The sequence below is a fragment of the Pseudorasbora parva genome, chromosome 10 (genome assembly GCF_024679245.1).
Source record: "Pseudorasbora parva isolate DD20220531a chromosome 10, ASM2467924v1, whole genome shotgun sequence".
Classification (NCBI taxonomy): domain Eukaryota; kingdom Metazoa; phylum Chordata; class Actinopteri; order Cypriniformes; family Gobionidae; genus Pseudorasbora; species Pseudorasbora parva.
Genome location: NC_090181.1, coordinates 25,091,125 through 25,345,463, shown reverse-complemented (window position 1 = coordinate 25,345,463; position 254,339 = coordinate 25,091,125). Strand labels below are relative to the sequence as shown.

General features: G+C 38.1%; 6 protein-coding genes across 10 annotated transcripts in view; 3 read left to right on the top strand and 3 right to left on the bottom strand.

The window, feature by feature from the left end:
• Positions 1-23,248: 23,248 nt before the first annotated feature.
• Positions 23,249-89,833, bottom strand: sorcs3b (sortilin related VPS10 domain containing receptor 3b). 2 transcript variants are annotated; one of them, XM_067455663.1, is made up of 27 exons: positions 89,246-89,833; positions 66,663-66,730; positions 60,785-60,884; positions 60,524-60,682; positions 60,240-60,313; positions 55,720-55,784; positions 49,893-50,011; positions 48,713-48,802; positions 48,449-48,628; positions 47,089-47,235; positions 45,903-46,005; positions 42,981-43,057; positions 42,733-42,824; positions 38,891-38,998; positions 38,484-38,601; positions 37,911-38,044; positions 35,767-35,880; positions 35,363-35,534; positions 32,923-33,109; positions 32,528-32,661; positions 30,427-30,550; positions 30,156-30,268; positions 29,340-29,471; positions 28,218-28,317; positions 25,938-26,043; positions 25,484-25,719; positions 23,249-24,154 (listed from the first exon to the last, which is right to left on the bottom strand). In XM_067455663.1, exons 1-27 carry the CDS (start codon positions 89,831-89,833, stop codon positions 24,093-24,095), a joined length of 3,702 nt encoding a protein of 1,233 aa, XP_067311764.1. In that variant the 3' UTR covers positions 23,249-24,092. The 2 variants fall into 2 exon arrangements, with proteins under 2 accessions (XP_067311764.1, XP_067311765.1); XM_067455664.1 differs by having other exon boundaries at positions 23,249-24,151.
• Positions 89,748-169,461, top strand: neurl1ab (neuralized E3 ubiquitin protein ligase 1Ab). 3 transcript variants are annotated; one of them, XM_067455665.1, is made up of 7 exons: positions 158,248-158,263; positions 159,154-159,210; positions 162,540-162,748; positions 163,055-163,376; positions 167,675-168,304; positions 168,413-168,568; positions 168,668-169,461. In XM_067455665.1, the coding sequence occupies exons 2-7, from the start codon at positions 159,180-159,182 to the stop codon at positions 168,901-168,903; spliced, it is 1,584 nt and encodes a 527-aa protein (XP_067311766.1). In that variant the 5' UTR covers positions 158,248-158,263; positions 159,154-159,179; the 3' UTR covers positions 168,904-169,461. The 3 variants fall into 3 exon arrangements, with proteins under 3 accessions (XP_067311769.1, XP_067311767.1, XP_067311766.1); XM_067455668.1 differs by lacking the exons at positions 158,248-158,263; positions 159,154-159,210 and adding an exon at positions 89,748-89,874; XM_067455666.1 differs by lacking the exons at positions 158,248-158,263; positions 159,154-159,210 and adding an exon at positions 90,129-90,275.
• A 280-nt stretch (positions 169,462-169,741) lies between these two features.
• On the bottom strand, positions 169,742-182,070 carry sh3pxd2ab (SH3 and PX domains 2Ab). Of its 2 annotated transcripts, XM_067455661.1 has the most exons (8): positions 182,025-182,040; positions 181,585-181,725; positions 178,277-178,381; positions 175,678-175,795; positions 174,155-174,690; positions 172,819-172,868; positions 172,565-172,684; positions 169,742-171,922 (listed from the first exon to the last, which is right to left on the bottom strand). In XM_067455661.1, the coding sequence occupies exons 2-8, from the start codon at positions 181,685-181,687 to the stop codon at positions 170,387-170,389; spliced, it is 2,568 nt and encodes an 855-aa protein (XP_067311762.1). In that variant the 5' UTR covers positions 181,688-181,725; positions 182,025-182,040; the 3' UTR covers positions 169,742-170,386. The 2 variants fall into 2 exon arrangements, with proteins under 2 accessions (XP_067311762.1, XP_067311761.1); XM_067455660.1 differs by having other exon boundaries at positions 181,585-182,070.
• A 4,884-nt stretch (positions 182,071-186,954) lies between these two features.
• On the top strand, positions 186,955-197,916 carry samd8 (sterile alpha motif domain containing 8). The gene is made up of 6 exons (XM_067455662.1): positions 186,955-187,042; positions 191,850-192,426; positions 194,769-194,864; positions 195,226-195,343; positions 196,587-196,737; positions 196,856-197,916. The coding sequence occupies exons 2-6, from the start codon at positions 191,852-191,854 to the stop codon at positions 197,158-197,160; spliced, it is 1,245 nt and encodes a 414-aa protein (XP_067311763.1). The 5' UTR covers positions 186,955-187,042; positions 191,850-191,851; the 3' UTR covers positions 197,161-197,916.
• A 19,353-nt stretch (positions 197,917-217,269) lies between these two features.
• Positions 217,270-231,289, top strand: npy4r (neuropeptide Y receptor Y4). Its single transcript, XM_067454629.1, has 2 exons — positions 217,270-217,351; positions 229,543-231,289. The coding sequence occupies exon 2, from the start codon at positions 229,587-229,589 to the stop codon at positions 230,715-230,717; it is 1,131 nt and encodes a 376-aa protein (XP_067310730.1). The 5' UTR covers positions 217,270-217,351; positions 229,543-229,586; the 3' UTR covers positions 230,718-231,289.
• An 18,665-nt stretch (positions 231,290-249,954) lies between these two features.
• slc16a9a (solute carrier family 16 member 9a) overlaps positions 249,955-254,339 on the bottom strand; it is a 9,598-nt gene continuing 5,213 nt past the window's right edge. The window contains exons 4-6 of the mRNA XM_067455659.1: positions 254,236-254,331; positions 251,470-252,354; positions 249,955-251,326 (exon numbers count right to left, since the gene is read on the bottom strand). Coding sequence (XP_067311760.1) covers positions 251,118-251,326; positions 251,470-252,354; positions 254,236-254,331 — 1,190 coding nt within the window. The 3' untranslated portion in view covers positions 249,955-251,117. The remainder of the gene's footprint in view (positions 251,327-251,469; positions 252,355-254,235; positions 254,332-254,339) is intronic.

The following is a 254,339-nucleotide window of genomic DNA, read 5'->3' as shown; positions in this document are numbered from 1 at the left end:
TAAATGATTTAACCCTGCACACGCCAGCACTCTGTGACCATACCCACCCCCCCCCCCCCCCCGTGTTTGCATGTGGATAATTACATTGATTACTTCTATTCCTGAGCAAATGACTACTCATTATTCTTCACATTATCTCACACCTGCTTTTGTTTGGCTGATATATCCTATGGGAATTTCAATTTACATTTCTAGATTCCATTAGCATTTTGTATTTGTATAAATTTGTAATATTGTTTATGTTGAAGGTCCCATGCTCCAAGGGGTCAGTGGAGGAAATATATAAAAACATAAATTAATTTTTAATGCATTCTGGGGTCTTTGGATTAGATGAGTCTTGATGATGGTCCTTGGGTCTGTAAAGGTTGAAACCCCCTATGTAATTCCCAATCAGTTCCCCTATGTAATACCCAAATAATAGGATATTTATTATAAAACGCTCGTGCCCTAAATGCACACTAAACATGTCACAAATTTGATTTTGCCATTAAATTAATAGGAGGAATCTGCATATACATGTCCTGAAATGTATGGATAAAGGAATCATTCTTTTCATTCTTATATATATATATATAAACTCACCCGAAGAATTATTAGGAACACCATACTAATACTGTGTTTGACCCCCTTTCACCTTCAGAACTGCCTTAATTCTATGTGGCATTGATTCAACAAGGTGCTGAAAGCATTCTTTAGAAATGTTGGCCCATATTGATAGGATGCTGAGCAAAGACCGGAGACACTGATTGCCGTCAATTAGAAGCTTTATTGACTTCAAACTTGCCATAGGAAAACCCAATAACATAAAATAGAGACATTAAAGGTGACCTTCCTCACGGAGGTCCCTCACCAAACCTGACTCAAACAGACAAGATGACTCCTATTATACTCCGGGATTCAACCATCTCACAATAGGGGAATAGACAGGGTATATACATACACACATAAATACATAAACAAACCGTAATATTTGAAAATAAACATCATATTACATTTACATAAATATTACAAGAAACAAAATACAAATAATAAACACTATACAGTACATTTAAACAAAGAAACCAATTTAACAATGACCCCCCCTTATCCTACTGGGAAAATAGGCTATGTATGCCTACACTACCCAGAATCCCTCAGTATGGTATAAAATGATGAACAGGAAGGCCGCGCTTTCTCTCAAACCCCACCTCAGGAACCATGAACCATGCTGCAGCCATGTACCCAGAGACAACAGGTAAATTATGAAAATGTAATTATAATGCTAAGATATAAATTCTAAATAAAGGAAATAAAACAAAAACTCTTGGTGTTCTTTCTCGACTCTAATGTGGACCTTTAGACCAGAAAAAGTAACCACAAATCATATTTAAACAAACATTAACATTTATACAAGTAATATGAACCAAACAAACACAGGGCCTATATACAGAAATTAGGGGTTACTTATGGCATCCTCACAGATGCATCTTGTAGTTGATGGAGATTTGTGGGATGCACATCCAGGGCACGAAGCTCCCGTTCCACCACATCCCAAAGATACTCTATTGGGTTGAGATCTGGTAACTGTGGAGGCCATTTTAATACACTAAACTCATTGTCATGTTCAAGAAAACAATTTGAAATGATTCGAGCTTTGTAACATGGTGCATTATCCTGGTGGAAGTAGCCATCAGAGAATGGGTACATGGTGGTCATAAAGGGATGGTCATGGTCAGAAACAGTGCTCAGGTAGGCTGTGGCATTTAAATGAAACCCAAATGGCACTAAGGGGCCTAAAGTGTGCAAAGAAAACATCCCCCACACCATTACACCACCACCACCAGGCTGCACAGTGGTAACAAGGCATGATGGATCCATGCTTGCATTCTGTTTACGCCAAATTCTGACTCTACCATCTGAATGTCTCAACAGAAATCGAGACTCATCAGACCACTCAACATTTTTCCAGTCTTCAGTTGTCCAATTTTGGTGAGCTCGTGCAAATTGTAGCTTCTTTTTCCTATTTGTAGTGGAGATGAGTGGTACCCGGTGGGGTCTTCTGCTGTTGTAGCCCATCCACCTCAAGCATGTGCATGTTGTGGCTTCACAAATGCTTTGCTGCATACCTCGGTTGTAATGAGTGGTTATTTCAGTCAAAGTTGCTCTTCTATCAGCTTGAATCAGTCGGCCCATTCTCCTCTGACCTCTAGCATCAACAAGGCATTTTCACCCACAGGACTGCCGCATACTGGATGTTTTTCCTTTTTCACACCAATTCTTTGTAAACCCAAATGGTTCTGTGTGAAAATCCCAGTAACTGAGCAGATTGGGAAATACTCAGAACGGCCCGTCTGGCACCAACAACCATGCCACGCTCAAAATTACACCCTAAATGCATTGAAGCAACTGCCATGTGATCGGTTGATTAGATAATTGCATTAATGAGAAATTGAACAGGTGTTCCTAATAATCCTTGAGGTGAGTGTGTGTGTGTGTGTGTGTGTGTATATATATATATATATATATATACACACACACACACACATTATTACACCGCATTATACGGTTCATTCAGCATTATCAGCAGCTATCACATTGCTCGGAAGCCAGTTACCCTCCTCCATCTCCAACTCCTCCTCTCATCCATTCAGGAGTGGGCTTTCTAATATTCCTCTTGAATCAGACTAAATTCTTCAATTATGTTGCACATTTAATAATTGTCATTAAGAAATGAATAACATTGCAATACTTTGGCTCTGTTCAATTTACCCTAAGGGGGGGTTATCACTGCTCTATCTGCTCTTATGCTAGACTGCATGGATTGGCAGGGAGTTCTTAGATGCAATTCATTTTGATTCTTCAATTTGACCACTAATAAATATATAATCCCTGTATTTTGAATTATGCACTGCATTGTGTTGCTTTGGGGTTAAATTAAATGTCTGTAAACTTATTGGAAAATGTCAGAAAATTAATACCTTTTCTTTTTTCTTTTTTTACAGTGTAGAAGATACTTTTGTTATGTTATTATTGGCATTATATATAGTAGTCTTTAGTTTTAGAAAACTTTAAATTTGAGTTATAAGTTTATAACAACAACCCCTTTAGGATGATGGAGTTGGATAGAAAGACTTGGCTGACATTATAGTCGGTCCCATGTGCACATTGTTCCACCTCTGACCTTATGAAAATGGCAAATACAATTTAGGCATAACTGTTGTGCTCCATTACACTTTGACCCCTGTCCCAAACTCTTGTCAGCAACACAGGATGGGATGCAGGTCCATACATGTTTAACATTTGTTAAACTGATCTGGATCTATGATTTTCCAGATGTCACAAAACAGTAAATAACTGAAGTGTGCATTTAAAAGACAGAAAAGAGAGTCTTATGTCTCAAGTTAGGCACATCTGGACAGTTTCCCATGAGGATCTTGCATAACCGCTGGGCTGTTTATTCTTGAGACATACACACAAACTGTTTGACTCTAGTTTTCCCATTCAGCTCTGGTAAATTCAGATGATCTGTTCTGGACATGGTTTTAATGTCATCATGACATCTCATGACTGTAATTAAACTCTGTTCAAACTGAAAATGACTGAAATTGTTTTTTGCAGCAGGCCTTTAATTCAAGTCTACAAATCTTTGCATTTTAGTCTTTAGTCATTTTAGATGTGTTTTATTTAGTGCTGTTTTGGCAGGCAAAGTGATTGCTGGTATTTTAGAGGTTATTTGTTTTGGTGATATCATAATCAATGTAGTTTTTTTTGTCTTGTTGAAGCTGTTGTGGTTGACTGGGGTGATGCAGTGAAAGTGAGCACTCTGTAACACACTTAAGAAAAGGCCCTGTGAAATCAAAATTTAAGTTTTGTGGCTTTTGGTCCACACATAAAATCGAGTTTCAACATTCATCTTTAAAGCTTCGGTAAGGGAGTAATAATAAAACCATGGTAGCATAGTAACCACGCTGTATTGCCGAACTGGATATTATGTGTCCATGCTGCATACAATAAAGTGAGCTTCTGCAGCGTCTGTCCCTTTACAATTCGCTCTCACCTCCGCCTACACTCACTTCATACAGCCTGACTCACAGTTCTTGCGTGTATCTGAGAGACAAAACAATAGAGAGAAAAATTAGAAAGAAAAATGAATGTATCAATCTGTGTAGGTTTGCATGCGAGTAAGAGTAAGAAAAAGCAATAGAATAATGCCATGTCCTCATCAAGTATTTTTCATTTAAAATTCACATGTAAGAATAACTCACACCTTCCACTGCTTCCTGATTTGTTATTACAGGAACACAAACAGGGCTTTCTGTCAGCATGGAGTCATGCTGTTCTCTGGTGGATGTTTTTTGAACTACAGAGAAATAAGAGAATGTTGATATCTTGAATGAATGAATGTACACTGCCGTTCTTAAGTTGTTGATCTGTACGATTTTTAATGTTTTTTATGCTCACCAAGGCTGCATTTATTTTTCTAAAAAATACACACAACAACAGCAACAACAAAAAAACTAATATAATGTGAAATATTATAACATTTTAAAATAATTATTTTCTATTTGAATATGGAAAATCCATTAATTAAAATGTAATTTATTTCTGTGATTCAAAGCTGAATTTCTGAACTTTTAGCATCATCACTCCAGTCTTCAGTCCCATGATCCTCCAGAAATCATTCTAATATGCTCATTTGGCATTTAACAGCCCTAAGGAGGGGGCCCTGGACCCATACTCCCAGAGCACCCACCACAGGGCACCACGAAGAACACAGTCGAATGCCTTCTCCAAATCCACAAAGCAAATGTGGATTGGTTGGGCAAACTCCCATGAATGGAGAGGGTATAAAGCTAGTCCATTTCCATAAACGGGACAAAAACCACACTGTTCCTCCCGAATCCGAGGTTCCACTATCGAATGAATTCTCCTCACCAGTAGCCTACCATGGCATAGGCTGAGAAGTGTGATTTCCCTGTAGTTGGAACCCTCTGGTTCCTTGGAACACCACTACGGGCTGCCAGTCCAGAAGTACTGTCTCCAACTGCCACGTGATGCAGCAGAGGCGTGTCAGCCAAGACAGCCCCACAACCCTGCAATTCTCGAAGTAACCAGAAGTAACCTATCGGACCTGGCTGGCTTGTTGGACACCTGAGGCAGCTGACGGATGGTAGGCCATGCAGCCTGAGTAGTTGTGGAGGCAAAAAAATCTGGCCTGGGAGGAGTTTGGTGACACCATGGAGAAAGACTACAGTGTATTAATGTTGATGTTGTACTTAAAGTTATTATAATGAGAAAATATAGCTTTTTATATTGAAAATTATTGAGGTGGCCTAGAATTTGAGTAGTGGTTTCAAGTCTGGAAAGGCTGAAACACCATATCTAAGATAATCAATAGTAGAAGTTTGGTATATTGCCTGTCAATGACAAAACAAAATATTATTGTAAAAATACCATGGCTACGTCCAAAACCTGGAAAATTCTGCCTTCAGAGGAGACATTTCAAGGCAGGAAGGCATCAAGGCACGTCCAAATCTATTGTTCACTTCCTGTCTCCTGAGATCTTAATCTGATCGATTTTTGAAGGCGGCATGTATCCTTCGCTGCTTTTTATATCCCACAATCCTGTGCTTTCCATCCTGTGAAAACATGGCCTTCGAGAGTTGCATGTGAGGGTCAGTTTGCGTGTGAATGTATTGTAATTTACATATAAATGTAAATGTACATTTTCCACTTCTGATGACATTTTTCTAGAGAGAAATTATGTTTAATTTGTTTAGTTCTCTATTTTGGTGTAGATCATTAAACTGTTACACTGCCTTTTACTGTAAGTCTGTCCGAAATTAGTTTCGTGAGGTGCCTTAGTGCACAACACGCTGCCTTGCAAGCCATTGTCTCATAAGGCTGCGAGGCAACGAGTCTGCAGCCTAGGTTTTCAGACGCAGCATGTTTATGACACTAGATGGCGGTAGAGATTTAATCAATGACGCGTGAGGCCGTTATCGTCGCTCGAGAGGAGTGTTGCAGCTTCACTAATGAACACTATTCATTAAACCAGTCTGAATGGATGCTTATTAATATAATCAGTTGTGTCAGATTATTTCCATTTCAATGCTCAAACCCAAAACCAGGGAATAATTAGATGTGTAAAGATTTAAAGATAATCACTTAGAGTGGTGTGAGAGTTCAGCTTGTTCAATTACCTCAAGCCACAGCAGCCGCTGGCCTGCTTTTGAATCATCTGAACCCTGAAACCAACAAATGAAAGGAGGACACCACCCCGGAGCATCAAATCAACCGCTCCCGCTCTTGCTTTTTGTCTCCTGTTGTGAGTTACCTGAATAATGTTAGTTAGAGCATACAATATTTGCACACACACACACACACACACAGGTTTGGTTTCCATGTTTTATGGGGACTTAGAAATAATGTAGAAATAATGATTTGTATATGTACAAACTATGAATTATATCCCTAACAACCTATCCATTACAGAAAACATTTGCATGCAAACAAAATGCACACACTACCCCTATCATACCATTTAAAGAAAACATTTAACATATTTTCACATTCATTAAGTCATAATTCAGCATAATGCAGATTTTACATTGCCCCCCCCACACACCCAATCATATTACCATTACCCTATTTTGTATCAATGCAGTGTGTGTGTGTGTGTGTGTGTGTGTGTGTGTGTGTGTGTGTGTGTGTGTGTGTGTGTGTGTGTGTGTGTGTGTTTGTGTGCATACCTTTAAGCATGTATTTGTGTGTCTGTGCTCCTATCTCATAATAATTCAAGGCCACTCTCCAACACAAGAACAAAAAGAATAAAACATCCTCCATCCACAGCCATCTATTCCATCTCACCCGATTTCCGTTCAGATTGATGTGACAGATGCCCTCCGATTGCTTGGAGCAGATTATTTACACTGTCCTTTTCAACTCCAACTCCAAGTATAAATGTGTGTCACTTGCCTATAATACTTTGACACATACAATTAAATAGAGAGGGGTCAGAGGTCAAGGCTTGAGATTCGTAGACCTATCCACCTCAGCATTTCTTTACAATAAATGGTGGCTAATGGGCTACACTCATGTCAGTTATAATGCTTTGTTCCAGAAACGTTCTGGACGAGGATATTTTCTCCAACTTGAAAATAACGACTGGAATGGCACAATAACTATAATTATAATAACTATAGCTATAAAGTTTTAATACTTGTTCTAATTATATGAGTATAGGGAAGTCCACACACATTATAATGGTAACGAACAACACTAGATTGTTTTCTAGCTGATGAACGATAGAAACATTGACAGCCAATAAGAATCCGACGTCATAACTTTAGCATTTGCTTATAATATGCAGAATTAATACGGAATTAAACAATTAAACAAATTTAAATATGGTTTGTTATCGTTATAGTTATTATACTTGATGTCTATGGGCCTTAAATTCAGCAACAGAAGTTGACCTTGTAATGATGTGCTTTGTAATTTTTCAGATTGCGTACATGCACAAACAGCAATGTTAAAAACTACAGGAAAGTTAAAATAGATAAAATAAAAGCAAATAATAGCATACAAAAGCGTAATATCATAATAGCTTCCCTTTAATTAGGCAATTGCATAATGACTGTTACTTGTATTGTAGTTTTGTCTCTTGATTACATGTTGGCCTTAATAAAGTTGCCATAGAAACACAATTCAGAATCTGAACAGATGAACAGCTCAGAATGGAACATTGTGTGTTGCCGTCTATTAATTATGTTAATTAGGACATGGCATGAATGCAGCATAAGTTTATAACATAATATTTAAAAATAACTTTGTTTGCTTTTTGACAGCTGTTTTTTAAAGACATATGCGAGCAATTTGTGTTTATGACTTTTGTTTTTGACATATTTTGAATAACACATGTTCTTGTGCTGGGTAGTAACTGATTACATGTAATCTGGATTGCATTATTAGATTCCAAAAAATGTAATTATATTACATTTTAAAATACTCATTTATTACTATAGTGCCTCTCACTGATCACTGGATTGAAATCCTTTTTATTTTTAAGAAAATAAAAGTTAGAAGTTCAATAGAAAATCCCCAATATTTTGTCAGCTGAACCTCTTTGCTTCATCCTCAAGTTGTTCCAAACCTGTATAAAATTCAGAGCATCTCTAAAACTGCAACTCTTGCGGGGTGTTCCCGGTCTGCAGTGCTCAGCATCTATCAAAAGTGGTCCAAGGAAGGAACAGTGGCGGATCGGTGACAGGATCATGGGCGGCCTAGGCTCACTGATGCATGTGGGGAGCGACGGCTAGCTCGTGTGGTCTGATCAAACAGACGGGCTACTGGAGCTCAAATTGATCAAGAAGTTAATGCTTATTCTGAAAGAAAGGTGTCAGAATACACAGAGCATCACAGTTTGTTGCGTATGGGGTTGCATGGCCACAGACCATTCACAGGGTGCTCATGCTGACCCCTGTCCACCACATAAAGCACAAACTGTGTGTACGTGAGCATCAGAACTGGACCACGGAGCAATGAAAAAAGGTGGCCTGGCCTGATGAATCATGTTTCCTTTTACATCTCGTGGATGCCCGAGTGTGACGCTTATCTGGGGAACACATGGCACCAGGATGCACTATGAGAGGAAGGCAAGCCGGCGGAGGCAGTGTGATGCTTTGGCCAATGTTCTGCAGGGAAACCTTAGGTCCTGCCATCCATGTGGATGTTACTCTGACACGTACCTCCTACCTAAGCATTATTGCAGACCATGTACACCCTTTCATGGAAACACTATTCCCTGGTGGCTGTGGACTCTTTCACTCTTCCACAAAGCAAAAATGGTTCAGGAATGTTTTGAGGAGCACAAGCTTGAGTTGCTGACTTGGCCTCCAAATTCCTCAAATCTCGATCCAATCGAGCATCTGTGGGATGAGCTAAACAAACAAGTCCGATCCATGGAGGCTTCACAATTTACAGGACTTAAAGGATCTGCTGCTAACATCTTGGTGTCAGACACCATAGCACATCTTCAGGAGTCTAGTGGTGTCCATGCCTCTATGGGTCAGGGCTGTTTTGGCAGTAAAGGGCAGTCAACAATATTAGGGAGGTGGTCATTATGTTATGCCTGATTGGTGTTAATAACAATAATAAAACATTCTTTGAGTATTTGGAACTTGTATAAACAAACTTCCCAGTTGTATTTGAATGCACTATAGGTTCCTAACCCTATGGTATTGCCTGAACAAAAGTGGTCTGAACAAAACTGCACAGTGTTGCCCTGAGGCAACAACAACAACAACAACAACAACAAAAGTTTCAGTATATTAAAAAAAACAAAATAACTCTTTAGACAATCAGACATACTTCTTTACATACCGATGCACATGCATATATTTTTTTATATAAAGTTATTTCAATTTAAATATGTTAAAAAGTAATATTTATCTAACTAATTGTTGACACAATGTGGCTTTGCTTAATGGTAGGACTGCTCCACCCTCAAACAAAAAGTCAAACCCACTTCAGCCCCTCATTTAACTGAACAGATATGCCAGGTGATATATATATATATATATATATATATATATATATATATATATATATATATATATATATATATATATATAAACACTTTTTATTTAAAAAAAAGTTAAAGGTGTGTGTGGTCCAAAAAAAGGTAGTCTACACCATGGTTAATGCACTAAATGTTGTTAATATCATAGAATGGAATATATTCTCTTTCTCTTTGTATTTTCATATCACTATGGCACAAATGTATCCTATTCAAATCCTTGTGATAAACGAGTAATTTAAAAATATCCTTAAATTAATACAAAATAAATAAATACATTAAAAAAAGAGTCTGATTATTGGCTTTTAGTTCACCCAAAGATTCTGACGGTTCCAAACCTGTATGAATTTCTTTCTTCTGTTGAACACAAAAGAAGATATTGTGAAGAATGTTGGTAACCAGACAGTTTACGGTAGCCATTGAACATCTATAGTATTTTTTCTTATTATGGAAGTCAATGGCTACCGTCGACTTCAACATTCTTCAAAATATCTTCTTTTGTGTTCAACAGAAGAAAGAAATTCATACAGGTTTAGAACAAAATGAGTAAATGATTACAAAATGTCAATTTTTGTGTGAACCATACCTTTAAATGTGTAATGTAATGGATTACATAACTTCAATTTTTGTCATGTAATTTGGAATCAGTAAATGACTACAATTTGCAAGTAATCTACCCAGCACTGCGTGTGATTGACGGCTACGCAATAAGGGTTTGGAAGTAGATTGGGAAAATTTCGACACAGGTATCCGGCCTCCGACTTCACCTGAAAGGTGTAATAATTCACCCGTGCAGTGAAACAACATATCATTGACAAGCAACGCATATTGAATTGGCCATGAATATTAAATGATGCATGAATTATAGTTTTAGATGTTAATAACTCAACATTTGCACTAAAAGAGGTATGTTTTCAAACTACGGCACATGTTTTGCTTGTTGTATGGACTAGCCTGCTGTCTGCGGCCTTACTTTGTTGTAATACATCAAGCGTTCAGATTTAAATAGGTTAGTAGTTTATTCGAGCTCTGGGCACATTACGACTTCCGCGACCTTACTGTAATTCCCGTTCCCTAGAAAACCACAATTTCTCATTCCTGTTCACTATATCCGCTGCCCTCAGCTGCACTGCCTGTAAACTAACATGTTTTCGCTTGTGAGTGTTTATGGATAACACAGTCTACAGGGGATGGCAGCTCATTACTTCACATTGCAGTCATGACCCATAGCGTATTAGTCATATACGAACTGCAGCAGCTTAGAATGGGGGGGAAATGCCCTAAAGCGATGGATTGAGTAAACCGTGTTGTTGCTGACAACATGTGTACCAATACCAAACCGCTATTATAGTTTGACACCAGAAGAGGTTAATGACCTCACCGATGGCTATGATCGTGAATATGCAAACAGAGAAGGAGAACTGTTAACAAGGCTGGCAGGTTTAAATCTGTGCCGTTAACTAGTCACAGTTCAGTTTATGGCTTTATTCAATTTGAACTGACATGTGGAGAATGTAGGATTGTTTGACTTCCTGGACATGTGTCAATTGTTTAGAGACATCAGGATTTATTGGTGTTTGTGTCACTAGATGTCACTGCATGTTCATTCAATACCCCAAGTTGATCGTCAAACATAATTAAATGAGATTAAGTTGTACATATGCTGCTCAACTCTATTAAAATCCATTAGAAGATATAAGCTGTTGCTGCTGGACAACTTTGACAAGAAGCACTGACAACTCCAGAAAACGGAAAATGATACTTCCACACAAGACACATTTTGTGACAGGCCTATAAAAATTTGAAAAGCATTTTTCATTTTAGCTTGCCTTGAGAAAAGACATTCCAGCATTTAGCCAGTTGAGAGTGTCAGACTAATAATTGAATACAGGTGACTCTTAAAGCTGCTGTCCACAACTTTTTTTTGTGTTCAAGATTTACAAAAATTATATAATGAGAATGTACAACATGAATTTATTTAAAAAAAGCAAAGCAAGTACCAATTCAAGTATTTTCCCTTTATCAGTAAGATACTCTTTTTATGCATTAAATTGATTGAAAGGGGCAGTAAAGACATTTATAATGCTAGAAAATAAAATTGTGCTCATCAAAGAATTCTAAAGAAGAAAATAAGATCGCCGTTTCCACAAAAATATTAAGCAGCTCAACTGTTTTCAATATTGATAATGTAAGAAACTTTGGTAACACTTAGGGTTTCCAGTTTAGGGCAGTGGTGTAAAGCATTTGAGTAAATGTAATTGTACTGTACGTAATTATCTTTTTGGCTACGTTGTAACTGTACTGAGTATCAAAGATATTAGCAACTTTTACTCTCTACTCCACTACAGTTTTCAACAAGTAAATTAACTTTTCTAAAGCAGTTTTTTTCTGCTATACCATCTAAGGGTCTCTTAATGTTAAGTGGTCTCAATTTTTTTCAGAGCTGTGCATGCATATATATATATATATATATATACAGTCTTGTTCAAAATAATAGCAGTACAATGTGACTAACCAGAATAATCAAGGTTTTTAGTATATTTTTTATTGCTACGTGGCAAACAAGTTACCAGTAGGTTCAGTAGATTGTCAGAAAACAAACAAGACCCAGCATTCATGATATGCACGCTCTTAAGGCTGTGCAATTGGGCAATTAGTTGAAAGGGGTGTGTTCAAAAAAATAGCAGTGTCTACCTTTGACTGTACAAACTCAAAACTATTTTGTACAAACTTTTTTTTTTCTGGGATTTAGCAATCCTGTGAATCACTAAACTAATATTTAGTTGTATGACCACAGTTTTTTAAAACTGCTTGACATCTGTGTGGCATGGAGTCAACCAACTTGTGGCACCTCTCAGCTGTTATTCCACTCCATGATTCTTTAACAACATTCCACAATTTATTCACATTTCTTGGTTTTGCTTCAGAAACAGCATTTTTGATATCACCCCACAAGTTCTCAATTGGATTAAGGTCTGGAGATTGGGCTGGCCACTCCATAACATTAATTTTGTTGGTTTGGAACCAAGACTTTGCCCGTTTACTAGTGTGTTTTGGGTCATTGTCTTGTTGAAACAACCGTTTCAAGGGCATGTCCTCTTCAGCATAGGGCAACATGACCTCTTCAAGTATTTTAACATATGCAAACTGATCCATGATCCCTGGTATGCGATAAATAGGCCCAACACCATAGTAGGAGAAACATGCCCATATCATGATGCTTGCACCTCCATGCTTCACTGTCTTCACTGTGTACTGTGGCTTGAATTCAGAGTTTGGGGGTCGTCTCACAAACTGCCTGTGGCCCTTGGACCCAAAAAGAACAATTTTACTCTCATCAGTCCACAAAATGTTCCTCCATTTCTCTTTAGGCCAGTTGATGTGTTCTTTGGCAAATTGTAACCTCTTCTGCACATGCCTTTTTTTAACAGAGGGACTTTGCGGGGGATTCTTGAAAATAGATTAGCTTCACACAGACGTCTTCTAACTGTCACAGTACTTACAGGTAACTCCAGACTGTCTTTGATCATCCTGGAGGTGATCATTGGCTGAGCCTTTGCCATTCTGGTTATTCTTCTATCCATTTTGATGGTTGTCTTCCGTTTTCTTCCACGTCTCTCTGGTTTTGCTCTCCATTTTAAGGCATTGGAGATAATTTTAGCTGAACAGCCTATCATTTTTTGCACCTCTTTATAGGTTTTCCCCTCTCTAATCAACTTTTTAATCAAAGTACGCTGTTCTTCTAAACAATGTCTTGAACGACCCATTTTCCTCAGCTTTCAAATGCATGTTCAACAAGTGTTGGCTTCATCCTTAAATAGGGGCCACCTGATTCACACCTGTTTCTTCACAAAATTGATGACCTCAGTGATTGAATGCCACACTGCTATTTTTTTGAACACACCCCTTTCAACTAATTCAACTAATTGCCCAATTGCACAGCCTTAAGAGCGTGCATATCATGAATGCTGGGTCTTGTTTGTTTTCTGACAATCTACTGAACCTACTGGTAACTTGTTTGCCACGTAGCAATAAAAAAAAATATACGAAAAACCTTGATTATTCTGGTTAGTCACATTGTACTGCTATTATTTTGAACAAGACTGTATATATATATATATATATATATATATATATATATATATATATATATATATATATATATATATATATACATACACTTACATATATATATATATATATATATATATATATATATATATATATATATATATATACAGACCACTTAACATAGAGAAATCCATGTTAAGTGGTCTCTTAATTTTTTTCAGAGTAGTATATATGTATTAATAATTAATATCTATTATTATTAGTAATATGTGTTGCTAAGGACTTTATTTGGACATCTTTAAAGGTGATTTTCTCAATATTTTGATTGTTTTTTTGTTTTTTTTTGCACCCCCAGATTCCAGATTTTCAAATAGATACCTCGGCCAAATATTGTCCTATCCTAACATCAATGGAAAGCTTTTGTATTCAGCTCAGCCTCAGATGATGTATAAATCTCAATTTCAATAAATTGACCTTTATGACCTATATGGTTTTGTGGTGCAGGATCACATATTAATGCCTTATCCTCCATGACCTTATTCTACATCCCTTAATCCTACCCAAGACATAAACTTAACAACTACCTTACTAACTATTAATAAGCAGTAATTTATTGATTTATTAATATAGTTTACTATGGAAAAATCACAGTTAATAGTAAGAAATGGATCCTAAACTATGTGACTGTAGCCTGGTTAAAACCAGACAATTCTACTTGCAGAGCAAATCTAAATTTGCTGGAAGTTGCCTGGGTTTTCCCAGGCTAGTGTGACTGTGTTTCTTAAGCAGCAGATCAGCATATTACAATTACAACTTCAAAATAATATACAAAATCGTACTGACCTCAAACTTTTAAATGGCAGTGTATGCTAAGACAAACAATAAAAGTTACACCAATAGTCATTTATTTTCATTTAAATAATAATAATAAAAATGGATATAAATGCCAAATTCAAGAAAAGATTTTTAGGGATCGAAACCTTAAAATATCAAGTACAGCCTCCTTTGTAAAAGTATCTATAATCTGTCCGCCTTCTTCATAGATCGTTGTTATTTTCCAGTTAATGATTTTCTTCAATGGGTCAGTGCATTGGATCTGTCTGCAAAGCAGAATAAACAATTATTTAAGCTCAAACAAATATGATTCGTGATTTATTTTTGTAGGTGTCATTTATACGGTAGAGAGAATCCTGGTTGGATGGATCATCCGCTGTCTATTAGTAACTCGGTCTTGTTCTACTACTGAAACTGTCGTGGTGCAGTTACAAAGAATTATGTGGTGAGAAAAAGAGAAGCAGTTTGTTTTCACGCTTGCGTAGATGAAATTAGTCTAAATGAACACATGAAATGTACATCATTTCTCAGCACTAATTAAAGATGATTTATAGCGGTAGAATAAACAATGAGCAGATGTTAGTTTTACAGTTTGATGGCATTGAAGTGATTTAGGTTGGTAGTTAGTTGTCATTATTATTCAGTATAATTCCATACTTTGGTGTAGGAGTCTGAAAGGCCTCAGTGGAGCATTAACACACACATATACACACACACGCACAATCTCGCTCATAGTACGTGTAATATATCAATGGTGACAGGCTGAGAGAGATGTGTCTGCTTCTTTATTAGAATGTGTAATTGATTTACTGACCCTTGTATGGGCCATAAGACACCATCATTAGTCACAGAGTAGGAGTTAACACGCGTGCGTGAGGATGTGTCCGCAGTGACGCTTCATGTGTGTGTGTGTGTGTGCGTGTGTGTGCGTTTGTGTGTGAGAGTGTAACGGCTCCAGTAGGCTATAGGACGTTGGAGACAGTCATTAGTCAGACCGGACTCTTCCCCAGCAGTGACACACTGGGGAGTCGCTAAAGAAATTCTGCACTAGCGAGGATGGATTCACCCCTCTGTGTCCCTCTGTACTGCACTTTTGTGAGGGCGTCTATGAGATTGGTTTAGTCCACAGATCTGAAAACAGTTTAATCACCGAGCCTTTTCACTTAGCGGACACTCAACATTAACCGCAGACTTAATAAAAACACTGGCGATAACGAGCTGCTTGATGTAATGGAAATGATGATAAAAGAGCATGAAGGCCGGCTGTTTATTTCCCAGGGTTCCTGGTAGTCCCTGATCGTTCTGAAGCACCTGGATTCAGAAGTCCTGATTTAAGTCTTTAAGGTCATTAAACCCAGCCCGAGACATTTGATAGTAGTGCTTGGATATAGGAAATCATCACTGTTATTGCTTATACTTTAGTCCAGGGGTCTTCAACGTTTTTCAGGGCAATGACCCCTTAGGCGATCTATCTATTTATCTATTTGTCCGTCCGTCCGTCCGTCCGTCCATCCATCTAGTGATACAATTGTTTTTTCAATCTATGATTCTGCATTTACATCGCATATCTTTTTTGATATGCCATTATTTTTGTACCGTCACTAATTATGACATGTTGTGTTCTGGCCTGAAGCTCCACCCTCCACCTATCTACCAATCACGATGTCAGTAGTGTTTCGGCATTTGGGTGGCCAGCTCTGCTCTAGTTACCCCAGCTCCAGCTACAAACGTTCCTGCTGGATCCTGCAGCTTATCTGGCAACCTCGAGTCAGGGGGAGGGGATACACCGCTCTACAGTCATTTGGAAGTGATTACAGTACCAGTTTTGGTCACGATCTTACATACACTTCCTTTAATGAGAGAATTCACGAGAGCGAGCAGAACTCAGCACTGAATAAAAAACTCTGGTGTTTTGAGCTGTGAGTGGATTCAAACTTAAACACCTCTAATTGGCCATTGCGTTCCAGTGATCAACAAGCATGTCTATGATTGGCTACATTTCTCATTGCTGCAAAACCCACTGTGAAAAGGAATGTTTCACGTTCTCGAGAGCGCAAAATCAAACCCAATGTTTGCCAAATCTGTTTCTCCAATAATATTATACTATGTAAGGGATAATGTACACCCAGCCGGTTGTTATCGCAGAATAAACCCCGACAGAGTGATCAGGACCCCGACGCGAAGCGGAGGAAGGGGTCACTCTGAAGGGGTTTATTCTCACTCATCACTCTGAAGGGGGAGACTAGTTATTACACGGCAACTAGTCTCAAATAAATTAGACACAAAAATTGTCTTGAGATTAAATATTTTATTAGCTCTTCAAAGCTTCCGCGAAGAAAAACAGTTCCAAACTGCTTTAAGCCTTTATCTATTGCTGCTAAATGTTGAAAATGGTCAAGGCTAACTTGTAGTTGTGTTTGAAGTACATAAAAAATGCAGCTGTCCATCAAATAACATGCTCCACACAGCTCCGATGGGTTAATAGAGCCTTCTGATTCGAAACGATGCGTTTGTGTAAGAAAAATATCAACATTTAAAACTTTATAAAGAAAACCCGCCTTGAAGTCTTCCATTGTAGCCATGGCTGTTTAAGTATTTAACAGCCACAATATGGCGCCAGCGTTAAGCATGGAGGTAGCATCGGTCAAGATAACTTGTGGTACCCGGATGAGCGGTTGTTATCTGGAAATAACATACAGCTAGAATGCGCGATTGACCAATCAGAATCAAGTATTTCACAGAGCCGTGTAATAATACAGAATTAACGCAGGGTGCTCTGCTTTTGTTTCAGGGTGCTTATATTTGAATTTGACTTTGTGATGTTTTCTCCCCATGTTATGCATTTTTTATCAAAAAAAATTATTTGTGATTAAACATTAATTGCCGGACCTCCTGCAGTACTGCTGCGGCCCCCCGGTTGAAGACCCATGCTTTAGTCTGCAACCAGTGCTATGGATGTGATCAATGCCTCAAATCATCACATATGTGGCTTGCTGAGGAGAACAATCACAGTAACAAAGTCACATTAGCCTCTTCACTGATTGTATTTGAGTGCATTTGAAAAATTGCCAAACACAGCGACTTTTTCCTTTGATGCAGCTGGCTGTATCTCAGCCGCTGCTGCCTTTATAATGTTCAAACGCGATTCATAAATCAATGCATAATTTACAACGATGGCAAATACAATCATAATATATATTTTATTATTACCAACACTGATACACAGTGATTGGGAGATCAAACATGCACAAGCATGAATATCAAATACAAACTGCACACAGGGAACTGTTTGCACACCCACATTAAGGCGTATCGGAAGTCAATATTTTTAATCTCTCCATTATCAATTCCAGATGAGAATCAAGCAAATCTCTAAACTCACCGGGATTATATGCAAGTGTAAATTAAAAAGGAAGATGATGCAGATGAAATGGTCTCAGGTGTAGATTCTGCGTGAAAGTGTTTTGCACCCATTTTCACTTTAATTAAAGATACACTTGGTAATTTTGTTCTCATTAAAATGTTTTATACAAGGGAAATAACCCTTACCCAAGTAATCCCCCAAAACACTTTTGTAATTGTGCATAGCAACACCCTAGCAACAACCCAAGTCACACTGTCACATGCGTAACATTTGCCCTCACATTTAATTCTTACAGATAATTCAACCTGATCTCACAGCAATGCGTAGGCCTACATATTTTACAAGGTGGCTAATTCGAACAAATCTGTACGACCTCACTCATATGAATTCATATGATTTTTGCTAAATCGTACGTATTTGACGAGTTTCCAAATTCATATGAATTTGTACGAATGACCTACCTTAACTCAACCTCGACCCTAAACACCTGTCACTGAGGTTTAGACCAAACGTCCAAATTCGTATTGGTAAGGTCATACAAATTTGTACGAATTAGACACTTTGTAAAATATGTACAAATTGGTCATGGTATAGCGTTAGATAATTACATAGACAAGCTCATGAAATTTTTCTTGAAACTACGCTATATTTTGAAGCAAAGTGAAGATTTGAAGTAAAATACAGCAAGTAACCAAACAAATGAAATTTTACTTAAAAATCACTCAGTACAATCTCTGAGGGATTCAACCACATATTATGCCAAAATGTAAAATTGCACTTTAAATGTTCATTAAAAATTTACATCAGTTTGGAATCCTGATGCGCCCCTTAGCTGCCTAGTAAAAATTAGTATATGAATTTCATAAGAATATGGAATCACACAGCAGCTCTCTAGATACACAGATTAACATGCAATAAGCATAAAACATGGTCTCATTAGCAAAGAACAAATAAAATGTCATTGTGTAAAGTCTGAGGGGAGAGGTGGTTCCTTCAAATATAAGCATAATCATTAGTTTGATATCACTAAGGACAACCATCTCCTTTAATGAAGCACATAAAACAGAACGGCGGTTCATAAAGTTGGACTATTGGAAGGTCACCATGGAAAAGGATATTTCCTATATCCGTCTCTTGCTTGGATTGTATCCAGTTGGGAGGTGAGCTGGCATCCAAATTTGAAGGCTGGCAGTTATTTTTGGCATTAGTGAATATATTTCTTTTTATATATTTATGCCTAGTATGTTAGATATTTATAACATTTCAGGAAATGCAAAGTCTCATGCTGCTCTAATGATATGTTTTGACAACTCGGTGACAACATCTCATTTCATTGTATTTTTTTTGTAAAGGTCATGAATAATGATTTTGCATAAAGAAATGAACATGATTGTTTTTCTAACAATTGCGCCAGTCAGAATGGCACTGAAGTGAAACGGGCCTGATGAATGTGTCATGTGTGAGGTGAACTCCGTAAGTAATGACAGACGGAGGAGATGGAAGTGCTCAAACCAAAACAGGCCTTTTTAATAATTCATCAGACATTAAATAATCCCTCTGACTTTATCAATGTTTCTCCATCTCTGAAAGCTCGGGATGACCTTTGGAAAATGTTAAATCTTTTTTATACGCGGCAGTGATGAGTCTGGCAGGAAAGGTTGAAACCTAAACAGTCCGTCAGCTACAGGAAGTACACACAAGGAATACTCACGCACACACACACACACACGCACACACACTCATGCACTGACAGCCGAAGCTCAATCACTCCGACATTCATTTTTCAGACTTTATAACATGACAGCTGCCTGTCTTTTTCCAAAACTTTAAGTTACATGGAAGTTAAAATGCATAACTGCAAAAAGTCTTTTACAGCAACCTTTCCTGGCTGATAGTATATAGTATAATAATCGCTTATTATTATTCCATCTATTTATGTACACGCAGATCCCTAAACGCACAAACAGGGAAAATAAAATTGGAAAAATACATTATTTATTTTAGTTGAAGTTGAGCAGACTGGGGAATTTTTAATCAAACATAGCAAAACAAGTTTGCACAATAATGTGAAGTACCGCGTCATGGGACATGTAGTTTTACAATTTACGTACGGTCTCATTAACTTGCAATTATGCCGGTCACATGTGAATATTGGCTGAATTTAAAGTAGGCCCATCACAACAAAATACAAAACACTTAGCGTAGAGTGTGCGGAACTATTTTCTTTGCTGTACATTTAATCATAATGGTAAATGAGATTCTAAGGGAAGCGGTGCGGTCCTTGGAGGAGGCAAAGCTCTGTGTGCTTTACCATAAAATCACTCAAGCTCTCATCCTACCGTTCTCTGCCTTATCACATAAACATGACCACTAGGGCTCCCGAGTCCCTAGAATAGATAAAGCTAACTTTGTTTCATACAGAGTGCTCTTTTGTCTATATTACTGAACTTTAATCTTCAAATGCAACCATACAAACTTTGAAAAATGCTTAGAGCGATAGAAACCGCTGGATTTGTGCGAGTCGTCTGCGGGTTGTGTGTGTGCGCGCGTCTCTGTGTGTGTATGTGCGTGCGTGCGGGAGCGAGAGAGAGAGAGAGAGAGAGAGAGAGAGAGAGAGAGAGAGAGAGAGAGAGAGAGAGAGAGAGAGAGAGAGAGAGAGAGAGAGAGAGAGAGAGAGAGAGAGAGAGAGAGAGAGAGAGCTAAAATGATGAAAAATATGACATTCTAAAGGCTACTGTGGAGCAGGATATTTAGACAGCCTTTGTCCAGACCAGGAGCCTGCACATTTATGGGTGGATATTGAATAGAAGCATGTTTGCATTTCCTTTGTGTGCCGAGTCTTTGAACAGCTTCAGCAGATCCTGGAGTCATAAAATTGTAATATACTGAAGACTTTTATTTGTTTCCTGTTTTGTTTCACTCTCCCCCGATTTCACAGGCATGGTTAAAGCCTAGTCCCAGACAAAGACACTGCCATCTCCTAAAATATGTCAGTGCCATTTTTTTGTCTCACGATGAACACTAGTAATTTTTTTTTTCTAAGGCATGTTTATAAAAGCTACTTAAATATTCTAATAGAACAAAGGCCTAATCCTGGCTTAGCCTTGTGAAACCAGGCTTATACAGTATGTGTCCACCTTAAAGTATCCTAAATCATTTCAATTGAGAGTTTCCTGATAAAATTGGTGATTAATAAACTCAATTAAAAGTTGTCTTGTTAGTTTGACCCTGGCTACACTACTGTTCCAAAGTTTGGAGTCAGTAAGATTTTTTTTTATGTTTTTGTAAGATGTTTCATATACTGACCAATATACTGCATATACTACATTTATTTAAAGGGGTACTTCAGCGCTGGGAAGATGAATCTGTATTTAAACTGGGTCATTAATGTTGTAGAAATGTGAAATTATTTTTGAATTTGGTGCTTTCTAGACTGAGAAAATACAGAAAATGTATTTTTGTCTCATGGGGATGAAAGACAACAATTCCCAGAATGCTTCACTGCCCTACGAGGCCACTCCCAAAGCCACCGCTACTGAATCACTGATCACTTTCCCACCATGTTCATTTTTATAAAATCAGTTCAGTTATAGAACAGACACTACAATTAAAAACTGAACGTGTCTGTTCGATATAATGTGATTCAGCCGCTTAGCGAGTGTCATGGCACAAATGCTGCAGGAGTCAGATTACATTCACCGTCATGAATGAGCTGAATGAGCTCTTGTGATGACAGCTAAGGTAAATGCGACCGCACTTGCGGCATACATTCACAGCGCGTGTTCAGTCTGACGCATTTTCAGTTTATGCCTTTGGAAGCTTAAAGGGATAAAACTATGTTATTCCCTTAACTAAAACAAGTTGATACATACCTCTCTCATCTAAGTGCGTGCACTTAATCTCTTTGACGCGCGGTGACGATCTGATAGCATTTAGCTTAGCCCACTAAGCCCGGTTCATTAACTATGGTACCAAACAGAGATCAAGTTAGTTAAACATCATTTAAATATACTCCAGGGTTTCTACAGATACAAAGCCATATGCTAATCGCTAAAGTAACCATTTAATCAGAAATACAGTAAAAAAGTATTACAAATATTATTGTGAAATTGTATTCAAATTTTAAATAAGTATTCTGTTTTAATCCATTTTAAAATGTAATTTATTCCTGTGATGCAAAGCTGAATTCTCAGCACCATAACACCAGTCGTCAGTGTCACACGATCCTTCAGAAATCATTTTAATATGTTGTCATGTATTGTTCTTTTCAGTTTAGTCTTAGTTTCCACGGTCATAGGCAGTCTTATTCACAGCAGTGCCATCTTTGATTTTAACGGGAATGAAAGCGAGGCTGTGAGGAATAGACATACATCTCTTCAGTGGGTTGTACTGTTAGTTAATACTTTTTTGGATTGTTCTGCTTATGAAACACTGCAAAAATATATTTCCAAGAAATGTCAGTGAACAAAAAATGCTCTGGAAAATAATTGAAATAGGAGCTTTATACCAGTTCTAATCCTTCACAGCCTCACTTTCATACCTGTCATGGCATTGCTCTGAATAAGGCACAATACAACACCATTTTCAACTAAAATCCTAAAACTTTTTGGCTGTTATTTACACAACAGTGGCATTGGGGGCCTGAAAGAACGGTGAGAACGGTGACCTCATGTGCATGCATATTACATGTTCATGGGGTGTGTTTTTTGTTTTTGTTTTTTTTGACAAAGTGACATTGCCAAAAACTGGCCTAGCATGCAGCCTTTTTAGTAATTTTTGACAAAAAATTGCTATTTTTTTTATTTTGGCAATGTTGTCATCTGTTATTGTATATTTTTGTTGTGTTAACATACCCTTAGCTCTAGTCACCCATAAATTGCTATAGTTAATTAGTATTACACCTGTTCCTTGTTACTGTACGTTTTAAGCCCCTAGTTCTTATCTGTTCCTGGTCCTGCCACTAGTGTGTATACTGTGTACTTCTTTCTTTTTCCTGATGTTTATTAAATGTTACTTGATTGTCTTACTGCATCATGCATCTTTGTTTGAATCATTGCTACAGCAAACCAATTAACAATTATTATCAAGGCCGAGGTCTTCAGTTCATCCTACCCAAACTTGCTGTTTTAACAGGAAAATTTCAATATAGGAAAGAAACTGACAGAAACACAATATGCAGATTATGCTGAATCACAGTGTTTACTTTCATTTCAGCAGAGAAACTATTTTGTATCCTTTCATTTAATGTGATCCTATTAAAGATTCGTCGGTGCCACAGGTCATCTGCTGTAGACTATTTACTGGAGAAATGAAAAGTTGATGGGTGTTTGGAAATTGCCAAGAGAAATTGGGACACACAGGCCATCCACTTGTTACAGAAATCTCATGAAAATCCTTTGTAAAGAATCAGTGGGCAGTCACTAATGTAAAAATACATTTATTCAGATTAAAGTGACTTTCAGTTCACAGTCAAATATAAAACTGGCTGTCAGCTATTAGCAGCGATGAAACATGCGTCCCAGATGAATATACTTCTAGGAATATATTATCGTGAATACAAACCAAATGAAGAATATGTTGCCATCTTACAATAGTACTACACATTGCCAAGGCACAAATGGACACGTTTAGCAGATGAGGCTTCTACACAGATGAAGGTACCAACCTCTATTTGTGCCATGTACATCTACTTGATCCTAAAACCATACTCCATATGACCTCGTAACATCTCAGAGTCACTATCAATTAAGATGAGGTAAGCACCAACATACATAAAGCTATAAGCATATTTCAAATGATTAAATATTGAATTTCCTGTATGAAAATGTAGCATATATGCTTTTAGATCTCTAAAAGTGAGCTGTTTGTTTACAAATGTGAGGAAGTTAATCTTAATATATCTACATTAGCATGCAGAGAATGATCTCTAACTTTTACAAAAGGAATTTGGTGCCCCCGCTTAGGAAGAATAGATCAATTGATCGCTTTAAGAAATAATTGTATTGGGGTTAAAGAAACTACTCCTTAAGCACTAATAAAATATAATTCATATGTTTTCGGTAGAGATTTTGATTTAATTTACACCAATAATTAATAATACCTTGATTAACACTCAAGGAATTATTTATTTATAGAGCTCATATTGTAAAACACCACAATAATAAAAGGGCATAAGCACCACAATTACAGGAAAGGTTAAGGGAGAAAATGGTATAATTATACATCTAATACAATTGATATTTCATCATCAAACCTTCCTTCATTTCAGACATTGGTGCAATTTGGAATCTGTCTGGTCCTTAGTCGCTCTCCAACTCCAAGTCCTCCTAAACACGCACGCACACACACACACACACGCACACACACGCACACACACACACAGAGGAAAATCATAGTAATTGCAACCAACAAGCAAGGGCAACTGTGTGATCAATGCTTTCCACTTCAGTGCCAAGGGATCAGTCCTTGATTATTGTGAATCAAAAACACTCATAAGACAATCACCTTCCCTGACAGAAGAGTAATAAAAGTAGAATGAATGAATTGGGGTCCATCCACTGACCTCACGCTTACAAACAACAGACAGACAAAACAAGCACGTCTCTAGACACAAAACAAGCACGTCTCTCTCTCTCTCTATGCTCCTTGAGCACCAAATCGCATCTTTATAATCATTAAAGCCGACAGAAAAGGACTTTCTTTGTGAAAAAACTGCACTTAATCATATTGAATGTGCACTTGTAGTGTACTTTAAATCATTTTAAATCATGTATTTTTAGATAATCGATTATAAATAAAATAAAAGGCCACTAATAAAGTGTACTTAAAGAGAAAACACTTTTTCTACTTGCTTGAACACACTTTAAAAAAAGTGCACTTTGTGATACTGTCAAGTACATTGTTTAAACTTGTGTCATGCTTTTGCCACACTTTTGATGTGTTGACTAACATATTAAAGCACATGTAAAGTATTTGATTATAATTTTAACTGTAGTTCAAAGATTTTAAATGTACTAAATTGTAATGCCATTACACATACATTTACACATTTGTTTTAAATGCATGACATACACAATCAACAGAAAGTACATTTTAGATTACCATGCCTGTCAGTACATTCGGCAGTACACTTTAACCGTATTCCAAAAACAACAGAAGTAATTATGAAATTACATAATAAGATGTTTTACTTAAGTGTGTCAAAAAGCACTCTTTAGTTTAACTAAATTGATTCAATATTATTTCAAAAAGTAACAGATTTACATTTAATTGTAAATAACATGCAGTTAAGTACCCCGAAACATTACGTTCAGTTCGCACAAAGTGTGCTATTTCCATAAAAGGTTTTTCTAGAAGTTCTGTTCTTCGCCACAAGAGTTGTTAAAAAACTACGTGAGTACACAGATTCAACAACAACACAACAAAACCTAGAACTGAGGTGTCCAAACTTGGTCCTGGAGGGCCACTGTCCTGCAGAGTTTAGCTCCAACTTGCCTCAACACACCTGCCTGGAAGTTACTAGTATGCCTAGTAAGACCTTAATTCAGGTGTATTTAATTGTGTTTAATTGATCTCTGCAGGACAGTGGCCCTCCAGGAGCAGGATTGGACATGACCTAGAACATATGTTCTGTATGAGCTGATCACTTCTCTCACCTGGGTTCTGAGCCTCCAGCTCTTTCTCCATCAGTTCTCTCGGAGGTGGCAGGTGGCTGAAGCTGTTGTGTGTTCCAGTGTTCGAGGGAAACGGTGTGTGTGTGGTGTGTGTGCTGCACGAAGTGAACGAAGTGGCTGTTGTACGCGTTCCATTCTTCTCCTGTCCGACAGCGCTGATCATCTCAGGCTCCTTCTCATGGGTATCCTCTGTCTCCACATGGATCCATGGGATTTTACTGAGCAGACAGAACCAAAACTAGTGTTGTGGACAAGAACTGGATGCATTTTTTTGTTTCTAGTCCAAGTAGAGGAAACAGTTACTGACGCCAATAAAGTGAGGGAGAATCGTTTGTCAGCATTGGCTGGTATTTGCAGGGCATATCAAAATAAACAGTCCATAATTAGCCTAGATTTGTTAAGCAGAATTGGGCGCTTTGGTAGAGGTGAGGCTTACCGTTTGAACTTGTAGATGAATAGAATGGCCAATCCCACCAGGCCCAGAGAAACCAGTAACAGCATGGCAGAGCCACTGGGAAGAACACTGGAGTCCACCAGAGGTGCTGCAGGCAGTGTTAGACAACATAACTAGTTAGTCTCAATGTCTCATCATCTCAGTGTACTTGAAGCCTGTATATAATGAATAATAAATGTATTCATAATGTATCATTACAAAATGAATAATTGTTTTAGTAATTATTGATTCTGATTGGTCAATAGCTGTGTTATATTCACGATACCCTTTGACAATCTTTAATCTATTGTTTATAAAGACTAATCATATTGAAACTATTTATCAAATATGATACAGCAACTCATTTAGAACATTTAATGAATCATATATACTATATATGTAACGCTTATTTCATAATGCATTATGCATAATGTATTATGCCCATTAAAATAAAAATGACAATCAAATGATTTAATCACTGCATACAAAATTGCAGGGCGCATTATCCTGCTGAAGAGGCCACAGCCACCACGGAACACTGTTTCCATGAAAGGGTGTATATGGTCTGCAACAATTTTTAGCCAAAGCAACATTCACATGGATGGCAGGACCCAAGGTTTCCCAGCAAAACATTGGCCAAAGCATCACTCCCTCCGCCGGCTTGCCTTCTTCCCATAGTGCATCCTGGTGCCATGTGTTCCCCAGATAAGCAACACACACACACCCGCCCATCCACGTGATGTAAAAGAAAATGTGATTCATCAGGCCAGGCCACCTTTTTTCATTGCTCCGTGGTCCAGTTCTGATGCTCCCGTGCCCACTGTTGGCACTTTCAGTGGTGGAAAGGGGTCAGCATGAGCACCCTGACTGGTCTGCGGCTATGCAACCCCATACACAACAAACTGAGATGCACTGTGCATGCTGACACCTTTCCATCAGAACCAGCATTACCTTTTTGAGCAATTTGAGCTACAATAGCTTGTCTGTTTGATCGGACCACACAGGTCAGCCTTCGTGCATCAATGAGCCATTTCACCGGTTCACCCCTGTTCCTTGGACCACTTTGGATAGATAATGACCACTGCAGACCAGGAACACCCCACAAGAGCTGCAGTTTTGGAGATGCTCTGACCCAGTCATCTAGCCATCACAATTTGGCCCTTGTCAAACTCGCTCAAATCCGTACCCTTGCACATTTTTCCTGCTTCTTAGACATAAATATTCCAAATATTCATTTGCTGCCTAATATATCCCACCCACTAACAAGTGCCGTGATGAAGAGATAATCAGTGTTATTCACTTCACCTGTCATAATGTTATGCCTGATCGGTGTACACACGCGCGCATGCACGCACACACAGACAGCATTCACAATGTTACACAGTAATAATTATGTTAAATTAAAACGTTTCTTTATAAATAAAAAACAATTATGGACCAAATAAAAAGGCTTCAAAGATTTGAAATGTTTTTATTACATTATCTAATTGTTCAAACCTGACATTTTTTTAAATCAGAAAAATCTTTGATGAATAGAAATAAAAAGACGACAATGTGTATAAGGTATGTTACTGGTATATATATATATATACATTAAAAAGATCTCTAACTGTGAAAACATACAAATCTCTTTTAGAGCGTTTCTGATAGGCATATCCATTTTAGTACTTCTAAAAACTGTCTCACTTGTTCACCACACACACACACACACACACTGCAGTCCATCCTTCAGCCCTTTGAGGGTTGACGCATGATGATTGTGACCTTTCGGCAGAATGCAGGAGGCAATATGAACCTTTTCCTGTTCGGAGCAATGAAGACAAATGACCGTGTCTGAAAAGGGTAGAATTATATGTGGCAGAGAGACACTTTTTATGATCCTGTAATGTCATTTCCAACTCCCTATATTGGTCATGCTCAGACAGGCTCTGCATTATCAATATTAATCTAAAGTCCACGGTAGAGTATCTTTTTCTCTAGGTTTTCTAGCTCCAAGAGAAGTTTGAAGGATTTGACACAATGGGTCATCAGCAAAGTAATCATCTAGTGTATCTTATATAACCACAGAAGCGTAAAGTCAGCTCACATAACCACAGGCAGCGCTGTTTTTATCACAACAAACACAATGTGGTAGACAGTTTATTGTTATTCATAACAATAGTCAACAAGCTCTATAACCGCTGACAGAATGCAGTGTATTTTGTGTTCCTCTGGAAGGGTCACCTGAGAACATAGGTTATCCTATTTAAGCCTTAGGAAGAGAAACTTGTGTTCAGGTCTTACCCAGAGTGAGCTGAGACACAGACACAGTGACCCGCGTGTTAGGCTTCAGATCAAACTGGATCAGGTTCTGATTTAAAGCGTTCATGAAGACCTCCGACATCTGAAACAAGAGGAAGATGACGGTGAGTGATGATGAGAATTAGGAGAGAAGAAAAAGTAAAGAGCCAAGTGAAACTTTGGATTATTATATCAAATATTTAATGTGCAGTGTTACAACATTAAAGCAGTAAATGTCTAAAAAAAAAAAAAAGATAGTCATTAACATACGTTGACACACTACCATGCAAAAGTTTGAGGTTGGCAAGTTTTTTTTATGTTGTTGAAAGTCTCTTATGCTCACCAAGGCTGCATTTATTCAGTCAAAAATACAGCAAAACAGTAATATTGTGAAATATTATTGTTCTTGAATAACCTTTTTATTGAATAAACTTTTTTTGTATTTCCAATACTCCAGACATCAGTGTCACATGATCCTTCAGAAATCAATCTAGTATGCTAAAACAGGATTATTTTTTCCAGGATTATTTGATGAATTATACTTTAATTTATAAAACAGAAATCTTTTGTATAACATTATAAATGTCTTTCCTGTCACCTTTTTTCTGAATAAATGTATTAAATGTATGTAAAGTTTATCTTTACTGATCACATACTTTTTAATGGCAGTCTATTTTTGTTGAGTTTATCAACACAATATTTATAAAGGCTGCTAAAGGTTTTATTTACATAAAATTGTGAATATGAATAATTCGTACATGATCATACACAATTTTTCATTTGGAAAGCCGTAGGTCATCACAGTATATTAACTGAAAATGCAATCAAAAAATAGTGCTGGTTTTAGCATAAATTTGAATTATTGTCAAGTATTAATTTGACTGGAGTTTTTATTTCCCTTTATGGTTGCTGGGCATTACAAATTCAGCCTGTGACATTTTTAAAGTAAGTGCATGTATTTTCAGCAGGTTTATTCGCTAGTAATAAAGCCTATTTTTATTGCCACTATAATTCCTTTAGTCATCAGATAATCATAATAGGTTATTTTAACATTGTATAAATCATCAGACCTTGTCATTTGGGGAGCATTTAATTTCAATACGTGTTTGTGTGTATGGTTCTTACCTTGTCAAGCTGTTCCTCTGTGTGTGATCTGAATGTAGACTGGTTCGTCTCAGGTAGGATAAAGAGCTCAGCGGCAGTCGGAGATCCAGGGAACACAGAGACCAACAACTGGTCCTCAGGGAATCCACAAACCTAGAAAAATAAAACACACAGTTTTCATCTGCTACTAAACATTAAATTTATCAGCATGCAACTTTCATGATGGGCTCTAATTCATGCATAAGAGCCAGTCAATCATTCCATGCCTGTTTGCACATTAATATCTCAGTTAATGTTTGCAAATCATTCCAGTGAATCTTGAGATGGTTGTAATATTTATGATATGATGTTGTGTAACCGTATTGAAAGCACTCAGTTCAAGTTGAAGATCCAGAGGTATTGGGAGACCATTATATTTGTGCTTGAGCGACTCATTGTAATGGAGTTCTGCGGAGCAGTTCTTTGGCTCTGTTCTTTAATTGGCTGACTGGCTTTAGAGTCTCTCCGTTGCCGCATCAATATTCACTCTGAACTCCTGTGATTCACTCTCGCCAGTAGCACTACATTACCCTATCTCTCGCTCTCAGACTGAGGGGAAATCAGATGGATGCGTGAGAGCACGTAAAGCCTCTCAGCCAAACACGAACCTCGCCAGAGAGCCCTGAAAGCGCCATCAGGCTTTAAACCAGCAGCGTTTGAGAGAAAGGAAAGAGAATAGCTGAAGAGAGAGGAAACGTGCTGAGCTATCAGCAGCCTTTCAAGAAATTTCATGAGTTCTTTTCAGTAGTTCACTGACACTCCAACAGGAACTTATGATGGACTTTAAGCTCAATATACCTGAGAGAGCGTTGCCCTGACAACACGCCCCACGTCCTGTCTCCACTCGGCAACCGACGGGTTGTGCTCTTCCAGGTTAGGAGAGAATGACAGCAGCAAAGAACGGAAGAAGTCTGGGAACAAGAGCAACAAGATGGACACGGTTTTTTATTCGCTCGGCCTAAAACTCCTCTTAATTATGAGCATGTTTTCATTTCTCTGTGAAACGAACAATATCACGTTCTGTATCTCAAAGAACACTGCAACGTTGATGACCACAGGAGGTCTTCACCTTTGACAGTGATGATTTTCACATCCTGTAGGACTGTGCCTCCTGCCGACACCTGTACGGTGACAGAGTTGGGTCCCTCTCGCGTGAACGTGTGCGAAACACTTCCTTCCAGTGTGATCAGCGGCTAAAAACGCACAAATATGAGACGTTCGGTTCTGATTTAGCTACGCAGAGAAACAGGGAAGCAAATCACAACTCTGACTGATATGTGAGTGGCAGAATCATTTATAGCAGAAACCGGTTACAGACCAAACTCCCGCTGTGTTTCACGGTTCAGTTGTCATGCTTTTGATCTCGGGGCTTTCCTTAGATATATTGGTCTTGGAAATCTTCATGCTTTTTCCTAGTATTTCTTAACAAGCCACTCCATTTGTGAAATGTATTTGTGTAATAATAAGGAGGGCTTTGCTGATCTAATTTTGTGGTTCTTTGTGTCTTGTTCTAGGACATGATGTTGGGCAGCAGCACTAAAATAGACTGACATTTATAAATGGCATTTTAACATTCATATTCATTCAAAACAATGCGGTTACACTTTAATGCTGCCTAGATTTCCATGGTAATGAAAGTAGTACTTTCGGCTAAGTTAATACATTTACTTCACTTAAATTATTTACAAGAATATTCTTTTTTAATATTGCTAACGCACTGGAGGCGCTGCTTTTTGCCTGGCTGCGCTCTTTGGTGTATATTATTACTTTATTAAACATTAAATGCACCCACAAACAAAAACAACTGGTTTAAAAAATCTAATATGGACTGAAAAAACATTTTTTGTTGCTTTTCAATGGGGATGTTCTGTTTGCATCACTCTAAAATAACCCTGAAAGAAGGTATTATATATAGGAGGAAGGTACACAGGGTGAAATTAACAATAATACTATTACAATTAGATATATCATGAGGAGAATTTAAACAGGACATTTGATTGTAATACAAAGCTTCTAAGCAAGTGAGTTTTTAAAAGCTTTCAAACTACTCAGCTCTGTGGCCGGGTTCCAGCAGGAAAACACTCAAGAACTTAGATGCAGAATCATTAAAAGCTGCTCTGCCACTTTATGTGTTTTCTTACATCAGAAATGTTAAGTAGACCTGAACTGAACGATCTCATAGTGTGATTAGAAACATAATTCAGTGATGTTTGAAAGCATCATTAAATAGTGATTCATATGCCAATAATAACTAGTTTAAATCTATCCTAATCCTGCATGAGACTAAAAATCAGAATAAAGTCTGTGATGATCTTGAGAACATTAAACAATAATTCAAACAAAGGAAAAAAAACAAAATGTCAGCATTATGTCAGGATTGATTTTTTCATGTTTTCATGCTCTCTCATGCTCAACATGGCTACATTTATTTGGTAAAAAAAACTGTAAAACGGAATTATTCGTTATATATATATATTGTGAAATATTTCTATTTTAACATATTTTCAATTGCAATTTATTTCAAAAAGCTGAATTTTTAGCATCATTACTGCAGTTTTCAGTGTCACACGATCCTTCAGAAATCATTCTAATAGAATGATTTGATGCTCATAAACATTTCTTATTAATATCGGTTAGAAATCTTAGTGAAGCTATATTCAGTGCGTTTTCCCCCAGGACTTTTTAATGAAGAAATCCTCTGTAGCCTTATGAAAGTCTTTACTGACTAAAAGTATCAAATGCTGACAAAAAAAAAACATCCAAACTTTGGAACGATAGATTATATTACCTTAAAATTATATCTGTGCTTTTTAACTCAGCTAAGTTTCTGCATTTTCCCCTTTTGTTTTCCCAACTATGCCTGTCATTCAACAAAAACTATTTTTGACAGAGCTAAAATTCAGCTACTCTTTTTCCTTTGATAGAAGATAAAGGGGAAAAACAGTGTTGCAGTACATCCCTCACCCAAACGTGCTTTTTACTTATTTGACCTCAATCCGAATCCATCCTAAAATGGCTCTAAAATGGCTCTGCCAAAGATATTGTGCTTGCCAGGGTCACATAGTGACACAGAGCCCTTGTTTTGTTAGAGGTCACAAGTAATATTGGAATAGCTGGCTAACTGATCTGGGCCGCTGGGCCACATGTATAAAAATACTCAGCGTTTGAACCTCTGTGCTGTTATTGAACCACCAGTAGAAGGTAGCCGTCCTGGGCTGACTGGGCCACAGCACTGCTGTCAAGTTGGCCTCTCTTCCTCTGATGACGACCACCGGTGCCGAAAGAAAGATACGCTCCACGGGACCTAACACGACACATCCGACGTGATATCTCATCAGACACAATATGAAGTCAATAACGATTACATTTTGCACCATACACAACAGCAATTTCTGCTTCTTCACATCCTTCATTGAGAGATGGCTCTGAAATAGATTGTCTAGATGTGCAGTGAGTGGCAAAGAAGTAATTTAGTGTGACAGTTGGTTTTTTTTACAGTGATGGCAGTGGCTTCTTATAGAGAATTTAAATTCTTAGAAATATATGTGTGTGGTCTTGTACATACTGGTAATGTGCAGATAGACTGAGCTGCTGTCAGACCCCTGGCTGTTCTGAGCATGTGCGGTGACCCTGAATATCCCGGCGACCCTGTACGTGTGCGTGATGCTGTCCCCAAGACGACTTATATTGGAGTATGATACTGAGATGCCATCTCCAAAATCCACATGGAGACTTGTAGACAATGAGTCACCCTATAGAAATAAAACAGAGGAAAAAAAAGATATATTCTATGGTTTAGACAGTAAGGCTGATTTATCATATAGATCTAATAGTTATATATTTAAACAAAAACTGACACTAACATTGAATTAATCAGCTCAAAACAATGAACTAAACTAGGTTAACCGTTTACATTTATTGTATGGTAAATAAGATAACACTTTAGTTCAGGGTCCAACTCTCTACTAACTACTAATTAGTTGCTTATTAGCATGCACATTACTATGATATTGGCTGTTTATTAGTACTTATAAAACACATATTAATGCTTTATTCTGCATAAACATATTCTACATCTCTTAATCATACCTTAACAACTACCTTACTAACTATTATTAAGCAGAAATTAGGAGTTTATTGAGGCAAATGTCATAGGTAATAGTTAGCTAATAGTGAGAATAGGGCTCTAATCTTAAGAGTGACCGTATATGAATAATGCAAGTCACAGTTTCACTCGCAAAGTAACTTTTTTCCTGTCACAAAATGAAACTATTATGTCTATAATGCATTAGTGATAAAGAAAGTTTTATGCTACTATTCAGGTTTAGGGCTGGTAAGATTTTGTAATGTTTTTGAAAGAAGTCTCTTATGCTCACTAAGGCAGCATTTATTTGATCCAAAATACAGTATGAGTTTTCAACAGTCTTCAGTGACACAAGATCCTTCAGAAATCATTCTAATATGCTGATTTGTTGCTTAAAGAGTTACTTTCGTGATTAGCATTAAGCTTTGTATTTAAACTGGGTCTTTAATGTAGTAGAAATGTGAAATTATTTTTGAATTTGGTGCCTTCTAGAGTGAGAAAATAAAGAAAATGTATTCTTGTCTTATGGGGATGAAAGACAATAACTCCCAGAATGCACCTGTTCTGCTGCACTACGAGGCCACTCCCAAGCCATGGCTACTGGATTACTGGATCAATTGCCCAACATGTTCATTTGCATAAAATCTTAAGCAATCCCACCCCCCATGCGCGGGTTGAAAACATGCGGAAATTGCTCCTACTACTGGCTGTAGTCCTTCGCCTCTGGCCAAAAAAATCCTCAGATGACGCAAAATGGCGATATTTCACATATGGCGACATCTGAGTTTTTTTTTTACAGAAATAAAATACATAAATCTCTTGTCTCAGGGGATATGAGGGGGGAGCATGATCATTTGATTATACTCCGGGGTTTCTACTGATACAAAGCCATTATGCTAAATCGCTGAAGTAACCCGTTAAGAAAAATGTTGGTAAGACTTTATTTTAAGTTTCAGTTATTAACTATTACTAACTGCTTATTAGCATGCATATTACTAGGATAATGGCTGTTTATTAGAACTTATAAAGCACATATTAATGCCTTATTCTGCATGACCATGTTCTACATCTCTTAATCATACCCAATACCTTAACTTAACAACTACATTACTAACTATTAATAAGCAGTCAATTAGGAGTTTATTGAGGCAAAAGTCATAGTTAATAGTGAATATGTGTTCCCCATAATAAAGTGTTACCAAAATGTCTTATTATTTTCATGTTGTGCTGTTCAATATTTTTCAGGAAACTGCAATACATTTTTGATGAGCACAAAGTTCAGTATTTAAGTGAAGTAGAAATCTTTTGTAACATTAAATGTCTTTACTTTTGATACATTTAAATAAATGAATGAATGAATGAATGAATGAATGAATGAATGAATGAATGAATGAATGAATGAATGAATGAATGAGGTATTTATATAGCACATTGCCTATGTACTGCTGTTCACCCAAAGCACTTTACAATCATATCAGCGGTCTCTCCTTAACCCCCACCAATGTGCAGTTTATTTAATTCATCGTTGATAATTAAAAGTATTGGTTCCTTAAAAACGAAATCTTACTGACCCCAAACTTTTAACAGTAGTGTACGCTTCATTAGTAGCAGTGTAGTTAATTTCATTTAAATAATAACAAAACAGCAGACTAGCAAATTATGGATTGGTGGCTCAAGACAGGATTGATGAATGAGACTTATTTATGAGATTTAAGGTTTTGGTGGTTTGGAAATTTGTTTTACTCTTGAAGTGGTCTCCCACCTAAAAGTTTGAGAACTATTAATTTAAGGCACATTAATTTCACCCTACTAAATTAGTTACTTACTGTGTGTTTGTGTGTGTGTGTGTGTGTGTGTGTGTGTGTGTGTGTGTGTGTGTGTGTGTGTGTGTGTGTGTATGTGTGTGTAGCTGCTAACTCACATTTTGCAAGGCTACTCTGAAGGTGATGTTTGTTCCCAGTACAGCAGTGAGCTGAGAGTTGATGGTGCTCAGTTGTAGGCCACTTGGTGCTATGGGTTTACACTGTTGCATTCTGGGACTCAGTGTATCCTTCAGACCTTCTCTACAGTTATTCAACAACACTCTCCTGTACCTGAACAGACATGCATAAATACTTTAGAAAAACAAAGCTCTGTTACCAGCAGAAACACAAAAGGGACCTGTTGGGGGGAAAAGTTTTACTCAAAAAATCTTATGCAGGCTACATATGGTCATCTATGGCAAGACTGCTATTACTTTATAAGCCAAACAGAAGATGTCACAGAGATTCATATTCCATCTATGAATCACACTGCATTGTGTGTGCATCTGTGCGTGTGTGTTACCCTGTGCTGTTGCGGAAGCGCAGTCCATGGCTGCAGGTGTGTGCTGGTAAATTGACATCATACCAGAATGCAGGTGCACATTTTCCACTGGCCTGTCTCTCAAACCCATAATCACTGCAGGGAAATCATAAAAACACATCAATTATTCAGTTTGGTTAAGCTCCTCTCTATGATGCCACAGCAGTCTATAGAGAAAAGTGGATTGAATGTACTGTATAGACTGTACTTTACATACAGTGCGAAATAAAGGTTTTTCAATGTCTCTCTCATGTACTATAGGATCAACTAAAAACCCATTTTTACATTTTCACTGTATTGTTCTTGTGTAGACAAAACAAGACGAAATATGAAAGTTTCCCACAATATGAAAGGTTCCCACTCTATTTGACATGATTTTTCCCTGACCTTTCCAATTGACTGCTAAGGATTAAAATAAATAAATAAATGTTTTTAGTAAGCGGAACACATAGTCACTATTAACTATGACTTTTGCCTCAATATACTCCTAATTTGCTGCTTATTCATAGTTAGTAATGTAGTTGTTAAGTTTAGGTATTGGGTAAGATTAAGGGATGTAGAATATGGTCATGAAGAATAAGGCATTAATATGTACTTTATAAGAACTAATAAACAGCCAATATCCTAGTAATAAACAGTTAATGGTGAGAATTAGACCCTAAAATAATGTTACCAAATATTTTATAGCCAAAGCAATATTTTTAACCCAAGCAATTATAGAAAAGAAAATTAAATGTGTAATTTAAATATGTGTAATGTAATATTTAAACTATTAGAAAATGAATTAAAATATACCTGACTTATTTTCATTCATTTCTAAAAACAAAACAAAAAAACAATTATCTGTTGAATACCTCAGCAGTTAAAATCCCTAAATTGCATTGTTATTTTTAGTATTAATTATATACTATTGCATTATTTATTAATATTTTGAATGAGCTTTTATTTATATATTTTCATTTGTTATTTTATGTGATTTTGCTATGTGTATTATTACTACTACTACTACTACTAGTACTAATAATAATTTTCCCAAGGTCAAGGTTGGAAATATACACATATAGTACATAGGATCAATGTAAAACATAGATATGCAAATATATAGAAGACAAGAATTTTTAGCTTTTTTTCTTCTATTTAGCTTTATTTTTATTTTAGTAATTTAGTAATTCACCATAAACTTCAACTTTTATTTCAGTTTTTCTTCTAATAGTTCAGTTTATTTCAGCCACATTTCAAAAAACTATTTCCAAAAATTTTAGATTAACCCATAACAACACGGACTTTTAATCAAACTATTGAACCTTTTTTTATATATATAAGGAAACTATTATGGTAAATGTAGTGTAGAAAATGGGAAACGAATGAAAGACTAAACTGTTTGCAACAGCAAAAGTCATCTTCAAGTCAATACCACTTAAAATAGTCAAACTCACACCAACCCAGATGAGCAAACATTTCAGCAGCGCGCTAGCCTTGAGTTGCGCGATTACGACGTATAAACTGGGATCAGGGCTAAACTCAGTAACACCAGCTCCTTCAGGCTAATCAGATCACTGCCACATTCATCATCCATTTAAATATTCATTACTTATTCATTTGGAGATAATTAATCATTTGACATTATGCTAATTTTGCGCGCCTCTCATTCATATGTGTAATTTGCCTAAGAGCAGACGACTCTAATGGAGCCTGTGTGCGGTACAAGAGAGATTTATGTCGTCGTTATGATCAGCGCAGGAGTGTGTCTCCATGTGCATCGTGGTGGGCTTGTAAAGACATCTCCATCAGTATAGCGATATGATTACGAAAGACCGATGTAAAACCAGGCTATTACCTTGCCGCCTCAAGAGCAAGCTAATTTAATGTAGTGACTGCAACAGTATCATAAGCTGCACTGAGCAGATGCTTGACAACGGACAGATGAAGAGAAAAACCTTGTTTTTTTAACATTCAAATGCCACTTAATTAATCTGTATAATTGGTTGGATCCCTGCAGCTTTTGTTCTCTGCATGCAACACTGAGTCCTTTGATCCGCAAGAGTTACTGTCACTCATTTCCTCCGTTGGAAAAGCAGCTGCTCCGCATTTCCGCGTGTGCGCATGTATTCGTGCCTGTGACTCACCACTCAAAGTCATAGAAGGTGCAGATGCAGGGCTCAGCTGAAACAACTCGAGAATACTCCCGACCCAGAGTGCAGCGTGTCCCAGGCTTCCTCTTCATATACACCTGTCTCTCTCCCATCACACACACCTCGCCCTTAAAATGCACATAAATATGTCACTTATTCACATGATTTCCCCCAAAATAGGCTCACGGTTTTCTAGTTACATTGGATGTTACACTCCTTCTGCTTAGCTAAGGATGGCTACAATATATTTTAGCACAATACAAAATGATAAAAGCGTACTGTGCTTTCTAGAAAACATTTGACATGCTATAGATGGTGACTGTAAAAACACAAGTGAGAGTCACCAACATTATGTGCCGAGATATGTTGCAAAAATCCATTACGACTCCATTAATTTTTATTCTGCTTGGGCATGTTACCCCAGAGGTGAAAATAATCTCGCGTGCCGCCATAATTACTAGCAAATTCAGTGCCAAAAGAAACTCATGTTGAATGTTGAGTGAGTGAATTAGTGCTTTGCTGTTGAGACCGAACAGCAAGGCGTGCTGATAAATGCGAGGTGACAACCTTGTTATGGAGGTGCCACGTCTGAAAGTCTCCGTCTGTGCATTTCCGCCCAAACAGGGAGCTGTAGTCAATCTTTATCAGCTGCCAGTCGGAGTGGTAACTAAAGTGCCCGAAGAATCTACGAGGACAGAGGTGCTTAAGTACAACTGGATCTGTTTACTTCTACATTCTTTACAGGAACAAAAGGACACATTTTCCTATGGCAAATCCGTAAAGGACTAAAAGGAAGTGTCAGTAAAACTACAGTGCTGTCGGTAAAAGTAAGGGTGCAGGATCATAGTAGAGACATGCAAATGAAAAGATGTAATCTGATAATAATGATCCCAAGTAAGCGAGAGTTCATTACTGACACCTCCTGGACTATTTCGATCAGTTTGTCTGAGAAGATGAGGTAAAATGATTCTTACGTAATGATGCGATTCTCAGCCTCTGGAGTCATCAAAACCCCGTCGACAAATAGGGGTGTAGATGAAAAGCTGAGTTTGTCCCACTGCCTGCCTTCATCCAAACTAATCCTAGACACACATGCACAAATGTGTTTCATTTCACTGACAAAGCACATCAGGTTCATATTCGGATTATTGTAATGTACAGCGCACATTTGACAAAGACATAAAAATAGAAGATGCATTTGTTCAGTCATCTGAGAATATTTAGCAGATCCACCAAAACAAGTCATTTCGGATTCACCGCATTAACATTTAATGTGGGTTGCATCTGCATAATTACATTAAAATCAAATCTAATATATGCTCATTGAAAAATATCAAGACAAAATTATTCACCATACCCCACTTGTGTTTACATTAAACCTCGAATCATTATTAGTCATGTATAATGTATATTATGTCTCATTACACATTCAGTCTATTTTGCATTTCATTGTTCTATTATGTTGCATCTCCTTATTCCGCTTTCCTTCTGTCCTTTGCATTAAGTTGACTATTTTGCTATGTGTAAGTGCCTCTTCAGTGTGTTTCATTTTCAGATCTTGTCCTTTCTATGAATATCCTGAACTTTAAATATCCTGATTGTGTCTATGACATCTATTCTTGTGTATTTAAAGCCCTCCTGTCTGAATGTTTAAACTGACCAGGTTGGTTGTGTGCTAGTTGTGTTCTTGGGGATCTTAGATCAAGTTAATTTTGGTGTAATGTAGTTAAATACTTTCAAAAACAAACTGCAAATATCATTGCTGAGTCTGCAGAAAGTGCATTTCCGCATTCATGCTTTTAATATTAAAACAACATCTATCATTTATACACTCCACCATTCAAAAGTTTGGCGTTAATATAAAAAATTTTTTTTTAATAAAAGTAATACTTTTATTCAGCAAGGAGACATCCAATTGACATCAAAAGTGACAGTAAAGAAATGTATGGGCCCAATTTTAACAATCTTAGCACATGGTCTGAAGCACATGGCGCAGGTGCACTTTAGCTAGTTTTACGATGAAAAAAACAGTCGGCGTGCCAGGCGCATGTTCCAAAAGGATGGTACCTAATCTCTTAATGAGTCAATGGTGTGCTTTGGGCGTAACTTGCAGGATGTTTTATGTTTTATTTTTTTGCGAGAAGAAATACTGAACGCTTCTCCAGAGAGAAATCCTTTTATTTTTAATATTTAAAAATGTTTTTGTGCTGCTGCACGTCCAGTACGCGCGTTATAAACCCATCTGTAAGCGCATATTACTAACGCGCTGTTTTAAAGGGATAGTTCACCCAGAAATTAAAATTTGATGTTTATCTGCTTACCCCCAGGGCATCCCAGATGTAGATGTGTTTGTTTGTTCAGTATAACACAAATGAAGATTTTTAACTCCAACCGTTGCCGTATAATGCATGTCAATGGGGTGTTTTTCTATGAGAGTGATTATGACAGTAAAAAACACAGACATACCAATCAATATTAAACCCGGTGGCTCGTGGCAACACATTGATGTCTTAAGAATCGAAACAATCCGTTTCTGCAAGTTTTTTTTTACCGCATATCAGATGAATATTATCCAGTTTTTCCAATGCCATTACTTCCGTCAAGTATGGTCAAAAAACTGGTGCGATCATAGATATATATTTACATAGATGCATCATTCAACTGATTCGCGCCATCTGCACAGGCTCTAATGAGGAATCTACTGTATATATATATATATATATATATATATATATATATATATAAAATCCTCATTAGTGCCTGCGTGGATCGGTCGAACGAGGCATCAATGTACACATATCTATGGTCGCGGCGTCATTTTGACCTTCTTTGGCGGAAGTAATGGCATTGGGAATACTGGATGAGAGTCGTCTGATATGAGGTAAAAAAAATACCATAAATACTGTTTTGTTTCACGCAAAATCCGATCATTTCGTGTCTTAAGACATCAATGTGTTGCATAATATATATATATATGTTAGAGGTGGGCATAGATTAATTTTGAAATTAATCTAGATTAATCTAGATTAAAATGGCTCATCTGAATTCTGCCGAAGGCTTTCAGAATGTGTGTGCTACCCCATCGCATACGTTACGCTAGGGGTGTAACGGTACAGATTGCTCACGGTTCAGCTTGTATCACAGTTTTAGGTTCAGGGTTTCGGTACAGTTCAGTATTTGCTATGTTCAAGGAAAAAAGGACTTGCCAAAACCTGGCGCGATCATATATATGATCGCGCCAGGTTTTGACCTTCTCTGGTGGAAGTAATGGCAATTGGGAATACTAAATGAGATTCATCTGATATGAATAAAATAAAATAAAAACACAAATACTGATCAGTTTCTCACATCAATGTGTCACCACGGGCCACAGGGTTTAATATGGATTCTTATGTCTGTGTTTTTTACTCTCATAGTAACTGTCATAGAAAAACACCCCATTGACATGCGTTATAAGGCAACGGTTGGAGTTAAAATGATTCATTTGTGTTATACTGAACAAACAAACACACTTACATCTTGGATGCCCTGGGAGTAAGCAGATAAACATAATATTTTCATTTTTGGGTGAACTATCCCTTTAATAACAACAAATAAATACTGCGCTAAAAATGACTGTGCCATTGACCAACTAAAACCTGGTCTAAAGTCAATGGTGCAGTCATTTTCAGGTGCCTCAAAGTAGCAACGCGCTAACAATGCGCCTGCACCTCATTTTCAGACCAGAACGCTCATGTGTGAACAGATGGGCACGAGTGCATTTGCTATTTAAACAATGTGGCGCTGGACGTGAAAATTATAACTGCGTTGGGCCGAAACGAGCAAAAAAAAACGTGCAGGGTGTATGATAGGGCCCTATATGTAAAGATTAAGTTTTATTTATCAAAAAATCCTGGATTTTTTAAAAATAAGATTATACAAAAATCAACATTAATAACAAAAAATAATAATTCATAAGCACCAAATCCGCATTTGAGGATTTCTGAAGGATCACTGATGTGACACTGAAAAAAACAGCTTTGCCATCACATGAATACATTTTATAATATAACTATTTTGGATTTTTAAAAATGCAGCCCTGGTGAGCATAAGAGACTTCTTTCAGAAACCAACCTCAAACTGTTGAATGACAGTGCATATTTTTACTTCACATTCACAATGCTTTAAAAGCTTACTATTCTCTGTATTTCTTTGTTTCCAACAGAAGTTTCTTCACCATGGCATCTTGTCATGTAGAGGAAATATTTTCTGGTGTGGTGTTTCTGTTACTGTAGATATGGGTCAAAGTCACCGAGGTTGATGGCTGAATACCCACACACACATCAGAAAACTGTTCTAACATCAGCAACCCACAGGAGGACACAAATTATCTTCCACAGCCTAATTGATCCTGACAACATTTCAGAGCTTAGTACATCAAAGCAGCGCGTGTGACGTGGCATGAACGACATGTGAACGGAAGCCCACCGAATCCCACCTTTGCTTCAAACCTTAACCCTCCCCAACCTAAGCATAAAAGCCCTGGCAAACACAGCCACCTGCACTACAAAGCCATGACAGGCACTTTCCGCTGAAAGGATTCCAAATGTTTGATATGATAAGACCTATTGCCTGCTGTTTATATCTGCCAGTCCTCATATCAAAGTTGACGTTTAAGGATGTGGGAACTTCAAACGCTTAGTCTGAATAAAAAATATACAAAAAGTTAGAGACGAACTGCAATGAACTCAAAAATGCATAATCTCTCTAGTGTTCTGTATAAAATTTGTTAAGGAGATTCATATATTAATGTGCGTGTTTATGTATTTTATCTTACCATAAATGCCGTGTAGGTACGGCAGATTGTGTAACAGCTAATAAAGCCCCTCCGTGGTCTAAAAACCAGACACTGTGCTCCTCTTCAAAGATCTAAAGACAGTGTTTACAGAGTCAAAAACCTGCAAGGTAATTCAGTATCTTTGTTTTTCCCATTTCTTTTAGCTTCAGTTAGTTTGAATGCTGATCGGAGACAAGATGCTTATTTTAAGACTGCAATACAGTCAACACTCAAGCAGGTGAGCATACCTGTCTCCAGGTGTTGCCGGCATCAGAGGAGATGAACATTCCTGTATTAGCGAAGGAAAGCTCAGGCCCAATGTTACCTGAAAGGAAAATTACTGCTGTAACTCTGAACGATGGATTATTATTAACCATACATATGCTGGAGATATGAGGCGTTTATTAGAATAGAAAATAACCCAATAGACCCCCCCATCGCATTTTAATGAATATACTGTATTTTCTCACACTTGATCAGAAATTGAGCATAGAAATTGGTCTGTCACAGGACAGTTCATAGTCTAAGATAGATTTTAAGACTTCTTGATGCCGAATACTCCCATACATGATGTTGCCCGCATCCTATTGTGATACTGTAAAGAAAAGAAAAATCTATTAATTGTTTCTAAAATTAAATAATTTGCTTTTATATTATCATCGTAACCAAGCTAATTTTGGAATAAAGATATAAATAATATAAAATAATATGAATATACACTTTTTTGTCAAAAAAAAAAAATTTCCATTCATAATGTTAAAAACTAGTTAATAAAAAAAATTACAAAATATTTTAAATAATGAGATCAGTAATCTCATGACGTCTTTAGAAAGCAAAATTAAATATTTTCATGGGAAAAAAATGTTACATGAGTATAAAAAACAAGAAGTCTTCAATTATTTTCTCAAGAACCAGTAAGTTAAATAATTTTTTAGATAACACTTTATTTTACATTTTTGCAATAGGATATTGGTTCACGGGCGCCCCTTTTGCCGTCTCCATGGAAGTCCTTGGACATCAGCTTGAAAACCCTAGGTCAACAAGACCTGATTTAAAGGGATAGTTCACTTTGAAATTAAATTTTGATATGCTTTAGCTTACCTCATGGGCATCCGAGATGTAGGAGTATTTGTTTCCCCAGTAGTTTCAATTTTGATCATTTTGGGTCAAACCGTTTTTCGTTTTTACCTCTTGTACACCACAGGAAACACGCACGCGTGCCCTCGGATCAGTAGGACGTAGTGGTGTACAAGAGGTAAAAACGATATAAATACTGTTCGTTTTCTCACACAAACCGCTCGTTTCGTGTCTTAGGCCATCAGTGTGTACTTACATGGGGGATTGTTTAATTTGGACTTCTCTGTGTATGCTCTTTGAGGTGGTGACCATAGACCTGCATTATGTGAGGCACAGACAAGAACGGTTTGACCTAAAGTTTCAAAATTGAAACTACTGGGGAAACAAATACTCCTACATCTCGAATGCCCATGAGGTAAGCTAAAACATATCACAATTTAATTTCAAAGTGAACTATCCCTTTAAATCTGCACTATGTAATTTTTCCATCTGCTAGAGGGCATCTATTTAAAACAAAGGCTCAGTTTGATGACACCAAGTTTGATTGAGCGCTTCACCTCACAGCCAGTGGAAAATAGGACTCAGGCATAAAACATGTTCATGGAAGCAGTTATGAACGTTACTGTAGTATGCAGCAGAGCAGCACAGAGTGTTGTGGAGCTGAGCAAGGCCGCTGGAGCGATTTTTACGCAAACACACGCCACGTGAGCAACAGGACTTTTATTATTATACTTTTATTATACGCAAGCTAAATTTTGAATCGACTTCTGACAACAGAACTGCACGATGGGTGTATCTTGTAGCACAGAGTGAAATCAGTATGTACATGTTAAATATAATATACATTTAAATAAAAAAACTTTGAAATGGCATGGCAGGATTTTAAAGAACTTCCTGAGTCGAATTTAAAATTTTAAATTTAATCATAACACCCGTGAAGAGTCGACTGTGAGATCGGTGGTCGAATTCGACTCTGCATATTGATGCATCGAATCTTCGACTATTCGGGGTCACCCCTAGATCATATTAGATACATTTAAGTGTGTTTAAAATGATGTTATGACGTTACTCTGTGCGTTCACTCAGCGGCTGCTGTGACACTTGTTCCACACTGCAGTTAGAGTAAAGCGTTTCTGCCAAAATCAAACCGGAAACCGAGGGTAACGCAGATATGACACAAATGACAGGCGACTTCCTTAGACATCCCGGCTCCTTAGTTAAAATAGCAATTTCCTCACAATTTACAAATAGTTGGAAACATTTGGGGTATTGTAAGAACTCAACTGAACAAAATATATAACACTGACCTAGTTGTTTTTGGATATTTTACTGCAAAAATACTACGTAGTGCACCTTTAAGTCATTTAGGTTAACTCATTTGTGTAGTTGTATTTTGCCTTTGCACAACAGTATAATATTAAACTATTAAACTAATAATATTAAACTAATATTAAAAATACAATAAAGTACTATGATGTATACTGATGAATTCCTCGTGCACATTGACTGGTTAATGCCAGTTGGGTATGAGTGCCCTGAAAGACCACAATCATCATGACGCCTGATGAAAAACGTTTGGTAAAGCTGTTGGAAGTGACAAAAAAAACATTTTTCAAATTCCATATTTATATACTCAGAGCATGGGAAAGTGATTGCGGAACAGCTGTCGGACATGACAGGCAATTATGAATGTGGAAGACACCGGTCATATTTTCTGCGTGCTCTGCATGGCTAACTTTTTGAGTGTGCATCTATCTAGACTCATGCAGGAAGCTATTGGGCTTGAGTTTTGAAGATAACTTTATAATGAGTCTGACAAGCAAAAGAACAGCATGAAATGAGTTTTTGTTCCCATCATGCCAAACACTGCAGCTGCAAAAACAAAAAGGTGTAACTTGAAAGCCACGATGTGACCACTCAAAATATATCTGCATTTAAAAGCACGCACATTTATACCCCTTCTTCCCTCTAATTTATCAGGGACACTTGTGGGGCCGTGCTTAAGATGCCACAAGCATAAAAAACAAAGGATGTGGCACAGTTACACACACACACACACACACACACACACACACACACACACACACACACACCTGTGGCCACTATAATCCCTGGAGCGAAGTGTTTGGTGGAGATAGTGTCAGGTGTGTAGGGGTTTTCAGACATCTGCAGGTGAAGGTGCAGGGAGCACGACGGCTAAAAATGAGAACATTACACAGTATTAAATCATATTTCAATACATTTACATGCATCTACATAATCTCCCCTGCATCAACCGACTGTAGCATCAGCTTTCAAAAGCCGTGCAAATTAATCCGTTTCAGATCTCCGCGGCTTCTGTCCATATTTTTAGTATCCCTTACAATTAGTGTGACCCAGTTCTTGCCGAAACTAACAAAATCAAATCTTTGATTTTAGAGCTTCAAAAAATCATAATGTAATTAATTAGAATTCAGCATCAATACAGTGTCAAAATACAGCTAAACATACGCAATCAACCACCTAGTGTTTCAAGTCTATTTGTACATGCAAGTAAGGAGCAAACTATTGTTCACACAAGTTGTACAAGCTTCTGATTTCTTGTTCTGAATTCTTCTTGCTTGTTTAAAGTTGGTAATAAGTCCCAAAATACCCAAAGCACAAGGACTTGAAAAAACTTTCATCTTGTCTTTCTAAAGAATGACAACACGCGCAAAACAGAGAACCCAATGTCTTTTGGTGCGGCAGAAAAAAAAGTAATTAAGATTTCCTGAGATCTGCTGATAAATGAACTGTAGTTGTTCAATGTTTCTTAATTGAAATCACCAATCTTCCAGAACAGTGTAAAACATCAGTGAAAGTCATTACAAAGATACAGAGAAGGTATTGTGTCTTAATCAAACCATCAGAAAGCACTGAATTCAGAGCTACTGTGTGGTAGCCGGCGGTTCACCCTCATCTCACTGTGAGACTAAAGGAGTTCCTCTCTGCAGGGATCCGCTGTAAATATGCATCAAACGTGAAACGTGCATCAACACTAATGTTTTGTTTTCGTCTGAACATAGTCAAGTAGGTGTGTCTGAGAGAAATGTAATGCATGGTGGGTGTTTCTGATGCGGTATCTTTTTTTTAATAAAAGTGGACGTGTCTGTGGTTGCAGTGGGTTTGTCACACGTCTTTATTATTAATGGCTGTTTTATGTTAAATAGTATATCAGCTACTTTTATGTTGGTGATTTATGCCTTTTTTTGGCAGCGTCTTTATGGAAATGAATAACAGGATAAATTCAGAGGTTCTCACCAGGATGCAGTTGATGTCATGTCCTGTAGTGTCTTTTGCCGGAGGCTGTAGTAATCTCCATGTCTGGCCTTTGTTGTAGGTAATATATGTTCTCATCTGCATGTCTTCTTTTTTATTGGCTATGATCATCCCACTAACACCTGACACCTATAGGACAAGAAAATAATCTGGACCAATACTTACATTTCCATTTTTGTATTCTGTGTTCAATATAATATTAATAATGTTATGTAATCTTACAGGGTGCATTTTGCCGGGGGGGCCCCGAACTAACCACTATGAAACATAATTTTTTTTTTATTATTATACAAATTGTGTCACTGAAATTGAATTATAATTCAAAAAAAATATTTCTCTGCTGATGCTGTAAACTATACAGGGAGCCCTTTCTTGTTTATTACAAAGCCTATTCAAGTTTAACAACAGAACCCAAACAATTAAATTCAGTTGCTATTTATTTTTTAGATATAATACACAATATACACTCACGTAAAAATTGTATGCAAACATGCAAATTGCATAACTTCTAATAAATCTAGAAAATCTAATTATAAAATTAGTGTATCTACTTAAATTTGTTGTTAAAAAAAATTCATTTACACAGTGTGCGTCATAACAAGACAATTATATTAAGTAGAATATAGTGAATATATAGGCTTATATAGTGTATACAGTATATTTAGCCAAACTGTTCATTTCTCTGTCTAGCAAACTAACAAGCCGTGGACACTGAATGACTTGCCTGAGGTGAATGTAATGCTATGTGAATTTGTTTACAAGCGGTTTTATTGACGTCTTTCAACACTAATTGAGCGACTACATAAGATATGATTCAGCTAGTTGTACTCTCTTTCAACATACTTTAAGATGTTCATTCATAATTCTATAACTAGCATTAAGAGGAAGAGATGATTGTGATCATCTGTCATGCAACATTCTCACTATGAATACGTGTACCGTTACACCCCTAATTTTTCAATTACAGAGATTAGTTTGTGTTCTTTGGCTAGAAGTGAAAAGAGGAGAACGAAGGGATATCAGGTTCTACATTATTGCATGATAACCCTCATTTCTCTTTGCATTTTTGCTTACACTTCAGTTTCTGGACGTTTTCAGTTGCTCTCATTATCAGATTTCTTCTTTTATTTGTATTCATAGTGTTTAATGGCATAACTTCAAACACTGCTGTTTTGTGCTGCAATGCACAGTTCCCTGTTCTACTTTCAAAAATTCCTGGAGAAAGCCATGCTAATTACAAAAGTTTTCCTAATTGCACACAATATGTAATTGTGAACATCCAAGATGGTCGACTTAAACTTATTTGGCGAGCACCATCAGGCCATACTACATATTCACAGACCTTGTAGACATCCACAATGAGGTTTCCTGCGAGACCGCGGGAGGTACGGAGGTTTGGGAGCGAGCGGGTGAAGTAGACTCCAGGTGTGTCAGAGATGTACAGACTGTACGTGTCATTTTCGTTCCATTCCTGAACTGCTGCCAACACTTGGCCCTCATCTGTACTGACAATGTGCATGTCCTGCACGGAGAACAGCTGTTAGAGCCACATACATTTCATCTGACAACTTATTTGTGACAGCTAGTGCTGTGTCATATATCTTACTTTGGGCAGACAGTATTTAGGGAGCTGTATGGTCCTAAAGGGCCCTCGTTGATAGGACACGAAGTATGTAGTTCTTCCTGCTGTTGTTAGCTGCCACACACACACACACACACACACACACACACACACAGAGACATCAGAGAAAGCATTTACAACAGATCAGCGTTTTACACTAGTCAGAACTTATTTTATTTAGAAATATAATAATTTTATTATTATTATGCCCTTGATTTCTCTTTAATTTTGATATAAACTCGCAATTGCGTGATATGAAGTCAGTTAAATTCGCAAACACTATTTTTATTTTTCTTATTTAGTGGCGGAAACAGGCTTCCATAGTTACGTGCCGTTTCATTGTAATTATTTGCAAAATATACTAGCAATTTATGAGTAGGAATTGTTTTAAAGAAAATCCAAAAAATGTATTTGTTGTACATACACACTTCAAGCTACAGCATTGTTTTCTTTTTGACAATGCTTTATTGAACATTTGAAAGATTAAATGGATGCGATCACATTATCTAGGTCTTTTAGTCTGACATTTTGGTAACAAACTATTGTTTTGGTCAGACGGATATCGAACTTCTAAAGTGCATTTACTGAATGTTGTTGAAACTGGACTCACAAGCACACACATGTTGTATACACTCTTATCAAATAGATTGTAGCTATTAGGCTGTAAACAGTGCATTACGGGGCCAATGCTTCGATTGATCCAGTGTCAACAGAGCTTAGATGTTCAAAGAATGAGGCAGTGTGTGTGACCACTTTTACAGGGTGAGGATGGTGCTGCACTGTTTTTCCTGAGAGAGGTGTGGGGTGTCAGCCAGTCTCTTGTTCCTGTGCTTTTTGAATCAATATCCTCATTATTCTCTGTCAACTCAAATCCAGCAGCTTCAAGCGACAAAAGTCAAAAGAAAGTCGCTTGTATTGACAGAGGAAGGTCCAGGTTTGGGATTCTCACTCAAAAACCTGTCCTGTCCTCCCCTGGACCAATGTTAAAGATGGAGAGGATGGTTTCAGTGGTTATCACTCACTTACATGTCATTGACAGAGATAAAAGGAGGGCTATAAAAAGAGTCAGACAGAGGTGGCACACACGCACACATTTTTGGCATCTCCCACACCAGTCTAAATCACATACACTTACGTACTTTATGAAACGCACACACTTCTGTACCTGTAAGAAGATGTATTGGTCCTGCACTACGAGGGAGTTGGTGTCAATTCGGCCACTGAATGGATACTGCCTACCCTCCTCTGAACACTTTTGTGCTCGGCAGGTAATATACTGCATTTCTGTGAGACACACACAAAGATTTATCAACACAGGATACGCTTGTGCACAAGAACGCCTTGATCTACACCAAAAAACAGATGATCAATATCTCTCACTCTCAATGACACACACACACCAACACAACAAACGCAATCTAAAACCTACACACAAACTTCCCACACATCTCTATGTCTAGCCAAATTAATCAGCGCTCTCCATTATCAGTCTCTCTACTAGCGATCCATCCTCACTCAGAAGGGAGAGAAAGAGGGGGTGGGAGAAAAACTACAAAAAACAAAGGAGAGAGCAAAGAGAGAAGGAAAAGAGGCCCATACAGAAACAAAAGATCAGGATTATTAGCTATTTTTTTCTGATTCAGGTATCACTGAACAAAATGCTGATTTTTTTAACACTAGAACCGCCAGGAGTCCTTGTATACCTAAAACCAGCGGGTCAAATTTACCCATGCACATGATACCAATCAAAAAATAATAATAATTACAACAGAGGATTGCAAATAACGCAATTTTACTAAAAGTAAAAGTTTCTAGTTTCAGCCTGGCACAATTATAATTTTCACGTCCTGCACCACGTTGTTTAAATAGAAAAATTGAATAAATAGAAAATGTCTTTGCGCCCATTTGTGAGTCCGGCTGTCTGAAAACTAGGCAGCTGCCATTTATTGCATGTTACACCCAAAACACACCCATTACTCATTAAGAGAATAGGTACAACCCTTTTAGATCATGCTGTGGGTGCGCTGCATGTTGTTAAATTATCAAAAGTGGATTCGGACACGCCCTAAGTGTACTTGGATTTGGACACGCCCTGTGTCCGCATTAGACCATGCACTTAGATCAAAATAGGGCCCAGCCGTGGGTGAATTTGACCCTGTGGTGTTTCTAATGTTAATGTGGGGCTTTTATATATTACGTGTATATGATGTTAGTCGTGGCCTAATGGTTATCCCAATTGCTCCTGGGAGCCACAGCAAATGGCTGCCCACTGATCTGTGTGCACTAACTTGGATGGTTTAAATGCGGAGGCCTTTACGTCAAGTCAATTTTTTTCTTTCTTTTTTTTAAGATTACATTTAAACAGGGAAGGGAGGAAATCTTCTTACAGGGTTGAAACAAAGCTAAATTTAGAAGTTATAAACTATTTTTCAAACACCATCACTGGAAACTTGAAGGACATAGTTCACCAAAGTTTTGTTGTAACATCATTTTGCCATGGGTACAAAAACTCTTGGGGTCACAACTCTTAAAGGGATAGTTCACCCAAAAATGAAAATTAACCTATGATTTACTCACCCTCAAGTGTATATTTTACATTTTTTGCTTGCAGATGAATACAATCAGAGTTATATTAAAAAAGTCCTGGTTAATCCAAGCTTTATAATGGCAGGGATTGTTGCTCTATTTTTGAAGTCCATAAAAATGCATCTGTCCATCATGTACAGGTCCTTCTCAAAAAATTAGCATATGTGATAAAAGTGCACGATTCATTGCACACCAACTGAAATATTTCAGGTCTTTTATTGTTTTAATACTGATGATTTTGGCATACAGCTCATGAAAACCTCAAAAAATTAGCATATCATGAAAAGGTTCTCTAAACGAGCTATTAACCTAATCATCTGAATCAACTAATTAACTCTAAACACCTGCAAAATATTCCTGAGGCTTTTAAAAACTCCCAGCCTGGTTCATTACACAAAATCGCAATCATGGGTAAGACTGCTGACCCGACCCTGTCCAGAAGGCCAACATCGACACCCTCAAGTGAGAGGGTAAGACACAGAAAGACATTTCTAAACGAATAGGCTGTTCCCAGAGTGCTGTATCAAGGCAACTCATTGGGAAGTCTGTGGGAAGGAAAAAGTGCGGCAAAAAATGCTGCACAACCAGAAGAGGTGACCGGACCCTGAGGAAGATTGTGGGGAAGGACCAATTCCAGACCTTGGGGGACCTGCGGAAGCAGTGGACTGAGTCTGGAGTAGAAACATCCAACGTGCACAGGCGTGTGCAGGAAATGGGCTACAGGTGCCACATTCCCCAGGTCAAACCACTTTTGAACCAGACACAGTGGCAGAAGCGCCTGACCTGGGCTACAGAGAAGCAGCACTGGACTGTTGCTCAAATTTTGCATGTCATTCGGAAATCAAGGTGCCAGAGTCTGGAGGAAGACTGGAGAGAAGTAAATGCCAAAATGCCTGAAGTCCAGTGTCAAGTACCCACAGTCAGTGATGGTCTGGGGTGCCATGTCAGCTGCTGGTGTTGGTCCACTGTGTTTTATCAAGGGCAGGGTCAATGCAGCTAGCTATCAGGAGATTTTAGAGCACTTCATGCTTCCATCTGCTGAAAAGCTTTATGGAGATGAAGATTTGGTTTTTCAGCACGACCTGGCACCAGCTCACAGTGCCAAAATCACTGATTTCTGCAGAAGGATTCCCGACCAAGTATTGAGTGCATAACTGAACATAATTATTTGAAGGTTGACTTTTTTTGTATTAAAAACATTTTTCTTTTATTGGTCGGATGAAATATGCAAATTTTTTGAGATAGGAATTTTGGGTTTTCATGAGCTGTATGCCAATATCATCAGTATTAAATCAATAAAAGACCTGAAATATTTCAGTTGTTGTGCAATTGTAGCTATAATCTAAAATATATTAAAGTTTAATATTTATCATTACATTGTGGAAAATAATGAACTTTTATCACATATGCTAATTTTTTGAGAATGACCTGTAATGTGCTCCACACGGCTCTGGGAGGTTAATAAATTCCTTTAGAAGTGAACTGATGCATTTGTTTAAGAAAAATATTCATATTTAAAACGTTATAAAGTAATGTTTTGGCTGATCGCCTTCCGTATTCAGTTTATGGAAAAAGTGTTGAAAGTGCCTCCGTGGTTAAAAGGCTTACGCTACTATGTACCCTCGTCAGACGTCGCGTACGCATCTTTAACTCCGAGAAGGCACTTTCAACACTTTTCCATGAAAGTCGATCGGCCTGAATTTTAATTCAAAAAGTTTTAAATATGGATATTTAAATATGGATGTACACAAACACAATGATTTGCTTCAGAAGACCTTTATTAACCTCCCAGAGCCGTGTGGAGCATGTTATTTGATGGACAGATGCATTTTTATGGACTTCAAAAATAGAGCAACAATCCCTGCCATTATAAAGCTTGGATTAGCCAGAACTTTTTTTTTTACAAACTCTGATTGTATTCTTCTGAAAGAAGAATGTCATATAAACCAAGGATGACTTGAGGGTGAGTAAATCATGGGCTAATTTTCATTTTTGGGTGAACTATCCCTTTAAAAGTTTAGCTTCAACCCTAATTAAATGCACCTGATCAAGATCAAGTCCTTCAGGCTTAAGCTTGGGACATGGTCTGCAAGAACAAAGACATTTGTTCATTTTCTCAAGGTGGCAAGAACAAGAACAAAGTTTGTTCTGGCCAGTACATTCTATACTTCACGAGAAAAGCAGGTAAACAGCAACTCGTTTCAACGCATTAACCCCGCTCACGTTACATTTCTGACCAATCACGCAGTAGTTCTCGGACAGCCGCAAGAAAAAAAGTTCTGCTCAGATGATGTGTCGAGAACAATGTGTCTCTGTTCTTGTGGATGTATGGCCTTTATTTGAAAACTACAGGTACTCGTGTTGGAGCAGGGTTGGAACTAAACTGTGCAAGGCTTTGACACTCCAGGAGTTTTGCACCCCTGATCTAAACCAACAAATTCTCTGTTAATGGTGCTGTATTTTTTCAGCACTGGCATTGCAACTCATCTAGTTCATTTAATAAGAAGACTCCTTCGTTTATAAAAAAGATTAAGGTTACACAACTATAAACTGGGTAGTTTAAGTACACCCTAAAGAGCACTATGTTAACTAAGTGCATGGTCTAAAGCACATGTGCAAGTACACTTAGGGCTTGTCAGAATCCTCTTTTGCTAGTTTAACGACTAGTTTAACTATAAATTGAGGTTTGCAGCTATAAACTATGTGAGCTACTCAAGATTCCTTGTTTTACATGTGGAATTTTCTACTTCTTGCAACCAGTGTGTCAGACAGCGTTGTGACCGATTTCTGATTTAGGTAGAAAATAGGATGCAGAATTGCAATTCGAATTTAATTTTAAGGAAGACATTTAAAAGTTTAAAAGCCATAAAGCTTAAAATTGTATTGGCATACAGATTTCATTACCATCATCATGTAAATAAATAAGACTTTTCTAGAATGTTTTCAGTTTCTAGAATGCATTACCTGTGTGTATTTTATTGAATTGCAATTCACTAAATTCCTCTTCCTGTCCTTCCAACTCAGCTTCCTGTGTGGTTTGGTGTGGCCAGTTTAATTAAATTTGCAACTTATGAATTTAAAAGCCAATAACTCCACATTCCTGGCCTACTGTGAATGCATGAACATTAAATATTTCTGTAGAAAAGACTGAAGGACTGGCTTGATTACTACAGGGCCATTCCGTGTCAACTCAACCAGAGATCCCCGGATCATATAAAAAAGTTTTTTTTTTTTTTTTTTTTTCTGAAAAAAGACTCTTTATTTTTCATAAAGAGATATATCATTTTTTATTTAAAATTTAAAGCCAAATCACAGGGGAGAGTAAATGACTTTAGAAAGATGGCAGCCTCATTAGATTGGTAGGTCTATTAGTAAATTATGTTGTCTGTAATCTTTGTTGCATTATATGCCAATGTAGACAGAGTTAATAGCAGTGTGGTTGCTTTTCCCTAAAAAAGTAAAGTCTATTACTTCAGATTCACAATCAGTTAAAAATAAGCTAAATTCCCTCTTTTCAATCTGATTAAAATATAGATATATGAATAAACTATTGAGAGAAAATGAGATGAAAGTGCCTCATCTTGAATATTTCAGTGAATTTTTGGCTCTTAAAAATATTGTGCAATACAGTCGTTTTGATAGAAGGAAAGAAGATACATCCCTAGGTTTAACATTATTAGTACTTATGTTCTAAAAAATTAACCATATTTGGTTTTCGATAATTAAAAATGGGTACAGTTCAACAATTTATAGTCACACAGAGATTCCAATATCAATGGAATGAACAATATAGGGGTTACACATCTATATGTGTAAAAATTAAAATAATGCTGGAATCTTTCTAGTCATTTTGTTCTGCCTCCACAAATAGGTATATTACTCCAGTAGATTACTTGGTAAATTAAGTAGATTAAGCCAAGATATACTGACCATACTGTCTGAAAACTAATCTAATAAGTGTGTGTAGGATTTTTGGCACCTTCTCATTTACATGCATTTGAATGCATTTGCCTGTGCTTCAAATTTAGTTGGCTATAACAACTGCATCACTTATAACAGATTTAAATGTATTGTTGCTGTTAGACTGTCCGTAGGGCCTGTTGTGTTGTGTCAGGCTCATATCAATAGAGCTTAATGCACAACACTGTCCCACACGGATAAAAAATAAGCGCAACAGTCTGCCAGAACGAAGACAGAACCATTTACTATTGAATTTACTGTTGTCCACAATTCATCTGTTCATTTTTCACTGCGACACAGAAAAAAAAGCATAGGAGGCTGGGAAGAAAGTAAGAAAGACAGGGCGAGAGAGCAAGGAACGAAGAAAGAGAAAAACTGAAAAAGCAGGAGAAAGAAAAAAAAAGTGGGGGCAAAAGAGGGAAACGAAGGAAAAGAAAGAGACTAACGTCCACTGTCAGTTCGAGCCTCGATGTGCACCAGGTCTGCCTCTTTATCCAGACCACTCAGCGCCCTGAAAATGAAAAAAGACAGAAAACAAAAAAGAACAGAAGAGAGGAAAACAATCAGGAAGGGCTCCAGTGGAGAGGAGATGAAGAAGGAAGGAAAGAGAAGGAGGTGCCAGCAGGGGACGGACGGATGAGTACGGTAATAGCATGAGAGTGATGGAGTGATGGAAGAGGAGAGGGGAAGGATGGAGGGGTAGTGATGGACAGCATAATTCCACTGCTCCAGTAGGAGACAGTCTGTCTCCAGTGAATCCTTATTGTTGCTCTGATAGCAATTAATCACACACACACACACACCTCACTCCCACAAAAGCATTCTCCATCGCATACACACTTTCATTTCTTAACTATTTTCACCTGTACCGCACACACACACATTCACTATCATATCCTCTTTCTGATGTTTTAATCATCTTAACGTCTTGTCTTTTGTTATCCATATTTTCTTCCAAGTCAGTTTGAACACGGCCACAATCTGATATTAAATCATTCCTACAATCCAAAATTAAACCTTTCAGTAAAAATCTGATATTCACCTCTATAGGGCCCTAGTTTGATATTAAGCCCCATTTACACTCTCCATTTCAGATTAATATTAATCTCAGTCTGAATTTGAACATCCCTCTCATTGCATGTCTCAAATTACTTAAACCCCTTCTTCTTTTCTATCAGTTGTTTTCTTGACATCACTTTTTTTTTCTTATGATCTCAACATAACAACTGGTGATCTTGATTTGAAATTCTGAACTTTCTATGTTCGGCTGCAAACTGCAGAAGTCTCAGCCCCTCGAGATGCCAGCCAATGAAATTAAAGATAAAATTGTAGCCTCAATCTCAAGTGTCAGACAGTTATTTGGAAGTGGTCCATCACTGACAGACATTGAGCAATATCAGAGTTCCTGATCAAAGTAAGACCAATTCACTCATCTATGATGCAGAATTATATCTACTCTATACTGTTCAAGGTACCTGGGGATTTTTTTTTAAAGAAATTCATATTTTAATTCAGCAAGAATGCATTAAATTTATCAAAAGTGACAGTAAAGACATTTTTTTTTAATTCCGTAAGTTGAATATGGAAAGCGTTCTGGCAGAAGCTAGATACTTTACTTTATAAAGTTGTAAATATAGATATTTTTCTTACAAAACTTGATCGATTCGCTTCAGAAGGCCTTTATTAAAGCTGCACTTGGCAACTTTTGCTCTCGGGGTCCCCCTGCAGTTGGGAAAAAATAATGTCCTCAACTACTGTCGTAAGGTCTGTCATCCTACAACAGGGGATGCGATCGCGCATGCATTTGTTGACATGACAACCCTGATAGCCCTGAACTAGTAATGCGGGGGTCGTCTCATAACCCACGGACCCGGTATGTCTATTTAATGGTCGCGGGTGCGGGGCGGGTTGTAAAAATATATACATTGGTGTGGGGTGGGCCAAATAACTTCATAAAAGCATCCCCGCGGGTTGGTGCAGCACTAACAGTTGAACACTGCAGGAGGAGTTCACATGCAGATGTTCTTTTGGCGTCGCGTGTGAAATGTCTTCATCCCAGGTACAGTCAGTGGCGTATGTTTCAGCATGTCATATGAATATAATTTCATGGGTTTTATTTTTTTCAAACGCCAAATAATCACGATGCTCACGTTTACAAGCCAGTGTCATTATAGTAGTCTATTGGTTACCGTTTTACAGAATCTATGATACTTCAATTCAATGTTTGAGTGGTAGGTAATCACCATAACAAGCATGACAGCATCGGTCGGGCACGCCTCCTTCAGCTCACGCCAACGAGCAGACGCTGGTCCAATGTTGATCCTTGTCCTGCCTTTAATCCCATCACTTTTTCGTTTCCTCTTATTGCTTTCCTCAAACAAAACCTTTTCTTTCTTATTTGTCTGTGCTGCTTCGGACATGACTATATTATCCGATGAACAAAGTTGGGCTCGCACGTCCGAATTTAAGGAAGTGTGGGTGTTGGTGGAAGTGACGTATATGCCGTAAAGCAGTCAAATTTTGTAGTTCTTTTTGTTCTCGGGTTACTACCCGAAACCCGAAGTTTAAAAGTACGATTAAAAACGATACAGACCCCGTCAGGCTATGGCAGACGTGTCATTCAACCTATTGTAAGTCATCACAAGAGTCTTGAAAATATATTTTGAAGGTTGAAAAGTTACCTAGTGCTGCTTTTATTAATGGAGTACGTTTATGAGGAATAAATGCACTTTTTTGAATTTTCAAACTAATGGATCCCATCACTGCCATTACAAAGCGTCAGGTTACATTGTGATCGTGTTCATCAGGATGAAGAGTCATATACACCTAGGATGGCTTAAGGGGACGAGCAGACGCTGGTCCAATGTTGATCCTTGTCCTGCCTTTAATCTCATCACTTTTTCGTTTCCTCTTATTGCTTTCCTCAAACAAAACCTTTTCTTTCTTATTTGTCTGTGCTGCTTCGGACATGACTATATTATCCGATGAACAAAGTTGGGCTCGCACGTCCGAATTTAAGGAAGTGTGGGTGTTGGTGGAAGTGACGTATATGCCGTAAAGCAGTCAAATTTTGTAGTTCTTTTTGTTCTCGGGTTACTACCCGAAACCCGAAGTTTAAAAGTACGATTAAAAACGATACAGACCCCGTCAGGCTATGGCAGACGTGTCATTCAACCTATTGTAAGTCATCACAAGAGTCTTGAAAATATATTTTGAAGGTTGAAAAGTTACCTAGTGCTGCTTTTATTAATGGAGTACGTTTATGAGGAATAAATGCACTTTTTTGAATTTTCAAACTAATGGATCCCATCACTGCCATTACAAAGCGTCAGGTTACATTGTGATCGTGTTCATCAGGATGAAGAGTCATATACACCTAGGATGGCTTAAGGGTAGGTAAATCATGGGGTAGTTTTCATATTAAAAGTGAACTGCTTCTGTAATGTTAATTTATGTATTTAATTTGTATAACTTGAAAAGTCAAAAAAAATATTTGTGTGTAGAAATTAACATTAATTCAAAGTGGACAGGAAAAGGATGCATTGTTAATTTCTGATTCATGCTTCCTAAGGCTAACAAATTTCCCCAGTGTTAAATGAGTGATGATTGAGCATTAATGATAAACACCTGCTGTTAACAAACAGAGTTACTGAATAAAAGAGACAAACCAATAACTGACTTAGATGAAAAGTCACATCCTTAGATTAAATTAACTGAAGATAAAAGAAGACATTCAATTTCTGAAGATCAGAGCAGAGGAGGATTAAACAACTCCACAAACAGCATTACCAGCTTCACGCTTTACTAACCAGAAAAAAAGATTATATAAACACTGTGCAGTGTTAATTTAACACTGGGAAATTTGCTGTGTGATGTTAACGAATTGAACCTTATTAAAAGTGTTTAAGTTTTACCAAAATAATATTACATATAAACCCCTTCAGTAAACTCAGTAAGAGTTTTAATCACTTAATATCTCAGTGTGAGAATAACATCTCTTTCAGTTATCTGCAAGTTAAATTCCAGACAGACGTTTAACTCAGATTTAGATAATTGAAGGGTGTTAAACATTAATCTCAAAAAGTCTGATACTGAGACCCATTATAGTCCATATAGGTTCAAATTTTCTATTTTTCCCTTCTGCGGTCACCAACCCTGACACCGCAGAGCTTTAGTGACAGAAACCAGCAAAACAAAACAAAAAGGGAGGTGGGGTGGAGGGGATGCATTATATACATGTATATTGAAGGGATACGGAGGAGTGCAGAGGTTCAGGGGTGAAGACATGTTGTTGGCTGTCTCCACAGCTCATCGAGCATGTGACAGGCAACCAGTTATTCTGACTACACCCCACACAAACACACATATACACATGCAAACTCACACTGATGGGATTAAAATATGAAACCTGATCAAAATTCCACACATACGATTATATGAAGCACAGGAGGGAGAGCAGTGATATGACAGTGAGATAAATGGAGATAGATAGAGAAAGAGAGAAGGGAAAGAGGCAAAGGAAGTGTGTGTAGAAGTTTATCAGTGCCAGTGTATTGGATGTAGAGAGTGGGTTTAATATTAGATTAATTTTCAGTATGTGTGTGTGTGTGTGTGTGTGTGTGTGTGTGTGTGTGTGTGTGTGTGTGTGTGTGTGTGTGTGTGTGTGTGTGTGTGTGTGTGTGTGTATATTCTTGCAGTCAGATTAATTTTCAGTGTGAAATTGTACTGTAGGCGTGTTATATGAGGTTGATGTGTGTGTGTGCGTGTGTGAGTGAGTGAGTGAGTGAGTGAGTGAGTGAGTGAGTGAGTGAGTGAGTGAGTGAGTGAGTGAGTGAGTGAGTGAGTGAGTGAGAGAGAGAGAGAGAGAGAGAGAGAGAGAGAGAGAGAGAGAGAGAGAGAGAGAGAGAGAGAGAGAGAGAGAGAGAGAGAGAGAGAGAGAGAGAGAGAGAGACCAATAAAGTCGTACCAATAAAATCGCCCCGGAGTTACTCTCTCATGAACAAGAATCCACTTTTTACCGAAGTCCACCGAGCTATACAGCTACAACCAAAAGAGAAACATACACATTTACTGTAAGATCCCTAACTACAGCCAAGAAAGATAATTATCATCTTGCTCTCTTAATTATCCACATTATCTGCTTTTAATTGTTTAGTAGAACTAGACCCTCTTGAGGCTGTGCGAGTGTGTGTGTGTGTGTGTGTGTGTGTGTGTGTGTGTGTGTGTGTGTGTGTGTGTGTGTGTGTATACCCTCTGATCATGGCTATAGGCCAGTATCCAATCCTCCTGAGTAGGGTGAAACAGAAGACTCATGATATAGAAGTTGATATTGAACTTTTGAAAAGTGGCTCCTTCATCAGAACTGATAAGTAAACTACTCTCCACCTCCGGATCAGATAAAATCAGGATCTGAGGAAGAGAGGGAAGTGGGAGCAAGAATTATATTAGCTTGATACATTTCTATCTGACAGTTTCATACATCCATATCTCTGATGCATTTTGATCACTCACCTTCCGTTTATTGGTCGGACAGACATACAGATAGCTCAGCATGGTTCTGATCATCACTTTATCTGTCAGCTTCTCGTATGTTGTCCCAAAATCTACTGACCTACAAATAAATACAGTAATGTGAGATTTTGTATCTATTCATTTACAAAAGTATCCATATTTAACATGTTATTAAGCAAAATAACTAACTTCTGGCAGACCACCTTCTGTATTCAAAGTGCAACTGGTGCGTTGATGACCTCGGACGTAGTGTAAGCGTTTTGAACTTCGGGAAGTGCTACACTTTCTTCGTAAACTGAATACAGAAGGCAGTCCACCGGAGATTTTACTTTATAACCCTTTAAATGGATATTTTCTTACAAAAACCCATTGATTCGCTTCAGACAGCCTTTATTAACTTCCTTGAGCGGTGTGTATTTCTTTTATGCTGAATATAGACTTGTCTGGCTATCACCAGACTAAGATCCATTTCAAATGGAACATTGTTCTGGGGAGTCTGCTCTGTATTTTCTACTGCACAAGAGGCATGATAAACAAGCATTATTTAAATGACTCTATGCAATTGGATAGTTCATATACACCTAGGATGGCTTGAGGGTGAGGGTGAGGGTGAGGGTGATTTTTGGCTGAACTATCCCTTCAACAAGTAATGAAGTTAGTATAAAGTGTTACATTAAAAATCTAATTCATACATATGATGACTTGAATACATCTCTTCTATATGTACATGTTTTTATTTTAAGTTTTTGTGTGACTCACACAATTTATAATGATACAACTTATAATGATATAATAAGTTTATATAAGTGATATAATAATGATATAAAATTATTAGGATGGTACATCCACTTGTATTCAAGGTTAAAAAAAAAACTTAATTGATTGACTAAACGAGTCATTAAATTAAAAACTTTTCTTGAAGGCACAGAAGATTTCCAAAACAATATAAAGCAAAATATATAGGTACCTGAATCATCTTCTAGATTTTCCTAACTTTAAAAACTATTTTACTTTATTGTTGAAACTCATTGTGTCATTGACCCACACAGACATTTGATTTCACACAAAGCACAAGCCAAAATTTGAAGACATGTATGTCCTAAACAGGTTTGACGACACGTTTCCTGTATAATGTAATTTTTCTGTCCTGTGAAATGTGAAAATGCAATGCAAAGCGAGCCATTATACGTGCTTTTGAATATACATGTGAAGCAGGATTTTGGACCAATGAGATTTCCCAAAGAACCTGCTACCCAGCAGAACAGAAATAGAAACCAAATGTGCAAAATGTCTTTTTGCGCATCCCTTGTTGCCATCACAGCTGGTTAGGACAAAAACTCAAAATAACATGGACATGTGGACACAGGCTTAAGGCTTTTTTTTTATAAGACAGGTACAATAAAGGGTGACAGGAATCATCATGGGCCATGTTAGAACCCGCATCACCCGCATGAGTGCTGTAACTCGACGTGTCAGGAACATGCCGCACCACAGCTGCAGTGGAGCTGAAATTTTCAGAAGTCATTGGAGTAATTAACTGAAGATGTTGTGTATGCGAGCATCGCCGTTCCATCGGAACTCATTAACACCGTCTCTTCTCTGCCAGGTACGACAGCATACAGGAGAGTCTGCCGAACTCTTACAAGTATAATAACGTTAATGGTTTTAAGCCAGACAGTTACGCGATGCGGTGCTCCAGAAGCACACGTGTATGTGTCGTCTGAAGCATTATCTCCTCGAGTGCTCATCTCTGAATGCGCTGAGAGTGCTCATACTCTGACACTTTTACCATTGGATACAATTACACTGCCGTTCTAAGCTGTTGAGGTTATTTGGGTTGTGTAAGCTGTAGCGGCACAGGTGAAGAGGAAGATGGTTCTCTGAGCACCCTCGAACGATGCTGAGTGCCTGCCCTAAAAAGCTCCTCTGACGTTTCTGGTCCGGTCAGACTCCCTCTCTCTTCTCTGGCAGCTCTGCCCTGTACTCAAGAGGACATTACTCCTCCTCTCAGGACAAATACGCCTGGGTACGTGTGTGTGATTTAACAATTGCCTGGGCAGGCTGTATACTTTTTAGAGAATGTATCTTTATTTTAAAACACAGGAGAGTGTGATTAACTAGCTCCTCTGAATGAGCCGTGATTTGTCTTCATATTTTTTTTCCCCCTTTTATGCCGCCTACAGCAACATTCATTAATCATTCATACTGTTATTACCGACATCATTTACTACAGCCTGCAAGCTGAGCTTTAACATTCACCTCTTTTAATAACATGATGCCACATCCCCCCCACTACTGTCTCTCTCTCCCTCTCTCCCTTTGTTCCTCCTCTCTTGCTCATAAGCACTCCCATTCCTTCACTTTCCTCTTCCTCATTTCCTGTTTATGCCATTTCTGTTTGTGGAAGTTTGATAATGGCTTTCTGTTTTTCTCTCTGTAAACCCCCCAGCTCACCTCCCTCTCTGAGTGACACACACCAGGAGAGGAAATCTCATCAGGGCTTGCAGCCAAAAAGAAATTAAACAAAGCCTTCCTTCAAGGTGATTGCAGTGTGCGTATGTGTGTGTGTGTGTGTGTGTGTGTGAGAGAGAGAGAGAGAGAGAGAGAGAGAGAGAGAGAGAGAGAGAGAGAGAGAGAGAGAGAGAGAGAGAGAGAGAGAGAGAGAGAGAGAGAGAGAGAGAGAGAGAGAGAGAGAGAGAGACAGACAGTGTTTGTGTCTATATGCGTGTTTGCAGTGATGGTATGTTGATAAGGGATGATGTCATATTACATATCTCCCTAAACATATCAAGCATTCCTTTTAATTATTGCAACATTGTTTTCATTATTCTTTTAATTAAAATGGACAAAAGTCCAACCAAATATCAGCTGTACTGATAATGATCACTTTTGGGCTTGTGGCTACAATTACTAAATTCCATTTACCTTCAAGTGCTATTTACAGTTTTTTTTTGTGTAAATCACAGCTTTAATAAGTGGATAATGATCAAACACATAACCATCATAAATACAGAGTAAATTAAAACAATTACATTTAAAGATGCAGACAGTTGATTATAGTACAGTTAAACTGAAAAATAGCATGTAGTGTAATAATTCAGGCTGATTTATGAAACAATAATCATTTTATTTTTGTCCCAAAAACTTTAATAATTAAATGAATGACAAAAAAAAAAAAAAAAGATAAATTCAACATCTTTGAAATTGAATTCCCAGTTGGACTCTCCACTGGGACTGAACCATACAGTACAGAAGCATAAAAGTAAAGGGAGTATATTATTCCAGTAAGAACCAGTTAGCCATTAAAAAATTGAGGGTCTAGGGTTTTTAAATTTAATTAAAGGTACTTTAATCGCAGTGAACTGTAGATTTCACTGGGAGACATTTTAATGGATAAAATAGTTTGGATGAGAGAAACGCCCCAGTTGAGCAGGGAATTTTTAAACAGACCCTCTCAGACAGCCAGACAGAAATGTACTGCAGCAGTCTAATCTGAAACTTAAAAAAGCATACCAAAGTACGACGAGCTTCTCACAACTTGAAAAAGCTAGAAAAAAATGTTTTGTGAATAGTGAAGGTTTATAAATGAGTAAACGATTGTTCTCTGTAAAGTGAAGTTGAAATTAATGGGGGGAAAATTTTCAAAACGTGAGGTGCCAGAATGTACAGTCAGTGCTTTCTTTCTCTATGTATAAGCCTGGCTTACACTGCTACCTTGCAATTCTTTTCTTTCCATTGTCTACGCACTATGACAAAGAGAGAGAGCCAGGTCATGGTACAGAGCGTCCCAGGAGAAGACAGGGATTAAGTACTTCACCCAGGGGCATATCAGCAATGGTCAGTGAAAGTGCTTCAGAGGGGAATTTCATCACAGATCTTTGCCATTCATATAGACCGGTGTGCTCACCACTAACGCACTTCTGGCTAATGCAAGCATGTGTGTTGATTTGTAATGGGCTGGAAGAGTTATACTAATATGACAGCGTTATCAGATCATTTAATTCTGGCTGGGTCAGCAGTGCTGCAGCAGTTAAATGGTTCACCCTAGTTGCTATTGGAAGAATGCAAGCTTTATGTTTCTGTCCTTTTCCTAGCACTGATCTTTTTTTCCCCATGTCGCATTATAAACTACTGATTAAAAAATGTTGAAAAAAAAAGTTCTGGCAAACTTTACTAGCAGAAGGTATACTACACAGGAATTTGTATTTACAAGAATTTATGATGAGCTATTCCTTGTGTAAAAAATTAGCTTGATTCTATTATAATGTTTATAATGTAGTGTATAAAAATAACTGTACTTGTAGATAAATATTAACTAAATTAAAGGATTGGTTTCCCTAAAAATGAAACTAATGTCATTAATGACTCACCCTAATGTCGTTCCACACCCGTAAGACCGCCGTTCATCTTCAGAACACAGTTTAAGATATTTTATATTTAGTCCACACTTCATTTAGTATGCACACTATACTGTGTCCATGTCCAGAAAGGTAATAAAAACATCAAAGTAGTCCATATGTGACATCAGTTAGTTAGTCCGAATCTCTTGAAGTTTCGATATAACAAAATAAACAAAAACTACGACTTTATTTAGCCTTGTCTTCTTTCCTGGTTTGTTTTCAATCCTCAAATAAAAGATTCAAACGGTTATGAATCAGCAAATTGTTTCTGAGGATTGTGAAAAGCTCTCGGACTAAATATAAAATATCTTAAACTGTGTTCCGAAGATGAACGAAGGTCTTATGGGTGTGGAACGACATTAGGGTGAGTCATTAATGACATCAGTTTCATTTTTGGGTGAACTAACCCTTTAAAGTCCCCTTAAGTGTACTTGAGTACATTTTTTAACACAAGCCAAACACAATCGGAGTTATATAAAAAAAATATCCTGGCTCTTCCAAGCTTTATAATGGGAGTGAATAGTACCTGAGATTTTAAAGCCCAAAAAAGTGCATCCATCCATCAAAAAACAAATCTATATGGCTCCAGGGGGTTTAAAAAGGCCTTCTAAAGTGAAGCGATGTGTTTTTGTAAAAAAAAAAAAAAAAAAAAAAAAAAATCCATATTTCTAACTTAATAAACTATAATCACTGGTTCCGGTAATAAGCATATGCAAGAAGCAGAGGAGTATAGGTGTACAGAGCAAAATATTGTTTTTTGGAAAACACGATTACAGGGAAAACCTGCCCCTGTATTCATGAAAGTAAAGGAGCCCTTTTTGATCATACTGCAGTGCCTCAGAATGCGATTTCTAATTAGCACGCCATTGGTTTATAAAGTTATAAATATGGATAGTTTTCTTACAAAACGCATTGCTTCGCTTCAGATTGGCTTTATTAATTAACACCCTGAAGCTGTATTGATTACTTTTATGATGGATGGATACACTTTTTTGGGGCGTCAAAATCTAAGGTCCCATTAACTTCCCTTTTAAAGCTATATTTTTTAATGTAACTCTGATTGTGTTTGGCTGAAAGAAGAAAGTCCCTAACCCTTTAAGTAACACTTTTAAAAAGTGTACTTGGCACCGTTTTACAAATAATTTTTGTCCTTTAAAGTAATACACTTGATGCTTTGACATACTAAAGCACTACTATATTACTTTATTATAATTTACTGAACAGTAGTGTGACATTTGAGATCACATTTCAAGTTAATATATATATATTAAACTATACTTCAAATGTACAATTAACATCCAATCTAAATAAGTGTCTGAAAACATTCAGTTGTTTGTAGTGGACTAAATGAAGTGTACTCTTTTTAAAGGTATGCTAAAGTGTACTTAATTTTTTTATAAGGTGTACCAGAGCACCGATGGCCAAAGTACTCAGAGAAGTGAATAAACTCAGTGTTCCATTCACAGAATTGGGCTTACCTCCAGAGCGAACTCTCCGTCACGGTTCCCAAGTTAAAGTCGAACAGTTTTGTCAGAATCAGGATCACCTGAAAGAAAAATACGCAGACATTTAACAAATCACCAAGCAATCTCCATTTACACATTTCCCCAGCTACAGCACTCTTAATGTGCTACGCTAAATGATAAAATGTCTGTCAGGCAGCCTCGCAGTGATGGATGAGAGTAAATATCAGGTGTGAATTTTATTATCTTGAGATGACAGCAGAATAAGAGGCAATGCACTCTGAGCCAGGACAGCCTGATGGAGGTAATGATGATCAGGGGAAGAGAAGGGAGAGAGGAAAAAAAAACATGACGCTGTACACATACGTTAAAACACAAACACGCTCAAGCTGTCAAATGTCACGCTGAAACGTGGCAGGTAAAACGCTTTGCTCTTCCCAACTGACAAAACATTCTGAGCACACACTCATAAACAACAGTGAACAAACAAGCATCTGTCTTTCCACTGTGAGTTTTTACCATAAAAAAGAAAGGGATAGAGAGAGACTTTGAATCAAAAGAAGACAGTAAGTGGTCCCTTTGCGTCCATGTCTGTGTGAGAACACAGTCCTCAGTATTGCGTCCACACACTAATGAATATTAGTCTAAAAAGGTCCGATATTTCATTTCACACTTCATGATTGTTCCCTAATGAGAGTTCAGTCAACAGGAGTAGTGTCATTAACCTAAAAGAAAATCGAGTAATAATTCATAAAAATGGATGCGGATGCAAACACGACTGTTATAGAAAAACCTATTACAGCCTACCGGTAATCTGTGACTTTACTAACACCGCTATACCGGGTCCTTTGTTTGTGTATGTGTGTGTGCACAACCTTCACTCTTCACAGCCCCACCTGTGACGGGATGGCTTCATCTCAGGTTAATTAACCAATCAGAAGAGGACAAACTATTAGCATATCCAAATACAGCATATCTGAAAGAGCAGGACCCCAGTCAAACTCACTCAGCTTCCTGAACCAGCAAAACCACCGTGATACTGGAACTAATTACATCTCTTTCTTGAAAGAGAGGGAGAGACCAGTGTCCATGGGGCTGAAAATGAATATTAATATCTAAGTCAGGGTTTCTATTGTCCGTTTCTATGAGGTCAATAATATGTGCAGGGATGTTATGCAGATTTAATTGCATTTGCATATGAATGGTGGGTTTGATCAGTTCATGTTCAAGCTAAGATCAGATTCAGTTTAAACATGAATGACTTACTGTCATTTTACAGTCAATGCGCTGAGGTCTGTTCAGTCGCTTTATTCTCCTAACCTCAAATACATGAAAAAGCTTCACCATTACATTCATCTTTTTGTTCCACTACCTTTTGTTCTCTCTGAAATAAATGTTTCATTACATGCGAAACATGTCAACATTGTTGAAGACTCAACATTCCTGTCTTTTTCCAGCTAGAGCGGGTATGTCATAAAATCCGTATTACATGCTGAACCTTACAACTGAACGGTTCCATTTCCATAATTCCCATATCTATTTCATTTACTTTATTGCATTTGCCCATGAAATATGATTATCTAAATTGCGGCTTATAGTGCTGTGTATGGCCATTTTGTTGTGCTCTGCGTGATACCATGGAAACAACTCCTGCTAAGACCAATCAGTATCCACTGAAGGCATCTCACTTGACAGTGACAACAAGTTGCAGTGAAATCAAACACAATAACTGAAGTAAGAACAGATGGCATTGTGCTATTAACACAGCTGATTTATCTTCCAGAGGAATCTGACAATACTTTTCAAAGCTTTTGCGACTGAAACAGCAAGACATCACTTTAGGAACTATTTCCTTTCTGAGACCCAGTATTTTATAATGTTTAAGTGAAATTGCATGTGCTGTTATACATTTAGTTGTAGTATATTATCCTACGGGGGCGGTTGAATGCTTGAATATGATTGGTTGATGAACATTCTAAGTTGTGAAATAATTTTCAAGTAAACGCCTGGCAAAAGTAGTTCACGGCAGGTCTTACACTTCCATATCACGCCAAACAATTTCAGTTATTTCAAATGTCTTTACAGCATACAACATCAAAATAACCGAAACCAACGACACTGACCAAGCAAAATAATATGATAAGCAATAGGACAAAAACTTACGTTTTATTAAAGTCTTGTCAGTGTGGCTCTGGCGATTTTATCAGTAAAATAGTTTAGCAACATAAAAGCTACATCAGATTTCTCAGCGAGGTTATAATGATGTTGTTCTTACAGTTTTGTATCAGTAGATAGATGCTGCTGCGGAAGACTGTTGAAAGAGACGCACAGTACTCAGGTAATTCACACACACAATATATCTCTCTCTCACTCTTTCTCTCTCTCTCTAATAAATGCATTAGTCTTCTATCAGTGGCTCAAGCCTCTGTTAGCCAATTTATAATTTATTTATTTATATTTGAAATTAGCAATGGAGGCTTGGGCTTGGGCATAAGAATTAGTCCTGCACACAAGAGCATTTTAAGGACAAACCTGACAAATGTCTTAAACATCTGAACAATGTTTTGAGGTGTGACAACTGTAGTATAAGTGGAATAATTTACTTTGAATTGCCATTGAATTATTGAAAGATAATGCACACCCATGGTGTAAATAATAATTAATTGGGCTACAGTCAATTATTTATTTTATAATTCAGAATATTCAAACACTAATGTATGTGTTTCAGGCGTATTATTTAAGATCTATTTAAGTAATTTTCATTTATCCAAAATAACATGTAGCCAGTGCATGAACAACAGTGATGCTTACATTTAATCTTAATAGTCTTAATCACAAGTTAATTGGTACAGAATCTGTACAAGCAGAATGCCACAAAAACACTTTTATTTTTTGCAGAATTACAACGTATACACATTGAATTCTTTTTCATTAAAGATTAATTGGAGGATGCTTTCAGAAACCAGTAAAAGTGCAATACTTTAAGCCTAATTTAACATATTTTGCCATTTTTAAATCATCTCATTAGTACAATCTGTGTGTTTCCTTGCAAATAAATATAGAAAAATGTGTGCAAATTCATAAATATTTGACCCATTCACAATTTACAATGCGGACCTTTAAAAAAAACTGTACAACTAGCAGCAAAATTGTCTGATTATTATTTTTCCTCCATTGATTACTATTTTCCAAGTGAGTACCATACTAACATGAGATTGCTTTATTTATGTTGTTGTGGACCATGACATTTTGAAGAAGACTCGGCTGTTCTCAAAGAGGACCACAAGCCTTTTAAAATCCACTCATGGGAAATCATGATACACTTGTAAACTTCAGCTTTTAAGCTATATCTTGTTAAAAATAAAATAATATATAGAGTGGGACAGGTTGACATTTTAAATCAATTTGTTGACTGAAGGCCTTACTCTGTCCATCTTTTTTTGTTCTACAGAATAAGGCCTTTAAGGTTTTCTCGTTTCCTGTAGCCACAGAATATGAAAACACTCTTGGTTTGACTACATGAACTGTGGAGTACTGTTGCATCAAAATAATAAGCAAATAACCAACATTTATAACAAATAGCAAAATACCAACATTTTGGATTTAATACAATACCAGCCTCAACTAAATCTACATCTTAAGCATATTAACAGCCTCAGGCAATCAGTGAAGTTAAACCAAACTTGGACTATCAAATATATTCTAAGTCAATAATTTGTGGGATTCAGTGTCAATAATTAATCACCCTCCAAAAAAAAACTAGTTTCAAACCCATAAGACCCAATTCATCTTTGAAACACAAATGAAGATATTTTGAAGAAATCTAAAAGATTTCTGTCCCTCCATTGACAGTCCACACAACTACCACTTTTTTGCTTCGAAAAGATCATAAAGAGAATGTATAAAACCAATTCATAAAAAGCGAACAATTTAGTCCAAGTTTTTATGAAGGAAAAAGCTTTTTGTTTGGAATGATGAGGGCGACAGGTACTTTTTTTGCAACAGTTTTCAAGCACATGCTACAGTTTCTCAAACTGCATCAAAATGCATAGGAACTCCGCAAAAGCTGCAATAAGTTAATAATATAACATTATATTAATAAATTATGATTTACATTGTCTAAACATCTTCACTAATGTTTGTACAATAGTAATACAATATTGTATATTTCTTGAACTTTGATGGCAATTACATTCCACCATACAAAGAGTGCAATTGACTTTACTTTTAGTTTTATTCATCTTACTTTTATTCACAAAATTAAAAAGGCTACAATTTCAGATTGGAAACACAAACGCATTGTGACGGCATGGCAAACCCAAGTGTTTTATGCTAGTTTCAGCCCGATGCAGTTATCAATTTCACGTCCAACGTTGATTAAATAGTAAATGCACTCGTGCCCATCTGTTCACCGTTCACCACAGATGCAATGTTTAAGGCAACTGACCATTGACCAACAAAAACCTGGTCCAAAGTCAATTTAAATTAATTAGTTAATTAATTTAAATGGTGCGTTAGTAATATGCGCCAGTAGGTAGTGCACAGCGCACTGCTTATTACACACACAGAGACATGCAGCAGCTCACAAACGTTTAAATACAAAAAATGTAATAATTCCTCTCTAGAGAAGTCTTTCCACTTTCCACAGAAGTAAATTCCACCATGTAGCGAATCCACCATGGTGTAAGCGCAATTGGCTTTTAAAGGGAATGGGAGATGAGACTCTGATTGGTTTATTGCACGTTATGCCAAAAAAACATACCCATGACTCGGTACAATCTTTTTGGATCATGCGCTTGGTGTGTCAACATTTTTTTCAATTGTTAAACTAGCAAAAGTGGATTCGGACACGCCCTAAGTGCACTTGCGCTATAGGCTTCAGACCATGTGCTCAGATCTTTAAAGCTACACTGTGTGATATTTTCCCCCATCTAGCGGTGAAAGGGTATATGACCATGAAGTGAATATTAGTTTCTGTTCCTCTCAATTCTGATTTCGTTTTAACTCCTACGGTGGCCAATTTAGGCCAAGATTAACATAGCAATCCCCCTCTTCACATTCGACACGGTTAATGTACTGTAAACTCTGGCTAATGTACTTTCAAGATGGAGGGGCAACATGGCGACACGCATTCGAACCCCTCACCCACATCTATTTTCAATGGCATATTATAAACTTACGAGAATACTTTATTACTTAAAAGAAGTAAATATACATTAATGAGCACATATATTTTTGAAAGAACTAAGTGTTTTTAGCTAAGAATAAACTAAAAAAGTTACACAGTGTAGCTTTAAAAGGCCCTTAACGAATCAAGTAATGAAATGCCAAACCATGCTAAAGATCAGACCATTGTTAGTCTCAGTCTCAGACGTCATAGTTGGCTGAACATCTGATGCATTTGGGACACTTTTCTGGAAACACTTCAGGAGTTTCAAAGTTGTCATCTGATTGGTTGAATTCTACAGGATGTCCATGAGACGCGTCACGTTCTTTAACAGCCAGCTTGCAAACAATTGCCCTGACGCCAAACTCCCTCATGGAAGAAGAACGCCTTCGTGTTTACAACTGTGACAACGAGGAATGGATCAACGCTTACCAGGATCAACTAAACGATGGGTTTTCAAAAGTATGTGAATTTTGCAGCTCCATTGTTTGCAATAAAGTTGCACAACATTTTTTAATGAATAACTTAAAGATAGATCGACTTCACATTTTCACGCACCTAAACAGGATGCAGAACAAAACGAACTGTGATATGTTGCTTTGCATGTCAGTCAAACATCCTCTTAAACGGTCGTTGACCAATGAAAGCTGCAATAGAGTTCAGACTTTATGCCGTCATTCTGGAGGTCTGGCTACGCGAGACTAGAACATTGTTGAATGAGCCAGGCAACGAAATTTAAATTTTAGTGCCAGTATAACGATCAATTGGAGAGTAAAACAAACTTTAGAGGCGCATGATTCACCAGCAGGCTGTTTGAGGCAAAAATAACTTTAGCAATACCATGTGCAAACCCGATAGCAAAGAGCGGCAATCTGGGATTGCACACACAACAATCAAGAAAACACGAAAACCCATTTTAAGTGGTAATTTTGAGTCCCATAATTAAAACTGTTTCCGAAACCCTAAACAACAAAATCACATTAACAAGGGTAGGTGATTAAAAAGTCTATATGTTCTGTGTCAGTTTTCGATCAGAGACTTTGTTTTCAAACACTCAGATGAATTCAATTAAAATGGTGAAATGAAATGGAACTACCTGCTCATTGTTCCAATGGCATTCCTACAACTCAATGCTCTCAGAGTAAAGCACATAGAAACCCATAGAACACTGAAACTGTTGCAATACTTTTTTTCTCGGCAGAGGAAAGAGGCATTTTCATTGTGATTCTGCTCTCAAAGGAGCCATGCAGCACATTGTGACTTTTGTTTCTCTCTGGTGGACTTCACAGCTCATATCTCAGTATTTTTGGCACTAATTTGTTTCTGTGTACAGTAATACACCCGCCAAACTGAAATTTATGCTCACAATTTGAATAAAATACAAAGGACGGAGGAATCTTTATTCTCTCATAAATCCAGTGATCATGAACAGACTGGGTATAATATATCAGTTTAGCACTAGTGGAATTGAAACAATCAGTTTCAATGTGTGCTTGGAGTGTGTAGAATATCAATCCAACATTCCTCACTTTTTCATTTTACCCTCTCTTTTCATTCCCTTTCATAGTGCTTCCTCCTCAATCTGTCTTCTATTGCTCTCCGAGTATCATGTTTAGATGCTGCCGTATGAATCGATAAACCCCAAGGCATTAAAATATGTTATAAAATGGAGGGAGGGGACAGAATGAAAAAGTAGAATTGATTTTTTAAATGGTTTATTTTAATAAAAGACAGCTGTATAAACGAATGCTTCACATCTGAATATAGTATAACAAGGTGGGAATGTCAAACGGAATTATCATAAATTAATTTCATCATAAATTCAGCGGGAGTTATCAAACCTTATCTATATTTGTATTACTATATGTGCATTTGTTTCCAGTGGTTTATTTGGGGATGTAGGGTGTCATACTCTTATTATAACCCATTAAGGTAAATGAAAGACCCTCTGTGTGAGAATTCTCACAGCATCATTAGAAATACAGACACTCGTAGCATGAAATAGAGTTTATTTGGATAATACACACAATAGATGAATTTCAAGAATGAGTTTGTGCTTTGGGGCGAGAGACGTTTTTTTTCATCAGTCAAATAAGCAAAAGATGTGTGCTCTCATACACACATACACACACCTAGAAAAGGAGAATACTTATTCATATTTATGTTTTATTAATGTTCACTTCTTTGCCTTAGGAAAATCCACAAATCATTGTATTGCTCGATTCTGCCTCGCTGGAAATTTCAATAATTTTCACACACTTCTGGATCTTATTTTGTGTTTATTCAACAGAAGGCTTGGGGGCCCCACAGGGCCATAATAAAAACTCTGTACATTATCCAGCTTCTTAAACATAATCCTCAAGTACACATCTGCATATGAATATACATGTATGAATATAAATGACCTTCATAGACATCACTGAGATGATCTTCGGTTAGAGCGCAAGCAGGTGCACATATCCGCACATATTCATACACAGAACACATACACACCCTGTGCATAAAGTTTCTGCTGAGAGCAGCAGCCTTCCTAACGCTGCCAACAGCTGGGAGGTTTATTTTACTGCATGATATAAAAAGAAACATTCATGTAAGCATACACATAAACACACTCAAATATAAATCTTCATGTATAACCAAACTTAGACATTTTGTGAATATGTTGAGCTATACATCTTTATATTGTATTCTTGTGCTCGTGCTTTTTGTTTTGTTTATTTTGAGTGTTTCCTTATATTTTCTACAGCTTGGAGAACTGGACAACGGTTGTTGTTGCAAAACCTTAAGCCTTTTGTCACGTTCCACGCTTTTTTTCCAACGAATCACCGGCATGAGCTTCTGCCAACATACATGGTTTTGCCAGGGGCGTAGCTAGGCCCTATGAAATGATATAAGCTTGGGCCCCCTATCGTACCAAACATACAGGCCCAAACCTATAGCAATCCAAAATCGTTGTCAGCCATTTCATTATATGTACACTACTCAAACAAAAGTTTGAGAACGGTATGATTTTTAAAAATGTTTTTAAAGAAGTCTCTTCTGCTCACCAATGCTGCATTTATTTTATTAAAATAGAAAAAAGCTGTAATATTGTGAAATATGATTTAAAATAACTTCTCTATGTGAATCTATATAGTAAAGTGTAATTTATTCCTGTGATCAAAGCTGAATTTATCATCATTACTCCAGTCGTCAGTGTCACATGATCCTTCACTAATCATTCTATGATATGAGGATTCACGGCTCAAGAAGCATTTATGATTATTATCATTGTTGAAAGCAGTTGTGTAAAACATAACACATTTTTTCGGATTAAATTGTTCAAGTGACAGACATTTATAATGTTGCAAAAGTTTTATATTTCAGATAAATGCTGTTCTTTTGAACTTTCTATTCATTAAATGATCCTGAGAAAACTGCTTTCATGTTTGAAAATGTTTGATAATAATCATGTTTAAAAATGTTTGTTGATCATCAAATCTTCATGTTAGAATGATTTCTGAAGGATTATGTGACCCTTGAGACTGGAGTAATGAGGGTAAATTCAGCTTTGATCACAGGAATAAAATAATTTTTAAACATATTCAAATGCTGTATTTTGGATCAAATAAATGTAGCCTGGGTGAGCAGAAGATACTTCTTAAAAAAAGCTGTCAAAAAATGTAATTTGCCCGCAAGTGTCGTCTAGGAACTCTCAATACCCTTCTGAGCTGTATTCCTCACAATCTGGACGGGCCAATCACATCATGTATAGAGTCGGCGGGCGGGGCCATAATGACGACGGCAGAGTTGCGTTTGCGTGCTTCTAGTAAACACAGAAACTGGCGAACGGCGGCGGTCTTTCGAATCAGCTAAGACCGCGACTCTGGAAGACTTGGAGTTAAGCTTTTCTCTGAGAAAAGAACAAAGAGCGGCACTGAAGTCATTCTTAAAAAGGGAAGATGTGTTCGGAGTTTAGCCGACTGGATACGGCGAATGTTTAATCAGTCAGCGAGCTCTGCTTCACCTTCGTTGCTCTGGTTGGTTGTAGCGCTATCCTATTGCGTGCAGAGGGAGTTTAAAAGACAACCGTTTATCCCGCCCCTCGGATTGAGCCCTGTCAATGGTGAGTTTCCAGACCAAACATCTTGATTTATTTATTTATTTATTTTTAAAACAGGAAAGGATTAAGGACAATTGGGCCTGGCTCAGTATACAACTGATTTTCAGCAGGTTCCTGCTCTGCAGAACATAAAAACCGCATTCACAACAAAGCTGATGTGGGTGTGGGTCTTGGGTGTGGGTGTGGGTCTCTGATGTGGGTGTGATGTGGGTCTGGCTTGTCAGGCTAACTGTTACTACTAACAAAACCGATCTCTGGGGGCCCCAAAAGTTGGGCCCTTAGAATCGTCCTAACTCCCATCCACCCAACCCCCCTGAAACTAACGCATTAATTAGTTTACCCAAGAAAGCTTAAAGGAGAGGTTCTCTTTGAAAATGAAAATTACCCCATGATTTACTCACCCTTAAAGCTACACTGTGTGATATGTTCCCCCATCTAGTGGTGAAGAGGTATATGACCATCCAATTAATTTTAGTTTCTGTTCCTCTCAATTCTGATTTCGTTTTAACTCCTACGGTGGCCGATTTAGTCCAAGATACATGGCAATCCCCCTCTTCACATTCGACATGCTGCCATCCAGTGTTAAAGTGCGAAAGGCAAAGCTTGAATTTATGGGTGTGTCCCTCTTTGGCTAATGTACTTTCAAGATGGAGGGGCAACATGGCGACCCGCATTCAAACCCCTCACCCGTATGTATTTTCAATGGCATATTGTAAACTTACGAGAATACTTTATTACTTGAAAGAAGTAAATATACATGTGGCAAGGGGGGCGTGGTTCAGCGAGGTCTGCAGCGGGAGAGAGAGCCGCGGGACGAGCGGTAAGTGAGTGGGTTGGACGCAGATTAATAACACCTGTCTCTTGTTCCAGTAATGAGCGCGGAGAGGGTATAAAACCTCGGTGGAACCGGAGACCAGAGAGAGAGAGAGATCGGACGGTTGATGCGAAACCCCAGAGACTGAGTAACCGGAAGCCGGAAGTGCCGACCCGGAAGTGATCGAGTGTCTATGAGAATCCACACCGCAGTGTGTGTTGTTGAAGTTTTGAGTTATAATAAAGAAGCATCAACCGTCCAGCCGACCCCCGTGTCCTCTTCCTTCCTCCTACTATCGAACTTTGTTACAATACATTAATGAGCACATATATTTTTGAAAGAACTAAGTGTTTTTAGCTAGGAAATAAACTAAAAAAAGTTACACAGTGTAGCTTTAAGCCAGCCTAGATATGACTTTCTTCTTTCTGATTAACACAATCGCAGTTGTATCCTGATGCTTTCAAGCTTTTTAATGGCAGTGATGGGATCCATTGTGTTCGAAGCTCAAAAACTATTCTTTATGAACGTACTTCACCATCTCCGGGGGGTTAATAAAGGCCTTCCGAGGCAAATCAATTAAGTTTTGTAAGAAAACTTTATCAAGTAAAATATCTAGCTTGTGCCAGACCGCCTTCCGTATTTATGCAAAAAGTGTAAGGCCTCTCACAGTTCCAAACGCTTACACTCACATTCTAGTAATATGTCTGGCACAAGTTAGATATTTTACTTGTATTTGTGTTTTATAAAGTAACTAAAGTTACTTTATAAAACACAGGAATGTGTTGATTGCTTATACATTAAACCACGTACAAGATTATTGATGTATACTGACACTGATGTATACCGATTTCATATATTAAACCCAGAGGTCTGGACTTGAGTGTTGTTTTTTAATGAATTAGTTTGTCAAGACTAATTTAGAATTTAAAATGTTAAAAAAAATTGCCTACTTTGATATTGGTTTCTGGCTAATATGTGCCTACGTTGATATTGGCAAATTCGACTCAGGAGAAGCATAGTAATTCTGTAAATGAAACAGCAGTGTTCTGATAGCGTCACTCAGCTCGCTCTGACAACTCCGGTTATCTCTGTGTGTATATTTTAGGCTACATTAAAACAAAACATATCATAAAACACCGCTCTGCCTCTTTTCCTTTTCATTTAATAAATGTAAACATATGAATAGTCTTACAAATGTTGTTCAGCCAACGCCTATCTTCACAGCATGTATATTTATAACAAAACTAAATATAAAACACAACCCCACCTCTTTTCGTTTACATTTTAAAAAATATTAAACATATCAATATGTGGTTCAGGCAACAAGTGTGCATATATGATTATCTTAACTGTAATAAAATAAATATGACATATGACACAATATGACAGAATGTGTCTCTTTTTGTTAAATGTCAGTTTTAATGATCATTAATAACCATTATAAAAGTATAAGTAAAAAAAATAAAGCAAATTATTCAGTCAAACATACAATATCAACACTATCACACTACAATGGTAAAGTAAAATAGCCTAAAAATATAAAGTTATGAAAGCCCTCAGCCAAAACCGATTTGCCAGGGAAAAAATTATAGATTCATGAGACCAAAGATCGCCCGTTAGATATACACAAGATAAATTATATCTTACATTTAAGCACTAGAGACATCAGAGGAAGTGGCAGACGTCAGAAGGACTAGCCGAGGAAAGGCTGCTCTCGGCGGGATTAATGAGCGCTGACCGCCCAATCCTCGACTGGATCTCACAATCCAGATAACATTTTCTAATAGGTGCTCTCTTTATAAACAAACCACAAATTTTTACTTTAACAAGTACATCCTCACCTGAAAAAGTCTTAAATCTACATTTTGTGACATTAACAGTAGTATTTTTAAATTGCAGGATCTCTCATCCGCTATTGACACTTGTTGTTTGTTGCGAGGTGCATTCTGGGATACCTGGATTCTTATGCATCCTTGATAAAAGGGGCGGATCATGGACACATCCGGGGATTTAAACTGTACTTGGCTAGATGTGAACTTTAAATTGGAACAGTACTTGGGCAGCGACTGATGTCGTTTCACAAATCCAGAAAAGAACGCATATTCAGAAATGGCCAGTCTCTGCAGGGCTAGAGGATTAGACAGGCCTGGTGATTACCTCAATTTTTACAACAACGGAGGGAGGTTTTCACAACTATACAATTTAGCTTAACACAGTGCATACCTGATGACTTTATCTCACCAAATGAAAAGATTATAGGTGGTCACTTCCTTTCTGCCAAAAGGAATATTCTTGGTTAAATACAATTTTATTGACAACAACTGTGAGTGTGACATGGCTGATTACCACAGAAATGAATGTAGACTTGTTCCTAAGTTTAAAAAGTCTACGGTGATCATACAGCACCTGAATTTATTTTGGAACATTAAAAATATACAATTCATCATACTGTTTTTAAACCAATGTATTGTTAATACGTGCATAAGTGCTTAATCAAGAATACAGGCTTTACACTTCAGTAGAATAATCTCATAGACTTTCATTGTAAGCGCATTAGAATGAAAGTTTTATTGGTGCCAGGCGTTTTTTTAACATATTATACAGAGGAGTAAATAAACATCTTCAATGCCTTCAGGGACCATGTGACGTGGTAGGTATCTGCATGTTTAAAAAAGCAGTCAAATCTGCCTTTAAAAGTAATAAGCTTTTCTTCTTCACAAAATCGATGTGCTTTCAGGGTTTCTTTGTCTATAACAATAAGACTGTCTGTCCTGTAAGACCGTGTCACCTCAAAGACAATAAAACCACTGAAGAACTGAGATACAGATCTCAACTATTCACCCAGAGAAGGCCAATGATGTACCCCCACACAAGTAGGTGGTGCCGTCGTCAATGTCTCTAAAAAAGGAAGAAAAATACAAAAGAAATACCAATAACATATACTCAGATGAACCAAACTGATGCATGAGCCAATATAATCAAATTATAATGATATGGTGTTGTAGAGTTGTTCAGTAACACTTTATAATAAGGCTCCATTTATTAAGTATATGAACTAAAAATTTTAAATTATTATAAAGCATTCAATAATCTTAGTTAAATGTTAGTATATTAGTTTTTATAATACTAAAACTGAGCTGACATGAATGAAACGCTTTATTTAACTTTAAAAATGGATAGTAAATACTGCAACAAATAAATTGCCCATTGTTAGTTATTTTCGTTAATGCATTGACAAATGTTAACTAATGGGAACTTATTGTAAAGTGTTACCAGTTGTTCTATATTAAATTAAAAATGCAATTCTAAAAATACAAAACTATAGTAATAGATTTAACCTAAATTATGTTCTAAATTTACATGACGAGTAAACCTGTGAATAAAAGGTAAAAAGAAAACTACTTTAACTGACTACTTAATATTTTAAGGTGTAAATTAGCTGAAAAATGGCTTGATATTGTAATGCTCCTAATTGCAGACTAATGGCAGTTTTTTAATCAACTGAAATTATTTATTTGAATGAAAATCAAAGGAAACTGCACCCCCTAATGGTTTTGTACTGGTGTACTAATGTTACTTGTGAAGAGCCTAATGTAATGTAATCTATAGAGAATTTGAGCTTGTTTAAACAACAACAAAAACCTTTTAATAATCATTAAAGAGCAATTTACTCTATAATGCCTGCTTGCAGCACATCATTTGAAGAATGAGCAAAAGCAAACATGAAGAAGAAAGCAGTACACATGCATGGCCCCCTCTCCACAATATGTTAAACAGAGGTGTTAGTCATTTTTAAAAGGATGTAGCCTTTTAGAGGAGATTTATTTTTTCAGACCTGCCACAGAGCATTAACACAAGCTGTCACTGGGGTTAAAGGCCTAGAAATATGACTGAAAGTTTTGCCATTGAGCTAAAAATAGATTAAACAGCTGTCATCTGAACAAAGTCAAAATAAAGGGAGTGAGACTAATACAAAAAGGTAGCATCATTAGCATCAAAGACACCGAAGGGTTTTAGCTTTTTTACTTGAACGTATCTTTGCTCTCTCTAAACACAGTTTCTGTGATGTCACTTCCTTTTTGTGGCAGAATTGGGTTATAATAGCCTGCTCTCTAAATTTTCTGTGACCTCCATGTTATGCTTTTTTATTTTGATCTGACTTCCTTTGTTTCTTGCTCCCTGGCTTCCTTTGCTCCTCTCTATGTCTTTCACCGCCGTTCTCTAGAGTCTGGATACCCACTCGACCTCCGCTGCCTCTGCCTTTAATTAAAAAGACAGAGAGACAAGCTGACTCTCTACAGACCAATAATTAGACACACACACAGACACACAGGTCTCAAAGACATTCACAGGCATACACACGCACACATCAGTGCCAAACACATATACACACACACAAAATTCCCAAGCACACTTGTACACACACACACAGACTCTCTCTCTCTCTAAAGACCAATGACAAATGCTCTCATCTCTCATCTCCAGGTCACTTGTGACACTTGCTCTCTACATCCCTGGAAAGTGTACAATGACCACAATTAATCGGCATGCTCATTAATATTCAGTACTGTGACAAAGCATGGATAGCAGCTCATAATGAATAAATCCGTCATGGCAAATCCCATTGGAAGGAAAAACAGGTCACTGGTCCGCATACATTTGAATGTGAAGGGTACATGGACGCTTTCACATATCTTATTGCTATTGAGCACATTGTATTATTAAGACATACAGTTGCCCCAGAAAGTATTTGGACAATTAATTAACTCTATATAATGTAAAAAATGGCATTTATTTTAAGTTCAAAACAATTTTAAGCAAAACATTTCACAAAAATAAGTTTGTTACATTTTAAATTAATAAAGATATATTTCAGAATGAAGACAAAACTGACTTCATACATCCACTAAAAATAACCTTAAACTTTAACCTTTTTTTAATTATATGAAATATCTTAAATTCTTGTTTTCCAAGAGTTCAGTGAATGCAAACACATAAAATAAATGTATCATAATCTGTTGTCATTACCTAGATATTCTTATTTATACTGTGATCTTAATGCATACTTAGTTATTTTAATTAGATAATTATCAAGCACTCTAAACTGAAGTCAGAGCATGCCATGAAAAGTGATTGTGTGGAAATGTGCCCTGTCAGCACATAACACACACAACTTAATCTGGGAAAAATAAATCATAAATCTTACATGAAGTACATACATCTCCTTCACTTTTTATAATCTTATATTGTTAGTATTGCATAATTATTCATTTAGGGCGAGATTTACTAAGAGCTTGAAGACTACTGTCAAGATTTGCTAAAGACACAGTGAAAAATTAGCGTTGAAAAGGCACGGACAGATTTATTTTTGCAGCTAACCTTATTGCATATTGTAAGAGTTTCCCTTTTAGACACACAATTTAGAGAGTATTTAAATTAATAATGCAAGGAGATTTACTACAGTTTGCGCTCGTCAATTTACTGTTGTTTGTGCCATTATTTACGGATCAAAAAAGCATGTCTTAAAGGAACACTCCACTTTTTTTGAAAATAGGCTCATTTTCAAGTCCCTTAGAGTTAAACAGTTGAGTTTTACCGTTTTTGAATCCATTCAGCCGATCTGTATATCTGGCGGTAGCACTTTTAGCATAACTTAGCATACATTATTGAATCAGATTAGACCATTAGCATCGCTCTCATTTTTCCAATTTAAAACATTACTATTCTGTAGTTACATCATGTACTAAGACCAACGGAAAATAAAAAAGTTATGATTTTTAGACCGATTATAGACTATTCTCTCATTCCTGTGTAATAATCAAGGAACTTTGCTGCCATGCCATGGGTGCAGCAGCGCAGTGATATTACGCAGAAAATAGTACCTAGCTATATCGGTTTTAAAAAAAATTATGTGTTTTTCATTTTCCGTTGGTCTTAGTACACGATGTAACTACAGAAGAGTCAAGTTTTAAATAGGAAAATATAGTGAAAGTCTTTGGTCATTTTTGAGTGCGATGCTTATGGTCTAATCCGATTCAATAATGTATGCTAAGCTATGATAAAAGTGCTACCGCCAGATACAGAGATCGGCTGAATGGATTCAAAAACGGTAAAACTCAACTGTTTAACTCTAAGGGACTTGAAAAATGAGCCTATTTTCAAAAAAAGTGGAGTGTTTCTTTAAACCAGACGCTAACTGATAATATTGAGTAGGTCATTATGGAAATGATCCAGATACGTCTGTGTTCTTTAATGTGTGTGTCGTCGGTAGATCACGCTCTGAACTTCCCACTCCCAGTCCCATATGCGTTTTTTTGGAATTGTGCTCTCACGCTAATTTCCCGTTTAGTCAATCTGAACCATAGAATGTAATAAACAATACCACATTTACCATTGAGTTTCACATGTTCACATTGACAAATGAAAAACAACAAGAATGGAGGTTATTTGAAGTCACCTCTGACCCAACCTCTGTTTGTGCGACAAACTCGAGCTCCTCCAAAATTTCTCTATAAAAAAATATAATTTGTGACCGGTGTTTTGTTAAGCTCTATCCTCTGCATTTCCGCATTTGTCAATACTTCATACACTGGCACAAAATTTTAGTGTTCCCCCCGCGTGGTGGGAGCGGCGGCACTGATCCTACGTCATGGTCAGAAGAGACTCTTCAACTAGACTCTGATACGGCCATTACTGGAAGTTTGATTATAGTTTAAAGTTATACATATAGGCCCAGTTTCACAAACAGGGTTTAGGCTAAGCTAGGATTCGGCCTTAGTTCAATTAGGACATTTAAGTAACTTATATAAACGTGCCCTAGAAAAAAAACATTACTGGTGTGCATCTTAAGACAAAATAATGGCACTGACATATTTTAAGATATATCAGTGCAAGTTTCTTTCAGTAAAAAACAGTTCAAACATGCATTTTAGTCTAGGACTATCTTAAGCCTTGTCTGTGAAACCGGGCGATATATATTTTTCTTACAAAAATGCATTGCTTCACTTTAGAAGGCCTTTATTGACCACCTGGAGCCGGATTGATGGATGGATGGATGGATGGATGGATGGATGGATGGATGGATGGATGGATGGATGGATGGATGGATGGATGGATGGATGGATGGATGGATGGATGGATGGATGGATGGATGGATGGATGGATGGATGGACGGATAGACGGATGGACAGATGGATGGACGTTTTTTAATATAACTATTGGTCTATTGGGATTTTTGGTTGTGACTGCACCTGGGATTTCATATTTTGCACTTCTGTAGGCTCTATGCATGTCATGGCCTGTCACAGGCACAACGTGTTGCATGTTTGAATTATAGCACAAAGTGTTGTACTGTAGTCCCCTTTACAGAATTGACAGTCCGAAATGTGAACTTAACTGAATAATCTACACAACATGTAGCAAATATTTGAGTGATGGAGCTTTGGAAATGTATGCATATAGCAGGATAACCTGAAAAGAAGATCAGGATTGTCACAAGAAGTCTAATTATTCAGGTTTAAGGATGAACCATTACGTAATCTTGTAATATTAAAAGATTGCTAAGATTGCTAAGCTTTACAACAAGATGCTTTACAATGACAAGAGAAAGACTTTTTAATACCAGATATTTATTATCCTTAGCTTTGGAAATGCTAAGAGTTGGGCTGTTTGTTTCACTTTCCCCTCACATTTGTACATTAATCTCTGTGCTGAGCAAATGACAAATTATTTCAAATTTATATTGGTACTGGATATTCTTATACTTTAGAATGTCTGTCTCATAAATCATATGATTTTAAAATGATTAGTTAGTGACAAAATACATGAATCTGTAAAACATGGAGTTAAACAAAATATATTCACATTGCTCTGGTAGATTCTAATAATGATTATGAGATTTCAGGGTTTGAGCGAATAAATCCTAAGGTTATGCAACCAGTTCTGCACATTAGGTGACAAATTATAGAAGACAGAATGTGCAGATTCACTTAATCATATATTTCTTTAAAAAACTAATGCACATAAACAGCATAATATGGCTTGAGTCTTGACAGTTGTAAAATCCACCTCTGTACTAGTACGTTTTTGGAAGAAGTTTTTTTTTTATGGAAGAGGCTAATATCAGAAATATATGCATGTCAAAGGAGGTAACTACTCTACTCATGAGCATTCATTAAAGAACTTAATTTTTGTAAAAAAAATATATATATATTAATATACAGTTCAAAGGTTTGGTTCTTTTGAAATGTATTTCATCCTGAAAAACCACTATCCACAACAATATTACGCAGCACTGTTTTCAACATTGATAATAATAATAATAAATGTTTCTTGAACACCAAATCCGTATATTAGAATGATTTGTGAAGGATCATGTGACAAAATTATATAAAATCATAATAATATTTTATAATATTAGTTTTACCGCATTATTGATCAAATAAATGCAGCGTTGGTGCAGCAATGTTCTACTGTTAAAATAATACAGTACTCTTTAGAATAAACTTTTTTGAAGTACCAACAGTGACTTGCAGCAAAACTAAAATATTGGCTTCCTCTCAAACCACCCTAATATTGAAAAGTCCTTTAAAACTAACCAGGCTTGATGTGTCCCCAAGTCAGAGTGTTTACAGCTACAAGCTCAGCCACTCTGCTGCCCTGAGATAGATAGGAGACACACACACACAAACAAACTTATAGACACACACATACACACACACACAACCACTTTGGCTGTCACTCCAGAGTGAAACTGTTGGAGGATGTGTAGACATTTGGATGGACAGCCACACTCAAGGACATCCCTCATGCTCTCCACAGGCCATGTGTACTCACATGAACACATGCGCACACACCCTTGCAAAGTTTCACATGAACGCACACACAAGCCCACACTTGGACATAGTTGACTGCCATCTTCCTGTAGGGCATCAACATGAAAGTCGAGCGCAACACACAGGCAAACAAAATAAGCCCCATTCGCAACCTATGATTGTACAGCCATAATCTGCGATTCTCTCACAGCAGGCCGGTGAGGTTTTTTAAAACGCTAAAATCACTGCTTGATCATAATCAAACTCCCATGGAGCGACTTCCCCTGGAGATGTGGCTTCCTTAGCCACATTTGCATAAGATCTGTTTTGTCTAGACAACAAAATACACAAACCACACCTTCACAATGATTTCTCTCTCTGTGGGGCTCCTCTCAGAGAAAATGTCAACGTGGACTTTGGAGGGCAAACTATGGATCAGGACCCAAGGGCAGGCGTAGCAGGGGCCGCAAAATGATTCTCTTGCATTTCCATCATCTTTATGGATTTTCATTGATTGTTTTTACAATTGAGAAAGCGGCCAAACAGCCTCTCCATTGCCGTGAATCAAAAGTGAAAGCTTTCAGCTTTCAGTGACATTAGGCCTAAGAGAGTATGCTTTCAGCAGAACACACAGTTTCTTGCTCTCTCTCTCTCTCTTGCGCACATACACACACACACCCTCACTCCACTTGAGGAAAACTGCTGAACGCTATCGGTTGCTAAAGCCACAGACATCAAAAATACAGCAAATCCTTCAAACATGCAAACGTTACTCTATTTGAAAGGCGTACAACATGAGCCAAGTAAGATGCCAAATGAGTGCCATCATAAAAGGCAGACTGTATCTACTGTCCCTACTCTGTGTTCACTGCTCCCTACTCACCAAGTAGGGGCAATCTGTTCACTTCACTTGACAAAATGCATTCATTTGGAACACCCTGCGAAGTCATCACACATAGATGAAATTTGAGTTGTGCATATTAGAGGACTTTGAGCTATATTGGCATAATTTACATCTGTAAATAAATCGAATAGAAATGACCGGAATTACATTTAATATGCGCATATAATACATCTGTGTATTTATTTAAAATTTTGTTTTTATTAATATAAATTGTCACATCTGAAAGTGCTACACTAAATGATAAATGTATGTTAAATAAATGTCTGCTAAAATTGAAGACTGTGTTTATCAAATCAAGCGATCGTGTATCTTCACAAGGCTTGGATTTAGACTGCTTCATATGGATTCATTTTATGATTATCTTTTTAAGTTTTGACTATCTGGACAAATGTTTTAATTTATGTTTTAAAGATTAATGCTCTTATTGGTTTTTGAACAACATGAGGGTAATGTTGACACAATTTTCACTTTTGTGTGAACTATCCCTTTAAGATGGCAGAATACGCGGTGAAGTCGACTTTGCAGAGCACTTACGGTCAAATTAAACACACCTAGTCTCTAATTCTTCCGTTATGTCACACACACTGCAACAGGCTCTCTATGACACCCTTGAGTATAACTGTATCCTGGTATTTGCATACTCTACAGGTATCTGTCCATCTGCTCTCACCTTCTGGAGCAAACAAGGGTATTGACTGTAACAGTTAACAAATTTGCATTATTGTTATTGCCCACTGCATCCTATTGTGTGTTAATAGGACTTGTATGTGTGCATGTCATGGCTTGAGAGAGGTCCAACAGAGGTGTGAAAGGCCACACATTAGCTTTATCAGTTGTGTGGTAACAGGATACAGTGTCTACAGGAAGCAAAAGGAAAGGTTTCACATTTGATGAAAACTGGCATGACAGAGGGCTTCATTTGTTGCTTGCCGCTGGGAGGCTACCGGTGTCATCTCTTCTCTCATGCTAACATCATTTCCTAAACTGATTTTTTTGAAACTACCATATGGGCCTCATTTTTCATTTAATGTCATGATTGTGTGCAATGTTTTTTAATATATTATTGAGCGTGTTATCCTTTAAACAATTGGTGGCTCATTTAGCAGTGTCAAATTGATACAACAAATGTCTATGTGCAATGCATGAATGTGTGCATGTCAGGGTGAGATTGAGACACACAGGAAGAAAAAGTTTGTGGATGCTATCGTTTATCTGACGTTCGGTTTGCATCTGTGGCATCGCAAAGCATCACTCATGCGGTTTGGTAAAAGATACACTGATGGCATCAGCAGCACTGCAGAAGCGTGCGCACACATAAATTCTGCAGGTATTACCCTGCCAATCTAAAAAGTATGCTGACAGAGTCAGTCATTTATATTTCAGATGAGGCACAGAAATTGTGAAGGAAAAGGAATGAGTTCAGGTTACCAAAAAAAAGAGGCATCATTCAAACCACAGCAGCATATGGAGAAATACAAGCAGAGCACCCAGGGTGCTACAGATGGAGGTCTCTAGCAGATGCAGCTATAGATTATTGATGAAAGAAATTGATTGTTAATAAAGTGGTGCAGGCAGATAATTGACAGACATTTTAAAGTAATATCAATTCATTCTTCTAAGCCGGGCACTGTGTTCACTTAAACTGCATTTCTGGCAGGTTCATCTGAAACATCTGCATCCCAGAACAGATCAAGTAATCAAGTAAGCAAATGAGATAAAGCTGTGTCCAAAACCTTTACCTTTCTAGTACACTGTGTATCCAATAAAAAAGAAAAAATGGCATCTTTATACTTCATCCATCATGTTGACCTTATCTTTTGAACTATGAAACAGCTGCAAAAAAATAAGGCATTAAATATGAACAATTTAGCCAAAAGAAACAACTTTCTTATCTTCATTTGGTATTTAACATTAGCATGTGGCTCACAATTCTCTGACATTTTATTGTATTTGTGTGGCCTTATGGGACAGTAAAGTGTCTACTGCTGCACACTCTAATATCTAAGCAGATCCAGCAGGTCATCTGGGTATTGCTTGAGAATCATAAATACTACTTATGCTGACATTCCACTCTTTTTGCATAGTGTGTAGTAAGGAAGTACACTAAATCGGGTGTAGGGGCAAATGTGTGTTATGGGAGACTACAAAAATTATTATTGTATTGCTTCCGATCTTTATATAAGGCACTGTAACAACACTGAGGACATGGGACGCTTTACTAAAAATCTACAATGGTCATATTCCATACAACACTTCAAATCTGCCATATACACAAAGAGTTTCTGAGAAAGTATGAACTCAACATAATGACAAGCAAACTACGATCACACATGCTTTAATTCATCAAAGTAATAGAAAAAAATGAATGATTGGGTGTCAAATGAGAACCAGTGGCTTACAGTAAATCGATATAAGAATTTATGGAAAATAGTCATTCATTAAAGAAGTTGTAATACTAAGGCGAGGCAGATTGATTTTTTGTTTTCATCATGGATTATGTTGTCGATGCCTTTCGTAAAAAAACAGAAGATTATTATAGTTTATTTTTTTTCAACAAAGAAACAAAGAATGGTGTACAAGAAATGCACCATGGGAATGCACCAGTCGTGTGTGTGTGTGTGTGTGTGTGTGTGTGTGTGTGTGTGTGTGTGTGTGTGTGTGTGTGTGTGTGTGTGTGTAGGCTACTACTACTCCAGAATATCAAAAAAATCCATCACTATACAATGAACCAGTTTTAACTTAAGTATAATGATTAAATTATGATCAAAGTGTGATGCATGTGTAAACTTTAAACTCACGCTGCTGTTGTGTCCGGACCACAGCACCATGGCTTGATTATGAGCAGAATCCCCAGACAACGCAAAGGTGGACGTGATCAGGTGTGGCTCATTCTGCCTCGGACTCTTCCCGGTACCGTCAAATCCTCCGGTACGCCTGAACTCGAACCGAGAACCGGCCGCGCTGTCAGACGGAAACAGACTGCGCTTTTCCCTCATTTTTACTTTGGGTTCCTCTGAAGACCATGTTGGATAAACTTTTCCGTCTTTTTCCTCAGCTGGGCTCGTCCGTTCCGCTTGGGGAAAGTGCGAGTTCTCCGGTTCCTCTCTCCAGGACACAGAAAGAGACTTTGTGTGCGCTTCAGGGGAAAGTTGAGCGCCATCAATTCCCAACTTCCAGTTTTTATCATTGTTGCCGTCCGGTACACTTCCAAAATCGCGACTGACAAAAGCAGTTGCCTTCACTTGAACCACATTCCGTCGTATTGGAGCGAAGCACGAGGTGCAAGTGATATCCGCGCGCGCTGGGAGCGGCACGAGAGCGCAGAGAAACAGCGTCCAGCACGTCCAGCTAGACTCGAACCCCAAGACATCCTTCATCTTAATCATCCTCACTCTCGTTTTCACCTTTTGCACCCAATCAAGTCCACGTAAGTTCCCTCAAAATCCCAACATTAACACCTAAAATAACTTTTCGCCAAGGTAGTGACGTTGAGGGGGATACCTGTATAACCGTGAATGTGTCTGATGTGCGGGTTCGGTCGGATCTGAGCTGGGTGTAGTTACCGGAGGGGTGGAGCTGCTGAGTGACACGCTCTCACTCACTCGCTCCGGCTTGGACCGAGCTCGGGAGCAGAGTGTGTGACAGGTGCGCGCGCGGGGTATAGCGATGGCCCCGAGGGTATCCGCGAGCAGAGAGACATCTGGAGCAGTCGAGACGGCATCTTTTCGTATTAATATGTAAGCAGGAAAACAGATAACCTCGTCTGCTGTCACATCAATGAGTGGCAGATTTTAAATACAGAAACTAACAGCAAAATGATAACCAGGGGTAAGTCTTCATTTTAAAGTAGAAGAAACATTGTTTTACTGTGAAACTGATCGTTCTTAAAGAAACTTTAGTTATTTACTCACCCTCATGTCCTTCTGTGGAGCCTATTGTGAAGAATCTGTATACACCTCTTTTCCATACAATGGCTGTTCATTGTAAAAACATCTGTTAAGCTCCAAAATACATATAAAAGATGCACAACGACACTTTGAGGCCATATGATGTCAATTAAGATGTCCTTCTACTACAGCTGGGTGATTCTATAATGGCAGATATATTCCAAAGTCATTATTTTTCTGCTTTCTTTCAAATGGTTATTTATATTTTTAAATGATCTAAATCATTTGTTAGTCATTGTCATGGTTCACAAGATGTTAGAGGCCATAACAATATAACATTTGCTGTAAAAAAGTGTCTTGTATAGCTAAAAATCATGATTTCCAAATTTGTGTATTGGTAAATCAATATATTTTATTTTACTTTTCTTTTGGTAATATTTAATTTATTTTATTTATAAAAGACCTACATATTTTCCTGATTTTAACATCAAATAGTTTAAAAATATTTTTATCTTAATATATATATATACATATATATATATATATATATATATATATATATATATATATATATATATATATATATATATATATATATATATATATATATATATATATATAGCGTCAATTCTGTTACTGTTGCTGTACCATACTTTGCCTTTAAAGGGTTAGCTCGCCCAAAAATTCTGTTATTAATTACTTACCATCATGTCGTTCGGCACCGGTAAGACCTCCATTCATCTTCAGAACACAAATGAAGATATTTTTGTTGAAATCCGATGACTCAGAAAGGCCTTCATTGACACCAATGTCATTTCCTCTCTCAAGACCCATAAAAGGCGCTATATATGTCGTTACAAAGCCACTCTCACTACAGTGATTCTACAATAGTTTTATGAAGTGACATGAATAGTTTTTGTGAGCCAAAAAACTAAATTACGACTTATGATGGGCCGAATTCAAAACAATGTTTCTAATGGTTGTGAATCAGTGTATTGATTCATGATTCGGATCGCCAATGTCACATGATTTCAGTAGTTTGGTGGTTGACACATGATCCGAATCATGAATCAATACACTGATAACTGTTAGAAACATACACACTATACACATATATAACACTATATAAGTCGTAATTTAGTTTTTTTGCACACAAAAACTATTATCGTTGCTTCATACAATTATTGTAGGACCACTGTAGTGAGATGGGCTTTGTAATGACATCTTTAGTGCCTTTTATGGGTATTGAGAGAGGAAATGACATTGGTGTCAATAAAGGCCTTTCTGAGCCATTGGATATCAACAAAAAATATCTTCATGTGTGTTCCGAAGATGAACAGAGGTTTTACGGGTGTCGAATGACATTAGGGTATAAATGAGAGAATTTTTATTTTTGGGTGAACTAACCCTTTAAGTTGGTGGAATTATCACCCACAACTATGTAAGATACAGGAAATGATGTCACATTCCCTCACTAATAAGATCTGAAGAACTAAATGTTGTGTGCTCTTGCTAAGAAAATATTTGAATCTAAAAAGTTCTTGCACAAGCATTATTTTGTAAAATGTCAAAATGATATCCACCACAATATCAAAAGGAAAACATAATTTGTCACTGATCACACAATGGGTTGTTTAGAAGTCTTTTAATCATGATTTCATTAGTGCCATGTGCTCTTAGCATTTATGCTAGCAAGTTAAGTTTTTGGCTAAAAAGTTTAAAATGGTCAATACTGTTACTGTCAAACTGTTACCAAGGTAGAGTAACAATGTTGACAGTAACAACAGAATTGCCAGTAACAGAGTTGCAATATATATATATATATATATATATATATATATATATATATATATATATATATATATATATATATATATATATATATATAAACAATATTAAGAAATCTTTTTCTTTTAATTTTTCTTTAAAAGTAAAAAAAGAAGAAGTAATTATTCAAATTAAATGTTTTCAATAAGATACAAAGAATTTCTGTTAGTAAAAAAAATGTTCTTTAACTTTTTGAAATGCAAAATGCATCTCCAATTATTTAACTGCTCAGCTAATTTCACTGTTGAAATCTGATTCAAAGTGGTGAGTTGCCAAATATGGTAAGGTGAATTGACATTTAAAAAATGTTAAATGTGGATTCAAATGAGACTTAAGAGCTTTGGTGGAGTGAGGAATTTTTTTTAACCATTTTACCTTTCGGTTTGTTCCTCACACAAATCTATAAAAGTTTCAAAAAAGCTTGAGTTGTGTCTTAAACAGCTCAAAGTCAACATTCAGATTCAAAAATGTCCACAATGCGGCAAACATTTTACTAGTTTTAATTCAGTCTCTCAAGCTGACAGATATGGAGAACAATACTTGTTATAAAGAAGATTCGTGATAAATGAAACTTGATACCAGAAATATATTGGTCCTGGTGTGCACAGCAATATTGTTCATAAATGCCACTGATGTTTTAATGTGCAAAATTCTGTTGCAGGAAATTGAGTCATCAGTGGCCCAATTTTGATATTATCAAGGCGCTTGCTAGTGCGCAAATCCATGTTTATGATAAACTGATTGACAATATAGAGTCACATCAGAATATATGGACTAGTCATGTAGACTTATTTTATTGTCATTGTATGGAAAAGATTAAAATATATCACTGAATAAATCACCATACAGGTTTTTATAGAAGCAAGTTTCTGCCTCAGATTAAAAAAATAATTAATTGTGATCCAGTTTAAAGGGGGGGGGTGCTGTTTCATGCATACTGAGCTTTTTACACTGTTAAAGACATGGATTCCCATCCTAAACATAAACAAAGTTTCAAAAACTAATGTTGGACGTTTGATGGAGTATTTCTGTGTCAAAAATGCTCCTTCCGGTTTCTCACAAGTTTCGGAGAGTTTTTTCGAGTATGGGTCCGCTTGACGTCGACAGAGCGGAAGGTCCTTGTATGGGCCGTACAGGCTCTTCTCCCAGAAGGGTGCGCGCGCGGGTGACTAGAGGCGAGAGAGCAAACTTAGCCCATAAACACTCTCTCAGCTGCAGATCGACTCGTCCGTGAACACTTCTGTCGTTATAGTCCGCGCCACGCTCCACTTTATTCCTGTGGGTGACATCAAGCGACTTCAACGCTTCAGCACAGCATTCCGGGAAGGCAGAGCTTCATTTGAACCGATTTGAAAACAGAAATGACGGGAAGCTTCACAACATCGCGGATCTCCATGGTCACTGCTGTCACAGGACTTCACCAAATCATACCAAAGAAGTGTGTTTTTGACGGATCGGTCCCAGCAATAAAGGTTCGGTCCTGCTTTGGAAGCAGCCGGTGAGTAAAACTGCTTCAAATGGCTGTGCTGTTGGCTATCGTCGCGTGAGTAAACATCAGTACACGACACGATCATGTATAGTTAATTTATCAATGGAGCATGCGATCTATGGTGTGTGTTATGTGGTATGGTGTGTAAATACATTTGTTTATCAGACCACTATAGGTGTCCGTTTGTTTATTGTAAAACCACCCAAACATAAACCTATAGCGTTCTCACAAAGCGTGCTTCGTCATTCAAATGCGCTAACGTTACTCCATTGTTGTTCTATATATAACGTTACACTAGTCTGACGTGCAAAACCGTTTTGCTTGCTACTGCTAAGGTTTAGTCGCATACAATAGTCCATAAACCAAATCATGTCCTCATAAACTGCGAGTAAACACACACAAATGTTGACAGGGCACTAAATACAGTACATACCACAGAGACGGACGTCCTGATGTTGTTGCTTCTCCTGTTCAATTTATTTCAGCCTCCAGATCTTATTCTGGATCATATATGTATTAGTTGAATCTGGGTAGCGTTTTCTTCTCCACGCTTGAGGACGTCACTGCTTTGCGCGCTCGTCATTCTTTAGCTCCGCCCACACGATACGCCTCCAGCCACTCTGTTTTTTCCGGAAAGACTCGGTACAGCCCATATTTCTTTTATAAATATAATAAAACTAAAGACTTTTTGGAGATATGAAGGATGCAATACTACTCTATAGGTACTCAAGATTGACATGAGATTGACTGAAACTGAGTGTGTGTGTGCGCGCGTGCGTGCGTGTGTGTGTGTCCCCTTAAGAAAAAGAGAGAGATATGAATGTTAATTGAGATGTATGGCTTTCATACACTGTGAGAAAAAATCCAGAGAAAAAAATAAAAGGCACGAGTCATTTTCTGTCAAGACATTATCCGTTAATTTTACAGACATTTCCTTTAACCCTAAACCACAATGCAAGACGTAATTCAAAATATGGGGAAAAACCTGTGAAAATCAATAGACAAAATTATTAGGACTTTTCTCAGTGTGTATTCTTGGAATGACATCAGAGTGAGCATTTTTATCTTTTATATTTCAAATCTGATAAAAAATAAATTAGTTTTACAGTCCGACTGACTTGTACTGAAACAAATTCCTCCTTAAAATAAGATGTTTAGTATTGAACTGTTGCAAGACACAATAAAGGGTAACCTATATAAGCTAAAAGCATCTTCTCTGTATAAACATCCTAAATATCTCTGTAGTGAAGTGCAGTTTGGAATTATTTTGATTTATTTATCTTTTTAAAGGAAAGGAAACATGAAGGAAATTTGCATTCATGATTAATTTAAAGCAACCTGTCAATAGCATGATTAGAGAGAGAGACAGACATTAATGGAGAGAGAGAGAGGGGGCAAGAGATGTCTTTCCTCTCCTTAGGGAAGGAAGTGGCGTGTGTTTGAAGCAGGAGGGGGTAAGAAAAGCTCTTTATGCAGTTGAGTTAAAATATGCACAATTACATCTGGCTCTGTATGAACTGGAACACTTCCACAAACAGACACTCACATACTGTACAAACATGCATGTTCAGACTCAAGCTTGACATGAGGAAGGTCAGTATAATATCATGACTTCTTTCTTTTTACCACGATTAAGGTGGCCTGGAAATTACCCTAGCTCTGTCCATCACAGAAAACCCTGAGGATTTACGTAAGCTCCATAGATAACTTTATTTTCCAGCACTCTTAGCTGAACTCTAGCCCTTGCTAACAGCTAGTAAGATTTATTGAACTGCAGTCACTTGCTTAACTCATCAACGTACCTGTTATATATACTGTATACTTGGAACTGGGAATAGCATATTTGCTGATCATTACCTCACTGAGCAATGTTTATGTGCATGTGAGTTTTCAGTATGGTTACCACCCCGTTTCACCATCTGGCTTTGTAGCTCTTAACAAAGACAATCATCTGTCTAATACAGAGCATTTTAAATGCGCTAAAGATGTTTTTGCCTGAATAATAGCAGCATCAGCTATTTTAATGGTATTCCTTCCACTTGTTGTCTTAATAAATCATTTGTTTGTGTTTTGAAAGGAAGCTTTTTCCTGGCGGGATGCCCAGTGTATTCGCACTGTGAAGGTGACTGACGGGAATGTTTTGCATGTATTGGATAATTGGCATTTCACTAATCACTTATTGCTGTGTCAATGCTTTGTCAGATTTTTTGACAGTTTCAAGGGAAATAAATCAATAACCTCTTCCCCTGTGACATTTTTACTTTAGGGCAGCCTCTGTCAGGATTTCTCTATGATTCCGGCCTTGAGAACCGCACTGGTTCGTCGGCAGCAATGGTATTATTATTATTATTTTATTTTTTTAAATGAATACATATGCGGCTCATGGCTTTTAGTCCACTCACATCCTCAGTATATCACACCTCTGTCATACTCTGCAGTTTACGATATAGTGCAGCAAAATGTAGACACTTAATGTCACATTCTTCAGATGGACGTATGTTCATGCACATTCAAACACATGCGTATGCAAAGACTAGCTGCCTCCAGGCAGTGTCCCATTTGTAGTGTTCTCAGTCCATGCAGGAGCTTGTTAGCTCTGACACTCCGTATGAGATCTGACAGACACTGAAATGGCCTCCTTCTGCACACAAACACACACACACACGCACACGTACACACTTATGCAGACATGTGAAAGAGAGTGCTGCAGAGCTTTTATCACTGCAGTTGCCATTGTATGTAACACACACACACACACACACACACACACACACACAAGCACACTTTCATTGGTCCTAGTGGATGGGCTTCTCTGTTTCTGCACAGAAATAGTCAACAGAGAAAGAGCGAGACCAGACAGTGGCATAATGAAGCAGCTATACTCACACTGGTTGGATATATAAAAAATAAAAAAAATGAAAAGGAAAGGAAGAGAAGAGAAGAGCAATGAAATTCCTGACTTTCTTTAAAACGAATAATCCATATTAGATTAATTGGTTTTACAAAGACAATGTTCTTTTGTTCATTACGGCTCATTATCTGTGCAGTGTTTTTTTCTCTTCATTATGGATCATTATCTGTGTAATGTTCACAGTCAGAACAAATCTCCGGATTTCGAGAACAATTCAAAGACAGTCTCAAACTCCTGACATGCATTTTTATATATCGCAGAGCCTGGATTTTGTTGGTAAACACATAGTTCTCCAACAAGGTCAGAAAAGGTCTTCCGCCTTTGTTGTTGCAGAAAATAGCGTGACAGAGGCAACATTATAGACTGAATTAAGACCACTTTTTCTCTTGGCTGTTATGGTATGGCACAAGTGAAAGTCTGAAGCTTAAAGTGTTAGTTTAGCCACCTGTCATTATTTACTCACTCTCATGTCACTTCAGCCGCTGTACTTTTTTCTTCCATGGTACACAAGAGGAGTTTTAATACACATTCTTTTTCATACAATAAAAATGCTATCAAGCTCGAAACGCTTACTCCATTCAACTCGTGTGCTATATTCCTATTCATCAGGAGCCGTATGATATTTGTGTGGTGAACGGACAGAAATTCACAATATTTGCTGCAAATCCTCCTCAATAACGGAGTTCAAACATCTTCCAAAAATCGAGTTTGCGTGTCAGTTTGACATCAATAATCCTCAGGTTGTCTTGTAACCAGTTGTGATGTGTCAAGGTTTAATATGCTGAGAGATTTTTCAGTGAATAATGATTTAATAATGAATCAAAAAGCCACTCAAAAAGCTGTAGAAGTCAGGCTCCCTAACATCTCGCTTGTTTCTGTTCACCAGAACTGACAAGCGGCATGTAGAATGACATGGGGGTGAGTAAATGATGACAAAATTGACATTTTTGCTGAATAACCATTCAAGTGCTTAACTCACAATTAAATATTGAGAGCCATGATTGAGAATAAGCCTGTCAAATAGTTAAAGTAGGTCAAATAGTTAAAAAGTTTAAAGATTTTATACACAATTGTGCTTTTCTAAAACCACAGGAATTGCATCTAGTGCTCAACAAAGTTACAATCAAGTGTTCCATTTAAAGTGTATATGATGAAGACATTCTGAAATTAACAAATCACTCAGACAATGTGATCCATTTCTTTCTGATGTTTCCCTAATGGTCATTGGTAAATTCATTGGTCAGTCCATTGGTACCTCTTACAATAAATGTTAAATTCACTAAATGTGAAAACAGTGACACATCTTGAGGGCAATAAACACATTCAGTCTGAGACCATCAGTTACAATTATGCTGCCAAATGAACTATTAATGAATAATGAAGACCACTGCACACAAGATGTCGTTTGTCTTTAATGGGGTTTTGGAATCATTCTCTCTGTATTTTAATGTTCACTCTCTTTCTCTCTCTCACTCATTTTCCTCGCTTTGCAATTACAGCTGCAGCTTCGCCATTCAAAATCTTAATCAGAGAGCAGCCTATTCATTTATATTTGGGCATCCATGCATATTACCAATACAAACACATGCATGCGCACAAATATTCACAGGTCTTTATAGCTCTGCTGAGTGCATTTGTTTATTGCCACTGGAAAGCAAACACCATCTGTTAATGAACAAACTCTCTGACCCACTTAGTTTCATTCACTCTCTTTTGGTCTTACACATGCTCCAGACAGACAGAAGTTCATAAGTGTGTCATTTGGGGCAGAAAAGAATACTATTCTTTAGATACATAGAATGAAGTGAATCAGTTTGTGCCGTCTAATGTTTTTTCAAGGCACAGCAGGAATCAATACTATCAGATTGACTTTGGCTCTTTGGGAAAACAAATCAATAAATAAGTTGTTCTCTATATGAGTCCCTTAATAGACATAAATCAAAAGAAGAGCCTATCAGATGAGAGAGAGGGGGGGGAGAGAGAGAGAGAGAGAGAGAGAGAGAGAGAGAGAGAGAGAGAGAGAGAGAGAGAGAGATGCCTATACCTCTCTGTTATTTAAAGACTAGAACAATAATGGTAAGGACCATAACGCTATATTCGCATCATAACCATATATTCAAAAAATGACAAGGGTACAATAACAGGTTTATGCATTTATATTTACAGTATACCCCAGGATATTGTAGTCAACAATGATTATTTGGTAAATTATCTAAGCAGTTTAGAGAAAGTAATCATTTACACTAAAAGCTAAATGGCAAATGTAGTTCAAATGTTTATATTTTTATTAATATTTAATATTTATACAAAAAAAATCTCTAAAAAAAAAAACTATGTTGGCCGTTAACGTGTTAATGAGGAGAGAAAGTGAGTGGTTACAAATGAATCAGATGCCAGGCATACTGTCAAATACACGCCACATCTAACAAAACTAGTCTAACTATTGGCTTTCAGAAAGCAGCCTATTGTGGCAGTACTATATACATCAGATATTAATACCAAATGCGAAATCAGATTCACAACCATGCATGTAGCATGCTATTTTGATGGCACTCTACAGTATATAGGACACATGGTGATGAAATAGTTCAATTTTTTTTTGCTTTTGTGTTTTCGATTGGTTGGAAAATGTTTTACTTGCACAGTCATTCTTCATGAGCAGCACATACAGGTGTTGATTCTAACGAACACCATCTTAATCTCTCTAAATGATAGAAGGCATTTGCAGGGTTCAATGGATTGTATGTAGGTACTGTAAAAATCCATTTCATGCAGTGCTCATTTTGTGTGTTATTTTTAAAGTATGCCATTACTGTGAGTGAGTTGTCTGAATGATTCACATTCAAAACAGCTGACGAAAAATCTGGACAAGCAGAGCTGGATTTACCTTATATTATTCCATTAGAGTGAAATATTTCTAATAATGAAGTGTGTGTGTGTGTGTGTGTGTGTGTATGTATATATATATAATATGTATGTATATATATATATATATATATATATATATATATATATATATATATATATATAAAATACAGTTCTCATTATTATAATTGGGCCCCCATTCTATGTACGAGCAAATAGGCATATGCCTATAATGTCATAATGTCTATGCATAAATATTGCCCTGCGGACAAGTAACTTCATTGCTGAAGGGAAGAAAACGTGATGTTATATAGTCTTTGTCAGCAGTACCCCACGGCTTTATCAATAAAGTAAAGCTCCCTACCCAGAAATTTAGTTAAACTAAGTGATGCTACTGCCCAACACTGATAGTCACTGTATAAAAAGGGCAAATATGTAAAACTTTTGGAATATTATGAAACTTCACTCAAAAATGTAAATTGTGTCATCATTTACTCACCCTTGTGTTGTTCCAAACCCGACATTCTTTCTTTTGCAGAAAACAAAAGAAGATATTTTAAAGATTGTTTGAGGTTCAAACAACATTGGACCTGACTGACTTTCATTTTAACACTGATTAATTTTTTTCACTGAACTGAAGAAACACATTTTGGTTTAGAAATACATGACTGAATTTAAATAATAATAATAATAACTAGCCCTTAAGATTCAAAAGTTATTAGCATAAACATGAGTGCAACTTTGGACAGGTGGTGGCGCTAGAGGGATTGAGTTAGAGACACCAAAATTGGTGTATTTAATGTTGGGACTACCCTCTATCAGAATGTCAAATCGTTACAACTTTCCCGCAAACGGTTCTATGGGCTGCCATAGACCTCCATGGCGGAAGAAGAAAGTGCGACTACGGTTTCAATAGGTGCCTCCGCACCTTCGGTGCTTGGCCCCTAATAATAATAATAATTTGGCCAAATATTTGAGATCACAAAGCATTAGTGACATTCTGTTAAAATGTTATTTTAGCACAAGACACAAAGAAAAGCACTGCACACAATCTTTTGGAACAGCTCTCGGCCATGTAATGTGTCCTGGTAAAACTCCTCCTTCTACCTGCCCTGATAAAAAGAAGCAGAAAAAAAATCGATGGATCCAGGCCCTAGAGTCCAGATCAGTTTAAACCAGTGCAGAGAGAGAGAGAGAGAGAGGGAGAGAGAGAGAGAGAGAGAGAGAGAGAGAGAGAGAGAGAGAGAGAGAGAGAGAGAGAGAGAGAGAGAGAGAGAGAGAGAACAGAGAACAGAACTAATGTCAGTCTTTTAGTCCCTCTTTTCCACTTTCTAGATATCAGAGCAAAATGAATAGTAGAGAATCTTTTGAGTTCACAGGGCCTGAGAGGCTGATAAAGAAAATCTAATGATTATTAAAACAACAGGGTGTTGAAAAGGCAGACCCATGTTGCATCAGGCTTTAATCAGTGTAATCCAGTCTTGAAATCGGTTTAATCCAGTTTTAAGACTTGAGGTTGAGACGGGAGGAAAAAACTGTTTTAGAGCAGATGTAGCAAAGAGTTCCAAGTTGCATGCAATACTGGATTATTTTCTCATAGAGCTTCATTAGCTTAACGGTACTTTTTTAGTTTAACTTTAAAGGTTTAATTAACCCAAAGATCTCTGTCAGTAATTCCTCATCCTCATGAAGTTCTAATCTCGTAGACCTCTGTTTATCTTCAGAACACAAATTAAGATATTTTTGATGAACTCTGTGAGCTCTGATCTGACCCCTGCAGACAGCAATTTAATGAACACTTTCAAGGCCTAGAAAGGTACACTGTAAAAAAAAAATGTCTCCAATTGAAAATTTTCTAGTGACTGATCACATCAAAAAATGAAAATTTTGTGAATTGTGAATTTCTGTGAATTTAATTCGGCCAACTGAAAAATTTAGATGTGATCAGTCACTAGAAAAGTTTCAATTGGAGACATGAATTTGTTTTAACAGTTTATGAGACATCATTAAATTTTAATTTTATCCTTAATTTTATGAAGCGATGAGATTACTTTTTATGCGCAACCCCCCTCCCCCAAAATAATGACTTTATTGAACAATCTCTTCTCGTCTGTGCCAGTCTACACTGTTGAAGTATTACGAAGCACTAGGTCAGAAAGCCTGCTTACCATTGGCTGACGCTGTTCACCTGACCACCACAATGCATGCGTGGAGAAGGGGCCAGCTGCGGCTTGGGCGCTCCCCCCGTCATGAAACAAGAACGCCTATTGGCCGTTCCTGGTAGTGTCTCATAGACCAATCACGAGGAGTTTCACAAGGCACACTTGGTTTGAAATCATTTCACCTTCAATATGCGTGATTTAAAAAAAAAAAAAAAATCTAAATTTTTTTAACATTTTGAGTTCATTGAAATTAAAATTTTGAGTCAATACAATGAACATTTTTTGAGCTTCGACAACCTTTATTTAAATATTATTAAAAGATTTTATAAGCATATTGGGTAATTGTGTGTGTTTTATTTCTGATGACGCAGTGAAACATGCCAAATTGTGCTATTTTCATGATTTATCAATTTTTTTATGTTGTTTAGATACAATAATATTTTGAGTTTCTATTTATTAAACAAATTTCCTTCATTGTATCAACTCAAATTTTTAATTTCAATAAACTCAAAATTTTAAGGCAACCAGATTACTTACTTTTTTAAGTTAAACCAACAAAAAACAACCAATTTTTTTACAGTGTACAAGTACTTGCTTTGTAGTTAAACTATAATTACCGAAAGTTATGCTTTAAATTCACTTTAATTATGCAGTACTTTCCGGGCCGTAATGAAAAGTGTTACCAAAACCTCTTTTTTTTCACCAATCTTTTTTTTTCAACAAATGGTGAGTTAAGTTAACTTTTTTTTATGTAGTGACATAAAGTAATGTTTTCTATTCGTTTTATAGGTTGCAGGTTTTACCGTTAAACCCTGAAGTATGCACTGAAATTTATATTAAAAAAATATGCCAGAATAGATTTCTGTGTAAGGATATCTGAGATCTGCTCGAGGATGTCTTTGGTCTTACAACAGCTATATGAGAGACTGTCTTGTGCAGAAATAATTCTCTTTCATTTTCCTTTTCAACTTTGTCTCTTTCTCTCACTCCTGTGAATATGAGAATGATAACAAGTTAGGATGAGAGAATCTCATGTATGTGTGTGCTTTGGGGGAGAACATTTATTTTGCAACAGCCATATTACATGTGGGTCAAGATCTGTTGATTTAAAATCTCTCAGTATTTCTCCGTGGGGTTTTTTTTTCAGCTGATGTTGTTGTTGTTGTTGTAATGTTTACTGTGACCTCATGCCATGTTCTGCAGGGCTGTTGCTCAGGCGGGATTTTATATGCATGAGATAACAGACACTACACTTACATTGTGCATGAATGTTGAGTGAATGTTTGTGTTTTAGTCCCTTAGAGTGATTATTGATGAGTACATGCTGTTAGAGAGCAGATGAGTGGGGAACAAGGGTGTAAATTTAGCTTAAAGGGATAGTTCATCAAAAAATGAAATTTATGTCATTAATGACTCACCCTAATGTCGTTCCACACCCGTAAGACCTCTGTTCATCTTCGGAACACAGTTTAAGATATTTTATATTTATTCCAAGAGCGTATGCAAGTGTATGCATACTATACTGGCTATGTCCAGAAAGGGAATAAAAACATCATCAAAGTAGTCCATATGTGACATCAGTGGGTTAGAATCTCTTCGTTAGTTAACATCGAAAATACATTTTGTTTCAAAAATAACAAAAACTACGACTTTATTCAGCATTGTCTTCTCTTCCACGTTTGTTTTCAACCCTCAAATAAAGATTCAAACGGTCATCAGATTCATGATTCAGATCGCTTGTCAAACTGTCAAACTGCTGAACTAACTGATTTCACATATGGAGTACTTTGATGATGTTTTTATTCCCTTTTCTGGACAGGGACATCATAGTAGGCGTACACTTAGGCCCTATCCACACGAAGCCAGCACTTTCCCGGTCTTTTTTTCCCCTCGTTTCAAGAAATATCTGCGTCCACACGAGATTACAAAAACGGACTAAAAACGATGTAGTTTGCTTGCCAGGCCAGTGTGTGGCGCTGTAATTCTGCCACAGAAATACACTAAAAACGGAGAAGAAGAGTTGTGGCTAGCAGGGGTATAGCAGTGGTCAGAGGTCAGGCAAACTCTCACAATAAAATAACAATAAATACATTTGCTACTTAACAGATGTTTTTTATTAATGCCTACACCTACCCCAACCCAAAACATACCCTTACAACAATGCAGATACGTTAATTAAATGACGCGATATTGATGTGCGCATGCCCAGTGCCCGTAGTTGTATCCCTTACCTCTTTCACCGTGCTGGACGTAGTGTGATGATGTCACCGTTTCAGAAAATATACAGATTTGCTGTACACACGAAAACGGAAGATGATCGTTTTCAGATTTATCCGCTTTGGGACCCAGTTTCGAAAAATATCGGATGCATGCATGCTTCTAAAACGGCGGATCCGTGTGGACGAAACGCTGATACGGTACAAAATGTATACGTATACAGCTAAACGCGTCTCCGTGTGGACGGGGCCTTAGATACGCTTCTTCTTTTTCTTTCGGCTGTTCCCTTCAGGGGTCGCCACAGCGAATCAACTGCCTCCATCTATTCCTATCCAGGGGCGGAGTTTACGATGTAAACATTCGGGGCTTAGCCCAAACCTAGGGGCGTCCGGGGGCATACTCCCCCGGGGAGATTTTTTTTCCATTTACATCAGCTAAATGCACTATTTTTCAGGCTTTTTGAGATAATAGAAGGCCTAAAAATCTATATACTATCTGGGAAAAGGATGTTACTCAAATTATGTAAAAAAAAATTACCCAGTAGAGCCTACAACCTGTTTTGTATTTAACTGTTCTCCAGCTGTAGTGAATCCAAAACACCAAACATGTTAAGGATGACTCATTTTCACCCCTGGCAAATAAAAAAAGGCAACCATTATCTGACTATTTTTAAGTTAGCCTGCATAGGTAAAATTGGAATTTGGTGTAAACAATATTATTAATCTTTAGAGTTCAGTTTGGTTTACTTTGTGCTTAGCTGACAAATTTGCTACATCAGAATCCATTAGCAATCAGATGTGGTTTTCGGCTGCAAATTTTCGCGGTTGGTTAGTTCTACAAAGGAAATGCCCTTATTTGGATTAGACAGCGCTGTGTGTGAGACTGACAGCTTTATAATGATACCATGACATGTTTCTGTGAATGGAGACGGCACGGGAGCTTGCGTTAGAATAACTTTGGATGATTTCAGGTAGAAATCTAAAGGTGCACGGTGACAAAATATAATGAAATAACCACCTTAAATGTGTAATGTTGCCTTTTTTTATTTTGCCATGAAAGCTTACATGTTAAGGGAGTAAACTTGCCCAAAATCTCAAAATTGACTATGTTTTCACCTGTCGTGTCTCGCCTTAATAAGTAAAACTTAACGTTAACTCTAGCTAGCCAGCAATACATGACTGTATTGCTGGCTAGCTAGAGTTACCGTTAAGTTTTACATAGCTCAAGTGTTACAACAGCAGATTTACAAACCTGTAACACTTTCGTCTGATGCAGAATCTCTCTCTGGCCGGTGAGGTTTAGTGTTCCTTTAAAAAAAATGTGTAATGTCCATGTTAACTATAGTTAACTACGGCGCCGGTGAAATACAAAAGCCCGGCTGATGACAACGACGAAGAAGAAGATGTATATTCTTCTTCGTTAGTTTTCATTGGCAGTTGGCATTGGCAAAGAAGCTGAGTGATGTGCGATGCATTGCCGACCGCCACACACATGGTAATGTTTCATTTTTTGCCGCTCAGTCTGTTTAAGTATTTTTTATATTTTTTTAACTAAAAGATTTGGGGCTTTTGACAAAACATTCGAGGCTTAAGCCCAATTAGCCAATGACCAAAAACCATCTCAACCTGGCCTCTCTAACTTTCTAAACCTCTCACATGTGCTTTCCCTCTGATGTACTCATTCCTGATCCTATCCATCCTCGTCACTCCCAAAGAGAACCTCAACATATTCAGCTCGGCTACCTCTAGCTCTTCCTCCTGTCTTTTCCTCAGTGCAACTGTCTCCAAACCATACAACATCGCTGGTCTCACTACTGTCCTGTATACCTTTCCTTTCATTCTTGCTGGTACTCTTTTATTACACAACAGATCTGACACTTTTCTATACCCATTCCAACCTGCCTGCACACACTTCTTCACCTCTTTTCCACACTCCCCATTGCTCTGGACTGTTGACCCTAAGTACTTAAAATCCTGCACCTTCTTTACCTCTTCTCCGTGTAACCTCACTGTTCCACTTGGTTCCCTCTCATTCACACACGTGTATTCTGTCTTGCTGCAAATAACCTTCATTCCGCTTCTCTCCAGAGCAAACCTCCACCTCTAGACTTTCCTCTACCTGCTCCCTGCTCTCACTACAGATACCACAATGCCATCCGCAAACATCATAGTCCATGGAGATTCCTGTCTGACCTCATCTGTCAGCCTGTCCATCACCACCGCAAACAAGAAGGGGCTCAGAGCCGATCCTTGACGCAGTCCCACCTTCACCGTGAAGTCCTCTTTCTCACCTACGGCACACCTTACCACTGTCCTACTGCTCTCATACATATCCTGGACCACTCTAACATACTTCTCTGCCACCTCCTCATATATACCACAGCTCCTCTCTTGGCACTCTGTCATATGCTTTCTCTAAATCTACAAAGACACAATCCAGCTCTTTCTGACCCTCTCTGTACTTCTCCATTAACATTCTCAAAGCAAATAATGCTTTTTCTTGGAATTGAAACCATCCTGCTGCTCACAAATGTCCACTTCTCCCCTTAGACTTGCCTCCACTACTACTCTTTCCCACAACTTCATTGTATGGCACCAACACACTTCTCCTCCATTCCTCAGGCTTCCTCTCACTCACTAAAACCTTGTTGAACAACCTAGTTAAAAACTCTATTGCCATTTCTCCTAGACACTTCCATACCTCCACTGGTATGTCATCAGGAACAACTGCCTTTCCTCTCTTCATCCTCTTCAAAGCTCTCGTAACTTCACCCTTGCTAATACTTTCTACTTCCTGGTCAACAATATTTGCCTCTACAACTCTTCTCTCGCTGTCATTTTCCTCATTTATCAGTTCCTCAAAGTACTCCTTCCATCTTTCCCTCACCCTCCTGTCACCTGTCAAAATATTTCCATCTCTATCTTTAATCACTCTAACCTGCTGCACATCCTTTCCATCTCTATCCCCCTGCCTTGCCAACTGATACAAATCCCTCTCACCTTCTTTACTATCTAACTTTGCATACATGTCCTCATACGCCTTCTGTTTGGCCTTTGCCACCTATCTTGACCTCAAGCTGCATCACCCGTACTTTCCTCCGTCCTCTCACTGTCCCACTTCTTCTAACTTCTTCCTCTGGATACTCTCCTGGACTTACTCCTTCCAACACCAGGTCTCCTTGTCTTCTTTCCTCCTTTCAGATGACAAAACTAGCACCTTGGTACCTGTCTCCCTGATCACTTTGGCTGTAGTAGTCTAGTCATCTGGAAACCCTTCTTGACCACCTAAAGCTTGTCTCAGCTCCTCCTTGAAAACCACACAGCACTCTTCCTTTTGCAACTTCCACCACTTTGTCTTCTGCTCTGCCTTTACTCTCTTCCTCACCACCGGAGTCATCTTACACACCACCATCCTATGCTGTCTAGCTACACTCTCCTACAGTCACCTACAGTCTTTACGATCGCTAATTTCCATCAGATTACAGTGTCTACATAAGATATAGTCCACTTGTGTGCTCCTGCCACCACTCTTATATGTCACCCTGTGTTCCTGCCTCTTCTGAAAGTGCGTGTTCACCGCAGCCATCTCCATACTTTTAGCAAAGTCTACCAACCTCTGTCCTTCTGGGATCCTTTCCTGAAGACCAAACCTGGACTAAATATAAAATATCTTAAAGTGTTCCGAAGATGAACGGGTCTTACGGGTGAGGAACGACATTAGGGTGAGTCATTAATGACATCAATTTCATTTTTGGGTGAACTTACCCTTTAAATTAACATGTTACTCAGGGGACCAAGCTAAAATTGACTGGTTTTAGTTATTGATCCATTTATTTTTCTCTTACATTACATTGAATATTTGTACGATAATTGTTCTCACAATAATGCTTGGCTAAAGGCTGAGGTTTACTTGAGATTCAAACACTAAAATTTGTTTAAAACAAGAGTATAACAAATAAGATTTACTAAAAAAAAATTATTTTGGGTGTCACGGTTTTAAGGGAAAAAATATTTTGGTGAAAATCATCTAAACTTTACATTTGTTATATTACATAAAAAAGGGCGGGGGGGCAATTATATCTTTATTCCAGAATATCCCCCCACCCCCTCTCCCATCTTTGTTTACCAGTATTAAGACATTTTTGGATTTGCACTGTGTTAATGGCAACTAGATTATTTTTACACTTTTAAACATTTTTACAGAAAATAACATATTTTCTTAGTGATAGATGATATTTACTAAGTGAAAATCGTGACATATTCTATTTACACCTTATGAAAGTAGAAGTTCTTTGCAATATAAATAGAAATTACATGTAATTTATACTTTATTTGACAGATACCGTTTTATTGTACATTAACATGATGTAATAATATAGTGTGTAAATTATTATATTTATTATTATTATTATTTCATACTCATTTTATTTAAAATTATTAAATGGATGGTGCCTTAAAGAGAGAATAACTGAAATAATTAATTTTTTATTATGAAAATGCCTTTCCGATGTGATTTGTGATGAGAAAAGAGAGAAGAGCGAACTCTGCAAAAGGCAGATTTGAACCCATGTTGATCGTGTCAAAACAATGATCCATTAGCCATATGCTTTACTGATTGTGCCACTACGGACGCTGAATCACAGGCTTTTTTTATCTTGTTTGGCTCAACTAGGAATTGTTAGGCAGAGCTAGTGTGAATAGCACTTGCCAACAAGGCACACTATTTGCATTTGGTGTAAATAAAGACACCAGAAATTGTTTGCCAACTTTATTTGGTAAAATACCACGTCCCAGACTACATCTGTTTTTATTATACCTATAATTTAATTGAGGAAATGTCCATACATCCAATGATAGCTGCATACAATTATGTTTTATTTTTCATCTGAATGCCCTCCTGCTTGGATGGATTTGGAATCCTGTTCTTTTACACCAAGATTACCATTGCACCTGTATTCAGCGGACAAAAAATACCTTAGAAACACAGATAACCCTATTGTGTTGAACATGATCAATATTTGATTTGATTCTTGTAAAATATATGAATATAAACCCCTCCTGATCATGTTTCAGTCCTATTTGGGGTAATGTTATGACTGCGGGTATGGGCTGAAAAAGGGTTAAGGAAAGTGCAAGATATGTACAGCGAACATGAAGTACTTATATCCTTTTCAGTAATATCAACTTAATATGACATTCCAAAGACCTTTTTTTTTTCTTCAAATATCTTCAACTTAGACGCTTTATGTCCTCATCTCAAAATCATTCATTAGATATTCCTGTCATCTCTCCCATTAGAGGCAGCAATCATTGGACATTGTTATGACAAAGGTTCAATTTCATAGTTGTATGAGTTGTTTGCGTCTGATGAATCCTCAGAATCAAAACTAAGATTACATGGAAAGAAGATGATGAAATAAAGATTGGAAAGAGGCATGTAAGGATGCTTGGATGCAGACAGTCAACACTAGCTTGAAAATCATTGTTCAAATGGCTGATGCGTATATAACTTCTTGCACAGGTTTAATGATAACATTCCTAATACCTGCATAAATGAAGCAAGAGGTACATTATGGCAATGTGTGAAAGTAAAACCCTTTTGGCAAGATATTATATGATTGACCAAATTTTATCAAAGAAACACTGGATCCTAAGGGCCAGATTTACTGCAGCTTGCGTCACACCCTCTTTTGTCATTTAAAATCTACTGTCAGGTTTTACTATAGACACTCTATGAAAAATTAGAGCTGAAAAAGAATGGACAGAGTTATTTTTGTGGCTGACCTTTTTGCATATGCATTTGTTGGAGTTTCCCTTTCAGATGCACAATTTATGGGAGGAGTATATTTAAATAAATCATGCAAGGAGATTTATTCGTTTGCTCTAGTCAGTTTACTGGTGTTTGTGCCATTATTTACTGACCAAAAAAGCATGTCTTAAAACATATGCTAACTGGTAGATTGAGTCATTATGGAAATGCAAATACTCACAACACAACCAAATACAGAAACACATTGCAAAAGTTCACAACCAACACGATCTCATGGTAATGTGTATCAATAGTATGAGTGTGAAATCTCGTGGAATGGATGCGGCAAAATGAGTTTTGGCAAGCAAATGCTACGCAGTTTTTCATGTGCATATGATACGCACTTTATGACGTGACACGCTCTTGGGTAGGATTAGGGTGGTGGGGTGGGGGGTTCGTACGAATAATACGCCATAAAGTGCGTATCATATTCAGGCAAAAAAACGCGTACTAAATGCACGCCAAAACTCATTTTGGAATATACATTCCACGAGATTGCACACTCGTACTATTTATACGCATTTTCATGAGATCGGGCTCGTCACAACACAACCAAATTCAGAAAAAAACACTGAAAAACCACGTAATTATAATTAAAATATTATTACAATTAATTTGCCCTCCGCAATAATTTCATAGCGCATCACCGCACAACCGAAACCGTGAACTTTTGCAGCATGTTTCTGTATTTGTGAACTTTTGCAGCATGTTTCTGTATTTGTGAACTTTTGCAGCATGTTTCTGTATTTGTGAACTTTTCCAGTGTGTTGTATTTGTGAACTTTTGCTGTGTTTTTCTTTATTTGTGAACTTTTGCAGCACACTTTTGTATTTGATTGTGTTGTTAAGTTTTGCAGCACGCGTTGTAAAACTGATGAAGATGCTTTCTTATATCCTATCAGCATAGCAAAGAGGACAGATTCATAGATGTGTATTTTAAAAGCTATGTAGGCTATAACTATCCTGATGTGGTCATACTCAATTCTAGTCAGAATATGAGTCTGAAACTGCTCCATTGGGCTGTGATTATGGTGCGTGTTTCAACCGAACCAGGAAAGACAACTGGATAGACCTACAACCAATCAGAGCAATGAAGCGACGCATTACGTTGTCAAATGTCAACAGCATAGGTCAACAGAGCTCAACTGCACTGTTGCCAAGTCCAAGTTTTTTTCTGCGTTATGTTTTTCATGTCCGCGGGTTGAAGCGACTATCATGTGAAATATAGATGCATGAATGTGAATTTTAGCAGACACCCTTGCCAAAATAACACACATTTTACCCCCCAAACGCCATTTTTTTCCCAGATAACCCAAGTTAGCATGGAAACGTAATTTAGATGGGAGTGGAAAGTTCAGCGTGTGATCTACTGACGGCATTGAAATTAACAGACGCTATTGGATCTTTTCCATAATGATCAAAAATACCAGTTAGCATATGGCTGTTTTTGGGCTAATGGCACAAATACCAGTAAATTGACTAGGGCAAACCTTAGTAAATCTACATGGATGATTAATGTAAATGCTCTCCTTCCATAAATTGTGTGTCTGAAAGGGAAACTCCTACAAATGCATATTCAATAAGGACAGCCGCAAAACAACTGCGCCCATGCCTTTTCAGCACAAATTTTACATTGTGTGTCTTAGTAAATCCTGACAGTATATACCATATATATACTTATATACCAAAAAAGGGTTTGTGCTGGTGCAGACTGTTAGTAAATCTGGCCTTAAGCATCCTACACTTGAGGTTCACATACTAACAGGCTTTCAAGTCATTCTGAACACAACAAACTCACACAAACACATGCCTCGTTGCACAGTTAATTAACATTGTAAATACACTGCTCTGGAAAAAATTAAGAGACCAGTTAACATTGAGAAATAAATGTTAAGTGGTCTCATATTTTTAATGTTTGTACATTTATAATACTATGCTTGATTTTTATTTACCTTGGCATTAAATGACAGTAAACTGGTTTTTCGTTGTCGCGTGAATGTTTCTAATATAACAGCGGAGGGAGAGACTGCACATTTGATATCTTCTGACCAATGTAATCAATCCCTTCGATATTGAAAATCTTGTAAGTATCTTGTAAGTTGCTCTGTCCAGTGCTGCAGTTTCCACATTAAATCCAACAAAAAGTGCCATCCTGCAGATGGGCCACGTCCCAGTCTCTTCGTCCAGCCAGTTCTTCTTAACTTCTCCACCGTGGACGTATGCTATTATATAAGGCGACTGCTGACAAGATGCAGCGTTAGTTCAGGGCATGTGTAATAGCAGCCTTAGACAGACAACATTAGACAGTAACATGAATAACAGATGGAGCAGAGTGCTGTTATGTTCCCTCGTCTAAATTCCCTAAACACCTTATACTACACTCTCTCTCCCTCTCTCCCCACCACCCTCTGTTTTTTTCTTTCCTTCACTCTCCCTTTCAATCCACGTAAAGGGGATTGACGCGTTGCTGCTCGAGGATATCTGAAATATTACAACAGCTATATGAGAGAATGTCTTGTGCAGAAATAATTCTCTTTCATTTTCATCCACTGACTTTACGTCTCTTTCTCCCACTCCTGTGAATGATAACAAGCGACTACGAGATCATCTCCTGTATGTGTGTGCTGTTGGGGAGATAATTTATTTTGCACTGGCGATATTATATGTGATATGTGATATTATATCAAGATCTGTTGATTTAAAATCTCACAATATTTCAATGCAAATTTTATTTTAGATGAGGTTATTGTAATGTTTACTGTGACCCCGTGCCATGTTCTGCTGGGCTATTGGCGAGGCGGGATTTAATATGCCTGTGATAACAGACACTTCTCTTATAGAGATATAGAACTACTGTATACATGCATATGTGTGTGTGAACATGAATGAGTGTGTCTTGGGACACTTTGAGAAATGATTGATGTGTAGATTTTTTAAAGGGGTCAAATTAGTCTCATCATACATAATTACGCACACATTCACACACACACACACACACATGCACAAAAAAGAACATGCAGTCCTTATACAGAGCCACTTGAGCCAGACCATATATTAGCCTCATTTAAATGACCTGACACTCATCTGATTTGACATGTGACCACACACACACACACACACACACACACTTAGGGCTCTCAGGGGATTTCAAAGTACTTTTGCCTTATCTGAACTCTTTGTACATGAGTCAGGACATTTAGCAATATATGTATGTTCATTAAAACACTACCACAGTCCCATGCATTATAAAAGCCTTGGTTTGTCTTAATTCAAAATGTATTACCCTTAGTATTATTTATGTTAAGTATTCATTAAGACTTTGAATTGTTTTAGTACTTGTGTTATGTGCTCTTTTCATTTTTATTAGTTCCCTTTCGAAGAAACTCATGCTGCTTCGATGATGCTTTGGGAACGCCCCTGCGTGATTACATCTGAAGCACGTACATGTCAACTAGTCCAATGGTGAGAGTGAACATCACAGGCTGGTAAAGTCACGATAAAAGGATAAAAGCACATTCGGTCTGACCGGCGTTTGCTTCTGTGCCTCAGCAAGCGCTCTATGTTGAAGCTGTCTGTTATATTTATTGTTGTCTGTCCTTATCAGTTTAAAAAACACGATGGCGAAAGATATGTTTAGGTTGTGTGCTTCTCCCTGCTGGCGCTATTTAGGGGATCATAGTTGAATCTCTCGGAGGGGACTGAGACGGGTCCCGCCCTTTCTAGATTTAGATTTATTCTTTATTGTCCTCAGTAGAGGAAATTTGTTTTCACAGCCTGTACCAGGAGCAACATTCTGCACACATAGTAAACACGTACTGCACATAATACACATATCATTGTAAAAATAAATAGACATGCTGCACAAGGATGGCATCAGCAACAAAAAACTTTGGTAATTATGCATTATGTAAATGTAAATTCAGCGCTCTTATAGCTGAGAGTACAAAACTTTTCCCCAGGCATGATTTTTTTATGGGGCAGCTGTCTGTATCTACGGCCTGAGGGAAGAAGGTTGAAACATGAGTTGAGAGGGTGGCTAGAATTTTATATTATAATGTTTGCTGAACGAATTATAGCAATGTAAATAAGAGCCAACAAGTCAGGAGTTGGGAGACCTATTATTTTTGCAGAGATGTTGGTGATTTTAAGGAGCTTGTTTCTATTAGTTAGAGAGAGGATGGTGAAGTAGCAGGTGGCACAGTACAGGAGGATGGGTTCAATGATACTACAGTAAAGGAGAAACAATAAGTGTGGTTTGACTCTTCCTTCACCCGTGGGATCCAGCAGCTTCTTTCGCCTGAGGAGAGAGCCCAATGCTTCAGTGCTCTAGTTCTGAAGAAGTAGATATGCTGAGCATTTGAAGACAGCAATAAGGGGGAAGATGATTCACCACCTCTTTCCCTAGCGTATGAGGAGCTGGTGGAGGTGATAACTTGGGCCGTAGCTAAATTAGATATGAGAAACTGGGTGTTCGTCCTAAAATCAAGCTAGACGAGGGCTTCCTGTCCCCCAATGTATCACCTCCATCACTGGGCCTTCCATTTTTTCCCGATCTGCACAGTGAAAGCTGCAATCTTCCCTTCTTTTCAGTTACCAAGTTAATGTGTTTTCAGATATTAGGGGGCTGAAAGAATACGGCAATGGAGCGATGCCCAGCTAGCTAGCTATACCCTTCTTCAGCATCGTCCCTGAAGGCCCCAGTGCTACCCATTAAGCCCTTAAAACAACATCTAGCTTAGAGGGGAAAGCATATACGGCAGCAGGTCAGGATTGAGCATGTTTGCATACCATGGCAATCTTACAGGCTTATCAAGCTGACCTGCTGGAGGATCTGGACAGTAGCGAGGGGATGAGGCCCAATGAGTTTCGATAACTTTGTTGGGTCAAAGATCTATCTCTCAGGGCCACCAATAAGATCGCCAGAACAAAAAGGCTGTCTATGGCAGCCTTGGTGGCTACTGAGAGACATTTATGGCTCAGTCTGTCTGAAATAAAGGATAAAGACAGAACCTTTCTGCTTTACGCTCCGTTTTCACCTCCTGGCTTCTTCAGCGAGTCAGTAAATACAGTCATCGAGAGATTTCAGGAGCCCAAGAAACAAGCAGAGGCTGTTCAAAAATACCTCCCTTTCTGTCCCTCGCCCTCTGCTTATGCCCAGCAGCTCCTGCCGTCCAGCTCTACGTAAAGAGCCCAACAAAAAGAGTGTCTTGTCCCGTGCCCCTCCTCAAAAACCTTGTGGTCAGAGCAGACACTCTCAGCCAAAGTCTTCTAGGCAGAAGATTGAGGACTGTTCTTCAGGCTAAGAAGGCTTTGGATCAGAAAAGGTCCTGATGCCTTTGTGTGAGGGTTTATTGTGGTTTTGAGCGTACACCTCAGTATAGGGTGCTCACCTCTGTGCCCTCAGGGGGCCGTTCTGCCAACCCCGACACCCTCTGTGCCTTGGGGCGCAGCGGGCTCCAGCTAGTGCATGACTTAGCATCACCACAACACTGCGTCAAAGCTCAGACTCTCTGAGGGGGGTTCAAAAACAGTCACTTCAGTTGTTTCCTGCCAGTATGGTTCAGGTCACCAAAGTACACCAAAGGCCAGTCCCTGATCATAGTAAAAGGTTAGAGAATCCAGTTTGGTTCTTGTCCACCTCACTATAACGGGGCGCTACTCACGTTAGTACATCTCGAGCAGGATCTAGTAATGGTAAACTCTGTTAGCGAAGGAAGCTATAGAGTTATATAGTTATATAAGCTATATAGTTTATTCACCCAACAGAGAATCTGGTTTTTACAGCGTTACTTCATTGTTCCGAAAAAAGAATGGAGGGTTGCATCCCATTCTAGATCTTCGTCAGCTGAACCTTGCAGTCAAAAAACTCAAGTTCAGAATTTTGACACTTAAACAGATCATGACACAAATCAGTTTTGAGGATTGGTTTGTCACGAAAACCTAAAGAGCTAAAGAATGCATACTTCCATGTCTCCATTCTCCCTCAGCACAGGAAGTTCCTGAGGTTTTCTTTCGGGGGCAAATAATACCAATATCTTGTGCTTCCTTTCAGTCTAGCTCTTGTCACCCGGCATGTTCACCAAAAGCGTAGAGCCCCACTCAGGCTGCAGTGCATAAATATTTTGAACTGCATAGACGATTGGCTGATTCTAGCCAGAACAGAGTCAGAACAGTTGGCGCTTCGGCAACGAGATGTCGTCCTCGCACACATGCAGAAATTGGGGTTGAGACTCAAATGCCAAGAAAAGTGTGCTTTCCCCACTACAGAGAACCGCTGTCCTTGGTGTGTTTGGGATGGAGTTCCAATGCAGGTCGTCCTTTTGCCTGCTCGTATAGCTACGACAAGATCACAGTTACCACAGATTTAAATCTAGGCCAGTCACTCACTGTGAAACGGTGGTAAAATGCTGTTTCATGCATACTGAGCTTTTTACACTGTTAAAAACTTGGATTCCCATCCTAAACATAGACAAAGTTTCAAAAACTAATGTTGGGCATTTGATGGAGTATTTCTGTGTCAAAAATACTCCTTCCGGTTTCTCACAAGTTTCGGAGAGTTTTTTTTGAGTACGAGTCCGCTTGACATCAACGGGTCGGAATGTCCTTGTATGGGCCGTACAGGCTCTTCTCCCGGAAGGGTGTGCGCGCGCGACTAGAGCGAGAGAGAACATGCACGCCCATAAACACTGCTCTAAACTGCGGATCCACTTGTCCGTGCAACACTTCTGTCGCGCCGGCTCCACTTTATTCCTATGGGTGACATCAAGCGACTTTAACGCACCCGCATAGCATTCCGGGAAGGCAGCGCTGCATTTGAACCAATTTGAAAGCAGAAATGACGAGAAGCTTCACAACATCACGCTTCAGTCGTGTCGCAAAAGTGGATCTCCACGGTCACTGCTGTCACAGGACTTCACGAAATCAACAGTGTTACCAAATAGTTCATGTCAATAACTTAGTGGATAAAGTCATTATTTAGATTTTTGTGCACACAATAATTATTTTCGTTGCATTGTAAAATTATTGTACAGCAATGGTAGTGAGATGGAGTTTGTATCGATGTTTTTAGTGCCTTTATGGGTCTTGTGAGTGGGAATGTACTGAATGCCAATGGGGGCCTATCTGAAGCCTTTCTCAGCCATCAGCTTTCAACAAAAATATCTATTTGTGTTACAAAGATGAACGAAGTCTGAATTAATTCATTTTCATTTTTGGGTGAACTAACCCTTTAAAGAGCACGACACTTTTAAAGTACAGCATATTATAATAACCATTACAAATCACACTGTGCTTCGTATAATAACCAATACAAATCACACTGTGCTTCTGTACATATGATTTATTACAGTGATCTACAATGCTGGTACAGAATTCTATATTTTTGAATAAAAGCTGTGATTTTGGTACAGTGCAATGTTTATTTAATTTTTTTTTTGTCTGAAGAATTATATTGCTCATTGCACATAACAGAAGAGTGTTGGTTATTTCTTTATGTTAGTGATTAAGAATGCTGAACTCTGTATTAATGTACTACAAGTATGCTTCTACAGACACTTTTCCTGTTGGTTTTTTGCAATGTTGGGAAATATTCTGGCAAATGTAACCTTCCTGTTGACTTCCATCGCTTCCATTTGTTTTATTAATAAAATATATTGGAAATAAATTCACAATGGGTCATTACAAATACTTTGCTTTAAAAGTACCAAGTGAGGAAAAAAGGAAATCTATATAGAAAAAAGATGTATTGATAATCGTTTTTTAATCACATTGCAGCCTCTGAATTGTAATCGAATCGAATCGTGAGGTGCCTATAGAGATTCCCTTCCACTGGTGGCTCAGGACCAATGAGTTTTTCCTGAGGGGAAAGCCACTTCGTACAATCAAGATCATGTGGTGTTTTCTCCGCGTCCTGGTCATATGGTGGAAACCTTGGTTCCTATCTCAAGGTCCAGTGTTAGGAGTGCTTTGCCATCGAGTTTCGCTCTCGACAGCCGGTTCTCTCACTATTTCAGTTAACAAAAACAATTTATTATTTAGTTTTAGTTAACAATAACAAAACTGATACCAACATGCACAGTATTATATTAATATTATTATTAGCAGTTAAATATTCACAGATTAATCACATGGATTTTAATATAATATTAGAAAACAACAACCTTTTTATTATTATTGTAGAAAATAAATGTATACACATTGTTTCAGATTTAAAAAAAAACATAATAGTATGTTCATAGTATAGATGATAATGAATGTGTTTATTATATACAGTATTGTGCAAAATTCTTAGGCATGTTAGCAAGTTATTTTTATTTGCTGTAGTGTGTCAGTTGGAAATATCACTTTACATTTCCAAACATTCCTTTTGCCATGAATTGTAATAATCCAGTGCAGTTTTTGCATGCACAAGTAGTCTGACAACAGCCGGTCTGCTCCACACAAGGATCTCCTCTCACCATCATTGGGTCTGTCATTGATTACATGAAGAAACAGGAAAAAAATCGACTAAATCCAAAAGAACTGTGTGAAGCATACCGGCTGTTGTCAGACTCCTTTTGCATACAAAAATCTCACTGGATTATTACAATTAATGGGAAACAGAATTTTACGGAAATGTAAACTGATATTTCTAACTGACATTACTATAAAATGACAGTACTAAATGTAATCACAGTACTATATATAATGGAAATAGTATATTTATTAAAGGTGCCCTAGAATGATTTGAAACAATATGTTAAATTGTTCTCTGATATCTACATAGAGGGTATGTGGCTTATTTAGGGGCAAAAATTGTCCAGATAAAGTTTTACAGGTCAATTTACCACCCTATAAATTGTCCCTAGGATGTAATGCTCTTTTTTGCCTTATTTGGAAGAGTCATGAATATTAATGTTGAGCTCTGCTCTGATTGGTTTATTTCAGTAGCTCACAGCAGTTCAGTTGTTCAGCGAAGCGGCTCGTGAGTCCTGACCGTCCTGACAGAACAAAGACCGACTGAATGACACTTTAAGCAGAACATCTCAAATGGAGATTGATAAAATGCAGCTTACTTGTTTATTGGTGTTTTCAGATCATCCGCGCTCACGTGCATATGGTTGCCAGATAGTATACGTGTTCTTTTCACAGAAAAGCTCTGTTTGGGGGATTTGAATGACAGAAATCTGGCAACCGCAAGCACGAACGCTCTTCTTTCCCTCCGACAAAACCAAAACCAGTATACAGGGAGTGCAGAATTATAAAGCAAGTTGTATTTTTGAGGATTAATTTTATTATTGAACAACAACCATGTTCTCAATGAACACAAAAAACTCATTAATATCAAAGCTGAATATTTTTGGAAGTTTTAGTTTTTAGTTTTAGCTATTTTAGGGGGATATGTGTAAGTATTACTGTGCATAATAATTAGGCAACTTGACAAAAAACAAATTTATACCCATTTCAATTATTTATGTTTACCAGTGAAACCAATATAACATCTCAACATTCACAAATATACATTTCTGACATTCAAAAACCAAACAAAAACAAATCAGTGACCAATATAGCCACCTTTCTTTGCAAGGACAATCAAATGCCTGCCATCCATGGATTCTGTCAGTGTTTTGATCTGTTCACCATCAACATTGCGTGCAGCAGCAACCACAGCCTCCCAGACCCTGTTCAGAGAGGTGTACTGTTTTCCTTGTAAATCGCACATTTGATGATGGACCACAGGTTCTCAATGGGGTTCAGATCAGGTGAACAAGGAGGCCATATCATTAGATTTTCTTCTTTTATACCCTTTCTTGCCAGCCACGCTGTGGATTACTTGGACGCTTGTGATGGAGCATTGTCCTGCATGAAAATCATGTTTTTCTTGAAGGATGCAGACTTCTTCCTGTACCACTGCTTGAAGAAGGTGTCTTCCAGAAACTGGCAGTAGGACTGGGAGTTGAGCTTGACTCCATCCTCAACCCGAAAAGGCCCCACAAGCTCACCTTTGATGATACCAGCCCAAACCAGTACTCCACCTCCACCTTGCTGGCGTCTGAGTCGGACTGGAGCTCTCTGCCCTTTACCAATCCAGCCACGGGCCCATCCATCTGGCCCATCAAGACTCACTCTCATTTCATCAGTCCATAAAACCTTAGAAAAATCAGTCTTGAGATATTTCTTGGCCCAGTCTTAACCTTTCAGCTTGTGTGTCTTGTTCAGTGGTGGTCGACTTTCTGCCTTTCTTACCTTGGCCTTGTCTCTGAGTATTGCACACCTTGTGCTTTTGGGCACTCCAGTGATGTTGCAGCTCTGAAATATGGCCAAACTGGTGGCAAGTGGCATCTTGGCAGCTGCACGCTTGACTTATCTCAGTTCACGGGCAGTTATTTTGCGCCTTGGTTTTTCCACACGCTTCTTGCGACCCTGTTGACTATTTTGAATGAAACGCTTGATTGTTCGATGATCACGCTTCAGAAGCTTGGCTATTTAAAGACTGCTGCATCCCTCTGCAATATATCTCACTATTTTTGACTTTTCTGAGCCTGTCAAGTCCTTCTTTTGACCCATTTTGCCAAAGGAAAGGAAGTTGCCTAATAAATATGCACACCTGATATAGGGTGTTGATGTCATTAGACCACACCCCTTCTCATTACAGAGATGCACATCACCTAATATGCTTAATTGGTAGTAGGCTTTCCAGCCTATACAGCTTGGAGTAAGACAACATGCATAACGAGGATGATGTGGTCAAAATACTCATTTGCCTAATAATTCTGCACTCCCTGTACTATCCGATGTTTTGTTTATACATGGTACTTGGTGTTTCCTATTGTTACTGTACTAGCATCTTAGTACATTATTTAGACAATGCTGTCTCTCTAAGAAACTTTCAATTTAATCAGAAATTGTTTAAACAGTCAATCAGTACTTACTGCTTGCAGGAATACAGTTTTAATTCCCCCTTTCTCCAGTTTGCTGAGCGAAGCTTGCTTGAAATGGGCCGAGCAAACGAACGATTTTGAATTAAATTGTTGCGGTATATGATTATAATAAACATCAACAATGACTGTTGACATTTTTTATCTGTGGGATGGGTATGAAAAGTCCTCACGTCCCCTGCACAGCCTTGAACATGACATTTGTGTCCATGAGAGCTGCCGTTTCTGCTATCCTCGCGTGACGCATGTTTACCTGCAGTCCCGATGATTCGGCTCCGTCAGTTCCGCCTGACAATTAACATGTTCAGACATATGCAAATGTTGGGGTTGTACATATTAATGATCGCTAGCGATTGCGTCACATTTGCCATTATGTTGAGAATCACTTTTCCGTGGTGTTTTTCATGCATGAGATTTACATATGAAGGAGGAGACAATGGTGTTTGAGACTCAGAGTATGTGATGTCCATGTACTGAACTCTTATCATTTCACTATGGCCAGGATAATTCATTTTTTCATTCTAGGGCTCCTTTAATGCTCTTCATTGTTGCTCTATGTGGGCTGGTGTGTGGGTCCACAAGGATAGTAAAATCTCAAATTCCACCATTTTCCACCATCAGGCAAAACCTTTATTATTATTATTATTATTTAACCATTCCATTCTGTGTCGATCTGGCCCAGTTACGGATATAATTGGATTTTTCCACTGTTGTAATTCGAATGTAATGGAATGTAATACACATGTGTCAGTCATTGCCTTGGTAACGCAATTCAGACGATATGAAATGTAAATACTAAATAGCGAACTTGTTATGGAGGATGATCGCATAATTCTTTTAATTTTACTGTTAACTTGGTTTACTTTGTTCAAAAAGCACACCTGATTCAGATTCAGAGAAACTGGCAGGCAACAAACAAGTGTCCAATCCTGACTGGCGTTGTCACTACACTCATTCTATCAGCACCATTTTCTGTGAGAATTCCTGGCCAAGAACAGTTTGTATTCATGCCGAACCACTCTCAAGTGGAAATATGACTGGAACCGTTTCTTATTGTTCTTAGAACCGTACAGCATGATGGTTGAAAAGCCAACACGAGAGCCAGTCAGCGATCCCAAAAAGGCGTTGAAAGTACTCTGAGAGAGTCAGATGAAGAAGGCTATATAAATCATGTAGAGGGCCCTATTTTAATGATTTAGGCATATGGTCTAAAGCGTATGGTGCAAGTGCACTTAGGCCGTATCCAAATCCACTTTTGCTAATTTAAGGACAGGAAAAATAGTCGACGCACCCGGTGCATGGTCTAAAAGGGTTGTACCTAGTCTCGTAATGAGTCACGGATGTGTTTTGGGTGTAATGTGCAATAAACAAATCAGAGTCTCATCTCCCATTCCCTTTAAAAGCCAGTTGCACTCGTACCATGGTAGAATTTGCAAGCGGAAAAACTGAATGCTTCTCCAGTGAGGAAATGTATTGTCCAATGCCTGCTTGCTCATCATTACTGCAAATAGGTAGACTAATTCTAAAACATGCAATGACTATCCATTATGACATAGGAGTTTCTATATATTTTAAAATGTTTGTGTGCTGTGCGTAATAAGCAGAGTGTATGTGTGTTGCGTATAGATGCATATTACTAACACATATTATTATTACTTGTAAAATATAGTCTATTTCAGTTGCCCCAAAATAGCAACACGCCAACTATGTGCCTGAACAAGTTTTCAGACCAGCACGCCCATGGGCGAACAGATGGGCGCGAGTGCATTTGCTATTTAAACAATGTGGCACTGGACATGAAAATGATAACTGTGTTGGGGTAGAAACTAGGCAAAAACACCTGCGTCGTGTCTGGTGCCGCATTGCGCCGGGTGTATAATAATGCCCAGAGTTTTAAAGACTACTTTAACTTCTGTTTCATTTCTAGCTTTTTAACAAGTGATATTTCAGGCATTATTTATTATATTTTATAATGCAGTAACTTTAATTTTTGTTCATAGTGAAAGTTATACAAATTACTTTTTGTACTGGGGTTTTTTGGGGTCGGCTGAGATTTTGAGTGTCTGTGAGGTTGAAAACCACTGGCTTAGAGGATATTTTTCCATGAAGGAAAAATATATGTGTGTGCGTATGTATGTATTTGCAGTATTTATTAATCTCTTTTAATCTTTCTGTCTCTCTGTTCTAAAATAGTTGAACACTTCAGAAAAGACTTTATTAAACTATATTTCTCTTAAGGTTGTTTTAATTGGCTTCAGAACTGACTGATGGTGGCGATGTGTTTGAAGTCTTAACTGTTGTCTTCAAACTGCCTTATACTGAATTATGTGTGTCTGAATGAGGAGGTATACTATTATCCAAAGAGAATCACGCTGTCAGAAAGTTTTCTCTAATTGTGTGATGTTTAGCTCTTACTCCCTTTAATTGCTGGCAGACTTTTCTGTGTGTTTTTTTCATGATTATACCTCCCTGTTATGGTCCAATAATGTTGTGTCAGTGTTTCAGAAAAAGATGCAAATTGGATGATATGATGTAGTATTTGAAGATTTGATGACTGCAAGGTTATGTGTTAATTTTTGTTTGTTTAACTTTAATCTTTAAATACGCAGTCATCTATAAATTAGTCATCAGTAGATTGACTTCCTGAAAAGTGTTAACACTTGCTGTGTGCCGACACACAGATATGTCATAATGTCCTGACCAGTCCAACATTGGCTCAGTCAATGACATGAGGATAACTAGCCTCTTTTATCCAATATTTAATATTTTTCAGGGTTCTTCCAAAAAAAAATATTGTTAGCTAAGCCAGGGTTGCCAACTTTTAAGTTTAGGTTGGAGTGAGATTTTTTGAGGGCGCGGGGGGGGGGGGGGGGGGGGGTGATGCTTTTGATCTTGATTCAGTATCAGTTTATATCTAGTAGCCTATATATACTGTACATAATAATATGTGTTTGTTTTGGCACTAGTTTAAACATTTCTTGGGTCAAATTATATGTGCCATTCCTTAATATTCACTTGTGACTGTTTATATAAGTATCATTATTCATTAAAAAGATTAGGATGCAAGTTATTTAAGTTTTGAAATTTCACATTTAAAGAAATCTAGTGTTTGATCATCATTTCTAAATATTTATTAGAATGCAAAGACTGCAATATATTTTTGAGCAACTAGATTAGATACATGTATATTTATTAAAGAGCCATAAGGCACCTAATGGCATTACAAATAAACATTAATATTCTTTAGCCACAAAATGACTCTAATTTGCCTCTTTGAATTGAAATTCTCTATTTTAATATTAATTACTACACTAATTGTAATATACATTTTAGAAGAAATACAAATATTAGAAGAAAAATATTTTAAGTGGTCATTTATTGACAATAATTGTTGCACAGATAGTATTTAGTACCAAAAGATCTCCTCAAAATATTCAATAAATATCATTTAATGAGTATGAGTGTGACCTATTAGTAAGGAATACCTGAGGGCTAAATACAAGAATAACATTAATGTTAACAATGTTGCATCTCTATCACTCTCCATAATAAAACGATCCTGTAAATATGGCTGACTTAATAATCAATACACACTAACACTATGCTGTACTGTTTACCAAAACTTGCAGCAAACATCTATATAGTGAAACTGTTGTGTATCCGCTTAAGCCATTTAAATGCGCACAGCGCTAGAAGTATTGAGCGCTCATGGGCCACGTGACCAGCGCGCACCGCAGGGAGACGAGAGCATGCAACTCCGCTTTTCAACGCCTCTGGCTTTAACGTTATGCCACATTAGCGCCAAAACGCTATTTATTGTTTTAATTTCATTAAAACACATTAAAAAAAATTAAAGCTTATAGCTTTGTTTAATATCAAAAGCAGGTTTGGCAATTTGGCGTGAGATTGAGTTGGGCGGAGTGAGAGCGTGAGACAGAGCCTGAAAGCGTGAGTCTCACGCCAGATGCGTGAGAGTTGGCAACCCTGGGCTAAGCAATGTTCTAATGTAAAACTCTATTGGGAGAAAAATATTCTCCCATGCAAAGCTTTGTTGCATAGGTTCACTTGAAAAAAATGCCTCTACCTACATTATCCAGGTGAATATATACATTTTTTTATAGTGCAAGATTTTTAACCAAAGAAACCTTTGTTAAAGCTAGATGGCACCTATTCAAAATGTAGTTTGATGATGCCCAATTTTGGGACGTGGTCTATACCTCACAGCCGGTGTAAATAATCGGGCTAGGCAGAATGTTCATATATGTGGTTATTAACGTTACTGTAGTAGGAAGCAGAGCAGGACCGAGTGTTGAGGGAGATGAGCAAGGCCGCTGGAGCGATTGATCGCAACACATAGCTCGCAAGAAGCATGACTTTTATTATGATTGGTCACCTGTACCATTTCCGCTTTTCCGGACATGAGTATGAGGTAATGCAGCTCTGTTTATCATATTAGATATATTTAAGTGTGTTTAAAATTATGTTATGATGTTATTCTGTGTGTTCACTCAGTGGCTGCTGTGCCACTTGTTCACACTGCAAAGAGTAAAGCGTTTCAGCCAAATAATGTCCAAATAAACGGAAATCGCAGGGTATTGCCGCTATTGACAGGCGACTCCCTCTGACGTCCCGGCAACTTGGTTAAAATAGCAATTTTCTCACAATTTTACAAATAGTTGGAAACATTTGGGATATTGTAAGAACTCAACTGAACAAAATATATAACACTGGCCTAGTGGTTTTTGAATATTTTACTGCAAAAATCCTAAATAGTGCACCTTTAACACCATCTATTTATTTATCCAGTTTAGGGTCGGATCTACTGTAGATGGTACATTAGTTTTAAATGCTATAGAGCATTAACATTTTAGGACACTTGATTTTTCGTACTGCCACATTACTTACAACAACCAACATGATAAAATGTTAACACATTCATGCTTATGTGTTTCTGTGAATGTGCTTTTATCTGCACTCACTGGACATTTCACTTCATGCCACAGAACATGCTAAAGCCAACATATGTCGTTACATGTGCGTTAAATGAGCACTGTTTTGTTTGTACTCTTACTTGAGCTAGCTTTATTTTTTTTATTGTTCTCATCAACTCGTCTCACATCCTCGAACAGTGTGAAAAACATTCAAACATTTACGTCACTTCCCGTTCCCCAACCCTCAAAGTAACCGGCATTCATTCGTTCTGTCTTATTAATGTAACAAATGCATTACTTCAACTAAACATAAGGTTATTAGACTAATTAAGCATTAAAATAATGTATGTCTGTTCCTGCCTAAAGCATTTCAAATCAGTCACTTATGAGGTTCCTCTGTTTGGACGCTAAGTTGGCAGTGAGGCAGCATGATAGATTTTAGACCTTTAACATGCTCGGCCTCTCTCATTCCTGTCACCTGTTGTCTGAGTGACATCTCACTCATGTTTCAATGATTATTACAAATATTTCAAATCTTTAAGTAATCTTCCATGTATTCTACGCATACATTGTAGACCTGATAAGCTGCAAATCCAGTCCAAAGGCAGTAAAATAAAGAGCAGATTTTGATGTTTTTTCTGCCCCTTATCGCTTCTCTTTCTTGTGTGATTTTTGACAACAGTTTCAACCTGCGGTGTGCCGCTGGACATGAGAAATATCAGACACTATGGCACAGGAAACACAGAAAATCAGAGAGGAAGTAGCTCTGATGGAACTTCACAGCCCTGAAGGAGAGAATGAAAGTACGGGGAGGTTGTGTGCGCCTGTGAGAGACAGAGAGAAAATGTGTGTGTGTGTGTGTGTGAGCAAGAGCAGGAGTGTGTTGGTCGGCTCCTGATGTTCAGTCTCTGAGTGGATCTGGGAGATCAAACGTTGGTGAAAATGAATCTCTTTATATGTCTCTGAGGGCAGTGAGAGAGACGCTCTGATCTAGGAGTGTGAGATGTCTGTTGGCCGGATCAATAACAGACTCATTATGGTGCCAATTTGACAAAAATTCCACAGAAACAAAGATAGATTTTTAGAATGTGCTAATAACTGTTACATCATAATTATAAAAAGGTTTCTTAGATTATTATTTAGATTGTGGTACTTTTGCTGAATATTAATACGAAAAGTTTGCTGAATATTAATAATAAATAGATATTCTGTCTTTTTTAACTGTCATTCCAAATCTTTCTTCTTATTCTTTCAGAAAGACTATAGAGCAAATTTTGATGATGGTTTCCATGTTTTTTTTTCCTTCATGCAATTACAATGAACTTCTCTTTCAAAATTCAAAAACGAACATGAAAGTATGATAAATGTGGTTCAGACAGTCTATAAAGCAATATGCTAATTGTATGAGACTGAACATTTTGAAAGCTGTCTTGAATTCATGAGATAAGTAGCATGTCTGACTGAATCATTCGTTACATTGAATCTTTGATTCGGTTCACAAAACCAGTCTGTATTCTTTTGAGTCACATCTTTTAGTTCTTCTTTGACTTAAAGGTGCATTTTGCAACTTTCCGTCCACTAGAGGTTGCCTATTCAAAACAAAGGTGTAGTTTGATGATGCCAAGTTTGAGCACAGCATCTTGGGACATCTGGTCTCCACCTCACAGCCAGGAAAATAGGACTTGGGCAGAAATCATGTTCATGCGATTATTAACGTTACTGTAGTGTAAAGCAGAGCAGGACAGAGTGTTGTGGAGCTGAGCATGGCTGCTGGAGCGATTGTTACGAAAACGCCCACCTTGCGAGAAATGGGACTTTTATTATGACGGGACGGAACACAGTCGCCGGGCGCGCACTATTTCTGCTTTTCCGGTCATTGGTATGAGGTGATGCAGCTCTTTTTATCATATTAGATACATTTAAGTGTGTTTAAAATGATGTTATGACGTTACTCTGTGCGTTCACTCAGCGGCTGCTGTGACACTTGTTCACACTGCTAAGAGAAAAGCGCTTCTGCCAAATAAAACCAGAAACCGAGGGTAACGCAGATATGACGCAATTGACAGGCGACTTCTGTTTAAACACTATGCTGTCCCAGGTCCTTAGTTAAAATAGCAATTTTCTCACAATTTACAAATAGTTGGAAACATTTGGGATATTGTAAGTACTCAACTGAACAAAATATATAACACTGGCCTGGTGTCTTTTGGATATTTTACTGCAAAAATACTACATAGTGCACCTTTTAGGCCTGTCCAAATATCCACACTTGTGGTCTTGGCTACTTGTGAACATGTGCATGTGACAGGAAATAGGTGTATAAGATATAAGGTCCCAAGTCGAGAAAATGCCAAATCTAAATGACCTTAAATGGTTAGTTCACACTTGAATGAAAATTAAGTCATGATTTATTCTTGCTGAATGCCCTTCTTTATTTTATGGACCACAAAAAGATTCCCGATTGTGCCCATCCATATAATGGCAGTGAATAGCGACCAGCATCAAGTTTTTTTTTTTTAAATATCCAAAAGTATCACGGAATGATCCCATGCGACACATGGGTATGCAATGCAAAATGTAATGTACTGTTTAACTAAATTCTTGACCTTGGTCATTGGGCTTTTCTGCACGGCTGCACAACGTTTTCCGCAGTTCACTCCGTCTCGGCCAGAAAAGGCACACAATTTGTAAGAAATCAGGATGAACAAAAATGCAACATGAAATGCAACCCATGTATTACTTGAAGCTTTTTGCTATATTATATGGACAAGCGCAAGCGGAAATCTATTTTTAAATTTTTCTTTTGTGGTCCTTTAATATGTACAGGACAGCATTTTGCTTCAGGAGTCGGGTGCAACTGACAGAACAGCAGTTTCCATTTGTGGTCATCCAGTTTGAAATGCTGTTGTGGTGATTCTTCATATTTATGATTATTTTCAGCCTTTTTATAGTGTCTACAACGGCCACCAATCACTGGAAACCGAAAGAAACTCGCTCCAGCTAAACCTTTACTCTTTGAATTCTTGCACCAGGCAACAATACATGTCGACACTATCATGACTAAAGGTTTGCTAAGAAGTATTTCCTACTAAAGCAAGGCGGTATTTGACTCTGGTCAAGCATATCCATAGCAGACTAGTGGGACTTGGGCAGCAACATGCCGTATTTATAATACGCCATAAAATGCGTGTCATATGCACGCGAAAAACAGCGTGCCATAGACACGCTAAAATGAGTTTTGGCGTATACATTTCTTGACATTGCACACTCGTACTATTTATACGCATTTTTGTGAGAATACCCTGGGTATTTAGCAAAAGGGAAGACAACAGCCTTTTTTCTAATCTGTTTTTCTTCTTCTGTATAGGCAGCCAAGTTTTATTGAAAGCCCTTTTTTTCCAGCAGTGAAGAACCCCTTTAAATGTACTATGGTTTCAATTTTTGAAACTTGTAAGCTTTTGTTTCCATTCATTGTAATTACATGACCAATAAGAATAAAAAAAATGACAGAATTTACATTTTGGGGTAATCCCTTTAAAATAATATAGTTCATGATTTCTGAAACGCCACCGTTAATACAGCCGCGGCACATCTCTCCTGGGAACGCCATCTAATGAGCAAGAGGAATGGCCTTTAGCTCACCAGCTAACACTCGTAGCTCTCATTTCTGAAAATGTCACATGTTCAAATCCGGCGCAAAACAAATTGAGGTCTGTCGTTTAGTTGAGGTCTGTGCTGAAAGATCCAGAAAGAAATGAAAGCAAGTGGATTCCATTGATCTTTTGCAGTGTGAATGAGAGGGAATGATGTTATTATGACCTATACTTCAGGCCGGCCAAAGAAGAAAGAATTCATTCAATCTTATCCACACACTGTCAAGACACAGACGTGTGTAGCTCAGTAATTTTAGGATTCTTTTATTTTGCCGTCAAGAATGAAATCCACAGGTTCATGTGTAAATCACAGCACTTTTCTCTTTGATAAACATTAAAGTCTTGATCTGTCAGAGCCTGAGGGGATGGAGGAACTCACACACTTGTTAAACACCCATCTGTAGAGTATCGGCAGTCATTAGGATTACTTAACTAATTTCATGATCATTTAACAAATGAAGTTGCGGTTGAAATACGTATTAGATATTAATATAGGATAATATCAGAAACCGCTCAGAGTCATTTGGAAACACCCAAATGATGAATTGTTTCTTTCTTTTAGTGTGTGTGTGTGTGTGTGTGTGTGTGTGTGTGTGTGTGTGTGTGTGTGTGTGTGTGTGTGTGTGTGTGTGTGTGTGTGTGTGTGTGTGTGTGTGTGTGTGTGTGTGTGTGTGTGTGTGTGTAGAAGTGTAAAATCTGTAAAACACTCCTGTGATCAAGAGAGGCTCAAAAAGATGCGGTTCCTTAAAGCTGGAGGTATTTTGTAGCTTTAGGAGGCTCATGGTGTCTTTGAACGGCTCTTCATATGCTAATGAGGGAACTTTAATCAAGGGTTCTCGTTAAGGTCTCGTTTAGAGCTCTTGTGGGAGCTCGTTAAGGTAAACCTGCCCCAGGATTACACCTAATTAACAAACTCCAAACCAAGCGGAAAAATGACCAGCGAGGAAGACTAGCAATGGGTTTGTGAATGCGAAGGGGAGTTTTTCTCTAAATGTCTACTGAATATTAAGCTCCATCCCCTGGGTGTTGTTTGAAATGCTCCCGTAGTATTATCTCCATAATGACTCCATCAAATTACCTTTGCTTAGTGTTACAATTTCTCAGCTCCCTATAATCATCTGGTTCAGGTGAGTTTGAGGGCAATAAAGGCCTCTAATGTTTATTTGTTTTTTCCCTTGCTATCTTTATGCACCTCGAACGCACGTCCGCACGCGTGCGCCACTCGGCGGGTTCTCACCGGGTGTTTAAATCTCTCATACCGTGGCTAATTCTGACTGATGTTCTTCAGCAGCACTCAAATATGTAATTAATTCAACTGAGCCAATTAAACCCTCATCTGACTTACATCTATAATTGTGTGCGTATGTGAGAGACTCATTTTTGCAATAGACCCTTGGTCAGCATTACCGGAGCCTTTGATTTTCTAGGACTCCATGATCACAGGTTTAATTTATCCTAGGAATTTCGACTTTCTTCGGTCGGCTGGCTTTGCAGCGATTGTATACTGATGGATCTGCAACATGACTGAAGCATAAATTAGAGGCAGCCGATCGCCTCGGGCTGACCTGCGGTGAGACTGATAAGATGGCTTACATATGGTGAATCGTAATATCTTTCATACGAGCTTTCAAAAACAAAAATCAATTAGCTCATGTTTTAAATTAAGCGCACCTTTAATTGTGATCCTGCTATTTGAATCTCTGTACCTGTGTCTGTCTGTCTGCATGTAACTGTGAGTGTACGTGTGTGTGTTTTTGATGCGAGAAACCCAAACAGAGTTTTGCTGATCAACTCTGCATCTGTATCAACACTAACGCATTTCAATCTTGTCAAGTCGAGCCTTGATATTTGAGGTTTCTGCTATTAGAACTCTAATCACGATGACTGTAAATAAACACAGACACACACACAAATCTGATTTCTGGGACACCGAAATTCCTCACACCTCTCCATCCCCTCTCTCTGTATCACTCTGTTCTCTCATCCTTGAATCGTTTCATCACCTCATTCTTAGAATTCATCTCACACATCATTCAACTCTGGAAAGGGGAAAAAAAATAACAATATACAAATATATTTATGTGGCGAATATTCACCCTGAGAGCAGTGAACCGAAAGCATATATCAAAAACCGGTGACAGCGGCTAAAAAGCATGAATATGAAATGGGCTTATGCTTACACATAGCATTGGTGTAGTTGCACCAAATAGTATTTTATTTGGTTAATTGTGTGTCATTGTGAACATCTGGCTCTCAGATGCTTTTGTGCATCAGTTGAATGCAGCGATTTCAGAAGTGTGGACACTGTCAGTAAAATCGTTCTTCATATTTTTTTAATTGAATGATTTGACTTTTTTTTAAACGTATGTTTCATCCAGCTACCCTGCTGTAAATGTTTGAAGATGTTAACGGCATCGTTTCTTATTGATCTCTCCCTGTCTTTCTCTCTTATGCGGTGAGCTGCCTCTGACTTCATAGGTGTGTTCCCGTCACGAAGACTGTTCCAAAGGGAAGGCAATTTAATTATGCTTCTTCTGATGATACCTCATTTGGCCAAATTCGAAAGGGGCGTTCACACTAACAGTGATTTTCACTGTCAAAGCAACATTCATTCATTTTGAATTAGTAAAATGCTGACTTTAAAAGAAAGACTCCTTGAATTTGAATGGCTGTTTTACAGCAGTGGGATTTTTCACTGTTGATATCACTCCATTTGTCAGAGTTTGCATGCTATATCTAGACAGACTGTTTGTTTGAAGCTGTGCAATATCAGCGAGGGATGTACAGTAACTCTTTCTGCAGGTTGCATAATTTTCCCAGTATGGCAAGTGCCTTAATTAGCGAGTCGTGAATCATTCACTGGACTGATTATTTCAGGATCAAAACAAGTAACTGTCATTATGAGACATTATATCAGGTAATGAACCAGTTCATTCAAAAACACAGATCTTTATTGTTTTTAAACATTCTTTATGATTGAGTCACTGGATCAATCCACTCTCAAGTTGCTGAATTGATCAACTCTGATTTGTTCAGAAATTAATCATGTGAGTCCACAGACAATGATTCATTCAGAAAAAAAGCTTTTTTGCTTGGAGATGCATTATAGATTTTGTTTGGAATTATCTTTAGTGAAGCAAAAATACACTGTCCTAAAATTGTGTATGTTGTACAATACTATTGAGTTCAGTAAGTTTATTTATTTATTTAAAGAAATGCATAATTTAATTAATTTATAATTCATTAATACATGTAAAGATATTTATAATCTTACAAAAGCTTTCTATTTCAAATGAATTTGTGTAAATCATGACATTATTTGTCATGATTTACACAAAAATATTAAGCAGCACTGTTTTCTGTTTTCAACTTAATAATAATATTAAATGTTTTGTGAGTGTCAAATCAGCATATTAGATTGATTTCTGAAGGATCGTTTGACTGAAGACTGGAGTAATGATGCTGAAAATTCAGCTTTGTATCACAGGAATAAAAAAATGCATTTCAATATACAGAGCAAAAAAGTATTTAGTCAGTCACCAATTGTGCAAGTTCTCCCAGTTAAAAAGATGAGAGAGGCTTGTGATTTTCATCAATCAAAACGCTTTTACAATGACGATTGTTTCAAAGCAGCTTAACAGTGTTAAACAGGATAATATTGCAACACAATTTGATTTGGCTAGTTTGATTTGGATTGTTTATAGAATTAAATAAGACCTAATTAATAAATTTAATTTGTATATTTAACTTGGATCATAATTTTAGTGTCCCCAACTGAGCAAGCCAAGCCAAAGCTGACAGTGGCAAGGAACCAAAACTCCATCAGGGCATGATGGAGAAAAATAAACCTTCAGAGAAACCAGACTTAGTCATGGTGCCAGTTCTCCTCTGGCCTAATATTAAACAGTGTATAATTATTATTCTGCCAACCCTGCAAGTCATAAATCATATTAGATAGGAATATACGAAATTTAGGATGGCACGTCGATTACACAAGAATATGAATACTTGAACGATCTGTATTATTGCGCTGGAAACGGGTTTATTGAGGATGACATGCCAGTGAGGCAAATTCAGAGGAGGCACCAATTGACACGGACTCAGCAGACACTCCAGGATGAGCTGGTCATGTCCAGACGCAGGTCCACCATCCGATCCGGACACGGCCTGGATCCAGCCGACTGCAATAAACCTCGGGACAAACAGAGAAACCAACATTAGCGTGGATGCTACTCTCTTTATGATGTAACAAGTATATCAGGTGTTATGGGAAGTGTTCCTGGTTCCGGCTAACCTATTCAATGCAGCCTAACAATCAGTCAATTGATTTGAATAATGAAAGTTTATTAAAAAAAAAAAATCTATGTGTATGCCAAAGTAAAGAGATGGGATTTTAGTCTTGATTTAAACCGACAGAGTGTGTCTGCCTCCCGAATAATGTTAGGAAGACTGTTCCAGAGTTTAGGAGCTAAATAGGAAAAGGATTGACTGCCTGCAATTGATTTAGTATTATCAACAGGCCAGAGTTTTGAGACCGCAACAGACGTGATGGAGTATAATGTGTTACTCAAGACCTCGCTTAAGTACTGGGGAATTAAACCATTTAGTGCTTTGTAAGTAATAAGCAAAATTTAAAAATGTATGCAATGTTTAATAGGGAGTTAGTGCAGTGTTGACAGAACTGGACTAATATGATCGTACTTCCTGGTTCTAGTAAGAACTCTAGCTGCTGCGTTTTGGACTAGTTGGAGTTTGTTTATCAAGTGAGCAGGGCAACCACCCAGTAGAGCATTACAATAATCTAGCCTTGAGCTCATGAACGCATGTACTGACTGTTCAGCATTTTGCATTGAAAGCATGTGCCGTAATTTAGATATATTTTTAAGATGGTAGAATCCAGTTTTACAGATGCTAGAAACGTGGCTTTTAAATGAAAGATTGGTATCAAAGAGCACACCCAGGTTCCTGACTCACGATGAAGGCTTGACAGAGCAGTCATCAAGTGTTAGACAGTAAAATCAAGTGTTAGACAGTAGGCCTTTATCATAGGTACAATTCAACTATGAGAGACAGAATGAGAAAAAATCCAGAAAATCACATTGTCTGATTTTTAAAGAATTGTTTTGCTAATTATGGTGGAAAATAAGTATTTGATCACATACAAAAAAAGAATGATTTCTAGCTCTCATAGACCTGTAACTTCTTCTTTAAGAGGCTAATCTTTCCTCCACTCGTTACCTGTATTAATGGCACCTGTTTAAACTAGTTATCAGTATTAATGACACCTGTCCACAACCTCAAACAGTCAGACACCAAACTCCACTATGGCAAGACCAAAGAGCTGTCAAAGGACAACAGAAACAAAATTGTAGACCTACACCAGTTTGGGAAGACTGAATCTGGAATAGGTAAGCAGCTTGGTGTGAATAAATCAAGTGTGGGAGAAAATGGAAGACATACAAAACCACTGATAATCTACCACGATATGGGGCTTCATGCAAGATCTCACCCCCTGGGGTCAAAATTATCACAAGAACGGTGAGCAAAAATCCCAGAATGACCTAGTGAATGACCTGCAGAGAGCTGGGACCAAAGTAACAAAGGCTACCATCAGTAACACACTACACTGCCAAGGATTCAAATCCTGCTAGATGTGTCCCTCTAGTACCAGTACATGTCCAGGCCCATCTGAAGTTTGCTAGAGAGCATTTGGATGCTCCAGAAAACTGGGAGAATGTCATATGGTCAGATGAAACCAAAATAGAATTTTTTGGTAAAAATTCAACTTGTAGTGTTTTGAAGAGAAAAAATGCTGAGTTGCACCATACCTACTGAGAAGCAATGGGGTGGAAACCTCATGCTTTGGGGCTGTTTTTCTGTGCTGGGACCAGGATGACTGATCCGTGTAAAGGAAAGAAAGAATGGGGCAATGTATCTTGCTATTTTGAGTAAAAACCTCCTTCCCTCTGCAAGGGCATTGAAGATGAAACGTGACTGGGTCTTTCAGCATGACAATGATCCCAAACACACCACCCAGGCAACGAAGCAGTGGCTTTGTAAGAAGCATTTCAAGGTCCTGGAGTGGCCTAGCCAGTCTCCAGACCTCAATCCCATTGAAAATCTTTGGAGGGAGTTGAAAATACGTGTTGCCCAGCGACAGCCTCAAAACATCACTGCTCTAGAGGAGATCTGCATGGAGGAATGGGCCAAACTACCAGCAACAGTGTGTAAAAAACTTGTGGTGACTTACAGAAAACGTGTGACCTCTGTCATTGCCAACAAAGGGTATATAACAAAAGTATTGAGATGAACTATTGTTATTGACCAAATACTTATTTTCCACCATAATTTCCAAAATTCTTTAAAAATCAGACAATGGGATTTTCTGGATTTTTTTCTTATTCTGTCTATCATAGTTTTCTGTACCTATGATGAAAATTACAGGCCTCTCACATCTTTTTAACTGGGAGAACTTGCACAATTGGTGGCTGACTAAATACTTTTTGCCCCACTATATATTACAATGCAAAATTTATTTCAAAATGCAATAATATTACTGTTTTTTTGTGGACATAAAGAATGCATTGGTGAGCATGAGAGATTTTTTTTTTTTTAAAAAACACTATTGGACTGTTGGTTTGTATATTTGAAACCGATTTATTTTCTCCCTCTCTCTTTCCCTCCTTTTTTATGCTGCCTTTAACAGACAGAGCTATTTTAAAGACTTCCTTCCAAAAAAGGTTTTTTTTTTTTTTTGTTCTTTAAATATTCCTTCTAATCCTGAAGGTTTCTTTGTGGACTTGGATACAATACTCTGTTGTTCTGCTGTGTTGTCTGAGATGGGGCTATGAATGAAAATATGTTTTTGTGAGTGTTTATATTTTCGAGTCTGTGTTTTCCATTTGGCAAGTGATGTTTAAATGGATGTCAAAAGAGAAAGCAGATGAAATGGTGTACTCTCACAGCACACCATGAACTAGCAACACTAAGTGTGTGTACACATACACACGTTTGTGTGGAAAAAACAGCAGGGGATAGAGATTATCACTCTTATAGTACACAGAAGAAACAACCCTTCACTTTTCTTTGCTATCATTATGTCATTAGCAGTCAGAACTGCAGAGACACAATTCAGTTTATATTATGATAGAGCTCAACAAGCCTACAGTATATAACAGATTTAAGATGTTGCAGTTTATAATGCTGTCTGTCTGTCTGTCTTAAAACCCTCGTTTGCTTCTTGTTAAATTAAAATGGGCTAATGTAACACAATTAATTGTCACAACTTAATTTTATTACTTTCAGTCAATTTAAAGGGGTCATAAACTGAGAAATCAAATCTCATTGCAACTTTGGCCCCGCCCACTGGCGTGTTAGTGAGATGATGAGGAAAGAAGAGCAATACAGGATGGACTACAAATTAGGGCCGGGACTTTAACGTGTTAATTAAGATTAATTAATTACGGGATTTTAACGCGTTAATTAATTACACAAAAAAAAAATGTTTTACCGCACTTGTTTTTGCACCGCGGAACGTTTTTCAATGAATGAGTTTCGACGGACCGATTATACTGGAACACCAACTAGCGCTCCGAAGTCACGACAACAACAAATCATAGTGAACATGAACGAAGAAGCTGATGAGACCGCTTTGCTTGGCCCCGTGGATGGAATTTTTTTTTTAAAAAACGAAAGAATGGAAGCATCGACAAGAGCATGGTTGTGTGCAAGCTATACAACAAGGAATTTGCGTATCACCGCAGCACATCGAGCCTCAAATATCACAAATATGCTTTTGCTACACTTAATGGCAAACATTGCACTGGTTTGCTGGACTGAAATAAATAAACAATATTTTGTTGATTAAGCTTATGCATTCAGTCATTATTCAATGGTACACTAAAAATCCATGTGAAAAATTACTTCTCATTGTTCTCAGGTCAAATATTTATATGCAATTAAAATGCGATTAATTTCGATTAATTAATTACAAAGCCTCTAATTAATTTGATTATTTATTTTAATCGAGTCCCGGCCCTACTACAAATATAAAATTACATTCCAATGCATCCTAATACTATGTGGTTATTTATTTTCAACAATGTGACAATCTCAGTTGAGCAATATTTATTTGGATTCGGTGCATTTCACTGTGGATTCTTTGGTAAATCAGTTGCAATTTTGGCGCAGGCTTTGCAAACAGACTTTTATGATATGGACTCGACAGCATGCGACAACATGTGGAAGAACCGGTGCTAATTGTAATGCCTGATCTGTGACCAGTTATTTCTGAAATGTGATAAGTCAGATGTTCTTTGTCTATGTGTCAGTAAATCAAACCAGTGGCTAAACATTCAACTTCACATTGTTTCTCTTTGTAGGATGAAAATAATCTGTTATTTAAACTGTGATTAAATTATGTATAGAAAGTGATCAAAGAATGCTCCCTTTGCAATCACTGGAGCTGTCAATCAAACAGCACACGGGTATATACCGGGTATATATCTATCTATCTATCCGTCCGTCCGTCCGTCCATCTATCCGTCATCCATCCAGTCATCCATTAGGGCTTCAGGGACATGGGGACATCCAGCAGTATTACAGGACCATGATTCCCTTTGGTTTCATTGGAACCAAGAAGTATGTGTGTGTGTGTCTGTAAGCCCAGCTTTATCCATTACAGAACTCATCGTGGTGGAGGCCAAAGGTTCCTCCTGCAGAGAGGGGGTGTAACCTGTTAAAAGCAGACACAGAGAGACAAGAGAGGAGAGAGATGGGGGCTGGTAGAGGGGGCTCTGTTTGTAATGAGCTTGGCGTGTGTCCAGTCTCAGAGCTGTGAGCTTAAAACTCTCCGTCAGGTTGAGTGAGGTTTCCAGGTGTGTGTGTGTGTGTGTGTCCATGTGTGTGCTTAAAGTCCAGGGGTCTGATCTCATCTCTGAATTACAGAAACGCTTTCTCCTTCCATTCTATCCCACCTTCTCACACGGTTCCCCCAGCTTTTTACTCTCTTTTTCCAAGACAATTACTTTCTCCTGTCAGGGCAGGCCCTCGTATTTCTGCCCTTTTTTAAACTGTGCATTTCACCTGACCACTTGTCTGTCCATCTGTCCGTCCTGACGGCTCTCTGCCGGTTCGCTTACTGAGCGTAATTGTTTCTCGCCTTCTTGTTTTTCCTTCTTGGTTGTCTCTGTTTATGCCCATGTATGTCCTGTCATCTCTCAGTCAAGCTCATTCTCATTTCCTCCACCAGTGAAACCACTGAGCCGCAAACAAGCCGTTCTTAACAAGAAAATCTAAATTCACACCCACCCGCCTTCGCTTATGAGAGTACAAAAATAAAGGAACAAAAAAATGACAAAAAGGTTTTATGTCATGTAAAATGAGAGATTTATCCCACATTAAAAGAGTTTGCAGGAATTTCCTGTCATGTCTTCACTTGGATCAGACCTGTCTGTTCTGTAAACTCAGCATTGTGGGCTTTGAGATAAAAGAACAGACAGAGATAATCTTACACACACACACACACACATTCTTTGAAACAGCCTTGACAACTCTGGAATTTTTTTTAAATATGATTTTGTTGTACGTGTTGACTCATGTACAAATCTGACATGTTTATTTTTCCTAATGGAACATTTCTCTGCTCTGTATTTTCAGATAAGCTGAAGATGTGTGTGTCTTGTGTGTGTGTGAGAGAGAGTACCCAACACGTAAATCCTTTAAAATTGCATTTCTTTATATTGACCCAAATTTGCTGCCAGTTTTTTGATGATGCCTTGAAGTGAAGTGTGTAAATAAAAGACTGATGTCCTTATGCATAAATGCACCAGTAAAATTTCCATTTTATGGAGAACAAAATGTAAAGGAATCACTGCTGCTCGCTGTCTGTGGCTATGAAACCTGCATTTTATGAGCCATCCTTGGCTGTACAGACAAGATGGTTAGTGGTTGTGATTTGATTATAGTTTATCTCGTATCTTTCTGACAGCTCTCTCTCTCTCAGTCTTTCTGTCTTTTCTACTTATGGTTCTTTTACCTTGAAACTTTAAAGACAGGGTGAGAAAAGGCTTACAGGTAAAATGCCAACATTTCATACACCACAACATCAAACATGCTCTTCAGGAGGATTCCCTAAAGGGTACGTCACCTGCCAGAAACAGTTCAAGCACTGACACCACACTGCTGAGACATAAATGAGACATGACATTCTGAGTTGCCTTAACTATGGAGGGATTAAAACATTGAACAAATGCTAATACGAGAACACACACAATACTGCAGTAAAGGGGTCATTATGAGATTGTTCATGTTGTATTTTCTATACAAGAGTTTCTTGTAAAACATGACATACACATTAACAGATTTATGATCATTTGTGTCCAACCTTAAATGGATAGTTCACCCTAAAATGAAAATTATAATTAACTAAGCCATGTCCAAATCTGACATAATTTCTTCTATGCAACATATTTATTAAAAATACAAATTAAAGGATCACAATGTTGTTTTTGGACCCCATTTACTTTCATTATGTGGACAAAAAGAAGAGACTAAAAATATGACTTATTTTATATAAAATCTAATATTGTATTGTATTAATTATATTGGTGTTAACGGAATAATAGAAAATATATATTACAATACAATACGTAGTGCAATTTTGCAGGTTTCAGAACAACCGACAGAGCTCTTCACTATTAATTATTAAAGGGCCAGTGGCTCAAGCCTCCATGCCACCCCAATCGGTTTACAGAATTTTCGAATAAAATAAATGCAGCCATGATGAGCATAAGAAACTTCTTTCAAAATCTTAACCTAAACTTTTGGTATTGTATTATGCATATGACCCTTTTTGTTTAAAGGGGTGATGAACTGAGAAATAAACTTTCCCTTGAGCCTTTGATATATAAAAGTTCATAATGATATAAGAATATCCTGTACGTTTCAGAGCTGAAAACTTCCTTGTTAGTCAAAGAAAAGCTTTTATTGACACCAGATTCAGCAAACAAAAGCTCTCAAATATATATTGATCAATGACATAATAGAACGGGGAAATGGCGCCTCAAAAGATAAATATGTACACCTGCCCACCGACTCGTGGAGCTAAACGGATCGCGCTGCCTAGCAATAAACATGCGCGAAGACAGCAAGATATTGCGCTGTGCCTGTTTGCTGAAGAACACAGTCCCTGCATAACCGATTTATTCTTTCGGATTCTAATATTAGGAATGAGTGGACGTTTGTTTGCTTCATTTCACTGCGGAATCGTTTGTAAACAAGATAAAGGTAGAGACTGGATTTGCTGTGCCTTCTAAATTAGATCTGACAGGAATGGTTCATCACACTTATGTTTTTTTATATGTGATAGTGTTGCATTGTTACAGATCGTTTTGATTTTGTGTACGTGTCTAACAGAACATACCTTAGCATGCTGTTACAGGCTGGAGAATCCTTTATTTTTTGGTTCATTGTGATTCGCGACCATGCTAGGACTTGCAACGTTATAAGCCAGGACTCGCAATGGCCAACATCTCAGGGCTATGTCTTCTAGACGGGCTACCAAAACGTAAGCCCGACGGCAGGCCAGTGAATCTTAAATGCTGAACTAACATTCCTTTCTTGATCTGCGTTGTGTACTCTCTTGACTTGATATTTGAATGGCGCGTGTGTGTGTGTGTGTGTGTGTGTGTGTGTGTGTGTGTGTGTGTGTGTGTGTGTGTGTGTGTGTGTGTGTGTGTGTGTGGTTCACACTTATATCCACCATTCTGGGCGGTTCAAGTAATAAAAACTAATGATGTTGCAATCAATCGCAGGTGGATGGGAGATAAATCCTTGTGTTTGTTTGATAAAGACATTTTGCGAGCCCTGTGAGAGAATTATTACAGTTGCCGCTTTTAAAACAATCACTCAGCTGACAGGGGAGCAAAAGCTCATTAAATTTGCAAATCTTATCCAATCCTAGCCGTGGGCATTTACTTATAAGTCTTCAGTGCAGCATGCCCATTAAAGCCGAGCGTTCAGGAGAGAGCATCAAAACCAATGTAGAAAATAGCCTATTACTTATTAGTTATGATGTTTTTTAATATAAACATCACACAAATGTCATTAGCTGACCTCAGACAACAGTATAAAAAAAGAAAAAAGCCAGTTAATGACACCTTTAAAGGATATGAAGGTAACGCTTTAGATTACGGCCCGGAAAGTACTGCATAATTAATGCAAATTTACAGCATAACTTTCGGTAATTATAGTGTAACTATAAAGTAAGTACTTGTAGATATAAGGGAACAATATGTAATATTGGGGGAATTTAGGGGTAACTATGAGGAAAAATAACAAATTATTTATACTGTTAAAGTATTTTTTTAATTAAGGGGTAATAATCCTTGCAGTTAGGGTAAGTATGAATGTGCGGGCTGTAAAAGCGGCTCTTGTTCCACTCTTGTTTCGTGTAGTTACAGGGTAAGTACAGTAAAACAAAAAAAATAATCTGATATCACTCAGAAATATTTATTTGAAAAACAACTTAATTCAAAACAGATTTATGACACTTCTTATTTTTTTAATAAACTTTTCATTTCAAATGATAACATCCTGACAGAAAGAGGCACGTTTTGTCCCTTTCTCTTTCTCTTTCTTTTCTTTTCTTTTCTTGTTCCTCTTCTTCTTTTTCGTTATTTCCATTGATGGATCTTAAGAGGAATCCCATATCTTTTGAAATGTTGTATAGCCTATTATTTATTAAAAGAAAACGTAGTACACCACACCAAGAAATGCTGTTATAATTTAGTAATCTTTTCATATCTGATCAGTTGTTACCAGTACCGTGCATGATGAGACTCTTCAAGCTTTCCTGACTTTCTCATGCACGTTTCATCTGAAACTCACGTGAGAACTGCCGTCTCTTGTCTTTTAGTCTTGTTTGTTTCTAATTGCTATTATCATATATTATGTTATTGTTTTGCACGTCACGCTTCAAGTTACGTCAAGCATGAATACAAACCTCACATGCACACGCAGATAACTGCTGGTCAGAAGCGATAGTCTACAGTTAATTTTTTTTTAAATATTGTTATTTTTCTTACAAACACTTATCATTTAGTTACAGAAGACATTGATTCATCCATTGGGATCGTATGGAGTACTTTCGTTGTTGCTGTATGTGCTGTTTGATGCTGTAACCCAAATGAGTTTTCATTAGCAGAGATTATTTATTTATGTATACGACGTTATTCTTTATTTAGAATAAAGTTGTATACATCTCGGATGGGTAAAAGACAAGTAAACGGTGCGGATATGTCTGGCACACTGTATTTTTAGTGTAAAGGTTACATAATACAGATAGCTAGAGACATGTGGGATTCCTTCTTAAGGTTCATCTGTGAAATGACGAAAAAGAAGGGGAACAAGAGAAAGATGAAGGCAAGCAAGATAAATGAATGTGTTGTAAATCTGTTAAAAAAAGAAAATAAATTGTACTTATTTATTGTAATTACCCTGTAACTACATGAAACAAGAGAGAAACAAGAGCCGCTTTAATTTACCCGCACATAAATACTTACCCTGTAACTACACAGATAATTACCCCTTAATTAAAAAATACTTATATACTTATATACAGTATAAATAATTAGTTAATTTTCCTGATAGTTACCTATTTATTCCCCCAATATTACATTTTGTTCCCACTATACCACTTACTTACTTTATAGTTACACTATAATTACCGAAAGTTATGCTTTAAATTCACTTTAATTATGCAGTACTTTCTGGGCCGTAATCTAAAGCGTTACCGATTTGGGTAATGTTAGCCAAATTAGTTAACATACTTACAACCAGTTCTGTCACAATGTCATGTTATTCCTGCAAGTTACAGATATAAAATCTCAAATGCCTTTCCTGTGATTCTGAGACATAGATGCCCTTTACCTGCTGTCACTTATACGATCAGTATCGTGCCTGCTAAAGCCTATCTGGGTTTTTGTGCGTGACTGTGTATGTTTTTCATTTTTAGATCCTTTAAAACAGTTCTTATCAGTCATCTTAGCACTGGCGAAAATTATATTTAACCAAATATATTTGATGCAACTCAGTCATTAATCGATTTTTGTGTTTTCATACACTACAGTCTGCTTACTGCCATTTTGTATGCCATTGCAGTGTGCATAAAAAAGGCTATGTCTATAAAATATGAATATCAAGATATGATTATAGATTTTTTGAGGTATTTAATTGGATATTTAGCACTCAGTGGCCATAAACACTGTAATTTATATATGAAACATGCAGCTTGCTTTAAACAGTAGTATGCTTGTATGCAACATGGAGCAGCTGATAACTCTCTAATGGACTACTTGCACCTAATTATTACTACTCAGTTAGTTATAAAGTTTCCGTTAACAGCATTTAGTAAACCTACTGTATACGGGCAGTTACTCATGAGAATAACACAGATTATTATAATTTAATTTTTGTAATTTTTCCGTCTACTAGAGGTCGCCTATTCAAAACAAAGGTGTAGTTTGATGACAAGTTTGAGCTCAGAATCTTGGGACATGTTTTTTTCACTTTACAGCCGTTGGGAAAGAATTGAGAAAGGACTCGGGCAGAAATCATGTTCATGGATGCGGTTACCGAGATTACTGTAGTACGAAGCAGAGAAGGACCGAGTGTTGTGGAGCTGAGCAAGGCCGCTGGGGCGATTGTTGCCGAACACATGGCTCGTGAGCAATGGAACTTTTATTATGATGAGACACAGTCGTGGGTGCAATTTCCACTTTTCTGGTCATGAGTATGAGGTAACGCAGCTCTGTTTATTTAAGTGTGATTACAGTGATGTTATTGCGTTACTCTGTGCGTTCGCTCAGTGGCTGTGGGTAAACCGAGGGTAACGCAGATATGACTCAATTGACAGGCGACTCCCTCAGAAGTCCCGGCTCCTTGGTTAAAATAGTAATTTTCTCACAATTAACAAATAGTTGGAAACATTTGGGATATTGTAAGAACTCAACTGAACAAAATATTTAACACTGGCCTAGTGGTTAGATATTAGGCTATATTCTGTGTTTTCATGAATTATCTTGAACCTGCTGATTTCTTTTTTTCCTAATTTTCTTTCTGAATAATAAAATAAATATATTTCCCCAATAACTGCAATAATTCCAGTGCTTGTCATATTTGTGGAGTTTCATTTTTTAAATTAATTTGACTGATAAAAAGGATTGCTTGTGTGCAAGGGTGCTCTTAAATATGCGGTACAGTAAGTGCCTTAAATAAATATAATAATTGAATCATTTTCAATGTAATAATTTACAATTATTATTATTATAATAAACTGAATAATCTGATTAATTAGGGTGTTTTCACACTTGGTCCTTTTCAGGAGTCTGAGCGTGGTTCGCATGAATTTTGGCCAATATGTGAACACTCCGAGTCCTAACGATCTCAGACCCCTTAAAGCGAACCGAGCTGAGACCATCGCGGGAGGTGGTCTGGGTACGGTTCGAACTCATCTTATGGTTACGGTTCACTAAAAACACGCAGTCTGAACACAAACCACTCTGGGCTTACTTTATTTTTCTGTTCGCGAATTCCAATGTTGTTTGGTCATCAGATGCCTCCATACAAATCGGCTGTTCATCGCGGCTGATTCTTCGGACAAATCTCTACAAATTATTCATTCATAACATACACTTGTTTATTGCAATTTCAACTGCTTCCGTAATGAGACGCCGCTGGCGGCTAAGTGCCTTTGCCAGTTTAAAATGGTGTAACGCGCCCACACACACCTGAAGCACGAACACAGAAGCCAGCTGTCACAGCGTGTGAAATAAACGCAACCTTTAGTGTCTTATTCCATTTATTTTAAAGTCTCAAAAACACACAAGTTTCACAAACAGTTGGTTTTCTCTAAAGTGAATGTAAACATCTGCATTATAGCCTAATAAAAGAATCAGTGAAGTCATACAGTGAAGAATAGGTTATGTATGCTGTTTTATTTTTTCATGTGATTATTCCATTCCTTACTTGAATGCTGCTTTTAGGCATATCTATACTTTACCTGGAAAATTTAAAGCAGTTTATTTAATTTGCATATTTCTTTTATTATTTTATTTAGCATTTGTAGCAAGAATAATCTTTACAAACAAATATCATGGTTACTGAGGAAAAAACAATGTAAAGTGAATGGGATCAAATGTTGATAGGGTCAGCCATCAAACACTGAACTGGTCTAGATCCAAAAACCAACAGTCTGAACACAAAGGGGTCTGAGACCACATTCTTACTAAAGTGGACCAAAAAGGATCTGAGTCCTCTTTCAGGTAAAGGGACAGTGTGAATGTAAAGAGAACTGAGTCCTTTTTCACTTGGTTCACTTCTTGGTACACTTAAAGGAGTCTGAGTTCAGTTCTTTTAAAGAGGACCCAAGTGTGAAAACACCCTTAAACAGTAACGCGTTGGCATGCTGCTAATTAAGAATTTTGGTAAATTACATAGAGTGAAATTAGACAGAATAGTCAATAAAAATAAGTATATACAAATAAATAAAGGTTTGTATTGATCTTGTTCATCCCCTCACACACACTTCAGCATGGCGGTCACTAGTTTAGAGCACTGAAAAAATCCCTTTTGTAGAACAGCTGCTGATTCTCAGATTGGTTGGGTTGGATCAAGACTTCGTGTTTTACATCTTCTTCTGTCTATGAAAATGTCCAGATTTTTTAATCTTCTTGCAGACACTAATTTTAAATGCTGCATGTTTAATCGACTAAGTCAAAATATACATAAGTAGAAATAAATGAGTTGTACTATTCAAAACGGAAGGGTGTCACAAAGCTCAGTAGTAGTCCATTGACCTAGTCACATGCTGCCATCTCCAACATTACCACAGCCAATTATTGACAGCTGTTTTTGTTTGGAGGCAAGGTTTCAAAACACCAGTTGGCCAGCCTGTTTAGGGGAAGAGCAAATATGAATTTTCATGGTTATTTTCTCAAGATGTCTGTCTGTTCCTGGCCTCACACTCATGGCACATTAAGTTTTATTTGTATTTGCCTGTGTGCCTCTACTGTTGTATCACAACACTTCATATGACATGAAAATGAGGTTATTTTTTAGAGAGATTTCATAAATATTCAGTAGAGAACACTGTTGGATCATTATCAGTAGAAGAAAGTTGCATTGCATGTCAATATATATATATAAGATTATTGCTCTTGTAGCTCAACTAGTAGAGCATGGCATTATTAACAGCAAGGTCATGGAATTGATTCCCAGGGAACAGGCATATTGATCAAATGTATGAACCTTGAATGCAACCTGAAAGTTCTTTGCATAAAAGCTTCTGGCGGAACAAATGAATGAATATAGAATGGACCTATGCAAAAGATGAACATTGACAAATGTTCTTCCTTTGTAGTCCTTTCTTGACTACAAATAATATGAGATCAGATATCAGACTCAAGACTCAGACCAGGAATTCCCCAAAATGCTGTAGGCATTAGCAGGAGAATTTTAGGTGCCTATACACAAAGGCCTGATCCCTGACTGAATCTGAGAGTGGGGTTTAAGTGCAAATGAGATGAGCTGCAGTGGGTGATCTATTCCAACCACAATCACACATATAGCATTACACACACAATCTATCTGTTATGACTTTTATATGGCTATTAGAACCTATCACATTATACCTCCACGGCACTGATGTAAGATGCTGAGCATGTACTGTTGGTCCTGAGTGAAAGATCTTCCCCTGAGAGTAAACACTTCCACCCCAGAAAGGCACTTAACATTAAAGAATGCACCATAACATTATGAGAGCAGACAATGTTACACTGTTCGTTCTGTGCATTTGGAAGGCATCACTTCTCTGATGTTAAGAAATTCATCCAACCCACGAACACAACAAAAATGTGCCTCATTGTCCATCACAAACCATGACTGATGTTGCTTATGTATGAGGTTTATGAACAGAATGTGCACTGAAGCAAATGGATCTGGCACAGGCTTTGGTTGCGAGATATGACCAAAAATATTATATATATATATATATATATATATATATATATATATATATATATATATATATATATATATATATATATATATATATATATATATATATATATATATATATATATATATATCGCAATATGAGTAAATTTTTTTATCTTAAATCTTATTAAAGGTACAAAGATGATTAAGTCTAAAGCAATGAGATTTTCTCACTTTTGTTGGTTGGTTAAGGGTATACTCACACTAGGCAATCTGAACCGTGCCCGAGCATGTTTGACCCCCAAAGTCTCATTTGACTAGTGTGATGGCTCCGTACTGCGCCTGGGCGGGTAGTTGGGCAGGGGTGTGGAATGCATGTAGTGTGATCACTAACCGTGCCGGAGTACGGAACATATTACTTTTGTGTATGCTACTGTCATCATTATGACAACGACAACATCTATTAACAAAGTCCAATAGAGAGAGTGCATCCTAAAGGGAACAGTTTAAAGTTAAAGTGCTCTATGGTTTAGGGCTTGAAATAATCCATCCAAAGAAAACTTTCTTTCAAAGTACTCCTTTAAATTATAAAGCCTTTTTATTATCAGATGGCTCCTACTGAATCAAATGTTTCATCTTATTTATCAAATAACGGTAATATATAGCCAGGATTGAAAGAGGATGTTATGGACATTTTTTTTGTAAATGTAATTCTGTAAAGAGATGTTGGTCACATGAAATTGTTAACTAATCAGATGGCTTAATGAATGAAAGTGTTTTCACCTGTTTAGTTTGTTGTGTTGCTTTCCTTGAGGAAGGGGCTGGAATGTGTTTTTATTTTATATATATTTTTTATTATATCAGGTAACATTTTAAGCTGTCATTTGGTCATGTTACAATGTGCCCCTCACATGGTTTTGAAATAATCAGTGTTGTCACATTTTACTTCCATTCTTTCGGAGTAAATCAAGAAAAAAAGTATATTAATAAAACAAAACCACAACATAACCACTACATTGTTCTAGACCTGGGAAATTAGTGTGGGAAAATAAATACTGAACCCCAAGTAGATTTACACAAACTGAGACAGTCAAAAAGTGTTAACTGGTGCCCCACTCTCCCATATTTTGGATTATAATGGGTCTGGTTCTCACCTTATTGATGAAAGGAATTGTAGTTTTCAAGTTAAGCTGCAAATTCACCCATTAAATTCAAGATACATGCAGCACAATCAAGTGAAAATAGCTATGCAGCATAAATTATAAATCTGTATAGCTCATTAGCAAAATGTTTTTTCTTCCTGTTTTTGCATCGTAATGTACACAAGCATGCTCACACCTGCAAAATTAAAGGTGCACAATGTAGTATTTTTGCAGTAAAATATCCAAAAACCACTAGGTCAGTGTTATATATTTTGTTAAGTTGATTACATACAATATCCCAAATGTTTCCAACAATTTGTAAATTGTGAGAAAATTGCTATTTTAACCAAGGACCCAGGACGTCTGAGCATCTGAGGGATCAAATGTGTCATATCTGCGTTACCCTCGGTTTCTGGTTTTATTTGGCAGAAATGCTTTATTTTTACTGCAGTGTGCAGCAAGTGTCACAGCAGCCGCTGAGCAAACGCACAGAGTAACGTCATAAAATAATTTTCAACACACTCATATGCAGGCGCGCTGGAAGCCGTTTAAATCCGGGGGGGCTGAAAGTTGGGTCGGAAAATGTGTGACGTCATTATGTTGTCGGTGGCGACCAGACAGGTGTTGTAGTAGAACCCCCCTTTACCGTCAAAGGGGGGTTCTACCGTTATTGTTGTTTAAAATTAATTACTTGTTAAAACGCGATCATACCATGGGTGTCGGAAGCAAAACTGTGGGTGGTCTCAGAATTTGTTTTTGCTGGAGTAACGTTAGATACAAATATACTGCAGTTTACTAAACGATTGATTGCGCCAGACAAAATTATGGAAATCACCGAGTTATTTGCCCTGCCTTTTGCCGAACTCGCTCTACTCCCTTTTCACATCACAGATCAGAAAGGCATTTATTTTCAATAAAAATTGAGAAAATATTAGAAAAGTGAAAAGAAAAAAAGACCTATACGTTTTTCTCGGTTAGGGGTAGGTAAACAGACGTGTTGAATTAGTGACGATAAAAGTGAGTGGGTCCAATATCATTGGTCTTTAAGGGTGCGTTCACACTTGTCATGTTTGGTTCGATTAAAACGAACCCTGGTGCGATTGCTCGGTTAGTGCGGTTCATTTGAACATATGTGAACGCTGCCATCCGAACCCTGGTGCGCACCAAACAAGCGGACCGAGACCGCTAAAAAGATGGGTCTCGGTCCACTTCCAAACGAACTCTGGTGCGGTTCGATATATGAACGCAACACGGACCAAAGACATGTAAACGGACCAAAAACCGGACGTATAATGTCACAAGATGCGACGCATAATGCAGCTGATTTGACGACGCGGAAAGATCGTTGTATCTAAAATGAGTAACTTTAACGTTAGAGGGCAAACGTGGAGCAACGAGGAAGTGCCTAATCAATATTTGGTCAGACGAGCATGTTTCAAAAATGCTAGAAAAAACAAAAAGCATACCTGGCTCTTCTCATCAAAGTTCCTGTGTTGCCCATTATTAGCAGGTACAAACGACAGAACGGCCGTCTCTTTTCTGCACAACGGAGGAAATACTGATGCTGTTTTGAATGTTTTGAACATTTTATGAGCTCTTCATGAGTTCTCAGCGGGTAAAAATAATGCCATATGTACACGCACAAAATGATCGCGTTTAATCCAGCACACAGCGTTGTTTTGGATGTTTTGAGCATTTCATGAGCTCTTCATGAGTTCTCTGGTAAAAAAAATAATGCCATATGTACACGCATACAATGCCCCGTTTAATCCGCACACAGCATTGTTTTGAATGTTCAGTAAGCAGCTCCTATGTCATATAAACCGACCAATCAGGTTGTTACCGTCTCCCTATGCCTTTGGTTCGGCAGACCTCACTTCGGGCCGCTCCACTGTCCGAGTCAGGTCCGGGTGTTCCACCTCACTGCCCCACTGCGGTATGTCTGTTGTGCTCTGATGCAGAGTCTGGAACCCTGGCTAGCGCTTCCCAGCCCGTCTCGTTGGCTAATCCACACTATCAGACTCGGCTATGCAATTCAGTTTGCCCAACATCCCCCGGTCAACAGGGGCATTCTGTTCACCCACATGCTGGCAGAGAATGCTCCTGTGCTTCGGGAAGACATCGCAGTCCTACTTGCAAAGGACATGATTAAACCAGTCCCTCCAGCCGAGATGAGGTCAGAGTTTTACAGCCCTTACTTCATTGTACCCAAGAAAAGTGGTGGGTTATAGCCAATCTTGGACCTGCAAGTCTTGAATTGGCCCCTTCACAGGCTGCCATTCAAGATGTTGATGCAGAAACCCATTTTCCAATGTATCCATCCCCAAGTTTAGTTTGCAGCAATCGACCTGAAAGACGTGTAAATTCATGTCTCAGTTCTGCCTCATCACAGACCCTTTCTTCGGTTTGCATTCGAGAGGTGGGGCATATGGGGCATATACTTCAGGCTAGCCCTGTCGCCCAGCAAATTCAGGAAAGCCACGGAAGTGGCAATTTCCCCCATGATAGAGCGGTGTTCACATTCTCAACTATCTCAATGACTAGCTCATCCTTGTCAAGAAAGTAGTTGTGCGAACACAGGGACACTCAGTCACCTCAGTCAGTTTGGTCTTCGGGTCAACTGGGACAAGAACAAACTCTCCCCTGTGCTGAGAATCTGCAGAGAGTGTCAGAGTTGGACTTGCTCAACCAGACACAGTGCCTCATTGAGGAGCGGGTCAGCAGGACAGCTGCCCCAGTGAAATTTGTTTTATGATGTTTCTGGGGCATATGGCATCCGCAGTATGCAGCTCGGATTGCTTTATATGAGGCCACTTCAGCACTGGATTCACAGCCAGGTCGCAAGATGGGCGTGGCAATGGGGCATGATCCATGTGGCTCTCACACCGAGCTGTCTTCATACCCTTACTCGTGGTAGAACCCTTCGTTCCTGAGGGTGGGTGTTCCCTTAGAAGTGTTCAGACATGCTGTGGTCTCTATGGATACCTCCACAACTGGATGGGATGCCATGCACAGCAGGCATGCAGTTTCGGGTCTGTGGACGGGGACCTCCATCTGAACCACTGGAAACTCCATGTTTGGTCCCTGGATGGGATGCGGAGGTTCTAGGTGACCTACCACAGGGCATTGTAGACACCATCACTTCCACAAGAGCTGCCTCTACAAGGCTCTTCTATGCATTTAAGTGGAATCTATTTGTCGAATGGTGTTCTTCTCAACAGGAGAACCCCCAAACTGGCTTGGTTAGGTCAGTGCTTTCCTTCCTGCATGAATTTGGAGCGAAGGCTGTCTCCTTCCACCCTTAAAGTATATGTTGCCGCCATCCCCGCACATCACAATCCAAATCTTTGGAGAAGCATGATCTAGTCAAATGTTCCTCACTCTATACCCTCTTGGGATTTGCCTCTGGTGCTTACTTTGAGACGACCCTTTAAGCCCTTGCAATCAGCTGAGTTAAAAAATCTGTATATGAAAACAGTTCTCCTGTTCCAGCCCTATAGGCTTTGGTGTTCCTTGCCCGCTCAGGTTGACGGCTCACTCCACGAGAGGAGTAGCTTCTTCCTGGCTTGCTGACAGATATATGTAGAGCTGCAGGTTGGGCAACACCGAACACATTCGATTTAATAGCCTCCATGTAGAAACGGTTGATTCCTGCATGCTCATCCCCAGTGGCCAGTAATGCCTAGAACTCCGCTTCTTGTGTTGGCTTGCTGCGCTATTCCCCTCCTCCGAGTGGATAAGTACACTGCTTCAGAAAATTCACGCTGGTGAACCCTGTTAAGCTCCTCTGCCACCCCTTGCGGCTTCAAACATTGCGGGGTTTCTGTTTCTAGGCCAGCACTCTGAATACTGCTGTGTTGGCTGGGTGCCATATATTGCGGCCTCTACATTTGTATATTCTTCCATACTGTTAGCAATTGGTGTAATTTATACAATCAATTTTACAACAACATATGATATTCACATTTTTGCTGTAAACAAATAACAGGATATATAGTATATTGAATTACAATATTAAATTGTAATTGTGTCCTGTAAAATTACAGGATATTCCTGGCAACTGAGTTGCAGAAAATTTACAGGAAATCATATTAAATTACAGCATTTTACTATAATAACGCTATGATCACAGTAGCACTGCTGTAAAAATGCAGTTCTTTATTGTATTAAAAACAGTAAAATCCTGTATCTCCTTGCTGTAAATTTACAATACATTTTTAACAGTGTGCAGTAAGGCTTCCTTCAGCAAGCCCATGTCTTTCCCTGGGCAGAGTCTGCTCTGTCATCTCTGCCAGATGTTGTCTCCCTTCTATGGCTGAAGCCATCACAGGGACATTCCATATGTCCTCTGCCCTCTGGCCAGACCATGTGTTTTACATGTTACCGCCCTACCGGCAGGATGTGGTCTCCGCAGTGTTCCCTTTGGCATGCTTTCCCAGTTTTATCCAAGTCTGACTGTATGAGTCATGCAGAACAGCAGTAGACTCTCTTAGCGCAAGTTTGATCCTATCGGCAGAAAATGCAAAGGATGTGAGGCTTGCGCAGAGCGCTGGAGGGGTCAGAAACTGTGGCGTTTTGATCCCAGTTCTTCGGTTCACATTCTGACATACGTTGAACATGACCGACTGAAAAGGAACGTCTCAGTTACACATGTAACCCTTGTTCCCGGAAGGAGGGAACGCAGACATGCATCCCATCGTCACAGTTTTCTGTAGGCCTCTTGCTCGTCTCCCCAGTGAAAAACAAAGGTGCGTTGCATGCACTTACCGTAGTTATACCCGCACTGTGGACGGAGTGCAACATGCAAATCTCACACACCAATGTTCATTTGCTCTTTAGTACACACTCAAAGGTGATAGGGCTCTCATGCGATATCTCAATTTATCGTTTCACATTCTGACGTACGTCTTCCGTTCCCTCCTTCAGGGAACTATAGAGTTACATGTGTAACCGAGATGTTTACTTACTTTTGAATACAATCACATACAGTGGCCAATAAAAAGTTAAAGTTGGTTGATCTGGATCAGTATTTATTTGTTAAGACATTAACATTTTTCATAAAACTTGACTTTAATTAAAAGTGATTTGTCTCCAAATGTGTAGATGGTGTAAAATCTTGGGGAAAAAAATACTATTTATGTATTTATCATAAATAATTGTATATTTCTTTAGTCTTTCTTTAAAATAAGCAGTAAATTTTAAATTAAAATTCTCTCCTTCTGCTTTTTCATTTTTTTTACATTTCAATGATTATTTTGACAATGATTATTGTTTGTGATTTTATGTTATTATTCAATGATTATTGTTTGTGTTTGCACAAGTGAGATCTCATTGGTTTACGGATTCTCAATGAGAAAAGAGCACGCTGAGCATGGAGTTTTGAACAGTGCACCAGAACTGCAAATTGTGTGAAGGCAACAAGAATGTGTCAACAGTTTTGCAGAAATGGTATTTGTTTCCAGCACATTAGCATGAGCAATGATGCCTCGGTGTATGACTTCAGTCATAGTGTGTATCCAGTTGAAAAATACTGTAAGCACAGATATTTTCCAGTCCCTTTGCATTTATATCAAAGCTTAGGAGAGCGTTTCTAAACTGGTGTTGCTTCAGGATCCAGATTAGGGCTTGGACCTGCTATTTTTGAAATACTGGCTTAAAAATACCAATTAGAGTTTTTAAGAAATAGTAGAAATCTTAAAAGACATTGAGATCTTCATTGGAAGGGTATGGCCTCCCTCTCACTGTTAAAGTGCAAGTCTGGGTACGTATGCGATGCTGTGAGACTGACAGCTTTGATATTTATGACGTAGGCTGATGAAAGAGAGCAATCGGCACTCTGCATGAGTGCTGTGTGTGTGTGTGTGTGTGTGTGTGTGTGTGTGTGTGTGTGTGTGTGTGTGTGTGTGTGTGTGTGTGTGTGTGTGTGTGTGTGTGTGTGTGTGTGTGTGTGTGTGTGTGTGTGTGTGTGTGTGTGTGTGTGTGTGTGTGTGTTTGTGTGTCTCTCTATATTGATTGCTGGGCTCTGATGGGTTCACTGTTGGTGGTCTTCTAAGACTTAGTGCACACATCTCTCTAAACTGTTAATAAGGTCATACTGGCCACACAAGAATGCACACACACACACACACACACACAAACACACACACACACACACACACACACACACAAACACACACACACACACACACACACACACACACACACAAATGCTGTTTTTTCATACTTTATGAAGACTTTCCATATACATAATGATTCTTATACTGTACAAACTGTATATTCTATCCACTAACCCTGAACCTACCCATCACAGAAAACTTTCCACATCTTTACATTTTCAAGAAACATCATGATTTATAAACAGTTTTCCTCATGGGGACCAAAACATGTCCCTATACACACACACACACACACACACAGTCTTCTCTAATCACAGCTTTACACAATAACACAAATTATATATAATTTAGCTACTTCTAAGAGAAACCAGATAATTTGCCTTTGTCAGCTAAACAGCACATATTACGCTATTCAGTTATCAAATCAAATGTTAGTCTTCCCTGCCTGGACAATTGTTACATTCTAAAAGATTCAGGGGGTATGTGCGCAAGTGCAAATTCATGATGGAGTCAGTCACAATACAACAGACTTACTATTCTCAAAACATTATATTATGACTGTATCTTGCTGTACTGCTCAAAGTCACGTTACAGTGAGAGTCTCATGGAGCTTGTTGGTGGATGGTGGTGACATTTAGGCTTGTAAAAATCAAACTGTGGCTTTTTAGCATGAGTTTTTGACCCATGCTCTTTTCACTTTGCTTGCTGTCAGATAGTTAAACCATTATTTGCTGAGAGAGAGACAGTGAGAGAGATGTTCCTAAATTGTCTGAAAAGATCAAATACAAGCTACTGGAGAGGAACAGTTTTTCATCTGAAAATTGTATAGCCTACTTCATATTCAACTTCACATCCTCAGAAACCAATTACTGCTAACCATATTCACGAGTTGTCTGTGTATATTGATTCTATACCATATCATTTTCTTAACTGTATAATAATCCTAATATAATAATAATTAAATAAATTAAATTAACATACAAGTAATTTAATGAGTTTAGGTTTTTTTTCCTAAATTTAAAAAGTTTACACTGAAGAAATAAAGAGAAGATTTAATTATTATTATTATTATTATTATTATTATTATTATTATTATTATTATTATTATTATTACTATTAAAGGAACACTCCACTTTTTTTAAAGTTTAGATTTATATACCGATATAGATAGGAACTATTTTCTGATTCCTGCGTAGTAATCATGGAACTTTGCGGTCTTACCATGGGTTCAGCGGCGCAGTGATATTACACAGCGCCTGAAAGCAGTCCTCAGAACTTCCAATGCGACCAGCGCTTTTTTTTTTGTGTTAAGTTTGTGTCGTTGCAGATAGTGCAGAGTTGCAGCCGGCAAATGATGTAGTAGATTTACTGTGCCATTAGCCATGGTTCTGTGTGTTGTAAAGGGCTGTGATAGTGAATCGAAGGTGTATTCTACCATCATGTTTCACAGAATACCAAGGAAAATCAAGTAACGAAAGAATCAGTGGTTGACTCCTCTGAACCAAAGATATCAAAACACCGGTATAAATTCAAAGAAGAAACTGTGTGTTTGATCAAAGCATTTAGGACCAGATGACTATTTGGAAAACATGGACAGTGTTACCACGGTATGACGTCTAAAGTATATGGCCAGACAGGGCGAAGTGTATCATCCCCCATGGCTGTAAGTATAACATTTTTTTTTTTTTTTTTTTGTTAGCTTGAACGACCAGATTGAAAAGCACTGCTGTTGTCTTTAGCTAGCATTACCTGTGAATGCAACTAGCGTGGGGGTTCTGCGCGGCCATTTGATCTATACAGTATATAACCTTAGTAGTTTTCTTGTAGAGTTCTGGTAAGGTAAGAATTGCCGGTATTGTTTGGAATAATTGCCGGTAAATTTGGAATTGCCGGTATTGTTATCTACACAGTTTCTATGGTACACGAAACTTAGTGATCTAGTGATGAAGAGGTAGTGATGTTACGTTCAGTGCCGAGGCTTCGGAGCGTGTCTCCATTGAAAAACAAGTTGTTTAGTGATGTAGATGACCGGGCGCATGTTAACTAAGTGAAAGAGAGAAGAGTCAATTTTTAAATAGGAAAAATATTGAAAGTCTTTGGTCATTTTTTGGAGCACTGAAAGGATCGAGATCAGCTGAATCGATTCAAAACCAGTAAAACTCAACTGTTTAACTCTAAAGGACTTGGAAAAGTACTCCTTTAAATGTGTTCCTTTAATGCAGGTTTGAGAAAATTGTATGGATATACATAATAATATAATTATAAAGGTATATAAGTGTTATAACAATAATACTAATACGATTGATTGATTGATTGATTGATTAATAATAATAATAATAATAATAATAATAATAATAATAATAATAATAATAATAATAATAATGCATTTAATTAATTTTAACGACTTTATCATTTTCCTTTAATTTAAAAAGTTTACACAAAGAAATTAACAGTCAGTCACAAAACTCAGTATCTGGAATGTACTCCAAGAACATCTTCTGCTCCTGCAACTTTTCACTGCTGTCTTTCTCTCTGTCTTCCCCTCTTTCTCTCTGACTTTCCTTCCTTTTACTTATTTCCTCTTCCTCTATCTCTCACTCTTAAGCTTCTGTATCTGTCAAGGCCTCGAGAGGCTTAATCAGTGTCAGAACGGTCTTCACCAGAGCCTCCAGCTGTGGACATATTAGTTTACACACACACACTGAGAGAGAGAGAGAGAGAGAGAGAGAGAGAGAGAGAGAGAGAGAGAGAGAGAGAGAGAGAGAGAGAGAGAGAGAGAGAGAGAGAGAGAGAGAGAGAGAGAGAGAGAGAGAGAGAGAGAGAGAGAGAGAGAGAGAGAGAATATGCCTTTTGTTTCCCTGCAGAGGAATTGTTCAAACTACTGGACATAGCATTAGACTATGTCTGAGAGGGTGCTGTGGGGAAGCATAGGGGCAGAACATCACCAGAGGACACACTATAGACTGTAGGGACTAGGGACACGCACAAACACCATCATCATATGCAAACACACACACACATGCCCACACGGATAGGCATCAGATAACAGCTGCATTCATACAATTCTGATTCTCATTTAACAAAGTTTGCTCTTGGTAGAATCAACCAATGTTGTTGACGATATGCGTCTAATCGTGAGGACAGGAGATTGAAACGTTAACGGCCACGTTTAGTGAGCATAGGGTACCCTTCAGTGGACGAAAGTGGAACTGCCGTGTTGGAAATAATGAGCTTCTTTGTTCCATCATATAGGATAAATATTTTTTTATAATTGCCACGGCTGTGTAATAGTTCGACGTTTTAGTTTGTCGGTGGTTCCTGCAGCGTTTGAACGATTGTAGAATGATTCTAATGAGTCAGTCTGGTCAGTCTTCCGAATCACTATTACATTATGTTATGACGCGGTTATTTTGTCAGTGAAAAACATGTGCTGCATTGGGAAACACGTTTTAAAATACCTACTATTTTCCTATATATTTTGATGGCATAAATAGTAGGCTAGCAATATCTGTAGTGGCATGTGGTTTCGAAATTCAGTGACAGGGCGGTGACTTTGATGCTTGAGTGAATTAAACACAGCCCTACCACAGAATAAGCTAATTTCACGAACAAACGAATCATAAGAGTCGGTGTTTTAAAGTGAATCGAACACATCCATTACGACCAATGCATATCGAAGCATCAGTCTGCGCATCCGATCTTTGAATCAATCATTCAGAGCGGTTACTGAATCAACATCTGACTAATTTCTCATCAGACTCATTTCAAAAGAGACTTGAACTTTAAGTTCAGTACTGAAGAACTACTGGGAAAGTTTTGTAGCATTAGTAGCCTACGACATCATTCTGTTCCTGTTACACTGGTGAAGTGGTCACTACTGACAACTGAATTCAAATTGGGTTTGTGTGCTTTGCGTGTTTAATCATGATGAGCTTAGGCAAGAAACTGAGTGATGATAATGTGTTCTGTTCTTTTTGACCTTTCACATGCTGCCATATCAGCTAACACAAGGTGCAGGTATAGTCAATACACTCACTCACAAAATAAGTGGAACTGAATTTGAAGTGACGCTGATTTGATCAAGACGTCATGGCATGACCTTACAATGACTGCTACTCAACAAAGGTAGCTTTTATTTTGTAATGCTAGATGCAAGACATGCTAGTGGTCATGTCCACTGCTATGAATATAAAACATAATGTTACAATATCAAAACATATTTTATATACCTCGTATTTCCAGTCTACTACAACACCGGGGATAGTTGGATCCTGCGAGTGAAAGTATGCTGGTCGTCTGCATCTGGTTATTTTAGCGTCAAATGTAGGCTAATTCTATGCAGACGTCAAATGTTATGTTGACGTATGACGTATGTTGACGTAACGTTAATTGTAATGTTATTGAACGTCCTGGCAACGAAGAATGGCTACATTTAAGTATCTGTCAAAAGAGATAATAGACATAGGCTATAAGCATAAATGGATACACACAGCTATACTGAATATACAACTTGTCCTACATTACGGTAATTGGGTCATTCAGACGTTGCTTAGTAACTTTCCGAGAGCGTCTACTCACGTAAGCTAATTCATTGTCATAATCCAATCCTTGACCAGTAGACCTCCCAAGCCCCGCCTCCTATGCTAATGAGTATCCACTGAAGGGTCTCCAGCTGAATGGGAGCGTTTGCATGTGTAGCCGCTGTACAATAACACACCAGCGGAGTATCTGACACATATTGCAAGTTACTTTACTTGAAATGCAAAGCTATTGTATGCGTTTTTTTCAGGATTTTATTGTGTGAACATCGCTGAAATGGGTGGGCAGGTTACCCGTACCGCTTTAGGTGAGTGATAATGAAATAATATGAGTCCAATTCATAATTTCTTAATAATTTCGAAGAACCTGCGTGAACTGATGGTATAATATAATTTATCTGATTTATTTTTTTAATGAATTTTGTCTACATTTTCCCAAATGATCGGAATGAAAATGAGTTTTCTTTCTTCTGAGCTCATAAATGGCTTGTAATTAACTTGCTCTGAACATAGTGCTCAAAATGCTCTTATCAAAATGACTATTCTCTTCTGTTTCTATTTCTGGTTTGATTTTCTGTCTGTGATAACTGTTTGTACTGTGATCAATATGTACTACAGATCAACAGTTTGTCTTTCAGGGAGCGTTCTTCTATATATATATATATATATATATATATATATATATATATATATATATATATATATATATATATATATATATATATATATATATATATATATATGACATATATAATTACTATAGTCCAAACCTTACCCCAGCCATGAAAGAATAATCTTGTGTAATAATAGTTATAAAACATTATTTACATTATTTATAGTATAGTAGCCTTTATAGGGACAATTATTTTCCTATATCACATATCCCTCACACATACACATCGTTTTAGATATGTAGATTTAGCTCTTTATCACTGTAAATTAGAAAAGTATGCATAATAAACATTTTCAGGTTTATAGCCACTTAAACAAAGCTGACAGTGAGTTAACCTGACACTCAGGCCAGCTATTGCCTACAGCACTGAGAGAAACAGTCCACACATATAATGGGATATGACATTTATTATCAAGAGAAAAACCCTAACATCTCTTTGAACCAAGAGGAAAAATTAGGGATACTGGAATCTGTGATTAGTGACTACCCAACAAAAATATTCTATGAATGTCTTCCCCCCCCCCCCCCCCTCCCATCCCCTGAATGTTCCTGAACATTCAAAATGTCTAGTTTTATAAATTTTTCACAAAGTTTTTTTTTTGTTTGTTTTTTTGTTATACCAATGTTTAAAGGACATTCCATTTAATTATTTTGCAAACATAATGGGAATGTTACTTTTGAATGTTCTTTGAACATTCTGAAACTAGTAACATTTATAAAACTTTAGACAAACATCCAACTAAATGTTTCAGGGGGTAAAAAGTGGCTCAGTGGTTCATGTAGGTTGTCTACAAACTGAAAGTTTGGTGGTTCGATCCCCGGTTCCACCTGACCAAGTGTCGAGGTGTCCATGAGCAAGACACCTAACCCCAGCTGCTCCCGACGAGCTGGATGGCGCCTTGCATGGCAGACACCGCCGTCGGTGTATGAATGGGTGAATGTGAGGCAATATGTATAAAGCGCTTTGGATGGCCATAGGGTCTGTTGAAAGTGCTATATAAATGCAGTCCATTTACCATTTACCATTTAAAAACATTCCATGAACAATGTATAAATATTATTTTTGTGTTAACATTAAAGACCACATAACTTAAGACCACATAAAAAAACAAATGTTTAATTAAAGTTACTGCATGAACATTTGTTGATAACTTTGAGAGAACCATGACGTTAGTTCTGAAAACGTTCCCTGATTGTGTGGGGCAGTTTTTGTAAGGACACAACCAGCCGTCCCCTCAAAATATTGTCTTATTGAAAACACAAAACTGCAAACAGGAAAGAAAATATTAGATCAGTAAAACAGAATGTTGTTAACCCATCCACACCATGAAAACAAATACACATTTATTGGTTTATGTGTATTTGTCAATGACAGAACTCAGGGGTTTGTGGTCAGACTCAGAATATTATTTCTATTTTTGTCCCACTTGGGGTGTGTACACTGTGTCTCATGATTCCCTTATTAACACCTACAAAAATACTCTCGCATACACCTGCAACTACACAGAGCTCATGCAGATTAAGTGAAAGAAGTCTGCAGAATCTGTCTCTCGCATATGCAACTAAAAGCTAACGATTCAGTTGTTGACCCACACCAGTGAAATGTCAACAGCAGTTAATTAAAGAGAAAAATGTCTCTGTAACAAGACCGTGTCCTTGACTTAATGCTTCAGAGAGGTCTGGGAAAATATGAAAGGGAGTTTTAGGAGCAAGTGTTTGATCACAAGCCAGTTTCGTCTGTGAGAATCTGCACATTCACATTTACTTTTTGTTTTTTATTGTCTCATGCATCATCATCATGGAATTGTGTGAGACCATCTACTAACCCCAGGACTGTTTATCATTTCTTTTTATCACTCTACTTACTATAGCAATACCAGACACTCCATTGTACCTCTATACCACAGCGCTCTAGAATGCAAGATTCTGATTGGCTGACAGACATATTTTGTTTTTAATAACTACATGGCTATGGAGTAGTTCCAAAAATGATCATATTGCAGTTCTAAATCAGAGCAAATTATTTCAGTCATTTAAAATAGCAATGCTGCTTCATAAGGGTAATGTATTTATTTGTTAATTTATTTATTTTTATTCAGTCCAGTAATTCTGGGTTTAAGTTGACTACAGAAAAGAAACATACATTTATTTATTTATTTATTTATTTATTTATTTATTTATTTATTTATTTATTTATTTATTTATTTATTTATTTATTTATTTATTTATTTATTTATTTATTGCAGCAATTATACCATTATAATGTAACTCAGTGAAGACAACTATACCGATAAACAAACTTTTAATTGAAAACTATGAACTATTGTACTGTGGTGTCTTGATTCATTTTAACACATTCACACTTTAAAAAATGCAGTCCATTTACCATTAAAATGCAAACTGCTTCCATTCTCAATTTCACATTTGTGAAAAAAAACTCAGCTTAGCCCTTTTAAAAGGTTTAAACATTGAGTTCATAACAACAATTTTAAGTAAATCAAAGTTTGCAAAGAATAAAATCAAATTGTGTGTGTGTGTGTGTGTGTGTGTGTGTGTGTGTGTGTGTGTGTGTGTGTGTGTGTGTGTGTGTGTGTGTGTGTGTGTGTGTGTGTGTGTGTGTGTGTGTGTGTGTGTGTGTGTGTGTGTGTGTGTGTGTGTGTGTGTGTGTGTGTGTGTGTGTGTGTGTGTGTGGAGAGAGAGAGACATAACCTCATTTTGGCAGCCTGAATGGCAGAAACCTGCTTATCTCTATCTCTGTGTCTCTTTTGTTGTCTCTCTGTTCCTGATAAAGATTTTCATTCAGAGATGGCAGCCACTGTTCTCCCTCTGTTCTGTAAACACAGCACAAAGCTCTTAGAAAGAATAACAGTAGCTACTAGTAAGAATTGGCACTGTTGTCAGTGTCTATATAGGGTATACATATATATTTGTAAGCAATATAACTTTGTTTTGTCCGTCCCTCAGATGGCGGAACACTTCACTGCCACCCCTTGAAGGCGAGCATGTGCCCACAGCTGCCAGCCCTCCTGCCGCTCTGTTTCCATGCCAACACTAAAGGCTCTCAGATCGTGATGGACAAGACACAGCGCAGCGTGCGCAGAATTGCCAGCTTCTGCAATGCCATTACCTTCACCAACAGGCCAATCCGAATCTATGAACAGGTCCGGCTTAAGGTACGGTAACCTAACTCTCACCCGTTTCCACATTCCATCCTGTGTGGTCCCAAAATAGCCCTTTCATATCACTCCATCGCAAACTTTCCCGACGAAGGGAAAACAGAATGAGAATGCTAGAAATGCTAACATGTGAGGTTGTGCCGTTATCTTGTTCTGGTCAATGAGGTTGTTTTTGGAATGAAAAAAAAAAAGGATTTGTTTCTGATAAATGCGTCTGCTGGTCTCTTTTTATAGAAACACACATCTCACAGTAGTTGTATCGTTTTTTTGTCGGTTTCTCTGACTTTTGGTCTTTTCTTTTAGATCACAAAGAGACAGGGATGTTGGAGTGGTGCCCTGCGAGTAGGTTTCAGTACGGTGGACCCGTCTGACTTAAGTTCGGCGTGGCTCCCGCGGTTCGCCTGCCCAGATCTGGTCAGCGAGAGGGGATTTTGGGCCCGAGCACTTCCTGAGGAACAATGTGAAGAAGGAACCATTCTGTCCTTCTGGTTGGATAACACAGGGCGAGTGTTTTACCGAGTTAATGGCGGCTCTCCGATTTTTTTCTTCAGCGGTGTCTCTGTCGGAGAGCCGGTATGGGCGATCATTGACATTTACGGGCTGACACGTGGAGTACAGCTACTTGGTGAGTTCACATTCCTCTTATACGAAATATCAAGTTCACAAATGTATAATGTCCCGTCAAGTTCTAAACCAAGATGTCATCAAACTGCCTGAAGCTAGTTTGTCTGACATCTCTGTGAAATAACTCTCTACGCAGATAAGATGATGTGCCATTCAGAGTTTGCTCCAAGTGGAATTGCTGAGCTGCAGGTCGGCGTGTAATGTGGGCCAGTATCTGAGCTGCGCTTCACTGAGCACGTGCTGATCGCTTGACGAGTTGTAAAGTTCACAGAGGCCAGTTTGTTTTCGCTGTGCCGAGCACATTTAAACAATTTAAATTCACAACATTTAAAAATAGAATCCTAGATTTATACACTCTTATCCTAATTACAAAAACTGCCCAATGGAAAAAAGATGGGAGAGATTTGGATGTTGCCTAGCAACAGTTTCGCTTCTAAAATGAAAAAAGTATGCTGGGGAATTCCAGAAGGCTGGCAAAGTGAGAAAAAACAAATGTTGTTGAACAAAACCAATAAAATATATATTCCAAAGTTATTCCATTATGTTTTATTGAGATAATGTGGAAACAAAGTAAGTTAATTAAGCCAATTGAATACTTGTTAGAGTCATGAACATAAGAAAAGAATTACGCTTAAACTTAATTTACTTGTTATTGAATTTGTAAATGCTTACAGGTTGTTGTTGTTGTTGTTGATTGGTATTATTATTCAGCAGTTTTCCCAAAAATAAAATTGATGTCATTAATGACTCACCCTAATGTCGTTCCTCACCCATAAGACCTCGGTTCATCATCAGAACACAGTTTACGATATTTTATATTTTAGTCCCAGAGCATATGCAGTCTATGTACACTATACTGTCCATGTCCAGAAAGGGAATAAAAACATCATCAAAGTAGTCCATATGTGACATCAGTTAGTTAGAATCTTGTCTTCTCTTCCGCGTTTGTTTTCAACACTCAAATAAAGATTCAAACGGTCATGAATCAGTGAAACGATCAATGATTGGGATCGCCAATGTCACGAGATTTCAGCAGTTTGGCAGTTTGACACGTGATCCAAACTGCTGAAATCACGTGACATTGGCAATCCCAATCATTGATCGTTTTACTGAATCATGTCCGTTTGAATCTTTATTTAAGGTTTGAAAACAAAAAAGAGAAGACTGATGCTGTAGTTATGATGAATCTTTATCATAACTACTGGTAAATTACCATTTAAATAGTATCTTTTAGTTTTAATAGTATTGCTTGTTAGCTTGTTTATTTATTTTTAAGAGATTTATTTATACTAAATTTCGCCAATGCACAAAATTTACTCTAAATATTAGTGTTTTATTAAATATGATATTATTTTGTGTATCACTACCAAAAGATGACCTAGGTTAAAAAAAGGTTTATTTGCACTACTGTTCAAAAGTTTGAGGTCAGTAAGATTTTATACAATTTTATACTCACCAAGACTGAATTTATTTAATCAATAACAATAATGTTGTGAAATATTATTGCAATGTAAAATAAACAGTTTTCTATTATAATATACACTGATCATGCATAACATTATGACCACCTTCCTAATATTATGTTGGTCCCCCTTTTGCTGCCAAAACAGCCCTGGCCCATTGAGGCATGGACTCCACTAGACTCCTGAAGTTGTGCTGTGAGATGTTAGCAGTAGATCCTTTAAGTCCTGTAAGTTGCAAGGTGGGGCATCCACAGATCAGACTTCTGTGTTCAGCACATCCCACTCTATTGGAGGCCAAGTCAACACCTCAAACTCCCTCGGTAAGCGAGTTACACGCACAGGCCATCCACATGGTGTAAAAGAAAAGGTGATACATCATTCATCAGACCAGGCCACCTTCTTCCATTGCGGATGCTCTGATGCTCACGTAGCCCCATACGCAACAAATTGAGATGCACTGTGTATTCTGACACCTTTCTTTCAGAACTAGCATTAACTTCTTGAGCAATTTGAGCTACAATAGCTCATCTGTTTGATCGGACCACACAGACCAGCCTTCGTGCCCCATGTGCATCAGTGAGCCTTGGCCGACCATGACCCTGTCACCAATTCACCACTGTTTCTTTCTGGGACCACTTTTGATAGATAATGACCACTGCAGACCGGGAACACCCCACGAGAGCTGAAGTCTAGCCATCACAATTTGGCCATTGTCATACTCGCTCAAATCCTTACGCTTGCCCATTTTTCCTGCTTCTAACACATCAAATTTGATAACAAAATATTCACTTGCTGGCTAATATATCATACCCACTAACTGGTACCGGTGCCAGATGTGTCAGTGTTATTCACTTCACCTATCAGTGGTTATAATGTTATGTCTGATTGGTGTATTGTAATACTAATACATGTTCGATTAGTACTTCAGTTTTCTCTTTTTTTGTTTTGTATAAACCTGTGTGCACAAAAAAATATAAATTTAACATTGTGTTACTTCTTGGAAAGTAGCTTGTTATTTGAGAAGCTATGTTGTTTTGATAAGAGCTGAACTACTGTCACAATACAAAAAAGTATCTTCATTTTGTAGCATTTCTACTTTCAGTAGACCTGAACAACATGCTCGCTCGCTCGCTCGCTCTCTCCCTCCCTCTCTCTCTCTCTCTCTCTCTCTCTCTCTCTCTCTCTCTCTCTCTCTCTCTCTCACTCGCTCACTCACAGACATACTGCTATCTGACTCTGTGGAAATATTGACTATTTATACACAAAAGCAAGTGAGCGAGAGAGAGAGAGAGAGAGAGAGAGAGAGAGAAAGAGAGAGAGAGAGAAAAATGAATGTGGTTCAGGTATACCCTACGTAATGTGGACAAAATGTCCCCACAAAACGGCTAGGTTTAGTGTGTGCGTGCGTGCGTGCGTGCGTGCGTGCGTGCGTGCGTGCGTGCGTGCGTGCGTGCGTGTGTGTGTGTGTGTGTGTGTGTGCATTGATATCAGGGGTCAGTATTGGTGTAACATCAGTTAACCCTTGGGACAGCTAAGACTATTTTAACCTTCATTATATAACCCGATCTTAGCTTTAAAAACCTACTAGACACATGCAAACACACAAACATAATCATATTTTGCTTCTGTTATCCAACTAGCAACATCCATTATGTGTATTCAAACTTATTTTCAGTTGCACTTTGCCTCTGTATAAATAGACAAAGTAATTTATAGATGAACAATCCTCAAGCAATCCGCACACACTGTGCTCTCTCATGTTACCAAACCGCTTCCAAAATGTGTTTGTTGTCAGATGGCCCGATGCTGTGACTTAAATCACCTCCTATTCTTACTAATGTAGATTACACCACATCTGGCGTTTTGTCAAAGTTTTTCAACTCTTGGTGGAAGTTCCCTTGCACTGTAGGCCATCACATATTACCTACAAATAAATTTCATCTTGTGCAGGGATATAGTATTTTAATCTTTAATTATCAATATTACAGAAATCATTTAAATATTGAAAAAGAACTAATGCATGTGCCTCCTTTTGATCTTCCGTTTCAAGACCCCAGTGTCACGGAAGCTTCCATGTCTCAATAATTCCTGTTCAGACTAGTCAGCGTCAGCTGAAGGCAGTTCAGTTGGATGGCAGAGACGTCAAGCCCGGAAACTGAAAACAACCTAGAGTGGACTATATACCGCGTCTGAGGACGTTTCTGCTGATGCGGCTGCAGTGAAAGTTATAGCAGACCAGTAATTTCCTTCACTGAAGCTCTGTGGCCAGTGGCAAAGTTCTTACTGACTGAGGTCAAAAGGAAAAACCAGCTAGTACAATTATACTGATGTTGCTGATTGCAGGCTACATGATCGTTATAGTTACATTATTTAAAGATTATGAATAAGAATATCAAGGGTGCTTACCCATCCAAAACTCACTGACACAGCGGATGCTCATTTATTATTATTTTCAATGTTGAAAACAGTTGTGCTGCTCAATATTTTGGTGGAAACCATGATACCATCTTTTCCAGGATTCTTTGATGAATAGAAGTTCAAAAGAACAGTTTAACTGAAAAATAACTGTTGTATTAATTCAAGTCACTTTTGGTCAATTTTATGCATTCTTGCTGATTAAAAGTATGAAGTTCTTTCTAAGAATGTTGCACTTTTGAACTGTAGTAACAAAAGGGGAAATGAGAATGTGTTTGCTAGGGTTTTCTTTCCATGGTTTGCTTATTGGCAAATGAGCAATGTCCCTTATAAGTGCAATCACTTGGAAAAATAATAGATATGTCATAATATCATAATAATATGATTCTGATTTTAAATGCAGTGTGTGTTTGTTTTACAGACAGCAAGATGGTGCCAGCTGAATATCTCTGTCCTGCTGTGACTCATGAAGGGATGGATGACTGGCATCTGTCAAGCAACTGCTCAGAGCCTGACCTCCAGGATGGTCTGCCATCTTTCTCAAGCTCTCCAAACGCCCTCAACTCGGTGCTGTCACGTCAGCTCAACGATGACTTGCATTTTCACTGTGTCCATGGCAACGGTCTGCGTCTGCTGACTGAACACATAGCGGTGCGCTATTATAACCGACGTGAGGATTGTGCTCTCGTGTTCACGCATCGCCCGTTACGCTGTGGAGAGTGTGTGTTCCTAAAGGTCTCGTTGAGGTCATCTGCCCTGAATGGATTTTTGTCTTACGGATTCACATCCTGTAACCCAGCCCATATTAACCCGAAGCACCTGCCGGTCAATCCAGACGACCTGCTGGACCGCAAGGAATTCTGGGCTTTTAGCTGCCTGACTTCACCGCTTGTGGGCGGGGATATCATCGGTTTCCGGGCAACTGCAGAAGGGGAGGTGCTTGTGAGTCATAATGGAGGGAGAGCCTGTAGAGAGATGTGTGTGGATAATTCCACTCCTCTCTGGATGATCTTCGATTTACAGATGCATATCAAGCAAATCAGCATACTGGGTAAAAAAAAGATTTTTTCCCTTGAACTTTATAAATGATTTATAATTTATATTCAGTAAATGTTGTTTATGATATTGGTTAAATTATATATATAAATGTTCTTTTTAGGCACATCCTGTGGCTATACTGCGTCCTGTTCAGAAACACAGAGGTCCATCTTAAGTGATGCCAGTCACCCCTCAGCCAATCAGAGACACAGTACAGCAGTCATGGGTTTTACTGACAGCTTTCAGCTCCGCCCACACAGCCTCAGCAGTTCTGCAGGTGTGTTCCTGTCTCTCATTCTGTTATTCTTTTGTTGATTATCAAATTCTTTAATGTATTTCTCATTGCTGTTTTCTATGTGATTGCTGTGGTCACCAGGGACAACATTCAGTTCACTGTCCTCAGAATCTCCAAATACCCCATCATGCTATGCGATTACTGGTGAGGAGTGTTTGATTTGCTGTGAGAGGGCAGTGGACTCAGTGCTGTACGCATGCGGACACATGTGCGCGTGTTCTGTGTGTGGTGAGAAGCTAATGGAGATGTCAAACCCATCTTGCCCCATGTGTCGTAGCCCAATCAGAGACATCATCAAAATTTACCGCAGCATGTAACCTGGCAACAAACAGGATCCCAGTGCCTGGATGGTTCTGAAGAGGCCCCTCTAAGGACATTGTCCTGTTCAAAAAAGGATGTCCACATAAAAGGCTGATTGTTTGAGCTCAGCAAGGAAGAGGCACTAAATGGCTGCTTAATCTACTAAATGCCTGACCAAAGTGACTGTGCATGCCAGATTCATCCCAGATTCTAAACATTTATGGCTAGATGTGCGCAATGGAAAATCAAGCTACTATGAGACTAGTTCTGATTTTCAGTTTCATAATGTCCAGTAAAATCATGTTTTTTTTTTTCTTTCAGTGTTTGTTCCCTCACCAACTACTCACATTTATCAGGAAATAAATATTTATTTGACTTGTATACTTTAAATCAATCCATAATCAGAATATATGAACTGCATGGCAGATTTAATCTGTTGCTAATTATTTATTTGTTTCTGCAAAATATTCATCTGAAAAACTAGAAATGTTTTTACATACCAAAGTAGACATTCACAATATTCTAAGTGCCAGTAATAATACAACTATTACTGTAATGATATCCAACAACAGAGCTTGTTGCTATTGTTACTGTGAATATATAAATATAATTAAAGATTAATTTTGTTAATTTTATAATGTGCGATTGTTTTTTGTTGTTGTTGTTGTTGTTTTTTTAAAGCATTTTTTATCTGTTTTTTGTTTGTTTGTTTGTTTTTTAAATACAATGATTGACAACTGCCTGAAATATTTATATATTAATGCACAGATACAAACACATAGAGACCATCAAGCGATAGATTAAGATGCAAAACAGCACTTGGACATTTATTATAAGACTTGATTTCAAAGGGAAGTGATTTATTAGTAATAGCACCATGTTTAATTACAAAAACAAAGAGACATTTTCAGACAGACAGACAGACGATAGATAGATAGATAGATAGATAGATAGATAGATAGATAGATAGATAGATAGATAGATAGATAGATAGATAGATAGATAGATAGATAGATAGATAGATAGATAGATAGATAGATAGATAGATAGATAGATAGATAGATAGATAGATAGATAGATAGATAGATAGATAGATAGAACATTTATTTTGAAAGTGCATATAGTCTGTAAACAGAGCATGATATAATTATTTAGTTTAAAAAAAACAAAGAGACACATTTTAAAAGAAACCTACTGCAGCACATTAAGACCAGCTATGAGCAAAACCTAAAAGCCTGTTCAGTGACGATAACATCACATCATCCAGCAGAAGCGGGAGTATACAGCATATAAACAAGGTGTCAATCAACAGGTGTGATTTGCTCTGTGTTTCCTTTTTGATTTTGTGAACCGAGATGGCCATGTCTCATATGAAAAGAGAACATGTTTCAATTGGGGTCACGGTCAAGATAGAGTGTTTAAAATAAATGTTGTTTGGTAATGGGATTTAAATTATTCTAGTATCCGTTATTGTTTTTTAAAGGCAGAATCAAAAGAACACTAGCTCCTCCTCTCCAAGAAGTTGGAGGGCACCCATCCCTTACGTGTCTTAGCCGTGTCGAGCACACGGCAGTACCACCATCCATTTGGGTTTCTCTCCAGGACCTCCAACCTCGTACCTGCGGGGAAACTCATGGTCTCTGCGTCGCCGTGGTAATCGGCAATAGAAACGTACTCCTCTCGCAGGTTGTTGTGGATCAGATGAGGTTTAGGCTTCACCATTGACACCGGTACCTTACGCCTCATGCTCTCGGTATTACCTGCACAGGAAGAGGAATTTTGATCATTGTAGCTATGGAGTGTGGCATGATTAGGCAGCATGTCGTTCCTCCATCCCGTGGGAGCTGTGTGCGTATTAGTGTTGTCCTTAAGGACGTTCTGAGGTCTGACAGCAAGCTGCTTCACGCCAACCCTGCAGTTCTGCTGGTTAGATCTGTGTCCGCCCTTCAGGCTCTGGTTAACACGCTGCTCGTTCTTCTCCAAACTTACACATTTACCTATCTTTCCAACATCTACCTTCACTGAAATCTCCAACTCAGGAGCCGCACACCAAGACGTCTCAGAATTAACCTTCTCTGTGGTCTTGGATTCTATACCACTTGTTTCTGAGCTTTTGATTGGCTGTAGATAGTAAGTGGGTGCCCATCCCTCTTCGTTCCCCCAGCGGACGAACCACCAGCCGCTCTCCTTCTTCTCCAGCACCTCCACCTGCACTCCTGCAGGAAAGCTGAGCTCACATGGATCTTCTCGTTGGTACGCTGCGGTAGTGCGGTACAGGTGGGAAGATGGATCTGAGAATCTCATCTGGACGTCATCCGATGAGCTGTTCTCAGACTCTTCAGATGTGCAGGAGGTCCTGAATTGCTTCTGGCCTGTTTGCTCCAGGTTTCGCGGACTTCTGAGGGAACTACAGTCTTGGTTTGCAGGTTTCGGACGCACGGATGGTTTGTATTTAGACTCATCAGCCTGCTGTTTGAGTTTAGGTTGCTTTGAGTGTGCGTAGAGTGTCATATTGGTGTCAATGCTGGGCTCGATTGTAGGGGCATCATATTCCGGTGGATCCCACATAGATGCCCGTTGGGCCCCAGAGGGTGAGTATATGTCCGAGTGACTTTCATTACACTGTGGCACAGATATGAAGCCACCGTTAGCATATACACCCTCGTCATCCTCTTCATCCCCCTGGCCCAATGTGAAGGAAACGGTACGCTGACACAGAGGAGGGGCTTTTGTCGGTGCATCTCCTCTGAGAAACTCCAACTCGGAGTCAAATTCAAGGCCCACTGCTGGGACATCATATTCTGGTTCCTCATACACTCGTAGACTTGCTGGGCTCACAACCTCAGACTCAACACATGGAAGGGAGTTCTGCTTTTTGATTGGCGGAGCAGGAGGTGGGACCTTGGGCCGAGTCAATGTACTGGTTTGGCGGTTCAAGGTAGGCTTCTTGCGTTTGTCAATGTAAGAACAAGGGGCCCAACCCTCCTTCTCTCCAATCTGGACATACCACCAGCCTCCAGAGTTCTTCTCAATGACCTGTAAACATACACTGCCTTTAGGTCTTTTATAGAAAAATGTATACAGTATGTAGTTATTTGCATCGAATAGGGAACCTTAGGCTCAATTGTCACACTTTACTTTTTATTTTAAGAAACATATCTACGCTACTATTCAAAAGTTTGGGGTCTGTAAGATTTTATTTTATTGTTTTTGAACAAACTCTTCATATGTTTACCAAGGCTGCATTTATTTTGTGATGTTGTGAAATAATTGTTTTATATAATTGAATGTGATGTCAATGGCAAAAATGTAATTTTCAGCATCATTACTCTTCAGTGTCACGTGATCCTTCAGAAATCATTCTAATATACTCCAGAATATAAGTACTCCAGAATTTTTTATTATTATTATCATTATTGAAAACATTTGTTTTATGATTATTTAATAAATAAAAAAAATTCAAAAGAACAGCATTCATATTTAAATATCTTTTGTAACAATATAAATGTCTTACTGTCATGATCAACTTTTGATCAATAATGCTGAATACAAGTATTCATTTCTTTCTTTAAAAAAACTTTTTAAAAAGTACTGACCTCAAATCTTTGAATGGTAGTGTATTACAAAACCCCTAAATTGTAAATGACAAATAATGTAGGCTACTGAACAGTGTCGTACGTCAGCTTTCTGCCCTCCGCTGAAACTGATCCCATCTGTCAAGCAGGACCGGAACTCAGCAATGGTGTAATACTCGGCTTCAACAGTAGGGGGATCCGGGGGCTGCGGTAACTGAAATCCCTGAACGTGAAGAGAAGAATATGCTGTTCAGCATATTATAAACCACAAAATGACCTATTTGTGTGTGAGTTGTGCAGTGGAGAGAAAGAGGAAAAGAAACATAGGGAAAAGGAAAATGAGAGAGACACACTGACCAGGCTGTTTTCTCGACGGGGAGGCGGTTTTTGATTGTTTGATGGCGATCCTGGATTAAAGGAAAAACAAATAAAAAAACGAAATGTGTCTACTATCTTTAATATGATAAGACAACATTATAGATAATACAAAGAAAAAGAGAAATACACAGATCAGGCATAGCATTATGACCACCTTCCTTATATTTATATTATATAATATTGTGTTGGTCCTCTTTTTGCTGCCAAAACAGCCCTGACCCATCGAGGCATGGACTCCACTAGACCACTGAAGATGTGCTGTGGTATCTGGCACCAAGATGTTAGCAGCAGATCCTTTAAGTCCTGTAAGTTGCGAGGTGGGGCCTCCATGGACCGGACTTGTTTGTTCAATAAATCCCACAGATGCTTGATTTGATTGAGATCTAGGGAATTTGGAGGCCAAGTCAACACCTCAAACTTGTTGATGTGTTCCTCCAACCATTCCTGAACCATATTTGCTTTGCATTATTCTGCTGAAAGAGGCCACAGTCACCAGGGAATACCGTTTCCATGAAAGGTTGTACATGGTCTGCAAAAATGCTTAGGAAGGTGGTACGTGTCAAATCCACATGAATGGCAGGATTCAAGGTTTCTCAGCAGAACATTGGACAAAGCATCACACTGCCTCTGCCGACTTGCCTTCTTCCTATAGTGAATCCCGGTGCCATGTGTTCCTCAGGTAAGCAAATCATACGCAACCGGACCAGACCAGGCCTTCTTCCATTGCTACGTGGTCCAGTTCTGATGCTCACATGCCCACTATTGCCACTTTAGGCGGCGACTGGTCTGTAGGTATACAGCCCCAAACGCAACAAACTGTGATGCACTGTGTATTCTGATGCTTTTCTATCAGAGCCAGCATTAACTTTTTGAGCAATTTGAGCTACAGTAGCTTGTCTGTTTGATCAGACCACACGGGCCAGCCTTTGCTCCCCCTTGGCCGCCCATGACCGTTTCGGTAGTTCACCACTGTTCCTTCCTTGGACCACTTTTGATAGATAATGACCACTGCAGACCAGAAACACCCCAAGAGAGCTGCAGTTTTGGAGATGCTCTGACCCAATTGCCTAGCCATCACAATTTGGCCCTTTTCAAACTCAAATCATTACACTTGTCAATTTTTCCTGATTCTAACACATCAAATTTGATGACAAAATGTTCACTTGCTGCCTAATATATCCCACTCACTAACATGTGCCGTGATGAAGAGATAATCAGTGTTATTCACTTCACCTATCAGTGGTCATAATGTTATGCCTGGTCAATGCATAACAAGAAAGGGAAAAAATTAAATGAATGAAAGAAAGAATCTCACTGGTCTCAACACTGTGGAATCTCTGAGGTGCGACTCGAGCAATTGCAGGGGATGGAGGGACAGTTTTGGCCTTTAGTGTGGATGGTGTTGAAGACACATTTGCTTCAGAAACAGACGCAGATACACAAGCATCTTGCACTGACACAGACACACTGCTATCTGAGACAGACAGATGCACACTGGAGTCTGTGTGCTGGCTGAGCTGATCATCAGAGTCTCTCTCTGAACTACTACTGCCAGTGTTAGTGGCAGTGCAAATGCTGCTGCTGCTGTTTCTGTTGGTGTGTGTATTGTTACTGTAAGCCTCCGTCTGTTCTGCATCGCCGTTGTACTGTGTATATGTGTCAGTCTGCGAGTGCCATTCGTTAGCAGGTTTCTTGTTCAGGAGGTTGCTGATCTCCATAAGGTTTCCAATGATTTCCACCTGACCATGCACAGCTGGTTTATTTGTCTCTGTTGCCTGGTTACCGGCCATGACTCCATCTTGCATTTTCCTCAGGTAAGCAGCTGGGGCCCATCCCTCCTTACCGCCATAACTGAGAGGGTAATAATTTAATTCAATTAACCCTTCTATTTAGCAAATATGAAATGGTTCAGAAGTGACAGTAAAAATACATTTATAAGGAAGTGTTAATAGCAACTAGATTCTATTTACACTCAGTGAAAATAACATACTTTCTTAGTGATAGATGATAGACAAGTGAAAATAGTGATATATTCTATTTACACCAAATAAAGTTGCAGTTCTTTGCAATTTGTGTAAATAGTAATTGAGTAATTTATACTTAATTTATACAGTAATGTCATTTAAACTTTATTTTGACAGATACATACTATTTGCACCTCAGTATTGTTATACATTAACAGGATGCAATAATAACAGAGTGTAAATTATTAGTTTTATTTAAATTATTAAATGGATGTCTTCGTAAAGGGATACTAAAAGCCCTCCCTACATCTAACCCATGCCCTAACCCTACTCAATAAATGCTTTTATTATTATTAAACATTTTGTTTCGCACTTTATTTCTACATTTAGAACATTTTCTTAATTTTTATTGAAAGTAAATGCCTTTCTGTGATTTGTGATGAGAAAAGAGAAGAGGTGAGAGCATCAAAACCAGTGCATAAATTAGCCTATTACTTATTCATTATGATGTTTTTGAATGTAAAAACCACACTTATGTCATACGTTGACATCAGACAACAGCATCCTTTTTTTTAAAAGCAAGTTCATGCACCTTTAAGTTTTCAACATTGATTCGTATAACAACCCTGCCTAATATAATAATACTGCCCAATATTTCCAATCTTCCCTTGACTATAGTATGAATCAAAGAGAGTTGGGAAATAAATTCTATTACCAGTTGTTCACTTTGCTGACTGCACACCTAGCAAATTTTATAATCACATTTACTTTTTCTGCAAAACCCCAATATATATTGAGTAAATCACAGCAAAAGAAAGCAAAGTATATTAAAGTAGCTTAAAGAAAAGTATAAACATGTGGATGATGAGTTTACCGTATGAACCACCAGCCCTCCAGATTCCTCTGGATGACTTCAACAATGACGCCACTCTCAAAGCCCAGCTCATCCTGACTCGAACTGCTGAAGGGCTGAACTGTAATATACCACTCTGCTACGAACAAAAGAGAAAAGACAGCACATTATATACTGTCCTGCTATAAGATACATACATAGATAACAGAATACATTTCAAAAGTGTAGAATAAAGTGTGTTGTGTCTTACACATGTACTCATACTGTCAAGTGTATGCTTTGGTTGCATTTAGTTTTATTGTGTTTTAGTTTGGTTCTACCTGTGCCCATTTGCCTGTGTTGTTGATACTTGTTTTTGTTGCACTTGCACTATTTTATAGAACGTGCACTTACAATTTACTTACCTAAGAAATGGGTACTGGGTAATAAGATTAGGTTTAGGGGTAGGTTCAGGGTTAGTACCTAGTTATTACCCAGTTATTGTAATTACATAGTATGTACATGGGGACCAGGACTGTAAATGAAAGTATTACCCTTGTTTGTTTGTTTTTTTGTTACTGATTATCTTAAGCTGTTTCCCTTAAGATTTGTCATGAGATATTTGTCAAAGAATGTTCATTTGGATTTCCCTTCCCATGATGTGCTAACTAATTCAGATACACGCTACACATACAGTACCCTCAAAATGATTTGACACTTACAGTCACGTTTAAAAAATTTCACACTTACAATAGTTTTAGATTATTCTAAACCCTGGGTTAATATTTGCAGTGTTACTTTCATTGATTGGATGCAATCAACCAGTTTACATAAAGGCTCTAACATTGAGCATCATCATATTATACATTGCCAACATTAATATAATTTTAGACTATAAAGGTATTCTCTTCTTCACTTCAGTTGACGAGATTCCCATGTTTCAGAAGTGTAGAAAAGCTGTTTGCTTGTTTTATTAAAGTTACACTATTTAGGTTTAGTATCAAGGTATTTAAAAGTGACGTTGTGCTAAATTTTTTGCAATTACTTTTAACCAACTGGTCCTAAAAATTCAGTGGTCTTAAAGGGGTACTTCAGCACTGGGAAGATGAACCTGTATTTAAACTGGGTCATCCATGTAATAGAAATGTGAAATTATTTTTGAATTTGGTGCCTTCTAGACTGAGAAAAGACAGAAAATGTATTTTTGTCTCGTGGGGATGAAAGACTAAAATTCCCAGAAAGCTACGCTGCCCTGTAAGGCCATTCCCAAAGCCTCCTACTGGATTACTGTGACTGAGTTGGAGAAGACACTACAATTAAAAACTGAACGTGTCTGTTCAATATAATGAGTGAGTCACCGCGTGAGTATCACAGCACTGAGCACTGACTGCAGGAGTCAGATAAATGAGCTGATGAGGTCTCGTGATGAGAGCTGAGGTAATCGCGACTACACTCGCAGCATACATTCACAACGTGAGTTCAGTCTGGCACGTTTCAGTTCATGCCTTTGCAAGCTTAACTTTCATAGAAATTAATTTGAGAAGTTAAAAGACTTCCATTACTCAGCATAGCTCCGTTTAAATGAGTGCCTGTAGCTGCGAGCTGAGCTCTGAGTGTGATCTCCATCCCCCATGCGCGGGTTATGACATGCGGAAATGGCTCCCTCTGCTGGCTGTGTCTTAGCCTTTGGCCAAATATTCCTCCTATGATGCAAATATCGTCAATTTGCATCATAGGAGCTGCATAAATCTCTTGTCTTAGGGGGATATGAGGGAGGAAAGCACAATCATTTGAATATACTTCAGGATTTCTACTGATACAAAGCCATATGCTAATCGCTGAAGTAATCCTTTAAGAAGTCAGTTCATCACTATGAACATGTGCCTTTGGCCTTAATTTTAAACAGTATGTCTACTATTCTATCATTTAAAACTGAAGAACTCAGTGATAAAAGTGGATACAAGTTTGTTTGTGGTATATTTATTTAAAATGCATATGGTTTGATATTTTTTCTAATGTAATAACATCCATAAATCTTGTGCTTTAAGTGAAAAAACTCCTTTTGTCCACTATGTAATGCGTGTGTATTTAATTTGTTTGCTATTTTAGTTTTGCAGTGGAAAAACCAATCAAAACATGCAGACACTGCAGAATCTCTCCACCACTAGTTATATGGGTCAGCGTGTGTTGGACCCAGTTGTACAGCAAAAGCCTTCTGGACCAAGAGATGGAAAATCTGACATCTTTGCTGGAATTTCCACTCCCAGGCTGTTAAATGCTCCAAGAAATGTGTGTGTGTTGAGCGAGGGGGGTCCCTAGACTATGAGCTGATGACTGAATGGTTTTCATCCGAGCAAGACTCTATGTGCTGACATGGCATGAGCTTGCGTCCATAACAGAATTTTACCAACAGTTTTCACCCATAAATCTCTTGAAGCAAATGGATGGAAACTGTTAAGAGTTAAGGGTTGCGCAAGACAAAGGAAAACAGGACATTTGGCAGCTGCTTGTGTTTTACACAAGCCAGCAGCTCTGATATCTGTTGTAAAAGATGTGCCTTGTTTCTTCAACGGTTCTTAATTCAGTTTAGCAGCAGCATGAATGAATAAATATGTAGTTTAGCAGTGTATCTTTGCCTTACTCTCTCCATTCGGAGCTCTGTGGCTGTCTCGACGTCCTGTGAGAGAGACAAGGTATGTTGCAGGAACCCAGCCTTGTTCTTCAGCTGTTCTTACAAACCACCAGCCTAATGAGAGAGAGAGAGAGAGAGAGAGAGAGAGAGAGAGAGAGAGAGAGAGAGAGAGAGAGAGAGAGAGAGAGAGAGAGAGAGAGAGAGAGAGAGAGAGAGAGAGAGATTCAGTGAGCGCATACCACTGATGTAACTGATTCCAGCTGTTCTTTTTGAATTGGGTCACAGCCTCTTTTAATAGTCCTGAGCACATCATCATAAACAAAAAATCAGATCATTAAATATTATTTTTAAGGAAATTGTGATTAATTAATTATTATTAATGTAGCAACCATTTTCAGGACGAGGACCCCTTGGTGGATAGAGGAGGTGAAGCAAAGGCCCCCTGTTACATTATTTATTATAAATATGAATTTTGCACCTGGTCCTAAATTAGCATGCATATTAGTATCATTAGTATAATGATGTTACACTGCAAAGCTATGATAATCTTTATTCATGTGCAAGTCATATACTTAAAGGGTTAGTTCACCCAAAAATATAATTTATGTCATTACTGACTCTCATTAATGACCGTAAGACCTCCGTTCATCTTCTGAACACAGTTTAAGATATTTTATATTTAGTCCGAGAGTGAATGTACACTATACTGTCCATGTCCAGAAAGGGAATAAAAACATCATCAAAGTAGTCCATCTGTGACATCAGTTAGTTAGAATCTCTTGAAGCATTGAAAATATATTTTGGTCCAAAATTAACAAAAACTACGACTTTATTCAGCATTGTCTTCAAACCTCAAAAAAAAGATTCAAACGGTAATGAATCAGCTAATTGATTCATGATTCGGATCGCGTGTCAAACTGCTGAAATCACGTGACATTGGCGATCCGAATCATGAATCAATTCGCTGATTCATGACCGTTTGAATCTTTTTTTGAGGTTTGAAAACAAACACGGAAGAGAAGACAATGCTGAATAAAGTCGTAGTTTTTGTTATTTTTTGACCAAAATGTAATTTTGATGCTTCAAGAGATTCTAATTAACTAACTGATGTCACAGATGGACTACTTTGATTATGTTTTTATTCCCTTTCTGGACATGGACAGTAAAGTGTGCATACACTCTCGGACTAAATATAAAATATCTTAAACTGTGTTCCGATGATGAACGGAGGTCTTACGGGTGTGGAACGACATTAGGGTGAGTCATTAATGACATCAATTTAATTTTTGGGTGAACTAACCCTTTAAAATTATATTTTATTGGAAGGGACTATGAAATATTTACATTAATTTTATCTTCTTAACATTAGCTTAATGATGAAATATTTCTTAATTATCAATGCTGAAAACAGTTGTGCTGATTAATATTTCTGTGGAACCGTTATACATTTTTTTAGAATTATTTGATGAAAATAAAGTTCAAAAGAACAGCATTTATTTAAAATATAAATCTTTTGTAACAATTTTTGTCTTTATGGTCAATTTCAATCAATGTATCTATCATTGCAGAATAAAAATCCAAAACAGTAGTTTATTTTGTATAAATTATATTTAACAATGCATGTTTAGCTCATAACTGTATGACTGTTATATACTTCACTAATGTTTAAAAAACCACAAAACCACAAAAATCTCGCTAGTTGTACACACCTGCCTTGAGTTAGTTCTCAGTGTGAAACTCTCATTAGAGCAAAACATATCCAGTTTATTATGCTGTGTAAAAATACCTTAGGATCTTTACCTAGTATGCATCACTCTATGGAATGTCAGAGCATCATACACTGTGAAAATGTGAGACATAAATATATAAATATATACTGCACATGCCTTCATCTGTGTGCGTGCGTGTGTGTGTGTGTGTGTGTGTGTGTGTGTGTGTGTGTGTGTGTGTGTGTGTGTGTGTGTGTGTGTGTGTGTGTGTGTGTGTGTGTGTGTGTGTGTGTGTGTGTGTGTGTGTGTGTGTGTGTGTGTGTGTGTGTGTGTGTGTGTGTGTGTGTTAAAAGAAGGACAGAATTGTAATGTTCCAAACAAATGTAAGAAAGAGAGACATGATAACAGATATTATAAGTCACTAATGAGGAAGAGAAAATCAGACATGGCAAAAAAAGAACAGTCAGTGGAAAAGAGATAGAGTATAGTGTATTAGACACATAATGACTTTAACATTAAGAGTTCAGCAACACACACTCACACATCAAACAAACACCCATACACGTATGAACACAGTTTTTCAGAAGAGGAAAGATTCTGGAGGATCCATTAAGACCTTCACTCAAGAACAATTTTTCAAAACACACACACATACACACACACACCAACTGTTCTCCTGCTCCAAAATGACTCAATATCATTGCTTTCCGCACAACTTGTTATTTGATTCTCTGTCTTTGCGTGTGTACTTTTATTTGCACATTTCAAAGCATTTCATTAAAAAGGTCATTCTGAATGATCCCCAGATGTTTTTAAACACCCATCATAGACTGAAAACTTACCATTTCTCGGAAATCCAAGTGTTGCTTTAAACTCTCGTAAGACATATAAACCAAGCAATGTTTACTTCGAAATCTCAACACTAACTCATGTTGTGATACACATTTTCCAACATCCAAATAGTTGTAGAGTGGCAAACAAATTTTTACTAGTTTTTCTGTGGAGGCGATCCATGATGAATGAGTACCTTTGAGGCTTTTTTGCATGTTTTTGGAAATAAATAGGTCTTCTAGTGGAAGGCTTATCCTTATTTTCTCATTTAACTTCCAAAAAGGTTGTAAAATCATAACTGTAACATGAGAAAAATAAGCAAAACTGCCATTAAAGACAAATCAGAAATAAAAATATATATTCTTTTTTTTCCTTTTGAGTCTGTTTATGCATGGGTGCACATTCATTTGGGACAGGGTTGGGTTGGAGAAGGGCAAAAGTTTGAGACCTCATTTTAAAAACTGGGATTCAAAATCTAATTGAAACCTGGAAATAAACAAGACGCCCTTTGGATAATCCCAAATCATGTTGCAGAGCGAGATTATCTAATTCTTGACAAACTTGTGGAGTTCACACAGCTTGAGTGCTGCTGTCATTAAAGCAAAAGAGTGACCAATCAAATACATTTCCGCTCAAAATATAATGTTATCATTATTAGTTGTAACTAAGATGTTGCATTACGTTATATAATGCAAAATACACACATTTTCACAAGCGGTCTTGGAATCTTGGAATCTATTATGTCGTGCATGTGTGTTATGGATGTGTGTCGCTCACCGCTCTCACTCTTTTCAATCACCTCCACTCTCTCTCCTGCTTTCAGGCTGATTTCTGTATTCTCTTGACGCTGGTAATCCGCCGTCACCACATACACACACATACACTCCTCTGCACCCAGGGCTTCTCCACACTCTCTCCCTGAGGATGACGGAAAAAAACAGGCCGTGAGCCAGCTGCCTCCCCGCCCGTGTCCACCTGAACTGCGCCGCGCCATTCACCAACACCAACACAGCCCCAGCCAATCAGCACGTGGTAACAGATCAAGGGTCATCCAAGAATCAACAAGAACACAGGCCCAAAGAGGCTCAGATATGTGGAGTTAATGTCTCAACAATAAAAAGGCTCGGATACAACAAATCCTACTAGTTTCATCCCGCCTTAAAGTTCCAAGGTAAACGGTTTTGAGCAAGCACGGTTCAACCTGAAGCACATCCTACCGGCCCTGGGCCCAGGGGTCCAACCAACGACAAGACTCATATGGGCTCTGGCATCTCCTCTAAGAGGTTCAGATCCCTTCTGCAGCAGGACACAGGCCTGACTGAATAAAGAAATGGAGCAAAGGGGGAAAAGAAAGAAAGACAGAGAGAAAAGGAAAAGGGGTAGCTGACGAAAGTAGTGAAAGATGAGATGAGGAAAATAAACCAAGAGCTAAAGGCTCAAGGGGCGGGGCAATGGAGAAAGGGGAAACAGATGCCAATCAAATTATGCTCCACCCCTTTAAAACAGCTTAAACAGAAACATATGGCCTATGAAAATAGAGCAAACTCACAGTCAGCACATACTCACATTCTCTCCAACTTTGTTCAGATTCACTAAAACACATGAAAAGCACTGAAAGCACCTACTGCTCTAAAAGAAAAAGACCACTCACAAAGATACACACACACACACACACACACACATTCTGGAATTCTGATTTTATTCGAATACACTTTTAAATGGTCGTCAATAAAAAATATATATAATAGTGTATTACATCTTCTACCAGCAGGGGCTAACTGCCAAATGCTAATCCGCGAACCACACACTAGTTTACCAGCTTTACTGTACATGGCCATGACAGGAGGTGAAAGATTGTACACAAACACATTCAAAAATGTGGGGTCAAAATATGCATTTTTTATTATTATTATTATTATTATTACAAAAAAAGATATTTCAAATAAATGTTGTTCCTTTGAACGTTCCATACATCAATAGAATAAAATAAATTTATTTTGATTCATAAAAAAAATATTAAGCAGTCTAAAGGTTGTTGTCAACATCGTTAATAATGAGATTTTTTTTCTTGTGTATTAAATCAGCATATTACAATGATTTCTGAAGGATCGTGTGACACTGAAGACTTGGAATAATGATGCTAAAAATGTCATCACAGGAACAGAAAAAAGTTATTTTAAATTGTAATAATATTTTACAATATTACTGTATTAATGTAACAAATAAATGCAGCCTTTGTGAGCATAAGAGACTTAAAAAAGCTTACATTTAAAAAACAAATAAACATTTAAAAATCTTAGAAACCCCAAAGTTTTGAATGTACTAACTTTGCACAATGTTAATAAGCAGTTTTATCCCTCATAAAAAATTTTTGTGTGATTATACACTGTTTAAAATGGTGTGTTTTAATGCTTAATCCAGTGCAGTTACCTAAAAGTCTTCCAATGTAAATGCACTACACATAATTGTAATTTTATCACTGAATTTATTTTATTTTTTTAAATGTATGGCCAAATCACAGCCATGCTGATTTTTTAAAATAACAGCACTCTTGTCCTTGATATTGCTTGACTAAAATGTAGTTAGCGGAGTTCAGATTTGAAACATTTCTGATGCTTTTATTCAAATTAAAATGAGCATGTACTGCATTTTAGACCCAATTTTCCAAACCTTGAAAAAGGTATGTTTTATTCCCTATTTTACAGTCCCTCTTTCTCTCTGTTTTGGTCTTAATTTTTTTCTCTTTCCTTCACTCTTATGGCTCCCCCTCTCCTTACTCCTCATCCCCCAATCAGTCTGAAACCACTTCCTCTCTGCCACGTCAACGGCCTCCCTCTGAATACTTTTCCTGCAAAATCACAGAATCCCTTTCTCTCTCTCTGAATATGTCTATTGTCTCCATCACTCTCTTTCTCTCTCTTTCTCTTTCTGACCCCAATATCATATTTTACATGGACTACATGTCTTTGTTGCTTACTTCTACAGGAATTCAGCTGACCTCGTGAACAAACCAGCACAATGTACTTTCTTATATTATAAATCAGACTGCAAATTCAATATTGCACACTGAATCACACTTGATAAAGTACATAAAAATATGCTGCAACTCAGCTGCGTTTGACATAAAAAATGAAATGTGTGATTAAGTTGTGACAACTGGACAACCTCAGGAAAAAGTTAGTCATTTGTGCACTCTCAGTAGTTTTACATGCACACTGTGCTTATGTGCGTTTCTGAACCAACAGATGAAAGCTTTTGGGGACAACATTGTTGAAAAATGTCTAGAAGAGAATGCAGGGCTCTCAAAGTACATTTAGTTTGACACACCATCTTAAAACGCAGTACTCATAGCGCCAGATGCTGAAAAACAAACGTGATGCAATGACCAATGACGTCAGTCTGACACAACAATTAGCATTTTAGACTAAGCATGATAAATTAATTACTGTGTATTTCCTGTGAGAGGCTTATGTTCAGTTATATGGAAGTAAAACAAACAGTAAAGGTAATCTAAAGTACATTTGAGTAATGTCTGTTCAATTATCACAATAATGTCTTTTAATTATCCAGATTTTTTAAATGTATTAATCTGCATATCATATGATTAATTTGACTTTTAATTGATTGACAGCTCTAAATTAATATGATTGTAGATAACGTGAAACTTGCAAACCATATATGTAACATGGATTAAAAACAACAGAGCTCATATTTGTTCTCATTCCTTCCAATAACTCCGAACAGAAATTTGCACTGGCCTACATATCACATCTACACACAGTCATGTCTTACTCTGTGTTCATAATATTAAATGTTGAATGGTCAACATATGATCTCTCTTTCTGATGCATGCATTGATATTGGGAATTAAAGAGATATATACCCAGGCCTTAATTTGAGGTTATAATTGTTTCAATAATGATTATTTGTACTGTGTTGAAGTGTGTATTATCTTGCAGATGTATGCTGCATGCCTCGACACCAGCAGTCCGCAAATTGATTCCAGCTGTTCAGTTGAAAAGATGTGCTCCTCATGATGTAATGGTAAAGTAGCTTATGCTACACTTTGGTAAAGTAGCTTAAAAACACTTTTCATCAGACATGCAGGAAAACTACTGCTAGGTCATCCTAAACAGTTTGGTCAGACTTTGTGCAACATTAAGCAGTAACGTTTAGGACAATTAAACTAAGCTAAAACAGATAGAAATAATTGTCGGATGCAATCAGACAACCACTGCAAAAACACAAGAAACCTGCTAATGTTGAATGTTCTGGCTGATTCTGGAACTGCCCTCAAACCAACATGCACAGAAATGTTTCAGACCATTCAACTTTAATTTTACAAAATTACCACTGAGTATAGCCTCACTAACCCTTACTCAACTGCAAAATCTAAGTGCAACAGCACAACCTAGTGCATGTACAAAGACCAACACTGTATGTATCTATTTCAGATTCAAAAACAAGGGGTATACAAGGACAGAATATAATTTTTGGATTGTTTTACAATTCTGTATGATTCCATGAAGAAAATCAATGGAAACTTTCCATTGCACAAAAGGTTTTCTTAAAGGGGTTGTTAGATGCTATTTCACTTTTTTAACTTTAGTTAGTGTGTAATGTTGCTGCTTGAGCATAAACCGTATCTGCAAAGTTACAGCGCTGAAAGTTCAATGCAAACGGAGAAATTGTCTTTTAAGGTTATAGCAGTATATTGCCTACAGAAACGGCCGGTTTGGACTACAACGCTTCTTCTCGGGTTGGTGACCTCACAAACCCTCACACCGCAGATGTGTCTTCTGCCCGTAATGGTAAGGGGCGTGGCATTTCCGGCAACCTGTGCTTGGCACTTCAGCCAATAAAAATACATGAAACTACATTTGGCCATCTAACCAATCTAAGACCATCGCGTTTTTTGGAGGGATGGGCTTCATAGAAGCAGGAGACAAATGAGCCGTTCAAAGGACAGTGGAGACAGCGGTGGGGAATAAAGGTAAATTTTAAGAAAAATACAGCGTTTAAAAAAAAAGAAGTAATAAGACATGTTATACTGTGCCCCATAAACACAACCAAGCCTAGAAAAACCACGGAACCACCCCTTTAAGATATCACTGCGGGGGAAAAACAAACATTTTTTAGAATAATTTTAAAAATAAATCTGTTTATTACATGACATGGAAGGTAAAATATAATCAGACAAGCCATTACCAGAACAATAACAGAAAACTGTGCAGAAATTGCCTGAGACACCGAGATCATAGTGAGAATTGGCATTTCAAAAGTTCTAGATATTGTAGCACTAATTGTGTAGCACTCAATTACAAAGAACTGTAAATATTTCCAGAAAGTTGTGTGTTTTACTGAAAAAGGTTGAGAACCGCCAACTGAGCTCCCATTAGCAAAAGCGGTTCAAAAAGTGTAATGTAATATTCCCCTCTCCAAATTGAGGTCACAGAGTGAAGTCTTACCACTTAATCAAATCACACACTTGCTGTTCCAGAGGATTCCTGACCAATGAGTAACTGTATGAAAGACAAAAGGAGAGCAAGAGAGTGTTATGTTGTTGTGGTGACCACAGCACAGCGCTTCACACTCCACAGCTAAAGCCACCAGAACTAAACAAGATGAGAGTGATGCTGCTGAGTTGCATCTGGCTGTTGAGTACAGTTTATTTTTAATATGCAGTCAGTGCTCCATATGAATTCAACATTATAATGTTGAAAATATGGATTAAAATATGGACCGCCTAACTGGTTAAAACTGTTTTAAACTAAATACATTATATTGGTCTAATAATAAATGACTGTGAGATACAAATATCTCTAAGCGTTGATTAATTTTTTTTTTTTTTTATGGGCACCTAAGCACTCAATAAACCCACTAGTTGCCTACAAACTTTCAGAAAACACAACAAAAATATCTACCTGTCTCATAACTAAGCATTTCTTTAAACCTAAACATTAGTACCTAACGCATTTTTAGTACATCGCATTCAGGTACAGCGTGTAAAACAAGATAAGCAAGGATAAGAAAGTTCAATGAGGGTGCGGTCTAGAACTGCACAGAACTTGTCTTGAGCAAGTTCTTGCTTAGAACAATTCCATATTTGGAGTTCCTTAGCCCCACCCAATGGGCGTGTCGTGTGACGACGATTCCTGTTTACATGCTTTTGGGCGTCACTGGCAGCATGGCAGTGACTCAGAAACCGAAGGCTGATGTGGCTCGAGATTGCAAGGTGAGGATTTTTAAACAACTGGATAATTTAAATTACCGCACGGATAAACAGGGTAAGACAAGAGCATAGCTCATAGGACAACCAATTCCCATCACTACAACACACACTCGATCTTCCTCCAACTGTGACAGTCAGATTTGTCAGTGCTTTTTTTAACCCTTTAGAGTTTGAGCGTTTCTCGTTGTGTGGGAGTCTATACGGGAAAAATATGGGAATGTCTTGTCTTGTTCCTACGGAAAGACAAAATAAGCAGTCAGCGCATTTACTCTATGGAGTTGCTATTCTTTTCTGTTTCTACAAGGATAGTTTACCTTAAAATGAAAAATGTATCATTTACTCACTTTAAACTTATGGATGGATTTTTTTTTCTCCCGTCAAAGGCGTCGTCGTAGCTTTTTCCATACAATTAAAATGAATTGAATGACTCATTTTGTCTGACATCTCCTTTTGTGTTCAAGTGTCCATTTTAGAACCATTTGGTGTTGTTTTGAAAGTTTGGGTTCCTTGGTCGTGCCTCTGGGATAGCAGGTTTAGTTCACAGTCGAATCTGTGATTGCTGTCAAACAGATGGACACGGTAGGCTACATCGGACACCGGAGCCAAAGCTCGTAACAAACTGGAATCGGGTGGTGGTCACAGTCCAAACGCTACTTTAATCAAGCTTAATTGGCTTTTCAATTTTGAAGATATTACATTTCTATAAGTAGTAACTTTCAAGTCGCCAGTAGGCTACAATGCCCGTGGTCCAGTTTGTCTTTGCCGCCCCTAGCGTCTGATGTTAGAAAAACAATTAAAAGATTTTGATAAAATATTTTTTTTTAAATTGTATTTCTGTGTTTGCATTTCATGCAAATTGTTTAACCTCATGGGTGTCACTGTCCACGTACCAGGATTTTAGTGAATTTCTCTCACCTGACCATACATGTCACAGTTTTAAGTATGGATGTCCTGTAAAGAGCACTATCAGGGCTTTTCAGTGATACTATTTGAGACAATAACTTCTCCTTGGTCTTTATATTTTGTAATAAAATATTTTGTAATCTGATTTTCTAATTTTCTAATTGTTTGTTATAAATTACCTTCTCAGGAAAATATAACTTAATGTTACAAAACAGGGCATTGATTTCATACATGTCCACTGTAGAGGACACCGGGACTTAAATCATGTTTATCAGGCATTTTGGGAGACAGAACAAGTGAATAGAAAGAAATTGCAATAAATGCTCCTATAAAATATTAGATATTATTATGAAAATCTTGACAACTACTATTACTCCCATTATTACACTTATTTTTTTCATTACATTTTGCTCCAAGAAAACATTAATGCAAAATGGGTACAGTGTATACTTTGCATTAAATGGAACCCATATGGCCTTTTTACCCACATATTGCATAGGAGTAAAATGGTATATCAATTCATTCCGTTATATATTTCATAACATAGTTGAGAATCATATTTAAATAAAGTTTGGTTTAAAAAAATCCTGAAACCTGAAAATTGATGGTGAATTTAAAATAAATCCCATCGTTTTTACCTATACATCTATATTTGTCATGTCATTTTGTATTTTAAACAATGTCCTGGTGTCCACTTATGAGGACATATCATAACATATGAATAAAATATAATTTTAAAAAAATTGTTTCTTAACCTCTAAACAATGTAATGACATGATACTAAATTCAAAAGGCTACCCACCTGCTGGCTGCCTTAACTTCACTAGCCCAAATGACTAGTTTAGTTTGATAGATTGTTTGTACTTTGTCAGTTTTTTAAAGAAATCCATATGTTGGCCCAATTTATATAACTAATCTGGGGAAGGCTTATGTCATGCATATTAAATGGGCTATACATAAATCATTTAACAATTTTCTGTTTGTAGTACACAGAATTAACTTTTGACGTATTTAATGTATTTATGCAGATTGTATCCTCACTTCTTCATTCTGCTGCTGTAATTTCCAGGATTTTGTAGGTTCTAATTCACTTAGAATAATACTTAATTTCACTTAACCAAAACTGCTGATGTACGTCAGTAGACGTATCTGATAAAACTCATCCAAATGCCTCTGGATTTAGTAACAACATGCTGTTTGTTCATGCAGTGTTGTGCAAGAGGACAGACGCTTGATTTTAACTGCCCTGTGTCCCTGAATCAATAATGGCTCTTGGTACGGAGTGGCAGTATTCTTCTATGTGTGCGTGTTCAAATCCAATGATTCTAATCATTTCGTTGTTAATTTTAAATTGACTGGGGCTGTTTTAATCTAGTATTATTGATTTAAGGTTCTTCACACTGAATGTCATGATATGTTTGACAGTTTGACATTAATATTAATATCAGATCAGTAATGTAGATTTAGACAGTAAACATACACACACAGCACATACCTGTCAAACGTATTACATGCGGGACATTTAAAGGGATAGTTCACCCAAAAATGAGAATTCTGTCGTCATCATCATTATCATCTACTTAGCATGGCTAGAAAAGCGGGCTTTTTTTTTTTTTAGCTTATCCTGTCAATATGTCTAAAATAGAACACTAATAAGAGTCTGTGTGTGTAATGTAATTCAACATGTTTAAGATATCAGTGTTATCAGATCCTGTTTGTGTACAAATAGCAAGTCCTTTGCCTTGATGACAGGTGTAAACATTTGAACTCAAATTAAGACGTCATCTCCGATCAAGATCTTAAGTTTGCTTTACTTAAGAGTTTTGCTGTCTATATAGTGAGATCACACAATTGAAGGGACTACAGTTCACAGGCGAGCAGCAGTCATTAGGTTTGTTAATTTAGACTTTATTCAGCCTAGCACACTGATCAAATTTCATACATAATTTGAACTGATTACAGAGGTTACACAAAGTCCCTGATAAGAAATAGTCCCTTGTGTGTTTGTCAGAAACTCTGCACTTTAGCACTCAAGCTCCAGAATAAGCAGTATTAGCACTGAAGATTGCATGAGTTACTCGGATAGTACTGATTGTACACAGACCTTTGGATTCAGAGAGAGAAGTTAAAGATGTTGAGCTGTAGAGAGTGATTTAAAGGACAGCTCCGGCAAATGTTTAAGTTTATCTTGATTGTTATACCTTCGTGAGTAGTCTATAGGAAAAAAAAACGAACCGGATTGGACCTTCCAACATGGAGCTGTTACAGTTAATGCCCAGAGCCCCTACTCAGCTAAAACGGGGCATACACGCAAAGGGTGTCTTTGTGCCTCTTAACAGACACAAAAGGCAATTAAAATGTCTGTCCAACATGAACAGGTCCCGTACATGACAACGAGATGCGTTTAGCCACTTAGCCATTGTTTAAATTCACCTGTTTTAGACGGCTAGCTGTATCTTGCACTGAAGTCCCGTGGGAACGTAGTTGTAGCCGAAAAAAGGCAAATAGTCCAGTTCGGAAGAGCGTTGTGTGTGTAAAGCATGATTATTTTATTACTGCAAATCTTTCCTCAAGCTGTGTGTGCACAAACAGGGCTCTATGCTAACTTTTTTCTTGAGGAGTACTTGTGCTCCTAATAAAAAAAAATTAGGAGCACAGTCAAAAATTTAGGAGCACTTTCTAATCCATCAAACAAATTCCAATTATAACTTTCCCATTACAGGACGATATTTGTCCCTTTAAATTAATGTCCTGGGGCATTTTTACCATTATAAGAGCAGTTGTCTAATCTTATTAAATGTATGCATCATCTGTCAATTTCTTAAATCAAAATAGAAAAGTTGTTTTTAAAATGTTAATTTAAACAATAAATTCATTTAGAACAATTAGACACAATCAGTCTTCATAAACAGAACCGCATGCGTCTTGCGGAAGAACATTGCAGCCGGATCTACTTCTCTCTGTTCGTGTCTATGGGAGTCTCGCCGGTACGGTGCTAATCCGCAGCGGGAATATAAACACTTATTATATGTGTACCATAGTGATTCCGGATAAGACAAAAACACGGTTTGGAAAAATCTTCATGATATACTCGCTCAATATATATACATTTATTGATTTTTTTTAAACAGCATGTGTGGTAAAGATTAAACTTTAACCCACCTGACCCCACCCCTAAACCCTACCCACACTGTGATGTGGGCAAATCAGGTAACACAGTCCCTCTGTTTATGGCCACGCCCACTGATGTAGTAACACCTATTACTAACCTGCAGAGACATATACGTGGTTTCAGAACACATAGAGAAGCTACGGGGGCCGACACTGGACAGTTGTCTTCAGAGAGAGCAGAGAGTGACTAGCGACTAGAGAGTGATTGATTTGGTGTGGTCTAAGCTAATCATAAGACTATTCTATTGTTTTAATAACTTTGGGGGTAAGTCTAATATGGTCTTTGACCTGAGCATCCTTAGTCAGCATTTTATGTTGTTTCATGTTGAATAACCCTTTGACCACTTCTGAGGTCATTATATTAAATATTTTTATCACAACGCGTTAATGTGTTTTGAAGAATGCATGGCTTTGGAGACACTCTGAATGGAGAGTAGGATCTTATGGTTTCAAAGCTAGCTCGCTATTGCTAGCCTCTCCGAAAATTGCCTACCCTACCTTTCATGGAAAACCAAACATCACTGAAAACACCACTACAAAAAATATTAAAAAAATTAAAAATCTAAAAATCTGTGGACTACCATCGTGACCCTTCCTTAATATGAATCAGAACTTTTTCTTTTATAGAAAATACTTCGTTATGGAATGTTAGAAGAAAATCCTTCATATTTTTCAGTTTTTGCGTTTTGTGTGTTTCTTAATTTATCCTTATGTGTAATCACATCTGTCTCTGCAGGTATGCCGGGCTCCAGGTACGTCGGTGTGGAGCGTTGGAGCAGTAAACAGGTAGCTGGCTGGCTCAGAGAACAGGGGTTTCGTGAATATGTGGAGCTCTTGTGCTCTACGCACCGTTTGGATGGTGCCAGCCTCCTGTGTCTTTCTGAGACTGACCTGCGGTCTCCTCCACTGGAGCTTAAGGTGCTGGGTGATATCAAGAGATTGATGCTGGCTGTGCGGAGGCTACAAAGACAACACGCAGTCCTCTTGCATTCAGGGTCAGAGGTCAGTGCGTTATCTCCCATACACAGTGGTGGAACAGACTGCGTAGTCTCTAATGGCTTCACAGAGCGAGGGTCAGGAGACCTCCGACACAGTAATGGCACGGTCACTACAGTTGGTGGTGAACACAGTTATTCAAACGGGAAGCGTAAGCAGTATTGTGGTCAGTTGGACCCGGAGTACTGGAAGACTGCCCTCAGTACAGTCTACGCCATGCTGGTGTGTGGAGTGACATCATTTGTTATGGTGCTGGTGCATGAGAGGGTTCCTGACATGAGGACATACCCGCCACTTCCAGACATATTTCTAGACAGGTGAGTTATATCTGTGGGGTGGATGTATTTATTTAAACTTCTTCTGCAAAAATGCATTTCTATTAATTAGTTCAGGGCAGTGAATCAGTAACTACGTTTGCACACTTTTTTGTCATTTCGATTAAAATCAATCGGATTGAAAGATTTAGTGCACTGTTTACATGTGACGTTATCTAAACCGATCTGGTGTTTACATGTGCTGACTTTCAATCGCAATCATTTTGTGACATGCCGCATCAAGGGGGTCGCACTGTTGCACACCGGACGTCTCTAAAATTCAAACATTGTTTTCAATAAGTGTAAGCACACCGGCGGCAGCATTCGGAAGTTGTTCAAAATACTGCCGCGCCACGAGCGCAATTTCACGATTTTATATTACATTTATATTCCCCTCAAATCTGATTTGATCTGATCAATATAACCTACTGATTTGACCCTGTGCTACAAGATACACCCGTCGTGCAGCTCTTCTGTAAGAAGTCATTCAGAACTGAGCTCGCGCGATCTTGAGACACGACGCTGAGCTTCAGTCCAGTGTGCGACCCGCTTCCATCAGAAATGTCGACGCTTTCCTCTCCAGCAGCTGGAATGCGTTCACGGATGCAAAAGCAACTCTCAATGACCACCAGAACTTATATGGTTTTATAAAACCTATTTATTTGTTGTAAAGTGTAATAATCCTCTCAGAAAAATAAGTTCTTCTGTCAGGCGCAGTTGAAGTAAAAAGTGCCTGGGACAAACGCTGTCAAGATGAGAGGATGAAGCCAGGCTATGTCTGTGTCATTATGCCAACATTATCTTCATAACTTATATATATCTTAATACAAGTCCGTAAAAGTTTTTTTGGTTGAAAATTATCCAAAATCTATTTTTGAGCAAGTTCAAAACAAGCCAGAGACCAAAACAAACTCCTTACCTTCACAACAGTAAGCTTGTAATAATGTGTGCTATAATGTGAGTAGCACTGTTAACTTTCTGAGGGAAATTCGAGCATGGTGCCTCTCATCTTTACATCTTTACATCATTACGTCACGTCTGTATACATGAAGGAGTCCCGGCTATATTGCATGTGAGGATGCTGCAGGTGGTGGGTCATTTATAGCCTTTTCACACAGCTGGAATAATTAAACATATCAGTTTGATGGCAGATTGTAATCCAGAAAGGTTCAAATGACAATCATCAGAGACAACTAGAGTGTCACCCGTAGTCAAAAGATAAAAATTAGACTGTACAGAAATTTAAATCTACAGGAAAGGCTATTACACACTAAATACGCAATGCTGTTGTTGTTAACATTAACAATTTGAGTATAACAATAATAATAATTTGCACGGTTTGATATGATATGAGCTAAGCGGTCGTTAGATTTAATCAACCGTTGGTAGCGCAATTTATTGTAATGCCTTTTTTTCTCAGTTAGTCAGAAAAAAAGTTACAGACATGTTTATTACTTGTTCAGATGACATTTTCGAAATTCTTATTTTGGTCATACTCCAAGGTGTAGAATCGGTAATTCTGAAGTACAGTATCCACATCAGTGTGGTGATAAATAACAGCAGCACATACTCCTCATAGATTCATCTGCGCTGAGGAGCCGCTGATGTACAGCCATAGACTGTAAAAAAAGATGGACGACATGCTTTCACAGATTAAAGTTAAAGCTCCAATCTCTTCCCATTCCTGAAAAATGTCTGTTAGTGCCTCAGTGACTACATCACTCAGAGAAGCTGTCAATAATCTCTCACCTCAGTTTTAGCATCAAGTAACTAAAACCAAACTTATTTAAAGGAAGAACACCTGAACTAACATCAGCGTGATAAAAACAGCCTAAAATTACAGAAACCAACTTTTGGAAAACATTTATTTTAAGTGTCATTTGATTGTTTAGTCTGTCTATGTTCCATTATAATGCATGGAGAAGTTTATGACCTATACTGCATCCAGCCACCTAGGGGCGATCGAGACGCTTTAGCTTCACTTTTCAGGACTCTTGTACCACGCTTGTGCACAACCCACGTAAAGATGATAATTCTGCAAATTGCAGGTTTCAAACTGAGGCAAAGTGGCAAGACTTACGGACTGCAGCTTTAAATATTCATTTAGTGGGAAAAAGGCTTGATTGTCTTCTAGATTTTTAAATATAATTTTACCTGAATTTTATTTTGAATGTGCTTCGTGACAGTGGTAAAAATAATGATTCCTCTAATCAAGAAAAAAATGTCACACTTTTGGCCACTTCATTTTTCATTTTAATCTCTGTTTATGCTCAGTATCTTGTTTGTTTTTTGTATGGGCTGAGAGTGTTAACATCAAGAATTATGACTCTTTATTTATGTATCAGTGTTCCCAGAATTCCCTGGGCCTTCGCCATGGCTGAAGCATGTGCAGTGGTGTTGGGCTCCATATTAGTGCTGGTCTTGTTGATGCATAAACACAGGTAAACACAGAAAATGCAAACCAGCACTGAGAGACACTTTAAATAAATTACAAAAAACTTTGCTGTGCTGTCGCAACTGTTGCAACACTGTTCTTTTCAGAAATTGCTCCAACTTATGAAAATGCTTCATTACTCTGAAAATCTCATGTAAATGTTATTTTCATGTTTGATAGAGGTAGTCATTATCAGACAGAGAGGCTTCTTTCTAGAAGTAATTTGACTATGTATACTATAGTGTGTGGTTGATGTGTTTACAGTAACTTTTTAGAGTTGGTTTTGTATTTTCATTGTGGTAAAACAGTGATTTGCTGATTGTGGACCCCTGATCTTTTTAATTTTTTATTTCATGTGTTTGTGTTAGGTCCATTCTTTTTCGCAGACTGTGTAATTTGATGGGCACTGTATTCTTGCTCCGCTGTGTCACAATGTTTGTTACTTCACTGTCTGTACCTGGTCATCACCTACAGTGTTCAGGCAAGGTGAGAAACATGCATATAGAGACACTATATATATATATATATATATATATATATATATATATATATATATATATATATATATATATATATATATATATATATATATATTATACGCTTAAAGTTGTAAAAAAATGTTCACTGTTTGTTCATATTAATAAATACAATAACTAATGTTAACAAATGAGACCTTATTGTAAGGTCTCGTATGCTAACAAAGGATATATTTACTTTATCAAATATACAGCAAAAACAGTAATATTGTGAAATATTATTAACATTTAAAATAACGGTTTTCTGATTAAATAAATTGTAATAATTAAACGTTTTAAATTTGGTCCTCAATAAACATTCTTATTATCTTTATTGTCACTTTTGATCAATGTAACGTGTCTTTGCTGAATAGGGTGATGTGGAAATATGTTGAGTCAAGGCATTTAGTGAAATTCTGTGGTATTATTTGAAGTACTAAGGAAATGTTGCGTCATGTTGGAGATTTTAATGTACTGGTCATATTTACATTACCTCTTCTACATATGTATTTACAAGAATTTTTCTTTACAAATCAAACAATGTACTCTTTTATCTGCAAAGTACACAGGCATTTGTTATTTGAGGATAATATCAATATTTACAAACAGCCCTTCTCGATCGGACCATCTTCCTTGATCCAGTCTTATTTTAGTTTTATTTATCTTTTGAATTGGCTTTTTTTTCATGTTAATTTTTGTTTCATATATATAGTCATTTCATTATGTGTTTTTTTGCATTATTTGCTTAAAATGTTTAGTTTTAGTTTCTATTATTTCCAGTTAATAATTTTAGTGCTTCAACTTATTTCTGCGTCCTGCCAAGGCAACATTTCAAATTTTCATTTAGCTTTAGTCTTTCAGCTATTATTTCAATTGTATTTTATTTCAGCTTTATTGTACACAGTAATTGTATGCTTACACTCTGTCACTGACTAGATATATTTAAAATAATGTAGGACACTTTTTACTGGTAACATTAGGCATCATCAGGACCCATAAATATTCCCCCATTGCATTATTATACATTATATTCAACATTAAATATAGTAGTTTAATGTAGTACTGACACTAAAACTTGAATTGTTTTCTTACACAGTAAATTTAAAGGGTTTGTTCACCCAAAAATGAAAATGTATATCTCTCTTACGCTTAAGCCTGTCCATCATCCATCTGTGCAGTGTGTGTGGCCATTATCCTGCATATTTGTTTTGCAGGTGTATGGTGATGCATGGGCAAAAGTACAGCGTGCACTGGACATCTGGAGCGGGTTTGGCATGTCTTTAACTGGTGTTCATACATGTGGCGATTACATGTTCAGCGGACACACGGTTGTTCTCACCATGATCAACTTTTTTGTGACTGAATGTAAGTGTACACAAACAGTGTAGAGAGTTTTACTCATTGAAATACCTAGAACTTGCATGCATGATGCATATAAACTTTATCAGCTGTGGTATGATCAGTGTCTTTTTGTGATTTTAAGACACACCACGAAACTGGAACTTCATCCACACCATGTCTTGGGTCCTGAACTTGTTTGGAATCTTCTTCATCTTAGCGGCTCATGAACACTACTCCATCGACGTCTTTATCGCGTTCTACATCACCACCAGACTGTTCCTGTACTACCACACGCTAGCAAACACTCGGGCCTATCAGCACAGCCGGCGAGCACGAATCTGGTTTCCTCTCTTCTCTTTCTTCGAGTGCAATGTGACCGGACCGGTTCCAAACGAGTATAGCTGGCCTTTCTCCAAACCGGCCTTCATGAGGATACTTCTAGGATAGGCTATCTGTGTGTTTATGTCTAGCTTAGACTTTGGCTATAAATTTGGAGTTTTGGGGGAATTATTTATTTTATTTATTGCTTTCGTTCACTTTCTTAAAACAGCTATCTGTAATTCTGTATTCTTTCTAAATCAGATTTTTTTTGTGGTTACTTTAATTTATAATTTTACCTTGTCTGCCTGTATACTAAATTATAAAGCACATATGTCTCCAAAGATACCTCATTATGCAGAATTTTCCATTATCTGGTGAAGCAGATTTGAGTTCTTACAATTGCAGATTTGTGTTACTCTAACTGTAACAGCACACAGTATTTCACTAACAGTATGTTTAACAGAGGAAAAGTGCTAATACACATTCTTTATTATATAATGATGCCTTAAGCTGCCTATGCTTCGTAATAATTGTGCATATTTAAAGTTTTACCGCCACAGAGATATCATTTTTGTTTTGCTGACGTTTTTTAAAACTATGACCATTGTATAAAAAAATTGTGATTCCAGGGATAGATTACTATTACAAAATGTTTTGCCAATATCAGCATTGAAGACACTTTCAGCACTTTTATATGGACTTAAAGGGAGGTAAATAGTTTGAAGGGAGGGTATTTTCATTTAACAGTTCGATTTGTGGTTGTATGTTTGTGAATGTAACAATTTGTTTGTTTGTTTTTTTTATTTAAATGTAAATTGACCTATACATTGTGGTGCCCAGATGATATTTACTGGAATAATAAAAGTTTACAGACTCCCTAAACACTTTTATATGTGTTTTTTATACACCAAACTAGCAGCATGACAAATGTCCAGTGTGTTGTACATTAGGTTATGACAGTTTCTATTTATACAGTTAGGTGTGATATATAAAGTCACTTAGAATATACAGCACTGTTTGACTGGAGATTAAATGATTTAACTGCCCAACCTGTGTGCTTCTTTCTTTTTTTTTAATCAGACAGTCTCACACTCAACAAGTTGATTTAAATTAGTTTACTACAATTTAAAGTTTGCTAGAAGATAATGCAAATTAACTTCAATGTTTCATTTTGGTGCCAGGAATCCTTACATGAAGTATACCATCTTGTTTAAAAAGTTGTGTTACTGTCAGCATGTTGATCACGAGAAAGTGGATAGACGATCTTTGTGGTGAGACAAGAATACAGTGAACCCTGTGACTCTGAGTAAGCAGACAACATTGCATCATTGTAGATGTTGATGAATCACGTTAAAATGAATGATATATACTATATTACAAATGTCATTTTTTAGTTATATAGATTTGTATATGATTCTTATGAAAATGTTTTGTTCTGTTTTTATTATTATATTAATACTTATATATAGACACTTAATATGTAAATTACTTATAATAATAATGTTTAACTCGGCTCAGTTTGATCTGAAATTTTTACAATCAAATTGGAGAAAATAAATCATGAAATTTCCTGCTTTCCGTGTTTTCACTGTAATGCGATGAGGGGCTGAATTAAATTATTTTTGGTAATATAGTGTGGAATAAAATAGTTTTTTTGTTTGTTTTAAAAGCAGAGGTTCAGTGCTTTCTCTTATTGCATATTAAGATATTCATACAACAAAATATTCTGGGGGCTGTGGAAATTCAAAAACCATTGACGGGGAAAGAGTTAAGCATATTGGCTGTATCCTGTATGATTCAGAAGAGGGAACAAAAAGGCTCTTTATGTTTTATGCGGTTGTGATTAATGCCAACACATACAAAATGAAGTGACATGATCAAACATAGGCTCAGAGTATTAATTAATTGCTCTAGATAAATGACCTTTCCCATCATAAAAGAAATCCAGTTCCTGTTTATTAATGGAGGACAAACTTGTCATTTTTGATTTATCACAGCAATGATATGATATAAAAAGGAGTAAGGTTGTCTTTGGTCGTGTCCTAACTGATCCCTCATCAGCACTGCGTTAGTGGGATATTGCGAACATTTTCAACATGGTACAGTATAATACAGCCTTTTAAAAGTTACTTTTGGTTTGAGCTCTTATTTTACAATCGGGATTGTCTGTAATTAGCCTAACAATTACACAAAAATGTATTTTTAGCATACTCTTTTCATCTATCCTTAATTTATTGGCACCATGTTTTAAGATATTTAACTGTCGAATAACTTCTCCTCATCTTCTCAGGTGTGTTTGTTGAGAGTGTGTGTTCTCGTCTTTATGGTGGTCTCATGTAGTGCCGAGTGCTACATTCAGAAAGCTCAAGTTGATTTGTTATCCCCCAAAGACATTACAGACCATCTACAAGGTGACTAAAAGTGTTTTCTCTCGGACATATGTCTGCTATAAGTTAAATTGAATATATAATTACTTTGTATATTTAACAATGTTTGACTTAATGTATTTAATTAATGAAATATATTTCAAGTTTATTATTAATTTATACTGCATCTTATAAGCTAGGATACATTATAGCCATTATAAAGGGTCCTTTTTGTAAACTCTCCGTCTAGTGTAAATAATGGTTGTCAGTTATCATAAATAACAACATTTGCATACAGTTCTTCTATGGTCTTGTGCTTGCTTGTTTAAATAGGTTGTGTCGACTTAGAGGGAGTAACTCATGACTTCGACTCTGAGTGGCAGCTCGACTGTTACAACTGTCTCTGTACACAGTCCGGCATTACATGCTGTAACAAGTGAGTTTTACAGTAGTGGGCATGATATTTAGTCTGTTTTCAGTAATAATACAAAGCTTATGTACAGTACATTATATATGTATATATATTGTGTGTGTGTGTAGGATCCCAACAGCAGTCGAACACCCTGATGAATGTGAGATGGTTGTTGACAAAACAACCTGCTCTTTCACCTTAGTACTTGTTTCAGACCACAGCAAACCGTGCGAATTTGCCTAACACAAATGGAACCAATCCCCCATCTTTGAAATAAGTCTTAATATAAAAATGAATAAAATAAACACTTAACTGTATAATCTGATTATACAATAAAATTATTTATCTGGCTTTCTCTGGATTCTAATCCATTGTAAATGTGTAGAATTTTTCAGTCACTTCATGCAAATTCGCAAATATCATTTTCTCTGCTGGTTCTGAAGTGTCTAGCTTGAGTTCAGTGACAGAATTGACTTTTTGCATTGTTTTTATGTTGTTTGTGCTTGATTCACTACAGTATATAAACATTCATGTGTATTTACACCACATAGAGAACATGATGTATGAATGTTATTTAAGAACATTTTTTTCTGTTGATTTTTTCAAGTTTTTCTGTTGCTTTAGCTATATAAAAGTAAATGCAAAGTTTTTAGCTTTGCGCATGATTATAGTATGTCTACTGTCTTTAAAAAATAATTCAATATCAATTATTTATATGTCTTAATTCTTCATTTTTATTTGACTTAGCTAATGTAAATAAAATCATCAAGTTCCAGGAAATTGTTTTAAGTCTTTAATACACAATTCACCAAAATAAGGATTAAAGGATTACCTTTTAAGTTTGCTTTTGGTCAATGAGGCTAGTAAACACATTATTTTCTCTAAAAACCATTGATGTCAGTAAACTGACGTGGAGGGTGAAGGAATGGGAATTTTTGAAATTAGTTATAATTTCAATAATTTCAATAATTTATAATTTCATTAGTTATAACCCTAATATAATTAGGGTATAATTTTGTCATAATGACATGCTAGAGTACGATTTTCACGATGTTTAAAGTTACAAACATTATGTTGATGTTTAAACTAATCCGACCACTACCACTAAATCTAACTATTTATCAAAAACAAAAAAAGCACAAAAAAAAACAATATACAACATGTATAGGGGAGTCCGGGTATGGTTGTAACACTTTTTTCTTCAGCACCTAAAACTACAAATTTTGTAGCTACATGCCTGAAAATTTTAGGCGAAGTAACCACATTTGTCTACTACAAATCGCAACAATTTAAATTTCTACAACTATATCACATAGTTTGTGAGATGATGACAAATACAAGATAGTCCTTTATTAAAACCAACTGGAGTAGGTTGTAACACAAAAGGGGTAAGTTGTAACAGGTAGACAAAATGTGCATAAACTAAAGGTTCTCCGAGTGTCATGACACAACAGTTTTATTTTAAATGAATGGCTGCAACAATAAAATATGTGTGAATATGGTGAGTGTATGTGCATATTGTGTGTGTGTGTGTGTCTGTGTGCGTGTGTGTGTGTGTGTGTGTGTGTGTGTGTGTGTGTGTGTGTGTGTGTGTGTGTGTGTGTGTGTGTGTGTGTGTGTGTGTGCGTGCGTGCGTGCGTGCGTGCGTGCGTGCGTGCGTGCGTGCGTGCGTGTGTGTGTGTGTGTGTGTGTGTGTGTGTGTGTGTGTGTGTGTGTGTAACATAGGGATTCTGTAGAAGTAGTAAATTCACAAATGTCCTTAGTTTTATGTAAGGGGATGGGTTGTAACACTTTTAAAACAAACTACCCCGCCACTGTCACCCATTGTTTAGCTAGCTGCATTAGCATGGTGCTTTGAAATTAACAGCACTGTAAAAAAAAAAATTATAATAATGTCTCAAATTGGAAAAAAAATTTGTGACTGAGCACATCAAAAATTTTCAGTTGGCCTGAATTTAAATTCTGTGAATAGATGCAGTTTAATTCAGAGAAAATCAATTCTACCAACTGAAAAATTTAGATGTGCTCAGTCACTAAAAAAATTTCATTTGGAGACTTGAATTTTTTTTTGTACAGTAAGGAGGTTGATACACCCTTCTTTATACAACAAAACTACAGTTTGACTTGATATAACTCATACAAAATTCTCTACAACAGTAGACATTTTCTTACCTCAGAATAAGATTGTCTGCTGTAGCTTCAGGAGAGATAGCAACACAGACTGGAAAACCTCAATGTAGGATCGTAAAGGAAGCCAGGGGAAACTGAAACTGTCAGATGACTTTTATCGCTGATTCGTGGAATTGGTAGAGTTACAACTATACCCGGTCTCTCCTAACAGATAAAAGACAAAAATGTATTTGAAAATATTTGCTTGATACATTATTATAGCTTTTGTTATTATTTGAAAAACATATTTTCTGAATACATTAAAATTTGTAAGGAAACGTACCACTGAGTATCATGTGCATAACAGTGGTTATACATTACCCTAAACATGATATACAGAAGGAGCATGTATACAGAAAATAAAAAGACCCAGAATTAAGCCCTGTGGAAATATTGTCAGCCCACATCTGGTACTCATGGAATCCACATTCGGATGTAGGATGTGGCCTGGATCTGGGGCAATGTGTTGCTGTCTGGGTGGTAGCCTCAACAGAAAAGGTTCGATCCTTTAAATAGGAAGCAAAACATTTAAAACTATGATGCTGAATCCTAATAAGCTCTAAACTATTTAAAAGAATGCCATGATCAAGAGTGTTGATCAAGATAATTTAGAACGGCACAATTACCAGAGTCGACAGAAAGCATAGGTCATTTAATAGACTCTGTGCTATGTTGTGGTCTAAAGCCAGACTGATATTTATCAAAAAATACCATTGTCCTGAAGAAAAGAAGAAAAAATACCATTGTCCTGAAGAAAAGAAGAAAAAATACCATTGTCCTGAAGAAAAGAAGAAAAAATACCATTGTCCTGAAGAAAAGAAGAAAAAATACCATTGTCCTGAAGAAAAGAAGAAAAAATACCATTGTCCTGAAGAAAAAAATACCACCTTCTCCAAAACCTTTGATAAAAATTATCATTTAGAGATCGATCAATAATTATAGGAGTTTTGGATCAAGATTTGTTTTTTTTGAGGCGGCTGAACAATGACATGTTTGAAATAACATGGGACTATCCACTTATCGAACTACTGTTAATTATTGATAATAACCTGGGTCTGTTCACATAGAATGCATTTTGATGGACTACGTTTTTGTAACAGAGTTCTTACACAGTTTTCCAGTTTTCCTTTTTTTATGTAAACATATACGCTAGACAAATATGTTGTCTTGTTCATGACAGGACAGGGTAAGAATACAAAAACTTAGTTCCTCAGAATCTCTAATTTGACTAAAGAGAACCATGAATAAAGACAGTTCTTCCAGTTCTTAAGAATATTAGACTTTTTCCAGACAATATTATTAAAGCCTACTGTGATGAATGCCAACTCAAACAAAGCTGAACACATCATTCCTTTGTGTTCAGCTGAAGAAAGAAATTCAGGTTAGAAACAACTTAAGGGTGAGTAAATGATAACAGAATTTTCATTTTAAAGTTAACTATCCCTTTAACCCAGGTGGCATGTGTGCTTTGATACTTTATAAAGACAAAACAGAGGATTTACCCACAGGATTTTTTGTAGGTTCATCTTTAATTTGCACAATTGACTTAATGCACATTTAAAAAAAAAGTTATCATAAATAACATTTTACACAACAACAACATTGTGTGATCCCAACAGCTATAGCGCTCCCTGAGCTCCTCCTCTTTCACCCTAGCCCTTGTAAAGTAAAATAAAGACTTATCTGTATGCATTTATGTATATGGATTTATATGCTTGTTTGTCTCAAATGTATGTGTAAAATGAATAAAATCATGAGCAAATCAAAATAAATTATAAAAAATAAAAAATAAAAAACCTTTTGCAAAAAAATATATGTATATGTTTAAGGTGCCCTAGAATGATTTGAAACAATATGTTAAATTGTTCTCTGATATCTACATAGAGGGTATGTGGCTTATTTAAGGGCAGAAATTGTCCAGATACAGTTTTTACAGGTCCATTTACAACCTTATAAATTGCTCTGGATGTAATGCTCTGTTTTTGCCTTATTTGGAAGAGTCATGAATATTAATTTTGAGCTCTGCTCTGATTGGCTTATTTCAGCAGCTTACAGCACAGCTGTTCAGTAAAGCGGCTGGTGAGCCCTGACCGTCCTGACAGAACACAGACCGACTGAATGACACTTTAAGCAGAACATCTCAAATGGAGTGTTTTCAGAACATCCGTGCGCGAGAAAGAGCTTGCATGCTTGCGGTTGCCAGATTTTAGTAATTTAAATCCCTCGGCAATACAAGCATGCAAAAACATATAGGCCTACTTCAGTTCTTAAAAATATAATATAACTGATATTTTTACAAAATGAATAGCTTTGTCAAATGACTGTCGTTTTAACTTATATGGTAGAAAAGGTGACGTTAGCTAGAAGGATCGAGTGTACGATCTGTAAGCAACGTATCTACCGTTGTATTTTGTAATACAAAATAATATTAACCTTTGTCATTAGACACACTATTTAGTTTTGTATGGTACTTGGTGTTTCCTTTTGTTACTGTACTAGCATCTTGCGTCATCTAGACAATACTGTCTCTCTAAGAAACTTTCAATTTAATTAGAAATTGTTTTAACAGCTAGTCAATACGTGGAAAAATCACAACTTACTGAGTGTTTGAGTGTTTGAGACTCACAGTATGTGATGTCCATGTACTGAACTCTTATTATTTCACTATGGCAAGGTTAATTCAATTTTTCATTCTAGGGCACCTTTAAACTTGCAAATAAAATCTAGAGACAACTTAAACCATATGTATCCAAAAATCTAAATCTGGATGGCCTTATAAATGTGCTTAGTTATCATGTACAATTGTGCTTAGTTATCATGTACAATTAACTGTATTAAGAGATTTTTGTTATTAATCATCTATCTGTTAGAAAGAAAATGAAGTGACGTGACCATTTATGACTGAAACACCACAAATAGATTTGCACAGTCATTCCAATTGTATAATTACTTTGTAACCATTTAAATGTGTTTTATTTAAAGATAGATATCAGATACAAATTATTTTGTCTGTAAACAGGTAACAGAACTAGACAAACACACCCACACCAGCATAGGTTACACAATGAATGGCAACAGACCTTCTTTACAGACCTTTTCTTTACTATACCACCAAAAAGAGAGCAGTAAGGTGATTGTATGTTCAAACCTGTGATCTTGAAAGTTTATTTAAAGCCATTAAAGAGAGTTTAAAGAATGCTGTCTCATTGAACGTTTTGATTGGATGTTTTAATAGACTGGCCAGTGTTTTTTCCTGCAATATACAATGTAATTTTTAAGTAAAATTCAGTGTGGTTAAAAACAGCACAATGAGCACACTGGGCTGAGAAAAATAGAACAGACTAGACTACATTAGATTTAAATAGATTAGAATAGACTGGACTACAATAGAATATAATTACCCTCTGGGGTTCTTCGGGTCAAAAAGCGCTTAACAAAAAGGTTAAAAATCGTAGCTTCATAGGAATGGTCTGAAACTTGGTGACTTTATTGGTACTTAGTATATGAACACCCAGATAATTTGGGGACAGGATTTGAAAAATCTGTGGTCGTAAAAAAATTTGTCACACTCAGGATCTTGGGGTCAAAAATGACCCCCATTGGAAATGAATGGGAAATTGGCAAAAACATGAAAATGAGTTTTTTTTGTGCATACCATCTAAACAACAAATAACAAATCAGCCAGGATGCAGAAAAAAAGTACTCAACAGTGATGAGGCGACTCTCTAAAACATCAAGAGTCCAAAAAAGACAAAAACACACACACACACACACACACTTATACACACAAAAACACACACAACGCGTGTCATTCCAAAAGCGAATTTTGTGATATAAAAGCAATTATTCATTAATGTAAAAAATTAAGTGCACAGCAATGAAAGCATGAGACTGTAAGCCATCAACGTAGCAAAATAGACACACTCACACACACAAACAAACACAAACAAACACACACAGAGAGAGAGAGAGAGAGAGAGAGAGAGAGAGAGAGAGAGAGAGAGAGAGAGAGAGAGAGAGAGAGAGAGAGAGAGAGAGAGAGAGAGAGAGAGAGAGAGAGAGAGAGAGAGAGAGAGAGAGAGAGAGAGAGAGAGAGAGAGAGAGGGTGTAAGATCAAAGGATAGAATTCTTCCTTAGTAACCTCCAGGCCTATTGCAGCACCTGTTTATGAAAACAAAAACCAACCAACCAAACAAAAAACTTGACAAAAATATTCCTTGAGAATCTGTTATTAGCCTATATATTAAAATCAACAACCTAAAAAAATGGGCAAATATGTGCAAAAATCACTAGAATTCAGAAGCCTTTCTACAGAGAGCTGTAAATCCACTAGTGGTAAAAATGTGCTATTGCATGATAAAAATGCTCTCAATGGCCCTCATTTATCAATCTTATATATATATATATATATATATATATATATATATATATATATATATATATATATATATATATTAGAATAGACTGGACTACAATAGAATATAATTACCCTCTGGGGTTCTTCGGGTCAAAAACGTCCCGAAGCGCTTAAAAAAAGGTTTAAGGTTTAAAAATAAGGTTTAAAAATATATAAATGTAAAAATATATAAAGGTTTATTTATATATAAAAATATATAAATATATAAAGGTTTAAAAATATATAAATGTTCTATTATTTTCAATGGGAAAAAATGGGTCATGGTTATTGCACAAATATTAATAATAAATCATAAAATTATCTCAAAACACTAAAAAAGAAAAGAAAAAATATTATTTAAAAAAAAAACATTTGTCAATTATTTTACTCATATTTTTTTTTTTTTTCATCTTAATTAGGCCCATCGAGGCATTTTTGACCCGAAGGTCCTGAGTGTGACCCGTAAATGAAGAACCCCAGAGGGTTAAATTTATGCCACTCCAAGTAAGTGAATTTTACAATAGTGGTTCTTTTAAATCAAAACTGTTATGTATAATAGCCTAAAACTTAAAGACGCTGTAAGCCTACTTTTTTTGTGTTTTGATACCAATTTTGGTAACACTTAATTTTGGTGGTCCCTTTTAAACATTCTATTGACTATAAGTAACTTTACAAATACATGTCAACTAACTGAGTATTAGTAACGGTCTGCTTAATATCTGCAAACTCTTTATTGTGATGGTCCCCCAACAGACATTCTAACTATAAGTAACTTTGCAACTACATGTTCAAATGTAGTTTGATGTAATGTACATGTCATGTACAAATTATTCTAACCTGTCTTCTAATACTCTTTCTTTGTTTCTGTGCTGTGGTACTGCCACCAAGATGTTAGCAGCGGATCCTTTATATCCTGTAAGTTGCGAGGTAGGGCCTCCATGGATCAGGCTTTTTGTTCAGCACATGCTGTTTGGGGTCTCTTTTTTAATTCTTTGAACTGTGTATGTATATCACTTTGTCATCTCTTTCCGTTGAGACTTTCACAAACTTTTCTCATTTATAGAGCACTTTTGGACCATTGTTGCGGAGAGCTGTATAATTAATAAAATGAATGAAAATGTAACGCTCTTTCAATGAAGCAAATTGTTCATTATTGCTTTTAGACAACACAACACAACAATAATAATAATAGTATACTAATAATCAAATAAACTGAAACTGGTGTGTCTATGGGTTCATTTGGGGAAATTTTTCTGGTGATGCTCAGAGAAGGGAACGATATTTTAGCCACTTCAAGCAAGAAAAGTAATTATATAGCGTTCAACCAGAATCTCAAAGCTAATGCATCATTCAAAAAAGAAAACAATTCCCCAAATACATATGTGTTAAATTAAATGAACAGTGTTAAATGAACAGCATTTGATGATTTGACCTTAGCCTAAGCCGTGTGTGTGTGTAGATGGGTGAGGTCTCAAGAAACTGAAGAAACTGTTCTCAACATACTGTACAAAAGTGTGAAGGATGTGACTCGTACAAAGTGAAATAATTATAGTTCCAATTCATTTTATTCTAATTCTTTGATGGATATTTGCAGATTCATGCAGTGGATATTTCATGTCATGTTTATAAAGCCACCAAAAATGTAAATCAACTATTTACTTTGCATTCACCCACCACCAGTTCTTAAGAATATTGACCTAAGATAAATGTATCTACACTGACCCCACCAATACAAATTATTTGCTGCAGTTTATCAACAATCACGGGTGCAAACTAAATAAGAAGACCAACTGAAGCAGAAAGGGGGGGGGGGGGGTGACCTATTCATGCCACCAGTTGCCGTTCACTGGTTGGAGGATAAGACTATCAATCACGTATGTCATTTTTAGAGTTTGTATTTATTTGTAGCATTTCAAGAGAGTTCCTAAAGTGCTTGTTGGTGTTTGATTGTCTTCTCGCATTGCTCACCACATCTCACTGTAACATGGTACTGTACAATTTTTTGTATTCTTTTTAGAGAATATGCAGTTTTGATGTCTCTTCTGGTACTGATATAGTCAGTACATGTTTTCTTCTGTAAAATGATACAATTTGATTTTCTGTAATATACAAGGAACCTATATGGGGAAGAAACATATCATGGGTCTCATGTGCTTGGATTTCATGTCTCCAGTTATGCAATTGTTATTTAAAACGCAACAATATATTTTTAGATTGTCTTTATGTTGATTTTTGTATATACTTTGCAGCATATTTACATAAAATCTAATGTCAAATAATTCCACGTTAATCTCTCTGTCTCGATTTGTCTTCTCTTTCAGTTGAGACTGATTGTGTTGCTTACAGCAGTGGTCTGCTGTAATGCAGCCTGCCGATTAGATATCACGGAAGTGGAACATCAAGATACCACTAATAGCCCAAAAGGTGATTTTACCTAGTCTATTGGTAAAAACATAATTATTGAATCCACACATTTTTGCAAAATGTTAAATATGTGGCTGCAGGTACAAACTCATACGGCCTACAATTAACTTGTATAAATGAATTAATTGATTAATCCATTAATTCATTTAGAATTTGTAAGCACGTCCCATTAAAGCATTGAGAGATGATGCTGTGGTGGGTGGGCTTAAATGCATTGGATTCATGGACCTGTACATGGCTATCCCACTGGTGTAAATATACGTTGAACATTTTTTTACCTGGACACTGATTTAGTAGCATGCGCATATAAATGTATGCATAAAGTTCTCATGAGATCAACTTAAAAAGTATCTCTGTGTTTGTATTTATAATCCTGGCCAACTATTATTATTTAAAGTACATTTCTATTATTGATTCAGGTTGTTCTGACCATGATGGAAATCATTATGAATTGGATTCTGAATGGGAGAATGAACATGAAATGTGTGTCTGTGTGAGTCATGGAATCATCTGTTGTGAACGGTGAGTTTTTATACTTGCACATACCTCACTTCCTTATGTTTAATTTGTGTTTATAAGTAAATATATTGTTATAAAAAAGTATATTGTGATGGTTGTGGAAATTTTGCTGTGATGCATGACTGGTGTATTATCTTTTTCTTATTTGTTTTTTTCCCCCTTTGCCAAAAATGGCTTAAGTGCATGAAAGAGCTATATTAAATTATAATTATTTAAATATATCCCACATCACTTTCATATTTATAGAGAAAATGTATTTCCAAATTTCTCACATAATTCTAGAAATGTTTTCTACTGAACATGACCACAATGACGACACTATTAATCTCTCTTTATTCTTTTTTGCGCAAATGACTGGGCAGATGGGGAATGACCACCCCACCTAAACCCACCGATAAAGATGGACAAGTCACTGTGGGTGACCAGGGAGAGCCTGAAACCACAACAGGGTAAAACAAACTGTACAGAAAATGTTTCTTGCTAAATCAAAACCCAGTTGTAAAGTCGTATTATGTTGTTTTTAAAATCAAGGAAATGTGCACAGTATGTGGCAATTTCAAGAAGCACCAATAGGGAGAGCAGTGTAATTTTCATAAATCATAACTCACAGACTACTTTAACTACACTAGTCATCTTTTGATACAAGAAACTAATATAGGTGCACTAATTAATAATACAACTGATATTTTTCAAGAAAATATTAATATAATTATTATTATTATTATTATTATTAATATTAAATGCAAGAAGTCAAAGTGTTACAACTGCCCCATTGGTGATTGTAACACTGAAAAATAAGTCATACATCTCAAATAAAAGCATCTACTCAAAGCAATCGCTTTGTTGCTAGTATCTAATAATATTACCTATATATTTTTTTTGTATATAGTTCGAATTAGGCATCATTTGCATTCAAAAAGCAAACATCTATTTCTATTTTTGCAGAATAGCAACTATTCGAGTGGTAACTAGATTTTAATTATTTTAATATATTTTACTCAAATACATGAATCAGCTAATGATCAAATTCACACTTTCTGTCAAACATAAAACATTATTTTATACAAAGAATGCAAGTTAGCCATATTGATGATTTATGTTTATACAAGAACAAACATGTTCATTTTACTTTTAAAATGTAGTTTTACATTTAGATTTAATTAAATATGTTCACTTTCTAACAGAAAAATATGTCAACATTGAGTGCTTTGCCCCGTTACAATTACAATCTCTCTTTATTCTTTTTTGTACTAAAGACTGGGCGGATTGGAAACGACCACCACAATTAAAACCACCAATGAAATCTTTTATGATGGAAAATTCACTGTGGGTGACTACGGAGAGCCTGAAACCACAACAGGGTAAAACAAACTTTACAGAAAATATGTCTTGCTAAATCAAAATCCAGTTGTAAAGTCATATTATGTTTTTAAAATCAATGAAATGTCAATCAATGAAATGTGTACAGTATGTGGCCATTTCAAGAAGCACCAATAGGGAGAGCAGAGCAATTTTTTACAGTTTCCTTCATAACTCATAGACTGCTTGAAATACACTAGTCATCTTCTGATACAAGAAACAAATATAGGTGCACTAATTAATAATACAACTGATATTTTTCACTAAAAAGGGCAAGACAATAATATTAAATTAAATGCAAGAAGTCAGAGTTATAACTGCTCTCTTAGTAATTGTAAGACTGTTTAATAAGTTATATAATTTAAATAAAAGCCTACCTCAACCTAATTACTTTATTACTATAGTATCTATCTAATAATGTTACCTTTTTTTGTATAGGGTTCGGATTATTTTAGATGTCAGGCATCATATGCATTCAAAAAGCAAAATTGGCAACTATTTTAGTGATAACTAGATTTTTAAATTATTTAAATCTATATTTTACTCAAATACATTAATCGGCTGATGATTAGATTAAATTCAAACTTTCTCTCAAAACACATTATTTTATACAAAGAATACATTTAGGCTTTGATTTATGTTTAAACTAGAACAAACATGTTTATTTTAATAACTCTTTTTGAATGTTGTTTTACATTCACGGTGACTGACACTTTTTGCAATTAAGATGACTTGAAAAAAAGTGTCTCAATCACCCTGAATTCACCCTAGATTTAGTGAAATATGTTCATTTTATACATATACAATATGTCAACATTGAGTGCTTTAACAATTGCCTCGTTACAATTACATTCTTTCTTTATTCTTCTTTACCATTTTACCTGAAAGAACCGCCACTGCTGAAACCATTCATGGGGACGGAGCAGTCACTGAGGGTGACCACGGAGACTGAAGCCCCATCAATGTAAAATCCTACATGAGAGCATGCTATACCTGAAGTTCATCATCAACTGGATTCCACAGGCTCAACTAAAGCTGAGGGAAATGAATAATCCAAACACCCTGAACAGCAGTACAGGGGTGTGGGGTTTTTTTTTTTTTTCGTGTTTTTTTTTTTTTTTTTTTACATTTAATACAAAGCTGCATCCTGTTGAATGAGTTGATATATATAGCAAGCTGAATAAAATAAACATACCTGAGCATACATTTGTTACGTGAGTTATGTGAGCATTTATGAAAACATTGTGTTAGACCTTGAACAGTAGCAGTGTAGGCCTACTGCAAAAATACAGCGGGGGAAAGAAAGAAAAAAATTGAATTTGACTGTGTTAGGGACAGTTGTGGCCCTAGAGATTTGGTTGGAGAGTTAAACTAGTGTAAAAGTGTGTTTAATTGTAGGAATGAAATGGTCGGACTGTATTATGTGATGGTTTATATACCTCAATGGGGTGTCGGTCAGAATGCACTGGATTTGATCAGTTCCATGCGAAGAAGGTTTATTTGTTGACAATATTTTTAAGTGTTTGTATTAATCTATATTTTAACTTTTTATTCATTTTTGTTATTTTTCCCTTTTTCCATGCAATTTGAGATTCTTTGGAATGAAAAGTGCGTTATAAATAAAATCTATTATTATTATTATTTGGCTGTACACAACACAACACAACACATATTAAAATAAAGGAATCTATTTACAAGCAACACAATTCTTATGCAACACCGATGCTTAGTGGTCAGAAATGGTACGACATTCAAACCGAGATTCTTTATAAAGCAATTTAGCTATGAACTGTAATCAGAAACTTGGACACATAAAGTAAGGAATAATGTACATCCAGCCAGTTGTTATCTCAGAATAGGTCTTGCGTCACTCTAAAAGAGGTTTATTCTGTGATAACAACTGGCTGAATGTAACTTAGGCCTAGCCAATCCCACGTATTAAGTTACATAGCCTACTTCTCAAGTAATAAGCAAGTAGACATTAAATATTGTCTTAAGTTTAAATATTTGTTTAGCTCTTACGCAAAGCTTCCGCGAATAAAAACAGTACAGTTCCTAACTGCTTTAAGCATTTATTTATTGCTTAAAATATAACTTTTTACCATGTTGAAATTAATGCTGAAAGAGATAACCTAGTTCACCCAAAAATAAAAATTAGCCCACGATTTACTCACCCTGAAGTCATCCTAGGTGTATAAGACATTCTTCTTTCAAACGAATACAATCAGAGTTTTATTAAGTCCTGGCTAATCCAAGCTTTATATAGCAGAAGGTTAAGTTGTAACTTTAGCTCTTTTTTTTAAAAGTCCATAAAAAAATGTAGGCCTAGTTCTCCGTCAAATAACGTGCTCCACGCGGCTCTAGGTGGTTAATAATGTGAATCGATGCATTTGTCTAAGAACAATATCCATATTTAAAACTTTATAAATGAAAAGTTCTGGCTGATCGCCTTTCATTGTCTTCCATTGTAACCCGTGGTGGTAAAGTGATTTTCAGTCACAAGATATAGCGCCAAACAGTCAACGACAGCAGAGTGACACGTTAAGCATATAATAAAACCAGTCAAGAAAATAATTCATCGTAGCCTACCCGGATGAGCTTTGTTATTCACTTTGACGGTTATCTGGATAACACTGTTGGAATGAAAAAAGAAAATCGAAAAAAAAAACAATTGCCAAATGTAAACTGTTTAAAAAATTTCGTATGTTATTATCCTCCATGAACCTAGTCAAAAATTCTAAACAAATTGTAAAATATATTTTTTACGCTGCTGAAATGTTTTTGATCCTGTAACTCATTATTTATTTTGAGAACAAATGCCTTTTTCTTTTTTATCCCGTCCTTTGCACTTTGTTGATGCCTTTTCTGTTTTTATTTTTATTTTTTTGTTTTGTTGTGTTTCTTATGCTGTTGTCTCCACGTGAGTTTGTAATAAACATAAAACAATAAAATAAAAACATACTGTTGGAATGCGCAATTGACCAATCAGAATCAAGTATTCCACTGAGCCGTGTAACTTGGAATAGCAAGCGTTTCAACTGTTAATGGTATGATCATACATAGCCTGCCCTACACAATGGCCTACTACGAATTCCCAATACTGTTGAACATAATTGGCAAAGTCACATCACGTGCGCTCAACGCACAATAAATGGCTTTAACACTGATAATTGCTTAGGGACAGTCAGATGACATTGTATTCACACTTTACATTGTTGTGGTTCTGCTAATGTACATGAAACCCTCTGGAACAGATTTCATTTAAAAAAATCCTTTTGGCAATTAATTAATTTGAACATTTTATTATGTATAAATAAGCTTTATGTTACACCGTAATGTATTTTATTGTTAATATTACCAAGCAAATACTTTGATGCACCCTTTGTCCATATAAGGGATTTCCTGGAACGTATTCGAATCTCATTGTCGAATCTGTTGCTCAATGAATATCTAATCCCTTTATATCTCATCCCTACGCATGGCAGTTGAGTGCACTATGGCCCTGTCCCAAATGTCACATGCATGTGCCCTTTCGGTCTTGTGGACTTACAATGGCCATGGCGTGCGCGTGTCCATTAAGTCCACAAGACCGTATAGGGTGTCCCATTTGTCATTTAAGCTTAATGGGATACTTCACCGCTTTTTCATATTAAACTGTTATTTCCTTAACTAAATCGAGTTGATAGATACATACCTCTCTTGCCTGAGTGCGTGCACTTAATCGCTCTGACATGAGGTCACGATCTGATAGCATTTAGCTTAGCCCACTAAGTCCAGTTCATTCACTATGGTATCACTATGGTATCAAGTTAGAAGCGACCAAACACCTCCACGTTTTCCATATTTAAATGCAGTTACACGAATAGTTGAACGGCCTAGTATGGTGACATAAAATAAAACGTGGCATTTTTCTAAGCGGATTAAAAAGGAGAACTATAATGTATGGCGGAATAGCACTTGTGAGAGTACTTCGACTCGGCGCAGTAAAAAGCCCCGACTGAAAAATCCTCCCTCACATCTCCCCCTCCCTCTCTCATTTCTGTCAATAGGGTTCTGTGAAAAAAAATAAAGCTCCTCTGGTTCATTGGTCCTATATTTGCAGAAATGTGCCGCTCCCAGTAAGAAACAACCAATCAGAGCCAAGAGGAGTGTCTTAACAGTGTTAATCAAGCTTGTGCGCTGATCACACCCCTCTCGTGCGCTCTCATGCACAGCGTGTTGCAAACCTGATCTCACAGAATTCAATAAAATGAACACGGACCCTTAACTTGTGTGGATAACTTGTGTGACACACACAAGTTAGCCTATTTTTACAAAAACAACTACTACGGGGCAATAGTGTAAGAAAGGGATGGAAATTAGCACCCGCCACCAGCTAAATGCGGGTGATTTTGAGTTGTGGCGGGTAAACTCGCTTCACCTACTGGCCAACAAGGCAGGTAAATAAAAATAGCATACTGTTTCACCTCTTTGTAAACTTTGTTCAATGCATGCGAGTGCGGCCGTATGTCCGACCAGTCGTTTTCGCCGTCATTACTCGGATGTAGTGCCAGAAAATGCGAATACGAACTTCCGGGTGCTGAGAGAAGATCCGTCACTGTGCATTATCTGAAAGCTCACACTCGTCTCACAGCGCGCAAATATTGAGTTCTCTTTCAAGTCTTGCGCTTAAACGGACAAACTCACACAAAAAGTATGTCAACACATGTCCATCTTGATGAGTATCCAAGCAGACATAGTCTGTTTATGCCTTAAGTGAACCGTATACAGTCGAGAAAGACAAGCATATCCCTGCACTAGGTCTTAAAGGTCCCATGTGTAAAAATTGAGGTAAAAATATCCCAAAAAATTACCTACATGCATCAAAAGAATAAGTAGAAATAAGGCGATGATGTCATTTAAAAAATGTCAAGTTATAGTGCTGCAGAGATATCAACCTTAAGCAGTAGCATTACTAGCCCCGGCCCGACAGGTATCGTAATACCAGTCTCAGCCATGGGAGGCGGTATGCGGGCAACATAACCACCAGCCATCCTGGCGTACTTGAACCTGATGTCAATCATGTGGAAAGTACAGCCCACTACTTCATTTCAGTTTAGGGAAGAGAGTGGACGGATGGCCGAAGCCCTTGGCCCCTTAAATGTATCTGATAAGATAAAAATAGCTGTTTTTACCTGACCGCAAAAAGCGGAAGTGCGGGCGCCTGGCGACTGTGTCCCGTCCTGTCATAATAAAAGTCCCGGTACCCGCGAGCCGTTTAGAATAAGCGCCCTCCAGTGGACGAAAAGTTGCATAGTGCACCTTTAAAGAGAGAAAGAGAAAATGTCAGTATTTCATTGAGACTTGAGATTAAATAAATTGCTTATGTATTGTAGAGCTTGTAGTATTAATTTTTCACATGCAGTTACACATTGTCGGTTAAAAACAAGAAAGTGGCTGGTAAAAACATTGAGTGGCTGGTAGATTTTGATTTCCATCCCTGGTGTAAGATACAAGGTAATGGAGCCTTTTATACATTGTTGTGTTTCTTTAGAAATAAACAATGGACAACTGAAGTTTTTAAACGCCTCAGATGTAAAGTTATTCACTGTCAAAGTGACGCAAAAATGAATAGGAGTCAATGGGATGCTAACAGAAGGTGATGGCTTGGTTAGCAATGGCCGCCCCTATGGGTGGAACGCTTTCCGAGTGCTAGATTACCCCCTTGGTCCCAATCTCCTGAGAGACCTTAATCTGAACGATTTTTGAAGGCAGCATAAATGTATCCTTCCCTGCCTTTGATATGCCAAAATCCTGTGCTTTCCATTCAGTGATAGTTTAGCTGGGGAAAAAAGATGGTGTCCGAAAGTTGCATTTGCCGGTCAGTTTGCGTGTAAATGTATGTAATTTTAGGTGTGAAATTACTAATGTTTTAATTTAGTTTGTTTGTAATTGTTGTTTGTTAATGTTTTTTAGTTTAGTTCTCACCAAAGCTCACTCGATTTTGCTGTAGATCATTAAACTGTTACACTGCCTTAGAAGTCTGTCCGAAATTAGTTTTCGAGGCAAAAACTTGCCTTACAGGCCATTGTCTCATAAGGCAGCAAAGCAACAAGTCAGCTGCCTATAGGTTTTCAGACACAGCTGTGAAGGCTGCACGAGCAGGTGTGCAGAGATATGGAAATGCATAGGTTGACAGGCAGGTATGACGTAATGCAATGATTGGACGGATATTTGTGGTCCCAAGACTCCCACAGATGTACTTTTTTAATATTTAGACCACTTCTATTATTGTTTGCTATCAGGATGTGAAAATAGTTTTGCCAGTATAGCAAAAAAGTGTTTGCCATTTCCTGTCCTACCTTTAAATGTAATGCACACTAATGAGCATTTGTGTTTGTTGGTTCATTTTTGAGGTAAATATGTTTTAAATGGACTCATGTGTTTTCTAATCTGTCTCCAAAAGAACCTGATGCAGTACATCGATCATGTCACACGTGGGCAGTAAACACAGTGCAATCGCATAGGGTTATGCCAGAATAGTTACTACAGATACGGCACATTGCAAGGATGTGGGCTCAGAAGAAGCCCAGAGAGAGAAAGCAAGAGAGCGAGAGATGAGAATACCTGGATTTGACTGAATTAGAGTGTATATTCCCCGACTGCCTGACAGCAATCTGCTGTAGAAGACAGGTGAGTTATATGACAGAGATGCATGTTTCTACACTATATAGCTATTCAGTAATATATTAAATATGTATACAATAATTTATACATGTAACTGTTTATTTTATCTCCTTGTTTCACGAGAACGTTAGGTGAGAGAACAGATTGTGATTCAATTGATGAATGTATCAAGGACCCAGATTAGAGTATTAGAGAATTTTCATGTGTTTTAAGTTTGATTATCTGAAGAGAGGACACAATGATTTTAAAAGTCTGTGGATGCTTTTAACTCTTTAAGTTGGAAAGGTTGTGTTCTATCTGGTCAATTTCACTTCCATATTGGAGACATTGATATTGCAGCCCACGTCAGCCATACATGCACATGCAAACATAGTTGTTCGGAATAGGTTGTGAAAAGCTTGAAGTAACCCACAGTCCTCTATTGGACATGTTGACATAGACCTCAGCTCTTTGGTGTTGCCATGAAGTGAGGACACGCAGGCAATTTTCTCCCTTGCACACATAAATGCATGCACACCTCCTCGGATCAGTATGTTTGTGCAGGCGGGAAGTATGGTGACAAAATTGCGTGATGTTTAAAGCTTTATTTGGACCATATTTGAGTGAGACTGAAAAGCTATGTCTCAGGGTTCCATTTTTACTTTATTATGGATGTTCTGCTTCTGATACGTCACTTCTCACAAATGGGATATATGACCACAATGTTATGTAGAAAGGATTTACTGATGGAAATTTACAAATAACTTACAATAATGTAAAAAATGTGTAGCTTGAATGCAATGTAAGTCGCTTTGGGTAAAAGTGTCTGCCAAATGCATAAATGTAAATGTACAATATCCTTGATCGAAAGGAGGTCGGAGGTCAGCATCTGGAATTGTTTTGAAAATGAAAAACATGTGCTAAGTATTTAAGTAAATAACTAAAACCACATATAATCCAAGAATGCATACTAAAACCACATAGAATCCAGGATTTAATATCAACTACATAATCTACAGTTCAGGTTTCGTATTATAGTTATGAGTGTTTTACGGTTTGGTCAGTGTGACACGTAAAACTACCTAAAAGGGTCAAATCCACACCTGTAGGAGTAGAATGGAGAGATAATGTGAGATTGGGATGATTATGAAAGTGTGAAAGAGAGAGAGAGAGAGAGAGAGAGAGAGAGAGAGAGAGAGAGAGAGAGAGAGAGAGAGAGAGAGAGAGAGAGAGAGAGAGAGAGAGAGAGAGAGAGAGAGAGAAGGGAAGGGAAGTGCTGGAGGATAATGTGATACTCTCACCCTCTGAGTCCTATCACACGTGAAGAATAACATTTGATGATATAAAAGAAAAGGATATCAGTTATAAATCAGGGTAGAGATCACTCTTCCGCTTTTCATCTCTTCATCACACAGAGCCCCATGTGCAGGTGTTATGGGCCACAGCGAGTGATTTTAATTCAACCTAACACATTTCAACTTGTTTTAAACATGATGGTCACACATAAAAATGATCTGGAAACTGATCTGCAAACTTAAAGTTTGAAAATCCCTTATAATGCATTTAATTTCAAAAACCTAATCTAACATTATAATCTAACCAAAGAGAAAAATAATAACTCAATAATCAAAGCAATGTGTCAATGCTTCAATGTTTACTGAGTGAAAATGATTGTATCAACCATGGGAAACATCTCAGAATATTATTATAGCATTATTTCCAATCAAAACTGTAATTTAACCAAATTAAGCTAAAAGTGTGAAAATTTGATTTAATTGTTTGTGGTGGAAACACCCACGCAATTGACCATACCAAACTGATTTTCAACTCATCTCGGCTCTGTGTTTGCCAAGTTGCAGATATGTTTGGTAATGAGAGGATTCTAATATTATAATATAATTAAATGAGGCACATTGATTACAGCAGGAAGTCCAAAATTATCTAATTATGTCTATCCTCTGAACGAGAGAGTGGGAGAGACCAACAAAGAGATATAAAGAAGACAAAGCCACATCTACAGCCAAGCATGAAAATGTAATTTGTTGTGCAAATAAAGGATGGTTATGCTCATTGTTACACATCTAGTCAAAAGCTAAGAATGCCTCTCTACCTTAGACTAACCTATTCTAGTTCAGCTGGCATATACCGAGAAAAGCTAATGGTTCTTTAACATGATTTACATCAGGCTAACACAATCAGTCTCTCCACATGATGATATGTCTCACAAATTGTTATGATCAATTGTGCTGCTTTCATCATGTTGATCCAAACCTGTATGATATTCTGTCTTTCATGAATTACTAAAGAAGAATGCTGATGCTGCTCTTTTCAGAATAATGAACTCAATTTCATTCTCTTGTTTAATTAAATTTTTGTTTCATTGTATAACTATGGCTCGAGCGCCGATGGTGTGAGGATCCTATTGTAAATGGTAAATGGACTGCATTTTTTATAGCGCTTTTAACAGACCCTATGGCCATCCAAAGCTAAGTTTTACATTTTGCCTCACATTCACCCATTCATACACCAACGGCGATGTCAGCCATGTAAGGTGCCATCCAGCTCGTCGGGAGCAGCTGGGGTTAGGTGTCTTGCTCATGGACACCTCGACACTTGGTCAGGTGGAACCGGGGATTGAACCACCAAACTTTCGGTTTGAAGCCACTGAGCCACTGCCGCCTATTGTAATTGCTCAGCCTATTATTATTCTTCTCCCAAATAAATTGAGCGCATTTTTAAGGGCCTAAACACTAAAAAACTCAAAACACTTTGCACACGTGTCAGATGTGCCGAAAATTTACGACTGATATGGGTTTCAGAACTAGCCGTGGAAAAATGGCTCATTTAGCACTGTTTGAGCTATGTTTCACATACAGGGATGAAATTCAGTAGACACATGTAACAGCCCAATACTTACAAAAAGACCCTGGGTACAAATTATGAAAACCCAACAGGAAGTGAGATATTTTGAATTTTCTCTGCAAATTTTTTCAGCTTTTGCCATTTTCAGACATCATACTTTAACGAACTCCTAGAGATTTAATCCGATCAAAATCATATTTGGTCAACCTAATCTTAAAGGTGCACTATGCAACTTTTCGTCCACTGGAGGGCGCCTATTCTAAACGGCTTGCGAGTACTGGGACTTTTATTTTGACAGGACGGGACACAGTCGCCGGGCGCCCGCACTTCCGCTTTTTCCAGTCAGGTAAAAACAGCTATTTTTATCTTATCAGATACATTTAATGGGCCAAGGGCTTCGGCCATCCGTCCACTCTCTTCCCTGAACTGAAATGAAGTAGTGGGCTGTACTTTCCACATGATTGACATCAGGTTCAAGTACGCCAGGATGGCTGGTGTTTATGTTGCCCGCATATCGCCTCCCATGGCCAAGACTGGTATTACAATACCTGTCGGGCTGGGGCTAGTAATGCTACTGCTTAAAGGGTCATGAAACCCTACAGCTAAATTTTTGAGATTTTAACAGAGGTATGTGTGTTGAACATCATTGAACATAATGTTAGCATCTGTTAGATTTAATTAAAAGGGGAATCTGGTCAATTTTTATGTTTTTCACCCTATTTTCGTCTTCCGGGTTTAAAAACTACATTGCGTCCACGTCACAGCTTGTGACGTACCATCGCTCTAATAGTGCTACGTGACGCATCAGTGTCTCATTATTATTAATGAGACTGAGTTTTCTTATCCTATGAGAAGACACCGTCTCTTAATTATTCATGACAGCACGTGGTTCTTTCAAATGACAGAAGTGACAGTCTGCGTGTTCACGGAGTAGATGAGAGGAGTTTATGATGGGTCGTGAGTGTTTGTTTCCCTGGTGTAAAGATTCGGGTGTGTTGCATGGCTTTCCCCGCGATGCTGCCAGGGCTAGTCTCTGGCTGCGGGCGGTTGGTTGGCCATCAACTAGCGACACCTCAAAGCTTTATGTGTGTAACAAACATTTTTCGAATGAAAGTTACGAGAACTGGAGACAGGTGGACTTCGGTTTTGCTCAGCAACGCAGTTTGCGTCTTGCCGGCAATGCTGTACCAAGTCCGGAGGACTTTTCTATCTGTACCATCTTCCCCTGGGGTTTCAGGAGGAGAAAAGTCCTCCACCTCAGCATGCAGAGCCCTCTGTACTGCTTTTACTGTAGTCTTCACTGTCGCTGTCCATCTTTATTATGGGTGTTCTGGGACGCGCGTAAGTTAGATCTCGGCTATATGTACATAACGGTTGTTGTTTTTTTCGATCTTTTTTTTTTTCTTTAAAAAAATATGCATTTATACTGTGTATACAAACATAATTCTATATTTATAAATGACAATAATAATTGTGTATGCATTTCTATATTTTAAACCAGCGTTTCTCAAAGTGTGGGGCGCGCCCCACTGGTGGGGAATAGAGACATGACCAGTGGGGCGCGACAAAGGAGGAAATGTGTTAATTTTTTGAGCCCATCTCTATTAACCTTTTGAGCAGTCCCACATGGGATTTTTATGTCTATGCCCCTGAGAGTACGGACCCACATATGGGATTTAGAATGTTCAGTGACATGACATCACTGCCAGAATTAAACGTTGGGACGTGCTTCGGCTGGCACTGAGCCAAATGCGGACGCGCTCAGCTCTTGACATACATCATGCAGTTTTCAACCACTTACTGTTTATTTTAGGTTTAATTTAATAGGTAACATTTAAATGCACAAGTACAAATAAAACAATACATTTAATGTTAGAGTTTGTAGAATACACACTGGTGTCTATGGAAGCAGCAATAACAATCCATTCAAATATAATTGGCTGACATGTTTTATTCATATCAGATACACATAGTGTAAGTACTATAAAGTTTGCTCGATTCTTCTCCCAGTTCACTGGTCACTTATTCCAGGAGAAGCTGATGAATATATGTGCTGTAAATCCAATTGACAGGACTCTGAACTGCAGTGCATTTGTTCAAACGGTTCAATAACGTAATAAAAGCGATACATCTGTCATACAGCGCTTTTTTGGTTGTGGTGAGTCACGTGATAAACATGACGCATTGCCATAGAAACATTAAGGTGAAACGTTCTAAAATAACGTTGCCTTAAAATAAAACTCACACTCTAGTCAGCTGACACTTTTAGTCAGCTAAAATATTTTGACTGTACGCATGAAAGGTTTAAATGTGATGTTAATAAAATAAATGTTAACAGGCAAACTTAAAAGCCTAGATAATTACCATTTTGTTGGGGTGATTGGGGACAGGTGGGGCTCGGAGCCCTTCCCTACCTCCAAAGTGGGGAATGGCAGAAAAAGTTTGAGAAACACTGTTTTAAACAATTCCGATTAATCTAATATATGTAGCAAGGCATTCGGTTACTTTAAATGGTAAAACAGACGGTTGTCAGTGTATTTTATTGGACTTTAATTTTGCCAGCTTTAAAAATCCTGCATTTCGTTACGTTTAACCCCATATTTTTGTTGAGATTTGGCATGGGCCACTGCTCTGCACTGATAGATGACAGTTGCTCGCCCCCCTCTTTCTTCCCCTTCCTCGCTCTGCCACACCCACCCCCTCCTCTCTTTTCACGGGCATGCACGCCCATTTAAGTAGCATTTTTCAAAAAGATTACGAGGTGGATTTGAGCTGAAAGAGGGGGTTTCATGACCCTTTAAGGTTGATATCTCTGCAGCACTATAACTTGACATTTTTTTAATGACATCATCGCATGACATTATTTCTTCTCATTCTTTTGATGCGTGTAGGTCATTTTTGGGATATTTTTACCTCAATTTTTACACGTGGCACCTTTAAGGCCTTGGTGATGTTAAATTGCGAAGATCTTGAATTTTCCCTGAGGTCCGTGGCAGTCTCACAAAGTTCGGTGTTTCACCATAAAAAAGGGAAATTTCATGCCAAAAATTGCCACCAAGTACCAAACATACTAGAAACACATTAAATATAGTAGCTAAGTGCTAATGAATGCGATTTATGCCACAAAATTTCCGATTTGCCCCAAATATCACATGTTTGATAAAAGTCCTGGCCTGAAGACATCTACATGGCAATATTCATATTAAAAAAAAACACCCGCTGGCAACAGGAAGTGTGGCACATTGAAGTGACTTTGCCATTTTTCTTCTGTATTTTCCCGTTTAAATGCATGTTGCCCACTATTTGCTGTTTTCCTGAGGCTACCGGGTGGCGGTGGTCCTGGGTACGAGGGCTATTTCATTAATCTCTGCTTGCAAATTTAATTGTATTTATATTTCATTGTATGGAAAAGGGCAGTTTGAACATCCTTCCTATCACTTCCTCAACATGCTGCTGAAATGACCACAAATTTGAGCTTTTTTTTGTAAAAAGCATAATTTTGATATAAACTGGGCCACAAACTTTACCATTGCTGTAGGGTTTTAATGTTTTTTTCCCACATTTATATTGCTTACTCTTGCTGATACAGTCATGTATATTTAGGGCTGGGCACCGAACTGCGATACTTTTATGGCTGGGATAAACGATTATTTTTTAAACGATTAATCTAGCGATTATTTTTCCGATGCATCGATTAATCTAACGATTAATTTTTCCTGTCCGATTCGGTTACGATTCGATTCGATTACCGATTATCTCCCCATTAATTGCCTAATAGCAATTTATACATGTTGATTTAATTATCTGAATGAAAAAATGAATTCCTTAACATTGCAATATATGTTTATTGCTCTTAAAATTCCAAAGTAAGACTATACAAGAGCAATGCATTCAATAAAACCTTGAAAACATAAAGTAGGCTACACACACACACACACACACACACACACACACACACACACACACACACACACACAAATAAATAAGTATTAACCTACAACAAAGAAACATATTATACGATTTTTATATGTATGCAACTCAGCCTACAGGCTATGCCCATCGATTAAATATCAACAAGTTGGTTAATCAAATCCAGGGACACTGCAAGCGTGAGCGTCTCGGCTGCGTGGCGTGTCTGTTTTTGTTTCGGCTCCCATGTTAACAGGTTCTGCACACTGACTGTGACGCGCGGAAAACGCGTGCATGCTAGAAATAGAAGAGCGCCTATTTTTCACGCGTGTTGGGAGCGTCTCCAGGCAAAATAGAATAGGAAAAGATGTTTATATATCATTTTGACACGAATACATATTATTAAATTACATTTTCATGTTTGAAAGTCTGTAGGTTTACATAAATGCAGATATAGGCTTAATTTTAATAATAAAAAATGACAATTATCGATTTTGAAATATTGCAACTGTCAATACAGAACGAAATATTCTGTAGCCTATTTTGCCGTTAATACCATAGATATGTGGCTACTCCCGACGTTGTCTTTGCTGTATCAGTAGGCTATTTATGTTTAACATTAGGAATATGTCTTCCCTCCGCATCAATAGCAGCAGCAGCGCCGCGTCAGACACGCTTCTAGTGTGCAAAGGCAGAGAAAACGTCACGCAGCCCCGTGGCTGACCCGCAACAGAAACGCCACGCGCATCCGCGGCATGACAGTGAAAAAAGTTACATGTAGAGTGCATTATGGGCGCCAATATTCCGTTTAAAACCAGAATAGTCCTGGGATGAAACTGAAGCCAATGTGTCCGATGCTTTCACTTAATGCAAACGTTTGTTTTTGTGATTAAAATACATCAAATATTACCAAAACATCTGTCTTCCTGTGTGCAGAAATTTGTTTATGTAGCCGTGACAACAAAACGCGTGCGCGCATGCCTGTGATGCTCCGTGCGCATGCGCGCCAACCCCATAGACTGTGGCCAACCCGCAAGCCTTGCACTTCTGAAAGTCTGAGGAGCCACTCGTGTTGCTACCATAGATATACATAATAAATAATATACTTAATTACATAATATACTTTATTATGTACATCTGTGGTTGTTACTACTCTCCGGCGCCATCTTTATTTTGAGTCGCGTCGACGTCATCGATGACGTCGACGCGTTGTCCCAGCCCTAGTATTGAACGAAAAACTCTCATACTATGAGTATCGAAAAATTATTTATTTTTTGGGTGCCAAATTTCCAATATCATCCAACTGCGGCCACAAATAGGCGTTATCGTGCTGGTGGGGGTTATCGTTTTCGCAGACTGGAACTTCTTCTTCCTCGCCTCTTCTGCTGAACTGCTAGCTTTCAACATCCGGATTAATATGTTCAACATTCGCTAGTTAGTTTTTCTCAAACAGAAGCTTCAAAATAAGTACGCATTTTGAGCTATTCGCATGTATCTACGCCGCGTGACTCCGTGTGAATGTCTATCATCCCCACATGTGATTCCAAATGTATGTCTATGCCGAAATGAACCATTATAAGTGTGTGTGTGTCCAAACTGTAAATGGATTTATAAACTTACTAAATTATGTTGTTGTTGTTTTTTTAAATGTAAAAATGCAGAATGTTTCTTGTGATGGGTAGGTTTAGGGATCAGGTTTGGGTGTAGGCAATCGTTATTGTGATTGACATGGCCAATGAAAATGTTTTGAATCAGTTGCAGGGCATTTCCGCTCAACTGGTTTGGGAAGAAAAAAAAATCACACATATGGAAGGGGAAATTACATACCCAATGTGCCTTGAGAAACTCATCGCGATTGGATGAGTGGCTACCAGGAACACCCAATAGGCGTTCTTGTTTCATGAGGGGAACGTCCAAGCCGCAGCTGGACCCTTCTCCAAATTTTGGTTCCAAACGCCAAGCAGCTGTGTCTGTGTGAGCAGGCAGCATACTTGCATGCAAGGACCTAAAGCACCGGTGATTGGCTGTCCAGCACCACGTGACGGGGAGGATTTCTGAAGATACTCGCACTCATACTAAACACAACCCAAGTGTAGTTGTTTTTTCTCATGTGTTCTACCGTATCATTTTACAACGCCAGAAAGGTTTAAAGTGTGGCTACACTTTATAAAAGGGGACGCCGAGTCAGCAAAGTGCAATAAATGCGATAAGAGGCGACTAAAGGTGGCGGTGTACTCACACTAGTAGGCACTCTAAAATGTGCCCGAATGCGTTTGAGCCCCAAAGCAAGTTCATTTGACAAGTGTAAGCGGTCCGTTCCGTGCCCTGGTGCGGTTCATTTGGTCGGCCCTGCCACTTGGAAAAGGTGAGCCACAGCACGATTCGGTTGGGCTCAAGCACGGTTCGCATGGAGTCTGAACGCTAACTGCGCAAGAGCTCGGAACAGCTGTGCGCTACTGTCATCATTACGATAGCAAACACCAAATTATTACTACTTGGATACACTTTTCGATTAAATCAAGTATAAATATTTAGGTTTATAACGGCCCTGGTTATCACCTTATTGATTGACATGAATTGTAGTTTGTGAAATAAAGCTGTTTATTCCTCCATCAATGTCAGCTGCCTCCATAATAATATTCTGATACGTGCAGTGCAGTCAGGTGAAAATCGCTGCGCGGCATAAATGATAACTCTATTAGGCAGTCTTTTAGTGAAAGAGCCTTCTTTCATCTTCAAAACAAAAAGTTGCATCATGAATGATGTAGGCCAGCGAGGGAGAAGGGAGGGGGGACAATCGTGCTTGGGAAAATACTTGACAGATAAGTGTAATTTCTCTACTTAAACTGAATGCATCCCCATAACGTTGACTACCACTTTATGTATGTTAGCTTGTGCTGCTAGTCGGTTGCATATGGTATCAAAAAAAGTATTGTTAGAAACCGGTATTGAAACTGAGGTATCGAAATTGGCACCGAATCGAAAGACTTTGAACAATACCCAGCCCTATGTACACTCACCTAAAGGATTATCAGGAACACCATACTAATACTGTGTTTGATCCCCTTTCGCCTTCAGAACTGCCTTAATTCTACATGGCATTGATTCAACAAGGTGCTGAAAGCATTCTTTAGAAATGTTGGCCCATATTGATAGGATAGCATCTTGCAGTTGATGGAGATTTGTGGGATGCACATCCAGGGCACGAAGCTCCTGTTTCACCACATCCCAAAGATGCTCTATTGGGTTGAGATCTGGTGACTGTGGGGGCGATTTTAGTACAGTGAACTCATTGTCATGTTCAAGAAACCAATTTGACATGATTAGAGCTTTGTGATGGTTAATTATCCTGCTGGAAGTAGCCATCAGAGGATGTGTACATGGTGGTCATAAAGGGATGGACATGGTCAGAAACAATGCTCAGGTAGGCCATGGCATTTAAATGATGCCCAATTGGCACTAAGGGGCCTCAAGTGTGCCAAAAAAACATCCCCCACACCATTACACCACCACCACCAGCCTGCACAGTGGTAACAAGGCATGATGGATCCATGCTCTCATTCTGTTTACGCCAAATTCTGACTCTACCATCTGAATGTCTCAACAGAAATCGAGACTCATCAGACCAGGCAACATTTTTCCAGTCTTCAACTGTCCAATTTTGGTGAGCTCGTGCAAACTGTAGCCTCTTTTTCCTATTTGTAGTGGAGATGAGTGGTACCCAGTGGGGTCTTCCACTGTTTTAGCCAATCCGCCTCAAGGTTGAGTGTGTTGTGGCTTCACAAATGCTTTGCTGCATACCTTGGTTGTAACGAGTGGTTATTTCAGTCAAAGGTGCTCTTCTATCAGCTTGAATCTGTCGGCCCATTCTCCTCTGACCTCTAGCATCAACAAGGAATTTTCGCCCACAGCACTGCTGCATACTGGATGTTTTTCCCTTTTCACACCATTGTTTGTAAACCCTAGATATGGTTGTGCGTGAAAATCCCAGTAACTGAACAGATTGTGAAATACTCAGACCGGCCCGTCTGGCACCAACAACCATGCCACACTCAAAATTGCCATGTGATCACTGATTGGTTGATTAGATAATTGCATTAATAAGAAATTGAACAGGTGTTCCTAATAATCTTTTAGGAGAGTGTATATTTGCTTTAATTATTTGCAATTGATGCATATTGTATGCATTTCACACAACAAATATCATCTATTTGACTGAAATGACAGAATCACTGACTATCTAGAGTAGACAGCACTTTTAATGTATTCAACAATGTGGACAATGTTAGTTGCCATTGAATGGGAAACTACATTTTATTCAAAAGCCACTGGATTTTTTATTGTACTAAATATCTTCTATGTTTTATATAAGATTTCCTCAAGACCCTCATTTTATTTTATATAATAATATAGAAGTTTAAACAATTGAACAAATCTTGAATACAATTTATATTTAAAACATATTAGGTAATTGTACATGTGTATTTTGTTAAGACACTGATTGCAGTGAGTACTATATGTAAACAGAAATACTATGTATATGATTGTACTTGTATGATTTTTTAAAATAAACAAAATAACAACAAAAGAAGATTTCCCTAAAAAATAGGCATGAAGAGTAAACCTGCTGTCCACTGTGATTCTTTTTCACTCTGACAGCAAAGCACTTGGATGTGACAAACTGATTCCACTAAAGAGAGTTAATTTTAGATTTTTCATTTTTAGGTTAACTATCCCTTTAAGAATTTAGATTGGTGATGGCTGGAATGTGAGTAGCTTTTCAGACACAGCTAAGAGCCAATCAAGAACAGTCGTGCAGTGGCTTCATTGAGCTCCATGTATGCGTGTGTGTGTGTGTGTGTGTGTGTGTGTGTGTGTGTGTGTGTGTGTGTGTGTGTGTGTGTGTATTCAGTGCATCCATAGAACACTCAGTTCGATGTGAAACTGGTCTGCAAACCTGCTAACCAAGAAACACACAAATAAATGGATACTTTGCTGAAAAGGTCTGATTGTGTTCTTATTATGAGCAATTGCAGGTCCTGATCAATGGCCTCCCCCAAAGGAACATCTATAATTGGATGCACTGCAGGGTCACAGTACCATTCCTCCCACACACTTCTCTTTTATCTCTTTCCCATTATGTCCAACTATAGAAAAGGTCAAATAACAAAGAGTTTGTCTTTTTTATTTTAATCAAAGGTTTCAACCCAGCTCTCTCTTAACCCATAGATATAAAGGTCTCTTACTATTTATGTTCTCAGAAGAACTGATAGCGCTCTGTAAGAGTCACTTTTTGGCATTCAGTAAGATATTCTTCCATTTTATGTCCTCATTATTTCTAAAATAACCATTACAGTCTCTCTTTAGTATCATAGCTGCTGAAATGCATGCTGAGTGCCCTAGGCGAGTGCACATCTAATTTAGATGCACCTTTTTGTTATTTTCAGACTCCCAAGATGCTTTGCTGTCGGGCGCTATCCTGAGGTGGCCAATGCCGGCGTCGGCTCTCTTTGACATGCCGTGGTGGCAGGCTCTCTTAAACACCACCTTCAATCAAAGCAACAGTAGTCTATTCCTGCTTGACGTCCCCTGCTGGCAATCAAGCACTATGACACTTACATTAGTGTTGTGTTACTGCCTGGTGCTTATTTTGGGCTTGCTTGGTAACATCCTCCTCATTTGCATTATTATACACCAGCGGGACCCTCCTAACGTCACTAGCATCCTCATCGCCAACCTTTCGGTTTCTGACATCCTGGTGAGTGTGTTCTGCCTTCCCTTCACTGTGGTTTACACTCTCATGGATCACTGGATCTTCGGTGCGCTGCTATGTCGTCTAATGCCATTTGTGCAGTGTGTGTCGGTGACGGTATCAGTTCTGTCTCTGGTTTTGATCGCACTTGAAAGGCACCAGCTCATACTGCATCCATCTGGCTGGAAGCCGAGCGTCCCACAGGCGTACATAGCCGTCTTGATCGTGTGGCTGTTGGCCTGCGTAACATCATTACCTTTCCTGGCATTCCACATGCTCAGCAGCGAGCCATACAGTCTGCTTCCAGCGCCGCTTAGCCAGCTACAGGCGTGTCTAGAAGTCTGGCCTTCTCAGCAGCACAAACTAGTCTACACCACCAGCCTGTTACTATTCCAGTACTGCTGCCCGCTGCTCCTAATACTTCTCTGCTACCTCCGCATTTTCCTGCGGCTGCGACGCAGGCAACGCATGCTGGAGCGCCAGTGCAGCCGCAATCGAGAAGACGAACACAGGCGTGTCATGCACAGCAAACGCATAAATGTTATGCTTGTCACTTTGGTGGCTGCATTTGCTGTGTGCTGGCTGCCATTAAATGCCTTTAATGTGGTGGCGGACTGGCACCAGGAGGCGCTGCCTGTGTGTTACCACAATCTGCTGTTTTCACTCTGTCATCTGCTGGCCATGAGCTCCACCTGCATCAACCCCATCATCTATGGCTTCCTCAACAGCAACTTCCGCAAGGATGTGGCCTCCGTGGTGCTACACTGCCATTTTCAGCCAATCGAAGACAGCTACGAACACTTTCCGATGTCCACCATGAACACTGATGTGTCACGGACATCTTTTAGACTCAGAAACAATTCTGTGTAATTGTGCTTATTGTTTAATGTGAATTAATCTGGACATCAAAATGTTTCACTCCAGTGACAGATGCCCCAAAAAAGCTCTGGGGGTGGCAATTTAGCTATTTCTAATTATTGTGGGGGATCATCACTGTCTGGTTACGGCCCTGGTCCAAGGAAGGAAGTCATGACTAGAACCTGTTTGATTTCTCAGGATTGAATCCTTTTGTTGAATCCTATGTTGTAATATTGAGGTATGTAATGCACACTGATTATGCTTTAGATTGCATTTTACTCTTCTAAATCTTGTGAACTCTATAAGAAAAAGCAGAAGACTTCGGAGCTATATGTAGCTCTTTTTCACTCAAACACAAAGCTATAAGGAATGACTTAGTCGAAGGCAACACTTGGATTTGAAACATTATCTCTTCTTCCTTGAGGCACATAGCTAAGTCTGGAAGTACTGCTAGTTTACAAATGCCTGGAAATTGCAGCGAGCTAAGCCCTAATGCTATCTATCCCTAATGCCTAGCATAATACAAGCTAAAACCCACAATAAATCTGAATATACCTGTCAGCTTATATTGTCAGGCTGCAGCCTAAAAGGGGAAAAGTGACAATATCCACTGGACAAACAAAACTGGGCTGGAGTTTTTCATTCTGTTGAGGCTTATTTTTGTGACTCATCCATCCAAACAAGGATGCACACACACACACACACACACACACACACACACACACACACACACACACACACACACACACACACACACACACACACACAACCAGCAAAAATTAGCCTTTTTTGTAAGATACATTGTCTGAAATGTACTATAAAATATGTAGTTTTTCAGAAAATATTAACAAATATTCTACAATGTTTGAACTCAAAAGTAGCATTAAATCGAATTGTAGATAGAGACATAAAAGTCACCTTCATAAGCATATGTGCTTTCTTGTGAAATACACAAAATTAACATCTGTTTAGATTGCTGATCTGATGTCAGGCCTTATAACTTGTCTGTTACATAAAGGCATGATTAATGAGAGTAATAACTTTGTATGATGAAGGGGCTGTGTTACAATACATCAATTTTTTCAAGAGCATTCTCGAAAGAGCATCCACATTTCAAGATTACACCCATTTTATGACTTAGCAATGTAGAGTTAACATATTCATCTAGCACTTGTAAGTGCTTGTAAGCTTGCCAGGCTGAACATCCTTGTAAGTCCCTGGGCAAAGGTTTGTCTTAACTGTAATCCCAGCTAGCAAATTTTTGTTCAAAGAAAAAAAAAACGTTTTCCAAACATTCTGTTTTGGTTATGGAAATGTTAAAATGTCCAGTTTTCTTAATGTTCGAGGAAATTTTGAGGGTTATTATGATGTTCCTGATTTTTATCAACAATTCAACATACTAGGACATTCCAAGAACATAAAAATGAATCCAGTTTCCTTCGTATTAATAGCAAGTAATTTAAAGATTTGTATGATGTTCCTGAAACATTCAAGCGCCTGCTGTAAACAATCAGAATCACTGAAGGAAAGAGAAACAACAAGAACAGAAACTACAACTGACTTCCAGCCACGGCCTAGATAAAAGAAGACATTAAATTTCTCAAGATCTCAGCAGAGGAGGATTAATCAACTCAGCCAGTCTACTTTGAGTGTAACTAAACTAACCCTTGTGCCCATGAGAGAACAGGGCATTCAGATTCTCAACTATCTTGATGACTGGCTCATACTAGCACAGTCCAGAGATCAGTTGTGTGAACACAAGGACCTGGTGCTCAGACAACACAGCCAGGTCAACTGTGAAAAGAACAAACTCACTCACATGCAAAGGATCTCTTTCCTCGTTATGGAGTTGGATTTGGTCAAAGAGATGGCGAAGAAAAAACAGCTTCAGAGAAAAGTGTGTACAGTCAATTATGAACTGCCTGACAACATATCAAGGCAGGACGGCGGTCCCACTGCAACTATTTCAGAGGCTCCTGGGGCATATGGTGGCCGCAACGGCAGTACCACTCGGTCTGCTTCATGAGACCACTTCAGCATTGGTTTCATAGCCAATTTCCGAGATGGGCATAGTAGCATAGCATTCACTGGGTGTGTATCACACCAACCTGTTACCAAACCTTCAGCCGGTGGTCAGATCCCTTATTTATTCAGGCCGGAGTACCCTTAGAATAGGCGTCTAGGCATGCTGTGGTTTTCCCGGATACCTCTGCCTTGGTCTGGGGGGCCAAGTACAGCAGGCATGCAGTGTTAGGAGTTTGGATGGGCCCTCACCTGCATTGGCACATCAACTGCCTCAAGTTGCTAGCAGTACATCTTCCACTGAGCCACCTGAAAAAGCTGTTACAGGGCAAAAATGTATTGATCCACTCGGACAACACTGCGACTGTTGCGGAAATCAACCAACAAGGTGGTATGCGCTCCTGATGCATGTCACAACTCACCCGCCCATCTCCTCCTCTGGAGTCAGAAGCATCTGAGGTCACATCGGGCCATTCATGTCCCTGGTGTGCTCAATTGTGTGGCCAACAGGCTTTCATGAGCTGCGCTCCCGGGAGAGTGGCGACTCCACCCCCAGGCGGTTCACCTGATCTTGGGACAGTTTGGAGAGGCGCATGTCAACCTTTTTGCCTCTCCAGAAACGTCCCACTGCCAGTGGTGTTATTCACTAACTGAGGGAACACTCTGCGCAGATGCTCTGGCACACAGAGCATGGGGCCTGCACAAATATGCGTTTCCCCTAGTGAGCCTACTTGCACAAACCCTGGGCAAAGTCATGGAGGATGAGAAGACGTTCCTGTTGGTGGCCCCTTACTGGCCCAACCGGTCCTGGTTCCCTCCCTGACAGATTCCTTTGAGAAATTACCTTCTTACTAAGAGATGGAGGCACCCTGTGGCACCCATGTCCAGACCTTCATGGTCCCACTGCCCCTAAGGTGACTTAACCCAAGAGGTAGTTAACACCATCACTTCGCCAAGGGCAATGTCTACGAGCCTATGCCTTGAAGTGGAACCTGTTCCTTGAATGGTGTTCATCTCACAAAGAAGACCCCCGAAAATGTTCGATCTCATATGTGCTTTCCTTCCTGCTGCAAGGGTTGGAGCGAAGGCTGTTTTCCTCCACCCTCAAAGTCTATGTGGCTGAGTATCATAAATCGGTTGGGTGACGAGACAGTTGAATCCTCTTCGTCCTCCCTCCATACCCTCTTGGGATCTTACTTTGATGCCCCGGGCACTTCAGAATGCTCAATTTGAGCCCCTGTATTCAGCAGAGCTTAAAAGTCTTTCTATGAAGACTTTGCTGCTGGCTGCAATGGCCTCTATCAAGAGGGTAGGGGACTTGTAGGCATTTTCGGTGAATTGTACCTAGAGTTTTGCCCGGATGACACCCACATGGTATTGAGACTCTGGCCTGGCTATGTGCCAAAGGTTCTCTTTACGGGGATTACCAGGTAGTGAACCTGCAAGCGCTGCCCCCGGAGGAGGCAGACCAAGCCCTGGCTTTGGTCTGTCCCATCTGCTCTCTGCCACTGCATGTGGATAGACCACAAAGCTTCAGGACCTCAGATCAGCTCTTTATCTGTCACGGAAGCCAGCAGAAGGGAAAGGCTGTCTCCATGCAGAGGATGGCCCACTGGATAGTGGATGCCATCACCTTGGCTTACCATGCAAAAGGTGTGCCATCTGCTCAGGGTGTGAGCACACTCTACTAGAAGTGTTGAATCCTCCTGGGCACTGACACTTGGCACCTTGCTGTCAGATATCTTTAGAGCTGCGGGCAAAACATTTGCTAGAATCTAGAGCCTATGTGTAGAGCTGGTTTCCTCCTGTGTTCTCACCTCAAACTGGTAGAAGCACTAAGAGGCTCAGGCTCTTGACGACTTGCTGTGCCCTGTACTCTGCCGCTTATTTCTACAGAAGCAAACTCTGTCGAGTCCTCCATCACCCATGGTGCCAGGCATGGTGGAGCATCTGACATCACGTTTACATCACTTTCCCTTGGGTGTTTCATAAATAACTTGAATAATTACACTTCAAAGATTTTTTCCCCAAAGTTATTTTATGTCTTTGAAGGCATTTATCATCACGATGATTTCAATTCAAGTGTTCGTTTTTAAATTAAGTTTAGTTTTAGTTAGTTATTTGATGCTTTAAAAACGGGGGGTGTGACGTAATGATTGACAGCTGAGATTGACGTCTTCTCTGAGTGAAGTTGTCACTGAGGCACTAACAGACTTTTTTCTGAATTTTTGGGAGCAGATTGGAGCTTTAGCTTTAATTTCTACATTTCCATAACTGTTTATTTCACACCAACATAATTAATTGTTCTGCATCTGCGAGCGTGTGGGCGGGCTTTTGATATCGCGACTGTACTTCCTGCTCTACTTCCTGCTCTCTACTGCGCAACTCCGGTCCCGAAATCTCTACTGCGCAGATTCGGTCCCAAGATGTCAGCGCCGTGCAGGCCGCCTGAAAGCTTCAAATCTGGCAGGGGGAAAACTGACGAAGTCGAGTCGTTCATATTTTTTTACGGGCTATGGTTAAGACACACAGACATCAACACTCATCATACAAACCTCATCAATGGTGACAATAAAAAAAAAATCAAATATAGTAAAGAATTCAGCTGCATAATTTATTTGTGCTGCAGTGCATACTGGGAGCCATGAAGGAGTTTTGTATGCTGGCATGAATCATGTCACCCTTGATGAGTTTCATATTCTGATTGTTGATGTCTGAGAGTGTATAAATAGCACTGTAATTAATAACTTGCTGCTTAAAACATGTTATAATTTTTCAGAAAATCTGGCTGCCACAATACCATCACATGGTTAGTAGTACAATCAGACCACTTCCTGATGATGTCACCATCAATTAACAGACAACATCATCTCATGTTATTGTCTCAATTTTTTCTGTAACAGTAAGTGTTTTCTGAACACACTAATACTGCAGCCAGAAAAAAAAACTAGTACCACTATTGGTCGCACTGAGCAGTGTTATTTAAACAAATGGTATTTTGCTGTGTAGCATCCAACTTTAAATACAGATGAAATCAAAATTTAAGTTTTTTAGCTTTTAGTATAATTGTTAGCCTTATTGTTATCTATAGTTAGACACTGAAGTTGCAGCTAAAATCAGTCACTTGTTCACATATTTACTCTTTTCTAAATGGTGAGTGGCACATAGTGTGCTGTATTGTATAGGGAATGATTCAAACAGTTTAAATTCTTTCCATTGAGGCTAAGAAGTCTGGTTTCACGCCAGTGTCAAGCAAACCGCCACAGCATAGACACAGTCTGCTCCGGTCCAGAGATACGATAGCACAGAGCAGATCATATGCGTGAGTCAATGCAGACCAGAAAACGTATTGGACCCATTCCAGTTCTGCATAGAATGCATATTTTAAAGCGATATGGAAGAGATTAGGAGGAGAAAGGGTTCGAGATTAAAGGGTTCATATAATGCCATTTTTATACAAGTTAAGATGATTCTTTAGTGTCTAAATGAAAACTTTATAATATAATTTTATTAAAAATTCTCATTAGTATTGTAAGAAAACAATCATATTACCTGGTCAAAAACCGGTCTGTTTTCACCAAGCCATTTCTGTGTATACAGCTTTAAATGATGAATGACCCCGCCCCTCTGTTCTGTGGGGCAGCATGAGGAGTGTTGCCATTGACAACAGAAGAGGCAAACCGTGAGTCTCTGAAGACAGATCATAGACCGTAAAAAAAGATCTGTGCAATTTTATCAATTTGAACCGGAGTTGGACCGGGACAAGACGACAGCTCCAACGAAATTGGACATTTAAGGCTAAACAGGACGTTTCTGAATGGTTGGTTAATGTAATGTCACTTTAATCTGTCTTTATGTACTGGCAGGGTAATGTTAGCGTGAATGCTATGTGTTTACGTTAGTTCATTGACAGATTGATGTTACACCTATTGCCAATAAAAACAGGTTTTTCTGTTAATGTCGGTTTGTCAGCGATGCGTAACGTTATCCGTGCATTGTAAATATAATAATAACTATAAACCATCTACATAATTAAGCTTAGTGTAGTGTTATCACATCCATGTTAACTTTAAAACCAGCGTACACAGTTTGTAATACAATATCCATAACGCGTTGTTCATTATAAATGTGGGATTATGAATTATATTGAGAATGTCATACATAGAAAGCATGTCGTAATTTAACTTAACCTGTAAACTTTAGCTGTATTCATCGTGAAGCGTGCAAGCGTTTCAAACTAACCTCACTTATTCTGGAGGGGCAGCAGGAACACGGATAGCTGGTACTGAATCCTTTATTCAGGAGCAGCTGTGTTCATTATTACACCCAAGAACAGAACACCACAATCACTTAGACGCCATTCTGCTCCAGTGTCTCTACTTATACAATGGCGGACTGTGCTGATGTCAGAGCTGGCTCAGGGCGGGTCTGTGTAGAAACGCTGCTTGTCAATCAACAGTCGTGGGAGAGGCATCCGACCAGCTCGATTTGAGACAGGGGAAAACATATAAGGATATTTAAATAAAAAAACACGATGGATTTTTATCATTATTGGATGGTTGTGTACAGGCACTGCCAACACATTTCCATACAATCAGCTTGTAAAAGTGCATTTACCATTATATGACCCCTTTAAGAGGAAACTGCGGCTTTACAGAGCTAAATGGCCGAGCTATTGGCTATTTTTAAGGGGGGGGAGCTGCTCAATATGTCCTGTCCTGTCTTCCTTTTTTAGTGGAAATTAAGTCAACACAAGAATAAAGCACTTCAATGCTTTAAGCCATTGTTTTAAGAGAAAAAGTTAGTGATCCATAATATTTTAAAGATGTTTGAAGAATGATGTTCAACAAATATTTTCTGTCAACATTATTAGAACATTCATCAAATAATGGAAAAAAGAAGTGAATTTACAGCTCCAAACAACTTTTATAGAAAGTGCAACCTTTCGACCATCAGGTCTTCACCAGGCACAATAGACCCTTTTCACATTTATGTCGGTGAATGAGATAATTAAATATATTTTTGTGTCCCCATTTTCTCAAATAGCAAAAGAAAAACACAACAACAGTGATTTCACAACTTTCAAAAAGAGGTAAAAAATAGGAACGCTTTCCGAGTGCTAGATTACCCCCTTGGTTACACCCCTACTCTTTATCGAAAGACATCCTGGGATTTTTAACAACCACAGAGAGTCGGGACCTTGATTTAACGTCTCATCCAAAAGACGGTGCTCTTTGACAGTATCGTGTCCCCATCACTATACTGGGGCGTTAGTACCCACACAGACCACAGGGTGAGTACCCCCTGCTGGCCTCACTAACACCTCTACCAGCAGCTACCTGGTTTTCCCAGTTGGTCTCCCTTCCAGGTACTGACCAGGCTCAGCCCTGCTTAGCTTCAGTGGGAAACCAGTCTTGGGCTACAGGGTGATATGGCTGCTGCTATTAGTGTTATAAATGTACATACAATTAAAAAAAAAAAAATACAAAAAATGTTCAGCACAGTCTGTGATAAGGGTCCATACCCATGTGGAATAAACAGAGGCGGACACGGACAGTACTCAAGTATTTTTACTTTCCGAGTAATTTTGTTTTTCAAGTATATGCACTTTATCAGTGTTCTTCTTTGGAAAACTTTTACTTAATAACATTCCAAAATATAATATTTTATACAGCAATACATTTCATATTGAATATTATTTAATACTTAATTACAAGTAAGTCATTACTTACTCTTACCTACAAGTAAGACAGTACTTTTCTAGTAGTATTTTTAGTGTAATTAAGTATTAAAGGTAAGAAAACAACCTTTATTAATGAAATATAGTGCAGTAAAAAGTATGATATTATTATTTGGAATGCAGTGAAGTAAAAGTTTTCTTAAGAAAAACACTCATAAAGTATATACTTAAAAATTTACTTGAGTAAAAAGTAAAAATACTCCCCTGCTGTCCGCCTCTGGGAATAAAATACCACTCTTTATAGAAACAAGTAATCACCTTAATTAGACACGCTCCAAAACATGTGACAAACACACACACACACACACACACACACACACACACACACACACACACACACACACACACACACACACACACACACACACACACACATAGACAAAACTTAATTTTAAAATACAACAAAAACAAAAAGATTATAAAAATCCACATAAGGTTAGCACTGCAAGAATATATTAAATGCTACGCATATCTCCGGCCCTAATATTGCTCGGTCGCTATGATTTTACTAAGCAAGAATTGCACTTAACCCTAAATTTGACATTAACTGTTAACCTTTCCCTTAAATCTGATTGGTTGATTTGAATGTTGTCCCAGGACTAACAAGGATGTTTTACTGGGTGAAATCACGTTCACCAAGCAAGGCTCATATCTAAATGCATTCAGCTGCAAGATTGTAACTGGTCAAACTTCTCTAGACAGATTTTAATGACTGAATTGAATGTGAATGTGGCTTATTTTAGTGTTGTATGTTTTCAGGTTTTTGTGAAACATTATAAATGTTTACTCTTCTGTTCTGTATCTGTGTAATGTCATATCCATGGGTGGAACATCAATAAATCTTTTTTATGGGCAATTGGGGTGATGCCAAATGTTGTAAAAGAGAAAAGCAGAGATTTAGAGGGAGAAGTAAAGAGAGAAGAGACGATAGATGAGTTTAATATGAATTTTCCTGGAACGGTACAGTTGGCTCATGCTATAAGGTTCTCACTTGTGCATCTGTTTGCCTGTATTTATTTATTACATATAAAATTGTTTTGATGCTGTTTAGTTTTTGTAAATGGAAAGCCAGCACATAAATTGAAAAAAAAAAGATTGGTTGTTGTAATGTATTTTTAAGTTTATATAAGATCTGATTTCATGCAAGCCTTCATGTTCTTTTTGCACTTTATCTTGGCTGATTTGTAAGTTGACTTAAATAACCTGAAGGTTACGCGTTCAAGGCACCTAACCCGCAATTGCTCACCAGGTGCCGCAGTGAATGGCTGCCCACTGCTCTGGGAGTGTGTGTCGATGGTTTGCAGTGCGTGTGTTCACTACTCACTGCTAGTGCGCACTAACTTGGATGGGTTTAATGCAGAGGACAAATTCTGGGTATGGGCTGCCATACCTGGCCTTCACGTTACTTCACTTTCTAATGGCCAGGAATTGTACTTTTATTAAAAAAATGTGTAGTGTCCATATATTGCCATTTACGTCAGCATGTTTTAAATCAGGCATGCATGCATACTAATTGGTAATATTTTTTGAGAATTAAAAAACTAAACAACATTGGCAAAGCTGTAATCTTCAGCCACTGTCATGTATGTAAACATTTTTCATTCCTTTTGAAAAATTCCATACGATGATGCCAACCTGACTTTACCTCGAACACTCACTCATCTCGAACATCAAAAAAAAAAAAAAAAAAATCCTTTGCAAATTGAAGCGAACACAAACATAGGCCTAATAATTGTGAGTGAGCAATACTGATCAATTAGCTCGGTTATAGTGCACCTCATGATTATGACAATCGCCTGTAATGATTAGGCTACTAGAGATTTACCAATCACAAAAACAGTTCATGATTATTTCTCTAAATCTCCTCTGGACTACTTGATAAAACTATAATGTTAATAAAATAAATAAATAAAAAACAGAAATAAAGGCGCCGAAACTGAGGAACGCCATTTAAGATTTAAATAGATACATTGTGTTTGACAAGATTAAACGACCACTGAAATTTAATTAAGTAAGCCTATTACATTAGGCTAAGTAAAAACACACACACACACACACGAGATTTGTTTCCGTATCATTGTATCTTTTTTTAAAGAACGCGTTGTATTAAATTTAATCAGAACTTTATAAAGCACCCAAACACTCTCAATGAAATCTCTCTGAGCTGATCGGCTCAGCTCTGACCCCCTCTTCTGTTCACCAGAGGAACAGCAGGATTTTTTGATCTCCTGTCTTAAAAGATGCTGTGCAAACACACACGGCTTACTCAGCTAAACAGTAAACCTGTGGCAGGACTGTGCTTTCAGCTAAAGTGTACATAAAAAAAGTATTTTCAAGCTCAATGTTTGAACAGGATGTGGCTTTCATTCACATTGTCAGCCATCAGAATCAGAATCTTTATGTAATTTAATAAACAAGGAATTTGTTGTGGTAATATACAGGTGCTTTAAAAATAAGAAATAAGACTAAGACATCTATAATTTTAAGAGAACGTAAATAAAAATTAAATACAAATATATAAATAAATAATTAAAAAAATATTATTTGAGTATGCATTAATGTGCATTAATGTAATACATATATGAAGCAGTGTTAATAAAGTCAGATGGAAAAAAAAAACAGTTTTTGTGGCGCAAGGTTTTTGTCTTTATGGACCACAGTCTTCTACCCGAACCGAGAACCTCAGAAGGTTTATGTCCAGGGGGAAAGTGATCGGACACAATTTTAACATTCTGCAATCACTCTTGAATCAATGCATTTATCTTAAAGTGGTTGCTATTGCTCAGTTTATACAACGTACATTTATAAAAGCTGAAATGTCTGTAGAAAATGTATACCACCGGAAATGCACCCATGTTATATTTACTACTTTAACTACTTTAATTGCTTATATATTCAAGTAAATAAAAAATGGGGCATATATTCAACTGTTTGTGTTTGAACTCCATCAGTTTATGTGTTTTAATGTATTGGCTGCCAATATTGTTTTTGTTTGTGGCTCAAGAGGGTGTATCAGAGCAGAGGCCAGATTATTAATAGAATGGAAGTATTTATAGGTTTGTTTACTGAACGGCCAGACAGTCCAGCTAAGTCATATTAAAAATACATAAGGGCATCTCTCTCTCTCTCTCTCTCTCTCTCTCTCTCTCTCTCTCTCTCTCTCTCTCTCTCTCTCTCTCTCTCTCTCTCTCTCTCTCTCTCTCTCTCTCTCTCTCTCTCTCTCTCTCTCTCGCTCTCGCTCTCTCTCTCTCGCTCTCGCTCTCTCTCTCTCGCTCTCATTTTTCCACTGATCCAAATGGAGCATGCCAGTAAGAATTCTTCATCATGCAACAACATGACAAGACTATTTTCCTGAACTGCAGGGACTGCCTAGTGCATACACACCAGTATATATGGCTGGTAAATAAATTCTAAATTTGAGAAATAAACAGTTCAAAGATAGCCTATTATTTTGACAGATGATAGCTGAAACTTTATTTTAATATGCATTCACACACTCTTTTGCTAAACTAAAGAAACACTTACTGAAAAAAAATCCAGAAACTATTGCCAACTATTGGAGAGCTTGGTGCCCCTTTAAAAATTAAATTAATATTATATGCAATTGTAATAATTTGCAGGATCACTGAACAGCAGTTTTAAAGTTTTTGTATTTAGCAGACAAAACCTGACCAACACACATTTATCTCTATGCTGCAGAAAAAAATAACAGTACAAGGTTTTAAAGGTTGATGATGAAAGTTGTCATAGCAGACAGTGGATGTGTTTCTCCTTATATGATCATGGCCTAGTGTCCACATCTAACGTGATTAATTACATCATTCTACCAGAACTAGAAAACTAACAACTCAAACTTCTCATGAAGAGGCAAGTTAGGTGAGACACTCGTGATGAGACTTACATGAGAAAGCTGCTTAAAGAGTTTAGAAGAGTTAGTTCACTCCAAAAAAGAAAATTCCGTCATTTATTACTCACCCTCATGTCGTTCCAAACCTGTAGGCCTATTTTTGATCTTAGAAACAAAAAATAAAGATATTTTTGAAGAAATCCGAGAGCTTTTTGAGTCTGACCCGTGGTTATGAAGTTTTTGAATAGGCCGCGAGTGTGTCTAAAAAAAAGACAAATAATAACTCTAAATGTTTTTCTCATGTGAAACTTTTATTTTGAAAGCTGTTGGGATTTCTGTTAGCAGTTTAAAGGGGTGATTCCGTGTTTTTTTTCTAGGCTTAGTTGTGTTTATAGGCTGCAGTATAACATGTATTAATGCTTCTTCTTTTTTCTTTTTTATAAAAACACCATATTTTTCTTATATTTTATTTTTATTCCACACCGCTGTCTCCACTGTCCTGTGAACGGCTCATTTGTCTCCTGCTTCTATGAGCCATCCCTCAGAAAAACGCAATGGTCTTAGATTGGTTATGGCCAAACGTAGTTTCATGTATTTTTATTGGCTGAAGTGCCAAGCACAGGTTGCCGAAAACGCCACGCCCCTTACCATTACGGGCCATTACCATTATGATGTCACCAACCCAGGAAGAAGCTCGCTGTAGTCCAAACCGGCCGTAACTGCCATAACTTTAAAAGACAATATCGTACTCGGTTACTTTCGTAACCTCGGTTCCCTGAGAGAGAGGAACGAGTATTACGTATGGGAAAAACTCCTTTTCTCGAGAATGTGAAGCAAAACTTTTAATAAAGGTATCTATGTAAAGCGCAGTGAGCTGCACGGCCATAGCCCAGCGCGAGGAGCGCTCTGATTGGCCGGGCTGCGGCAACTGCAGGAACCTATGGTGAGGCGGCTGAGAGGAACGAACCAATGGGGGGCGTTCCAGAAGCCCGCCGAAAAAGGTGCTTATATTTGCATACAGGAGGCTATATAAGACCCTAATTCGCCATAGGTGTCAGGTTTTAAGATCGACTGAAGCGATACCTGAGAAGCATAAACACGGCACGGAACGTAATACTCGTTCCTCTCTCTCAGGGAACCGAGGTTACGAAAGTAACCGAGTACGTTCCCTTTCGAGAGAGGTTCCTCGTATTACGTATGGGAACACAATGTAAAGCGCCGTGTGTGCTGACTGACCCAGTATACCCAAAGCACATGTTATAAACCCCCGAGACACCGACAGAGGCGGCTTATAAGGGGAATGAAGAACCGGAAGAGTCGGTTCGTTTGAACAGCTGATCGGACATAGTCGGATCTTATGATGAATGAATAGTGCTTAAGGACTAATGTGTACAGGCCAAAATGTAAGGCAATCTGTTTGCCAGGGTCAAGATAGAGCCTAGATGGAGAGAAGCCCTGCTTGTAGAGCTGGAACCTCCAACTTGTAGAATCTGATAAAAGTGGACGGAGAGGCCCAGCCTGCCGCCGCACAGATATCTTCCAAAGAAATGTCACACGACCAAGCCCAAGATGAGGCCATGCCTCTAGAGGAGTGGGCTTAAATGCCTGTAGGACAGGTTAGGTCCTGGACCTATATGCTAGTGGGACTGCATCCACTATCCAGTGTGAGAGACTGTTTCATGACAGCACAAACTTTAGTGCGGCCACCGAAGCAATGAAGAGCTGATCCGACTGCCTGAAGGGGGCGGAGCGCTCTAGATACAATCTCAATGCTCTGACTGAGCAGAATATGTTTGCGTCTTATTCTCTCTGAGACGCGGGTTAAGCAGTGCAAAGAGCTGCATACTGAAGGGGTTGATAGCACTTTAAGCATAAAACCATGCCTCGGTTTGAGCACAACCTTGAAGTTGCTGGACCCAAACTCAAGACAGGAAGGGCTCACGGAGAGTGCAGGTAAGCCACCCACTCGGTTAACCGAGGCCACAGCCAGCAGAAAAACGGTTTTGAGTGATATGTGCTTCAAGCTCGTGTTCTGAAGTGGTTAGGAGGGGGAACCCTTCACGGCCTCCAAAACCATGGCGAGGTCCCAAATAGGGACCGAGGTAGGGGCAAGGCGGGCTGAATCTCCTGGCCCCTTTAAGAAAACACAATAAGATCACTTTTCCCTAGTGAATGTGCCGCGATAGGAGCGTGGCTAGCTGCTATGGCGGAGACACACACCCCGAGTATGGAGGGGGGACGACCCGCATCCATTAGCTCTTGGAGAAAGCGAGCGGTTCCGCCAGTTCGCATGAGTGTGCGTCGATGTTTCGCGTAGCACATTGGTTAGAAAACCACTGACCACTTCAAGCAGAGCTGCCAGATAGCAGGGGCTCTAGCTTCCGAAATAGTGTTCATAACTTGTCAGAGAGGTTCCCGGATACCGTTGATGGGCCATACGTGGAGGGCCCACAGCTCGGGATTGGGATGCCAGACCTTCCCTTTCATTGGCAGAATAGGCATGGGGCTGTGTCTGACAGCTGAAACAGTATGGAGAACCATGTGCGGTTCTTCCAAAGTGGGGCTATTAAAAAGCACAGGCTGCAGCTGGATCGCGATCGGAGGGAACATATAGAGGGAGTCTGGGCCAACATGGGCCAGGGCATCCCTGCGTTTGCAGAAAAAATATTGGGCAGCGTGTGCTGTGCAAGCTGAATTGTTTGCGGGTAAAGGGACCATCCCCCTGGGGACATGGGTCCTCTGGATAACATGTCCGGACCCTGATTCAGAATACCTGGCACGTAAGCCGCCCTTAGGGAGCTCAGATTGTGCTCTGCCCATAAAAGGAGATGCTTAGCCATGCAGTGAACAGAGTCTGATCTCGGCTGCCCTAGCGATTTTATGTACATTATCAAGACGTGGTGGTTCTTATGCCGTAAGTCTTGAGTCTATGACAATGACTGTACTGATAAGCCTGCCCCTCGAAGGCGAATCTCAAGAATGGCCTGTAGTGGGGGTGGGGGGTTATCGTAACGTGAAGTATGCGTTTTTCAGATCTATTGAGAAAACCCAATCCCCGGGGCGAATGTGCGCGAGGATTTGTTTCACCGTCAGCACCTTGAAACGAGCGTGTCATAAGTGCTTTGTTCAGATGCCTGGAAAATGGGCCTGAGACCGCCACCCATTTTCGGCATGAGGAATTAGCGACAGTAAAAACCTGACTCGCTAGCGTCGGGTGTACTGTTTTCGCCGCTCTCTCCTTTAACAGTCTCAATGCCTCAGCGAGAAGCACGTGACTGACACTGCTTCTTACAGAGGGCTCGACCACGGCTTGAATCGCGGGGTCTGCGAGCAAAACTGTAGCGAGAACCTCGTTTTATATGTTCAACACCCAATATTATATACCAGGAATGGCCTGCCAGGCCTGGGCTCGTAAAGCCAGGGGTTGAATTAGATTCGGGGGCTGGCCGCTTAGTAATAGGGGCCTGTTAGCCGGGTTGCTTGTGCTGTAACACTGCTTTTAACACTGTGGGATAGTGTTAGTTTTGGCGGTGCAGGCTTTGCAGTGGGCGCACGCCTCACATTTATATTGTGTGTGCGAGAGTGAACTTTGTGAAAAGTGCTTGGGTGCAGGAGTGCAGACTGTAAAGTGGGCACATTTCCTACATAGAAAGCTCTTTTGTGTGTAGTGTAAACAATGTGCAGTGGCGCACAACCTACGTAGAATACCCACGGTGCAAACCAGTGAGCAAATCCACAGGGGTAAACGCACACAGCATTAGTGTGCAGACGAGCGTGTTTAACACAGGCTAGTTGACTGCAATATTTCATCTCCAGTCACTAACTTAAGGGAACTGGGAGAATGTAAGGAAGTGCGGGTGGTATGTGAGCCATTCCACAATGCCGTTATGCTCTAGTCTAGACTGAAAGCGCGCATGCAGACAAGCGTGTTTGACCACAGGCTAGTTGACTGCAATAAGGCTAGTTGACTTTATATGGTGTAATCCGGCCGCGGCGGGATTTATTTGTGATTTTGTGAGGCTGAATTAACAGTGCTTATGTAGGGGTGCACACTGTGTAGTGGACACTTTGTCTACAGTGTAAAAACCTTTCCAGCCGCCTGAATAAAGGGGACTGGAAGTGATAGAGTGAAAAAAGGGCTTAGCTTGGCAGCCATTTTCCGACGCCCTTATGCTCTGACAGTGAGCGCGTGCTATGACGTAAGCCGCGCTCTAGTCAGCAACGCGCTGTGGAAGGGGCGCGCGCTATCATGACAAGGCAGCCATTACAACTTCCTTGGCAGTAAGCGCGCGCTGCAGCGACATTGTTCTTGACATACCCAACAGCCCGAGCTCGCTCGTCTAACTTACTCTAGTATTCTCTGTCCGCAGCGCTTCAGCACGGCGGCGGTAGAATGAGCACGGCGAGAGCTTCGGCTCGAGTTAGTTTATTCACTCTAGTATTCTCTGTCCGCGGCGATAGAGCGACAGGACGAGAGAATTGGAAGCGTGAGGTAAAACTCTGTCCGCGGCGCTTCTAGCACGGCGAGAGCTTCGGCTCGAGTTTGTTTATTCACTCTAGTATTCTCTGTCCGCGGCGATAGAGCGACAGGACGAGAGAATTGGAAGCGTGAGGTAAAACTCTGTCCGCGGCGCTTCTAGCACGGCGAGAGCTTCGGCTCGAGTTTGTTTATTCACTCTAGTATTCTCTGTCCGCGGCGATAGAGCGACAGGACGAGAGAATTGGAAGCGTGAGGTAAAACTCTGTCCGCGGCGCTTCTAGCACGGCGAGAGCTTCGGCTCGAGTTTGTTTATTCACTCTATTATTCTCTGTCCGCGGCGATAGAGCGACAGGACGAGAGAATTGGAAGCGTGAGGTAAAACTCTGTCCGCGGCGCTTCTAGCACGGCGAGAGCTTCGGCTCGAGTTTGTTTATTCACTCTATTATTCTCTGTCCGCTGCGATAGAGCGACAGGACGAGAGAATTGGAAGCGTGAGGTAAAACTCTGTCCGCGGCGCTTCTAGGACGGCGAGAGCTTCGGCTCGAGTTTGTTTATTCACTCTATTATTCTCTGTCCGCGGCGATAGAGCGACAGGACGAGAGAATTGGAAGCGTGAGGTAAAACTCTGTCCGCGGCGCTTCTAGCACGGCGAGAGCTTCGGCTCGAGTTTGTTTATTCACTCTAGTATTCTCTGTCCGCGGCGATAGAGCGACAGGACGAGAGAATTGGAAGCGTGAGGTAAAACTCTGTCCGCGGCGCTTCTAGCACGGCGAGAGCTTCGGCTCGAGTTTGTTTATTCACTCTAGTATTCTCTGTCCGCGGCGATAGAGCGACAGGACGAGAGAATTGGAAGCGTGAGGTAAAACTCTGTCCGCGGCGCTTCTAGCACGGCGAGAGCTTCGGCTCGAGTTTGTTTATTCACTCTATTATTCTCTGTCCGCGGCGATAGAGCGACAGGACGAGAGAATTGGAAGCGTGAGGTAAAACTCTGTCCGCGGCGCTTCTAGCACGGCGAGAGCTTCGGCTCGAGTTTGTTTATTCACTCTATTATTCTCTGTCCGCGGCGATAGAGCGACAGGACGAGAGAATTGGAAGCGTGAGGTAAAACTCTGTCCGCGGCGCTTCTAGGACGGCGAGAGCTTCGGCTCGAGTTTGTTTATTCACTCTATTATTCTCTGTCCGCGGCGATAGAGCGACAGGACGAGAGAATTGGAAGCGTGAGGTAAAACTCTGTCCGCGGCGCTTCTAGCACGGCGAGAGCTTCGGCTCGAGTTTGTTTATTCACTCTAGTATTCTCTGTCCGCGGCGATAGAGCGACAGGACGAGAGAATTGGAAGCGTGAGGTAAAACTCTGTCCGCGGCGCTTCTAGCACGGCGAGAGCTTCGGCTCGAGTTTGTTTATTCACTCTAGTATTCTCTGTCCGCGGCGATAGAGCGACAGGACGAGAGAATTGGAAGCGTGAGGTAAAACTCTGTCCGAGGAAAAACTCCGTCTGTCCGCGGCGCCTCCTCAGCGCGACGGTATAGTGACGAGAGCTTCGGCTCGAGTTCGCCTATTCACTCTAGTATTCTCTGTCCGCGGCTGTAGCGCGACGGAATGAGAGAAGAGTGGGAACAACTCTGTGGCAGCGGCGGAAGAAGAGCCGCGGCGGCGGCAGAGTGAAGAGAGCTTCGGCTTGAGTGTGCTCATGTCCTCTAACATTCTCTCTTTCCGCGGCGCTATTCAGCGCGACGGGACGAGAGCAGAGGGAGAGTGAGAAGAGCTCCGTCTTTCCGCGGCGCTAAACGACGCGGCGGAACGAGAGAGTCCTCGAGTAGAACAAGCCTGTAAGCTCTAGAAGTGGCGTTGCAGCGGCAACACAAACACATATAACACTCAACATAGACACAGTTTAAAGGATATATAACGCCGGATGGCGTAGCTGGAACGGCAGAGAAGGCGGAGAGGGAGTCCGTCGTCCTCAGCTGCAGGTTCCGCTGGTGCCTTTTCAACGGCGGTGCTTCTTCCGGAGACCAGCGAAGGTATCGCTGAAGGAGATAAAATCTGACACCTATGGCGAATTAGGGTCTTATATAGCCTCCTGTATGCAAATATAAGCACCTTTTTCGGCGGGCTTCTGGAACGCCCCCCATTGGTTCGTTCCTCTCAGCCGCCTCACCATAGGTTCCTGCAGTTGCCGCAGCCCGGCCAATCAGAGCGCTCCTCGCGCTGGGCTATGGCCGTGCAGCTCACTGCGCTTTACATAGATACCTTTATTAAAAGTTTTGCTTCACATTCTCGAGAAAAGGAGTTTTTCCCATACGTAATACGAGGAACCTCTCTCGAAAGGGAACTCTGTTTGCATTGAACTTTCAGTGCTATAACTTTGCACATACTGTTTATGATCGAGCAGCAACATTACACACTAACTAAAGTTTAAAAAGTGAAATCGCATGCAACCACCCCTTTATAAAAAAGAATGCCTGGAAACACACATTGTCCATTTAGCATCTGCTATCAGATTAGATGTTGTCAGGCTATATGTCAGTAGCATATCATTATTCTACCTTCATAACCTGTTATGAAATAAAAAGTCCTTTACCTCAGAAAATGAACTTCCCTGTCTCGTCGGTCATTATGTGCAGCAGCGTGCACTCTTGACTCTTTTGGCTCGTGCACTGTGGTGATTACAGTGCACCTTATGCCGCGTCCCAGGCAACCCGTAACCCGTCTTTCCCCCTTGACATCCTGGTTTGAGGAACGGACTCAAAAACCTTCCTGGAACCCAGCATTACACAGGCTACCCGTAACCCGGATGTTTCCAAATTTCTACCCATGACTTCCCACCTGTAAATTCAAACATGTACTCGTTCGCGCTCTAACGTCACATAGCATGCGAACCAATGGCAGTCCCTACGGATGCGGTGTTTATGAAAGTCATACACCAAACATTACCATTATAACGTAAAATAAAAGCAGCTTCTCTTGCCTTATTGCCTGTGGTGGTTTATACCAACTAGTTTAGGACTACTATTTAATGGTTTATTCATCAGTGTTAGATATTATTAATATGTTGTTAAGTAGTGCTTTTGTGTTTGCTTGGTTGAAATTTCTAAAAACAAATTGGGGTCATGACCTTGGGAAAATGTGGGTCACTGAAGCAGTTGAGAAACGCTGATATGAGGGACAGACAGTATTCCACTTTATAATTATTTTGCACCTTGTCAAATGTTCACTCAAGACTCAAAGCAAGTCTTTGGTCAAAAGCGTAGGAGCCTTTTCTTAACATTATCTTTGAAATATTTATACATAATACATGTTCTACGACATATATACATATGAAATAATGACACTAGCATTTCAAATTTACAATAATATAAGATAGTGTTGCCAGGGACCAGCCTGTTAAACAAATGAGGATGGCTGTATTACCAGGTGCACACATAAACAGTGCACTGCAGTCACAGAATCCAACAGTGTCTGTTTTTTCTTTTTTTCTTTTTTTTTCATTAGCATATTCTTGTATTTCTAAATGATTAACAATTAGAGATACACAACATGCTGAGGGTATGTCTTAAAATCAAATGTGGCTAAAGTAAATACATTTTGAAATAAAGCCTTTCTCTACCAGGTAATGGAACTGGTTGTGTCACTTTGGTATTACATACAATAAAAGGAGATGATATGCAGGAGAATATCATAATATATAAATATAAAAAGTGCAGTCACTGACTACTTAAAAGAGTGCATTAAAGTGCATTTCCTCTTTGTTTCAAGTCCATGTCCCTCCAGAAATAACAAAATAAATCTTTGGATCTGGATTTTTCTTCAATGGTTTCCATGGTACGTGCAGTGAAAAGCCTTACTCAAACATTCTCTAATTCTCTGCAGCCTTCAGTCAGAAATCTGTTCTCATTAATGGAAACTATTGTTAACAGGTTGGTGATATCCATGTACAACACAGTAGGACCATTCATCTCAGAGAGTAATGTAACAATTCAAGTGATCAAGGTCTACAGAAAAAAGCATCAGTTCAGTAAACAATCTAATCTGAATATTCTATTAGCAATCAATTTCTGCTATTAATATAAGCCTCAAAAATGAGGCAGTCTCTATAAGCATCTAAGAAAATATAATACACCCTCACAAAAATGACAGGGTTCGTGGGAAATGTATAAAAATATATATATCATATTGAACCAAAGAAAAATGCACCATGAGAAGTCCACTGGCAAAATGTCAATATAATCACCAGTTTAGAAAACGGTAAGAAAAGGAAGACAAGCTTCTACATTCAACAGAATGTTAAGGTGAAGTTCAGTTTTAGACCTTGGAAATATTGTTCAAGCTACAGAGGCTACTTTTTCACAATTAGGAGTGTGATTTTGTTGCGAAGTGTTGACACCCTCCTCCTGAGGAGAATCTCCCTCCTCCGTGGTCCTGTTCCAGCAAAGCAGGGTGGCCAAGAACAGAAACAAACCAGTCACTAAAACACAAGTGCCACTGAAGTAGAACGCCAGGTCGTATGACTGAGTCCAGTCGAAGAACCAACCTAAAAAAAAATGGAGACAACATCAGTGAAAGAGCAGGATTAGAACATATATTTCCTTTTTTCTTTATTACTCATCTATTTTTATTATAGCAAGCATTTGGCTTTATTTTTAACTGCACTTCTGTTGATAAGATTATCCTTACCTACAACAGGTGGCCCAAGCATGATTCCAAACCCTCCGAAGCACAAGAGAATGCCGTGAGCCTGACTGAGTCGTTCCATACCCACTAACTTCGTAGTAATGTAGGATGTGATTGACCAGTTTCCTGAGAAAAATCCAACCATGGCCGACAGAACTTGCAGACCCAGGTAGCTCTTACACACTGGGATGAGCAGAAGAGTAAAGCCTGTGCCTGTCAGCGTCAAGGCGTACAGGTACAGGCTGTTCACCCATCGCATATCTGCCATCACACCCAGGACCAGCTTACCGATGCCTGTTGTCATAGCAACGATTGAGACGAGGGGTATTAGTGCAATTCCATCAATAAGCCCCTCGCTCTGAGCCACGTCCTCCATGAAGAGAACAGGTGGGAATGCTCCCAAGCTGAACATGAAGATGGCGATGCAGAATGCCATGAAGACGCGGTCCTGTAGGAGTTCTATAGTCTTGCACAGGTACAGTCTATAGGGACGCATCTGCTTCTTAATGGCTTGTGCTACTATTGAACAGGACAATATCCTGCCATTTCCTTCCCCTTCACTCTCTTGCAGCTCTGTGGGTTCCTTGCTGATCAACACTTTCATGGCGACTATGTTGTTGTCTGAGCTGGGTGTGGTTTTCAGATCCAAGAAAGAGTCAATGATAATGGCAGTAGGTTTGGTGTAGAGTGGTTCTGGTTCCTCTGTACGCTGTAGAGCTGCTCTCTGTTTTAGGTAGTAACCAGGTAAGTTCATAGGTCGCATTGGCCCAGCACATGCCATCAGGTTGAGTGCCAGGGCTCCAATGATAAGCAGGCAGCCCTCCAATCCAAACAACTCAATGAGCTCATTCTGGAGTGTGGCGTAAATGAACCCACCCACACTTGTACCTGAGAAGGACAAAAATAATTATCATCTGACCTATTATGAAAAATCATCAAAAGAACATAAACATACAGAATCTATTGAATCAGGTAATCAAACAAAATGTTTTTTTTTTGTCTGATCCACATCTAAAAAAAAGTTTAACATTTTATCCCTTTTTTGCAAAACATAAATTTGCCAAAGCAAAACCTCTTTTCTTTCTTGGATTAAATTATTATATAGTGCTGCCTCTGCTGTAGTTCTGACCAATAGTTTACCAGACCATTAAATTTGTACTGTGTGACTCGACGGCAGTTCCATATTATTCACTTTAGCCATTGAGCCAGTAGCAAAAGTCAGCAATTACTGGAATTACCCATGGTCATGTTGAGCTTTATATGCAGACGATCTATTCTTCTTTATTTTCATCCTCAGACTTCTTCACCCATTATAATATCATTGAATAAGACTTTTGGTCAATATTCTGGTTACATGCTTAATCTGCAGTGATTTTTGTGATTAAAAAGGTAGCTATACAATTATCTTTCCAAGTGGTCCCCATTTCTAGTTATATTTGGAATGATAAGCATCCCAGTTTGTGTAAAGTTTCTTCAGAGGTCCAGATGCAGCTTTACCTAACTTTAAGTTTTACTGTTTGGCAGGCAACATACAAAATTTAAAATTTTCCTGCTGATTGTCCAGTAGGGAAAAACTTGCATTCTTTCTGGGAAAAGAAAGCATCGCTACAACTTCTGGAAGTGACCAGCAGTGATTTAGCACAAATGTATGTAATAAATCTGACAATATAATTTAATATCAATGTAAACAATCAATAAAATGTAATGCAAATATTTAAATACCAAAAACTCTTTGCTTGACTTGTTAATATATAGTTATATTAACCTAAAACTTAACATCAAGAACATCTAGGTAAACAAAAACTCCTGGGGACTATTGCACAAAACTAGGATAAGGGATTAAGCTGGGATATCTGGGTGATCTTGTCATCTGTATGCAAAATTCAGTACACCGCTGTTGTGTAAATGTACCCTAAAGGCACACTCGATAACGATAATGAAAAATAACTCTATATTAGCAGATAAATTGAGCCAGGATCACCAAGATATCCCGGCTTAATCCCTTATCCTAATTTTGTGCAATAGGCCCCTGAACTAGGGGTGGATGATTATTTTTATTTTAATTTATCTTTGTTATTAAAAATAAAAAATAAAAACAGTAGTCTTCATATTGAATATACACTGATAAATGATAAATCTCCAAAGGTTATTCAGCCAAGAGCACTGAGTGACTTTCTCTCGTTCTTTTGTTGTTTGACAGACAGCGGCAGGTTTACTGTTTTAGCAGGCTGTCACTTTAAGAGTCAATGCACGGATCCTATTGACACGCTTCTGGTTTCCTCAACGGATATTGTTCACTTAAAAAAGCATAACCGACCGTTTACATGAATACTCATCAAGACAGCCATTTTGACATAACTGTTTTTTGAGTGTGTAACAAGAAACTAAACAGAACTGAAGGGATCACACACTTTCAGAGAGGCGGCTTGTGCTCACGTTTCGCTGTGTGTGTCAGACAGCAGACAGTGCAAGACTGCAAGGAGTTGTTTTAATAACTCTTTTTAACATCAAGCAAGTCACATAAGTAACAGTCGTGTGCCCAGTCAATTCTCTGCCAATGCCATAAGCGTTGACCTAAAACACTTTTCCCAATGTTGAAGTAACCTACTAAAATCATTCAGATATTGCTTGTAGCTGCAATATGCATATTGCAATATGTACATTTGCGATATTTCCATAATTTTCGATATATTGCACAGCCCTAATATACATTCATTCATTCCAATCCATAAAGTGCAGTTAAACTGAAAGAGAGTTTAAAGGCCACACCTGTGGTAACGATGCCCAGTGCTAGGCCACGCCTCTTGTCAAAGTACTGGCAGGTTATGGTCAATGTGGCAGCATAGACAAGTCCACAGCCCATGCCTTAAACA

Bases quoted from the DNA above. Each gene is read 5' to 3' on its own strand.
- sorcs3b (XM_067455663.1), bottom strand. From the start codon at position 89,833: ATGATTAAGATGAAGGATGTCTTGGGGTTCGAGTCTAGCTGGACGTGC. The intron at 50,012-55,719 runs GTTAGTCTCTTT...TGTGTCTCACAG, and splicing joins GGCTCGAACTGACAGTGGAC to AAATGCAGTATATTACCTGC. The intron at 26,044-28,217 runs GTAAGACCTGAA...CACTGCCTGCAG, and splicing joins TGTGTCTCAGCTCACTCTGG to CACCTCTGGTGGACTCCAGT.
- neurl1ab (XM_067455665.1), top strand. From the start codon at position 159,180: ATGGGTGGGCAGGTTACCCGTACCGCTTTAG. The intron at 168,305-168,412 runs GTAAAAAAAAGA...TGTTCTTTTTAG, and splicing joins CAAGCAAATCAGCATACTGG to GCACATCCTGTGGCTATACT. The intron at 168,569-168,667 runs GTGTGTTCCTGT...TGTGGTCACCAG, and splicing joins CAGCCTCAGCAGTTCTGCAG to GGACAACATTCAGTTCACTG.
- sh3pxd2ab (XM_067455660.1), bottom strand. From the start codon at position 181,801: ATGGCGCGGCGCAGTTCAGGTGGACACGGGCGGGGAGGCAGCTGGCTC. The intron at 178,382-181,584 runs GTGAGCGACACA...CTCTCTCATTAG, and splicing joins GATTGAAAAGAGTGAGAGCG to GCTGGTGGTTTGTAAGAACA. The intron at 172,869-174,154 runs GTGAGATTCTTT...CCTTTAATCCAG, and splicing joins ATTCCACAGTGTTGAGACCA to GATCGCCATCAAACAATCAA.
- samd8 (XM_067455662.1), top strand. From the start codon at position 191,852: ATGCCGGGCTCCAGGTACGTCGGTGTGGAGCGTTGGAGCAGTAAACAG. The intron at 195,344-196,586 runs GTGAGAAACATG...TTTGTTTTGCAG, and splicing joins ACCTACAGTGTTCAGGCAAG to GTGTATGGTGATGCATGGGC. The intron at 196,738-196,855 runs GTAAGTGTACAC...TGTGATTTTAAG, and splicing joins CAACTTTTTTGTGACTGAAT to ACACACCACGAAACTGGAAC.
- npy4r (XM_067454629.1), top strand. From the start codon at position 229,587: ATGCCGGCGTCGGCTCTCTTTGACATGCCGTGGTGGCAGGCTCTCTTA.